Source organism: Amyelois transitella, chromosome 10 (assembly GCF_032362555.1).
Source record: "Amyelois transitella isolate CPQ chromosome 10, ilAmyTran1.1, whole genome shotgun sequence".
NCBI lineage: Eukaryota > Metazoa > Arthropoda > Insecta > Lepidoptera > Pyralidae > Amyelois > Amyelois transitella.
The window spans coordinates 3,372,058-3,659,665 of NC_083513.1; the positions used below are offsets into that span (position 1 = coordinate 3,372,058).

At 34.3% G+C, this 287,608-nt stretch overlaps 32 protein-coding genes and 1 pseudogene across 46 annotated transcripts in view; 18 read left to right on the forward strand and 15 right to left on the reverse strand.

The window, feature by feature from the left end:
* Window positions 1-3,003: 3,003 nt before the first annotated feature.
* Window positions 3,004-11,047, reverse strand: LOC106137662 (uncharacterized). 4 transcript variants are annotated; one of them, XM_013338521.2, is made up of 5 exons: window positions 10,932-11,047; window positions 8,194-8,259; window positions 7,378-7,467; window positions 5,775-5,877; window positions 3,004-3,344 (listed from the first exon to the last, which is right to left on the reverse strand). In XM_013338521.2, the coding sequence occupies exons 1-5, from the start codon at window positions 11,023-11,025 to the stop codon at window positions 3,299-3,301; spliced, it is 399 nt and encodes a 132-aa protein (XP_013193975.1). In that variant the 5' UTR covers window positions 11,026-11,047; the 3' UTR covers window positions 3,004-3,298. The 4 variants fall into 4 exon arrangements, 1 of the variants encoding a protein (XP_013193975.1); XR_009657033.1 differs by lacking the exons at window positions 5,775-5,877; window positions 7,378-7,467; window positions 8,194-8,259; window positions 10,932-11,047 and adding exons at window positions 4,016-4,073; window positions 5,360-5,405; XR_009657032.1 differs by lacking the exons at window positions 5,775-5,877; window positions 7,378-7,467; window positions 8,194-8,259; window positions 10,932-11,047 and adding an exon at window positions 5,360-5,492.
* Window positions 11,048-19,228: 8,181 nt separating this feature from the next.
* Window positions 19,229-30,445, reverse strand: LOC106137726 (tetraspanin-5). Its single transcript, XM_013338634.2, has 8 exons — window positions 29,849-30,445; window positions 29,138-29,258; window positions 28,128-28,201; window positions 27,403-27,477; window positions 26,625-26,723; window positions 25,862-26,041; window positions 24,148-24,264; window positions 19,229-23,179 (listed from the first exon to the last, which is right to left on the reverse strand). The coding sequence occupies exons 1-8, from the start codon at window positions 29,936-29,938 to the stop codon at window positions 23,111-23,113; spliced, it is 825 nt and encodes a 274-aa protein (XP_013194088.1). The 5' UTR covers window positions 29,939-30,445; the 3' UTR covers window positions 19,229-23,110.
* Window positions 30,446-30,777: 332 nt separating this feature from the next.
* Window positions 30,778-41,264, reverse strand: LOC106137602 (tryptase). The gene is made up of 12 exons (XM_060946318.1): window positions 41,207-41,264; window positions 40,455-40,620; window positions 39,834-40,042; window positions 39,340-39,542; window positions 38,785-38,851; window positions 38,592-38,636; window positions 33,791-33,962; window positions 33,361-33,569; window positions 32,768-32,961; window positions 32,413-32,470; window positions 31,096-31,140; window positions 30,778-30,871 (listed from the first exon to the last, which is right to left on the reverse strand). The coding sequence occupies exons 2-12, from the start codon at window positions 40,535-40,537 to the stop codon at window positions 30,798-30,800; spliced, it is 1,359 nt and encodes a 452-aa protein (XP_060802301.1). The 5' UTR covers window positions 40,538-40,620; window positions 41,207-41,264; the 3' UTR covers window positions 30,778-30,797.
* Window positions 41,265-45,122: 3,858 nt separating this feature from the next.
* On the forward strand, window positions 45,123-48,493 carry LOC106137637 (acyl-CoA Delta-9 desaturase). Its single transcript, XM_013338497.2, has 6 exons — window positions 45,123-45,396; window positions 45,886-46,016; window positions 46,339-46,544; window positions 46,746-46,931; window positions 47,431-47,626; window positions 47,957-48,493. The coding sequence occupies exons 1-6, from the start codon at window positions 45,153-45,155 to the stop codon at window positions 48,158-48,160; spliced, it is 1,167 nt and encodes a 388-aa protein (XP_013193951.1). The 5' UTR covers window positions 45,123-45,152; the 3' UTR covers window positions 48,161-48,493.
* A 2,450-nt stretch (window positions 48,494-50,943) lies between these two features.
* Window positions 50,944-54,491, forward strand: LOC106137639 (acyl-CoA Delta-9 desaturase-like). Its single transcript, XM_013338499.2, has 6 exons — window positions 50,944-51,240; window positions 51,884-52,014; window positions 52,337-52,542; window positions 52,744-52,929; window positions 53,429-53,624; window positions 53,955-54,491. Exons 1-6 carry the CDS (start codon window positions 50,997-50,999, stop codon window positions 54,156-54,158), a joined length of 1,167 nt encoding a protein of 388 aa, XP_013193953.1. The 5' UTR covers window positions 50,944-50,996; the 3' UTR covers window positions 54,159-54,491.
* Window positions 54,492-56,939: 2,448 nt separating this feature from the next.
* LOC106137640 (acyl-CoA Delta-9 desaturase) lies at window positions 56,940-60,826 on the forward strand. Its single transcript, XM_060946313.1, has 6 exons — window positions 56,940-57,238; window positions 57,882-58,012; window positions 58,304-58,509; window positions 58,693-58,878; window positions 59,241-59,436; window positions 59,986-60,826. The coding sequence occupies exons 1-6, from the start codon at window positions 56,995-56,997 to the stop codon at window positions 60,187-60,189; spliced, it is 1,167 nt and encodes a 388-aa protein (XP_060802296.1). The 5' UTR covers window positions 56,940-56,994; the 3' UTR covers window positions 60,190-60,826.
* A 162-nt stretch (window positions 60,827-60,988) lies between these two features.
* Window positions 60,989-63,413, forward strand: LOC106137603 (acyl-CoA Delta-9 desaturase-like). Its single transcript, XM_013338462.1, has 6 exons — window positions 60,989-61,220; window positions 61,806-61,936; window positions 62,035-62,240; window positions 62,354-62,539; window positions 62,769-62,964; window positions 63,207-63,413. The coding sequence occupies exons 1-6, from the start codon at window positions 60,989-60,991 to the stop codon at window positions 63,411-63,413; spliced, it is 1,158 nt and encodes a 385-aa protein (XP_013193916.1).
* Window positions 63,414-64,601: 1,188 nt separating this feature from the next.
* Window positions 64,602-67,049, forward strand: LOC106137604 ((11Z)-hexadec-11-enoyl-CoA conjugase-like). The gene is made up of 6 exons (XM_013338463.2): window positions 64,602-64,854; window positions 65,184-65,314; window positions 65,475-65,680; window positions 65,795-65,980; window positions 66,501-66,696; window positions 66,846-67,049. Exons 1-6 carry the CDS (start codon window positions 64,602-64,604, stop codon window positions 67,047-67,049), a joined length of 1,176 nt encoding a protein of 391 aa, XP_013193917.2.
* A 267-nt stretch (window positions 67,050-67,316) lies between these two features.
* On the forward strand, window positions 67,317-69,725 carry LOC106137605 (acyl-CoA Delta-9 desaturase-like). The gene is made up of 6 exons (XM_013338464.1): window positions 67,317-67,572; window positions 67,719-67,849; window positions 68,020-68,225; window positions 68,507-68,692; window positions 68,990-69,185; window positions 69,498-69,725. Exons 1-6 carry the CDS (start codon window positions 67,317-67,319, stop codon window positions 69,723-69,725), a joined length of 1,203 nt encoding a protein of 400 aa, XP_013193918.1.
* A 381-nt stretch (window positions 69,726-70,106) lies between these two features.
* Window positions 70,107-72,526, reverse strand: LOC132902168 (transmembrane protease serine 3-like; annotated as a pseudogene).
* Window positions 72,527-72,874: 348 nt separating this feature from the next.
* Window positions 72,875-75,338, reverse strand: LOC132902169 (trypsin-1-like). The gene is made up of 6 exons (XM_060946241.1): window positions 75,291-75,338; window positions 74,859-74,922; window positions 74,469-74,631; window positions 73,828-74,033; window positions 73,335-73,537; window positions 72,875-73,072 (listed from the first exon to the last, which is right to left on the reverse strand). Exons 1-6 carry the CDS (start codon window positions 75,336-75,338, stop codon window positions 72,875-72,877), a joined length of 882 nt encoding a protein of 293 aa, XP_060802224.1.
* A 426-nt stretch (window positions 75,339-75,764) lies between these two features.
* Window positions 75,765-92,608, reverse strand: LOC106137607 (transmembrane protease serine 9). The gene is made up of 14 exons (XM_013338466.2): window positions 92,400-92,608; window positions 91,483-91,597; window positions 91,041-91,203; window positions 85,316-85,521; window positions 84,633-84,838; window positions 84,061-84,121; window positions 82,545-82,655; window positions 79,313-79,347; window positions 78,955-79,045; window positions 78,160-78,322; window positions 77,503-77,705; window positions 76,562-76,770; window positions 76,174-76,231; window positions 75,765-76,025 (listed from the first exon to the last, which is right to left on the reverse strand). The coding sequence occupies exons 1-14, from the start codon at window positions 92,454-92,456 to the stop codon at window positions 75,904-75,906; spliced, it is 1,800 nt and encodes a 599-aa protein (XP_013193920.2). The 5' UTR covers window positions 92,457-92,608; the 3' UTR covers window positions 75,765-75,903.
* A 1,482-nt stretch (window positions 92,609-94,090) lies between these two features.
* LOC132902199 (trypsin-1-like) lies at window positions 94,091-101,754 on the reverse strand. 4 transcript variants are annotated; one of them, XM_060946314.1, is made up of 8 exons: window positions 101,567-101,754; window positions 100,544-100,670; window positions 99,934-99,966; window positions 98,588-98,750; window positions 97,629-97,837; window positions 97,020-97,180; window positions 96,478-96,568; window positions 94,091-95,821 (listed from the first exon to the last, which is right to left on the reverse strand). In XM_060946314.1, the coding sequence occupies exons 4-8, from the start codon at window positions 98,707-98,709 to the stop codon at window positions 95,700-95,702; spliced, it is 705 nt and encodes a 234-aa protein (XP_060802297.1). In that variant the 5' UTR covers window positions 98,710-98,750; window positions 99,934-99,966; window positions 100,544-100,670; window positions 101,567-101,754; the 3' UTR covers window positions 94,091-95,699. The 4 variants fall into 4 exon arrangements, with proteins under 4 accessions (XP_060802297.1, XP_060802298.1, XP_060802299.1 ...); XM_060946315.1 differs by lacking the exon at window positions 101,567-101,754 and adding an exon at window positions 101,184-101,238; XM_060946316.1 differs by lacking the exons at window positions 99,934-99,966; window positions 100,544-100,670; window positions 101,567-101,754 and adding an exon at window positions 99,033-99,077.
* An 8,050-nt stretch (window positions 101,755-109,804) lies between these two features.
* LOC106137715 (heterogeneous nuclear ribonucleoprotein 87F) lies at window positions 109,805-114,774 on the reverse strand. Its single transcript, XM_013338620.2, has 6 exons — window positions 114,589-114,774; window positions 114,109-114,332; window positions 113,350-113,594; window positions 112,937-113,065; window positions 112,513-112,822; window positions 109,805-112,234 (listed from the first exon to the last, which is right to left on the reverse strand). Exons 1-5 carry the CDS (start codon window positions 114,619-114,621, stop codon window positions 112,518-112,520), a joined length of 936 nt encoding a protein of 311 aa, XP_013194074.1. The 5' UTR covers window positions 114,622-114,774; the 3' UTR covers window positions 109,805-112,234; window positions 112,513-112,517.
* A 2,855-nt stretch (window positions 114,775-117,629) lies between these two features.
* LOC106137692 (heterogeneous nuclear ribonucleoprotein A1, A2/B1 homolog) lies at window positions 117,630-123,025 on the forward strand. Its single transcript, XM_013338581.2, has 7 exons — window positions 117,630-117,804; window positions 118,298-118,521; window positions 118,872-119,116; window positions 119,473-119,625; window positions 119,919-120,131; window positions 121,154-121,263; window positions 122,112-123,025. The coding sequence occupies exons 1-6, from the start codon at window positions 117,775-117,777 to the stop codon at window positions 121,246-121,248; spliced, it is 960 nt and encodes a 319-aa protein (XP_013194035.1). The 5' UTR covers window positions 117,630-117,774; the 3' UTR covers window positions 121,249-121,263; window positions 122,112-123,025.
* Window positions 122,935-129,566, reverse strand: LOC106137608 (homeobox protein rough-like). The gene is made up of 4 exons (XM_060946243.1): window positions 129,545-129,566; window positions 129,390-129,510; window positions 124,330-124,443; window positions 122,935-123,696 (listed from the first exon to the last, which is right to left on the reverse strand). The coding sequence occupies exons 1-4, from the start codon at window positions 129,564-129,566 to the stop codon at window positions 123,594-123,596; spliced, it is 360 nt and encodes a 119-aa protein (XP_060802226.1). The 3' UTR covers window positions 122,935-123,593.
* LOC106137609 (uncharacterized) lies at window positions 124,263-146,046 on the forward strand. Of its 2 annotated transcripts, none has more exons than XM_060945994.1 (4): window positions 124,263-124,653; window positions 129,431-129,595; window positions 144,519-144,556; window positions 145,285-146,046. In XM_060945994.1, exons 2-4 carry the CDS (start codon window positions 129,567-129,569, stop codon window positions 145,815-145,817), a joined length of 600 nt encoding a protein of 199 aa, XP_060801977.1. In that variant the 5' UTR covers window positions 124,263-124,653; window positions 129,431-129,566; the 3' UTR covers window positions 145,818-146,046. The 2 variants fall into 2 exon arrangements, with proteins under 2 accessions (XP_060801977.1, XP_013193922.1); XM_013338468.2 differs by having other exon boundaries at window positions 129,431-129,591; window positions 144,400-144,556.
* Window positions 124,879-129,002, forward strand: LOC132901742 (uncharacterized). Of its 4 annotated transcripts, none has more exons than XM_060945991.1 (2): window positions 124,879-124,913; window positions 125,202-129,002. In XM_060945991.1, the coding sequence occupies exon 2, from the start codon at window positions 125,647-125,649 to the stop codon at window positions 127,849-127,851; it is 2,205 nt and encodes a 734-aa protein (XP_060801974.1). In that variant the 5' UTR covers window positions 124,879-124,913; window positions 125,202-125,646; the 3' UTR covers window positions 127,852-129,002. The 4 variants fall into 4 exon arrangements, 3 of the variants coding, with proteins under 3 accessions (XP_060801974.1, XP_060801976.1, XP_060801975.1); XM_060945993.1 differs by having other exon boundaries at window positions 124,881-124,913; window positions 125,628-129,002; XR_009657008.1 differs by having other exon boundaries at window positions 124,885-128,563; window positions 128,612-129,002.
* On the forward strand, window positions 131,152-134,335 carry LOC106137690 (uncharacterized). The gene is made up of 3 exons (XM_013338579.2): window positions 131,152-131,603; window positions 131,746-131,953; window positions 132,286-134,335. The coding sequence occupies exons 1-3, from the start codon at window positions 131,412-131,414 to the stop codon at window positions 133,533-133,535; spliced, it is 1,650 nt and encodes a 549-aa protein (XP_013194033.1). The 5' UTR covers window positions 131,152-131,411; the 3' UTR covers window positions 133,536-134,335.
* On the reverse strand, window positions 133,582-135,481 carry LOC106137691 (uncharacterized). The gene is made up of 2 exons (XM_013338580.2): window positions 135,037-135,481; window positions 133,582-134,746 (listed from the first exon to the last, which is right to left on the reverse strand). Exons 1-2 carry the CDS (start codon window positions 135,162-135,164, stop codon window positions 133,582-133,584), a joined length of 1,293 nt encoding a protein of 430 aa, XP_013194034.2. The 5' UTR covers window positions 135,165-135,481.
* Window positions 146,047-146,266: 220 nt separating the features above from the next.
* Window positions 146,267-151,055, forward strand: LOC132902135 (piggyBac transposable element-derived protein 4-like). 4 transcript variants are annotated; one of them, XM_060946096.1, is made up of 4 exons: window positions 146,267-146,558; window positions 147,919-148,053; window positions 148,133-148,219; window positions 148,412-151,055. In XM_060946096.1, exon 4 carries the CDS (start codon window positions 149,026-149,028, stop codon window positions 150,610-150,612), a length of 1,587 nt encoding a protein of 528 aa, XP_060802079.1. In that variant the 5' UTR covers window positions 146,267-146,558; window positions 147,919-148,053; window positions 148,133-148,219; window positions 148,412-149,025; the 3' UTR covers window positions 150,613-151,055. The 4 variants fall into 4 exon arrangements, with proteins under 4 accessions (XP_060802079.1, XP_060802081.1, XP_060802078.1 ...); XM_060946098.1 differs by lacking the exon at window positions 146,267-146,558 and having other exon boundaries at window positions 147,694-148,053; XM_060946095.1 differs by lacking the exon at window positions 146,267-146,558 and having other exon boundaries at window positions 147,709-148,219.
* Window positions 151,056-153,085: 2,030 nt separating this feature from the next.
* LOC106137641 (mannose-6-phosphate isomerase) lies at window positions 153,086-158,334 on the forward strand. Its single transcript, XM_013338501.2, has 7 exons — window positions 153,086-153,452; window positions 153,631-153,954; window positions 154,497-154,638; window positions 154,960-155,136; window positions 155,701-155,868; window positions 156,294-156,496; window positions 157,110-158,334. The coding sequence occupies exons 2-7, from the start codon at window positions 153,637-153,639 to the stop codon at window positions 157,317-157,319; spliced, it is 1,218 nt and encodes a 405-aa protein (XP_013193955.1). The 5' UTR covers window positions 153,086-153,452; window positions 153,631-153,636; the 3' UTR covers window positions 157,320-158,334.
* Window positions 158,335-187,223: 28,889 nt separating this feature from the next.
* LOC106137610 (uncharacterized) lies at window positions 187,224-212,194 on the forward strand. The gene is made up of 16 exons (XM_013338469.2): window positions 187,224-187,263; window positions 192,633-192,709; window positions 194,437-194,527; window positions 199,908-200,099; window positions 200,541-200,737; window positions 201,315-201,488; window positions 204,381-204,459; window positions 205,803-205,948; window positions 206,079-206,320; window positions 206,704-206,836; window positions 206,967-207,429; window positions 207,598-207,744; window positions 208,106-208,240; window positions 209,250-209,265; window positions 209,588-210,890; window positions 210,996-212,194. The coding sequence occupies exons 4-16, from the start codon at window positions 200,083-200,085 to the stop codon at window positions 212,192-212,194; spliced, it is 4,251 nt and encodes a 1,416-aa protein (XP_013193923.2). The 5' UTR covers window positions 187,224-187,263; window positions 192,633-192,709; window positions 194,437-194,527; window positions 199,908-200,082.
* Window positions 212,195-213,812: 1,618 nt separating this feature from the next.
* Window positions 213,813-214,336, forward strand: LOC106137722 (prefoldin subunit 6). Its single transcript, XM_013338627.2, has one exon. It carries the CDS (start codon window positions 213,951-213,953, stop codon window positions 214,317-214,319), a length of 369 nt encoding a protein of 122 aa, XP_013194081.1. The 5' UTR covers window positions 213,813-213,950; the 3' UTR covers window positions 214,320-214,336.
* A 1,302-nt stretch (window positions 214,337-215,638) lies between these two features.
* Window positions 215,639-221,132, reverse strand: LOC106137721 (testin). The gene is made up of 6 exons (XM_013338626.2): window positions 220,953-221,132; window positions 220,728-220,857; window positions 220,145-220,297; window positions 219,798-219,877; window positions 218,250-218,408; window positions 215,639-217,797 (listed from the first exon to the last, which is right to left on the reverse strand). The coding sequence occupies exons 2-6, from the start codon at window positions 220,855-220,857 to the stop codon at window positions 216,190-216,192; spliced, it is 2,130 nt and encodes a 709-aa protein (XP_013194080.1). The 5' UTR covers window positions 220,953-221,132; the 3' UTR covers window positions 215,639-216,189.
* A 177-nt stretch (window positions 221,133-221,309) lies between these two features.
* LOC106137636 (ras-related C3 botulinum toxin substrate 1) lies at window positions 221,310-226,355 on the forward strand. The gene is made up of 6 exons (XM_013338496.2): window positions 221,310-221,483; window positions 221,569-221,684; window positions 221,765-221,914; window positions 221,994-222,076; window positions 222,512-222,672; window positions 222,992-226,355. Exons 2-6 carry the CDS (start codon window positions 221,569-221,571, stop codon window positions 223,067-223,069), a joined length of 588 nt encoding a protein of 195 aa, XP_013193950.1. The 5' UTR covers window positions 221,310-221,483; the 3' UTR covers window positions 223,070-226,355.
* Window positions 226,236-229,835, reverse strand: LOC106137693 (leucine-rich repeat protein soc-2 homolog). The gene is made up of 2 exons (XM_060946172.1): window positions 226,407-229,835; window positions 226,236-226,374 (listed from the first exon to the last, which is right to left on the reverse strand). The coding sequence occupies exon 1, from the start codon at window positions 229,439-229,441 to the stop codon at window positions 227,738-227,740; it is 1,704 nt and encodes a 567-aa protein (XP_060802155.1). The 5' UTR covers window positions 229,442-229,835; the 3' UTR covers window positions 226,236-226,374; window positions 226,407-227,737.
* A 112-nt stretch (window positions 229,836-229,947) lies between these two features.
* On the forward strand, window positions 229,948-237,215 carry LOC106137695 (cleavage stimulation factor subunit 2 tau variant). Its single transcript, XM_013338583.2, has 10 exons — window positions 229,948-230,200; window positions 230,301-230,569; window positions 231,456-231,581; window positions 232,160-232,267; window positions 232,662-232,752; window positions 233,162-233,221; window positions 233,824-233,950; window positions 235,287-235,390; window positions 235,782-235,864; window positions 236,995-237,215. Exons 1-10 carry the CDS (start codon window positions 230,137-230,139, stop codon window positions 237,115-237,117), a joined length of 1,155 nt encoding a protein of 384 aa, XP_013194037.1. The 5' UTR covers window positions 229,948-230,136; the 3' UTR covers window positions 237,118-237,215.
* A 2,757-nt stretch (window positions 237,216-239,972) lies between these two features.
* LOC106137712 (protein CREG1) lies at window positions 239,973-245,674 on the forward strand. 2 transcript variants are annotated; one of them, XM_013338617.2, is made up of 6 exons: window positions 239,973-240,115; window positions 241,862-242,067; window positions 242,438-242,592; window positions 243,098-243,217; window positions 243,700-243,781; window positions 244,894-245,674. In XM_013338617.2, exons 2-6 carry the CDS (start codon window positions 241,872-241,874, stop codon window positions 245,031-245,033), a joined length of 693 nt encoding a protein of 230 aa, XP_013194071.1. In that variant the 5' UTR covers window positions 239,973-240,115; window positions 241,862-241,871; the 3' UTR covers window positions 245,034-245,674. The 2 variants fall into 2 exon arrangements, with proteins under 2 accessions (XP_013194071.1, XP_013194070.1); XM_013338616.2 differs by lacking the exon at window positions 239,973-240,115 and adding an exon at window positions 240,473-240,632.
* LOC106137711 (golgin-45) lies at window positions 245,455-250,601 on the reverse strand. The gene is made up of 6 exons (XM_013338615.2): window positions 250,436-250,601; window positions 249,856-250,343; window positions 249,258-249,395; window positions 248,823-248,884; window positions 247,333-247,717; window positions 245,455-246,287 (listed from the first exon to the last, which is right to left on the reverse strand). The coding sequence occupies exons 1-6, from the start codon at window positions 250,455-250,457 to the stop codon at window positions 246,144-246,146; spliced, it is 1,239 nt and encodes a 412-aa protein (XP_013194069.1). The 5' UTR covers window positions 250,458-250,601; the 3' UTR covers window positions 245,455-246,143.
* Window positions 250,602-251,137: 536 nt separating this feature from the next.
* Window positions 251,138-252,952, reverse strand: LOC106137655 (glutaredoxin 3). Its single transcript, XM_013338517.2, has 4 exons — window positions 252,688-252,952; window positions 251,919-252,087; window positions 251,567-251,838; window positions 251,138-251,364 (listed from the first exon to the last, which is right to left on the reverse strand). Exons 1-4 carry the CDS (start codon window positions 252,732-252,734, stop codon window positions 251,187-251,189), a joined length of 666 nt encoding a protein of 221 aa, XP_013193971.1. The 5' UTR covers window positions 252,735-252,952; the 3' UTR covers window positions 251,138-251,186.
* Window positions 252,953-253,513: 561 nt separating this feature from the next.
* Window positions 253,514-255,041, forward strand: LOC106137642 (probable prefoldin subunit 5). The gene is made up of 3 exons (XM_013338502.2): window positions 253,514-253,750; window positions 253,872-254,081; window positions 254,660-255,041. The coding sequence occupies exons 1-3, from the start codon at window positions 253,649-253,651 to the stop codon at window positions 254,831-254,833; spliced, it is 486 nt and encodes a 161-aa protein (XP_013193956.1). The 5' UTR covers window positions 253,514-253,648; the 3' UTR covers window positions 254,834-255,041.
* Window positions 255,042-258,068: 3,027 nt separating this feature from the next.
* Window positions 258,069-287,608, reverse strand: part of LOC106137652 (homeotic protein proboscipedia) — a 41,686-nt gene continuing 12,146 nt past the window's right edge. The window contains exons 2-3 of the mRNA XM_013338514.1: window positions 259,953-260,095; window positions 258,069-259,463 (exon numbers count right to left, since the gene is read on the reverse strand). Of these exons, the coding sequence (XP_013193968.1) occupies window positions 258,069-259,463; window positions 259,953-260,095 (1,538 nt within the window). The remainder of the gene's footprint in view (window positions 259,464-259,952; window positions 260,096-287,608) is intronic.

Sequence of the window (287,608 nt, forward strand, 5' to 3'; positions counted from 1 at the left end):
ATATCTTTTATTCAGATAAAGTAATAGGGTTTTTCTATGTATAGGTTCATTAATCTCCATTTATAGAAAATCCCACGGAATCGAGAGATATTTTTCGGGATGAAAGGTACGCAATATCCTTAGTAGGTACTCCTTTATACTTTATGCGAGAAGATGAGTTGATGAGATGCGCAAATAAAACGCGAATACCAACAAATTTATAATTTTAGGTCAACGTCCACCAATGTTGTGAAATCAAAAGATATGACTATTATTAAATGTCCCACAATAATCTATTTTCTATAATCGTATCTTTATCCCGTACGGGGTAGACAAAACCAACAGTCTTTTTTGAAGCAAATGAAAAAATATTTGTCCTTTCATTCGCTTTGATAGCACTTAATAGTTCCGTCTCATGTGCATTCTTTTTTCAATAAATAGGGAAACATGAAAATAACAATTCAATCATCAAAGAGGTGGTACCTCTCTTCTAAAAACTACACCGCTAGTTCATTTAATTAACGCTAAATCTTTAATAAATTGAAAGTAGCTGCAATGTAATATTCTCCATACACTTACCAAGAATTCTCGTTACCTTACTAGGAACTTATTGGAGCTCCGCCCATGTTGTGAAAAAGCTTCATTTGTAGGATAAAATCTAGTGAAGTAAAATACTTCTATACTTTTTACTCAAGCTCGGGCACGCGAGAGTCGAGCCAAATGATGATTATGTTTTCCAATGTAAGTTAGTAATTTGTTTCATAGGAAACCCATTATTTCCTTCGTTTACTAAAGAATCTAATCAATTTCGTGCCGTATGGTTCCCGGTACTTAATAATGTAACTCCAACAATCTTCAAAAAACTGAAAATCCACGCCAAGTTGTATGACTTGTATATTGTATTAGCGTCTTCTTCGTCTTTTACAGTGTGCACGGGAAGAGAAGCACCTAGAATACAGTTTTTTTTATCTTGACTACCAAACCAGCAATGAAGCCTTTTAATATCGTGTCTAAAATTTGATTTGTCTTAGTTTTGTCTCTACTTATAGCAACAAAAATAAACCGGTTTATATTAAAATCAACAATTTTCTTTCCAATAAAATCATACCTCATGTCATATCGTAAATAAATCCACAAAAAATATGGAGGATCTCCGGATACCGTCATTCTCAATTGACTGACTTCAATATGAACACATTTCACCCATGCGACACTTCATATTGGATATTTCTGATCGCTAATTTATATCATTCACTCAATATTTCTTCCAGACTGGGTTAGTATAATATTACTCGTAGATATGAAATTGGATAAATTGAACATTACAATTAGTCAATTTTACCTCTGAAGAGTATAAGTTTGCATATAAATATTGATCACTGAATCTACATACTTACAAGTAATTATCATATCATTTCACATGACCAAACGTCGTAACTTTCATTTGATTTCTGTCTTCTTTTAAAAAAAAATATTTCATGCTCTCATTTCTAACGCATTTACTCTGCTTTTTCTTTTTCCAAACCCAACTTTAGACTTTCGCACGTAAGTGCAATTGACAAATTCTGATTGTTAATAATAACAACATCACGTTATTAGTGTATTATTTAATACTTACTCCTGCCTACTTACCTCTGTTAGGAAAACCAAAACTAAACAAAACAGAATTATTCTCTTTATCCTTTCATAAATTGCAATTCGCTTTTCATAAAGTAGGTAAGTAAGTACCATCTTGATCAATGGACCATAGACGACGTGAGTAAAGAAAATAGACTTGAAACTAGAAAGCATCTGACTAAAGGAAAATTCTAACCGAGTGAATCACGTTAAAAATCGCATGAACTGCATAGTTCTCCCTATACTTACTATACACTTGCGACTTTTATTTACCGCCGCTTTTAGTGCTTGCTTTATCTCTTATTTTACAGTAAAGAAGCATTGCAACAATGGCAATAAATCGTGTTTTTCAAGTTTTGTTTGTACTCTCAAGATTAGATTTTTTTTTGTATACAGAACGGCAGACATAGAATAAGACATAATAATCTTACTGCAGAATTTCAGGATTAAAAGTACTGATATCTTTATTAGTATTAATAAAAGTAGGACTAGCACGCTAAAAGGAACCTAATAAATTTTAAAACATTCGTTTTCATAGCATTGTCAATAATCAGCTCTTTATGCACTTATTAATAATTAAAAATTAAATTTGAAGCCATGGTTTACCTTACCTTGAGGTCATTGTTTATTTTTCGAAGAGCAACATTAAGATCCTAATTCCACCAATACGAGTAAACTCAAAGAAATCAGAAACACTAACTGAAATCAAAAATAAAAGGTGAAATTCTCTCAAAGACTTCCCGTTTGTTTCAATTTAATTTGCCGTTTCCACGAAATAACTACTTACTTATCAAACAGATTATAAAAACGAGCTTGGTTTATTCTGTTTGATAATTTTACACAATAGGTATATTCAGACTCGCGGCCACAAAAGAACACGGTAAGGCATAATTTTTAAAGTTTTCTTTTTACTTGTCCTTCAAGCTGCATTATTTGCGAAAGGGAATTCTTGCTTAATATCTTAACAATTTTACTCAGACATTTTATAGTGAATATCTTAGTAGAATATAAAATAACTAGCAGTTTGCCCTCTACTATGCCAGCAAATAATAGGTACTTTGGACTGCATTTAGAGTTCCTTAGTCAAAATGGCAGAAACGGAACCTTTAGCTTCATCATGTTTGAATGTAGTTAGGACTTTAACTACATTGCTTTATGATGGCTTCATGCATATAAATTTTTATCAAAATCGGAAACGTAACATTGTCATTTGTAATTATTTTCAAGGATAGTCAGCCACGCATGTACTTTAACTGAGGCAATTTAAAAAAAAAATTTCGTCTCTGTACACTTCATAAAACTTATACTTACTAAAGGAAAAAGAAATAAAATTTCGAATGAATATTATTTCAACTATTTTATTAATCGATTTTATATTATAGACTTTCTCACAATATGAGACTCACATTAAAAGTATATTTTTAAACAAAATGATTTATATTGTTATACTTATAATGAAATATCAATTTAAATTATTCATATTTCAACATACCTACTACTTAAATTTAAAAAATATGAAACCTATGTTTACTAAATGACAGAAGTTGGTTAGGCAAATTTTGAACTCAGATTAAAAAAAACAGTATCTTTAGAAATCAATGACAGACAAAAATCACTAATAAGTAAATTATTTTGTGTAATTTTCCAAGTCATATTTTATTTTAGGTACTACATGCCATCACACATTAAACTAAAATCTTATCTAATCAGTAGGTATTTCCACGTTAGCTTCTTGTGTATTATCCAGTCTGAAACAAAAAAAACAAAATTCCATAGTAAATAAACAAATATTTCGTAATTTGTGCATACTCGTAATAAACAAATAACAACCTATTACGAATTTCGAACGCAGATTCACAATATTGGCATAGGAGCCCTAATGAATAGTGTTTGATAAAATACTTGAATAGGTAGCCTAATGAAGGTGAAGATACAATGACAAAGCGATATTGATCATATACAATTTACAAGTAACGCCTACGCAGTGTTGCCAGCATATAAAGCAGCGTTAAGTTCTTGATATGTGTGGAAAAACTAATTGAAAAAAATAACAGAAAAGATTTGAAACAGTTACATTGTGCGCTTGTAATCTAATGTGTGGTTCTTTTAACCAATAGACATTACTTATGCGGCATAAATTTAAATTACTAGACTATATATATAGTTCTTTATTTAGACAGATACATATACTGTCTTTAAAAATATAGGTAAAAGATACAAAATTACATATGGCAATATTAAAAGTATGTATATAATAGGTGTATTAGTTACTAATTTGACGAAATGATTTTAATACCTAAGTGTAATCAGTGTAAGTATACCTAATTTTGAATTCAAATTATTGAAAACCAAATACGTTTTACATTATCTCAATTAACATGGTAATTAACTTTAAATAATAAATACTAATTTAACCTACCTATCTATAGTAACTGGCTTCAAACTATTTTCCATAAGGACAGTAATTTCCTATGTTCCTGTAATTATAATAAATAATTTTATATAATTAAATGACTAAACATCTCAATATTTTTAGAAAGATATAGAATTTTAAGAGACTTTTATGTAAGTAAGTTATTGAGCCAAAAAGACCTGCGGCAGAAGGTGAAAAACATAGATCGATCGCAGCAAAATTTAAAACAGACCTGCCCCCCACTTCCAGTCTTGAAAAGACTGATAGGCCACATTCAGCTGCTTGGCTTTATGATAGTACTAGAGGCCGCCCGCGACTTCGTCCGCATGGAAACCCTATCAATCCCGCGGGAACTCTGGGATGAAAAGTAGCCTATGTGTTATTCTGGGTCTTCAGCTACCTACATACCAAATTTCATGGTAATCGGTTCAGTAGTTTTTGCGTGAAAGAGTAACAAACATCCATACATCCATACAAACTTTCGCCTTTATAATAGTAGTAGGATTGAGTTTCAAATAGTGACAGTTTGCTAGCCCATCGCCTAAAAGAAGAATGCCAAGTTTATCAAAAGATGTAGATTACCAAAAGATGATTTATATATTAAGAATCATCTTTTGGTAATCTACTAAGAAACCGTAAAGCGTTGGTTACACAGCAAAAACCTATTCTAATAAGTTGAAAGTTGGCTCGGACAAAGAAATCTCATCAGAAATGTACGCGCAACATTTCCTTGCCTCAAGCCTACCATGGTAGCGGCTTTCTAACCAACCGTTCGCGTTTCAGTTGCTAAAATTAAGTCACTGGAATACCTGTTTGCCTATAAAACGCATCTGTAACGAAGCCGGACCGCATAATTGGGAGTTTTAAAACATGACGATTGATTGAGGTTATGATCAGAATGGTCACGTCATTGCATGGCTGTAATAAAGGTAATTTTAATTGTTATATCTTCAGCGAAAGAACCACGTGGGCAAACTGCGAGACGTGACTAGTTTTAAACATTTACCAGAAATAAATCAGTTCTAATTGTCACTGATATTTCCGACGCGTCGTCCCTCGTCAACAGAAAGGGCATGCGAAATTATTAAACACACGAATATGTCTGCCACAGAGTTCCGACTGGGTTTCAGAGTCCCAGCGTTAGTCGTTTAGGTATTTTTTGTTTTAATTAAACCAAGCCCTAACGACCTTCTGGAGGTCATTGCTATAAATTTGGGGTAAAGTAAGTACAGGTCGTACTATAATTTTAGCAGATGTTTTTAATTTGAATACATTAATGAAACATTATATTCCGATAAGTGATGTTAACACTCTGGCCAACACGCCCAAATACCTTAGTAGCGTACTTACATATAATTACGTCTATAACCCTTGGGGAGTTGACAGAGTGAACAATCTTGAAAAGACTGAAAGGCAACGTTGAGCTGTATGGCTTAAATATCAAAACGATCGAAACTACTTTATCCCACTATTTAAGTATATGGGTTCGTCACAGCAGATAATTTTTACATATAATTTGTTCATTCACTTGCCATCTTACAAGAAACTTCTTTCCAACTCATGTTTTCCTTAGCGTTTCCAATCATTTCTTTTTTTTGTCTTCTCCTTTTTCTCCTAATGTCTAAATAAAGCAAAACGTTTAAAATCTAAATAAATGGAATGATAACAAAAAAATATATCTAAATAATAACAATATTAATAAAATAATGTCTAGCAAGCGATCTAGTTTAATGTCAAAACACCTTACACTAAAATAGAAACTTACGCGTAATAAGGCAATGGTTTCCCTTGCAGCATTAGTGCGAGAGCAGCCTTAGAACTTCTTTTGCCCGGAACGCCGTCCCATGGCTCCTTGCTCAACATGTGATCTGTAATGTAACAATAAAACATTCGTGCTCAAAATCCTCTTTTAATTTATTAAAACATTCTGCCCCCCGTAGCATGACACGTGCGGCGCCAAAAATGTAGCTGTCCCGTTTCGTCGAAATGAATAGCGATAGTTTTCCGTGCGATAAAAACGGCGTCGCGTATGCAATGTTACGGAAAACTATAACAGGTTAACTTGATGCTAAACCTTTAGTTTTCAATCAAATAACTAATGAATATAATTAATTTATAACTAAATAAATACGGTAGAATTGGAAACCTCCTCCTTCTTTTGAAGTCGGCTAAAAATACATTACAAACATATTATATTAAAATTTTCCTTTCTTCAATTTTGTGTGTAGGAAGGCTTGACACGATTATGTAAAAAAGTTTTAGGAGTTTAGGAACTAAATAATACAACTAAAAACTCACGTAGGCTGCTTTAAAAAATTAATTAAAAACTTTTGTTAATTTTGCTATAACTACAACATTTGATAAAATTTCCTTCCAAAAAGTCAAATGGCCTTTCAGTCTCTTTGCGATTGTTTCTGTCTGCCCCGTAAGGGATAAAGACGTTATAACATGTAAGTACGTACATTTATACTCTAACATATAAGTTCCAACTGAATGTAAAATTTCTTAAACAGGTGCGAGGAAAATTTTCATTCCTTATTGCACAAGAAGTACCTAATAACTTTAACATTGAGCCTCAGCTCCCCTTAACCCTTTACTCAACATGTGGTCTGTAACGACACATTCAAACAAATGGCTCGCACCCAAACGCCCCAAACTTGTTTATTTTGGTAACCCTACGCTTATTGAGCGAACTACAAGTTGGACAGAATCTGTATTAATTTTGTGACACTCAACTTTGATTTACGATTGCCAACAAAATGTTTGATGTATGTATGTTCAAAAAGATTAATGCTTGAAATATAACATAACAAATGCATGGCAACATGACTACTAACATATATTTTCATACAAGTTCGTCGGCTTAGTCCGTGATTCGTTCAAACTGCTTTTGGCTAAGCCTTCTTCAGTATACGATGATCATAAAGTATCCCAATCCCAACTATCACAATTAATATAATTAATGCGAAAGTAAGTTTACTTGTTTCTTATCCTTCACGCGTTATCTTCTGAACCAACCTTCTTGAAATTTTGCGTAATAATTAAGAGTATGTCTGGAGACTGACATAGGATACTTTTTATCCCGGTAAAAACTTGAGTTCCCGTGTGATTTCCAAAAGACCTGTATTCTTTTGAAGGTGGCGCTAAATTTGCTCGTGTAGGTGGCGTTAAATTCGCGCGGGCACAACAGCGATTAAAAAAGTAAAAGTAGATAATATTTTTAACTCAAATTTGTTCAATGCTCATAATAATAGATTCGTCGCAAATACAAATATCGGAATTAAAATTGGATTTATATCTATTTCTTTGGCAGTAGAATCATAATCATAGGGTAAATTAACAACTACTAAAATAGATACAAGACTTACTTTTGAAGGCATTTCCCGTTCTCTTCCTATACTCCTGCTCGATGGCCGGCAACAGCCCTGGGTACAGTTGAACTGGCGTCCGATAGAAATCTTTTGACCATAGAATTAATGATAAAGCAATGGTGGACATAGATCATTTCATATCATGAAATTACTTATGTGCTAAGGCGACCCCAATGTTTAATCCTGCTAATGCAAATTGCAAGATTAGCCGTTGGACTCATTGTAATATTCTCATCAATGCAAAAGTATAGTATGTCCATTATTCGTCCTCCTGGCTTTAGTCCCGGTTGCATCCTCACCTCGCTGGAGAGTAGCATGGGTTTTGCCTTTGACCATGGATTCTGGATCCTGGATTTAGTGAGTCAGGTTTTTACACGAAGCGACTCCCATCTGACCTCTACAACCTTATATATAACACACACCTTATAGACAAACCTAATCCATATTGGTTCCATGGTTACACGTGCAGTTGCCTAAATATGCAGGTTTCATCTCGATGCTTTCTCTCACCGTAAAAGCTTCGGTTAGTATTCAAAATAATTTACATAACTTTGAAAAGATTCATTGGTACATGGCTGAGGTGGTATTTGAACCTGTGCCTTATTGCCCATCACGCATTTTATCCGGGCACCTTACCGACTCGACCACCGACGCTTTCAGTATGTACGTTGCAGGGACATAAGTTGTGGCACATGTAAATGTAAAGTTTACACATGGAAATCAAGATATGGAGGTCAAATATGGCTGGTGATTATATAACTCCTGTTTCGAATTTTTTTTTACTAGCATTATAAAAAAATAAAAAATACTTACACAGCATTCGCTCGCCGGCTGCTGGTCCCTCCAGTATAGTGTCATCGCTGCGCGCACGCAAGTAATCTGTAAAAATATATTTCCGGGTGTTAACTGGTACCGAAGTACCTATCTCCAATTATATGGAAATTTTTCTTTTTAATATTTAGATAGCTTTTAAAAGTCTTAGTCAGGAATGAATGAATCACTATTTGAATCTCAATTCTATCACTAAGCCAAACAGCTGAGCGCGGCCTATCAGTCTTTTCAAGACTGGTGGCTCTGTCTACCCCGCTAGGGATATAGACGTGATTATATGTATGTGTATGTATGTTTAATGCTGTTCCATTTTTAAATCGAAGTAGGTACTGAGTTTACTCAGATTACTAAGAATTGAAATAAAGAAAATGTTTCATAATATTTCACTTAAAATGAGTTATCTAATTATAAAAGGTGGTTTAAAAAGAACCAGCCAATCCAAATTAAAATAATAGGAAAGTGCCTTTTCAGCTAGCTCTATTCTGTTTAATTAACATAAGAGTTAATTACACAAAGAGTTAAAACCATTTTAGAAAGGAATATTTTATGATTCTGCAAGAACTTGTGGGTGTCCAAAAAGTGTTTATGGTAATTTATATGGAAAGTGTATTTTTTTAAATGTATTTCGTATATATGTTTTTGCCTGGAAGAGATTGCATAATACGATAAGACCGCCTTATACATAGATACATATGGTCACGTCTAAATCCCTTGCGAGGTAGACAGAGCCAACAGTCTTGAAAAGACTGAATGGCCACGTTCAGCTATTTGGCTTAATGATAGAATTGAGATTCAAATAGTGACAGGTTGCTAGCCCATCGCCTAAAAGCCGGGAACCACACGGCACTTAACCACAAGACCGCCTTATGTGCATTATTTAAGCTTAAGTACGTCTATAACATAAATACATTATAATTTTTGTACACTGGAACTTTATTCTTATCATCGTAACGGTACATTAGTTTCTTTGTTTCTACATTGATTGCTAAAATCGGCGATGCAGCTCAGAAAGTAAAGGCAAACGTCGTGAATAACCATGATCACAAATAGATAAGCCTCTCCGGTAAAGATGGCAGACTGGAGTCGCTTCGTGTAAAAACTTACTTACCCAATCAACGACTACGGGCTCCTCTCTGGAGGGGTGATGGAGCGACGGGACTTACGCCAGGACGATGATTTATGTACTTACTTTAATCTTTTTTCGTATAAAACTATAAGACTTATTAAATTTATTTATCTATTCTATGCATCAAGGAAAAACTTAAAAATAAAACTTTAAAGAAAAATTTTGTACAAGGGCACTACTTATTTCTAGAGAAATTTCTTCCAGTAGGCCCACGACATGAAAATGTAAAGAAATGCATTGGCTTGTGTACATAATGAATAATATATAAACTTACATAAACTTACTAATATTATGTACCTACTTACCATCAGTCAGTCAGTACCAACAGAATAACATGGACAAAAATATTTTTTCACAGACATAATATCACGATCATTAAGAAATTACATTCAAATCCCTTATTCAACTGCTGTGAAAAGATTTTTGTGAAAATTGTGAAGCTTCTTTATAAGGCCGCTGAAAGGCACGAGCGAGGTCGCGGCGCGAAACGAGGTTTACTAATTAAAATCAACCGGCAATGGAGAAAAAATATATAGAGTGCGCATTGGACTCTGATATCACCTAGGTGATCAAAGTATATTAAACCCAAAATTCTTGGCAAATAATAATCCTTAGTACCTACTAGTAATGAAGTATTCATTACTATGCCACACTATACCTATTATTTAATAGAAAAATGCTTCTAATGTCAAATAATGTTTTTAAATCTGTATCTAATGTTGATTATAGATTCTTTATTTCTTTTTAAACAATTGTAAATCTGCATCCTTTTGATGAATGACACAGATATAGACTAACATAGGCTACTAGAACGAAAATCCCAACCAAAGGTCTAATTGTAGAACGAACAACATTTTGAATAGTTTATTTATCTATGGGTGCTTTTACACTATAGCAACACTAAATTCAAAGCCCATATTTTAAGTCATAACAAAAATTAATAAGTATATCTTTAAAGTAATACATATTAAAAAAAAACAGTATCATACAAATACGTTCAGAACATTGTGAGCGAAAGTCTAACAAACACACATATGTGTGTGTTTTGTTGTACATACTCACAAACTTTTGCATTTATTATATTAGTAAAAAATGGTGCACTCTGCATTGTAAAACTATATTTCCATTAAAACTCTATGGAAGTAAACAATTCCTAGTTTCCTGCCCGTTTTAATTACTAGCCTCGTAGTATTGAAGTCTTTAACAGCTTTGATTTGTATTCTATTTATGTTCTGGCTTGTAAGTTCGTGTTAATTCTAAAACGGCTAATTATTCATGGAAATATTAATACATTGAAATCGTTTTTAATTATTTTTTTCATAATTACTAATCACCCCCAAAGAAGTTAAGTATTTTGGGTACTACTTAAAACTCTTTATAAAGATAAAGAACCTAGACCCAGGTTAAAAAGGACCTCTTCTTCAGAGGCAACAACGTTGCCACTACACCTAGAGGGAATCTAATATTTATAAAATTAAAAATAATTTTATCCATGCATAAGCAAGAACTTGAAATCAATTTATGACATTATTTCATTTGGTTTTGGTATTTAATTACTTCTGCCATAAATTTTAAATTAAAGGTGTACACCTACCTTTATAAAAGTTAACGTTCTTGCCAATTTCGGAAGCCCGCGTCGGCCCCGTACACGCCAAAACAGCAAGAATTGATATAAATGCCTCCCGCATTTTGCAAGATTTTATTAAGAATAATGAGTTAGCGAGCGGACATAGCTACAGATCCGACTTATCTCTCCCGAGTCGGCACTGGCGGGTTAAGCCGCCGACTCTCTTTTTATAATACCCGCCTACGGAGATCGAGGATTAGTGAGTGAAATGGTTTAGGGGATGCAGTTCGATTTTTCCGGTTTTATCAGATGTTTATTTTATGTGTTTTGGGTAAGAGTGTATTAACTTTAAATTCAAGTTTGTGAAAAAAGTAAATATAGAAAAATAGGTATTCCATATCTAAAAAAGACTTTAAAGTAATTCAAACGAAGGCAAAGAAATGCGAACATACTGAAATGGGACCGCATGTTCTAGGAATTCATGTCCGCACTAGGAATAGCCTAATAGAATGATTTCGAAGAAGGAAAAAGTCTAATATTTACAAAGAAAACGAGCGACTTAACCTGAATACATCTTAATCTCCAACAAAATCCGCAACAATGTAGACCTAGATTTTTCACAAAATTGCTCCCCAACGGCAACGGCCCAACGCTAACTCGAAAACGAATTTCGCTTAACCTTAATTAAAACAAAAGCTACAAAAGTTTAAACGACGAACACAAAGTGGTATTGAAGATATAATGTTACATTTTACGTTCGAGAGATAAAGGTTAGCATGCAGACAATTTGGGGAAGACTCTATATAACGAAATGCAGAAAGAAATTTCTACTTTTACCGTTTATTTGTAATCGTCATGTTTAATTTTTATCTTTGGCTTGAGGGCCATCTCTATCAGATGAACCGACTTTTGACAAATCGATTATCAAATTACATGTTAATCATCCACACTTTCATATTTATGAACGACTTAGCTTTACCCAGCCGCATTTTTGCTTACTTTTTTATCGCTATTCCCACGAAACCAGAACTGTTCCGGAATTAAAGGTATCATCCGGGACCATATATATGTCCTTCACAGTATCTTCTTCTAATGGCTGGGAGCGCACTTTATATAGGTAGGTTAGGTACTTACTCGACAAGTTGCCAATCTAAGATGTACGATAAGTATACATAATACAATAATCAGTAATCATTTGGGCTTCTATCTTCTTCTACCTAACAAGAAGTTGTAGTCATCTATTTAAATATTTTGTCTATATGTATAATAAACGTAATTCTCGTCGCACGCGGTCGTAAAATAAAATCAGACCGGAGTGAAGCTACTTTCTTGACGGATAACTGTAAAAATGCTAGTGAAATGTAAAAGGGCACTCCGTCCCGGCCCTGCCGGAGACAGCACAGCGGGTCACCACGACTGCTGCGATGCAGATGGCATGAGACAGGCGTATTTATATTACCTATTCACGATTATTTGAGCGTTTTTTAGAAAACTTGGGTGATATGGATAGCGTGACTTTATATAACGTAACTGCCCACGGCTCTGTTCGCGTGTTTTATAACCTATGTCATTTTGATATAAGCGAGCTACGTTTATTAGTGTAGTTTCCATAGGGCATATAAAGGTATTAAGTTGCAAAGAAGAAAGCAAAAGTATTTTATAGTTTAAAATCTAATCCATTAGCCTTTACAAAATGAAGGTATCTACCTTTTTCATGGTGAAAATATTTTCATCATCTTTTCAGTATTTCAGGTTTAAAGACATTTATTCTCATAAAGACAAGTTGTCACTTACATGAGAACTTAAATTACTATTTACAATAATATTATAGATTTCCGGAAATTAGCCCTTACAAACAATCAAGGTTAGGCTCTTACAAACTTTACCTCATCATAATATTGGTAAGATAATTAATTCTTTATCTTTAATTAGGTTGTTGGAAACACAACGCCAGCCAGCAGATTCTTGTAAATAAATTTCAAAAGTAAATTAAAATTAGAGTAAAATTTACTTTTAATCTTTTAGAACAGATTTCTTGCCACATCCTTTATCTATTCAATGGTTCGAAATTCAAAACATCTCATTTTTTAATGGCGAGCGGTGAAAATGGCCGGATTCTGGCGACACTTGGAGCGGGGGCTTTCAGCAAATGAGCGCCGGTCTTGCAGCAGCAGGCTAAAGCGGACAAAGAGGCCTCTCGCGTCCGTGACTATAAGGCTGGCCACACAACGGGACATTTTTATCTTTTGGAAATAAGAATATTTTGACAGGTTGTAGTCAAAAAGCACTCACATACATATGTTTAAAATCACGCCTTCTTCAGATCAGAGGCTAAAACATCTTTCCACTTGCGATCCCGTTATACGTCGGTTTTCGGTTACTGTTGACCTTTCGCCAGGACGTCTCCGATTTGATCAAGCGTTGGGTATTCCCCTTTAATCGTTATCATTCACACTCTCCTTGTATATTTTCCCAGTCAACTGAGTCCTTTTGACCCTCACCAAAACAGAATTTAGACACGAACTCGAACCAGTTGTCGTACTGCTTGCCCGGGTAAAGTTGTATTCACGAGTGGGCAAGAGGTGTGATGTATCAATATTCATATTATTTTTTTAAATAATAGCGTATAATAATCCTGCTTTTCGTTTTTCGCCCAAAACATCAGCAACCTTAACACGGACCAGTATACCATGAACCCCGCGGCCTCTTCTGACTGCATTTAGTAAACAAGGATGCGGGTACTCCGAAGGGTCTTGTTAAATCGGCATCGGGCTGTATGAAACATTCAACAATGTTGCGCTTTTCGCGGTGCAAGCGTCGCGTTATAACTGTAATCTTTTTAAACGCGTTTAGTCTTTTTTTTTTTTTACAGTCAAAAGATTCGTTGGTCTTTTGACGCAGCGCAGATTTTAACGAAAATACTAGAAAATAATGTATAGGTAAAAATAAAATCGGCTAAGATGCAGTAACAGCGGCTGCGAGTGTCATTTGCAGTAGTGGAATCAGTTTTTTTTTATACATTGCCTTTACAAAATCTTTTGGCCCGCTTACCCATAGAAATCTAATTATGTTATTTTGACTTCTATGCACCAAACCCACAGCATTTTAAGAAAATTCAAGCTGAAACGTCAAACTTTTCTCATAGTCATAAGGCTTATGTAGTTATTTTCAATCTATGGACAAATTTGATCAGTGACTCCCGGTATAAATATTTGAAGGAATTTTATTTTATTATAATAAATATTTATAGATATTAGTCATTACCTACATTCATCTATTCTTTTATATCTCCAGAACGAATTCTAAATATTTGATGTAAATATTTACATAATTACTTGAACATCTATACTCGTCTGTTTATGTGCCTAAACTGTACTTAAACAATCCAATCATGTTATTGATCCAATCAACATCATTCGGCTGGTGTATCGCATTGGCATCGGAATTTCATTCTGATTTGATATTGGTTTCATTATCCCTAGTGCTTCGTTGTCTGAGTTGATACAGCCTGACAGATGTAGGACTCGATTTTAATTATCTGTGTAGGAATGTGTCGAAATAAAAGAGTCATAGAACGTACGTATCAAGATGCAAAATTCATTGTGATTTTGTGATTTCACTATGGTGAGTATAATTTTTGTGTGTAGTTATTTTATTCTACAAATAATAATGCAAGTAGACTTCTTAACACACTCAATACTTCCATACTATCATTCACACTCCCATAAAAAGGTTAATATTTCTACTTACTTAATAATACTTTGGTACAGGACTAAACATGCAGGACTTAAAAAAGTAACCTTTCTGGAAATTCCGAGGGGAAAACAAAGGCTCCTCTGTAGAAGTTTTAAGTATTTTTTTTTATTGTTGGCACAATCGACAAGTTTCATGAATAAAGAAAAATAATACAGCGATCATGACAAGACGAAAGATGTGCCTACTTTTAAATGCGACTGCTCAATGGATTTATGAAAATAAACAAAGAATTTTCACAAAAACATCCTTTCATCTTCATAGAACAACAACGTAATTTCACTTAAATTAATTTTATTCCAACTAATGTTTCGTTAATGATAGTGTAGTAACATGATTTATATGAGATGAAAAAGCGTCTGTTGCCTTCACTTTTGTCACAATCTGTCATGTACGTAATTTATTAAAAGCCCTCTTTGTTCGTTCTACTTATTGTGTTTAACTAACGTTGAATAATGACGTGATGTTTTTGTATGATCAAAGTAATACCTACATACCTAAATGTTGCTACCCTTAAGTTGTAGAACTTACAAGTTTGAAAGTAAATTATATTGTTAGGCTGATGCTATGTAGCATGTAACTTTTAATATGAATCAAATAAAAGCCAAAGAAGTGCCGTGTGGTTTCCGGCACTTTGGAATAGGATCGGTCCATAACTTTTCCATGAATGTCGTAAAAGGTAAGGAAAACTTGGGATTCTTCTCACTTCACCATAATCCTAAAATGTGCATCAAATGACTCATACAAAGTGAAAAGTTTTACGAAATGCCAATGACGCGAGTGCGTAGCTTCTACAACCTCATATTAGACGCTTCTACGAGGTAGCTTCTACGAGCCTGCAATACTCGCTTCTACGGCGTAGTTTTTACAAGAATACTCAACCTGAGCCATGTAGGTGAGCGTGGCCTTTCAGTCTTTTCAAGACTGTTGGTTCTATCTATCCCGTTAGGGATAAAGACGTTTGTATCCACGATCCCTACATTTTTATGTAAGTTGATCTATGACCTCAATTCATTGGATGAGCGTTTTCAATACAATCATAGTGAGGAATTTTATTATAGTATTTACACACATACACACAGATTATCTTGATCCGCCGACTGTGTCTGCCCTGTAAGGGTTAAAGATGTGACATACATTTAATATCAAGACTCCGCGAGACTTGACATGCTGTGAATAACGTGACAAAGATTTTCGGTCCTCTGCCTGTCTGATACCCACCTTGGGAACGTTTTATCTGCGTGAAACTTTTTAGAATGACTCCTCAGGAAAACCGCTTGGGTGCGATCGTTCACGACCTAACAACATACACTTTGTATGTACACACATTGCTCCCTGGTTCCCAGCAATATGAACTTTCGACGTCCAACGACATTAGTAACGTACATTGTTAGTTGTTCGACACGAAACACGTCCCAGGCGTAAACTGTGATAAGTCCGACAGAAATGGTGCATTAGTTTTAGTTAGACCCGCTCCAAATGGACTGGACTCGCCCGATGCTCGGACGAATTGTAAATTAAATACATAGACACGTGTGGACTACGCTTTATTGAAACAAATAAATAGATTTCCATTATTGGTGTCGGCTTGTCGTTTAGTTGCGAACTTCAGATGGTTTCGGAAACACGTATAAGAAAGCTATTAGTATTTTAGGACTGATACGGTAATATACATAGTTAATAGATAAAAGTGTTCGTGAGATTATATTAGTGCCACTCCGAGCCTACTCATAGAAGTCATACACGACGACTTAGGACATTAAGGCTTTAAAGAACTTCTATTTATTATAATTTTCTTATTTGACAGATACTATCTAACTATCTCGGTATTATCTGAAATAAACCATTTAGCCGAAACAAAAGTGCTAAAACAAACGAATTTTTATCGAAGTAGAATAGGTATACATTACTTAATTGCACATTTGACATACTATAAAAATACATTGAGATCATTAAACACCACTAAGCGGGTACATCTCATTAGTATGAACAGACAAAATTACAGCTGCATAATTTACCGCATTAGGTATTCTATTCAACGTGCAATTCTGACGCTGCTTTCCCGAAAGAGCTTGCAGTACAACTTAATCTCCCAGTCCAGTTTGGAGATAGGGTTGCTAGGCGTCTCGCTAAAGCAGGACATAGTCAGGCTTTTGGTTGCCTGTCCCGGCAAAATTTACGATGTCCGGCCTGTCCCCGTGTTTTGAGAGGCTTTTTATAGTGTGGGGATTCCAAACACCAATTGTTTTAGCGTTCCTGAATAAGTTTGAAGTACGACTAAATCTTCCGGTCCAGTCCGGAGGTAGGGTTACGAGGCGTTCATCTTAAGCCTGATATAGGCTTTTTGATTGCCTGTACGGCCTATGCATTTTATAGGCATAGGTATAAGGCATTTAATAGTGGGGATCGACACACATGAGCGGCGATGGTTTATGCTAAAAATTTAAAACAGTAATTATATTTTTGATTACAAAGCTACCAAAAACAAGGTAGTAACGACGGAAAAATTTAACGAAATAAGTACCTACTTGAATACTAGAAACAATATCTTATTACATAATGCAGCGTGTCCGGCCTGTTTAACGAAATGTTCCAGGCCTCGGCCAGGCGAAGTCCCAGTTCGAAGGATTAGTTTCGCGAACTGGCAACCCTATTGGAGAGAAGCCTGACACGTAGAGAATAGCCTCGTCATGTTATCAATTTTTAATTAGTTGCTCCATTAGCCCTCCGCTTAACCACAGAGAGCGTCAATCAGTCTACAGAAGATTTATTTTTTAATCTCGTTAACACTAAAATTTTAAGTAAGAATTTGATTGAAATTTTTATTTTTATTTAAGGGCGTAATGCCCTAAATGCAAACGTTAACTCTACGTCAGAGGCCTTATGAAATTTGAACAGAAATACATTTTTTTTTCTTATATATTGTTATATATATATATATATATAGCAAATATATTATATATATATATATATATATACAGGAGATGGTAAACTGTATGCATGAAGCTTTAAAAGAGAAAGGAATGAAAGTGAACGTAAGTAAAACTAAAACACTGGTTTTTGAAATGGAGAAAAAAATGACAGCATGTAATATTTTGATTGGAGGAGAAAAAGTGGAGCAAGTGAAAGAGTTTGTATATCTAGGATCAAAGTTTACATCAGATGGCAAGTATGATAGTGATATTGAAAGGAGAGTGAACGCGGGGAACATGGTGAATGGAGCTTTGCATGCCTTTATGAGCAGTCAGAAACTATCCAAAAAGGCTCGACTGGCTGTGCACAGGGGCGTGTTGGTCCCGACATTAATGTATGGGAGTGAAAGTTGGGTATGGCAAAAGAAGCATGAAAGCAGAATAAATGCAGTGGAAATGAGAGCGTTAAGGAGTATGATGGGTGTGTAATTGAGTAATATAAGGAACAGCGTGATAAGGGAATGTTGTGATGTGAAAGAAGATGTAGTTACAGGAATAGAAAAGGGTATGTTAAGATGGTTCGGTCATGTGGAGAGGATGAATGAAAGCAGGTTGACTAAGCAGATATACAAGGAGAGTGTGGAGGGAAAGGTCGGAGTGGGAAGACCTAGACGAACGTATCTTGATCAAATTAAGGACGTCCTGGTAAAGGGTCAGGTCAAAAGTACCCGAAACCGCCGAGCTTGTATGAAGAGAGTTATGAATGTGGACGAAGCGAAAGAAGTATGCAGAGATCGTGGCAAGTGGAAAGAGGTAGTCTCTGCCTACCCCTCCGGGAAAGAGGCGTGATTTTATGTATGTATGTATGTATGTATATAGCAAAAACGGTTTAACGGTTCTTAATTGCCGTTTAAATCCAAGTAATTTTTATGTTTCTTCTGTTCAAATGCCTGTTTCAAGCTACCTTGTCCTAAAGTAACCATCACCACCTAGGTAATTCAACAGATGAAAGAAATACATTGGAGATTAATACTTATAGGAAATCAATCTCGGTCCGATTAGTTCCCTCATTGGTTTCGCATCACGAGATCGCCCGTCACACAGGCATGTGTCGCGCCGCCTCAGCGCGTCATTTATCAACGACGACATACGATTTCCATCCGGACATAGATATCGTTAGAGATGTGTGGTGTCCACGCCCACATAAATATCTGGATTGAGCCAATAATTAAACTACTCAAAACCCACAATTATTCATGTGGTAACCGGCATAATACATTAGGACCGCAGCTTTTCTTTCCGTGGATGTCGTAAAAGCGACCTCGAGAATAAGCACATCCACTGTTCATGAGCAGATTGAAAGTCAATCTTGGCAAAGAAATCGACCAACCAAAAGGACCAATCTTCATCGTCCTATTATTCATGAACATTGATAAGCCAAGCCTGTCTTCTTTACCATTTCCATTTCTGAAGTTAACCGAATATTTAAAAAAAACGGATATAATACACAGGCCAAGACCCACTTAGGTGTATATATTAGGCGCGTTAAAAAGAGTAAAACTTACTTTATTACTAACTACTACTAACTAACATTATTACTTTTTGTCTCAATTTATTCAGTAGAACGGAGTTAAGCGATTGTCGTTGAAAGTTTGAAATAAAACTATACTTTGCACATAAGTCTATATTGGTGTATAAAATATCATTTTTACCTACATTAAGTCATTTAAATAATAATTATCAACTCCTACTCTAGGCTAAACTATTAATACATGGACATTTTACAACATTGCAATAGGTACTATCGGAGGCAATAAACATTTTAATACTTTTGTATAGTTACCAACTCATTTCACTGTAAATACCAAAATCGGTCAAATGCCTATTTGGTACAAAAAGAGCGTTTAGTACCAAATAACTTTGTGTTTTCTTTGATAAATGAGAAAATGAATGTACTTGGGTGCGAATTTTTAGGGGCCTATGTTAAAAGCAATCCGCTTTCGGCAGCCTTCAAACATTCACCTTCTCACCTTGCTTTGTGAAAATTTGTGTCCGTATAAAACAGGAATAAATACTATTCAAAATTGCGCATAAACACATAAAAAATTGACGAGAATTTCGTAACATGATTTACTTCGTGGCCATGAAACTCATAATTATAAACAACATTTTCTCATCGTAATTTTTCCATTGACATGTAAACTATAACAAAATTATGCTTATACCAGAAAATATAAATCTTTATTACAAAGCTGCACATGTACATTCAAGGCGCAAAATCTATACTACTTTAGATTAAATCTTTAAAAATAAACTAGATCAGCTTTATCTCAGCATCATACTAGTATTTTAGGCACACAAATTCCAATTTATAAACATTAAATAAGGACGTACGATTTGCTCAATTAAAACATATAAATTCTATGAATAGTAATTGTAAGAAACGTAAAATAGTCTATGAATTGTAAATTATTATGATATAAGGTATTATATAATTAAATTTTAAAGCTTACGATTTATTATGATAAAAATCAAATTAATCTGAGATTACAAATAAAGAAAATATGGTAAAAATATGAAAAAAGGTAAAATTACATTGTAAAATAATTATGACATTACAAAACTTGTGCAATCAAATCATAACTATGATAGCCTAGGTACCACCATTTTGCTAGCATAATCTTAACGTCACTTTTATACCTAGTAAAATAAATTATAAATATTATACAAAACGAGCTTTAAATTCGAAAAAGTTTGTATTGTTCACTATTGTTAACCAAAGATATTATTATTATTAACAGTTTTTATAAAAGGAAGTAAATATAGGTAGAGCATGGAAACTGCGAAAAAACTGCAAAAGTCCAATCACCGGGCGCCAAAGTTCCCGGACCCGATAAAAAATTCTGAAAGCGCAAATTTATGCATTGATTGGCTATACTACCCATGTGAACGGTCCATTCTCCACCACAACAAAAAAGGTCCTACATAAATGGAGCTGCGCAATATCAACCAATCATGTCGCTTTATTCTTTTTGACGGACGGACGTGATTGGTTTAATTTTTACTTCTCTTTTCAACACTTGATAATTACAATCTTAAAACTTATTGGAACAATGAGTATTACAATACGTTGTTAGTTAACCTTAAAGTAATATCTTCTAAATATAGTACATTTAAACTTACAATATTGTCAGCCATTATTCTCCTACAGCATATGCGACCCAGCGCGCACTGAATAAGTAGTAACTGGTGCAAAATTGACGGTTAAATCGAAATAGAAATATTGGTATATTATGTTCAATACTATACTTGTGTATTAGGAAACTAAACTTATCACAACAAAGGCAGCCTTCATAACTCGAATAAATATAAACAACTTTTGCTACAGCATTTAATAATATCGCGCTGAGCTCTAACCCAAACAATATGCTATTCGTAAAAGCTGACAAGGCAGTATCTTAGCCCCCTCCCTATCTTTCCAATTGACCAAAAAGATAGAATGAGAAGAAAGATAAGACGTATACCATGTCAACATTCGTGAACTATGATTTCAGTGATACAAAAAAAGTTAAAGTACAGTGAGCAGTACATAAATTTGACCCCATGTCTATAGTTTAACCAGTACCATGACAAGTCAAGGTTATATGCCCCCATGTACGTACATACACGTTATCTTGTATTGTCCTACTTTAATATATTTAAGAGTGGTATGTAACAAAGTAAGTCGCGATCTTTTTTAAATAACCAATAAAAAAATAACGCAACAACAGAAGGCAGTGCAATAATACTTTACTTTCAATACTATATTTCACAGCTCCAATAAGGCTAGTTTGGCCGATACTTGAACACAATACTGGTGTAGTCAGCTCTTTAAATTATTTTCATTTTGTTTATGAATAAATTTTAGTTAACTTTATTTTATAAAGAAGTGCAAATGTATCATAAATAAATTATTGTTAATATTATTTTAAGCATGATAGCAATTTACATGAACATGTAGTGAAATAAACTAATAATCTTGGCTTTTTATTCAAAATGCCATCATTTAATTTAATGTTTTACTTTATTTTTTGTTGCTCGACTCTATGTTCAACTCTATATGGGAAATAGAATAAATTTAAGTAACTTTGTGTAAAATTTAAGAGCTGACTGATCATCATCGTTCGGACGTTACAAATTGGAATAAATAACAACAATGTGTAACATCTTAAGTTAACAGGCACAGTTGGAGTGAAGTAAGAAGTGTTCAAGTTATAAAAGTTTTTGGGGAAATTGGGCCAAAGAGTTGAGAATAAGTACGCATACACTATGATGAGTCAGGATAAATATTCTTACTTTAAAATTGCCAATGACACGCTAGCTTATCAAAAGGTGAGCTTACATAATCTTAAGATATACCTTCTATTTTGAAATAGGATCAAGACCTCTACTTTTAAGCCTGCCTCAATTATGTCCTTATGTTATATTTTTGAGAGTAAAAATCGTTATTTTGTAACAAATTGGTCAAAAAGTAAATAATGAATATCTTTTATAGTGATGGCGGAGAAACATAATAAAGATATTTTATGAAAACTCCATTCACTGAATATCGCTTACATATAACGAGATTAAAATTGAGATTTCAATTATTTTAATAAAATAAATTATATCAATAAATAGACTGGTCATAGTGTACACAGCACCTGTTAAAAGACTTGTAGAGACTCTGAATGAGATTACGTTTGGATATTATTTAGTGTAAGACCTTAGCATTATACGTATAACTTCAGCAATATAAACTCTTATGACATTTTGTTATATTCCTTGTAATATTAGCTTATCAATAGTATCTTTGTAATTCAACAATTAATGCAAGCATTTTAGTTTTAACATGAAACTTATCTATAGTGAAAACAGTCATTGAGTTTTTGTGACTACAAAATTACTAGTCATTTTTTTTTCTTTTAATACTGGAACAATTTATGGATATATAATACCATTGACAAGCTATACACTATTACTTATATCAACCAACAACATTCATTTAAACAGAAACTTTATGTAAATATCATTTAATATCAATGAATTTAACATCTACTAACTATCAAAAGGCAAATTGTGCAAATAAAAGATCTACCTATCATCATATACATTTTGCAAACAACAAATAAATGCGTAAGGAACAACCATTTTCTTTCCTAGTCAATTGCTATCAAAACACAATTATATTATTAAAACGCTTAAAATAATAAGTAGTCAAAATATTACGCTGCAAGCAGACTTTAAATATTCCAGATTTCTATCTTTCTAATAAATACTTATCACAATGAAATACATAATTTGAGAAATTCCATAGCTGCCTTTTTCAGTCAAATCCATTTAAAATTCGAATGGACATTACATAACTGAGTCAATACAACCTACTTGTACGTGATTGGCTGTTGATAGCTGCGTTATATCCGCGCGTTGCACCTGATTGGTCGCCCGATGGTTGTAGAGGGCGCTGTACGGGTCGCCAGTGCGACGCTTGGTGCGTCACACGGCCGCAGGAGAGGCTGATTGTCAGTGCCATTTCGCTTTCTGTGCGAATATGTCCGCTCGCAGGTTTTGAGCGAAGCAAATACCGAGTATCTATAAAAATATAAGTATTAATTAGTTAATTAAGTTATTTTCTATTTACTCGTCAAAATTATTCATAATAAACGGCTGATAATATCTATTAAAAATAAAGCTGATAATATCTATTCAAAATTTAATCAAATTAGATTATTTGAGAACACTGACAGAATTGACAAATTAAATGAATCATTTATTTGCCTTAAAACATTCTAAAAATTTATATTTCTAATATTAATGAAGACGAATGCAGTCTTTAAAAAACGCTCTTTCTTTTTTTAAATCTACTATACGTAAAATGTGCAATAGCTCGACTCCTTCGTGTTGTTATGATGAATAATAAATGATTAGGTACATGAATTTAAGTAAGAGAACAGCGAAATTCTGTATCTACAAAACATGCTTTAATAATAAACAAATCAAAATCTACCAATCAACATTTCACATGAAAATTTAAAAGTCAATAAAACAAACCAAAAAATATGTCAACTACAAGGTCTGCATAAAATAACTAGCAATACTTAATTAAAGAGTTTTCGCTGGGCTATAATTTATTTCCCCCTTGGGTATAATGTATTCTGTCGTCCACATTTTAATTCAAAGTTAAGATAATTGTAAAGTTATTGAAGAAAATGAAAGAATGAATTTATTTTATTAAAAGTAACAAAGACTCATGGTTGTTAGAAATGCCTATAAACTATGTTAAAATGCTGCAGTGCAGTTTGTTACCGCTTCTTCTGCACTGACGCTTTGGGATCGGCAGTATACTTAGTTTTAAGTAATTAATTTGACATCAACTAATGTTGTGAAACCAAACGATATGAAAATTGTTATTAATTTCATGGCAAGTACTTAAAAACCATGACTTACAAGTTACTTTAGTTAAATGTCTATATATGAAGAATTTATATTCAGTATGAATTACTGAACATATTATTTTAGGCGGACCTTTTAAAAAAACAGTGCATCTTAAACAAACTTACTTGTGCAAAAGCGGTACAAACAGCTGATGTGGCTACTATCAAGAGGTTATGATCGAACCACTCCTCGGCGGCTTCTAAACAGCCTTTGTCATATATAATCTTACCAATATCAAAACTCTAGAACAAAAAGAAAAAAAAACTGAACAACTACAGGTAGGTATGTGGGTAGGCACTTATATTAAAATAAAATTAAAAAATAAAAGTAGAACAGTAAAAAGAAAAATTGCTCCATCTAACATCTTGACAAATAAAAAGTATAAGTCGCAAACCACACAGAAAATAAGAAGCAAGGCATTTGTAGTTCTTTTATATTTTCCATACTTATATTTTATAAATGCGAAAGTGAGTTTGTTTATTACCTCTTCACTATTACACCACTGAACCGCCTTTCATCACGGTAAAAATTTTAATTCCCGCGGGATTTGAGAAAAACGTGTATTCTTTTGTAAACGTGTATATTTTTGATAATTCACGCGGGCGAAGTTGCGGGTAAAAGCTGTTTTTTTTTTAGGGATGCGAATAAGACAAATGGTGTGGTTTGCGCAAAAAGGATCGAAGTAGAACTTCTAAAATACATTTAATGTCATCCATCAAAATTCTTTTAAAAATACACTACAATAGCATACCTATCAACTATAAATAAATTCTGAATACAACTTTTGAATATTTTTTGCGTGTCATTGGCACGTACTGCCTTATCAATTCGAGGACATAAATAAATAGCTATGTACTACAGCTGAGTAATACCGATTCTAAGGGTTTTTTATTTCTTTGAAAAAAATAATGTTATAGGACCAAAGTGAAAAAAAAATTACGAAAAATAAAAAAGCGCTCGTGCGAATCCAAAAGGCCAAATCTAATATTCACATAGCATAAGTTATAAACCACCTAGGTGTAAATTAAATTTAAAAGACTAAAATACAATAATCTACGCCAAATTTTCGTGCATAATTAAGAACCTTGACAGTGAGTGGCGTCATGACGATGGCCGCGACGTAAAAGAAATGTATGTGGAGCCAGTCCTCCGCGGCCGCCATACAACCGCGCTCGTAGATCACTCGGCCAGTGAGATGCTACAGTTGGATTCGTATTATATTCATAAAATATAACTTGATAATAATGACAGCAGCAGGATATATTTATAACTCTGATATCAGCCCAGCTCGTTTTTATTTCGCGAAAACCTCGCCGTTACGATTTTTATTACGACGTGACAGGGAACAGCGATAGGGTTTCGCGCGATAAAAATGGCGTCGTGCGTGCCATACTACGGAGGCAGGAGCGACAAAGAACTGTATGAATTTGACAGCTGTCATTCTTTCCGAGAAGCACGGAGTGCGCTTTTTAACCACGATCCTCTATTGTGTAAGTCAGGCTTTTACTACATCGCATTGATGTAGAATTTTAAAATTTTGATTTTGATGTAGAATTTTATACATGCATTTTTTATGTACAATTTTTCTATTGCGATATAGGTAAGGTAGACATACGTACTTGCAAGAAAACGATCATCTCAAAACGAGCACGCTACGGAAGATCAGCGCTGGTTGTCTACAGTCATCTTTATGATGATGTCGTACCCATTGGGGAAAACAATTTTTATTATCGTACCTAATTACTTTTTGTTTTCTTTTTATCTTAAGATGTACACATTTTCAGATTAGCACATCATGAAGCTCAGCATTGAGGAATCGACTGAAGGAACAAGACTTACATAGGTAGGTTTCCTGACGTCATACCCGCACTGTTTATTGCGGATGATATCTTGAGGCTTGCTCCGACAGCAGCTGAAGGGGACGCCGCAAGCCTCGCGCGAGCCCACGGCTCCGCTCGAACAGTTGAAGTAGGCGTTGCGGTCCCAGTCGCGGGGGCCTTCAACGCCGCAGCATTGTAACTGGAAATTAAATAAATACCGTATTTTTTTAATTACCTTTAAATTTTTGATCATGGTCAATGGTCAATCCAGATCAACGCCAGAAGGTAGATTAAACTCTGCTTCGCCGAAGATAAAAATGCGAGCCAATTGACCTTATTACTTATACTGATATTATAACAAAAACTGATCATCACAGCCTAGTGGCGGGGTGCAACGGGGTGGAGAGGATGAAAACATTGATGATTGTAGATGAAGCAAAAAAAGTACCTAGGCAGATATCGTAGCAAGTGGCATGATGTATGTTGCCGGTTTGGTTCCCGGCATCAATAGAAAAAAGAAAAGGACTACTCCATCTCTTTCCCATAGATGTCGTAAAAGGCGAGGCTAAGGGATAGGCTTATAAACTAGGGATTCTTCTTTTAGGCGATGGGCTAGCAACCTGTCACTATTTAAATCTCAATTTTATCATCAAGCCAAACCGTTGACCATGGCCTTTCAGTCTCTTCAAGACTGTTGGCTCTGTCTACCCCACAAGAGATATAGACGTGATTATTTGTATGTATGGATCTGCCGGTACAAGCTAGTGGTATATGGTACAAACCCAATCTTCCTGGATCCAGTCAATTAAATTCTGCTGGTCAGGGTCCTCTCGGTAGTGCGTGATGAAGGTCTGGAAACCAACTGTCGCTTGTTGTTTTATCTGAAATAGATTTTTCACAAAATTATTAAGAAGTTTTATTGTTTAGCAGAAGAAACAATAGTTAAGGGTAACCAGGGTAAGTAATTACTATGGCGATAAACATTTAAAAAACGCTTGCCCTACTTACTGAACAGTTTGCCCGCAGACATTAGATCTGTATGTGGGACCAACGCATCGATTAAAAAAAACTCTAAAAAAATTACTTCTCAAATTCTATAGAAGTATGTAAGCTTAAAACTAAATTGTTACCTACACATTATATATAGTTTTATTTATTGTGTTAAATTAGTAACTTTAAATGAGACTGACCACAGTCAAACTGTGAAAACAGTTTTGCGGAATATTGTTTTAAGTTCATTTTGAATATTGTGTAATAAATAAATAAAATAAAAAAAAAAAAAAATACATAAAGTCACGTCTATATACCTCGCAAAAACCTGTTACTCATCCAGAATTGGCATCACAAGTTGCCTGACTGCTGCATTTGCTTTTTATTAGACTATTTTAGAAGAAGCCATTCCATATTCCAATTGATCCAGAACAAAAAACCGATTTAAACCTTTGCTTTGCCGAAAAAAATCCCACTTAAGCATTGGACTGCCTTTTAATTTTTACAATTAAGAATAGCACATATTAAATGTCTACTTACTTAAAAGAATTACAAAATAAACATATTTACCCAGTCTTTGAAGACGAAAAATAGGATACCCGTCGTCATCTCGGCCAGCAACAACAGGGCCAAAAATACTGCATACTGAAAAAAAGAGATACAATACTTTAAAAAATAGTCCAACAAGTTAAAGCATGTATTAGAATTACCATTAGCCCCATTGTGGAAAATTTGTTATAACAATATGTGTAAAGTTTTTAAATTTTTTACATCCAATATCGTACAGCACATGGTGTCTCATTTCCAACAACACTACTTTTAATCATTTTCTCATGAATGTCGTAAAAATTAACAGAAGAAATACATAAGAAGAATTTACACATTTTTATCCAAACACCTAAGGCTAAGAATACAAACAAATCGGTTTAATTCCATCCCAACCCATCCATATAATAACGTCTATATCCCTCGCGGGGTAGACAGAGCCACCAGTCTTGAAAGTCTGTCAGCCCATGTTCAGCTGTTAAGCTTTATGATAGAATTGAAATTTAAAAAGTGACAGGTTGCTAGCCCGTCGTAAAAGAAAAAGCGCGTAAAAGAAGAATCCCAAGTTTATAGGCTTATACCTTAGTCACCTTTTACGACATCCATCAGAAAGAGATGGAGTGGTCCAATTCTTTTTTTATTGGTGCTGGGAACCGAATGGCACAGTAGATGGTTTAATTCTATGGCAATGAATAGGATAAGGAATGTAGGGCATACAATAATAATAGAATCATACTATTTATACTCACGCAAGCTAACAAGCATGTGTTCTCACGCAATGCGCCGACGCAGCCCGTGAAACCAATTATAAATGTTATTGTACCTGAAAAAACAAAATTTGCATTTTCTTGAACTGAATAACTGTCGTTTTTCGACGCCTTCGCACGCATAAGTAGTTATTTACTTACTTTATATATTAGAGAAAGTGTATTTCATCTGCATACACACCTTCTTATAATTGTTTAAATTTTCATGATAAAAACATTAGTCAATAGTTTATTAAAGAGGACCTTGAAAATAAACAATGCCACTTACAAATTAAAGGGTCAAGTGAAACAATACTTTTGAGCACAATAAGTCAATGTTGATTAAATCATAATATATGTAGATATTGTTTTCAACCTAAATCCATCATTATTTGTCTTGGACATGCCAAGGTGAATTGGAAATATTTCACAAGTTTAACAAATAATATAGAACAAATCACACAGATTTAGCTAGCCCCAAACTAAGTTGAAGTCTTGTGTTATGAGATACTAATTCAACAATTCTATATTTTATAATCAATACTTTAATATATACGAGTAAACTTGTTTGCATAAGCTTTATATTCATCCCCTTTTACCCTCTTTTTTGGGATAAGAAGTATGTTATGCCCTACCTTATAATGTACTTTAGTCTATACCTAATTACATCAAAAGTGGTTTAGTGGTTTAAGAGAGTTTTAGACATGAGTTAAATTTGCAATTATAATATATTTTTAACCAAAGGGTCTCTATAATAAATACTAAAATGTACAACCATCAGATGCAGGCTAATGAAATGAAGTTCTTTAACTATCCTGACCTGACTGGGGATCAAAACCTGGACCTCTTGGTTCAGAAACAAGGAATCCCACAACTCCACCAAACAGACAGAGTCACATTTATAACTCAAACTACTGTGTACATCAAAAAGATGTACATTTCCAACATGCTGCAAGCCAATTTAGTTAAATGTTGAATTGCTTTAATGAAATATAGGTGCAACTTTTACTTACCAACACAAATTAAAATAAATGCTGGATCCAAGGCTATATTTGTGAGCCGTGATAAGTTATTAAATGTATCCTTCTCCGTCCAAGCCCATACACCAACAGCCAGCACAATAAGACCCAAAAACTGGAAAAGAGAAGAAATGTTAGCTTGGGCCTCACTCATAGGAGTTCAAATACATAATAGTAACTGACCAATGTCTGCAATGGAAAGATAGTTGCAAATAATCTAAGTAGGAGTCTTAGAATTTCTGTTTGTATGTTTGTACTCGCATCACATAAAAACTTTTGCTTTGATTTTAATGCTGTTTTCGCAGATGTGTTTGGCTTGATCCAACTTTAAAACTGGTAAGTATACCTTCTTAAGGGCCAATACAGGGGTTAGCTTTATGATTATTGATTTCATGCTTCTCTATATATTTGAATCAGTTAAGTGCCAATATCTAGTACAAAACCACATGAAATGTATGTATTAAATTTTTAAGACTCTGTTTTAACAACTAAAAAGTTATCACTAGACATCTAAGAAACTAGTTACACATTAAAACGTCGTCGTTCATCAGTTCCTGTTAGATTTTTTCTTAAAATAGCCTTGAGTTTGTAAATGTAGAGAAACATTGTAAGTTATCTATGATGTTAAGAACATGGTTACATCTGTAGATTTATTCATATAAGTAAGTCTACCTAAAAATAGCCAAACTAATATAAGTTACTCACCCAGAACAATACATTTACACCAAATATCACATATTTAAGACAACAGCTTACTTCACTTGTATCACGACGATATTTCCTTATGCTAGGCATGTTTATCGTTTATAATTCTCCTACTAATAGAATAATTCATGAAGCTTTACTCATTTTAATAATTAATTAATAAAGAAAAGGAATTAAATAAAACAAGTAGGTCAAAAGCAAGTAAACGATCCCTTTCCTCAAACTAACTCGCTCGTTGTCTTAGAAATGCTATCCAATCCAAGCAAATGTTCACCAAAATTTTTGTTGTCATGAGGTTGTTGTTTCTATCACCAAAGCGTCTTTCCAAGTAAGAAAGAGAAACCTTATCTATTGACCAAAGTGGCCCAAACAATGCAAAGTGGTCGTATTAAAAATGTCAAAATACGTGTCAAACCGTATGTCAAAACGAAACGTCAAATTAAGTGCCATTGATTGTGAACGTAGGTAGGTAATCCGTAATGGTGTAATCGTGGAGGCGGCAATTTGAAATCTTGAAAAAATTTTGTTATTAACCCAGAGTGTTAACCCTGTAAATAATTCCCATGCACAGAAATTAAATAGAATATAGGTGACTAAGGTCCCAAATGTAGAAATCGAAACATTTATTGGTGATTACGATTTTTATGATCCCTAGATTATATTCTACTTATGTCCGAATCCGCTCTTCCATACTACTTAACACACAGTTAAATAGAAAGTGTGTTTGTTTTTAAGTTTCTAACTTATAGATTTTTAAGTATACCATCATCGTACGAGTACCTACTTGAATAGATTGTTACATCAGCATTACGCCGACCTGTAGGTACCTATTAACAGCCTTAACTGTAAGTAATACTCGTAATCATCTCTGGAGATAATTAGGGAGTCTTATGCGTGTGATATTTTTTAATGAAACTGCATAATCATGTTTAATTATTTTTAATATTATCTATGGACAAGAGACCCCGTCGCTCGTATGTTGATGAATCCAGCTGATGTAATTGCTCACTTTTGTGTATACACCTGAAATAAGTAGGTACATACATATAAACAAGTCTTCATTTCTTACGGGGAGGCCAGATCCATCCAACAGTCTCGAAAAGAATGGAATGCCATTCATTTATTTTAAAAAAATCCTAATTATTCACTACAAATAATTACATTGAATCAAGACAACCAATTTTAAGAAAAGTCGTAGGTACTTATTTTTTACTGACATAATTATTTTATCATAGGTTCCTACTTACCAGGATATCGCGGATCAGCACAACCAATACCCCACGATATTATTCCTATAATTAAATAATTCTCATTAATATAAATAATTAAAGTTTGAAACCGTTTAAAGAGAACCTGGGATCCGATAAACAAGTAGTAAGTAAGTAAGTCATTAAATATGTGAGTAGGTAAATTGTATAAAGGACTCTCATCGACAAGGCCTATTTTATTTTTGCTCTGTTGTTTAACAGACTTTATAAAAGGAAGAGGTTCTCATTTTGACTGTTTCTTTAACACTTCGTTTAAGTCAAAAATTGAGGGAGAGGGATAGGATAGGATATTATCAACATTCGTGAATATGGTTCCTTATCCCATGAAGATGATGGAAACGTAAGATTGTATGTACCAGGTGGGTACTTAATAGGCTATTACACTCTTTTTTGAAAACTGTTTTAAATCAATCCTGAGACTGTGTTATACCTATAGAATTTTTATTAAAATTTTTTGAAGCCGAAAAGTGCTCTAAAAACGATTTATTATTTATGATTTTGTATTTTCGCGCGAAAACGCCATCCGCCATGCTGTTTTGACTCGTGACGTCATACTTTTAGTAAACAATACGGCTCTACGTAAGACTAAAGTAAAAAGATTTTTGTAATAATGAATTACAATACATATTGTTGGTGTCTTGTTCCTGAATGCAAGAATACAAGTATAAAAACACCAGAAAAATTGTGGATTCCACTGCCAAGTGATATTAAAATGAGAAACCATCAACGTATTAATCCTCGGTAGATTTATATTGTCTGCTTTCACAAAACCGTCTTCCATGATTCTATTAAATTATTAAAGAGTAAAAACCCAAAAACGTGATAGAAATTTTAAAATTTCAAAATAAACAGAGCCTGACATCATCAATATGTTTTCGATTCGATATTTGTTTACTAAAAGTATGACGTCACGTCAGTACCCAACATGGCGGATAGCGTTTTCGACTTTTGAAGAACAGATTAAAAAAGAGGATTTTTTAAAATGAATTATAAAATCCATATTGCACTTTTATGAATAATGATCGATGTTTTTCTTTTATTTTTTACAAAATCTATAAGATACGTGCATTTTTATATTTTTTTTTACATGGTGTAAAATAGCCTATTACTTCATTTTTTTAAATATCTGTTTATTATTTCTCTGTTACTTCAGACATTTGTCTCTTGACACTCATCAATGTGAATAGAATAGAAAAGTAATACATAAAAATATAAGAAATACCTAAGTCGATTCTTTTTGTTTATAATTTAGTTTTTAAAAAATCTTGCCAATTAGTTTAGGTTATATAAAATTACCAGCTTGTAAGTATCTTCCGTCTGGCCGCAATACAAGTAATGGCCCACCACTGTCTCCCTGAAAATAACTAATCTTAGAATAATGAATGTTTTCACAATTTAAAGGTCAAGGGGTCAAGTTCGCAGCGAACAGCTAGTCTTATGAGTAATTCGTTTCTGAACGACTTAATATTCTTCTTTTAAATGTTTCATAGTTTTTGTCAAATTAAATAGCAATTTCATTGCAGTCTTACCCGGTGAGAGTCTCACCTAAACAGCATCGTAATCGCAAGATTAAAGTCTGCTCATTCTCTTACTCCGTCACAGACTCTCTTAAAAAAATGAGTAGGTACGTATTAATAATATAACAAAATACCTGGCACCCGTCTTTCCCTTTGGAAAAAGCGCACATCATGGTCGGCTTCAGATGCTGCGCCAATTCTGACTTGACACATTTTTCGTCTGACAATATTCGAAGGCTTGCCATCAATAGTGTCCTTGAAGATGCCTTCTCAACACCCACACGCCCCCAGCCTACTATGATGCCTGCCCAATCACCGAAGTCTTCATCTGAGGTAATTGCAAAAAGCATGAAAAAACTAGTAGTGTCGTAGCATAATGGTTTGGTAGCGAAAAAAAATATAGTGTGTACCATTATATAGTACATTGTCTTGTTATCATCCATTGTTAAAGTCTATCAAAGATACTTAAAGTGGATTGATTCATCACGACTTCTTATTTTCTCCAGCCTTTCTACCAATTGCTTGGGGTAGGCCTTCTTTAATTCTCACCAACTATCCCATTTTACATTACATTTACAGGACATTGTTAGGATAAGGAGCTATGCCGCCTCCGCCAGGCAGGAGGACTAGACCAGACAAAATGGAAAATTCGGAGATATCTGACCTAAGGCCAAAGAGAAAAAGTTATATAAGAAAGAGGAAATACATGAATATTTTATGTGTTTACCTATATTTGGTAGGCAGACAGGAATAATTAAGGGGGAAAACACGACCGATTCGTTTAGCGTCGCGATGGCTATGTCATTCTCGTCCCTGACCGCAGTCGAAGTGAACTTCTCATGGATCACCACCTTCGATATGGATCTAGTGGTTACGTTGTCTAGTTTGTCCAAGTCGTCCAGGCCTATTAGGACTTTCATTAATCGGGAATCGTCCCTGAAAAAAAAATTATCTTAATCTTCTATAGGAAGATGCCAGTGGGAAGATGCAGATGAATTGACATCATTGATTGATGATTGACATACTTATGGTAAGGTAAGGTAGGTCAGAACCTTAACAGATAGTGAAAACTAATGTCAATATTCCCAATATTCATCAATCTTTTATATAATGCACCAAATAAATAGAAATCGAATTTATTTAATAAAAGTGCTTACCATTTAAAGCAATGTCCAGCACTGAGGATATGTCTGTTCGTGATGAGCGCTCCTCCGCAATGCATCTTTTCATTCTTCAGGATAGCTATAGCCCAGGGGAACGAATGCGGCTGAGCCCTCCGCCCGCCGACAATCCTCTGTGACACTAGAATGTCTTTTTGTCTTCCACATTCTGTACCATCATTTGGATGAAGTTGTAAGAGTTGCATGAACAAAAATTTTCAAATTTAGTGAGACTGCCTTAAATAATTTATGATGAGCGTCTTAAAAGATTCCCTATGGATGTATTTAAAAAGATTCCCTTTTTTATTTCATTATGATTTTTGGTAGAATATGATAGTATACAGGGTTACCCAAGTCAAATTTTTGTGATATAAGTAAAAACAATAACCAAAAATACAATATTAGGCATGTCTGAGGTTATGTAAGTGCGAGATCTGTTCGAAAGATCACGCCTTGAAATATGTTAGTCATTACAGTATAGCATCGATTTCGTTTCAAATAAGTTAAATATCAAAACTTTATCAAAAAAAGAAATTTGAATTCAACCATTCAGCTACTTCGTATCTGATTTGATCAATCAGTCACTCACTGTACTCACCACACCAATTCCCTTCCAATGAGCGCACCTAAAACAGAGTTCAAAATGAGTCAATTTTTCTATGATCAATATAATTAACTATCAAAATTAATGATTTATACCCACCTGAAATGTCATTACTTGCTCACTTAACATTATAATGACACATAATACATAAAACATACTAGTCCTAGAAATCACAAGCGTCCAGTCACAAATGAAGTGAAAATCACTTAGAGTATGGCTTGTAGGTATTATCGTTTAGCGTAGAACAACCAATGAATTATCCACGCGATAATATACTTGTATTAAAGACATAAATCTTTTATTATCCAAAAATCAAATAGAATTATTTTTATATTAATTACGTAATTAATTATATATTATAAATTATATTATTGTAACAAAACATATAAATAAATAGAAATTTATTTTGAATATATGTAGTTAATTTTGAGTAAACAGTATGATCAAAACTGAACTATGGTTATATAACTGGCTAAAGGTTGGGAATGTTTAGTAGAGTTTCATTAGACCTAAATGATTTCGTAAAAATCTTTTGTAACCACTAAAGATATTTCCAATATGTATCCTTTTAAATACCTTTTAATTTTTTCACTTGTTTTTTATATGTAAATAGCAATTGTTTTTAAAATTCATTTTCCCATTGCCACAAAATCAAAGTTGCCACAAAGCAATAATTTTTCGTTATTGTGTGTTTGGTTAGTGTGTTTGTATCCTACTACTATTATAAAGGCGAAAGTTTGTATGGATGTATGGATGTTTGTTACTCTTTCACGCAAAAACTACTGAACCGATTACCATGAAATTTGGTATGTAGGTAGCTGAAGACCCAGAATAACACATAGGCTACTTTTTATCCCAGAGTTCCCGCGGGATTGATAGGGTTTCCATGCGGACGAAGTCGCGGGCGGCCTCTAGTTTTTTAATAAATGGTTGGGCATTTTTAAAATTGCATGTTACTTAGTTCCAAAAATTAATGAATTGATCTTGTTAGTGATAAGGTATCAAAGGTAAATACGAAAATATTGTCCCATTATAGTATTAGTTTGACTAAATACTTAACACGAAGGCACGAAACGTGCGGAACCTTAAAGTCAAGCTTTTCGCCATAACCAATTTCAATTTGTTTTATGTTTACATTTTAAATTTATTCAATTCCTTTTCGTAGTAAATAACGAATTTTATAGCATTAATTTTAATCTCAAATGCTTTCAGTATTTGCTTTTCCTTGCTTGTTTTACTTGTTGGAATCTATATATATAAAACTCTTCCGTTACTGAGTGACTGACTGACAGACAACGCACAGTCGAAACTACTGGTCGTAGACAGCTGAAATTTGGAATGTAGGTTCCTTGGGATATGTAGGGGAGCACTAAGAAAGGATTTTTGGAAATTCAACCCCCAAGGGGGGGAAAAGGGGTAAAAACGTTTCTATGAAAAATCTTATTCCTTGGGTTTATAAACTTGAAACTTGGCATGAACACGTACATAGGCAAGTAAATATGTTTGACATTATAAGTTTTTTCAAACTACCCTCCAATCGTGATTTAGGGGGTGCGATTGGGTGACTGATTTATTAACGCACAGCCGAAACCGCTCGGTATAGGAGTCTGAGATTTTGAACAGAGGTTCCTTTAGTAACATAAGTGAGCACTAAGAAGGGATTTTTGAAATGTCAACCCCCAAGGGGGGGAAACGGGATAAACTGAGCCGGGGCTGCGGGAAAGTTCTAACGAGATACCGTGGCCCCGGAACGCAAAGGGCAACTGAAGGAACGAGGTGGGTTTTAGTCAGTAAAAGTCTGACACTCCCTTCCGTTCCACCCAGAGCGGGAGAGGTCATTTGATGATTTCCCATCCTTAAAAAAAAAAAGACTTTGTATGACAACTTTCAGTCGTCTCTTTAACATACATAATTATGTACATACATGCATAACATTAATAACATCACGCCTTTAAATCCCTATTTTGTGTTAACACTACCCATACAAACAGCTACGAAATTTGTCCGCATCCATTTTCACCTAAATTCTTAACGTTAATGAGATTTACTTTTTATTATCAGGTCAACCTAATAGCCTCACATGTACGTATAACTTCGTAAGAATTTTCTTTCAACTCCTAACCGTTGAGGAGTTGTACCTTCCATCATCAGCTCATTCACATGGGATGATGACTATCAGACGCAAATACTTAAACAGATCTATGAAATTGTCAAAAACGTAATTGCCTGTAAATTTGAGGTTTGCCCTTGATTTCCCTGGAATACCATCATCAGATCCTGACTAGGTAACAACGGGACCAACTTGAAAGTATACTCTACCGAACAAAAAAAGAATCACGTAAATCGGTCCATAAATCTCGGCGTAATCGGTATGCATAAATAAAACACCCGAATTTTATTTTCTATTAACTATCACGAGTTGTCTCGATGCTCGATAGATGGCGTTGGCATCGAAATAGATCGCGCTATGGTTTCGTTACCGTCATTTAGCTTGGTAGCGTAAAATATTTTAATTTATCGTGTAATTTTAGCAGCGCCCCTAGCGGACATACGCGAAACTACATATTACACACTACAAATATTTTGATTTGAAATTATTATTCGTTTGATTCATTAACTTTTAACTTGACTTATTTAACTTATTTTACTCTCTATTTCAGTTAATTTTTGATTTGTTGATTAGATTTGATATTTTTGATAGTGATAGGTGTCGAAGTGCGAGAAGTCTTAAATATTGGTTAGTAAAAAATACGTATCAGTTGCGGAAAGCAGGATGGCACTAAATAGGATGGGATGGGACAGGATAGGACTGGACGGGGCAGGACGGGACACAACAGGTTGGGACGGGACGGAACAGAACGAGAAGAGACGGGACAAGACGGGAGAAGTCATATGAATTGAAACCAAATATAAACATAAAACAGCCCCGCACGATACTGGATAAAACAATGGGTGAAATTTTATGGCGTATCCTTATAATATAAATACATTTGCGCGGGCGAAGCCGCGGGCAAAAGCTAGTTAATATATAAGGTAGGCCGATACATAACCTACCGTACAGGTAGGTAACTTACCATATTTTTAATGCTTCCTTCTGGTGGTAGTCCCGTTTAAAAATACTCATTTCTCTATAAAAGAGCCTATGACCATGACTCTGGATAAGATAAACATGATGAGTAACTTAAGTACTTAAATAAGTAAGGGTTTTGCGGGAGAACCTAAACCATGCTGGATCATGATGACACATTCAGTTGCTTGAATGTTGCCTCTTCGTTTTCCCCCTTTTCAATATCGTTCTTGTACTGCTTAACAAGTCAAATCATAGATTATCTATAATTAAAATTTCATATGCTATGATACGCAACAAAAAATATATGTATATGTATTGATTGGATTATTTCCTATTTTCTCAAAGAGAAAAAAAACCACGCAAATGGATACAGGCAATTCTTCCTTCCATTCTAATAAGACAAATAACAACATATAAGAAACGTTAAGAAGAGATTGGAAAGGGAAATATTTCCATCACAAAAGAGAAGCAAGAAATTGTCTTTGAAAAATGCAATATATTTTCTTAAAAAATACTTACTTACATTTAAATAAGTCAGATATTTTTTGTAACTTATTCCTTATTCTAACGCATAAGATAAGATATAGATATTTTTTTTTACGAAACGTCATCTCGTTTTTATGATAATAGGAACACTCCTCCCACGAAGTAATTTTAACGTTAAATATCTTCAAAATATGGCAAAACAACGTCACAAAAGTTAGAAATTGATATTAATTAGATACTATATTATTGACACATATTAAGTATGTAGTTTGACGTATACAATATCATATTTAGTTACAGAAATCTGATTATATTCAAATTTCTGTAGAGACTATGCTTCGGAGAAAATGGTTAAATTGCTATGAATTTATAACTAACTGTACGTTGTATGAATGAAGTTTATGCACAAAATGTTCCCTCTTCACTTTGTTGCTTAATCCATTTCACATATTTCGATACTATTGTGTATACACCTGAAATTTAAATGTTTTTAAGTATCTAAATCAAAACTTCATGGCGTGACTAACCCTAAAAGGGAGTTAGCCGGAAATCGTATTAAAAACTTTAAGATATTCCACTAACACTAAACTCATTCAGACAACATTTTTACACTTTGTAAAAAAAAATATGTTAAATACCTGGATAGTCGGGTTTCGCACAATCTATTCCCCATGATACGATTCCTGAAATGCAAACAAAACTTTATACACAACCACACTAAGCCCTAATCAAAATGCCTTTAAATCTATAACGTGTACAAATAAACAAAATTAAATAGGTATTATAAGAAACATGCAAAGAATTTATTATGAAATTAAAGATTACCCTTACCCACTTGATACCATTTCTTGTTATTGGTTTTATCATGTGTAGCAAAGAGCGGACCACCACTATCGCCCTGAAAAGAAATTTAAAATAAATTTCATATGAGATCAGAAACGGATTTTTAGATACTTAGTTATAACTACTATATTTAATACTTAGTATTAAACTAATAAATAAATCAGAACATATAAAACAGAATATCTATGAGGTACAAATGAGGTACAAATGCGGATATGTAATAAAAATTTAAAAAATAATTATTAACTTCATTAAGTAGAAATATGTAAGGAAATCGTCTGTATTATAGTGAGACCCGAGTTGAAGATAATTAAATGCCTAAGGAAGACATATGTTGTTCTTGTAATGGCTCATGTAAATCTCAATGTTCATTGGTAAAAAAATAAAAATTTAAAATTCTGCTTCACTTTCAAAATTGACGTACCTAATGCAAAACATGACACACCCACATACTTTTGTGAAAATGGTTTCTACAAAAACTTGTCATTTAAGCAAAACTGCCGGATTCCTGGCCTTCACGATAAGTGTAAAGAAAATGTTTACCTGACATGCGTCTTTTCCGAGACTGTAGGCACACATCATGGTGTCTCGAACAAGGTTGTCCCTGTATATGTTCGACTTTGAACACTTTTTGAAATCCACCAAGGTTACTTTGGTCTCCAGAAGGTATCTAGAGGATGTCAATGCACCCTGCCTCGTCTTGCCCCATCCAGCGACTGTCAATGGAACTTTCTTGAAATCCATGTCTAAAATCAACAACAGGTATTATACCTACTCTAAGTAAAACAAAATGCATTTATCAATAGACAATGAAATATGTTTACGTATAAAGCTCAAATATACAAGTATTTAAAATAGGGTACCGTAATTAAATCAATTTCAATTCGCAAAGTATGAAGACCATCGCGAACGTTTTTTTTCAAAGCAATCTATACATATAATAACCCAATCTTAACGAAAAAAAACCACGAAGTTTGTCCGAAGTGCATTTTAATGAAAGTAATTTTAATTTTTTTATTAACTTCTACGGAACTTACCTTCATCTGGTAAGCATATAGGCATTACCCTGTCGGAAAATTTGATTTTCTGACTTAAAGTCAACACGGCGATATCATTTATATCTCTCACAGCATTAGAAGTAAACTTTGGATGTTTGACGCCGTTGATTACGTTCAGCACTGAGTATTCGTTAGTATCTAACCGATCGTGCATACCAATGTTTACAGTCAAATCGTGGAAATGTACCCTAAAAAAGATGACAAGTAAAACTTTATTAACCAGCCAGCATTTGCGTTTATAAAGAGTTTAAAAACCTTATATAAAGTGCAAAGCTTTTGTTTGGGCGCACAAGAACACTGGCATATTTACAAAACATCTATCTTTATTCAAACCCAATGAGGGTTTTCTTAAAGTTTAAAAAAAAGATAGTTTATGAAAAAAAAAATAATTGAAGAGATTAATTTTTCCAATTACCTTACATTCGATCCCGACTTAATGTGTAATTTATCCTTTCAAATAGGAGAAACATTATTAAAAATGGCTTGACGTAACACTCTAATTAAAAAAAATCTTTTTTCGATCAAGAAGACGATCGAACAGATTGTATGCATAACAGTTGGTCACTACGCAAAATACGGCTTGTAATAAATAAACTTTACCCAAAAGTTATACAATGTCCGGCTGTCAGGACATGTTGGTCGGTGATGATGGCGCCCCCGCAGTGCAGCTTCTGACCCAGCATGAGCGACACCAGCCAAGGGTACTCATGTGGCTGGACGGTGCTGCCTCCGACAATCCTACGGTTCTTTGAAGCTATACCGCATTCTACAAAGAAGATTTTTTTTCATATTCATATAAACACGTCTTTATCCCCTGCGGGGTAGACACAGCCAATGGACTTGAAAAGACTGTCAGGCTACGTTCAGGTGTTTGGCTTTATGATGGAATTGAAATTCATATAGTGACCGCTTGCCAGCAAATCGCCTAAAAAAAGAATCCTAAGTTTATAAGCCTAGCCCTTAGTCGCCTTTTACGACATCCATGAGAATGAGATGGAGTGGTCCTATTGTTTTTTCTATTGCCGGGAACAGAATTCAAATATAATACCTATATTTGAACGCTTTACCAAAATAACGTCTAAAATAAAAATAAAATTTGGAAGTGCAATTTATCCCTGTAAATTTGCTTGACAACGTATAAATAATATAAAGAAAGTTTCACTGGTTTAAAAATAGTAGAAATAAATTTGGTAAACAGAATTATGGTGACGTTAGCATCAACTTTTGAAAGAAGAACAGCAAAGAAGGGAGAACTATATGTAAAAGTCAGCGACAAAAAATCATATTTTGCATGTTTTAATATCTGTAATAACTTCTGTTACAAAAAAAAAATATGTACAATAGTCTCTTACCACATGAAGTGTTTACTTTCGGTTCATTGTGGTGATCCAAACGTAGATGCCTACTTTTAATTTTATCAGCATATCCCTGTAAAAATAACTACGCTTATTTATATGAAGCCAAGGAAAATAAATGTTTTGTCTGATAAAATATATTGTTACCAATTTGATGACTAAGCAAATGATGAACCATGACTGTTTCATTTTATAATAATATTTAACATTTGGTACATTGACTGTAACAACGTCATCGTCAACGTGATTTTCTTCAGTCATAAATTATAGAAAGTGCTGTGTTTTAATTAAAATTTGCTGCAAGACATAAATCTCATTCATGCACAGTTTATGTTCCAGCCCGTAATTTTGTGATAGATTTTATGGTTTTTTTTTTAATTCTTAGATAACACGTGCAATTGACATGTATTTCACAATCATCACACGTCATTTGAATGTGTTTCCGGTTGTATCAGCAGGTTGTTCATTATTTAACCTTAGTTACTTGGCGAGGTGACTGGTTTTTTCACAGAGCTGATTTGAAATCGGCAACCATAAGGCTCCACCAGAATCGACGCCAGCATATACTTACTGTAGTTTTTTATTTAGCTACGTTTCCTCCTTCTTACGATGTTAACACTTTTACATTTGAAGTTCTTTCCTTTATTTCGGAAAGTTAGTTTTTCTGTCCTGAATGCCGTTTATTTTTATTCTCCGAACCACCGTCGCGGCGGGTGCTATTACTACTACTAGGAACACGACGAGAAAGAGCTATTTATTTAAATTACGTACGTAAAAAAAAAAATTATCTTCAGGTACCTGTGTATCTTGCTATGTCTTCGATATGGTAAGAAGGTATGAGAGAAAATAATAAAGATTAAATATTAAAAATAAAAATTACATATCACTTTAAGTACCGTGTTTTCTTATTTTTTTAACCACATGTTAGTGAATTCTCTTAAATGATCATGGCAACTTCTAAAAGTGAGATTTTTTAATTAACACAGGAAGTGGAAACCATGGATTTGTGTCCATCGGCGAGGATGTCAATATGTTTGCCAAATAAAAATGAGGCTGCTGAAGATCGGTAAAAAAACAACCTGAAGTGTTTAGTTACATACTTACTGCAAGTTAATTTACTTATACCATTTTACTCTTGGGGCAGGCAGACCTTGGATTTCTTCTTGCTACCCAGCTACGAGTACAGACAAGAGAGTTACAGCGTATAATTTAATAGTAGTTACGTAGTTTGAATGCTCCCCATTGCTTTTACGGTGAGGGATTAAGTACGTGATATATTCGTATATATTTATTATTTATTCAAAGTAATATTGAATAAAAATAAAAGGCAAGGTACAATGGGTGGACTTTTAAATGAAAAGGATCGTATATCAGTCAACCTCTAGGTTAAACAGCGAGGAAAGAATTGATAATGTAAATTGAACGTGGTTACATTAGCGTTGAGGTGGACGACTGATTAAACGTTCGACTCATTAACGAAAAGCACTCTGGTTACAAACCCCATGCAGTTAATCACGTGCCAGTGACTTTCATACTTAGAAAAAATGAGATTATTTTACAAATTCGATTATGTGTATAAATTTATTTAATGTATAGGCCTTTCAAAATCATTGTATTCACAGACCGTTTTCAAACATTACAACCTGTCTTGCGCGAATGTGAAAACCATATAGGCTTTTCCTTACTCCGTACTTTATATATACAAAATTTAATGAAGATAGCTCCATTGGTATGGACGTAAAAAAAAAACAAACTCACTTTCACATTTAAAATATGTATTGGTACGGACTATACAGAGTTTTGCCGGGGTAAAGTGTAGAAACGAAAGTAACAATATTTATACACCATATCTACACATTTGTCACATTTTTTCCCCTGACAGTGTTGTCAAAGCAAATAATCACAACACTATTAAGTAAAACCACAAGACGCCCACGTTAGAATGGCTTGATAACGTGAAATACAATGATAGTGACAGGTTTCTAAAAGAAGATTCCAAGGTTTCCTTTACAAAACTGCGTGGGAAGAGATGCAGCTGGCACATATTTATTTATTCACTAGCTGAAGCACGATTTCGTTCCATTGGCTGAATGAATTTCGTCTTTATATTTCCCATAGTTTAGCTGGCCCATCACGGTTCTCCATCAGGTGTTCCAGTTTTTAAAATAATACTAGCCTACCCTTCATGATGCCCAGGCTAAATAGCTAAATAACAAAAAATATTCAATTCCGTCCAGTAAATCCCGAGATTAGCATGTAGTACGTATGACAGACAACGATCATCGCCTCATTGTATGTAAATATTGACTATTATGAATTGATTTAACTTAATACTTACTGATTTAAATGTATGAACGGCAGATATTTGAACCTTTATTTAGGGAAGGTGTGAAATTACAGACACATGCACTATGTTGTTCTTTTATTATCAGACAAACATGGACGTTTGTATAAGTAAAATGCTGCTGCTCTAATTGCATTTTACGGTTAGATGGTATTGAGATGAGATGGAGTAATGTAAAGTTTCAGGAACCACACGGTATTAGGTATAGTAACAAATAACTATGCCATCAAAAACTTCCTGTAAAAAAACCCAAGTCTCGCAGCTCAGTCTTTCTACCGTTAAAAGTTGTGAGATCCATATAATGCCAAGTCGGTTAATCTATTTAGTCTCTACTCAAAGGACTTTCTGTCTTAAGTTATTACACAAGTTATTATCATGCCAATATTAATAATATTTTATGTTTTAAACAAATAAATAATTTTAATTTTTAGTGGTACTGTACTGGTACTGAGCTGCGAGACTTGGGTTTTTTACAGGATGTTTTTGATGGCATCTCACTTCTTTTTGTAGAGTCCTACATTTTGGTACCGTCTACTTCTAACGAATTTACATAAAGGCTTTGTCTTATTTCTTAAATTAATTAATTTATAATATATAGCGGATTTATATTATATGATATTTATTTCTTAGATTTTCGTACTTCGAGAAATGTCCGATCATGTGTTTTTCATTCCGTCGAACATTTTACAAGTAATAATGTTGTTCAGTTTTATGGGCTAAACACACCCTTGCCCACCCTGTACCCCCTCCTGTTGTGCCTCATATAGTAGGTACCTATTATTTGCTATTATAGTGTAAAAATTATCCATTAACTGCAAATGTAACCTTGTAATCCTATACATTTATATGGGACTACAAAGTTGTTCATGCAGTTGGTGTAATTAGAAAACCGGACCGAAATTATAAAAAAATTAGGTTTTCCCATGATAAAGACACTAAACTCTATTTGTATGTCAGTGAGTGACAAAATTCAGAAACTTTAACAAGTTGTCATACTTAAACTGCTGGTTCAAATTGACTGAAATTTTAAATATATCGTGTTTATATAATGCCTAATTAGTTACTGAATTCAGGCTTCTTGTTTTATCCACAACGAAATTATAGGGGGGTCGAAAGTAGCCTGAATTGCTTCTAGAAAAGGATGGTACGGCCGTGTCGCTTTTTTTTTTGCTCGACTTACCGTGCCCCCTGATATGGACTTTAAAAATTTTACAGGCAGTAGCAAATATTATCAATTTTCATGAACTCACGAAGTCTCAGTATCTCACAAACTGTAGGAAAGTAAAAGAAATACCACCAACACACCATTCACAGTAGCTTACAATATGTATAAATTTATTTTGAGATGATGTGCAACCATGGAATCATACATTACCCGTGCCCAACCCGCTTCTTGCCAAAAATTTTTTTTTTTCCACCTGCCCTTTCTCAACGTTTTACTTTAAACATCAAATGGTGGGCGGTATAAATTTTATGGTGTCAATCATAACCACTCCTATGCATTTTAATTCAAAATTTTCATTAATAAAGGTAGGTATATAATTTTAAAACAGACACACGTTCCAAATAGATTTATAGCTTTCACGTGCATTAGTAATAATGACGGCAACAATCACAGAACGTATGAAATCTGAAGAAAAAGCCGAATTTCATACTGAATCTGAAAAAACTGAAAAACCATTAGATGATGTGCTTTTAAAAACTGGTATAGGTACCGACTTCACCTACAAACATGAAATAGTTTGGATCAATGCGATTTTACTAATGACTCTAAATTTTTTTGGTTTATGGGGTCTTCTGCGTCTAATAACGGGAAAAATTTATCTCAAAACTTTTTTATGGGGTAAGTTAATGTTTATTATAATTCAATATGATAAAAAGTCCTAAAGTTCTCAAAATAAATTGATAACGCTGATATTGTGTGTGCACAAGACAATTTCAATATTTAGGGCGTTAGCGATTTCATGACTACATTTGAGCTAAAAGGCAAAATTATATACATTACTACCAGTATATACGAGTATGTAGATATAATCCCTATGATCCTTGCGATATAAATATATAGATCATTTCACGAGTGCCTTCTTCTGGTTGAATTCAAAACACCAACATAAATTTATTAAATTTCTAGGCAAATTCAGTTCATGAACCTGAATAATTTTTCATACAAATCCGGAATGAAAAATATTTTTGCCGTTTGTTACAAACGAGCGCTCAGCTCAGAATTTCATCCTCACTCGATTCTTCTACATAGCATTTCCCAACATCAGATAGCAATTCAGATTTATTTTCAGAAGATAATCTGTTTGATGTAGTAATTGTGTGTTTTCAGGTTTTTTTGTAGCTTATTTTGGTTCAGAAGGGGTAACGATTGGAGCTCATCGACTGTTTACTCATAAATCATTCAAAGCTAAGCCAATTCTTAGAGCTATTTTAATTTTTGGGCAAACTGTTGCTGGACAGGTGAGCGATAAACCAGATATTTTTTGTAATTACTCATATAATATTAACTTAATAAGCTGTATTGAAATTTTGTTGCAGAACAGATTATATGTACATTTATATGAAAATTCCCAAAAGGATAGGAAGAAACTGAACTTTTTACTTATTACAAACCAAGCATATGTACTTTTTTGCTTTATCTACATACTTTCAAAAGATCTCTTCAAGAGAACTCTTTCCCTGAATAGTAGGCAGAGTTTATCTGCATTTTTTCACTTTTCATGATACGTTTTCAATATCCATGAGAAAACTACAGAAGATATTGAGATTTAATTTGTTTTAGAATTCAGTATATGTTTGGAGTCGAGACCACCGCCTGCACCACCGCTACACTGACACTGATGGAGACCCGCACAACTCTAAACGAGGTTTTTTCTTTTCTCACATGGGATGGTTAATTATGAAAAAACATCCATTAGTCATGAAGCTGGGAAAGAACATCGATATGAGTGACTTAAAAGCTGACAGGATGATTATGTTTCAAAAAAAGTAAATATTTATTTAAACTTTATTAAAAAACCAATGTTTACATAATGGATTTAATGCTCATTATCTGACTGTCAAGATATCAAATATGTCAACATCCTCATATTATATTCAGTTTTTATATTCTGGCAAGAGTATGTTCACAATAAAATTGATTCCATATTTCCAAATTAAAATTTTACCGCAAAATGTTAATGTTTTCAGATACTTCTTTCCACTATACTTAATCTTCGCGTTCCTGATACCCGTTTGGATTCCAATAGCGTATTTCAATGAGACATGGCTGAACTCATTACTTTGTTGTTATTTCTTTCGCTACACCCTGAGTCTACATGGCACATGGCTTGTTAACAGCGCTGCGCATCTTTATGGGACTAGGCCTTATGATAAGTGAGTACCTATTGAATCTATAGAATCTAGCTACATAAAATTATATAAAGATTTAAGCACCTATAGGTTTATGTTAGTTTTTCTAAACATACAAACGTTTGCAATATATGTAAGGGAAATTATGAATATACATTTAAGACCTTGTTGTTCGCAAATAATAATTTGAATTTGAAATTATTTCTTATAAGCATATTTTGTATTCATTTAGATACATCACAAAGTAAATAAAAGTCAACGGACCCCAAGCCCTCGAAACATTGTGGCGGAGGATGTAATTGAGTAAATTTTTCGATTTTTTTTTCCATATAACAAAACCAAAACAGAAATATCAACCTTAAGCCGTAGAATTTGGATTTGATGGTTGGCTCATATTTTCGGATTACTGAACTATTATCTCATGAATTATAGGTCTTTCATGAGATATTCCTTGACCTACGCTGATTATTGCACTTGACTAGAAATAAGTATGATCTTATGATCTGGCTTGTTATTATTTTAGGAATCTGCAGCCAGTAGAGTCATGGTTCGTGTCTTTTATAAGTCTTGGTGAGGGCTGGCACAACTACCACCACGCGTTCCCGTGGGACTACAAGGCTGCGGAACTGACCATGCACTTCAACCTGACAGCCACCTTCATAAGATTTTTCGAAAAGATCGGTTGGGCGTACGACTTGAAAAGTGTTTCACCAGAAATGGTAAATCGACTTAGTAACATTTTTTTTTATTCTAAAAGTGCTATTAAATTGGTATTCTGTATTAAGGCGATGGGCTAGCGCTAGGCTAGCCTATAGCTGGCTAGCGTCTTTGCGAGACTTTTGGCTCCGTCTACCTCGTGAAGAATAAGGACGTGATTATATTTGTGTATATTTTTGTTCTTTGTTTTAATTTATGATGCAAATGCGACAATTGATAATCAGTTGCCACGATGAATATGATAACCTAGTTTATATCTTCCAAAACCGTATTTAACTTTTATACTCTATTATTATTCTATAAAATTAATATGGCTCATTATTTTCTTCTAGGTTACAAATAGGATCTTAAGGACGGGAGATGGTACCCACTATGAACTTGGAGACGAAGAATTGAAGAAAGCGGTAACCGCTAATGGAATCTTACATCCATTAAATCCAAGTTACAATGTCACATATAAAGCACCTGAAATAAAACTTAAACCTGAAGGACTGCCATTGTTCCACGAGAAGGATGTTCTCAAACAAGACAAATAATAAATTGCGAATGTGGTATATTTGTAAAGCAAGAAAATAGTTATAGCAAACTGCAGTTCGCCAATCCGTTTCCACCTGCAACTAGTATCACAATAATATGAAAATCAAAAAAAAATATTTGAGTATTCATAATATTAATCTTGTTAAAATAATTATATTTCACCACATCTTAATTGTGCTTACAATAAATTGTACATTGGTCGTACCTATAAGGTTTTCTAAATATCTTAAGAGTACAAAACGTTTCTCGAACTAGTCACCATATTACCATGTCAATTTGTTTTATGGCTTATTGAATCGTTTTTGAAGTAAATAAAATTATCTAATATTTTAGATATTGTTATTTACTATGCAAATCAGAACTTTTTTACAAATTTTACTAGTTGAATTAAACAGTCAACCTCTAGGTTAAACAGCGAGGAAAAATTTGATAAATGGAAATTGGACGTAATTATGTTAGCTATTAAACGTTAGACTCATTAACGAAAAGCATGTTATGCAGTTAAATGTACCAGTGACTTTCTTACATACATACATACATAAAATCACGCCTCTTTCCCGGAGGGGTAGGCAGAGACTACCAGTGACTTTCTTACTTAGAAAAAATAATATTATTAACGTTATTAAAATTATTTCAGAACTTATTATTTAAATTAATAAGCATGATTATTTCACAAATGTGATTATGTGTATAAATTTACTTAATGGATAGGCCTTTCAAAATCATAGTATTCACAGACCGTTTTCAAACATTATAACGTCTTGCTTTCGGTGCGCGAATGTGAAAACCATATAGGATTCTCCTTACTCCGCACTGTATATATACAAAATTTCATGAAGATAGCTCCATTGGTATTGACGTAAAAAAGAAAAAACATCGTGGTATCGAAATTAAAGTAGACAACATACATACTTACATGTGATCACGTCTATATCCCTTGCGGGGTAGACAGAGCCAACAGGCTTGAAAAGACTGAATAGCCACGATTGACTGATTTTCGCTTATATTTATATGTTATAGGTATTATGTCGTACAATGATAAATGACTTTGAATTTTAAATTTCGTAACTTATTTGCAGGCAAACTCATGCCTTGAGTTCATTCAAATGTCGATAACTTTTTTTTCAGTAAACCGACTTTGATGAAACAAACTTTAAATAATTTTCTGAGTTAAAACAAAGCAATTAGTGAAAGTTTCAAGTAAATCGGTTCAGTACTTTCGGAGATAATCGTGATCATACATACAGACAAATAGACAGACAGACAGACAAGAAATTTAAAAAAATATATTTTTGCTTTCTATTATTCATTCTAAGTGTCCCTCTATCCATTTCAGTCAAAAATACTAAATGTACAGACAAAATATTTTTACTATTTTATTATATGTATAGATTAGTATGGACTATACAGAGTTATGCCGGGGTAAAGTGTCAATGATAGATCTGCATTAGAGACGAGAAATAAAGAAAGTAACAATATAAATTTACCATATCACGTTTTTACCCCTGACAGCGTAGTCAAAGCAAATAATCACAACACTATTAGGTAAGTAAAACCACAGGACGCCCACGTTAGAATGGCTTGATAACGTGAAATACAATGATAGTGACAGGTTTCTAAAATAAGATTCCAAGGTTTCCTTTACAAAACTGCGTGGGAAGAGATGCAGCTGGCACATATTAATTTATTTACTAGCTGAAGCCCACGATTTCGTTTCCTTGGCTGAATGAATTTGTCTTTATATTTCCCATAGTTTAGCTGGGCCATTAAGACTGCAACAAGTGTTCCAGAACTTTTTCTGATGAACTATAAAAATCATATATTTGGATCACCTGATACAACCTGATGATCCTTTCTATATTACTTACAGTTTAGCTGGACCATCATGGTTCTCCATCAGGTGTTTCAGTTTTTAAAATAATTTCTAGCCTACTCTACATGATGCCCAGGCTAAATAGCTAATGAAGGTGTGAAATTACACACACACACATGCATTATGTTGTCCTTTTATTATTAGACCAACATGGAAGTTTGTATGAGTAAAATGCTGCTCTAATTGCATTTTACGGTTACATGGTATTGAGATGAGATGGAGTGATGTAAAGTTTCGGGAACCACACGGTATTAGGTATAGGCAGTAACAAAAAACTATATGGACTTTAAAAAAAAAAAATACTGAAATGACATTTCAGTATTTGTTTTCCAAGAAACATACATGTTATGTACTTGGGTAAATAGTTGTTTTTTTTTCCAAAGTAGTCGTTTACATACAACGTTGTTTTACTGTGACGGGCGACAGCTCCGCCTACTAGCAGCGTGTGGTTCAACACGCATTTTGTCGATTTAGGGTTCTGTAGACGTAATGTTTCACCCTTGCCCAGGTCTTTCATAATAATTTGTAAGTGCATATAGATCATTAATTAATTTAACGATCGCATTTCAATAAAGTGTAAAATTTTACAGGCAGTAGCAAATATTATCAATTTTCATGAACTCACAAACTGTATCTAGGTATCTAAGAAAAGTAAAACCACCTACCAACCATTCACAGTTGCTTACAATATGTATAAATTTATTATGAAATGATGTACAACCATGGAATCTTACTATATGCGTCCAACCCAGTTTTAGGCAAAAATTTTTATCCACGTGCCCGTTCAACTCAAAACTTTTACATTAAACAACAAAGAGTGGGCGGTTTAAATTATAATGGTGTCAATCATAACCACTCCTATGCATATTAATTCAAAATTTCCATTAATAAAGGTATTCAATTTTAATACAGACACACGTTCCAAATATTATTAGTTATAGCTTTCACGTGAATTAGTAATAATGACGGCAACAATCATAGAGCGTATAAAATCTGAAGAAAAAGCCGAAATTCATACTGAATTTGAAAAAACTGAAAAACCATTAGATGATGTGCTTCTAAAAACTGGTATAGGTACCGACTTCACCTACAAACATGAAATAGTTTGGATAAATGCGATCTTACTAATGACTCTAAATATTTTTGGTTTATGGGGTCTTCTGCGTCTAATAACGGGAAAAAATTATCTCAAAACTTTTTTATGGGGTAAGTTAATGTGTATTATAATTCAATATGATAAAAAGTCCTAAAACTAAAATTCTCAAAATAAATTGATAACGCTGATATTGTGTGTGCACAAGACAATTTCAAGATTTAGGGCGCTAGCGATTTCATGACTACATTTGAGCTAAAAGGCAAAATTATATACATTACTACCAGTATATACGAGTACGTAGATATAATCCCTATGATCCTTGCGAAAAATATACCGATCATTTCACGAGTGCCTTCTACTGGTTGAATTCAAAACACCAACATAAATTTCTAGGCAAATTCAGTTCATGAACCTGAATAATTTTTCATACAAATCCGAAATGAAAAATATTTTTGCCGTTTGTTACAAACGAGCGCTCAGCTACAGCTAAATTTTAAGAAACTTTAGAATTTAAATGTGGTGCGACTATAATTTCTTTTATCTTTTAAGTTCTGCTTAAACTTTGTTTTCTTTTATCCGTTAGACAGAATAAGAAGTGAGATATCGTCAATTGAATACCGCAGTCTCTATTGTGGTTACTTGAAAATTTCATCCTCACTTGATTCTTTTATATAGCATTTCCCAACACCAGATAGCAATTCAGATTTATTTTCAGAAGATAATCTGTTTGATGTAGTAATTGTGTGTTTTCAGGTTTTTTTGTAGCTTATTTTGGTACAGAAGGGGTAACGATTGGAGCTCATCGACTGTTTACTCATAAATCATTCAAAGCTAAGCCAATTCTTAGAGCTATTTTAATTTTTGGGCAAACTGTTGCTGGACAGGTGAGCGATAAACCAGATATTTTTTGTAATTACTCATATAATATTAACTTAATAAGCTGTATTGAAATTTTGTTGCAGAACAGATTATATGTACATTTATATGAAAATTCCCAAAAGGATAGGAAGAAACTGAACTTTTTACTTATTACAAACCAAGCATATGTACTTTTTTGCTTTATCTACATACTTTCAAAAGATCTCTTCAAGAGAACTCTTTCCCTGAATAGTAGGCAGAGTTTATCTGCATTTTTTCACTTTTCATGATACGTTTTCAATATCCATGAGAAAACTACAGAAGATATTGAGATTTAATTTGTTTTAGAATTCAGTATATGTTTGGAGTCGAGACCACCGCCTGCACCACCGCTACACTGACACTGATGGAGACCCGCACAACTCTAAACGAGGTTTTTTCTTTTCTCACATGGGATGGTTAATTATGAAAAAACATCCATTAGTCATGAAGCTGGGAAAGAACATCGATATGAGTGACTTAAAAGCTGACAGGATGATTATGTTTCAAAAAAAGTAAATATTTATTTAAACTTTATTAAAAAACCAATGTTTACATAATGGATTTAATGCTCATTATCTGACTGTCAAGATATCAAATATGTCAACATCCTCATATTATATTCAGTTTTTATATTCTGGCAAGAGTATGTTCACAATAAAATTGATTCCATATTTCCAAATTAAAATTTTACCGCAAAATGTTAATGTTTTCAGATACTTCTTTCCACTATACTTAATCTTCGCGTTCCTGATACCCGTTTGGATTCCAATAGCGTATTTCAATGAGACATGGCTGAACTCATTACTTTGTTGTTATTTCTTTCGCTACACCCTGAGTCTACATGGCACATGGCTTGTTAACAGCGCTGCGCATCTTTATGGGACTAGGCCTTATGATAAGTGAGTACCTATTGAATCTATAGAATCTAGCTACATAAAATTATATAAAGATTTAAGCACCTATAGGTTTATGTTAGTTTTTCTAAACATACAAACGTTTGCAATATATGTAAGGGAAATTATGAATATACATTTAAGACCTTGTTGTTCGCAAATAATAATTTGAATTTGAAATTATTTCTTATAAGCATATTTTGTATTCATTTAGATACATCACAAAGTAAATAAAAGTCAACGGACCCCAAGCCCTCGAAACATTGTGGCGGAGGATGTAATTGAGTAAATTTTTCGATTTTTTTTTCCATATAACAAAACCAAAACAGAAATATCAACCTTAAGCCGTAGAATTTGGATTTGATGGTTGGCTCATATTTTCGGATTACTGAACTATTATCTCATGAATTATAGGTCTTTCATGAGATATTCCTTGACCTACGCTGATTATTGCACTTGACTAGAAATAAGTATGATCTTATGATCTGGCTTGTTATTATTTTAGGAATCTGCAGCCAGTAGAGTCATGGTTCGTGTCTTTTATAAGTCTTGGTGAGGGCTGGCACAACTACCACCACGCGTTCCCGTGGGACTACAAGGCTGCGGAACTGACCATGCACTTCAACCTGACAGCCACCTTCATAAGATTTTTCGAAAAGATCGGTTGGGCGTACGACTTGAAAAGTGTTTCACCAGAAATGGTAAATCGACTTAGTAACATTTTTTTTTATTCTAAAAGTGCTATTAAATTGGTATTCTGTATTAAGGCGATGGGCTAGCGCTAGGCTAGCCTATAGCTGGCTAGCGTCTTTGCGAGACTTTTGGCTCCGTCTACCTCGTGAAGAATAAGGACGTGATTATATTTGTGTATATTTTTGTTCTTTGTTTTAATTTATGATGCAAATGCGACAATTGATAATCAGTTGCCACGATGAATATGATAACCTAGTTTATATCTTCCAAAACCGTATTTAACTTTTATACTCTATTATTATTCTATAAAATTAATATGGCTCATTATTTTCTTCTAGGTTACAAATAGGATCTTAAGGACGGGAGATGGTACCCACTATGAACTTGGAGACGAAGAATTGAAGAAAGCGGTAACCGCTAATGGAATCTTACATCCATTAAATCCAAGTTACAATGTCACATATAAAGCACCTGAAATAAAACTTAAACCTGAAGGACTGCCATTGTTCCACGAGAAGGATGTTCTCAAACAAGACAAATAATAAATTGCGAATGTGGTATATTTGTAAAGCAAGAAAATAGTTATAGCAAACTGCAGTTCGCCAATCCGTTTCCACCTGCAACTAGTATCACAATAATATGAAAATCAAAAAAAAATATTTGAGTATTCATAATATTAATCTTGTTAAAATAATTATATTTCACCACATCTTAATTGTGCTTACAATAAATTGTACATTGGTCGTACCTATAAGGTTTTCTAAATATCTTAAGAGTACAAAACGTTTCTCGAACTAGTCACCATATTACCATGTCAATTTGTTTTATGGCTTATTGAATCGTTTTTGAAGTAAATAAAATTATCTAATATTTTAGATATTGTTATTTACTATGCAAATCAGAACTTTTTTACAAATTTTACTAGTTGAATTAAACAGTCAACCTCTAGGTTAAACAGCGAGGAAAAATTTGATAAATGGAAATTGGACGTAATTATGTTAGCTATTAAACGTTAGACTCATTAACGAAAAGCATGTTATGCAGTTAAATGTACCAGTGACTTTCTTACATACATACATACATAAAATCACGCCTCTTTCCCGGAGGGGTAGGCAGAGACTACCAGTGACTTTCTTACTTAGAAAAAATAATATTATTAACGTTATTAAAATTATTTCAGAACTTATTATTTAAATTAATAAGCATGATTATTTCACAAATGTGATTATGTGTATAAATTTACTTAATGGATAGGCCTTTCAAAATCATAGTATTCACAGACCGTTTTCAAACATTATAACGTCTTGCTTTCGGTGCGCGAATGTGAAAACCATATAGGATTCTCCTTACTCCGCACTGTATATATACAAAATTTCATGAAGATAGCTCCATTGGTATTGACGTAAAAAAGAAAAAACATCGTGGTATCGAAATTAAAGTAGACAACATACATACTTACATGTGATCACGTCTATATCCCTTGCGGGGTAGACAGAGCCAACAGGCTTGAAAAGACTGAATAGCCACGATTGACTGATTTTCGCTTATATTTATATGTTATAGGTATTATGTCGTACAATGATAAATGACTTTGAATTTTAAATTTCGTAACTTATTTGCAGGCAAACTCATGCCTTGAGTTCATTCAAATGTCGATAACTTTTTTTTCAGTAAACCGACTTTGATGAAACAAACTTTAAATAATTTTCTGAGTTAAAACAAAGCAATTAGTGAAAGTTTCAAGTAAATCGGTTCAGTACTTTCGGAGATAATCGTGATCATACATACAGACAAATAGACAGACAGACAGACAAGAAATTTAAAAAAATATATTTTTGCTTTCTATTATTCATTCTAAGTGTCCCTCTATCCATTTCAGTCAAAAATACTAAATGTACAGACAAAATATTTTTACTATTTTATTATATGTATAGATTAGTATGGACTATACAGAGTTATGCCGGGGTAAAGTGTCAATGATAGATCTGCATTAGAGACGAGAAATAAAGAAAGTAACAATATAAATTTACCATATCACGTTTTTACCCCTGACAGCGTAGTCAAAGCAAATAATCACAACACTATTAGGTAAGTAAAACCACAGGACGCCCACGTTAGAATGGCTTGATAACGTGAAATACAATGATAGTGACAGGTTTCTAAAATAAGATTCCAAGGTTTCCTTTACAAAACTGCGTGGGAAGAGATGCAGCTGGCACATATTAATTTATTTACTAGCTGAAGCCCACGATTTCGTTTCCTTGGCTGAATGAATTTGTCTTTATATTTCCCATAGTTTAGCTGGGCCATTAAGACTGCAACAAGTGTTCCAGAACTTTTTCTGATGAACTATAAAAATCATATATTTGGATCACCTGATACAACCTGATGATCCTTTCTATATTACTTACAGTTTAGCTGGACCATCATGGTTCTCCATCAGGTGTTTCAGTTTTTAAAATAATTTCTAGCCTACTCTACATGATGCCCAGGCTAAATAGCTAATGAAGGTGTGAAATTACACACACACACATGCATTATGTTGTCCTTTTATTATTAGACCAACATGGAAGTTTGTATGAGTAAAATGCTGCTCTAATTGCATTTTACGGTTACATGGTATTGAGATGAGATGGAGTGATGTAAAGTTTCGGGAACCACACGGTATTAGGTATAGGCAGTAACAAAAAACTATATGGACTTTAAAAAAAAAAAATACTGAAATGACATTTCAGTATTTGTTTTCCAAGAAACATACATGTTATGTACTTGGGTAAATAGTTGTTTTTTTTTCCAAAGTAGTCGTTTACATACAACGTTGTTTTACTGTGACGGGCGACAGCTCCGCCTACTAGCAGCGTGTGGTTCAACACGCATTTTGTCGATTTAGGGTTCTGTAGACGTAATGTTTCACCCTTGCCCAGGTCTTTCATAATAATTTGTAAGTGCATATAGATCATTAATTAATTTAACGATCGCATTTCAATAAAGTGTAAAATTTTACAGGCAGTAGCAAATATTATCAATTTTCATGAACTCACAAACTGTATCTAGGTATCTAAGAAAAGTAAAACCACCTACCAACCATTCACAGTTGCTTACAATATGTATAAATTTATTATGAAATGATGTACAACCATGGAATCTTACTATATGCGTCCAACCCAGTTTTAGGCAAAAATTTTTATCCACGTGCCCGTTCAACTCAAAACTTTTACATTAAACAACAAAGAGTGGGCGGTTTAAATTATAATGGTGTCAATCATAACCACTCCTATGCATATTAATTCAAAATTTCCATTAATAAAGGTATTCAATTTTAATACAGACACACGTTCCAAATATTATTAGTTATAGCTTTCACGTGAATTAGTAATAATGACGGCAACAATCATAGAGCGTATAAAATCTGAAGAAAAAGCCGAAATTCATACTGAATTTGAAAAAACTGAAAAACCATTAGATGATGTGCTTCTAAAAACTGGTATAGGTACCGACTTCACCTACAAACATGAAATAGTTTGGATAAATGCGATCTTACTAATGACTCTAAATATTTTTGGTTTATGGGGTCTTCTGCGTCTAATAACGGGAAAAAATTATCTCAAAACTTTTTTATGGGGTAAGTTAATGTGTATTATAATTCAATATGATAAAAAGTCCTAAAACTAAAATTCTCAAAATAAATTGATAACGCTGATATTGTGTGTGCACAAGACAATTTCAAGATTTAGGGCGCTAGCGATTTCATGACTACATTTGAGCTAAAAGGCAAAATTATATACATTACTACCAGTATATACGAGTACGTAGATATAATCCCTATGATCCTTGCGAAAAATATACCGATCATTTCACGAGTGCCTTCTACTGGTTGAATTCAAAACACCAACATAAATTTCTAGGCAAATTCAGTTCATGAACCTGAATAATTTTTCATACAAATCCGAAATGAAAAATATTTTTGCCGTTTGTTACAAACGAGCGCTCAGCTACAGCTAAATTTTAAGAAACTTTAGAATTTAAATGTGGTGCGACTATAATTTCTTTTATCTTTTAAGTTCTGCTTAAACTTTGTTTTCTTTTATCCGTTAGACAGAATAAGAAGTGAGATATCGTCAATTGAATACCGCAGTCTCTATTGTGGTTACTTGAAAATTTCATCCTCACTTGATTCTTTTATATAGCATTTCCCAACACCAGATAGCAATTCAGATTTATTTTCAGAAGATAATCTGTTTGATGTAGTAATTGTGTGTTTTCAGGTTTTTTTGTAGCTTATTTTGGTACAGAAGGGGTAACGATTGGAGCTCATCGACTGTTTACTCATAAATCATTCAAAGCTAAGCCAATTCTTAGAGCTATTTTAATTTTAGGGCAAACTGTTGCTGGACAGGTGAGCGATAAACCAGATATTTTTTGTAATTACTCATATAATATTAACTTAATAAGCTGAATGCATGCAGAACAGATATATGTACATTTATATGAAAATTCCCAAAAGGAAAGTTATTACGAACCTAGCATATGCATTTTTGCTTGCTTTATCTACATACTTTCAAAAGAACTCTTTCCCGGAAGAGTAGGCAGAGTTTATCTGCACTTTTTTACTTTTCATGATATTTCTTTTACATTATCTATATCCATGAGATAACTACAGAAGATATTGAGGTTTAATTTGTTTTAGAATTCAGTATATACTTGGTGTCGAGACCACCGCCTGCACCACCGCTACACTGACACTGATGGAGACCCGCACAACTCTAAACGAGGTTTTTTCTTTTCTCACATGGGATGGTTAATTATGAAAAAACATCCATTAGTCATGAAGCTGGGAAAGAACATCGATATGAGTGACTTAAAAGCTGACAGGATGATTATGTTTCAAAGAAAGTAAATATTTATTTAAACTTTATTGGAAAAACAATGTTTACAAAATGGATTTAATGATTTAATTATCTGACTGTCAAGATATTATATATGTCAATTTCCTCATATTATTTTCAGTTTTTATATTCTGGCAGGAGTATGTACACCTGTATGTAAAATTTTACCGCAAAATGTTAATGTTTTCAGATACTTCTTTCCACTATACTTTATCTTCGCGTTCCTGATACCCGTTTGGATTCCAATAGCGTATTTCAATGAGACATGGCTGAACTCATTACTTAGTTGTTATTTCTTGCGCTACACCCTGAGTCTACATGGCACATGGCTTGTTAACAGCGCTGCGCATCTTTATGGGACTAGGCCTTATGATAAGTGAGTACCTATAGAATCTTTAGAACCTACTTACATAAAATTATATAAAGATATTAAGCACCAATAGGTTTATGTTAGTTTTTCTAAACATATAAACGTTTGCAATATCCGTTAGGGAAATTATGAATATCTGTTATATACATTTAAGACCTTGTTGTTCTCATATTATACAAATAATTTGGGTTTGATGGCTGGCTCATATTTTCGGATTACTGAACTATTATCATCAGGAAACGGATATCTCATGAATGATAGGGCATTCATGAGATAGTCCTGATTATATATTCTATATTCCTTGACCTACGCTGTTTATTGCACTTGACTAGAAATAAGTATGATCATAATTATTGTTATTATTTTAGGTATCTGCAGCCAGTAGAGTCATGGTTCGTGTCTTTTATAAGCCTTGGCGAGGGCTGGCACAACTACCACCACGCGTTCCCTTGGGACTACAAGGCTGCGGAACTAACCATGCACTTCAACCTGTCAGCCACTTTCATAAGATTTTTTGAAAAGATCGGTTGGGCGTACGACTTAAAAAGTGTTACACCAGATATGGTAAATTGACATAGTAACATTTTTTTTTTTTTGTTATTTTAGAAGTGCTAATAAATTGAGATTCTGTATTAAGGCGATGGGCTAGATACCTATTTTGCACCATGTAGGGGAGCGTGACCTTTCTCTTTGCGAGACTTTTGACTCCGTCTATCTCATGAAGTATAAGGGCGTGATTATATTTGTGTATGTTTTTGTTCTTTATTTCAATTTATGATGCTATAGCAACAATTGATAATTAGGTTATTACGATGAGTATGATTACCTAGATTATATCTTCCAAACCGTATTTTACTTTTATACTCTACTAGAGGCCGCCCGCGACTTCGTCCGCATGGAAACCCTATCAATCCCGCGGGAACTCTGGGATAAAAAGTAGCCTATGTGTTATTCTGGGTCTTCAGCTACCTACATACCAAATTTCATGGTAATCGGTTCAGTAGTTTTTGCGTGAAAGAGTAACAAACATCCATACAAACTTTCGCCTTTATAATAGTAGTAGGATAGGATTATTATTCTATAAAATTATTATGGCTTATTATTTTCTTCTAGGTAACAAATAGGATCTTAAGAACGGGAGATGGTACCCACTATGAACTTGGAGACGAAGAATCGAAGAAAGCGGTAACCGCTAATGGAATCTTACATCCATTAAATCCAAGTTACAATGTCATATATAAAGCACCCGAAATAAAACTTAAACCTGAAGGACTGCCATTGTTCCACGAGAAGGATGTTCTCAAACTAGAAAAATAATAAAATTGCAAGTGTGGTATATTTGTGAAGTAAGAAAATAGTTATAGCTAACTGCAGGTAGCCAATTTTTTTGCACCTGCAATTAGTATCTCAATAATTAGAAAATATTTTATTTTTCATAACATTAAATATTATTCTGTTTAAATAATTTTCTTTCACCACAACTTAATTGTGCTTACAATAAATTGTGCTTTGGTCGTATAAAGTTTTCTATATATTATCAAGAGTACAAAACGTTTCTCTAACTAGTCGCCATTTTACCATTTCAATTTGTTTTATGGCTACGTTTTATGTATTGAATCCTTTTTGTAGTAAATAAAAATAATGTTTATGATCTTGTTATTTACAATGTATATACGAATTTTCTTCACAAATTTTACTAGTTGAAAAATATAAAGATCTTACGTTGCTATCAACATAGTTTGAGTTCCTGTTTTATATACATACCCACTTTGCTTTGTTTCACATCGCAATTTTTATACATTTAAATGTCATTAAATAAAGCTGCTAATATATCTGGCAGGTTATCTGCTAAGCTTAGCTGAAATCTGGCTTATGAAACTACACTGTGTATATTTTAAGTCTCCCAAGCAGTGGTAAGCGTTTATAAAAAATATTAAACATATGAAAATAATTCACGGAAAAATACAATTTGTATAAAAAGGAAATTTTTTTATTTTTACTTCACGATACTACTGTCCCTAAACCTTACTTTGTAGTATTTATCAATAGGTTTTAATTATAATGATAACAGCCAAATATCATTAATTTTAGCTTAACAATTAGTAATTGATGAGTCATGACAGCAACATTAACAGAAGATTTTAAATCTGAAGGAATCACCGAAATTAATACCAAAAGTAAATTAACCCAAGGTGATTCTATAGAAGAAGTAATAGGAACCGATTATACCTATAAACATGAAATCATCTGGAAAAATGTAGTCGGGTTCATGGTGCTCCACTTATTTGGTTTATGGGGTTTAGTGCGACTCATAACAGGAAATATTTATCTTAAAACTTTTCTATGGGGTAAGTTTATTATACTTCAACAGCATTTAAATCGTGGTAAAGAAGGTTAAGATTTCGTAAATACCATTAACAAATTGGAATATGATTTGAGTGTCGGAATAAGGCCCAAATATATTGAGGCCAGATGTAAAGCGGGGCGACCTGATGGAAAAAATGTATTGGTATGGTTATAAATCAATGATTATAGTAATATCTTACCAGCTTTTATGTAATACTTATAAAAATCTTTTACAATTTTAAGCTTCGTTTTTAAATCAAAATTGCCAATCCATAAATACGAGTATATATATTTTTTTATTTATTCATATTTCACATAAGTCAGTTAATCACTATAAATATGAATTCTCTCGTCCACATTTTTATTCTAAGTTTGGATATTTGTGAACTTAACGTTGTTAAAGGAAATGCTGCAGTGCAGTTTGTTACCGCTTCTTCTGACGCTTTGGAAGCGGCAGTAAACTTAGTTTTAAGTAATTTATTTGATGTCAACCAAAATCGTGTGATGTTGAAGTGTACCATAATAATGAATAAAAGTTTTGAATTTAAAACGAATTGAAGCAAAACCTGATATCGGTCTGTTTTCAGCATGTTTTGTAGCTTACTTCGGATCAGAAGGAGTGACAATTGGAGCTCATCGGCTGTTCACTCACAAATCGTTCAAGGCCAAGCCTATTCTCAGATTTTGCCTAATTTTAATGCAAACAGTTGCAGGGCAGGTGAGATTGTCATTATTTTTTAAATACTTACTGCAGTAATTGCCGGTGTGTATTGATTGAATATATTATGTTTCATAAAAAAAGACGTTTTATTCTAGAATTCTGTATTCCATTGGTGTCGGGATCACCGCCTTCATCATCGCTACACTGACACTGACGGAGACCCTCACAACTCTAGACGAGGCTTTTTCTTCTCTCACATGGGATGGTTGATGACAAAAAAACATCCTCTTATTACGAAGCTGGGAAGTAAACTTGACTTTAGCGACTTACAAGCTGATTGGATGATAATTTATCAAAAAAAGTAAGTAGGTAATCAACTCCTATTATATCTGTTTTCTTGCCTCCTAGCAAAAGAGTTTTGCTTACCTTACTTTTGTGTACTTTAAAATATAAAAGTGGTTCTTTCTTTTTCAGGTACTTTCTTCAAATATACTTTTTCGTCGCATTTTTGATACCGGTTTGGGTTCCAGTATCGTATTTGAATGAGTCTTGGTTGAATTCTATTTTATGTTGTTATTTTTTTCGCTACATTGTGTCTCTACACTGCACGTGGCTTATCAATAGCGCTGGACATCTTTATGGAACTAGGCCGTATGATAAGTAAGTCAACCATCAGTGCAGTTTTTACAGATCCAAAATAATCTCAAAATGTACTGTAAATACGAGTATAAATACTATCCTAAGACCTGTGCATATAGATCAAAATATAACTTAACCGATTTTGGATTCAAGGAATCAACTAATAACATGTTCTGAAGCTTAATGCACGAAATAGGCCTTTAAAATAATGATCATTAGTATGACACCATATTGTTTTTTCTAATTTCAGGACTCTTCTGCCTGTTGAGTCTTGGTTCGTGTCACTGATCAGCCTTGGCGAGGGCTGGCACAACTACCACCACGTGTTCCCTTGGGACTACAAGGCTGCGGAACTGACAATGCAGTTCAACTTGTCAGCGACTTTCATCAGATTTTTTGAGAAGATCGGCTGGGCGTACGACTTGAAGAGTGTTTCGCCGGAAATGGTACTTACAACAAATCAAAGTAGATAGTTTCAATTTAGACTCTATCGGATCGTTTTTGTGCAATATTTTCATCGCCCAGAATATCATGGTTGAAAACCATAATTTACTCTTTTACAAGCTCGAGTATACTTAATAAAAAGCATCTGTTAGCGGCCTTGATACCTAATGACTAATACCCCACTGTCATAATTTTTCTTTTATCTATTAATTTACCATAAATTTATTTATTTATTTTCCAACAGGTAATAAATAGAATTATTAAGACCGGTGATGGTACCCACAAAGAATTTGGTGACGAAGAATCGAAGAAAGCTGTTAAAGCAACCGGAATTCTACATCCATTAAATCCAACATACAATGTCACATATAAGATACCCGAAGTTAAACATAAAACCGAAGGACTGCCACTGTACCATGAAAAGGATGTTATCAAACACGCCTCCTTATAAAATTGGATCACAGTACAAAGACAACATAATTAAATTTTTAATAAAAGCAAGTTTTTCAAAAAAACTAAAACTATACAGAGATGTTTGTTAAGCTCCTCTAAATATTAATTAATCCCCTAAACAATCAGCCAACGAAACGAAAAAATATTTTTTATTCTCTTCCCCACCGTCCTCATGTCTTTTTGAGATTTCACACACACGTCATGTCTATATAGCTGCGCGGTAAGCTGAGCCAGTAGTCGAATAATTAGCTGAATGGCTGAATGAAATGAGATTGAGATAGGTACCAAGTTGTTGGCCGATCGCCTAAACCAGGAATTCCACATTAATAATATTATTATTATTTTATTTGATAGTTAAGCCTTTATATCAAATACTTCTTTACTTCATTGTGTTTGATTGGTGACCTGACCATCGTCATCACCACCAAATCAAATTTAAAAGAAAATTATATTAAACGCATTCCTTTAATTTGTTGGCAGGATCTTCACTTATCTGGGTTGAAATTAATTTAGTAAGATGAGTTTAATGTAATACGAGCTGTCGCACGAGGTTTCACCCGAGTGTCAAGTATCCGTATAAGTCTCCGTATTCCTCACTTTTATTGTGTAAATTTTGTGTCTGACGTGAAATACGAACAAACATAAACACTTTTACATTTATAATTAATTACCGACCCATTCTGGCTTCACACGGGTATCATATATACATATAAACCTTTCTCTTTAATCACTCTCCTCGTATCTATTAAAAAACCTGCATCAAAGTCCATTGTGTAATTTTTAAGATCTGTATACATGCATACTTTGCTTAATACTATGTAGTGAGAGTGATATTAGTATGTAGAAAATATGATGAAAAGTAACGTAACGTTAACTTTGCTACGTAGCATTATACCTACATTTATTTATTGCCTCATATATTCAATTTGTCGTAAACTACAAACACTTATATTTATAGCTTTGTTAGTTTAAGTAAAGTTTGAATTGCTTTCTCAAACAAATTTTTATAAGCAAAAAGTGTTAATAGTTTGCAATTGTATTAATACCATACCATACTGTCACCACAATAAGTTTCATTTTGAAACTAGGTGTCGAACCAAATGCAAGAAATTCAAAACTAACTATAACACTGCTGAACCACTTACTGCCTCCTTACAATCTTTCGGCGCAAGTTTTGCACAAAACAATGTCATCAGCAATCGCTGATCCAATAAAATCCGAAGTAATATCAGAAATTCATACCAAAAATGAAACTGATAAATTTCATAAATCACGAGATGATTTTCCAGTTATTAAATTCGATATAGCAACCGACTACACATATAAACATGATATTATCTGGACATATGCAATAGGATTTTTAATTCTACATGTTTTTGGTTTATGGGGATTTATGCTTCTTATAACAGGGAAAGTATATTTTAAAAGTTTTCTATGGGGTAAGTGTATAATTAAATTATTACACAGTATTTGATCACCAATCGACAACATTTGCAAAATTGATGGAAACGCTATTTAATTAAACTGAGAATATTTGGATATTTTATCGTAGGTACCTGACATAAGATTTGCTTGTATTTTTTAACTAAGTTATGCAAAAGTGCACGTTCAAATTACCATAATATACAACTCATCTTTTTTAAAATATTTTAAAGCTACTCATCCATTACAATAAATGGATATTTTTTCATGAGCAAAGAAAAGTTTATTATAATTTTCTACTTTTTTAAACAATATGTCGTCTCACTTTCTAACCAAATGTTTTCAGCGCTTTTTGTGGCCTATTTCGGGTCAGAAGGAGTGACGATCGGAGCACATCGACTGTTTTCCCACAAATCATTCAAGGCTAAGCCCATCCTTAAAGGTTGCTTGATTTTAATGCAGACTATTGCTGGACAAGTGAGATCAGTTCAAATCCGTAAACTTTAACGTTACACCCGTGTCTCTTTTTTCATCTGAATCTGAAATTTTTCATTTATGTCAGTGGCCATTAGGATAAATTCCGGAAATGTGGAATAGGCACACTTCAATTCTTAATAGAACTTTGCCTTCATTATAGAAATCAGTAATTACTTGGTGTCGGGACCACCGACTTCACCATCGCTACACTGACACTGACGGAGATCCTCACAACTCTAAAAGAGGTTTCTTTTTCTGTCACTTGGGATGGTTGATGACTAAAAAACATCTATATGTTACAACACTAGAGAGAAAACTTGACATGACCGATTTACAAGCTGACTGGATGATAATGTTTCAAAAAAAGTAAGTAAGACATAACCTTACTTAATTGCTATCAATATTTCGTTGAACGAAACCGTTCGTATTTTTTTGTCCACCTGTCCTACATTATACAACAAATTCGTTTTTTTTTCACAGATACTTCTTACAACTTTACTTTTTTATCGCATTTCTTATACCCGTTTGGGTTCCGGTGGTTTATTTTAACGAGTCGTGGCTAAACTCGATTCTTTGCTGTTATTTCTTTCGATATATGGTTTCACTAAATGGCACATTGCTTGCTAACAGCGCGGCTCATCTTTATGGAACCAGACCGTATGATAAGTAAGTTAACTTTGTGAATATGCACTATATATACATCTTTACGACCTCATTAATGAACAATTACCTATTATTAAATATTTAAATATTAGTACTATATTTTCGAACATAAATTTCAAACCGAAGTGCCGTGTGTTGCCCAGCACCAAAAAAAAAGAATAGGTCCGCTCCATCTCGTTCCCATGGATGTCGTAAAAGGCAACTAAGGGATAAGCTTATAAACTTGGGATTCGTCTTTTAGGTGATGGGCTAGCAACCTGTCACTAATTGAATGTCAGTTCTATCATTAAGCTTAACAGCTGAACGTGGCTTATCAGTATTTTCAAGACTGTTGGCAGAGCCAACTACCCCGCGAGGGATATAAACGTGATTATATACATGTATGTAAATTTCAAACAGAAAATCTTCTTCTGTATCATAACATCATGACTGATGGACGAGCTATTTGATTATTCTTCTACTTTAATTGATAAAAATGTTTAGAACTTATTTTGAGTACGGACACAATATTCTTTTTATGTAGGAATCTGCAGCCAGTAGAGTCATGGTTCGTGTCTTTTATAAGCCTTGGCGAGGGCTGGCACAACTACCACCACGCGTTCCCTTGGGACTACAAGGCTGCGGAACTAACCATGCACTTCAACCTGTCAGCCACCTTCATAAGATTTTTTGAAAAGATCGGTTGGGCATACGACTTGAAAAGTGTTTCACCAGATATGGTAAATTGCTTTTTATGATAGAAATGTCTCAAATTTCGACCAGATTTCGGCTTCTGTACAATAACACCGAACCGAGATGATCAACAGAAAGATTTTCATAAACTTCTTTAAATACTTTTGTGTTGAATACGATTATTATTTGCCACTAGGTTATAAATAGAATCATTAAAACTGGTGATGGTACCCACTACGAACTTGGTGACGAAGATTCGAAGAAAGCTGTTACGGCAAATGGAATCTTACATCCATTAAATCCAAGTTACAACGTCACATACAAGGCTCCCGATATAACGCTCAAAGCAGAAGGATTGCCACTCTACCACGAGAAGGATATTCTCAATCAACACAATTAATAAAATAATCAATCAATATTCAAATTTTTTTATTCACCATATTAAATTATTAGGCAATTTGTTACAACGAAACTAATGAATACCAATATTTTTAATTGTTCTTTAACAGAAAATAATTAACATACAATAGCAACTACTCTCAAAGTTCAAGTTCTAATCGAGTTAAACTTATTATTGACAAACAATGCTCCGAAATTCATTAATACTATTTAAACCCACTGTCATTTTAATTGAAATCAGTTTAAACTTGTCAGTTCAATAGCAATAATGACGGCAACAATCACAGATCGTTTAAAATCAGAAAAAATATCTGACACTCCTAGTAACAAAAAAGAAGTTAATTCATCGAAATGTTTAGGAGATGATTTGCCAGTTGTTAAAAGATGCATAGGAACAGATTTTACATACAAACACGAGGTGGTCTGGAGAAATGCCATTGGATTTTTAATTCTCCATTTACTTGGTATATGGGGTTTCTTTTTGTGTTTAACAGGACAAATTTATCTTAAAACTTTTATATGGAGTAAGTTTCTATTTCTATTATTGTACATACGTACTTGTAATTCTATCAATAACGGGATGTCCAAATCAAAAAAATTTACTTTTATTTCTGAATGTTTTTATGCGTTAACTATGTTTCTTTTAACGTTATATTTTTTTTACTTTTAGTGGTTTGTGTTGCATATATCGGTGTAGAAGGAGTTACGATAGGTGCTCATCGACTATTTACCCATAAATCATTCAAAGCTACACCTTTTCTCAGAGCATGTTTGATTTTAATGCAAACTATTGCTGGACAGGTGAGTACTATTTAATAACTCTTTTTCAATATACCTTTCACATTTCATTTTGAGTATTTAGAATTTAATGTTTTAAGTATATAGCTTGTACTAAATATATAATAGAGATAATAGATTGACCCCTACTGATTATAAAAAGCATTTGTTATACCTTTGCTTCAAACCTGTAGAATTCAATGTTCATTTGGTGCCGTGACCACCGTCTCCACCATCGCTACACCGACACTGATGGCGATCCTCACAATTCTAAACGAGGCTTCTTCTTCTGCCACATCGGCTGGCTGATGTCGAAGAAACATCCTTATGTCATGGAATTGGGAAGGAAAATCGACATGAGCGACCTACAAGCGGATTGGATGGTAATGTTACAAAAAAAGTAAGTAACTACGTTTTCAACCACGTTTTTTTTTAAGTAAGATTAAGAACTCTAAATCGACAAATTTGTATAAAATGAGTTATGATTGTGGATAAAGCAAAAGAATTATGCAGAAATCGTGGCAAGTGAAAAGATGTAGTCTCTGCAAGCCTGCCCTAAGATGTGTGATTTTGTATAAGTATATATCAAAACAAAAAAAGCAATGCGATATCTCAAATTCACCGTAACTTTTCTATTCTTTTTAGACAATGTCATTCTCAACAATAGCCATACTTTTTCAGGTACTACTACCAACTGTACTTTTTGCTGGCATTTCTGATACCTGTGTGGGTACCAGTGCACTTTTTCAATGAGCCATGGCTTAATTCAATTCTTTGCTGTTACTTCTTCCGATACGTTGCTACACTAAACGGCACTTGGTTGGTCAATAGCGCAGCGCATCTTTATGGCACCAGGCCTTACGATAAGTAAGTACAATTGTGAATAGGCCATTTTTTCGTAATATGTAAGCTTCATTTATTGGTGTAAACCTGCTGAAAAGTATTACAATAAAATACTGGAAGAAGAAAGCCCTAATGGATGCAAAAGTAAAAATTTTCTGTTTCGTGATAAACTCGACGAACAAAATGATACAAAATTTTAGAACGATTCTAAATCAGAATCTGCACTATGATATGCGGGACATTTATCGTTTCTTTAAATCGTATTATTAATAAATGACGACTTAAAGAAACATAAAACTTAGGCAGTTAATTTTGTTTCAGGAATCTTCAGCCAGTAGAGTCTTGGTTCGTGTCTTTCATTAGCCTTGGCGAGGGCTGGCACAACTACCACCACGCGTTCCCTTGGGACTACAAGGCTGCGGAACTGACCATGCACTTCAATCAATCAGCTACTTTTATTAGATTTTTTGAGAAAATCGGTTTGGCGTATGACTTGAAGACTGCTTCTACTGAAATGGTATTAAACTTACATGTTTTCTTTGTCTATTTACAAATCATTGCTTTCGTCTAACACAGTAACATAAATCTTCAGCGCTATCTTAAAATCAGTATTCTTAAAAGGTCAGAGTCTGAAACTTCAATAAGTTTCCTCCTTTACTTAAAAATAAAACTTCGTTCTAATAATATCAGCATCATGTCAACAGTTAATTTTTTAAATCGAAACTAAATTAATTTTAGAGTAATAATAATTATATTATATTATATTATAAATTAATATTGTGCTAAATTATAAAGTTGTTGTAAAATATCTTTTTCGTTTTCAATTAAGGTTGAAAATAGAATCAAGAGAACTGGTGACGGGACTCACTACGACCTTGGAGACGAAGAGTCGAAGAAATCTGTTCATGCATATGGCATATTACATCCACTGAACCCAAGTTATAACGTGACATATGAGGATCCAGAAGTGACCCTGAAACTCGAAGGTCTTCCATTATACCATGAAAAGGATGTGTTGAGCGAAAACTTACATTTAAGAAATATTGGAGCACATTGATTTCAATTCTCAGTTTTTGTAATCCTTGAAAACAAGTGATATTATCACCTTGAAGAATGATATTTTTAGGTCTTTTTTCGTTTGAGTTAAGCTCCAAAGTGTATATTATATTCAAATACTAAATTTTTGATATAGATAGACAGCCTAGCATTTATAACAATAAGTTTAGGTATAAGTTATTTGTGTAAATATTAAAATATAGAAATAAAGTATTTTTTTTTATTCCAAATAGCACTTTATTTAACGTCTATCAGGCGTAATATATCGTCATAATAATAAATACGTTTTCATATTCAAAATTGTGAACCCTTATAATTAGAACATACTCTTAAATAACAATTATTTCAATTGCTTGTTTAAACATTTTTTCTTTACATATTATCAAAAACAATTGCAATCGGAACGTATTCTATCGTAAATCCATGGAAGATAGTCAGTGACTTTAGTGTACAGTAATGGAGTGTGTAAAGTAGTGGAGTTTGTTTCGTACGAGGCACATGACGGAGATGATGATACCACTCCTATCAAGCGAAATGGAAGGTTGATAGACCGCCGCCATAATATAGGAGCTCCTTGGTCCAGCTGTTAAAAGAGCATGAATAAGGAAGAAGTTTTAAGGTACTTGCGCGAGTCTTTTACATCTACGATATAACCATGGTATAACTCTTAAATTAGTGACGTTAAAAGGATCACATCTTATTTTGAAAAGTTTAAAATATTAGCTAAATTTGATAGGAGTCTAAGTTTACATAAGATTTTTAAGGAGCAGCTGATTCTTATGGTCCTAGTTTCTACCATAATATGCTTACATGAAACAACTTACTTGAAAATTTTATCTACAAGGATAAGTTATTTTCTTACCTCACATATTGAATTCAGTGAAGCCATTGGATCAAAACAGCCTTTATCAGAAGTTAGTAAGTCGCTGTCTGAATTGCCAATACATGATTTTGCAGGAAATATGGGAGAGATAGCTAGACGAGGGAAGCAGGATGAGGAAATAGAGTTCAAACGCCAACTTGATGTCCAGGCTATACGGCCGTTGTCTCGGAAACCTGGAAAAATGGTATTATACTTGTAAAATGATAACAATGATCCATAGAAATTAAAATACTCTCTTATTTAAATTTCTATGCATTGATAATATCAAGTAACTCTCCGCAATGTCTTCTTTCTTCTGTTGCGAGTCCGATGCGCGGCGAATTTTAAGAACACTCCGAAATATATGGCTACTTTAATCATATAAATGACTTCTTACATACATATATAAAATCACGTCTATATCCTTTGCGGGAACAGAGATAACAGTCTTAAAAAGACTGATGTTCAGCTGTTTGGCTTAATGATAGCATTGAGATAAAGGATAGAAATAAATGACTTCTTATTCCATTAATCTACATGATTTAAACTATTAGAAAAAAAGAGTTAACGTCTTAGTAAGTTTGTAAATGTCCAAATATTATTTTTTTTTAATAAATTGAGCATTTAAAAAATCTTATACGAGTATACTGTTTGCTTAATTACCAGTGTGCGGCAGGCAGACAGGAGAAATATAATCACTGAAGCGACCGGGAAACGTAATTTTATTAATGCCAAGTTGCCAACCAAACTGCTGGGTGAATATCCTGGGTTTGTAGACACTGATGTCACACTCACGTTCAGGGTGTGGTCATCTCCACATCGGTTATAGGAACCAAGAGTGACACTCATTTTTTTACAAGGTAAACTGAAAGACAAAAAAAAATATAAATTATGCTGTGGTATGTGTGTATTATGCTGCTGTGTGTTATTGTATTTAGATATTTTCATTGAAATTCTTGCATTAAATAAGTATTATAATCCCTCTGATGAACAATAACCTCCTCCTCTTATTTTTTATGTGTTATTTCAAATCCTTTCATGTAATGCCCTCAAATATTAATAGGTCAATTTATAAATTAAGAGATGAAAGCCCTTTCAGTTTTTGTAATTTTTAGAGCAAAAGAAAGAAGAAAATTACCCAAACAGCGCAGACGCAACGGTCAAAACATGGTGGTCTGTTATCAATGTTCCACCAACGAGTTCCGAACCAGTGTTCACAACAGCAAGCCAAGGAAATTGATAAGGATACAATTTATTTCGTACCAAGCCACATCCTACAATATTTTAAAAAATGTTGGGTTCAAAAAGCAAGCATAGCGGTTCTTCTAAGTACAGCTATCTAGTTTTCAGTTTTAAGTGCGCAGAAGGGTTAAATGCTAATAAACAAAATCGAATTGCTCTCTGGAAGTTCATAAAAAACTCACTTTCACTTTTATGACAGTAATAGTAGTATTCTGGAACATTCAAATGTTAAAAATAAGATCGAAACATTAAATATTGTAAAAGATGCAACGACACCAAAAGATCAGACATAGGTACTTACGGCAGAAACACATTTTCTTTAATCCGATTCCAAATGCATGTCCAAGTCCAGCTTGTCCGTTGACAAGGCACTAAAAATGTTACACAGGTTAAGGTATTAGTATTGCTTTTGCTTGAGTATTCCTTGTACTTAGCATGTGTGAGCATTAATTTATAAGATGGAACATTTCAAAATAAATATTTTATAAGATTTATAAGCAAATTTAGAATTTTGGTTTACCATTCGTCACCTCTTGAAATTGTCGGTATTTTCTAAATTTAATATTTATAAACTTACCAATAAGCTTCCTATAAATACAATTGGAATAAACATTCTCCACCTCCAAGAGAACAATAAATTTGTAAAAATTTTCATTGGTATCAGGCTTGGTGTGAATGCGGGTAAGAGATTTCGCCATTTTGATATGTCCAAGGTCTTCTGATGTACGGTAAAATATTTGCAAGTGTGATGTTTTTGTAATTGAAGCTACCATTTTAATTTCCGAACTCTTCCATTCTGATATTCCATTTAACATATTTATCTATTCTATATATCTACAATAGATAATGAAATGATATAAGTATAATTTCAATACTAATTTATTAAAAAAAATTGGGGATAAAATAATAAAAAACGCTAACAAATAACTTAAAAATACCATGAATATAAATAATTACCTAAATCACAAAAAAATTGATACATTCAGCATGAAACGTTTTTCTTAAACTATTTAACAAGCTATACGAAACGAAATCTGAAACGTTTCTTAGTAATGAGAATTAGTGGAATTGATGCAGAAGCCACCGGGGCAGCCGTTGTCCAGGATCCAATCCAAATACTTGGTGACCCGGGTGTAGACTCCTGGATATCCCGGTCTGCCACAGCCGATGCCCCAAGAAACCACCCCTAGCAGCTCGTATCGATTTCCACCATTATCGGCACATAAGGGTCCACCGCTGTCACCCTGAAAATTTTAAAGTTTGTAAAAATCATTCATCAAACCTTACGACATGGCTAAAAGAAACTTGATTTATTACACGTATTGTATTTGATGAATAGCCTTTGGGTTTCAGAGTATCGCTCTTTCTAAAACTAACAAGTAGGTTAGGTAACTTTATCAAATCACCAATATTAGATAGTGGACACCGACCGCTAAACAATCGCTAATATAGAAATTGCGAATATGCTCAAATGATGATGATAATAAAACGGATTTTATTACCTACCTGACACGTATCCTTTCCTCCTTTTGACAGACCCGCACACAGCATATTATCACTTATCATATGGGAGTCGTACTGTGAGCTCCTGCACTCTTCGTTGCTAAGGATCGGAAGCTCCACTTCCAGCAGCACACATGACTGGTTCTTGGACTCTGTGACTGACCCCCAGCCAGTAGCTATGGCTTTCACTCCAACGTAAGTTTCGTCTGCAAAAATTATGAAATACCTCTTAATGAAAAAGTTTTATTTAGTTTGGTGTTTTGTTATTTGCCTAAATAAATAGGAACTTTTAAAGGTGATGACCAGACGGAAGGTACCATAATCGAATCGGAGAGATTCTAGGAAAACGATAATGAGAATGAAGCAAAAGAAGAATGTTAGAATAAAACCTTGATCTCGTGGAACCTATTTCCACGAGATCTAGGTTTGTGTGTTTTTAACTTTTGTTGTTCGTGTTTGCAGGAAGAGCAAAAAACTATTAAAATACTTTCCTTACCATCATTCAATGGGAGGCAGATAGGTTTGATGACATCGCTGGTGACGACTGGCAGATTTAGCCTCAACAGTGCAATGTCGTCTCTGAATGTAGCGAATGTGAAGTTGTGGGCGATCGCCTTGGTGACGTATCTAGTTTCTGGACGACGAGTAGCGTTGCAACGGTTGTGCTCCCCCAGGGTCACCCGTATCATAAACCACATGAATCTGTAAAACAATAGGATATGTTTGATAATCATATAAGTTTAGTCGTACAAATTACAGGTTTTCGGACATTTTTAAGCTTCGAAATTTATGAAGGCCAAACTTATTTTTGAATTGTGGTTAGGTATTAATTATTTTTAATCTCAGTTGACACAGTGTAGCCAACTCAAACGCCAGGATGATTTAATAAAAAGTTTAATATTTTATTGGCCGACTTCATAACGTTGAACTGGGGCATATTTTTCTAATAGCCGTCCCTACTCAATTCGATTTTTCAGCCTTGAATCATCTGACTTACGGAAGGCACAGATTTAAGCCCTGGCCATCACCTAGTGGTCATGATATTTATGTGGTTAAGATGAAGTCTTACACCAGGATGTACAGTATTAGTTGAATTGTCACCTAACGATAAGGTAGAAATTAATGAAGACAACTTGCCCCTTCACACAATGTGCCGCAGTCAGCACATATCTATCGTTGATAAGCATTCCCGCACAGTAGAATTTGGTGAAGTACGACAGCCGTGCTACCCACGGGAATTCATTCACTCCTGTTTCCGTTCCGTCTACGATCCGGGGAGGCTCATTCCGTTCACCACAACCTGTATACGAGTTAATAGTTACTTCCAACTCAAAATACTGGTAAGATTCAAGATTTTAAGAAAAAAGGATCGGATCTCGGCGAACTCAACAAAAGATCTCTGATTAATTAGATTTTTCCATAAAAATGTTCTATTCGTTTATCCACTGGTATTACGTGACGGATGCGCACAGGCATCGTAAACGGTCTAAAATTAAAAAAAAAATCGTGTAAATAATAAATACTTACGACAATTGCATGCGCTGTTTTTATCCGATGCACCATTCTTCTCAGTTGAACCTTCTGCGTAGACCTATAAGCATGTCATAATATATAGGTACTATGCCGCAACTGAACACAAGGAACGGAATATTGGGCGTCACGTCAAAGGTCTTTAATACATCATTTTCACAAAATAATGTTTTATTTTTAAATCAATACTTGCCTTTTTCACAATATCAATTTGCAATTTTACATCCTTTGATATCATCCTTTGACATACTTCGTTAACTTGATCTAAAAAATGTAGCTTTCTCACGCGTGAAAAGTACCGTAAGTCCATCTCCGCACTCCATACTATATGTACCTATACTAAATTTCATGAAGATCGGTTCATGGGATCTGACGGAAAGACGGACAAACAAACACACCAACACACTTTCATAATTATAATTAACTCACCAAAACAAAATACGCACACGCAACGACCAGCACCAGAATTTTGCACATTGTTCACCTTACACCCAGTTCCCTTCGCCAACACTCCGCACGACTGGGATCCAATGCCGCTAGGGTTACGAGGACATTGCACCCGCTTTACTATGCAACCAGTCCTAGGCTATAGCTAGACACCTATAGGTATCTCTAATCTCCATATTGCTTACTTGAGTGGAAAAAATTGTATTACGTAATTTACAGGGATATTCTTTGTTCCATTCACAAAACAAATGAAGATTTTTTTTTGCTGTTTGGTAAGTAAGGAAGGATGGACTGAGGCAGTCACAAAACTTAAGTACTCCGTATAAAAGAAATAGTAGAGTCATTAAAGGTACTAAACGTTAAATAAGTACATATAATAAATTGCGGTAAAAACTGAGATTTATTTATCCATTAGGAAAAGTTATTTAAATAAAAGGAGAAATCTGCGTCCAATTTTTATTTTTACCTAACCTAAGTTAAATAGTCTAAGAGCTTTATAATATTTTATAAAAATCTTGAAAATCACTTGAGATATCTCAAACATTATGAGAACCACTTATTAATGTACCTAACTCAAATAGGCTTATACTTTCTATTAATAATTACAATAACATCCATCGAAGGTATTTTCTCTGATCCAGTCCAAGTACTTCGTAATCCTGGTGTAGACCCCAGGGTAACCCTTCCGGGCACAACCATAGCCCCAAGACACGACACCTGTACAGATAAAAATATTAAATCAGTTATTTTTTCGCTTCATTAACGCATTGCATATATAACCTTGTCGTATGTTTTAATGGAAGTTAATCTGCAAAATCTATGTCCGCGACCATGGATAAGTTATCGTAAAAAGTGAAAAACTGACCTATTAAATCGTAGGAGTGGTTTTCGTTTTCTGTCACCAATGGACCGCCACTGTCTCCCTGGAAACAAATGTTATAAAATTTGAATTTCTAAATTAACTAAGTACATCTATGGAAAAGAAGGTGTAACAATATTTGCGTGTATTCTCCTTTTGAACGTGACCTTTCAGTCTTTTCGAGGCTCTGTCTGCCCGCAAGGGATATAGGCGCGACTATTATGTTTGTATGGGGTAAAACACTATTAATTAGAACAAATAAATACTTAAAACGTAGTTGGCGAGTGTGACCCAAAAACTGTAAAAATATCAAAAAGCGTTAAAAGCTTCAAGCTGAGAACATTCTCAATTGTCTGCTTAAAAATCATTGTGAAGAGAGATCAAAGTGGCTTACCGTGCAAGCATCTTTATGCGCCGTAGCGGGAAACCCAGCACACATCATGACATCTTGTATCTTGGACTCGTTGTAGTTAGTATTGTGTCTGCACACGTCATTGCTCAACACAGGTAATTCTGCTTCCATCAGCGTACAAGACCATTTGCCGGTCTCTGCCGTGGCGCCCCAACCAGCTACTACGGCTGTGGCTCCGGCGTAATCCTTATCTGAAATTTTTTGAGCTAAGAAGTTGTTGAACAGAATTTAGGAAGGAACATACGTAAATAACTTATTATTCGGAATGATATGACTACTACCTAACCTATAATTTTTAGATTTCTTAAATACATATGATCACCAGAGATCGGATATTCGGATGCATATTTACCTAAAGTTGGGGTGTTGGGTTAGTATGGAACGTACTTCTGTACCTCAAAAATTTTGGGATTCGGCATTGATACACTTAATGTTCTAATTATGGTCTAAATAACCTCAGAAAGTTTTTGTACTGACTTTAATAAATATGATCATCCATCACTTATGTTTCTAAGGGGGTTTATCATACCTAATAGGTATACGATAAGTTTCAATTTCTTGTTTAATAAAATTTCCGAGATTCAAAATAATTCGAATCCCGAAAGCAAGAAGCCGCCTCCATACTTTCGTAGCCAAAATATTAGTTTAGGTAAATACGCATCCGATTATCCGATCTCTAATGATCACCTTCTTTTCTGGAGAAATCAGAAGTTGCAACTATCATCGCAGCATTGTGTAACGAGCAATATAACTTGCAGCAAGGAAAAAGCAGAAAATCAATGAGAGAAAGAAGGCTACTGAACGTAGCTTACGATTCATCTTAAGGAATAAATCATTGATTCATTCATGCAGAAAAAGGCACATGACGAATTTATTAGGTTAAATGTTAAATCTTTAACAAAGTGAGGCAAGAAATTACTCACAGGAATAATTTGGCAGGCACACTGGTCGCACCGCATGCGAGTACACCACTGGCTCGCTGAGCCTCAACAGAGATATATCGTTGGAGAGTGTCTTTATAGTGAAGTTATGGGCGATCACCTTCACCACGTAACGGGTCTCCGGCCGGTGGGTGTCGCAGCGGTTGTGCTCGCCCAGGGTCACTCGGAACATGAACCACATGAATCTGGAAAAGAAAGTGTTATTCAGTCAGGCTTGAGGTTTTATTATTAACGAAACAAATAACAACTGGAGGTCTTCAGGATAAAATATTCAGGCGACTATTCGGCAATGACATGTCTACGCGAGGCGTGTATAGTCAGCCCTCACTACAATAGGGGGTGATAATATTGCTGTTTCTATATTGGTGAGTATCTAATAAACTAAAATGCACTAGGGATTCCCTTATTGACTCTTCGGCGCACCCCTCCCGCGATTCTGCGAATAACCGGAAAATTGGTCATATGGGTAAACGAGCTCAACTCGGAGATCAACGTGCGTCTAGAGTTATTAGACTTAGAGCATATGCTTACATGGAGGGAGAGGTAATGAGTTTCTAAAATATTGTACAATTTGGGCCTATGAGCATTTAGCTACACAGATCATTCATTATCATGATATTTATTAGTAGCTCTACATACCCGATGACGCAATGTGCTGCCGACACAACGTATCTGTCGTTGATGAGGGAGGCGCCGCACCCGAAGGACTTGTGGTAGATGAGCCGAGCGAGCCAGGGGAACGCGTTCACACTCGAATCCAGACCCCCCACTACGCGAGGCTCCTCGTTTCTTTCTCCGCATCCTGGTAAAAAAAAACTTCAATGAGAATAGTAAAACATACCTACTCGTACATAAAATCACGCCTCTTTCCCGTAGGGGTAGGAAGACACTACATCTTTCCACTTGCCGCATCATCTAAATTCATACAAACATACATACATAAAATGATGCCTTTTTCCCGGAGGGGTAGGTAGAGACTACATCTTTCCACTTCCCACGATCTGTAGAGATCATAAATCTATAATACAAGCTCGTCGGTATTTTTCTTGACCTAACCTTTTGCCAGAAAATAATGTACATATTTTCATTACCTATTAACCTAATCATCTACTCTATGAGTAATCGTATTAAAAAGATATTGGAGTATGATTGAAAAATATATATATTGACATCTCACCAACACAATATAATATATACACACCATCACAATATAAATATTTACCTACTTAATAAATAAATAATAATAATAAATGTATACGGAACAAATTTCACAGATTGATTTACCCTCGAAGTAAGTTCGAGACTTGTGTTACGAGATACTAACTCGACGATTCTATATTTTATAATAAATAGGTACTTATATAGATAAACATCCAAGACCCAAGCCAATCAGAAAAACTTACTACTTACTTACTTATATAAAACCATGCTTACCGCAGTTTTGGCAGTTGGGCAAATGTTTTCCAATAAAATAGTCGGAATTTTGTGGACTTCGAATAGATCCCTGAGATATCCTTGATTTATCCTATAAAATAAATCTTAAATTTAGTTTTCTCTCAATTTTAACATAAAGCATAAAGTACAGGAAATATAAGAAAATATACGTTCGTTTCAACATCTACTATTTTTATCGATAAATTTTTGACTTTCGGCTGGGCAAATAGTTCTCTAAAAGTAAATGTTTTAATACAAAAATTCAATTTAATACCATCAAAAGTTTTTATGATATATAATTAATAGGAGTTAAAAAAGAACGTACATTTACAAAAAAATTACATCAATAGGTACTTACGTAGTTTAAAGCATGTCCGTTAATAACACATGAAACTAAACAAAGATAATATAACCACATTATTCGTTATTTTTAATCTATTGGCAAAAATACAACATTCCCAGAGAAGAAAGTCCATGTGATTGAGGTTCAATGTTTTCGAAACACTAACTCATGTCTTAAATCCCGAAGGTACTTTATGGTCAACGAACTGCTAAATTGCTGCATCACAATATTTATTTATTCGTTTATTTTTTCCAGCGTAAAAAGTATGCCTAAGTGTATAATTTTATGTATGCACTTATATAGGTATACTTGTAAAATTGAATGACAAATTTGTATATTTTTCGTAAACCTACATATGTATTCTAGTTAATTATAGTTTGTTTCTCAAAATATGTGTAAGAAAACATCCATACATACATAAATTCACGTCTATATCCCTTGCGGGGTAGACAGAGCCAATGGTCTTAAAGAGACTGATAGGCCACGTTCAGCTATTTGGCTCAATCATAGAATTGAGATTCAAAAAGTGATAGATTGCTAACCCAGCGCCTGAAAGCAAAATCCAAAGTTGATAAGCCTATCCATTAGTCGCCTTTTACGATATCATTGGGAACGAAATGGAGTGGTCCTATTTTTTTTTATTGGTGCTGTTAACCACACGGCAGGACAAAAATAATACATGTATATAAAAAATGATATCTATATACATATAATGTATGTAACATAGGTATAAAAAATCACTTCCTAGAGGGGTAGGTAGATTACATCTTCCCATTTGACACAATCAATGGCATACTTCTTTCGCTTCATCCACATTAATAACTCCCGTTAGCTTAAAGTACCTACTCTTGACTTGCCGGATGCCCAAAAAACACATTTTCAATATAAAAATCGTGCATAATACATTAAGTATCCAAAACTTAACAAGGTTAAGGATATTAAATAGGTAATTTGTTACATATTTATTGTGCCACGTATAAATAAACTACTTGGCTCAATCAATGGCATCATGGTAAATACCGATTATGAATCTTAAAAAAAATAATTACAACTTATAGAAAATGCGGCATTTTAGCGGCGTTATGGAGGCTGTACGTCCGTATATTTGGCAATGACCTGCAGATCAATGAACCCTACATAATGTCATTGGTTTGATTTTGAATCTTATTTAAATTTTACGAAGGTTATGATTTAAAGATCACCAAATAACGTGTTAAAGTAAAAATTTTATGCATTTTAATTACAGTTACACTTTTAACATAATAAGTGCATTGGAATGTATTTGTTTCGACTAAACTACTTTACTTATATATAAAAACGTGTATTTGTACTAAGGCAATATACCTTCATACTAACTCATAAAAAATATATTTCATGACATCGCACTGCGTTGGTGGGCGAGTGATTAAGGTATCCGATTTGTCAACACATCCTCATCCAGGTAGCCCGGTTCAAATCCCACTCCAGTGGTACCCACATGATCACAATAGGATTTGAACTCAGGTATGACTCCTTTCTGTGTTTTTTAACTGGTACTCTTTCAATGAGAAGAGAAATGTCAATAAAGAAAAATATCACACCGGATGCTCCTTGTAGGTATTTATCCATCTTTACCCACTCCTCGAACTGACTAAAGATTAGATGCAATCAAAAATTGAGATAAAAGCCTAGACAGAAGTATCACGAGTAAGGTAAAGTAAGGTAAATTAACATTAATAAAAAAAGAGAACAAAGAGTAGTACCTATCTAGTGTGCAAAGACTTTGGAAACGTTCAAATTACTTAATTCTATTCTATTCATTCTCATCCGGTCCGGTCACTGGTTCCGCTTTCCCTACTCTGGTATCCTATCGACGTCGCAGGAGTTTCAACATAAATTCTCTTATCATCCTTGATACAGTCTCTCACGTCTGCAATTTCCCCTCGTACCAGAAGTCCTATCGAGGAGTCTCACTAGTAGACTACACTTTCGTTGCGTTTTCTGCCTGAACTGGCTTTTTGAAAATTTGATACCATCAGTCGACGTTGCGACAGGTCAGACAGGAGTCGCTTCGTGTATCAAACTTGACATGGCCACTCCAAGATCGTAGCCAGATCCACAGGAGTGAAGGAAGACGCACCCAGGATTGACACCAGGTTGATGGGCATATCTATATGTCGCATAACTTTCTTTTATTCCATTTTTTCTTTTGTTTATGGCAGTAAATGTATAGCGTAATGCTGGAGCGAAATATGCTGACACAGGATAGGTATTTTATTCTTAAAAGTTCCAAATGAGCCTGGCTAAAAAGCCTCCTTACACGGGATAATTAAAAGTCACTTTAATGTTTTTTTTCAGTTCAGTTTAATAAATAAATAACTCTTTATTAAATAATAATAACTGCAGTTTTTACTATAAACAATCGAAGGGAATATCATAGAAATATAAATTGAAATCAATCTTTTTTGTTGAACATCAAACAGCAATGTGTGAAAATTAATACGTTCATCTTTACGCAAATTCTAAGAAAAAGTAAATCATAATTTAGACCAACAAAAAGTTTGTACTTATATGTATATAAATTGCTACAACAGTAGTAACATTTTTATATCAAAAACATAATAGTTTAATCGAATTTCTTAAAATTTTGAAAACGTGATTTTACGGTACCTAACATTAAATTAAAATTTCTATGATGCTCACATTAATTTTTGTATACATATTAAAACTGATAATTTATATGTATTTTTAATTCATCGTTAATACTTAAGTTAATTATGGCAAACATAAATACTAATTTAAATGAACTAGTCTCAAAAATACCCCTGTTTATTACAATATACAATATTCTAAAATATAGTTATACCTATAAATGCATAATACTATAATGAGAACGTAGTTAAATGTTAAACATCACATCATTATTGCATTCCCTGTTAGAAACGAGTTTTATACGAATATTACCACCATATATGCCTATTTGTTTTTAATATACACATTATCTACTCAAAGATACACAGAATAGAATTATTGGTTTATGAGCACCCGATGAAAAAAGACAGTTTTAAATGATGTATGGAATCAAGACTATTCTGTAAAACATCAAATGACTTTCCTTAGCCTGAAATAAAAAATTTAGTATTCTATAAACTACTTTAAAATTTAATTATTTGATAACAATCGTGCGATTATTTTGATATAGATATAATAAACATATAAAAACTCATTCTTAATCAGGGAAGTGTCAAAAATTCATTTTATTCGTTACAATAACAAGCATCCTTGGTGTTTTCTTTGATCCAGTCCAAATAGTTGGTGACCCGGGTGTACACCCCCGGGTAACCGGGCCGGGCACATCCGTTACCCCACGACACCACACCTGTAATGAAGAACTGTTTAAAATCGAGTATATCAAATTGTAAAAGACATGTTGAGTGTATGGATAAAGTTGTACTAAATCGACTACGGCGAACTTATATGGATATTTTTTAATGGGAGATTTCTTTATAATGAAAGGTATATGGAGCATCCAATGAAACACTCGATGTATGACTAAAATATAGTAGGTACCTACTACATGCAAGTGAAATCTTTAAAACTGCAAGAACAACAGACCAACAATGTACTTTATCAAACCATGGAACTAGGTATTTTAGAGGATTTAGCAACAGCTCAAAACGCAATTGGGTAGGTATTGCACGTTGTGATGTTCGAGAGAAGGAGTAGAAGAATTTCGATATCACAACACTGGCCACGTTATTAGACGAGCATTATATTACGATGACGTTATAGATTAGCATACTAATTATGTAATAATAAAACAATTCATGTTCTTTCAAGATGTAACTTCATGCCTCTTGAACTTGGGTCAGACAGGGACAGCGTGGCTACATATTGGCCAAAATTGGTATAAATACCAATATAAATAAAAAACTAAAGATCACAAAGACGAGATTGTGGGGAGAGAAATTTCGGAAAGCGGGCCCCGGAACCCAAAGTATAAAAGCGGAAGGTGCATGCTACGTGCATTCAAAGATGACGATAAGGTACCAGATCAATTACTGTACCTACTAAAATAAAAATTGCAATCATAACATATCAATTCGGGGACTAGCGACTACGACAGTAATTTATAATAGCTATGCTATAGACGTACGCGCAGTTAGTATTAATGTACATATTTAAAGTAGCCCAATTGAGAGAAAACGCATGTACCGTTGTATAAACAATTCAAATGAGCTAATGAATAATGTATAAATGTTACGTATTATGTAATGTGAAAGTACCCACGTGTGGAACTGTCACACGTGTGGGTTAGTATTGGACAATGAATCGAGTCTAATGACATAGCTCTGTGGTTACTTATTGAATTTTGGGTAATACTTTTGTCCCCGGAACTATTTTCTGAGGAAATTTCTAATAATGCATACTTATAATCGCGAATACCTAGGTATATTATAATAGCTATCTGTGTGCCAAGTTAATGCGATTTTTTAGTTTGTATATAGATTTTTCAGTCATATTTACATGTCTATTTAATTAATTAAATTACTATTAATTAAATAGACATCTATATTTTGATCACAGAATGAGACTTAAAAACTGGGAGAAATAAATGAAGTCTCTGATGAGCTCTATTTTATTCCGTGTCAATTTCTAAGGTAATGTTTTTTACTGCAAGACTATAGTTTTCTGTTATCAATAAACATTTAAAGGCTTAGAAATGATGGAATATTAATCATTTGCAACAACTTGTTAACTACACTATGGACGAAATAAATTACCTATTAATTCGTAGCGAGTGTCGAACTTTCTCTCGGCAATCAGTGGACCGCCGCTGTCACCCTGAAATACAGTCAAAACATCTAGTTACAGTTTTAACTTTTTATTTGTAGTCATTTGTTACAAAACACAAAGAAAGTAATCTCTGATTGAGCATGACGACTGATGAAAGTTTGAAATATTTTGACGCGGGTACCTTATTCTTCGCCTTCAAATTAAAACCGCCTCCTTTTTTAAGTCAGTTCAAAATATTCCAAATTTTGCCAATGCCTACTAATATTATAAATGAAAAAGTTCGTCTATACATTTGTTACACTTTAATGCCTTATACACTAAACCGATGTTAATGAAATTTGGTATAGAGACAAATTTTAACCTGGGTCACTTTATTGCGAAAAAAGAAACCACGCGGACGAAGTAGCGGGCAAAAGCTAGTTTGGAATATTTACGACCTACGTTCGAGATTTACTTTATTAGGGTAACCATAGCAATGCTATATACATATGTATATGATTATATTATCACAAAAGTTTTATAAGATATGGCAGAAAAGTACATTGTAATCGGAACTGACCTGACAAGAATCCTTCTTCCCAGTGTCAGGGTAACCGGCACACAGCATGTTGTCTGTGATCATGTTCGCGGTATACTTGGTGTTCCGACACTGCTGGTTGCTCATCACGGGCACCTCCACCTCTTGCAAGGTGCACGCTGGCTTGCCTTCCTCCGTTAGCGTTCCCCACCCAGCTGCTAAGGCTTTCACACCCACGTAGAGGTCTTCTGCAATTTAAAGTAGGTGTTCCTTAAGTAATGGACAGGTGGACAGGTTTAGCAAAAGTCATTACTTGTATTTTCTATGAGAGCAAAGGTTGATGTAAGGTTGTTAGGGTTATGTTTCACATAAAATAACCGTGCGACCATACGGCTTCAGTCAACTCTGTTTTGAATCTAGAATAAGCCTGATGGACTCAAAGATTTCAGTTGCATATCATTAAAATCGACAACTAGCACTCGGGCATCAAAAATTCCTATAAGGTTGTCGGAATTCATTTTTATAAGGGTTATTTTAAGAAAACTAATTATTGGTATTTTTGGCGGCTTATTCATTTTTAATTGTGGTAATACCATAAAATTAAAATAAAAGACTGTGTACTGTCTGCCACGTGATGGTTGAACACGTGATTAAAATGGATGTATATATTCATTTCATCACAACCTTATCCATTTAGTACAATTTCAATTAAGAATCAAACTTACGATTATTGCTAGGCAGGCAAATAGGCTTAATGGCATCAGAAATAGGCACCCTCTCGTTCAGCCTCAATAATGCGATATCGTTGTCAAAGTTGGACAAAGTGAACTTGTTGGCGATGGCTCGGAGAGCGAACCTAGTCTCCGGCCGGATGGTCGAGTTGCAGCGATTGTGCTCGCCGAATGTAACCTTTATCATGAACCACATGAAGCTGAAAATAAAGAGAAAGTATTTACGAAACAGTTATAAGACATAAATTTTGTAAGTACTAACTGTACACAGGTTTTAATGCCTGATATCATTATATTTTGCTCTGTCAAACGGGAGTAAAGAAGAACCATTGTTTACAATAAAAAACATCTATCTGTTGACGTACATATATTGACCTTCCAGAGACCAAATTTAAATCAAGCCTTTAAAAAATTTGTCAAACAAAAATATTAATTATAAAGTGCGTTATAGTACACAAGGCGAATTTTATTTTATACACTTTTCTTTCTTACCATCACGCACCTATAAAAAAAGAATAAGGAATAAAGCTAATAAAAACTGTGTAAACCTATTTTACACTACATACATACATACATACCGTCACGTCTATATCCCTTGCGGGGTAGACAGAGCCAACAGTCTTGAAAAGACTGAATGGCCACGTTCAGCTATTTGGCTTAACGATAGAATTGAGATTCAAATAGTGACAGGTTGCTAGCCCATCGCCTAAAAAAGAATCCCAAGTTAGGTTTAAAGAACTTTATTTCTCATAAGAATATACATTCACTTAAAATGAGATAACAGGTAGGTAACTAAAAAATAATCACATGCATAAATTAAAAATTAAGTACTGGTCGCGATGTATAGCTTGAGTTTCTTTTTAAATATATCAAGACTGCTACAAGTTCTCAGCTCATTTGGCAACTGTTATATAGTTGTGCTCCCTCAAAAATTATTGTTTTTTTTCCGTAGTTTGTTCGTGGTATTATAAGGTTGAGTTTATTTTTTGCTCGAAAATTGTGCGTGTCTTTTCTTGTGTTTAGTTGTAAGTTGGATTTTGTAGTATTAGAGATAATCTTTTTGATCAGTTTACATGTATTGTATCGATAAATTTGTGTTAAATTAAATAATTTTGATTTTTCGTATAGCTCTTTTGTTGGTGTACGGAAGTGGTAATGGAAAAGCACTTTAATAATTTTATTTTGACATCTCTGTAACGCGGTCAAGTTTGATGGTGCAGCGGAACCCCATATCTCAATTAAGTATTCGAGATGTGACTTAACTAAACAATTGTATATTATAGGTTTAACTTTTTTTGGTATACAGTGTGTCATCTTTTGAATCGCTCCTAATACGGAAGTTAATTTGTTTTTTACATACTCAATATGTGGATTCCAAGTAAGTTTATCATCAATAAACAGTCCCAAGTATTTTTCTTGATGTGATCTTTGAATATCTGTGCCATTTATATTGAGCGGTTCAAAGTCAGGAATTTCTTTATTTTTTGCTGCCAAAATCATATAAGATGTTTTAGATTTGTTAATTGTTAATAAATTATGAAGTAACCACTCGTTAAGGATGTTTAGGTCTTGCTGTGCGGTAGTAACGATATCGTCAATTGATTTGCCAAAGTAGAATAGACAAGTATCGTCAGCATACAGAGTGAGATGTCCTTTAAGTCCTATCTGGTTGACACTATTTATATATATTAAAAACAGAAGTGGGCCGATTATAGAACCCTGTGGTATACCATATGAAATTATTTTAGGAGAACTTGTATAATTGTCGATCTTTACAACTTGTCGCCTATTCTGTAAATAAGATTCAAACATTTTTAGAGGTGCACCATTAATACCGATGTCATTTAGTTTTGCAAGTAGTTTTTGGTGACTTACGGTGTCAAATGCCTTTTTAAAATCGATAAATATGCCTAAAGCAATGTTTTTTTGGTCAATGTTGATTTTTATTTTAGTTATTAAGTCAATGGCAGCTGTAAGCGTGCTAGATTTTGAACGAAATCCGTATTGTTCTTCGATTAGATATTGTTTTTTAGTTAAGTAGTCATTAAGGCGATTATACAAAATTCTCTCAAACACTTTCGATATCACGGGTAGCACCGATATTGGCCTATAATTACTGGGGTCAGTTTTTGGTCCTGATTTGTGAATAGGACTTAATTTAGCAATCTTAAGTGAGTCGGGAAAAATACCATCTTTTAAACATTTATTGATTACATTAACTAATCTATCAATAATAAGATCTTTTACACACTTTAATGCTTTGGTGGATATGCCATCTATGCCCGTGCTAGTGTTAGAGTCCAGATCATCTATTATCTTACTCACTTCGTCAATACTACAAGGTTCAAATTCACACAGTGTTATGTCGTGTGAGTAGTTATTTCCAAACGTCAGTATTTTACTATTGTCTCTGTGATATTTTTGAGGTATTTTGTTAGCTAAGTCTGCACCGATCGTTGAAAAGAAGGAGTTAAATAGGTTGCATATTTTTGTGCCATCCGAAATCAGTTCCGAATTCGATATCAATTTTGGGGGAGCAGAACTATTTTTGATTTTATTTGCTGATAACGTATTAATCAATTCCCACATTCTTTTAGGTTGGTTATGAGTGTCTTCAAATAATTTGTGGTAGTAATTTTCTTTGTGCCTTTCAATCATTGTCTGCACGATGTTACGTTGTTCTGTAAAAGTTTTCTTAAGATCCACATCATTTGGGTTTATTTTGGTTTCTAGACATATTTGATTTCTAGTATTTATTGCATCGATAATCTTTTTATGTATCCAATCTTTTTGAGGTGGGTTTTGTATTTTAGTTTTCTCAATTTTGCTGTTTTCCACTTTGTCTATAATGTCTTTCTCTAAGTTGCAGTAATCTTCATCTCCATCATGCACCAATGCTGACATACTTTCATAAAGTTTTTTATAGTCAAGTGCTGTATATCTGATCGGCTTACTTCTCTCTGGGGCTAGTTTTCCAATTTCTAGGTAAATTTGATTATGATCTGTAAGAGCTGACTCAATAATTGAAAGACTGAAGGTCTACTAACATGGGTACTAACATGGTCAATAATAGTTCTGCCTTTGTCTGTTACTCGCGTGCAGTATGATTCATCAATTTTATTCAGTATCTCATATCCGGATTCCTTTATCTCATTTTTGTATTGTTTGACATATTTTTTGTCAGTAAGCAGATCGATGTTGAAGTCGCCGAAGACCACTGTTCTTTTGCGTTGCACCAATTGTGTTGAAAATATGTCCAAAAAGTTATCAATGTCAGCTTCACCATCCGGTTTATAAATAACCCCAATATTCAGGGACATTTTTTTTATATGTATCCATAAATAGTGGTTGCCATTTTCAAAGAGATCTTCTGTTAAGTCAAAATTGATAGATTTGTGAACGTAAATGGAAACTCCACCCCCCTTGTAATCTTTTCTGTAGTTGTATATGTGTGTGTAGTCCGGTAATTCATATAATTTGGTTAAAGTTTGTAAGCCTATCCCTTAGTCGCCTTTTACGACATCCATGGGAAAGAGATGGAGTGGTCCTATTCTTTTTTTATATTGGTGCCGGGAACCACACGGCACTTATATATTAAACACTACATGCCATAAAATTGTGTAACGTCTTACTAGATCGCCAAAAACAATGGAGACAATAAAAATAGCCAAGTTCGTGATGACATTGGGCGAAAGTGACATGCACAGAGCGATAAAGAAAAACGTGGGTCCCCAACTTTTGACCCACACTGTGGTGACTAGGTGACACGTTTTCGTGAACCAATGACTATAATAGCTCATTGACGCTTTCACTGTACACGTCGAATTAATTATTGGACACGTTCAATCTTTAGTTTCAATTACTTCTGTCAAACAATACAAGTTGTAAACACAAAAACAATAATGGCCTTTTTTGAATGGGTATGTAGTAGTAGTACACAGCACACTATGGAATCATTATATTATAATGAAAATAATGTAAAAGATCATAGTATAAACAAAATTCAAAGAATATATGAAGATGACTGAAGTCGACCTGCTAACATTATTTCGATTTCTGTTTTCTGCAGTTATAAACTTATTTGCGACTTTATTTTATTCAAGTGACGAACTCAGGAACGGTATGTGAAAGCTAATAATTGGAAAACCGAAATCTTATGAAGATACAGTAAATTTTAAAGGGTTTTCAACAGAGATTTAAAATGACATCGTAAATCTTCCAAAGTCCGATAACCCGAAAATCGGCAAACAAGACAAAAATACATTCGCAGTGAGAATTTGTGAATTCCAATCAGTAGCAATAAGTACGTTCACCTTGGAACCGGCCCAAAAGCAGGCTCCAAATAAGTTCATTATCCTCTTCTTAATATCGGTTTATGGCGATTGGCGCCAGTGGAGCCTTCCGACCGATTTTCGTTAACGTCATATACAGGGATAAATATTTTTGGAAGGTTCACCATGTATAAAATTTAAGTGCTCTTTATGTTTTATCGGTGGATTAATAAGTGTACTGACTTATGACAGGCAATAGCAATATAACTTTAATGAAAGTGTAACAGAAAATTTAATTTAAATTCCATTAATAGTCATACAGCTGAACGTGGCCTTTCAGTCTCTTCAGGACTGTTGGCTCTGTATACTCACTCCGCAAGGGATATAGAAGAATTTAAAAACTGAACAAAATATATACCCGTTTTAGTTTAAATTTTTTATTGAATTCTAAGTACTTACGCACCCCCTTTAATTTTTATATTAATAAAATATTCAGTTATTATAACTATTGCATAAATAACATTAACTAGGACATAATCTTCAAAAGTACATAAATACTGATTATTTATATTAATAAGAAATACTTAATTTATAACAAAAAAAACATATTTTCTTGATATTGCACCACCCTTCTCAATAGTAAAACTCATCATCATTCCCAATCTCTGTATAATTGATTACCTATTTGTCATTAACCTCGTTTACGACTAGAAGTCAATGCCTCCGATTGTTATTGTTTATTCGAAATAAAAGAGTTTCATCATTTTGTTTCAATTAACCCCAATTATAATCCCATTCTAGGGACACTAATTTGGAAATTTATTTTTTTATCGATTTTATAGATTAATATTATGATGGTATTAATTATAATAAAATGTTTTTTTTAATACCTAATTATTTCTTCTACTTTTCTTATGATTATTTCTTATCTTTTTTCCCTTAAGAATTCTACGGTGGTTTCAAATCCGCGGATCTGGTTGTGTGTTGTGCCAATTGGTACCTACATACAATGTATGTACGTACATACATTGTGAAAAACATGAGTAGAGTTTATTATTTTGACAAAACTATGCCTACGACAACAGCTTGAGCTGCATTCATCGAAGGTACCTACCAGATCGACGATCACATTTCTTACATTAAAAAACTAGTTGATGGTGTACCATAAAACTAAACTTTTGTGGACATTTTCGCCACTCGCGATATGAAAGATATTTTTGCGTTGAAAATAACTGCAGACTGCGTGTCGTCTCCCGATGGTTAAGTACTCAAAGGTATGAGCCCAACTATGACTCCAATAAGAGTGATTGACTAACAATTAACGTACAAACCAATCCACTGGTTCGAGATATTTGAAATTCGGCAAATAGGCGCGGTATGAGGTTTTAGTAACAGAGGATTTCGATTATTCGGTTCAGGCTTACAGGAATAAAAACCAATTGTCATACCCTTTGACACAGTGAGCAGCAGTGAGCACATATCGGTCGTTGATGAGCATGCCTCCGCAGTAGAAGCGCTTAAAGTAGGTGAGGCGGGCCATCCAAGGAAACTCGTTGGTACCAGCTTCGAAGCCCCCTACGATACGGGACGCTTCGTTCCTTTCACCACACTCTGAAAAAAAAACTCATTCTTAACCTCCATTCAAACAAATAGTTGTTATAAATTTGTAACGTCTTTGTTAGAATGTTGTAAAAACCACTAAGTATATATGTGTTATGAGACAATGTATTCGATGAAAGTGTATTGGTTTGTCATGACTCTGAGCTATGCATTTCTACTATTCTCACCGATGTTCTTAAAGTAGAAGTCAACATGAGGAAATCTTATGTGAATAAGACATGGTTAATTTATATGTTCACTTAATAATCGTATAAACAAACAAATACAAACTACAGGTGCACGTGGTCTTGGGCTGGTTAAGCTCCATCAAGGGTGGCCGGTTGCCCCACACCCCGCCGAAGAAGTTCTTGGTGAACACTCCTCGAGCATCGCGAACTTCATCTCCCTGTTTATAAATTCTTGTCATTAGTGCAACAATAACAATGAAGTTTATAATTTTCCTACATGATCACGTCTATATCCCTTGCGAGGAAGACAGAGCCAACAGTCTTGACAGGCCACGTTCAGCTGTTTGGCTTACTGATAGAATTGAGATTCATATAAAGCGACAGGTTGCTAGCCCGTCGCATAAAAGAAGAATCCCAAGTTTTCTTCTGTGCTTCAGTTATCATCGATAAGGTTCATAAAAAGCGATATGGTGATCCTATTCGTGAATTTCTTAGAATTTGAAACACCATTGAGAGCTTAGTGAAAATCTCAAAGTTATTGTGTGCAGTATTATTTGTCTTTTCATAAGGAAGGATGGTTAAAACATAGATTGTTGCTAACCACATTGAGAAGAAAGCATATTAACAATCTATTTTATACGAATGAAGAAGAAATTTCAAAGACACGAAGTATTAAGGACTAATCTTTAATTGTATTGGTTATTAACTTTCTATGACTTGTATGAAAATAGTACCAAGGTAATTGTATTTTAAGAAAGATTGCACCTTACTTAACAAGTCATGAAATTTCATTTTGTGAATTTGAATGAATTTATATTTTGTAATAGGTATTCTGTCTGATATTCAAGATAACAATTTAATTTTTTAGAGGTAGTGGTTTATCTTGGTTAAAATATTCTTCGCAAACTTGTTATAACATTTAATATGTTATTATAATAAATATAAAAATTATTCAGCACAGTTGGATAATTTGCGCAAAGAAAAAAAATATGTGAAAGAAAGTAAATAAAGGTGACACACCTGAGAGAGAGTGAAAGTCGCCAGCATAAGCACTAAAATAAAAGGACACTTGCACATGTTGTTTAAAAAAAATAATGTCTTTAAAAATGCGCGAGAGGTGTTCGATAATTCCAAATTCGAATTTAGAATTTCGCGGACGGCTGCCGCATGGTATACCGTTGAACTCGTCGCGGTCACCACGGACACATACTGAGATGCGCTTGAGTCGACCGTCGCGGACCAACGGACGTGATTTGGGTGCCAATACCTAAACCCCACTAGTTTGGCACTATTTCTTTATCACTAAGAGAAGTGCCGTTAATGAGCCCGTCCATTTGGGTTCTTTTTTGCTAAGTACATCTGTGCAAGTACATATCTCCTTTGACGAACATCGATCCTTCAAGTGCCACACTTAGTGTGACACATGATGGGGTTCTAGGTTTCTTTTCAATTAAGAAACACCTTTTAGTTGTTATACTTTTGGGCGAATGCACCAAAAATTTGCAAAGCGGAAGCCTTAAACAGGAATCGACCATAATCATTGTAAAAACTCTTGGAAGTAGGGTTGGCCCTTATGTGCCTTCATCTCCTACAGGGTAGGCAAAGCAAAGAATCAAAGCTCAACTAATTGATGGAACCCAGATTCAGAGTCAGATAAGTATTCCAATGGGAGATATAGGGGCATAGGTAGTTTAAAAAAAGTAAGGTATTTTGTCTGCCTTGGTACCTGTAGGCATGAATCAGGGTGCAAGTTGTGTGCTGTAATACGTCCTTTTAGTGCGACCGGTTGGCGGCGAAAGTGACGCTTTCCCAACATTCACAATGCTTTTTGAACATTCACTGATACCAGGCGCCAATGAATGCGTACGAGTTGTATATTTTCCTTGCATGCATATTATATCCTGTATCTACATACATACATACGTCACGTCTATATCACTTGCGGGGTAGACAGAGACAACAGACTTGAAGAGACTGATAGGTCACGATCAGCTGTTTGGCTCAATGATTCTATTGAGATTCAAATAGTGACAGGTTGCTAGCCCATCGCCTAATAGAAGAATCCCAAGTGTATAAGCCTATCACGTATCCTGTATTTGATCATCAGAAAAATACTAATTTATTATTCTTTACAAATTCAATACAAAGGTACCTCTTCACATTGCTTTTTATGCAGTTTGTGCCATAGAATAAAATCCCATACTCATCTTCATTTTCAAATCAATACTATTATCTCGTGATTTTAAGAGCAGACCCGTAATATGACCATGGTCACTGATCCATAAGTATCAAATTAAGTATTAGCCCTACTTACTTACTTATCGATAATATTCGGCGGTAGGATAATTACCTTTTGATACACGTAAAATATGTGAGCTAAGTTTTAAAAAGCAGTCTAAACTCGTGTCAAATACGGCTTTAAAACATTCCATCTCATGAACTATCCAAAAACAGATCGTTTCACAGCTTAAAAACTTTTACTTTGTTCTAACCTAATTTTTACTTAACGAAGAGAAGTCAATTTGCAATAAGGATATACTCGTACTTATAGAATATTCCTGTTAAATAAAAAGGTGAAACATTGAACATTTTAAAAAATAAAAGATAATTTAATAAATAATTTATTTAATTTTATTGTATACACAGATGATAAAAATGTATAAAATTTACCTTATAATTAGTTAACAAAATAGTTACTTTAAAATTAATAAAAACCTAAACAATAAATAAATTCAATTTTTTTAAGACTAAAGCTCAATAATATTTAACTACCTTATAGAATACCTACGCACAGTTCGTTCAAAAACTTTATAGTGAAAAAGATCACAGGTGTAGCCTAAAGAGCACTGTTACTTATAATCTATTCCTAATGTATAGTTAAAAATATACCGACTTTTATAGAAAATCTTATATAAAATAAAGGATTATTATTAGATAAGATAAGAAAGATTATTAACCTTAGTACGTAAATAAATTCGATGATTCACTGAACTATAAGAAACGTTTAAAATTTGCATTGAATATTTTTTTATAATATAATAGTTGTTGTTTATACCTACTGTCGAAGGATCTACAATCAATGCTTACAAAAACGATAGGTAGATAGGTATATTACAAATTTGGAAAAATAATATTGATCAACAAAAATAATAAAATAAGTTAATAAGTTATAATTAGGTTAAATAAATTACAGTACCTACAGTTACAATTAAACCTTACATATTTACAAAAAAAAATCAATTGAACACTTAGGTAGTCAACAAAATTCTCTTAAATCTATTGGTAATCTGCACCACCGGCCTGACAGAATAATCCTATCATTAAAATAATAATAAAAAAAATCTTATAGAACAATAACACAAATGAAAAAAAAAGTAAAAAATTTTTTATAACCCACCAGAATTAAAGTCAAAAAGTAAAAAAGGTAATTAAAACTATGGCGCAGATTTCTGCAAACCACCACGTTACCCCATACATTTTGGGTGAAGCCAAAAAAATGATAATTTAGAAATATCTTGTAGAAGTAGACTTTTAAATATTATGTAAATTAACAGGCTTGAATTTGTAGACAATTGTACGTAAGGAAGGAATAAACAACACATAAAACAGGAAAACCTAATTACTAGCATAGCTACACTTAGCTTTGTGGGTCCTCCGTACTTACACTTGGCACCAATGAGGATTCGCGCTCTATGGCAAAACTAATACCACTTGTCAAATAAAATGCAACAAGCTATCAATCTAGGTGTGGCATATATCTAGGTTACGTTTTACCAATAGTCTGGTCAGGGAATATATTAATCCCATGATTCTATACGTCTGACGGATATTTGATCTATACGGATATTTGAAATAAAAATTATTTACATAATATGATTTCAATTTGTAACCAATAGAGGGAATCTTTATCTACTCAATGTAATGAAAATAATTTCTTCGCAATTGGTCGACCATGTGCAAAATAACTATAGAATACTAAACAAAATAATAAGTTAAATTTTATTTGGTTTCAGCCACCAAAGTTGATATGAAAATGTCTTTGTTTTCTGAAAATGCTTTAAGCTCTATACAATTAATTTAATACATACTTACTTAATAACATTGATGGCTATATTTTAAAGGTTTAATCGAATCTTTACCCATCCATGATTTAGATATGTCATGCTCATGGTAACGCTAACATAACTACTTTTTACATCTTATAATTTCAAACAAACGTAACTTACGTAACGTAACATGGTATGGACTTTAATCTTTTAATGTCTCTCGCATAATATGTGTATATAGATCTCTTTCTAAAGTCATCCTCGTATTTTTACATCAGTTGGTACATAAACAGCTTCCGTTCAAATTTGATCGGATCCACTTCAGATACTGAGTGATCCTGGTGTAGACCCCTGGGTAGTCCGGTCTGCCGCATCCAACTCCCCACGACACGATGCCTGAAACACAGAAACCAAATTTAGTAATCATTCTTCACCCGGCTAGTTGGGCGAGAACAGGAACATCGTCATCCCATTGGGTTTTGTACCTGTTGATTCCGTTGGAAAGGAGCGTTTTTACGTAAAACATTTAAACAACTATGATCATGACAACAGTTGCCCTTGATGTTATTAGCCCATTTACAAAGTGAACTATAAATATGTGCGCGGTCTACTTAAAATTATTCAATCGACAATTCTGAAAATTCTATTCTTCTATTTTGTTCCGCCGCTTCTTCTACACATGCGCTTTGGAAGCGGTAGTAGTTATAATTAGATTTAAGTTATGTGACGTCAATAAGTGATACCTTGTATCCAATTTTGAAAATAAATCTATTCTATTCTATTCTATTCTAAAAAAAGGGAGCTAAGTTTTTTCTTGCTCAATATTTTGTAATAATGGATGAAACATTTTATTTTTATTTTGCATGCATTTTTATAATGAGGCAAATATTGTTATTAAGTAGATATTCCTAGTTCCGCATAGCCTCAATTTGGCTAAGTTTACACTCGCTAGAACTTATTCCACTCTAACTTGTCTGGTTTCTAGTATGTACGTTTTAAGTTCATTTTGTCACATATAAAAAAAAATTATATGGAATTAGAATGCAACTCACCAACTATTTGATATCTGTCTCCATCTTGTACCAGCAGAGGGCCGCCGCTGTCGCCCTGACACGAGTCCGTGGACGCCCGACCCGCGCATAGCTAAAAACAGCATTACAATCATTACAGCTACGCTACACTTTAGAATAAATCAAGGCTATTCCATAGAGCAAACTGTAAAAGAAATTTGAGATTAATATATTTTACACTCAGAAAAAGTTATTCTCTCTGTATCATCTTTATGAACTTCTTACAATTCTGAAGTGAATCAGTAATTATTTCACTGTCGGGTAGAAGGAGTTAGCTGATTATATAACAGTTAAATAAACATAATTACCCTATATCAAATGCTATATATCCAGTTTATTAGACTTTCTCATCACTTATATATTATTATGTTTTGAATTTGATAGCGTTTTCAGCTGATGGCAAATCTCTGAGATCATTAAGAACAACATGATACTTTTAAGATGAACTTGTAAAGTACAAGCCGCTAAAGAATTTACAATGTTTTTTACCAGATATTATATAGACAACGAATACTCTAAATTACCATGTTAGGAGTAATCCGCGAAGCTTTATATCTTTTCCGGCGACACTGGGCCAATGAGAGAATAGGTACCCTGACTTCTTGTACCACGGCCGGCAGCTGCCCACCCTCGGAAGTCCGCCCCCAGCCCACCACTATACCTTCCTTGCCTGCTGGATCGATACCTGAAAGTTGTAGGCAAACAATTTTAGTTAGCGGCTTTTGCTATTTTCTTTCAAATCACACAAGTACTAAAATATTTGTATTTTACAATCTACAGAACTGAAATATTAATGCACTTTCTGGGCAACACATTCTTTTTATAAAGGTATTGATATGGTATTAAATAAAAATCCGTTATATAAGATCACTTTTTGTATTTAAAGACATGCAAAATTTGCTCAAGTTTATCTTGACTGCCATTTGCAACTAAATGCATCCTCAGTGGTTTTGAACTTAGGTTTTCACAACTTAGATGATTGGACAAGATTACTTTTCTCCCACAGAGCAAAATGCGGATCTTGGCAGAAAGGTCGTGGTGACAATGAAGCGGACCTAGGTGGCCGTACGACCTCCCCCCTTCTTAACTTATTGGAGGACTGTCCGATCGTACAATTATATTGATACACTTACTTGCAGGGGGAAGACAGACAGGCTTGATGATCTTGGAGAAATTGACGGGTTTTCTCAGTTTGAGTAAAGCGATGTCGTTGTTGTATGACTCTGCATTGAAACTCCTATGCCTGACGATAGCCACCACCGCCCTCATGATGGCAGCACTTTCCGTTGTAATTGTTTGGTCGTGGTCCCCTAGTATTACTTTGATTTTTGACCGCTTTAATCTGGAAACATTGTGTTAATTTAATAATAATTGCTTGAGCACTAGTCTTATATAGTTATAGTTAGTCTTATAGTCACAGAGGCTTATATAATCTTATATATCAGTAGCGGATTCTGCCAGGAAGTCACGTCAACTAGTTTCAAGTCTCACATCATTAGGCACCACGTTTGACCTGGGAAACTTTCACTTGAGACATTCGGATATGTTCGTTAAATCACGACAGATGTGAGATCGTATGTTATATCTCACGTTTGTTCATAGAGTAGGTCTGAAATGACGTCGTTAAATGTTATAATCAGCATCGTCATCTGAAGAGCGAGACTCTCTTTATCAGTAATGATATATTTCCGATTGCTTTTAAAGACGCTGACTTCTAATCTCGGGATTCTCAAACTTCCAAAAATAGCTCTACGGCATCCTTACATACTATATTAAATGAACAACCGTTATAGGTGTTTTAATTTAAACTTTCACAAAATTATATTCTTACCTATCTCTAAATGGCCCACTTCTGCCGATCTGGCAAATGGCTTGAAATAATATGATGAATTGAAAGAAAATTTGGTAAAATGTTACATTGCTAGACCCTAGAAAAGTGTAAACTACAATATCCAGTTTTAAACGTTTTTAAACTAAACGACCCTTCCATACATAACTAATGTAGAAAAATTTCAAGACCAGTATCAAAAATCAGCTGCCTTCATTATTACAAACGTTTTAGTTTGTTTGTAAACATTAGCCCAATACTTACTTCCTAACACAATGCGCAGCCGTCAGCACATACTCCTTGGTCAGCAGCGAGGCCCCGCAGTGGAACTGTCCATCGTAGACTATCCTCGCCATCCACGGGTACCGGTTCAAACTCGCCGGCATCCCGCCCACTATGCGGTTCTCCTGGTTTGCCCCGCCGCACTCTGCGAGAAAGTCAGTTTGTTGAACCAAGGAAGGAAGTACAGACAGCTAAGCAGGTTCTGTTATTAATAGCTGACGTTAATCACAAAGGAGTTATAGTTATGTCTGTTTTTGGAATTAGGCAGGGAATTACTTAAACAAGCAGAATTCTTGAAGAAAATTAATACAAAAATATAACTTAAAATTAAGAGAGAACTTAAAATTTATCGTCTCTCATTGAATCTATGTTTGAATTATAATTTAATACATTCAAATCACACAGATTAAGTTGCTAGCAAAATTACCTATGTGTAAGTTCGAGACAATTTGTAATAAGTTGCATTCATATATCAAGTATGCAATCAAGGCACTGATCTGTCTTGCCATATTGCAAACCATACTGCTTTTAGAGGGTACGAAAACTAAAATAGTAGGTATACCTCCTATCAGTATTAAAAAGAATAGTCGTTTAATGAGAAAAATAGAATCAACATTCATATCACTAAAAATGGGAGCATTTTGACGTCAATGTAAGTTAAAATTTATTTCGAAGGGTTTAGCTATAAGTAATTACGTTAGTTTTTAAGTTTTTGTTTGATCTTTGTTAAGAGGAAATAAACGATATTATTATTAAAAAAAAAAAAAAAAAAAAAAAAAAAAAATAAAAAAAAAAAAAAATTAATAAATCCGAGGGATGTCATAAATTATCTCACGGAGCGGCGCGTCAGGTTACGCCAGAACGACATTTGTACGCTTTCACTATCATTTTCATAGTTCAATGCACAATCTCTTCCACAGTCAATGGCTTACACTTTTTGCTAGATAGATATTTTCCAAGAATCTTCCATGACACAAGAAATACGATATTATGTAGACAAAGCGCGAGTTAAAAGTAGCTTAGGAAAATTATATACGTTAGTGTTAGACAATGAATAGGTACAACTACAAGTAATAACATATAAAATCAAATAATATCATAATGAACTAGATAGTAAATAGGTAGGTATTATTTTAATAGGCAAGATCATTAATAGTTTATTGTCGTTTATAAATGTAACTACCCATATGGTTATTTATGTTATTAATCATATACCACAGAAAATAGAAGATATTTTAATACAAAGACATGTTCAGGTATATATAATATGTTCAAGTATATATATATTTTTCTCCATCATCTACGGTGTTGCTTTACATACAACTTACCCAACTTTCTGGGAGTGTTTGCTCTGCCGCATTCTAAAAGTGAACGTGAGTTTAAAATAATACAATCAATAAGTGTTTAATACAGTTTTATGGGTCTTTACATGCTGAAAATAAATTTCATAAGAATGTGCTTAAAATAATTTAAGAAAACGTGCTGCAATCAATATCCACTTTTCATAGAAATTTACGAATAAAGATAGGTACGTAAGTGTTTAACAGCTCATACATACAAAAAGTGCCTGAAGTAAAAGCCGAAATTTCAGAGTTTGGTTATGCTTAAATTTTCAAAAAACTGGGTACTTACAAGAAGTACGATAGCAAAACAACAAAATCATTAATTTCTATAGACAAAAAATTATGAGAAAGCTGCGCAAAATCCTACTTTCCTGTCATTTGTTGGTAATAATAAACTTATTGCACTTAATAGACACGGTTACAGGAAAGTTTTCAATTGCCCTATTTCAAAATCTATATGTAAGTGGCCAAAATAATCAGTAAGGGACGTTAAAATATAGAAGAAGGTTCTTATTACATCACGATCTTATTTTACTAATAGATATTTCAACTAGTGTAGAAGTATAAGATATATAGTTATAAAGTGAAAACTTACCACATGGACAGTTTTTGACATTGGTGGTGTCTTCGTCATCCTCGACGCTCTGCTCCTCCAGGATGGGGACTTCTAGGCCGAAGATCGCATCAAACAGAAATCTTTGTGACCTGTTGCCTGAAGCCACCTGGAATTGAATAATTAAGGGACATTTAAGTATAACAACGCCGATTGTAATAATCTATTGCTGTATGCAAGTATGTTACGTTTCTCCCGATTATAAGTTCCTGACGTTAGTTTCGGTATTGTACTCTTCTCTCTGAAGATAAACCCAGAGTACCTACTTGGTCACATACTACGACCCTGAAACGGCTTCCTCAGGGTTTTCCATGAAGCTACTTCCATTTTGAAGGGTAATCCATGGGACACCTAACCTATATTGGAGTATGTTTGCCTGAATGTGCAGGTTTCTTCACAATGATTTCCCTCGGCATGAGTGCATCGATTAACAATAAGAATAATGTATTTATCTTAGAAAAGAGTCATTAGTACAAGGCCTCAATGCATCGTGCTTTTTATTTGTGTAACCGACCGACGCTCAACTTATTCAATCTCCCCAAAAACACCATTGCAACCTCGATCCTACCATTATCAAAGCCTCCAAAACTAAAAGTATGCCAAATCCAACATTAATGCATACACTTAAGACGTTACATCATTTTGAAGTGCGACATCTGGTATTTCCGTTGAAAATGATCTTACATAATTTTGTTTACCATTTGTAGGTAGTAAGGCAACGCAACGACCAAGCAGGCACTTTCGCGATGTGCCAGCACTCGACTCTTGCGCAATCGCAATTTAATTGGGCTGTAATGTCAATGTTACTTTCACAATCTGAACAAGCGTGACCCGATCTACCATTATCTTATTGTATTTTTCTTATTGTACTTTCTCAAAAATTTTCAAGATTAGGTAATAGATTTGAGATGACTTAAATGTAGGCTCTTGTTCATTGATATTGAATTTTCTAATTTCAACAATGTAATTTTATTATTTTATAAAAAATAACGTCTAGGTACTTACAAAAAGTTAACCAAATCACAAATCAATGCTTGCACATAATATTTCACAATCCAATTCATTATTTACGTTGATATTCTCACAACAAGATTGATTCCATAAAATTAGAAAAAATCAAGGAAATAATTTTCATCAAAGCGAAGTACACTATCATTTTAAGTATATTCCTCTAGCAAAGTCCAAAATAAAGCATATAGTCTTGCTTTATTAATATAAGAATTTCAGGCGACCAAATTCCTTATGCAAAGCCAAAGACAATTGAATTGAATATTCACAGAATACAATGTAAATACTAAATACCGCTCGCTTTACGCTCTAAGAGTATATAATATGTAAGTACTAAGTACTAGAATATAAAGTTCTAATTTAAATAATTAGCTGTTATAGTGCCGTATGGTTCCCGGCATTTTATATAAAAGGACCACTCCGTCTCTTTCCCATGAATGTCGTTAAAGGCGACTACGGTAATAGGCACATATCTATATATATAATCTACTGCAGTTTTTACCAAGATCTATTATGAGTTAGATTTCATTGTAATGGTTGCGGTAGTCGCTTTGAGTAAAAAACCTGACTTACCTAATCCAGGATCATGATCAAGGGCGTACTCCACCCATGATAAGTGAATACGTAGCCGGATTTAATACCAGGAGGAAGAGACTGAATATTATTTAGCTGTAAAAGAAAAGTCTGAAAAATGAAAGAAGAATCTTCTATACCTACATATACTCTGCTATTAAACCGTTCTTACTACACGAAGTCTTTTACAATAATTGCCTAAATTAATATATAACAAAGTTATTCCCTTACATATGGCAATATTTATATATTACGCAGATAGCAGTTAAATAAATATTGCATGCAAACGGATGCACGCAAAAGTTATGTTCTACATTACAGAACTTTTTCTATATCGTGTAACGGAACGTTTTTTAATCTATGTTATCAACTTAAAAACATGCATGTATTGGTAGGTACTTTCTCTATTGCCGAAACCTACATACGATGTGTTACGTGTAACAGAATGTGCGACTAACCGTTTAGTTAGGTAACTTATTATATAATCGATCAAAATGAGGCTAAGGTTGACACATGTTTGTCTGTGTTACCTATTCGCTCGTGTTCTTTATAAGTGACAACCATATCCGATATACTTGTACTTTTACACACACACACATATAGAGAAATATAATGGTAATCGTTCGGTGTTATTCAAAAGTTTATACTTAAGTTATTCTTTAATTTGAAGCGATAGATAAAGATAGAAATTGGGTTACTTATAAATAAGCAATAGATAACTGATTAAAATTAATAGAAAGAACAGAAGAATTGATGCTATCGCCCATCCGATATTTGTAGAAGTAGAGAAATAAGGAAACTTACATTGTAAACGGTACTTATAACCCGTGCGTAGATGATACTTCCTTTACACAAAATTAAGTAAGACTTCGTAAGGTGATTGATTTAGGTACAAAAAGTTAATCAATTTAGCACATGCAACCTTGACCATTCTTAAATTAGACAAGGTCATATAAAAATATAACTTAGCAACAATTATTCTAGAAATCAAAAGTGAATCTGAGACTGAAATATTTGCTTGCTGAAAACCTTGACCCCACAGAGCAGAGTAACCTACACCTGCACCCAAAGACATAGCCCTCTGTTCTTTGTTCTGTGCTTGACCCCGTTGATCACATTTGGCAACCGCCTCGGACTGCGACCTAATCAATACTAATCAACTAAGTTCAATGTCAACAGAATTGACTTAATATCAGTAAGACAATAAAGTTCTTCTTTGTAATATGGTATATTAATGGTAATATGTTTCGCCAGTATAACTACCTTCCTGTGGGTACAATAGAATTAGGTGACTAAAATACTAAAGCACATTATCATCCTCCTAGCGTTAGTCCCAGTTGAGCCCTCTCCTCCCTTCACTGGAGCCTCGGAGTGCACCTAAGCCTATGACCCACGTACGATCCCGGATTGAATATGGTTTTTACACTAAGCGACTCCGTCTTATCATTGCAACCTTTGCAGGTGATCACGGACACATTCGGTTAGCTATCTCACTAATTAAAGAAGAGCTTCTTAAGCGTTTCATCACAAGTACTACCTAATCTTAACAGCCATACACAATAAAAAGCACATTTAAAAATACCAAGACAGATTAATTTCAGGCAGGCATTTTACAACGATACCTACGCAAACACTGCCAGAAATCACTAAATCGTAAACGAATGATTGACAGCATATTTCGCTTTTTCAAAGATTTCAATCCAGAAATAACCAAAGAGCCACGTTTAAAAAACAAACGGAAATGAAATGCGCGAACCATTTATGTTAACAACTCACTAGGAAATACTCAAACGATCATAAAGTATTTCAATGTATGCAATGCAATACGGCTAATTATAACGTAGTAAATCATTTCTGCTGTCTACAATGCCTAACATATTATAAACTGTATAAGTAGGAACACATATATAAAAATGAAACATGATATAAGAACAAAAGATCACTGAAAAAAAGATCACAAACAGGGTTAACAAACGAATTGTATGGAGCCAATTGCTACCTAAACCTATATTTCAACGGTGTCTTGGGTCATTAATTTTTTAAGTGGAAGACATCTCCCCTTATGGTACGTGGTGATGAAGTAAGTGAGGTTCTGGGTTCAGTCTCAGTCGGGTCAAAATGATAAATATCTTGATTACAGCTAAACGTGACCTTTTCTTGTCGCGACTGTTTGCTCTTTCTTTGCCCGCAAAGAATTTAGACGTGACTACATGTATCCATGCATGTCTTGAATAATTTTTACTTTGATTTATATGTTTTACCACTTTTACCGAAGCATTAAGTAAATGAAGGCATATAATAAATGAAGCATATAAGCCAATTATTTTAAAACAACATAATGTTTATTTTCGGCTTATTCAGTGACTGCTGAGAATTGGTGAGGGGAAACTTTCCAAAGTATATTTAAGTTTATTGTGAGTGCCTTTCACACAGTAATTGTAGCTCTCGTTTTTGTTATCCGCCGTTTATCAAATGCAAGAAAGCAAGCGGCGCCACTCGTAAACTCGATACTAAAAGGGTCCATTAGGGAGATCATAGCAGCTATCTTTCTTGTAAGTGTTGAACATAAACAATTGCAAATAAATGATGAGAAAACAAAACAATGTAAGACCTATGAACAGTACAGAAATTATCTATCAAGTCACGCGACACTGTATTGATAGTATTTGCTTTAATAAAATTAGATACTTACGATGAGGTTAAAAAATACATCACATTTTTTCCTTCACGGGGATGGTAACTAGGTAGAAACAACAGTCTCGAAAATACTGAAAGAGCACATTAAGGCTTAATGGAGGAGGGCTTAATGAAGAAACTGAGATTGAAATAGTGACAGGTTGCTAGCTTATCGCCTGAAAAAAGAGTCCCAAGTGTGAGCCTTTCCCTTGTAAAAAGTGAAAAATCCTAATACAAATTGCTTACTCTTCTCTCATGTCATGAGACTCATAGGTGCTCTTAACATACCATTTTACCTAGTCTTATCGTTGAAGGTCAAGTCTGCCTCTTTTTTTCTGGTATGTTCTAATATCCTTTTCCGAATCCCCTTTAGAATCTATACATAGGTATGAATAGATAACCGCCGAGCTTGTATGAAGAGAGTTATGAATGTGGACGAAGCGAAAGAAGTATGCAGAGATCGTGGCAAGTGGAAAGAGGTAGTCTCTGCCTACCCCTCCGGGAAAGAGGCGTGATTTTATGTATGTATGTATGTATGTACATAGGTATGAACTCTCGTTAAATTATTATTCCATCTATCATATCGTCGAATACTTACTAAGATATGCATGTGTAGCGCTTAAATGATTACGGAAAGAGCACTAGGCCAATCGAATACGAAAATTGCAGAGTTACATAATGGCAACACTTATCACGTAACAAGCGAAAGTAGACCTAATTGGTGGCGCCGCTTCACCGATCACAGATCGTATCTCCGTTCCGTGATAACAGTGTTTATCTAACTCAAAGTAATAGCTTCCGACTCGGAAGTGTCTTGGAAATTATACTACTCATCAATTTTCTTATGTAATTTTGTAGAATTGACTGAGAGCCTGAGAGAGAATCTGGCAAGGCGAATTATTTTCAAATTAACAATTTCTTTTCGAGAGTATAAATCTCTGATTTTAGGTAGTCTGAATTTTTATAACAGAGTCCCAAAATCTCGTAATTTACAGTAAAATAAAACCACTAACTTTGTATGTAGTCTTTTCATACAATGTAGTATCATGTGATTGTTTATGTCTACTTACCTAGCATCAAAAAAAAATACGCTTCAGATTTCTTTGCTAAGTTTCATGGTTACAGAAAATATAAGCTATTAAAGATAGAATGACAGCTTTGGTATTTTAAGTAGGGACATGATGTTTATTTGGTAAGTACCTTCTTATATCATTCAGATTTCGATAGTTCGTGGATTTTGTCACACTGGTAATATGCGCCTGACAGATTCATCTCAAAAATTATGAAGACTTATTTTACGTGATTATTTAAATATATATGGGACAAATTACACTGATTGAGTTAGCCTCGAAGTAAGTTCGAAACTTGTGTTACGAGATACTAACTCAACGATACTATATTTTATAATAAATACTTATATAGATAAACATCCAAGACCCAGGGCAATCAGAAAAAGTTCTTTTTTCATCATGCCCTGGCCGGGATTCGAACCCGGGACCTCCGGTGTCACAGACAAGCGTACTACCGCTGCGCCACAGAGGCCGACATTGAAATGAAAATTGTTTAACCTGTTTATTTTCTTGGGATCACGACCCTCATCTTCTATAAGTACTAAATTATAAAAAAAGATTTGTCTTTTTGTTTGTCACGAAAAAACTCAATAACTACTGAATTAAATTAACGAAGTTTACAAGGGATATAAAACCTTCAGGATCATAGGCTACTTTTTTTCAGGAATTTCCCACGGGAGCGAAGCAATCTAATAAAAACATCAACAATGCGATTTTATGTTATTATCACACACTTTAAACATTTAATTTTATCGCTAACAAGCGAATGCGTTCAACGGAAAGTAAAAGTGCAATTACCTACAAGTCGTTGCACCGAGCGGTGCGTCTGACTGATTGCTAGTTCTTCCACTATCACTGATACTTACATGGCTTTGAGCAGCTTCCGAGTAAATCTCCCTGGCGGCAGCCGAATTCAAGGCGAGGACCACGTGAATTATAATCACTAATTTCCATTGGCACATTGTCGAGGGGATACGTCGTCGATCGTGGACACCCGTATTTATTTCGGCGGCATCTCCGTCACCGCCGCTTTGTTCGTCACTGTCGGATTTGGTGACGACCGAATGACATTATTTCGCAAGTGAGACCGTGAAGCGGCGCGAGTGTCGGCCGCAGCCGCGCGGATTCGGCCCGGAGTGGCGCACTGGGGTCTTCGGCCACCACCTCGCGGACTTTCTCCTCGCACCAAAAACCCAGCAGATACAACCCCACCCTGCCTGCAGCATCGGCGCCTGTGCCGGGCCTTGTTACCTAATCTTTCGAACGGTAGTTTGTTTATTTGGAGATTCATACGCATTTAAACAGTATCGAATGGATCACAAAATTTCAACAATTTTCTATCCCGCGGGTATTACATCCGTAGTGTACCCGTAGACCACAAAGAAACATAGATACCATGTCTATATCCCTTACGAGCCAACAGTCTTGAGAGACTAAAAGGCCACGTTAAGCTTTTTAGAAATCTACATTCCAAATTTAAAATCTTATGTTATCTTTGTTTTGGGCATGCATTAACCCTTGTTTGGGACAGCAATTTAATGATAATACATAGGTAGGTACATAATTTATATTTTAAAAACACGCCTCTCCTGGAGGGGCAGATGCTAAAACTAACCATATAAAATACCTAAGAAAGTACCGGGGTGGACCTGGCGATGGTAAATTAACCCTTCAACATGCAATCAGTAAACTTAGGTCCTAAGGTATGTTTCTTATACATATAAGTTTCTTTGTCATCTCATAAGTCAAATGACTTGAAATGAAATTATCAGTATTTAAGCATACATACATAAAATCACGCCTCTTTCCCGGAGGGGTAGGCAGAGACTACCTCTTTAAGCAAGCAGTTAAAATATCTATTTATAAAAAAAAACTGGTATAAATATAAATAAAGCAGTTGTGGGAACGTTTGCGAATGCCGTTGGATATTCCATGATACTTAAATGAAATGAAAGTGAAATCAACTGTTTCCGCAACACGCGCTGCACTGCTCGCGTAAACCCGGCAAAGTAATCGTGACAATACACTGTTGCGCTTTATGACATGACTATTATGACCATCGGTATCTTAAATCATCATCATCATTAGTCCCAGATGCATAATCACCTCTCTTGAAAAGAGCCCGGGGTGCGCCTATGACTATGATTACGGATTGGGTTAATCAGGTCTTCACACGCAGCTAATCCCGTCTAACCTTTAAGAGATCCTAACCTATAACCGACCACAGTTACACATCCACATCCCTCGCCCTAAGAGCATCAACGATTAGCAATCAAACTATGTAGGTATTCTCTAAGCTCAGAAAAGACTCAATGGTATAGTTACTACCTACAAAGTTAACACGAATAATCATCACCGTATAGCCGTGCACTTTCTGATCGAGTATCCCTATTAGAACCACTCCACCAAATCTATAAAAGCTGGGGAGCTAAACAGACATTATACGCATTTAACACCAGATTCTCTATTTCTTTCGGTTCATCCACTCTCACCACTGTCTTCATGCAAGTTCGTCGGTTTAGTTTACTGCCAGTACCTACGTATAGGACAGTAATACTTACTTAAACTAAAAGGACACTAAATAGATTTTGTAGGGTGTCAAGTACGGGTGCGCTGTTAGAGAAAGCGAACGTGAGAGCAGCTGACTCCGTACATGATTTGGCTAGTCTATTTGGAGGGTTAGTTAAGCCATGGGTGGTGGTGGGATACTACCTACGTTCCCGACTTGATCTAGGTAAGTTTGTCTATGCATTCGCACCTTCTCTGTAGGTACCTATATTTATACAGACAAAATCATGTAAAAAGGTACCTTACCTACTGAATTCGCTTAACTTATCGAGAAAATATTCAAATAATGATCACTCATAATATAGCAAAGATGTGTATTTTACCCAGTTCTTTAGAATAGGGCTCTTGCCGCGTACATGTATCTATCGTGATTCGTAAAAGTGACGAAAGAGATAAATAGTTTCGCCTAGTGCATGAACCGTGTCTGCGAAGTTAAAATCCCTTAGTCACCTCAGGGGTCATAGAGGTCAAACGGGCGCCATGCAATAATCTGATTTACCTTCTAATAGATTATGGTCATTTGCATACCAGAAACTTTCACTGGGAAGTTGACGGAACTGTCAGGAAGAAACGTACCTAGCATAGCGCAGTAGTAAATCCTTATTTCAACAGTTTTGATAGCGTTGCAATACGACACTACAGGATTGGTGGTTTTCTATATTAGGTACATCAGATCCCTTCATATATAGATGCAGACACATCCATAATATATACTATTGGCTCCGTCATCTTGACGTTCATAAAGATATTATGTGTATTTTTATATTTTTGTAATTTGTTTCTTAACTAGGTACATACCTTTTATTGTCTGTAACGTATTAACTCTAGTAGGTAAGCAGCACTATCGCCCAGTTTCTTGAAGTAGTTAGGTACCTTTTGTTGGTAGATAGGTACCTCCTTAACGTATCTAATCTACAGAAAACTGAATAGATCCCTAGGTACCTACATCTGTCTGTTAGATGTCTACATCGTTGATTAGGTACCGCAAAACATTGCTATTACATATATGTATATAATTTTTACCAACTAAAAGAACGAATTTACGTTGGCTAGATAGGATATGTAACCAGCCCTCATATTATGGCATACACGAGTTATTTATTTTTTAGTTTTTTTTCGAATAACTATCGCTATTTTTATTATGACATTTAACGGAACAGCGAATTACACAGGGTTACTTATAGGAATGGATTTTAGGTATAAATAAATCTATAAATAAAAAAACCAAAAAAGGCATGAATTACTTTTTTCCATGAAAATACGTCGTAATAGGTTCTGTTACCTGTCATGTACTTATTCTTTATGTTTTCAACAGGTAGGTATAGGTGATACAAATAAAACCAAGCAATATTCAAAAATGTTTATTGTAAATAAATAAAATGCTGATCACAAAGATATAACAACACGTTAGTTACAATAACACATGACTTACCTTCAACTGAAAGAATCTGGCCTGGACAGAACCCCGGTGTCTCCGAAGTTCGCCATGGAAATAAAAATAACTCATTAGAAATGAAAAGTAAAACATAATCGTGGATGCCTTATATAAAGTGAAGAAAAAAGTATATAGGAATTAAGAAATCAGGTTTATTTTATATGAAAATACATGAATCCATGGTACCTATGTTTTAATGTGTATCAATCAAGATGTGGTGTAGGTGGGAACAGTTGCTAAAGATGTGTAGATGAAATCGTAACATGTACTTTTATTTTTTTATAGTTTGTACATAGGATGAATAAAATAATTCAAAAGCACTGCTGCGCAAAATAGATGGAAAGATGGAATTAAGAAGTTTAAAACTCTTCCCTTCAACAGTCCGAGTTAACTAAACTAAACGCATAAGGTTATCGGCTATATCCTACTACTATTATAAAGGCGAAAGTTTGTATGGATGTATGGATGTTTGTTACTCTTTCACGCAAAAACTACTGAACCGATTACCATGAAATTTGGTATGTAGGTAGCTGAAGGCCCAGAATAACACATAGGCTACTTTTTATCCCAGAGTTCCCGCGGGATTGATAGGGTTTCCATGCGGACGAAGTCGCGGGCGGCCTCTAGTCGGCTATATATTTTACTTATCCTGGTATGCGGCCTACCAAGAGGTGCCTATTGGTATTACCTGCAATCGTTGGTAACATACCATATTCTGGCACTGCCAAAAAAATGTAGACCGACAAAAACCCCTTAACTGCCTCGTCAGGATGTTACAGGATCACAATATTAATCCCAGAAAAAAACTACGCCGTTGAAAAGAAATTATATGACATGCGTATTTTTAATATGTAGTTATTTGGTTTACCTATTTTATGGCGTAAGGGAAGCCTAAACAACTTCCTGGCAGCAGGCTACTCCTAATTAAACCCTACCTAGAAAGAGGAAGACGCGAAACTGCCGCGCTGGTCCAATATGCCATGGTGCTAAAATGCTAGTTGGCACCATAACCTATACTAAAATGTTGATGTTCTGTTCTGAAGTTTTTGGACTAAAATAACCTGAAATTCTGACACATTTTACCAGATATAATCAAAATAGATACCTGTGTACTGAATTTTGATAACATTTTGGATTTTATTACCTACCTTTCAATAATATTAAATTTTATTAACTTTCAATCTGCTAACTGTAGGTGCTGAAAGCCTAGTAGAATCCGCTGCAGATTCTCTGGTAAATGGGGATTGCTAGGTTATGATAAACAAAAAATATTATAGTGAATAGTATGAAATAATTTTATTAGAAAGAAATCGAATACTTAAATTGCTCTTTTTCCCGAAATTGGAACCAATTTTAGACAAGCTAATATTATTAGAATTTCAAATAATTCTTAATTTTTAAAACAATATTTTCAAATAGAATTTCAATATTTATTGGAGAGACATCTATTTTCCTTATAGCGCAACTATATCTTTTGTGTTAAATTACAGATGGCGCTACTAAGTTTACAAAAAAAATAAGTACCGCTATGAACACAGCTATGTAAGTACCTATAGAAAAATGTACCGTTATATATGACCTCATTCCTAACAGTTCTACGGCTTTAAATTTGTGTGAATAATAAAACAAATTCTCTCATTGCTGGATTCTCAATAATGAAAGGAATGTGTAGAAACAAAGCAGGAGAAATTTCGGATACGAGATTACTCGAGATAACGAAAAAAATAAAATTTTAACAAAAACAATTACACGTTTGACAGCATTGACAGGTTGTAGTCTTAATGCTGACATCACTAACAAAATAAGGAATATTTACAAGTTCTAAAGAAAAACCCCTACTGATTTTTTATTTCATTTTATTTTACATTAAATTAATCCTATAGTCATAATTCTATAACCTAATTTGATTTAACAGCTATTTGAGAACTTAATACTGAGAAATGTCTGGAAAAAATTATTTCTTTTAAATCATTCTATGGTCATCAAGTTCACCTAGCGGCTACTTTCAGGTGGAGATCTAACAGATATAATCCTAAATTGTACTTAATTATTCGTATAAAAGTAACTATTCTCGTTTTACAATCTATTTTCTTATAAGTATGTCACGGTAAGTACCCAAGTACTACAATAAATAGAAGACTTACAAATCAGTACATATTTTAGATATTCTAGAATTCTCTATAAAATAATGAGTCAAAGAGCTCCAACTACATGTCTAAAGGTTTCCTGACGGCTTCTCCTAGGTGGTCTCGCGTGTGGACCAGACGTGTGTATCTAGTGCTCCCGGAGCGTACTGCCTACACTAGCACTAACACTGCTTTACTAGTGTACTTAGCACGAAACCTAGAGATTGAAAAAACCTTATGAGTCATACAAAAATTACACCAAATGGCTACCTGCATAGCATTAATCACAAGACTATCATTGGTAGAGAAATGAGTAACTATCACTGCCTAAGCTCAATTAATGCTATGAAGTGGCTTAAGACCTAGATTGTAAAATTCTGAACATGGAATACAACACTATCCAGTTCCTATATGTCGGAGGGAGTTCATAATGATAGATTATGAGATCATTGTTGTGTAAAATGGTAATGAGAGTTAGTGAGGATTTATACTTACATAGTTTAGAATCTGCCTCCACGGTTGCCCCCCTGTCCTCCGCCATAGCTTCCACCGTAGTTTCCGCCGCCGCCGCCACCACCCTGGTTCATATTGTAGGGTGCAGAACGGTTATTACTGTACTGTTGGTTTCTGGTTGGGCCACCACTATAACTCTGTTGGCCGTAGCTACCAAAGTCTTGGTTACCCCAACCTCCCCTGCCACTGTTCCCACCCCCGTAGCCGCCACCCTGGTTACCCCAACCACCTTGGTTGTTGTCCCAAGGATTAGAATTGTTCCAGCCTCCTCCCTGGTTGTTTCCATATCCACCTGTGAACATGATGGTCATATAATTATAAATTTTAGTGTATATCTACTGATTAAGATTATTATTTAATTTTTGTCAAAAATTTTTTTTTATGAAATGAAGAAAATGTAACATACCGGAATTGCCCCAGCTGTCATTACGACCACCACCACCTTGTCTGCCTCCACCTCTCTGGTCAGACCCATCTTTAGGTAAGGCTTTCTTAACATCCAATTGTTTTCCATTAATTTTATGAGGAGCATTCACTGTAATAGAAAAGAAATTATGAATAAACAATGATAAGGATTTATTAAATTAGAGGTTATCACATCACATGGGGAAACAAGTCAATGAACTAAATGGTTAATCATTTGGTTGCAGACATGTTAAAATTTGTACATTGACTTGCGTACCATATCTTCCATAAGAGAAGTAAGGTATAGCTTATGTCAATAATTACTTTCCACAATCAGAGAAGCCAGATTTGGACACAGACTTCCAGTCTGGGGCAAAATTGTGGATTATAGATTAAAAAAATAATTATACTTACAGCAAACTTTATCAACAGGGTCATAATCATCAAATTCCACAAATCCAAATCCACGCTTCTTTCCAGTAGTCTTGTCTGTTACAACACTGACATTCTGTACAGTGCCATAGGCAGAGAAATATTCCCTCAGCTGTTCTTCATCATGGTCATCTTTAATTCCACCAATAAACAGTTTCTTGACTGTAGCTCCTGCCTCCGGATTTTTGATGTCTTGACGTGCGACAGCACGTTTTGTTTCAACAACGCTACAACAATAAGAACATTATTTCCATACTAAAAAGAGATGATCAAGACTTTGGAAATTCCTAGGGAGACTAGGACAAGTTCACTTGGGAAATAATATTTAAGAAACAGGAATTATTAAATTACAAATGTAATTATACATATATTATACATATAATATTATAAATGTAAAAATGCACAATTGAACATGACACACTGAACTACCCTATGAAATTTGAATTTCACGCGGCCACGCGGGCGGATCAGCGGGCTAAAACTAGTAACTTATTTAAATAAGAATATAACAATAGTATTTTAGTACGTACTAAAATATAACAATTAACAAATAGGAATATGTATCAATACTTTTAGATAACACTTGTCGGCTCCACAGAAAATGCCACGTGTAAAGAAAGACCATGAGACATTCACCAAGTGGCGCCATTTGATTTATGCAGTATAAAACGATATGAAAACGAGTGCAAAGTTTTCATATAGCTGGACTGCAGCAAATAAATAAAAACATTAAATACTCACCGGCCATCGATTCGATGTGGCCTATTGTTCTGTGCGTCATCTACCATGTGTGCCTTGGAGTAAGTGATGAATCCGAAACCGCGAGATCTTTTCGTTTTTGGATCTTTCATAACCACGACGTCCACAATTTCCCCCCATTTTTCAAAATGGGATTTTAGAGATTCGTCTGTAGTGCGGTAATTTAGTCCGCCAATAAAGATCTTGCGGTGAACTTCTGGCTCATCCTGAAAGTAGGACGCTTGTTAACAAAATGGCGGGCGGGTAGCGTGGTATTACTACGCATCAATATTTTTTAGTACAATTGCTAGCAGCAAAACAAAAATTTTACTAAATAAAACCAAAATGTTATTAGTTATAATTATGAACTGAAAATGCACTTAAGTAGATAAGTTACATACAAAGAAGCTAGGTATATAGTTTTGCTGTTGGCGTGGGAAAATAATCACTAGAATTGCGTTACATAATATAAAAAATACTTACAAAACCGTCATCTCCATTTTGTTGGGGTCTCATTTTGATATCACTGATTGAAATAATACACAAAGAGAAAATCCCTTTTGACGTGAATGCGTTTGGAAACTAACGTACGAAAACACTACCGCTCTTGTCCGATGCCACGCCAAAAAGAAAATAAAAACCAATTTAAACAGTTATGCCAAGCGAGCGAGGCAGCTAACAATAGAGAGGTGGGTGTGGGTGGGGGCTAGAGATGGTACGTAATTACGCGACCAGGTTTTAATACCAAGTTACTGTTTCCGAGTACGCATGTATTACGGTCAAAGTCCCAAATATTCGTTAAATAAAATACAGCGTAAAGTATTTCACTCAGATAAGCGCGCAACGCGTGAAAAAACATATATATTACCGACATGTTATCGATAGGTCTGCCCTGCGGGTCTGACCGACTCGGACAGACTGGTATTTTGATATGCATATTGAACATCGAAAATGAATTTAACACGTTTTTCTTGATTATTTTCCCTTCAAAATTCTTAATTATTATTTTTCTTTACATTTAAATCTATTTTATGGATTTGCGACTTTAGCCTAGGCTTAAGGGTAAATATTTTTAAAAGTTACAATCGCCGCTCATCACGTAATATATGTACTAGATAAAACCATTAAATAAAATGGCCATGTTTGATAGAGTGAAATCGTTTATTATCATTTGCAAGCAATTGTACAGGACAAACTTTGTGCGTGGTTTTTGTTAATTGTCAATATCGGAGTTTGACAAGTCCTGACCTTCTGACAAACGAATTTGGTGGATTTTCTTTCTCCGTGATATATACCTAGTATGAATTTAGACAAGAAATTGGATAATAAAGACTAAGTATTTAGTGTTGCCGCGATGGTGGATTGTACAATAGAATAGATTTATTTTCAAAATTGGATACAAGATATCACTTATTAACGTCAGATCATTTATATCTAAATATGTTTACCGCTTTAAAGGGCATGTATTGAAGAAGCGGTTTCACAACATTAGTTGACCCTTGTTTAGTTGACTTGAAATGTCAATAAATAGTGTTACTATCGATAGTTGACCTCAAAAATCATCTACCCTATCGATAACTCAGTTTGGTAAAATTTTATCGTGGACTACAATACATTAATAGCTAGTTGCAATAGGCAGCGGCAATTGTATCTATAGCGCCACTATCGATGGGCCTATCAATAACATTGCTTTTATTACAGATTTAAAAACATTACTTCAAGCTTTTACTCAACTATCGATAGCCTATTAATAGACTATCGATAATGGACTATCGATTGGCAACGCTATTGGACTATCGATTGGCAACGCAATTGGACTATCGATTGGCAACGCTATTGGACTATCGATTGGCAACGCTATTGGACTATCGAGCGGCAACACTATTGCAATGTATGCATTTACGGAATGACGATTCTTTGTGAAAAAGATTGATTTTTATAAGTTCAGGGAATAGGGTACCGGACAGTAATCGAAAAAAAATCTAAGTTGTGTTTTAAAATAAAGTTTTTTATACAAGAACATCACTTAGTAAAGATTTTTAAGAAATAACAATGATTTATAATTTTAAATCAATAAATAAAGTTGCAAAAATCCAATATTTTTTATCTGTGCAGCGTAAGAACCCAAACACCAATCACAGTGGGTGACGTCATACCTCAGAAGTGATAAGTAAACAACACTGCTTTGTATGTTATTTCGAGTTATTCTACGATTTATTAGCATTTTTCTAAAAATATTTAATTGTAATTAGTTAAGAATTGAAGGACTTTACTCATAACAGAAGTTGTCGCAAGTGCTTGAAGCCGCCTATATCAAGCTTTTATCATGGAACAAGGTTAATAAAGCCGACAATAGAAATCTCTCAAAAGATTGATATTTTCATGGTCGGCAGTTTCTTTGCCACTAATACCGACTTTTATTTTGCTGAATTTCGCAATGTGAAAACATTTGTGTAAGTATTTCAACCTCTTTTTGTTTATCTTAACAACAGAAATTATTGAAAAAATAACAAACGAAAACATAACCTAAAACTAGTTTCATTGCTTACAAAGTTATTTTCACATATGTTTTTTTTTATGATTTTAAAGGTTACATTATTATGGGTTTTGCATGTTTCTAGATCTGCGAGAAAATACTTTAATTATCCAAGCACTGATCACTTGTAATAAGGCTTGTTTTCTAAACATATGACGTCACGCGATCTGAATTGACGTAAAGTGCTGTTTTCGCGGCAATTTTAAATAAATTATGTTTTTGACGTTTTTTAATACTCCAAATGATTTATTTATTTAAAATAATATTTTTTATGGATATATAAATAAATAAAGATTATTTTTAAACACAATCTGAAAAGTTGTCCGGTACCCTATTTAATAATTTATTATGGCACCCTTTGGTATCGAGACAGTCGGTCCTTGGGGCAAGAGCGCGCGGGATCTTCGGGATAAACGTCTGAAGGAGGCAACACGAGACCCTCGCGCGGGCAGCTTGCTTGCCTGCGTGATGGGAACCCATTCTAAGGGCCAGAATTTAAGTAACTGTTTTCTGTTTTTTGTAATTTTTCTCATCATCATTATTTCATACATTATCATGTGCAATGAAGACTTTACAAACAAACAATAATCTTTTTAATTCTATTATTCAGAATAGTTATTTTTATTATTAAGTAATATCCCGTGTATTTAAATAGTTATTATTATTACCTATAGATATTCAACTCAATTTATTAAATCTTATTAGCTTTAATAAAGTAAATAAATCATTTTATTACTATGTATATCACAGTCAGATCAGGTATGAAAGAAGACATTTAGGTATTTTCAAAATGTGTTTATTACATGATAAAGTAAAAGCTCCCAATGCTTTCTATCTAATTAAAAAATCGAAAGGCGATTTCCATTTTCGATTTGGTAAAAAAGCTATTCCCTGGATAGTTTCTGTACTGTATATCGATTTAAAAAAATGTTTCTTTTGGCTTGAATATTCGATTGCTCGATTAATCGATCTTAGATTGCCATCCCTAATGTATTCATTGATAGATGACCTGCTGACATTTTGTTTGCACATTTGTTTTGGGTGAAATTTCCACTGGAAAAAATCAAATATTCCCTCTGTAAAATTGAACATTTAATTCATATTTATTAATAATAGATTCTACACATTATAATATGAAGCCAAGCGGAGGTGGCGATGAATATGTAAGTAAATTAATGGAGTTTATCTTCGTAATACTTACATGCCACTATCTGATGTCTACGTGTACATTACAAAATGTAAATGTTTAAGAATTAGTTTTATTAAACAACATCTATAGTGTTTGCCTTTTAACATGCAATAAATGTTTTCTGTATACATATTTTTTTTTTTAAATAAAGAATCATGGCAAACATTGCTGTAACTTTATTTACATGTACTGCACCCGGCTTATAAGTTGACCCTAGAATTTGACTTCCGGAATACCGCAGTAGCATTATTTAATATGAAAAAAATCTTGAGATAAGTGGCTTTAAAGAAAATTTTATATGCCAAGCAATATATTTACCATCTTATTCTCTCTGAATTCTCGTGTTTTCATAGGAAATGTTGGGAAATCAGTTAATCTTTATCCATTATAATTCCAGGCACTGTTAACCACTATGGTTTTGGTTTATTATCACTTAATATCTAATAATAAATGTTTTAATATACCAGGAGGAGCCTGAGCATATGCGGAAGCTTTTTATAGGAGGCCTTGACTATCACACCAATGATGCGTCATTGAAAGAATTTTATGAGCAATGGGGGGAAATTGTGGATGTAGTAGTTATGAAGGATCCGCAGACCAAAAGGTCTAGGGGGTTTGGATTTATTACATATTCCCGTGCACACATGGTTGATGATGCTCAAAATAATAGACCTCACAAAATTGATGGAAGGTAATTATGTTGTTCTTTATAGGATGCCATATTATAAATTTTTATTTCATCTTTAATCTAATTAATTAATCTTTCAATTAATTTTATGTTTAAAATAATAATTTAATTTTTATTCTTAATATCATTTGGTTTTCTTTCAATTACATTTTTGTAATAGGTATCAAATCATTGGATTTAACTTTTTTTTTGTGTTATCCTTAATTGAGACAGTTTCTCACTGAAGCCTTTGTGGAATGAGAGAACTTGTAGTATATCGATTATTATTGTGCACTTTGAAATATTTTGGCTCCATGTTAATAATATTTTTAAGTAAGCTAAATCAACTTAATATAGTTTTTTTTTTATTCAAGGGTGGTTGAACCGAAGAGGGCTGTGCCCAGAGAGGAGATAAACCGGCCTGATGCCAGCGCTACAGTGAAGAAACTGTTTGTTGGAGGCCTCAAACAGGATGTTGAAGAAGATGATCTGAAGGAGTATTTCAGCTCTTACGGGAACATTGTGTCTGTAACCTTAGTGACTGAGAAGGAGACTGGAAAAAAGAGAGGCTTTGGTTTTGTAGAGTTTGATGACTATGATCCTGTGGATAGGATATGCTGTAAGTATTATGTTCATGAAATAGATCTTCATGGAGTATTGCTATAGCAAAATGTTAAAAAAAACCCTTTCTTTATAATGGCAATTTGTGGGGACAAAATGAATTTTGATTCATTTGGAAGATTTGATTTATTTTAATTCTTTGGATAGTTAATATCTGTGTATCATATCATAGGTAATATAAAGTGAAAGGGTGTATGTCCATCTCTCAGCTAATAACCACTGAACAGATTTATTAAATTTTACATTATACAGTGTATAGCGTAAGAATGACATTTCACATGGACAGAGCTGCAGAACAAATGAAGTTGATAATGCTTATATTCCAAAGTTGTTTAAACGCTACTTTTTCTATAGTGCAACAGAACCACAAGGTGAGAGGGAACCGTTTGGATGTGAAGAAGGCTATATCGAAGAACGAGATCTCGGGAGGCGGCGGCGGGAGGCGCGGGGGCGGGCGCGGCGGCGGCGGGTGGGGCAACCGGCAGAGCAACCAGGACTGGGGAAATGGTAAGTCATATTGTCTTGCTAATCATCGGTACATACATACATCACGTCAAATCCTGCCAAATCAGTTAGATGTGTTAAGCAGACTGATTATCCTTTTATATGTCATATGAGGATTAAATATAGCCTGTTATTAGTCTGTAGTTGTAACTTTTTTGTCAATAGGTAGCTGATAGCGAAAAGCAGCTTTGATTACAAGCTACTGTCACAATATCCATGGAAAAAGTCCTCTATACTGTTCAGAATATAAGAATCAAATATGTCTGATTTTCATTTAGAAAACAATTTCTCAACAGACGGCGGGTACAATTCTGGATATGGTCAAGGTGGTTGGAGCAATCACAACCCTTGGGACAATGCGGGAGGCTCCTGGGGGAACCAGGGCTACGGAGACCAGAGTGGATGGGGACAGTCTTCAAACAACTTTGGGGGAAGCTACCAACAAGGGTACAGCGGAGGTCCTATGCGGGGAAATTATAACGCTTCAAGGGCCCAGCCTTATAATGCAGGTAAGTTGATGAAAAAGGTGTGATTTTATTTATGTATGTATGTAAGTTGATGAAAAAAGAATGGTCATTATGATATTATGTAATATGGTTTTAATGTTTTGATTATTATCTACATTAAGGTGTCACGGTGTTTACAAGATTTAGGTTGCAGCTTTATCCGCGTCAAACGAAATTTTCCGCTATAACACTTTCCGTAAGAATAAGTAGCCCATTTTTGATAAAATTGATTATGTTACTAGCTGGACGTTGGATTGACAAAAATAATATTAGTTATAGGTTTCTTTTGTTTTTTACTTGTTCTGTTATACTTATTCCAGCCTTAACAATTGAATGACAATCAATTTAGCAACCTTGTAACTTTGCAAGTCAATAGTTTAGTTACCGTGACTCAGTTATATACAATTTGTCGTTATCGCGCGGAAAATATGTCGATTTATACAGTTTGTGTGCCCAAAGATTGTATGACGGCCTCTGTGGCGCAGCGGTAGTACGCTTGCCTGTGACACCGGGGGTCCCGGGTTCGAATCCCGGCCAGGGCATGATGAGAAAAGAACTTTTTCTGATTGGCCTGGGTCTTGGATGTTTATCTATATAAGTATTTATTATAAAATATAGTATCGTTGAGTTAGTATCTCGTAACACAAGTGTCAAACTTACTTCGAGGCTAACTCAATCTGTGTAATTTGTCCCGTATATATTTATTTATTTTATTTATTTATTAATTTGCGTTATTATTTTGTTATGGGTTTTACGATAACTACCAACCTACATATATGCTTTAGGTATATGCTGCCATGGTTTTCATACATGTAAGAGTTTACATGTCCTTAATCCCGATTCCCGTATTACACCTAGTTATGATACGTTTTTTTTATAACCATCATTTATCGGTCGCGCAATTACCGCCGATTGCAAATACTCCTCTCTAAAGAGCAATATTTTTCCTAAACCGATGTCCATTTAGCGAATATAATTTTGAATGTTTCAATTTTACTTCTATTCTGATGAAGTTCTTATTTCAGGGGGCGGTGGTGGGGGAGGGTACTCCAGCAACAACGCCGGCGGCGGCTACAACATGGGCAACGCCACGGCCGGGGGCAACCAGCGCAGATTCTAGTCCGCATCCACTCTTGTAAGTATATCCAATATAGTTTTACACTGCTTAGTGGAATGGTAGGGCGTGCAGTATGATGTCAATTTGATATTGAATATAATAAAAAAGAAAAAGATATTGCTTAGGTATTAGTCTTATCATTAGGTATTAATCATACAGGAGTTATGCGTAAGGGTAACTCTGGAAATAAATTGCCACTTTGTGTTATATTAATGTAAAGAATTTTTATTCTACCAATCAACTTGGTGCGAACAAAAAATGGATTTACATTTCTTTAGTGTGTGTAGGTATATATGTTTGTAACGCGATAACTTTCGAACCTTTGGTCTGCTTTTGATGAAATTTAAAATTTGCTTAGGATCCGTCAATAGAATTTTCACGTTCGGCATCAAAATCGGTTAAGTTATTTTTGAGATATTCACTAAGGTCTAACGTTCGCGGCGAACGTAATTATCATTCTAATTTTAAATTAATAAAAGAAAAGAAAACACAGCAGTGTAAGTGTGTCTTTAGATGGCAGCATCATACTTAAGGTTTATTGTGTTGTATTAAGCACAGTGGACGTTGTGGGAGGCAAATCTGCAGTTAACCAATTTTCCACGCTTATGTTATTTACGGTGTTCAATGTTCAGAAATTATTGTTAGATTGAATTCATAAGTGTCGAAGATTTTCTTGCATGAATATTTTCGGTGACAAGTTATGTTTTCTCATGAAAACAAAGTTACTATGCACGCCCCGTCATTTCTATTGCGCAATAACATACAAATACATGACACGTACGTCATACATACTAAAATCAAATGTGTTTATGGTTTTAGGTTATTATCTAAATCTCTTGTTTACAAATATATTTTTCAATGTGTAGGTCTCAAGTCGCTTAGTTGAAGCTAGGCAGGCAGGCGTAGTGTAGGCCACGACACTAGCTAGTGAGGGGCGAGCGGACTTAGTGAAGCGACCACATTTCATAGTCATTTAACTATTTTTTTCTCCTTCGAGTGAGGTTTGTTCACAACATATAAGGTACTGTTTAGGCACTAGATTCCTTTCATGTAAGTTTTAGTCATTTAGCACCGAACACAGTTTTTACATTTGAAGTATCACAATGTATGCACAATTTGTGTCGGTCAGGCTCTTATTATGAGGAACTTTTATAGTCACAATATTCTATTGTAAAAGCTGTGGCGATAGCAATTTGCGTTTCTAGTCTATAAGAGGATATATTCAATAATTCTATAAGTATTGTTTAATTTACTTCATTATGTTAATAAATTTTATCTAATTCGTCCATTTTGCTAATGTTAGCTATGACATTCCAAAAAGCATACTAAATATCTATGCGAAGGTCGTTTTAGTTATTTAAGATAACGACTTATTAAAGCAATCAAATATAAAGTATATCAGTGTGAAATTTTTTATAACTCTCGGTGTTAGATATAGGATACAATTTAACAATATAAAGGTTTGTTCGTTATACAAAAAAATAAATATAGAAATTGTTATATTTTTGTTTGACATACATGTTTCTTTCATATTAACGGTTCTATTTTAAGATTTGTAAGTTAATGGAATTATTTGTGTTCTTTGTTATAATATGCTCTAGAAGAAGCATAATTCATTTCGACATTATAATGTGTGAAGTTTTAAATATTTTGTTTATTATTGAGTGCCTAAAATTAAATACTATACTGTTTTCCATGGACTCTTCTATACGTGGACGAGCCGCTGGTGGAAAAGGCCATGGTAAGTGACTTTGCCTGAATAAAACATATTCCACAACAATGTATATCTTTTATTTTTTACACACACACAAAACTAATAGTATCGCGTATTTACATTATAATACATAGATCTTTAATATTAGTAACAAGAAGTAACTATCTTGAATCAATATATTTTTTATACATATATTTTGATTAAATATAAAAATGAGATGCACAATTAACTTAAATAAATATGTATACTGTGCAGACATAACTAGAGTTGATATCGGGCATAAGGTCATAGTCATAGCATATAAGTTCTACCTTAAAAACCTGACAGCAACGCCAATATGGTATGGTATGGACTTACTCAATACAACGTATGGTCTGCGAGCCGAGTACGAGCACAGTAAAATAAACTATGAGAATACCCAAAGGTTTTGTCTATCTATGTGCCTAGTATCATCAAAATCGGTCTAGTAGCACTGCTTCAGTCATGTAAATGAGCTAACCATATATATAGCCTTCATCATCTACCTAACCTACCAGCAGCAGCATAGGCTCCATCAGAAAATGAAACTTAAACTTTTGCCAATATTTCGTTCGATTCACGACACTAAAACCTGATCTGAAATGTTATTTTGAATTCATTTATCCAAGGGAGGTGGATGAACTGGTAAGCATGGACACGGGGGGCAGTAAGATGGCGGCAAAACTGCTGGGAATAATCCCGAGGCCGCTGCTAAATGCCTGAAATGAGAAACATTTTAGAGGTTGGTTATAAATAAATACAGAAGCTATCACCCAGGATTCCGCTCGCGTGAAAAGTACCCTTTGTCTTTTTCTGTATTTCATATTATATGTACCTATATAAAAAAATATTTGGAAATAGATTTCCAAAATTCATAACTACGTTTTTTGGTGTTGCTATAGTAATAATGGGATATTATTTTTAAAAACGTTAATCCCACTAAGTATTTCCATTTTAAAATAGTGGGATACACCCAAACGTGGGTGTAGTTTTGTATTTACTGTCTACAGTTATTAGTCATGAACCTGACCTGATATTTTCTTATCATGTACGAACAACAAAGTCATTTATTTACACCAAGTTTAAACACTGTATAACGCAACAATTTTTCTGCATAATACGTAGATATAGTTGTGAAGTCAAAATGAGCACTGGGCAAAAAATATATACCTACATTTCTCAGAATGTGCATTTCTTAAAAGGTTCTCTTCACATATTGTGCAAAATAAACTCCTAGTAAAATGGGCACTTTTCTGGGATATGACTAATTTGCCGTAATAAGTTAGTACCAAAATAAAATATAAAAAACCGGCTAAGTGCGATTCGGACTCACGCAAAAAGTGTTAACCTACCTGTATTGTTGATCAAGATGCGCTTTTTCAATCCTCTTATCTTTTGCTCGTCTGTTTTGAAACCATATCTTGACTTGGGTTTCACTTAGAGACAGTGCCGATGCTAATTCACACCTGTTCACATAGAAAATAACAATCTATTAAGACAACATTTTGTGTCGCTCTAGTAAAATGCCACGTTTTAAAGGTGTCAAATGAATCTCAGACTTATGATGAAATTTGAAAACAGTATGGTGTCACAATTATCAATCGTTGCGACGTCTTCAGTACTTTACCACTTCATTTTATTCCGCAATCTACCTATAGTGTGAACTGAAATAAGCGGTAAGTATCTGAACTGCCTATCAGTCCATCTCATGGGAAAGTTATAAGGTCAACTAGGCTAATTGCGTCTACGGGGCTATTGCGTCTTTTTTAAGTTATTCGAAAACAGTTCGGTTCAGACTAACTAGTGCTATCTAGTTACATTTGTATAAACTAAAACCTTTACATAAATTACGTCTAGATGGCGTTGTAGTGAACTGACTCAATAATTCGGCCATTTTGTATATCGAATGCGTGTGGACAACTTGTTGCTGGTAGAGGTGAGTGTCAAAATCCTTGTTAATCTTAAGTTTTTCTTAAATTACCGATTTTAATTTATTATGAGTGTGAGGACTAATCAATGGGCTGCTTACACAGGCAGTTATTTTTAATAAAATAGCTTTATTGTAGGAGGTATTGATGTCGCCATTTTTAGGTTAGGATTTATATCTTGGGGTAAATGCATCTCGCCGTTACGAGGTAATTGCGACTGTGGGACGCATTTTCCTCAAAACATAAATCGTCAACCTTTTTGTGCTAGCATTTAATATATAAAAATTGTATTTCAGATAAAGAGTTTATACTTACCATGGTGATTTTGAAATACATGGACATTGACAAATACTTAACTAAATACGATTTTCAAAACTTTATACAACAAAGACTTGTATGGCCATGGCAGAATACTCATTTTAATTTGTCAACCAAGTGTTTCGGATGTGGAGAGCCAACAAACGTTATATCCAGTATGCCCCATCATTTTATTATGAATGAGATAATAGTTCAACATGCACGAGTATTGCTAGCAAGCTCATTTTTCTGGTGTCCTTTTTGTTCCATTTTTACTATTTACGAACATTATCCCGAAGATGAATGCGGGTATTGCCATGCAAATAATTTGATTTGATAATAAGGTAATTTCACTGCATGACATAATCGCCTTTTACGTGTATACAAAATCCTTATTCACATCAATTTTATTTCATTCATTTCAGATTTAAGATATTTATCAAAATGGTACGTAACTACAGAAAAAAAACACAACCTACGTACACTTTAGATACTTTAAATATAGCCGTCAAAGAAGTAAGAGATGGAATTTTAAATTCATATCAAGCTTCAAAACAATATAATATACCGCGGACAACTATAGTAGACAGAGTTAAACTTAGAAGAGGTGTCGTTAAAGAAACTAGAGGCAGGCCAACAGCCATAAATGTCAAATTTGAGAAAAGAATAGCTACCTCGCTCCACATTATGGAAAAGAACGGGTTCGGTCTGTCCTCTGAGGAAGTTATAAAACTTGTAACGCAATACGTTGAAAAAAATAAACTAACGACACCCTTCAAGGAGGGAGCCCCGGGTTATGAGTGGTTTTCTGGCTTTCGGAAAAGAAATAACTTATCTCTAAAAAAACCACAAGCGGTAGAGATGTCACGAAAAGCCGCATGTGACCCGTTCATAATCAAGGACTACTTCGACACACTTGAAGAGTATATAAAAACAATGGATTTACAATATAGTCCAGATAGAATATGGAATCTCGACGAATCTAGTTTCAGCAAGGACCCAGAAAAGACCAAAATTGTTGGGGCAAAAGGCTATGCGAGTACCAGAACAATTGCTTCGGCGGGAAAAGATAATGTGACTGTATTGTTTACAGTTAACGCAGCAGGTGAAAAATTGCCACCATTAATCATATACCGTGGCAAAAATATATGGGACCAATGGATGTCTCAAAATGCTTATGAAGGTACTTGTTATGCGGCCACAAAGAATGGGTGGATAGACGCTAAAGTTTTTGAGAAATACATGTTGGGGACAGTCTTGCCTCATGTAAGTAAAGAGTCACCTTGTTTAATAATATACGACGGCCATTCCACGCATATTCAATTACATGTATTAGAGAAAGCAAAAGAATTGGGCGTTGAAATTATAAAACTGCCATCACACGCGAGCCATCTGTTACAACCTTTAGATTTAGCGGTATTTAAATCTATGAAAGTTAGGTGGGATGCTAAAATATTGGCATGGCAACGGTTAAACGTAGGAGCCAAGATGCAAAAACACAATTTCAGTGAAATCCTCGGGGAAGTCTGGAAAGAGTTAGATCCCAAAATAATACGAAATGGATTTAAAAAAGGCGGCATATTCCCCCTAAATAAAGACGTAATACCTGTTGAAAAATACGACGCACAGGCTTTTAAAAGATTCAATGAAGCCAAAATAAAACAAGTTCCAACGTTATACAGTTTATGTTCACGACAAATAATAAAGACCATTAATAAGAAATGTACCTCAACAATTGACAACCACAAAGATAATATTATTTTCCATCCCAATGAGATACAGTTACCTGGTACAAGTCAAGGAACACCAAAAATTGAGATTTTGGAAGACCGGTATCTGAATAATGAAGAACTAGTATCCTTTGAAAGTTTGTTACTTAACACGATAAAAAAAGCTGACCCGACATATAAAATTAAGAAAAGAAAGGTAGTTCAAGGAAGTGAAGTAATTACACACGATGATTTTTTGAATAGATTGCGGAAAAATGAGGCTGAAAAACAAAAAAAAGAAGAAGAAAAAAGAGAACGAAAATCTAAATCAGAGGCGAAGAAAAATATAAAATCTAAACAGAAATTACCTATGCCTACGACTATAAAAAAATGTCAGAAGAAAATACCGAAAAAGATACCGAAATATTCATCGGACGAAAGCAGTGAAAGTGATAATATAATACTTAGCAGCGACTCTGATACAAGCGAAAACTGGGGAACATATTGTCATAAGATAATCCAACAAGTTGAAGAAGAAAGTAATATAAGTGATCATACATCCACTGAACTAGGACTTACATCTATACAATGTCATAAAATACAGCCAGATAAGGACCATATCACTAATGATGAATATGAACCAGATTCCAGTCAAAGGCATCCACAAGTTGGTGACTGGATTATTGTAAAATTCGCAACAAAGAAAACCGTGAAACACTTTATCGGAAATGTAATCTCATTGAATCATGGCCATCCTCAGGTTAAGTATTTGAGAAAAATTAAAAATAGTAAGATTGTATCCTTTCATTACCCTGACGTTGAGGACGTATCTGAACTCATACATGACATTGACATTGTTAAGTTTCTTGAAAACCCCCTAATAACACGAAGAGGACACGTAGTTTTCAAAGAAAAATTTGAAGGATTCAATATTCAGTAGAGTATAGAAAATGTATTGTTGATTTTTCTGATCAGTAAGACTGAATTACATAGTATTATGTAATGACAATTGTATTTAAAAGTTAAAATACTCAGTATTAGATACCATATTTTTATGTGATTATTTGTTGAATACTGTGGTTGAATAATATGACACTACTTAAGTACGAAGATTTTTGTTCTGTTAATTTGTCTTAAGAAATTTTATGTCGATTAATCTTGTTATTTAATTGTTTAAGCATGAAAACTTGTATACGCTATCTAAGTATAAGTACATTTTCTAGAGTAGGTTAGCTTAAGTCATTAGTTACCGAATGATCTGATATTTCTGGTCAAATATACAAGACTGAACTTTGTTATAATATGTCACATAGTGACTGATTTTAAGTTGGAGTATGGAGAGATGTCGATTACTGTTAATTAGTATGATTAAGCTAATTATATAAAGTTTCAGTATATCCTTAAGTTTATTCTAATAATCTTATCTGATATTGCTGGTCAAATTTTGCAAGACTGAATTTCTTTATAATATGTCACATAGTGACTGACTGGAAGTTAGAATATAACGTTGGTGTGTGGACAGATGTTGATTACTGTTAATTAGTGTGATTAAGCTAATTATGTTAAATTTCATTATAACAAAAGTTTACTTTTCTAAAGAATATTTTTGCTGTAATAAGCATCTTTTCGACTAATATTTTACAATTATGAAGGTAACAACGCCTAAATCTAACTTGATAACACAATCAAGTTAGATTTAGGCGTTGTTAAGTCAAAACATGCCATTTTTTATTTACTGGATAATAAGTTCAGAATAGTTTTCCTTTGGCAGGATTTTTGTATAGATTTTTGTTCCCAGTACCGAAAATTTGATTTTGAAAATTAAGAACAACGCATTTATAAAAAGTTGGCTCTTATTTTAATTTTTTATAATAAAAATTGTATAATGTAATGCAGATTTTTTTATTTACAATTCTTACCACTATTAAAATCTCATAGGTTTCTACTACCTACAAGTAAGTACATGCAAATAGGTGGTCCGAGAGGGGGCAAGTTTTATGAGTAAAATGTTGACAACATCTGGATTTAGCACGAGGCAAATGCGTCTATAAAAAACTAGGCGCATTTCCCCCCGACCTTACCAAATCTTCTCTGAATGCATCAAGTATTCTCTTTGTCTTATTAAATTATCACCTATAGCATAGAAAATTGGTTTGTAAAAAGCTACCTTGTTTTCATCCCGATAAACCTACTAATTCAGTATTTACTTAATAAAGACGCATTTGACCCAAACGGGGTAAATGCGTAAGAAAAACCTCTTTCAAAAACACTCAATATGCCACCTTTTTAAAACTCTGGTGAAAAAAACATTGATATAAATTTATACATAAGAAGTCATTTAATAGGCTTGATGTTCAAAAACAACGATAATGCCATGAATTCGCCTACATTATGGCGTTAACTTCAAGTGATCGGGAAATATGACGCAATTACCCCGGTTGACCTTACCTAATTTAGATACCTAGCTTAATTACTTGCCTTCTCGCTCTTGCTACATATTCCCCTCTCGCATACTCCAGCTCAAGCCTGAGGGTCTGATGTGCGGAGAAGGTGGTCCGCTGTCTCCGAGGGCGACTTTCCTTCCGACGTCTTCGGGCTACTGAAAAAACATATCTAAATATATAAAAGAGGACTCTGATTCTGATTGGCTGGCATATGAAAACACAGGCCAAACCACAATGTAGGTATGACTTTACACTCCGGTTTCGCTCCTGTGGGATTACAAAACAAGCAAACGTGGAAAATTATAGTACAGATTGTATTTAAAGAGACCATCTTAGTAACCTACTTTTTAATTGATTGGTATTGTAGTAGTTAACTATTTAGTAGTCTACCTTTTTGATCAAAGGGGCTTGACCACAATATCTGCCCAATCATTTTGTTTCACCTTTGGCTTATAGGGTAGATATAGAAACGACATTACCTACTGCACATTCTCATTAACATAAAAAGTCATAACGTAAGGATTCCCTGCGGTTCCTGTAAGCGTCAAAGCGATTGAGCGAACGGTCTTACAATAAGGAGTACCCTGAGAAAATGCTTTGTAGCTCAGATTGCACGCCATATTGCGGAAGCGAAAGGGATAAGTGACTACCGAGTGAAGCCTTCTACCTACGGAGGGTGATATTGTAGGAAGGATTTTTGATACCAACTACCTATATCGTACCTTATTAATTTATTATGAAACATGGATCGATTTTTATAACTCAATGTTACGTAACATGTAACCGACGAAATAAATAAATTGTTATCTTTACTTACATATAATGAAACAGTAAAAATATTTTGTCTGTACATTTCATATTTTGACTGAAACGGAGATTTTTTTTTACATTTTGTCTGTATGTATCTAATTATATGATCAATATTCAACTCGAAATTTACGCGGACGAAGTCACAGGCAACAGCTAGTATATAATAATCATACATAACATACTGCGGTGTAGAAAGAGCATTCACTCTCAAAAAGATTGAAAGGCCATGTTGTTGAGCAATAAGGCAATAAAATAATGATAATAACTTTTTAATAGTTTTCAAACTAAATGCTAATGATTTCTTAGTAAAAATATTATTATACTTGCTAAGACTTGTTTGAATGTCTTGCTGTTATCTATTAATTACGAACACATACCTTACATCTTTGTTGGTACCTAGATATATGATTCGTGTAGTACAAGTATAACTACAAATAACGTGAGTAAGTACTTATACCTAACCAACCGATATCGACAACCACACTATATTCCTGTCAGAACCTAAAGATTTCTTTGTTATTAAGAAATCTGTTACGTCTTTATAATAAATAAATATAAATAATCCGAGACCGTAAGTCCACGAGCCACGACTCTACTCCACGAGTGCAAAATAAGGGCAAAACAGAAGGTTAAATAATGGAAAGCAAATTAAATAAAATTACCCCATTGAAGGAACTCAAACTATACCATATACGTCAATGAGTACCTATAAGTTAATTTGTATTTAACTAATACATACATATAGTCACGTCTATATCCCTTGCAGGGTAGACAACAAGAGTCAAGAAAAGACTGACTGACTGAGCCCGCGTTCAACTATTTGGTTTAATGATAGAATTGAGATTCAAATAGTGACTGGATGCTAGCCCATCGCCTAAAACCGCAAGTTTATAAGCCTATCCCTTAGTCACCTTTTACGACATCCATGGGAAAGAGATGAAGTGGTCCTATTCTTTTTTGTATTGGTGCCGGAAACCACACGGCACAATAGGCGTGTAGACAAATTTTGAAATTGACTTTTATTCGCTAGATATATATGTAATAATAGCGAAAAATATAATATTTCAGTACAGAATTCCGTTATAAATAATATTTTCGTCTTTTTTTGTGCCGTACTCCGAGTGAGCGCCAAAACGCTCCAAGTGTCATGGCCGATGCTTATGACGTCACGCCTCAGTTAGCAAGCAACAGCTGAGCGTACGAACTATAGTGATCTGAGAAAAAATATCTGTTTTGTGATTCAAATATGAATGATAAAGTTTATAAGTGGTGTGCAGTTCCTTTGTGCAAAAACACATCAAAATCCACACCGGATAAATTGTTTGTGTATGTACCAAACAAGAAAAAACTGAGATATATGTGGCTCCGGCTTGCACGTCGAGACCCAACCAAAGTAGTCACCAAATCTTCAATTTATTTCTGTGAGGACCACTTTGACGTAAGTATAAATTAATCATTAGATACATGCATAAATAGTTACCTATATCCTAATGTATCAAATAAGAGAAGGAAATTGTTTATTTCAATCGTACAAGACGCTCTTGTTGTCAATTTTAAAAGGCAATTTATTTTCCTTCCAGATGCCAAATGACATGGAAAATTATATGCAATATAGAATAATGGGTTATGTTTCGCAAGTTAGGATGAAACCTGGTTGTATGCCCAGTAAATTCGAATGTCAACCTAGTAGGAAGCGATCGAATACAGAAGAACGACCCTATATACTCAAAAAACAAAAAAGCAATAATGTTGCAGAACATGTTGATGAAATTGAAACTGGAAGTTCAGGTATGTACCTACCCATCATCTGGTTATGTAGTTTGTCTTATTTAATAGTAGGTACCTATTATGTTATTATGACTAGGATAACAATAACATACATATTACCTTTATACCTAATTTATTTGGATGATTCTTAACTTTTATTTTCATGATATTTATTAAGTTTATTGCTTCAATAAAATACTATAACATAACAATAAGTAAGGTTTATTACATTAAAACATGTGCCACAACTTGGCTATCATGCTAAGGAAATGGTTTTAAATTAATTCAAAATTACATAAAATTTATTACAATCTCTTATAGCATTATTAAATCATTTCATTAATTGTTTACAGGTCAACATAATTTGGAAGAGCTGGAACAAATCACAGAAAAACCAAAAATGATAAATAAATCTATTCAAGTGCACTTAACAAGACCATTCAGAAGTAAAGCTTTGCAAACACAATGCCAATCAGTTACAAAGATGACATCTCCGCTGAAGCCACACCTGATTTCTGCTGCTACATCTCCATTTAAAATCAAACACTTTGCTAAAAATAATCCATCTAGCCACAATGTAAATGTAATGAGAAGAATATTTAAAAAAGAAGAACGGTCTGATAGTGATACTTCTTATACACCCTCTGTTGCTCATCCAGGTTCATCGCCATCAACAAAATCTTTTGAAATGGAATCGGCTTCTGATTGCAGTGAACTTTTAGAAGAAGACAAAAAACAGGAAACTATAAAAATTTTGGAATCTACATTGAAGAAAATCATGAACAATCCACGTTTTTACATTGGAATTCCGAAAAATTGTTACCACTTACTAAATATTATTGAAAAACAAACAAGTATCCCAATTAATCATATTTTACTGTGTCTAAAAAAAATTAGATTGAATAATTCATTCCGTGAACTTGCTGATGAGTTTGCCATGGATGCTACTTATGCTAGCAGAATATTCTCTAAAAATATACCGATATTAGCTAGTGTGATTCGCCCATTCATTGTTACATTAGATATTGAATTAATTAAAAAGAATTTACCTATGGCCTTCAGGCACCGATTTCATAAAGTAAGCTGTATAATAGACTGTTTAGAGATTGAGATACAAAAGCCATCGAAGGCAGTGAATCAAGCTTTGACATGGTCTGATTATAAAAAGGCTAACACTATAAAATATCTTGTTTCTTGTACTCCCAATGGCCTGGTCAATTTTATTTCCCCTGGTTATGGAGGACGTATAACAGATACATGCCTGGTTGAAACCTGTGACTTTGTAAAGTGTTTACAACAGGGTATGTGTGTCATGGCTGACCGGGGGTTCAAACATGTGGAAGTCTACTTACGCCAGAGGGGGATGGTATTAGTTAGACCACCAAGTGTTCAGTCTGGTACTAAATTTTCTAAGGCTGAAGCTAAGGAAACTAAGCAAATTGCAAGCCTTCGGATTCATATTGAGCGGGTCATCAGACGTTTACGGGAGTACAGTATGTTAAAACCTCATGCTTGTCTTAATTTAGGCTTAGTGAAAGTACTTGATGATGTAATAACTATAGCTTGCGGTTTAATTAACTTACAAGATTCGCTCATAAAATAATTGAGAATAAATAAATAATAACAAGAAATTTCAGTAATTTTATTTATTATTCAATACTTCTGTACAATAAAGGATACACATAGGTTTCCCAAAATGTAACTAAACTTTTAATATTTTCTAATATAAAGTCTTCGTTGAATGTAACACATACAATTTCAACATTAGAATTTGTTGAAAAGTTAGGATCCGCTACACAAAAATAACACTTTTTAAGTCCTGTCAAATACATTTGCACTTGTATCTGCATGTAGCATTTTTTTGTTGGTTGTCCGTTTTTTATATACTTGACAAAGGTTTGTTCGGTCATGGGACACTTAATTTCAACAATACAGTCTTCACATACACCATCTGGCGAACCAGCTAACATTGGATAGGTTTGGGATATGAAGAGTCCACAACTGTTTATTATTTTCTTAAGTTTTCTGCTCACTGAATCTCGCACTTTATTTTCCAAGTCTCTCCCTCGCTTCATGGCAGCCGTGTCTGGGATTTTTCCCCCCATAATAAGAGAAATTAGGGCTCCGTCACTTGTCTGGCAATGGCTGACATCATAAGCCCTAGAGGCTGTAATCCGGCCATATCTTAATTCATACCAAAGGCTATTTGCATGCTGATCTCTGGTCTTCTTTTCAATTTCAATTAGGATATTGTTATTTATATTAATTTGTTGTAAAAATGTGTTGCAACATTTTTCCTTAAACTGTAGTACAAGGTGATGCATGGAAACACTAAGTAGCTCATCACAAGTATAACCTGCTTGAAACTTCAACAGCTCACATCTTTCAAGATTTTTCTTTTGGCTTTCTTCTAAAAAAATTTGTAAAACTGTGGAATTTGATGGTATGATGGAACTACCATTACTATTAGCCAAGTTCTTTACTGTAATATACTTGATAGCTGTGCCTACTCTGGATAGTTTGGATTTTTTCCAATAACACTGCACTTCTGTACATGATGGCTCCTCACTCCTATGATGAACCCACATAAGTAAAGCAATGGCATGTTTGCAGCCTCCTTGAGCAGCTACACAATCATGGCATTGCACTGATATAACTTTTTCTTCATCCTTATCAACAATCAATGTAACTGAATACAGCTTAGCATGAACTTTGTGTTCTGGGCAAATTTTACATTTCACAGTGCAAATATTTCTGTCATTCTGTACTTGAACATAACTGATTGCATCATCCCCATATGATGGCCGTGAAGACCTGAAATAAATAAAAAATATTAGTATAATAATAAGTAAACAAAGAATAAATACGTTCAATTTATTTGCGTAGATGTGATATAGTTTCATATTTAATACAGTAAATGCTTGCAGATTAAGGCGACACATATTTCTAAGTTGTAAAAACAGTAAGAGAACGTTATTTGTAATATGTATATAAGAAGCTAACCTCAAAATTAACATATGACAATCTGACAATGTTAGATAATGAGACTTGCGTAAGTTAAACTAAATTATACCTAGAATTAAAGATAAAAATAATGTACTTACAAGGAAGCTTTCACATTTCGGAATTCAGAGGAACAAAAGTCTTTATTTGAAGCGAGAAAATCTCCCAACATTAACAAATCAACTCTGGGCAAATTGGAGCTATTTGCTTTGATGAAACCTGGTTCCATGGTGTATTATTACTGCAGCTACTATTTTAAATCACAAAATAACTACGATTAATTAATTTAAATGAACAAAAACAACAGATTCTAATAAAATGTACGAAAACAGCAAGAGAACGTATAGAACTTCGCGAACTTTGGCGGTTGTTGACTGAGGCGTGACGTAATGCGCTCTGATTGGTGTTTCAATCAACATGGCTGATTGCTGATTATTGAAGAATTATTTTATTGAAAATAATATTAATCCTATGGAAATATTAGAAACAGAGTTAATTTTATGAACTTACATTACATAATGTATCACCTAATAACAGTTAATCCTTGGTTCTTAATTACTGTCTACAGGCCTATTAATAATTTAATTAATAAATATTGTCATATCCTCTTATTCTATACGTACATATACATATATCTACTTATTTCACAATGCTTAGGCATATCTTCCGCCAAGCCTCTTATATTTTTCCTATTTATCCTGGGTACCCAACAACCGAAAGTAGGATAGGTGTTCTAGCGTGTGTCATCTATTCCTTATTTAATTTTGTTCGGCCGACAAGAAGCCGCTTCAAAACGCGCCATGTGGCGTATCAGTGCGCCGTGTCATAATGTGCCGGGTTCGAATCTGTTGCATGTCCGGCCAATTAGGCACTGATTCGATGGGTACTCGGAAGTAATGTAATCAAATACAAGTGGCATATGTCCTGTGACGGTTTCCCTCGTATGGTGAAACTAGTGTAGTAACACGCAGTTATTGTATTACAGTGTGGTGTTCGGTAGATACTTTAGAACGTGACCATCTCTTTCTTATTTACAATAGGATTTCATAAAATAAAAACAGGTTGATATCATGAGGTAGTCTGCCATAAAACCTCGACAGAAAATCGTTAGAAGCTAAACTACCTTAAATAAGATGAACAGAACCAATCATTATCACCATATAAATACTCAATTCAAAATCCCAACAAAAAGAACAATCAAGTGGTTATCTCCACACAAATATCTCCCCACCCCATCCCTTTAATATAGAGAATGATTTTTTCCAAATAAAACACTAATCGTTCTTTATTTATTGTTGGCATGATCCGTATCGTTAGACGGTGCGTGATCTCTTATTCTCATCGGCCCTCTATGTTTATTGTACTAAACATTCGCCTAATGACCCCACATAATAATAGGAAGAACGAATAAAAGAATAGGCCTAGGTTTTGCAGGCTTTTTGTCTTCGAAAAAGATTGATTACGTCGTCCATATTTTGAGATGAGAAAGCTCAATTGTTGTGAAAATTTATCTCATCAGTTACTGTTACCTATGAGATAAATTAACTTAACCAGTTATTTTTTATTTTATATTTGCAATGTAATTTATAATTTCTTTATTTACAACTTTAAAAACACGTATCAAATTCCTCTCCAAATATAAGTAAGAGAGTCCTATTCTAAAATCTGCGAAATAGGTATAGAACAAAAACTATCTACCACTACACTACTCGCAAATCATCATGTTAAAAGGGTGACATCGAGTCGTGTGAGCCGTCAGCTGCGGTCAGCCCTAGTTAAGAAGTATTCGTATGTAATTGTACCACAATGGGGCATTATCTGACAGTGTTGTCAGATGTCGTCATGCGCTCAATCGAGTTGAAAGTGAGTTGTGATAGATTATGAGCCTTTTAAACGAGATTACGTACGATTCGTTTGTCACACACAGAAAGATAATTGTATGCGAAGAACACGTGGTAACGACACTTATCGATCCATAACTGCATATTTTATTTGGCTCCTTATCATGGAAACTAACATAAGTAGGTTAGGCTAAATAACTTATGAAAATCAAAATTTTTCGCAATCAAACTATTCGCAGGCACTATCAAGGAGATCCACCGAATATTATTTATAATAGGACTACTCGACGGTAATACTCTATGAGTTTCTATATTTTTTTGGGAATTTGATCAATTCAAAAGTGTTTGACCTCAATCTATCTGCTGGTAAGCAAGATGTAGTCTAAGGTGGTGCACGTAAGCTCAAATAATGTCTATTCACTCTTGCCCTAAAACCCTATGTAGGTTTCGGGAAACAGAGACTGGTAGGGAATTCCCCGTACGCCAATAGACACAAGAGTCCAAGACTACCTTTAGCTGAATAGAGAATCCGTTATGATAAATTTAAAAATCAATCAAATATTCGTTTTTTAATTATTTAGTTTTAATTATGAATTCCCGATCACTACGAAGTGATGATTTAACCCCAACAATGATGAATGGGGTTCAAATTGCGACCCCTTAATATTTATTTCCAAGATCCTAATTACCCTCCGCTCGACCGTGCCCGATCGAGATTGCAGCGATGCCACACCTGACTTGCTCGCTTTTATTTTTTGCTCTCAATTTACAAGAATATTGATATTACAAGCACGCTTCAATTGCATACAATGGCGAATTCTCTTGGTCTTGAATCGTGATTGTGTTCTGTTTATATTTGAAAATATACTGTACTGTACCTACCTACTCGGTCGGATATTAGATGTAGTATTTTGAGATACTTTCCAGTTACAATAGCGTTGATTTACACTCTAATATTATCTTATTTACGTTCAAGTATGTATGCTAGGTATAATGCAAAAATACAACTTTAAACCATACTATTATATTAATTTATTTAAATCGGTCAAATTGATCAGATAATAAAACATGATCGTTGGACTCGTAGATCCCTAAAAAAATTATTGTTATTTTATGAATGGTAAAAAATATGAAAAGAAGTTATCGTTCGAAATCGAATGCTTTCCATAGCCAGTTTTGAGTGAATCACTTTTTTCAAAATAAATCTCCTGATTTTAGGCCATGTGCGCGGTTCTCACGCGACGCGATGCAGTTGCATTGTGAATGTGAGTAGATATTCCTGAAGCTAAATCACTTGCGAGTATTAAAATAACTTAGAGAAGGAATAAGTTAGTCAGTTGATAACTTAAACGAGCAATATTTGTAAACATATAGGTATATTTTTGTACATGGTACTCGCATTTTCGAATGCGGCTCTAACGATTTTGTTGAAATATGACATAGCTAGATGCATACAGGAGCAAAAAATCTATCTACCGTGTTCATGTTGCCGCCAAAAATGGCGTGGATTTATATTTTGGAGACGATATAACCATTTTATGCTAGTACCTATAGGTACTTATATTACCACCTACTAAAACTAAACTTGTGTTAGTAATGAGACATTGTTACGGGGTATGAAGTTGCAGCTATTGCTGAACCAAGTGTCCCAATGGTCCGTAATAAGTACCTTGAGTCTACTATTGGAGCTGCTATGTTATCGTGCCAACATAGACGTGAAGTTGGCCCACAGTGGAAACGAATAGACAATACGATTAAAAAAGTGGGATTATATCGCTATTTTTTAATTAATTAAAAGTAAATATTAGTCATGAACACAAAGTTACCGAACGCTAAATAATTTCAGCGGGAACAATATCTATTCAGTTAAATGTTTCATGGACTGTTGTTTCGTAATAGTTATTTGAGTTGAACAATGGAGATTTCGTAGCGAGTGGGCGTACAGTGTTGGCAATTTTCACATCAGAACGGGTCCGAATAGACCCGGCACGGCGGTATTCCCGGGCACCCATTCGTGGCGCTGTAATCGCATCAGCCCGCCGTCATTCCCTTCCACAGCCGTACGTTTTTCATCGACGCGTCAAACCATTATGATTCTATTTTCATGGCAATAAGAATCTCCACACAAAAACGATTTCTTCGCTAATGAGCTTAAGTTGAAAATTGTCGCCATTGTCACAGAATGTTGCGGATTTATTGAGTGTTTTGGTAATTTAAGTAAATAAATAAATTAAATACTATTCTTTATTAGTTTGTTTCCTAATCCCTCTTGCAAAACAAGAAAATACAAAAACGCCAACAATGACCTCAAATATTTATTTTGCGGCTTGATAATATCATTCTAGCAATACTAATAGGCTAGGACCATTATTATTTCGATTTGTAGGTGAATTGTTTTTAGCTAAAGAGTTCTTTCCACAGACATCTATGGGTTTTTGATACCACCGGGTAACCTCGCAAGTAGAAATACAGTACTGGTAATTCATGGACCTATAGTCGGCATAGTCGTACAAACATTTTGAAATCGATAAATCTTTGTTGTCAAATACGCAATGAATAAAGAGAGATTACGTCCAAGTTTTCAAAGAATTCTATTTGAGTAAATAAAAATAAAATAAACATTTTCCACTCTTTCATTCGTTTCGCGAAAGAGATATTGCGCGATATAAAGTGTTTTCTATTGAGTTCTTTAAGAAATGTCCGGCAAAGAGTTGGTCCGGGATTAGGGATACGAGAAGGGTTTATCTGGTGGTCGACGTCTATTATATTCAAATATTTTTCTAGTGATATTTTATTTTTACGACGAACAGCAGCAAGGAATGGACAGATGTTTCTTTGATCTATCTGTGATTACAGAGATCTCCAACTAAGTATTGAAATACTACGATTGTAAGAAAATATTTTGCGCAGAATTTGGAAATGATGATGATACGTTGTGTATGTTATGAAACTAATTCTTATGTTTATGTCTTTCATAAATGGAAATGGTGGCCAAACTGGCTCATTTGGACTGACACGATTTTCGTACACACACCTTCAAATCAAAACTTTGAATGGACCAAATTACCAACACAGCAACTTTGCTACAACGGGTCCTTATAGAGTCGTAGCCTCGTCTACTACGCCGTAGCACAGAATTATTTAAAATCGTAGTCGGTGCGTACAAATTATTTGATTAAATAAATTACTTATTTATATATTAATTAAATAAATTAAGTTATTAAAGAGGTTATTATTGTTACTTCCAATGTTATAACTTTTGAATGCACGTATACCTACTCAAGATGCGATGGATGCGGGGCGCGGGGCCGGCGAAGTAGAAATGGGCGAATTAAATCTTTGACATGAACATAATCACCACCAAATCTTTAATTCACCAAGAGTTAAAGAGTTATTAATCCGTAAAACATTTTTAAATCATTAAGTTAATGCCTATCAGGAAACCTATAAATTAAGCAAACAAAATCACCGGCTGCTAGTATTGTGATGATGATTTAAAGATGTGCAGATGTTGATTTATAAACAACACACATTCATCCATGATGTATGATTGATAAAGATGTACTGAAGTATATATCCAAAGATTTATAAAGAAAATTTAAAGATTAATAATTGATTGATAAATATACTAAATTACTTATAAGTAGATTAAAAAATTTATACATATCAGTTAACTCTATATCCCCTGCGGGGTAGACAGAACCAACAGTTGAAAAGACTAAAAGGCCACGTTTAGTTCAGTTCACAATTGAGATTAAAGATTTATAAAGATGATTTATTGATGTATAAGTATCACATGATTTTAAGATGTATTTATGATTCATTAAAATGTTATATAACATTTGTATTCTAATGTGTAAAGTATTGTTATAAGTATGTTTGTTGCAAAGTTTGAAAAAAAAATGTCAAATAATGTGGACGTTTTATACAACAGAGTTAAACAACATTGTGTCGTAATCTGTTCGCACCTTTCTTTTCACTTTATGATTTTCTATATGAATAATTTAAGAGATACTAGAGAGAAAAAAAAACTTATGTGCATTTGTCAACGTTTGTGAGTAACCCGTAATGGAAGCTGTAGGTACTTGCGAAAACTAAATTTGTAATACAGTAATAACATAAAAAAAATTGGTTCAGTAACCAATTTTTTATTTCTCAATATTTGAACTGAAGAACACCATTTCATGCAGGTCGGTTCAGTGGTTTAACTGGGAAGAGGCGGCAAACAAACTTACTTTCGCTTTTAAAATATTAGTATACTAAATAAGAAACTGACCCTAATTGTGACACGGACTAACTACGGAAAAAAACAGTAATTTTTGAGGGAGTAGGGAGTAGTAGTACCTTTATAACAAGCTGCCAAATGAGTTGAAGATATGAAGCAGCATAATTAAACTTAAAAAAAAGTATCAAGCAATACATCGCGACACTTAAATTTTAATTTACGCACAATTTTTATGGTTATTTCAATCCGATAATTGACGGGTGTCTATAGAAACAGATTGCCACTATGTTATGTGGTAGTGCAGAATTTTAGGTATTCTACCAATCTATTTTGAGCGAAATTTTTGTATGTTTGTTTTGTAACTTTGAACTGTTGGTCTGATTTTATTGAAATTTAAAATGTATGAAAGATCAATATAATTTTATTTTATAAATCTGTCAATGGCATTTCTAAGCTCGCAGGGCACCAAAATTGATCAGGTAATTTCCGAAATAAGTATTCACAATTACGTTAAAAATAAAAGTGTTCACGAGGTCTAAGCGATGAACGACTAGATTAACTAATACCAATCTCTAATCTTAATTTACAAATGTAAGTTTGTTTGTTACCTCTTCCCAGTTAAACCACTGATCTGCTTGATTTTGTCTTAATGTTAATCAATCCTTTAAAAAAAAAAGAAAATCGGTAAATAAAAATTCATTTTTCACGGGATTCAAATTTAAATCTTATATTGATAGAGAGAGTTTACACAATTCAGGAACCCCAATATCACTATTTTTCCAAATATTCACTTTTAATAAACAAAAGGTTTCACTTAAACAAGCGTATCTACTCTAAGGCTTCAAGTACAAATAATTTATCTTCTATCTTGTGTTAAAGGTGATCTAATGTTGTTAAATATTACTTCGAATTATTTAGATGCACCACATTTTTAACAAAAATAATAAAATACTTTTCTGTATAAATAAAAGAGGAAAGACGAAGTCTTTGTCAACCCTCATGGAAATGGTTGCGATATGGATCTTTGAAATGATTTATTAGTAGCGTATTTATTAAAAAGTTAAAATGCAGTCAGACAACCAAATTTATATGTAAAGGTGGAAAATTAAAAACCTAGTTAAAAATCCATAACCATAGAATACATAGGCATACATATAATCACGTTTATATCCCTCGAAGGGTAGACAGAGCCTTGAAAAACTGATGGGCCACGCTCAGCTCTATTATTGATAGAATTGAGATTCAAATATTCGTAGGAACAGGTTGCTAGCTCATCACCTACAAGAAGTTATTTGCCGACTTTATGTAACTGTTTCCAATCACTTAATTTGTTACTGTTTGTGCTTAAAAAAAATAAATTAATCATATTTTGGTGTTTTAGTTATTTGTTGTAACAAAGTCATTGGTATGTAAAAAATAGGTAATCAACTGCAATATTTATTTTATTTTTATTTTTTATTTTTTTTGTTTACGATGGTCGCAAATTTATGTTTCAAAGATAATTATATTTAAAGTTAATCAAGGAAAAGGCTGATAGACTCGGCATTTTTGTTAATATTAGGCAATTTAAATTGTTTTAGGCAATGGGTTAGCAAATTATTTGAATCTTAGTTCCATCTTTAAACCATAAAGCTGACCGTGGTCTTTGAGTCTTTTAAACTATTTTCAATGCACAGTCGTAAGCATATTAGCCTGACATCCGATGTGGCTCTTTCTACCCCGTGAGAGATAAAGACAAGATTATGTGAGTATGAGTATGCGTGTATGATTATTTCTAAGTATGTACCTAAGTCTAAGGCAAATCGCATTTTCTTCATAGCTACGACTGCTACGCCGTCAGAAAAGAACGTAGAGCTTTTTATGCTACGATGTAGCGGTCGTAGCAACATAGGATCTTACATTAGTTTGTTTGGCGAAGGAGCCTTTGGCAAATTATGAAAAATTAAAAAATCCTAATTCTATAATTAAGCCACACAGCTGAACGTGTATCAGTCTTTTAATGACTGTTGGCTCTGTCCATCCCCAAAAGGGTAATAAACGTGACTATAAGTACCTATGTATATAAATAAAATACACGAGTGCATCGTTGCATTTATAAATTAACAATTATAAATCAATAAATAAAATGCCCTTTTTTGGCATAAAAAAATAACACTATAAACTCACGGAAAGCAGCCAGACCAGCGCCAAAAGCCAATTGCTGGTGTGGCAGCAGCATCGGTCGCGGGCACAGCGGCAGCGGCGGCGGCCACACCTGCCTGCTTCTATCCTCATTCACATTCTCTTCAACTTCCACCTCCGATGAAGAACCACTTTCAAACCCCGCGGGAACTGGCTCGGTCTCCTTTGGCTCTTCCAAATGACCATAGATACGAGCGAAGAACTTCCGCGGCGAAGACGGCCTTGGCGCCCGTATTGGTTCCGTTTGATCTGAATTCTCGACACTCATACTTTCACTAACAACCTTATGACGATTAACTTTTTTTTTTTAATTTTTTAAATAATGTTTTTTCTTAAATATAAATTTAGAACGCGTGTCATCGAAACGGAGCTAACACGTGCATTGAATCAGGTGTTCATCCCGTAGTCCCGCGGGATCCTGCCCCGCCCCCCACGAAACATCCCGGTGTGGAGTGAGGGCGCAGTAGTAAGGGTGCCATCGGACCAATTGCAAACGGCTCGCAAATATCGCCCTGCCTATAGAGGCGGTAGCCAAAAGTTTATATAAAGTTTTGAAATATTTTTCAGCTTAATAACTAATTGATTATTTTTTACCTTTGCTGCCTGTTGGTTTTTGTAAGAATACGAGGTAAAGGTACTTTGTTTACTATAAAATCATTTTCAACTAGCTTTTGCATAGAAGCCCTATATATACGCTCACTTGGGATTTTCTATAAAAAAAGCTATTTTTACTTTACTTTTGACGGTTCATTCTATTTTTGTGGCAACTTTTCTTTAATTCGGTTTATTAGTTTTTTATCCGTTACAATCAAAGATACCAAACTCTATACAATATTAGTATGGATAATATGGATTATCCACACTAAAATCAAGTGACAAGTGGTTTTTGATATTCTACTTAGTTGTATTCATTCAGGATATTATATTATAAGTAGAATAAGTACTCTTTAAGGTATTTAAAAAAAATACCTGTTAAAGAATGTGTTGGAAAAATCTGTTTCTGACTCAGGCTAAAAGCAAATCTTTTTTAAATTCCTGGATATTTTGACAATCAATTATGTCAATTAAAAGATTTGAAGGATACCTATTTGTACTTTGCACAAAGTATTTGTAAATCAATTGTTAATACCAAAGCGAAAGTTAAACTTTCCACAGTTAAAAATTTTTACCTACTTTTCTGATTCTCATGTGATCCACACTTGCTTTTTTGCTGATAGGAACATTTCCCCATGACACAGTGTGGAGTTTGGCTCGCCATGCATAGAAACGCTGGATTGCTGACCACTATATGCATCTTATTATGTTTTGCTGCTAACTATACATTTCCTTTGAACAGGGACTTCAAATGGCCCAAGATTAGTTTTGGAAGAAATAGTGAGTATTGTTGGTACCGTTTTGTGATTTTTAAAGGTAAAGCTAACCTACGCTTAGGTACAGACGAAAATTCCGTCTTTCTCTTTAGTGGCACATAACGCGTAAGAGCAGGACCACTTCATTGATAGTGATACAACAGCAAGCCCCTCAGGTCTTTTTTTCTTTCTTAGCAATGGTGACGGACAGCAAAGAGACTACTTATTCGCTATCCTTGAAGATGGGTTATATTAGGCGTGTCTTACATATCTCCTCTGTTTTTCATAAACAGAGGAAAGATCAGATATACTGGTGGTGTGCTTTCTTATACTTTAGAATAGGACCGCGCCATCTCATTGCCTTGGATGTCGTAAAATATGGGATAGGTTCCCCTTCAAAAGCTGCGGAGATCAGACGGGAATTACATCGTGTAATGATCGTGCTGATTTATGTAATTCTGAATCATGATGAAAAGCACAGCTTGGGCTGCTCTCCAGAGAGTTGACAATATATCCAGGACTAACATCAGGCCGAGGAAGAATCAAAGGAGCAAATTTTACTGATTTCGACTAAAATGTTAAAAGTTTTTCTGGTGAAAAGAACTAAACGGATTTTGTGAAATTAGCTTAAAGATGACTTGGTGTTTCCATTAATATACTTCTAAACATAAACACAACTTTTTCTGGCGTTATAGCATAAAACAAATTAATTAAAAAAACATGACATAATTATTATTACCTGTCGATTTTCAGATACACATTCCTGTGAGCCCTTAGATCATATTGGCACAAGTATTGTGGACAGGACAAAAAAAATGACGACTAATATAGAAGATGTTATGAAAAAAGTTAATGCTTCCGCTCAAGAGGTTTACCATAGCGCTATGGAGAACAAGAGACTGAGCGACGAAGATTTACGTCAATACGAGCAACTAGTCATCATGAAGAAATATCCTTACTTAGATCTGAAAGAACTAGAGTACAAATATAATTCTGCTGGTAAAAATATAAGGCAAAGCTTCAAAGATGAGCCTAGTGGTATTAATGTTGATACACATGATCCTGGCTTATGTGAACCACCGGATAATATAAACGTGGAGGTATTTAATAGAGGCCTATCAGGATTCACTATCCCGAAGAAATTTATAAAAGGTCTCAGTACGATCACTAAAGTAAAAGAAAATGATTTGAAGGCAATCCAAGAAAAAATCGAACAAAACAAGGATAGCAAATCCCATGATGACTTACGTAGTCTAAGACACTATATTGAAGCGTACTTATTATAAAACCAATAAATAAAATTGTTTTAATAAGTATTTCATAAGTTTAATTTTGCATTAACCTTACTACCTTGCTAATGACGGCCTCAGTGGCGCAGCGGTAGTGCGCTTGTCTGTGACACCGGAGGTCCCGGGTTCGAATCCCGGCCAGGGCATGATGAGAAACGAACTATCTCTGATTGGCCTGGGTCTTGGATGTTTATCTATATAAGTATTTATTATAAAATAGAGTATCGTTGAGTTAGTATCTCGTAACACAAGTTTCGAACTTACTTCGAGGCTAACTCAATCTGTGTAATTTGTCAAAAAAAAAAAAAGAAAAAAAAAAAAAGAAAAAAAGAATGGTTATCGGATGTTTTGTAGGACTGGCTTTTAACGTGACTGGCATTTGAAGTTTAATTTTGTATTTCTTGGCTTATTTACTTTATGGAGATATGGTCTTAAACTTAACCCTTCGTAAGCTTTAGGCCGTATCCGGGCATGTACTAGGAATGCTTTGTTCCGGATCCGTCCAAATGCACTCGTCGTAGTTTTTACACAAATATAATATCTAATAACAAGAAATAAGGTGTTTTATTATTTGAAATGTATTTCTAACGAATGAAGCCGTCATAGACAACTGTCAAATATGAATTTCATCCGTTCATTTAGCTAACCAAGTCATTTCAAATTGTGACTTCGTTGTGTTGCAAAGTGACTGAAGAACGTGTGAGAAAACTCGTCTTTTTTGGCTGTAATTACAAACAGGTATGTAAATGTTTTTATTTCGTTATTATATAGTTACTTTCGAAGCAATTACGTGTAAAAGTTTATAGATTTAGTAAAAAAAGAAGGATTTTAGCTTTTTCAAAAGTAGATGGAGTGTGTTACATATTTCTTTCGTGTTAGTTTATGCATTATATCCAATACCTCTGTAATGGATATAATTGGTTTTAGATAGTAAATTTATTATACTATTGAAATACACTAACTTTTTTACAATAAATACATGGATTTTGTAAATATCTTATATTTTTCAAGACTGAGAATCCGTTACACGCACACATACGCACTATGTCCGCCATCTTACTTGTGTCGTACACTGTCTGTGTATTGTATCGCGACGCTAATATACAGCATGCTTTCAAAAGCCTCTGTGATTTATTCATTGATTGAAACTAAATCTACGAAATTTATTTTATTGGTTTTAGTCAAAATGTCGTTTGGTTTTGATGACATGATGTCATGATAGTTGGGAGATGGTATACAGGATCTACGCTCCGGTAACTCGTATCGCGCTGTGTTTTAGCTCGTTAGTTTTGTCTCCGTGAGCACTTTCTGATGAAGTGACATCGAGGGTCTGATGATGCAGTCGGAAGGTGGTATACAGGATCTACGCTCCGGTAACTCGTATCGCGCTGTGTTTTAGCTCGTCAGTTTTGTCTCAGTGAGCACTTTCTGATGAAGTGACATCGAGGGTCTGATGATGCAGTCGGAAGGTGGTATACAGGATCTATGCTCCGGTAACTCGTATCGCGCTGTGTTTTAGCTCGTTAGTTTTGTCTCCGTGAGCACTTTCTGATGAAGTGACATCGAGGGTCTGATGATGCAGTCGGAAGGTGGTATACAGGATCTACGCTCCGGTAACTCGTATCGCGCTGTGTTTTAGCTCGTCAGTTTTGTCTCAGTGAGCACTTTCTGATGAAGTGACATCGAGGGTCTGATGATGCAGTCGGAAGGTGGTATACAGTATACAGGATCTACGCTCCGGTAACTCGTATCGCGCTGTGTTTTAGCTCGTTAGTTTTGTCTCCGTGAGCACTTTCTGATGAAGTGACATCGAGGGTCTGATGATGCAGTCGGAAGGTGGTATACAGTATACAGGATCTATGCTCCGGTAACTCGTATCGCGCTGTGTTTTAGCTCGTTAGTTTTGTCTCCGTGAGCACTTTCTGATGAAGTGACATCGAGGGTCTGATGATGCAGTCGGAAGGTGGTATACAGGATCTACGCTCCGGTAACTCGTATCGCGCTGTGTTTTAGCTCGTTAGTTTTGTCTCCGTGAGCACTTTCTGATGACATCGATGTCTGGTTTGAATACATGCTAATAATTTTATTTTATTGACAGATTAAAATGGAACCCCAAACCCCAAGTACTTCCAGAAGCATGTTTGTCGGCTTGGAGGTGACTAGAACTCCTCAGGGATCCCTTATTCGGGGCAGAGATGTAGTCTTGGAGACATCTGGATCAGGGAGGATTAGAGTATGTTATTTTCCAGTTTTGTTAACTTTCCCTTTTACTTTAAAAACAAAAACTGATTATTTCGTATATTTTATTACAGCCTTGGCGGCCCCAAAATTTATCTGTGGAAGGCGAAGCCATAGAGATCGTGGATGAGTTGGTCCATGGCGGCGAAAAAGTAGCTGCTGTAAGAATGGTTTTCTTTTTTTTGATAACTTTAGTAGATGTTCAACTTTTTTTTAACTACCAAGATAATAATATGTCGAGATGTATACTAACTTATTGCTCACTTATTGATGTCTATTGTAAGGATTATCGAAACAAAATATTACCTATTATCACAACATGCAATGTTATTTACAAAATAATTATTTTTTAGGTACCAGAGGAACGTACGAAAGGTCAGCCGCGTAATCTTTTTGGCCGAGAACCTGTAAGTTTCATTTTCATAACACTCTTTGAAAGTATAAATTACTTGCATTGAGAAAGGGATTTTTATTTATTGCCGCTCTCATCGTGCACCGGACTATCTGATAGAAATCTAGTCCATCCAGTAACTAAGGTAATGTAACTAAGGGTGTTTGGTTTGTGCTTCAATAACACAATTCTGCTAAAATTGGCAATGCGGTATGAATGTATTGTAACTTCATTGATATAAAGGTGTTTGGTGTATGCTCAATAACGTAATTCAGCGAAATTGGCAATATGGCATGAATATATTGAAAGTTAATTGAATAAAAATGAACAGGAATCTCTATTCCTGTTCATCGTTGGGATACACTAATTATTCCTTTTTATAAAAATATTGTGGTTGGCATCTCTAACAATACCCGCTTTTGTTATGTTTGTGTGTATGCTTGCATGTGGTTTAGGGTTTGGTTTTTTTAATAGGATGAAGACATACTGGATCCTGAGCTGGCTGAAGAATTAGCCATCGACTCTGGAAGTGATGAGGATGCCGAGGAAGAATTGACTCTCGATCAGTTACAGCAGATGTTGGAATCAGATGACGATTTTATTGAAGATGAAGTTAGTGAGGAGCCATTGACTTGGTCATCTGATTTTAACGAATTTAGAGGGGTCAGGGAGGACTTCAACGAAGAAGCTGGTCCTAAAATTGAGGGAACAAGTCCTTTAGGCTTGTTTACTCAAATTTGGGACCAGCCTCTGATGGATTCTATTGTCCACGAAACGAATCATTACGCTTGGGAAACAATAACCGGTTTCTTTGAAACCGGAGACTCCATGCCAAGTAAATCTCGCATGAACGACTGGGTGGAAACTTCGGTTTCCGAACTATATAGGCTTATAGGTGTGATGATATTTATGTCAATATGTGTAAGAAGTAGGTTAGAGGAATATTGGATGACGGGTGTGATGGGTATGCCGGAGTTTCGAAAACTGATGTCAAGGGATCATTACGTAATGCTCTTAAAATTTTTGCACTTTACTGATAACAACAACATACATGTACAGGGGCGTGATAAGAAAATAGCTAAAATAAAACCTATTATAGATTATTTAAATAAAAAATTCCAGTCCATTTACGTGCCTCACAGAGAAGTATCGATAGACGAATCGTTGCTGCTTTGGAAGGGTCATTTAAGCTGGAAACAATGCATTCGTTCCAAAGCAGCTCGATTCGGTATCAAAAGTTATGAACTCTGTGAGGCCGTAACTGGATACGTAGTAAATTTAATTTTGTATGCCGGCAAAGGCACGACAACTGCAGAAACGGTTTACGGGTTTACTACATCCACTGCCAAAATAGTCCTTGAGCTTTTCAAGAACTATTTAGGCAAGGGATATACCCTGTTCATGGACAATTTTTATAATTCTGTTCCTCTGACCCAATTTCTAAAAAAACATAAAACTGACGTAGTCGGTACTCTGAACCGTCGCCGAAAAGACACGCCCGTAGAAATCCAAAATTTGCAGGATAAAAGGATGGCTAGGGGTAGTGTGGTAAGTAGACACTGTGGTGATGTATCCGTCATAGCATGGAAAGATGTGAAGCTTGTCACCACTGTATCTACTTACCACAAAACAGATATGGCTCCAGGGCACAGGGCTGGCCAACCCTGCTCCAAACCAGTCGTGGTCCATGAATATAATAAATACATGGGAGGCGTCGATCTCAAAGATCAAAAGCTAAGCATGTATTTATTAGAAAGAAAGAGGGGAATCAAATGGTATATTAAAGTTTTTAGACGTCTTTTAAATATATCTATTTTAAATGCATATATTATATATTGTGCTAACATTGGCCAGCATAAAAAAATGACTCACCGCCAATTTCGTTTCAAGCTTGCTGAAGAGCTCTGCTTAGAATTCGGACAAAACGTCTCCTCACGTTCGCGCCAGGTCCCCATCCCCACCTGTAGCAGGCTGAACAGGGATTTTAATCATTTCCCTGTTCATAATGAGGTGACCGAGGAGCGAACCAAAAAACAAGATAAATTTAAGAGGGGACGTTGTGTTAGATGCAGGCAAAAATGTAACATCGCGTGCAGTCATTGCACGGTGTATATTTGTGTTGGCCAATGTTGGCTTGAGTATCATACTTTAGAAAATCTATAGTTTGTAAATTACTTCTGTAGTTACATATATATAAAATATATAATTAAATATTATCTATTTATTTATATTAGTTATATATTTATATAAAATGTGTGATGTAGTAGTCAACACACCAGACTGCTACTTCCAGGTCTCGGGTTCGATCCCCAGTCAGGTCAAGTTGGTAAATTATCTTTTTCATATTGACTTCTGATCTTGGGTGTTTATCTATTTATGTATACATTATTTTATTTTTAAATATTAATATTAGGATTATTGTTTAAAAATACTTTTTTCTCTTTGATCCCTTCTTTCTTAGGACTGCACTGGTTTGGTCTACGGGTTATAAGATACATAGAATGAATATACAAATAAAATAAAAAAAAAAAAAATTCAAAGCCCTTCAGGCGAGTAGGCGACCAATACTGTTGAAAAGAGTTTCTTTCGGCGTTTCTTCTCTTGCAGTGGTCGGTTACGAAGCGCTAGTAGTCTTTAGCTTTGAAAGAATTAATAATTTTAAATTTGAGTTTTGAATACATATCTATTTAATTTATCTAAATCGATAATTTTTACATGTAATTTGACGTAAAAAAGTGCCTACAAAGGCCTATTTTCTGAATAAACGTTTGAGTTTGGTTACAGTCGGCTTGAGCTCGATCGAACGCATGCGTGTTTTGAGTCCAAACATGCTTTGTTTAAAATTTAAGTTGACGTCATTTAGAGACACTGCTGCAGTGCAGTTTGGTGCCTATTCTTCTGTTATCCTATTCTTCACTTGCGCTTCTGAATTTGTGTAAACTTTTTTGCATATGAATATTCTGCAGACTGTTTAAATAACACCCTTTTAAAACGTTGTTGTTATCAGTAAAGTGAAATGATGGGAATCTAAAATTTCGATTCCTACGCAAAATTTTTTTGTTTAATTTGAATTCATAATTCATTAAAAATAAGTATTTTTTTTTACAAAACAACCGACTTCAACACTATTCCCTATCTCAAAAATTACTGAACCGATTTTGATGAAAGTATTTTTTTTCAATAAGTCTTTATATATTACATAGTTCTTATCATTATAGATTTATTGAAAAAAAAAACTTATCAAAAACAGTTCAGTAATTATTTTTACAAAATTGTAATTTTATTTTTATTTTTTCATTGGTAAAAATAATTCCTAGTATGTACTATGAATCATTGGTAAAAATAATTACTAGTATGTACTATGAATTGAATAGGTTTAGAGTAGTGGAAACCAATAAACATTGTACATTTTTGTATTCCAATAAAAGAAACATTTTAATCAACATTTTATTTTTATTTTTACAAGACACTCTTTTCCAAATTACTAACGTGCACAACTAAAAACAAACATCCTGTAGATATGCCCAGATCCGACCTAAAGCAGTTAGACAAACATTGACAGTGGACGGATACGGCCATCAGCAGTTAGGCGTTAACCACATGCCGCCATTTTGTCCAGATACGGCCATCAGCAGACAAGCAAGGCAAACAAGTCACGCACACAGACATACATTTTTCTAGTTTTTGGCTATGGTTTTTCGCTCATTTTCTCTAGGCAAGCTATATATGTCTGATATAAAAACGAAACTACAATTTTTCGTGTTTGCCACACTGCCCTTACAGTTGAGCAAAGACAAATGTAAGTGAATGAACGAGCCAATTGAAAAAATGATAGTTTTCTAGGTAAGTTTTCAGTTTTTAGTAGAAATATACTATTTTAAGACATTTAGATACATTTTACTTGTTGTTTTGTGAAGCCAAATACATTATTTACGATTACAATGCCTCAAATAAATCTACATTTCAATATTTTCATGGTAATAGAAGTATAAAGTTTGCGTTGTAGAAGTTGCAAAATGGCGAAATCGTGATTCTTACTGGATTATTTGTGAAGACGATTTTAGAGAATTTTACTTGGGACATAATAACTTTTTGGCACCATTAAATTCCTCAATTATTGGACTTTGTGGAATAGTAAACAAAAACAGAATATATGAAAGATGTAAATTGCAAAATCAGTAAAATATTTACAATGGATAATTTTTCGGTAAGTTTTGAATTCAGTGACCTAAATATAATAAACGCAAGTGTTTTTTCGCATCAAAATTTATTGCATATGATTCTTCATTTATATATCTTTAAAAAAAAATAAATTTTTGGGTAGGTCCCAAATAATTATATACAGATATACAACAAAATCTAAGACACTGCGCGCCCGTCCGCCGCGGCGCTTGAACGCCGCAGACGAGGTGCGCAGTTTGCGTATAGCCGCCGCAGCTGAAGGGTTAAAAGATAGAACTTCATTATAAAAATTTCAATCGCGTTGAACGAAGCCCAAAGATTGCATGCCGAAGTCGAAAGCAAGAAATAAATAGAGGTTATGTCAATGTCATATTTACGGTTTTTGACCGTTGACAACTGCGCTAAAATGTTGCTGTGCTGTGTGTGATGATGTGATCAGTTGATCTTGATTGACAATAAATGGAAAAGTAATTATTTCCTGAAAAGAATAGATAAAAATCTTTGATCAATTTACTTTATCTTTTTTATGGTTATTTATTAAAATCTGATTATTTAAATTCACACCCGCATCGCTTAATAAATGAAGACTGCAAGCATCAACACAAAAGCAACATCTTAGAGCTCTACTACATGAACCATTTCTTTCTTTTGATAATTTTTGTAAAGTTCCTACGAGTCGTGTTCTAGTCGCTTATCAAATAATTTATTGTTCTGTATGCGTGGCTCTACCGCTTCCGTAAATTACAGTTTATTGATTTGACCCGAAATTGATACGACAATTATCATTCTGTACATTTTATTGTCTCTTCATTTTTGAACCGGTTGGTAACAATGATATTTGTTTTAACTTTTAATTTATTTATAATTAATGACGTATATACATACTGTGTGCAAAAATTTAAGAGATTATTCACCACATAAAATATGGGAGTGGATAGGTCTTATTCTGGCATTTATAAATTGTAATTATAAATTGATAATCATTATTTAAACTTGCAGGTAACTATGGAATTGCAATGCAAAGTTCAAACATATGATTGGGGGAAAGTTGGCTCTGAAAGTACAGTGGCTAAGCTAGTTGCCAGCGGTGACCAAAATTTTGTGGTAGAGTCTTCTACACCATATGCAGAACTTTGGATGGGGACACACCCTAATGGTCCTTCTTTAATTATTGAAAGAGGAATCCTTCTCTCTGAGTATTTGAAAGATAACCATGATGCTATAGGACCTGTTGTTAAAAATAAGTTTGGAATCACAGTGCCATTTCTGTTGAAAGTACTGTCCATAAGAAAAGCTTTGTCTATACAAGCCCATCCTAACAAAGTAAGTATTTTAACAATTAATTCTTGAAGGACTTGCTTTTGCTCATGCCCATCTACTAATGTACATTGTTGTTTAACTTTCCATCCTGAAAGAACTTGGGAACAGAACTTTTACCACTCTTAAACTAATTCTCAATTCTTAACATATTTGTAACAATTTTTATGAACTTTGGTTAAGTAGAAAAAGTGTAAAGTAAGGACACAAACAAACATACTTTTGCATTAAAAATAGAAGTATGGATTGTGTGTAAAAATTATTAAGCAGTAATCAGTATCCAATTAATCATTAACTTTTTAAGCTGGAATGGGGACAGAGAGATAGTCTCTACAAAAAGGTAGAGGTGCTGAATGTAACCATTGTTATACAAAAAAATTCTTATTTTTTGTGGTAAAACTTAGGAAATTAATCATAAATTAAAGTCATTTCCAAATATTCAGGTGATTGGAAAAGACTTTGCTTTGGGGAAAATCCTGTGCATTTTAATTCTTTTTTTTTATGCAAAATCTTTGCATTGATTCAATAATCTTTATCCATTATTTCAGGAACACGCAGAGACACTCCACAAGAAATACCCTGACATGTACAAGGACCCCAACCACAAGCCGGAGTTGGCAGTTGCTCTCACTCCCTTCGAAGCTCTCTGTGGCTTTAGAATACTGCCAGAAATAAAAAAATATTTATCACGTGAGTAAAATCTGTATAAATGATTGCACTAATAAATAAAATATAAATAATAAATAAATATTGGACAAATCACACAGTTTGAGCTAGATCCAAATAAAGTTTGAGACACAAACATATATCATCTATCACCCTTACAATGAAGACAGAAGTTAGTAAACTTGAAGAACCTCAAACTTGTTTACATTATTGCACCCAACTAACTGCATGTTCCTTAATCATCATCATTCTATTCGTATAAATATAGTCATCATGGAAATGTTACTCAGAATTTTTTATTGGTGGCTGTACATAGATAAAAGTAATTATTTTCTTGTGTTTTAGAACTTCCTGAACTTACACAAATATTGGCCAAAGAGAGTGTAAATGCGTTGTTATCACTTGACGATGCTGAAGATGGTAGTGGATTATTGAAACAAGTGTTTCATGATCTGATGGTGTGTGAAAAACAGGTTATTGCAAGCAGCTTGAAGAATTTTCTGTCGAGATTGGAAAAGGAAGGTAAAATTTTTTTTTTAACAATAACTGTTACTAAACTCTTGTATAAAATCCCTCGCACAGTGTATTCTCACAGATATCAGTGTTTTTTTCACCAAGGACAAAAGAGCTATCTATTGCAGAGAACAGTAAAAGCTTTATTGAAGCTGAAATTGTACTGTTATAAAGTATATTCTATAGATAAGGTCATGAGCATACCCATGTGTATGTGATAGTGTCTACCATAGTATTTTTTCATGTTAATTCAACATTAATTTGCATATTTGTGAAAAATCCTAATTTTAGTCACTGATTGTCTATCTAATAATGCCCGAGAATTGATGTGTACAAATAACATACTGTCAAACTTCTAGTGGTTTGTCCTGTGCCTTAATGGTCAGTCAATCAATTTATTACCTCTACATACATACTATAATCATTTTGTCCCTAGCAGAGTAGACATAGCCAACAGTCTTAAAAAGACTGAAAGGCCTAGTTCAGCTGTTCGGCTTAAGATGGTATTGAGATACAAATAGTCATCTTTTATATTTTTTTTTATCAACATCTTTTATTAACATTTTTTTCCAGCTCCAGAAACACAATCATCCCTGCTATATCCCCTGATAAAGAGGCTTCATGACGACTTTCCTGGCGATGTGGGTTGCTGGGCGCCCTTCTTTATGAACTACATGCAATTGCGACCGGGACAGGCCATCTTCCTTAAGGCCAACCTTCCACATGCTTACTTAAGCGGAGGTAGTTTATAAAAAAAACATACATATGGTCACGTCTATGTCCTTTGCGGGGTAGACAGAGCCAACAGTCTTGAAAAGACTGAATGGCCATGTTCAGCTATTTGGCTTGATGATAGAATAAAAAAAGAAACAATATATACAGGACAAATTATAAAGATTGAGTTAGTCTCGAAGTAAGTTCGAAGCATAAAATGTTGCATTGATTGCTGTTGATCATAAAAATTGTCGACACGTCCTGCGCAGCATAGAAAGACTAAGTGGTTTTGCGACCATTTTTAAGATTGCAGAAAGATATTCGATGCAGTCTGCTTCCAAATGGCCTAGTTGAAATAGTTTAAGGAATGTCCAGCAATAGACTTCATTCAGTTGAGATAATAAAAATATACTGATTGGGCTGTGAATATATAAATTGTACATTTTCTACAGATTGTGTAGAATGCATGGCCTGTTCAGACAACGTGGTCCGCGCGGGTTTGACTCCCAAACATATTGATGTGCCGACCCTGGTCGGGATGTTGGACTACAGCCCCTACTCGCCAGAACAATTACTGTTTAACCCTAAGATAGAAGACGAGAATAGCTGCATCTGGAGACCGCCCGTACCTGATTTTGCGCTCGTGAAAATTCGGGTAAGTTTTTTTTTATTTTAAATGATACCAGGTGGCAGCACTGAGGCTGCAAGTCAAAGTCTGTGTTCTATATACATTCATGATGATTTCACAGTAACAGAATTTTCATGTGATATGATTCCTTATCTTTCCTGTTTTTATGTTATCCTATGAGATAAAAATTGTAAGAGAATGTCATATGACATTATGACCGCCTTGTGTACAATAAAATTTTAAATATATTAAAAAAGGAGAGAGAGAAGGAGAGAGAAGATAACAAATTCCTTATTAACGTAAGTAAATAGATTCATGGATAGAATATAATAGAATAGAATAATTTATTTGCATGCATGTTTAGTGTACAACTCAATGCAGTTTCAAATCGTAGATATTCCGGCAAAAGGTCCAGTTCAAAAGTATCTACCCGAAACCAACGAGCTTGCATGAAGAGAGTTATGAATGTGGATGAAGCGAAAGAAGTATGCAGGGATTGTGGCAAGTGGATGTATCGAAATCTAGACTACTCTCTGCGTAGGCAGAGAGTAGACTAGATTTCGATTTCCTCCGTGATTTATCTATGTATTTATATGTGATCACTTTTGATACTTACATTGTTTTTCTAAATGTATCCTAGGTGGAAGATCAAGACGAACCCTATAACACCATCATTCGTCCATCACCCAGCCTCATCATCATCACATCGGGCCGCGGCGAGGTGTGCGACACTTTGCCTGTCCCCGCACGGCCGGGGGTGGTTGTATTCCTCAAAGCCAGTAGACAATTGACCCTCACACCGGCTGAGGGAGACCATTTAGAGGCTTACCAGGCTATATGTAATGTTTGATATTTTTGATAGATACAGGGGCGCGATTGTCAGACGTTCGAAAAAAGGTTTCGGTCAGTTCGAAGCGAAAATAAATAAATATTGGTCTGCTTCTTGCATATTATAACAATAAGGGATGCAGAAGTATATTTGACCAATCCGCCAACGAATAAGCATCAGGATTGATGGAACATGCAGCTCTATTTGCGAGAAACAACAGTTGGTTCTCTCATTCATGACCAATAAAGTTCGATGTGGCTTTGCTGTTTATGAATCTGAGAATACTAAAGTTATGCGAAGTTAGTTAAGTTATGGTATTATTGATAGTAACATTGTAACTTCTTTAGAATTGAACCTTTTTTCGATTGTTTGAGAATCGTGCCTCAATAATACCACTTTTAGAAGTCACCGTCTCTTATACAGGGTGTAATTGGATTCACTGCCATAGGTACTTTAAGTATATTCTACATATAGTCAATAGTTTTGGGGGCAGGGTCTTAACAGTACCTTCAATCAATGTTTCTTATTTTTATGAAACTTTAGAAAAAATACTTATAAATAAGAACACTGGGACTTCTAAACATGATATTATCAATTTACTAGTATTCATTACTAAGCTATGAATTTTGGTAAATCGGTTCCTAATGGCCGTGCCTTGCCTACAACGTTTTCTTTTATAAAAATTTATACATTTAGCCAAAATTAATATAATACTAAAATGTTTAAGCTAATGTGCGCCAAATAATTCCGGCCAGACGTTAAGGTATGCGTAAGCGTAAGAACCTTGTAACTTAAGGCCGCTGTTAAGTGACCTATATAAGGGCTCTTTTACGGGATTAGGTACTTGGAGATAAAAATGGAACCTTGTAGAAAAGGTTCAATATTTTTCCTCTTTTATTGTCTGTCTATCTCTTTTATTATATCAAAAACTAGGTAATAGAGCAATAATTATTACTTGTTTATAAAGATTATGTTATATTATACCAAATGTTAGATGTAATATATGGAATGTTAATATACGTAAATGTTAAGTTTATTTTGTACATTTATTACTGAAAACCTAAATTACCATCTATTTTACGCGTACCGAACTACTGATTGCTAAATAAAAATGAGAAATGTAAGCAGACTATTTGCAAAGAGGATATAATAACGGCTATTGTTTGCTCGATTGCGCTTGCGACATTTGTCGAAAAGTAATTAGAGACTTAAAAAATAATTAAACAGAATGTTTGTTCTGCAATCTACGTTAGTAAAAAGAAGATATGGGTAACAAAATTAATATTTTTATATTGAAAAATGTGCGCTGTAAATGTTGAAGAAAAAAGTATAATTGCAACTATAGAGGTACCTATGACTTAATTTTATAAAGAATTTTATAAAGTACTTGCTAGCTTTCGTAAAATGTAGGTTTGTCTTTTTGTGTACCCCACGCTATTATTGTAATAGAGTTCGAGACAGTAGTACTTATTATCTATTAATTACGAAAATATTTTTTCGTGCGTTCAACAAAGGCCATAAATATGTTACAATTTCAACATAAGGTAGGTAAGCCACATTTACGAATAGGCTAGCCATAAAAGTCCACAGAAAATAATAATTCGATACACTTTGATCTAGTTTAGGTCAGGTAAGGCGCGCACGCCCATTTAGATCGAGGTGTAAAAACGTTTATAATAAAGTTTAATGACATATAAAGACTAATAAGGACAAGAGATTTGATGTGAACTCAGTTTATAATATACTAGTTGGTACTGCGACTTCGAATGTACTAGTAGCCACTAAGTATATGGCCTCGGGTCTTCCTTTCTCCTTTCAAATATTCTAAAAAATGGTACGATGTTTAGCTGTGAAAGCATTTTCAATTTTTAATACAAATTCGCATTTTTTATTTTAATTATGGATTGTCTGAATGGAACATTAAGGATTAAATGGAATAAAAAATGTGATAAAAAAATAAAACCAGTTTTAGCCTTATAGCTTAATGTTGTTGAACCCTAAGCTTAAGGCCAAAGCTTGGTTTTAACCTTTTTGTTGCAGATATAAGACCATCTCTGTAGTCCTTTATCTCGGCCAACAAGAAAACTTCCGCTGACTTCGTCTTACCTATATGTACATATGATCGACTCGGACAGTTCAATCTAGAACGTGTGTAATTAAACGGCGCAGTGCAGCGCAGTGTACGGACCCTTAATGCTGATGAGTTGAAATGGAAAGAAAGTGCAGCTATTCTTGCGATTACCTGATTAGATGCAACTAGTAAAAAATTAGTTTATAATAAAGTATGTTAAAGGTAGGTCCTACAAAACATAGCAAAAAATATTATATAGGAACAAATCACACAGATTGAGTTTATCTTTAGTTGTAGATATAAATAAATAGATATATCCTTATTGCCTTATACGCAACTGCCCTTCACACGTAGGTACACTTAAAATACTTTTGCCTTTTCAGAATCATTAAATAAGTATGCAGCTATAGTACCTAATCTATAACAATGTAGTTCATGAGAAAAATTACTCATTCAAAAAATCGTTGTTATCTTCGCGAAAAATTTGCATCAAGTAGAGCGGCGCACCCGCCATAAATAATAGAATGCTTTCGAAAAACGATGAGTTAAAAATAATAAGAGTGCAGATTAGGCACTTTTTGCGAAATACATACTACTACTAATATTTACATTTTCAATTAAGTCAAGATGGAAAATAATTTTTCTACGTGGTGGAGTTTATAGTTGTTAGTTTAATTAGTAAGATTTTTTTCTACTTCATAACCACGTAAAGAGCTTAATTTTAATTTATACCTCCTGAAAAAACTAATAATCTTTACGTAGGAATATTAAAATTATTAGTACCTAGGGAAAAACATTGCATATACCAACTTACTAAAAATTCTAGTAATTGAAATAAATAAAAGTTGCATTTTATCAAAACTAAATAGATTTCTGATCTCTCATTATTTTGTGACATTGCAACAGTTTAATTCCCACAAAACTAAGTACTTCTTTCGGACACAGAAACATTAAAATTGTGTGCCAAGCGCCTATTTAGCAGTTACCAAATTTCTGATTGTAAATGAAACATCCATTTATTTAAATAACGAAGACTAGTTTTTAACCACAGCTTCTCCAGGGATAAAAGAAAATACTAACGCGAAAATTCAATTCAATATTGGTTTAGTAAATTAAGTGTGAAAAGGTTACAAACATACTCATTGTCGCATTTAAAATATTAGTTGAGATAGTTGCGATTGGAATTTACCAATTTCTCAACAGGAAAGAGTTAAGCCGTAGTTTGAAGTATGGTTCAGTCAGTGTCCTCTTTTATATAAAGAAAATAGTGTAAGACGAATCATTGAACTAACTCTATAGTATGGTCTATACTTGTTTTTTGCGATAATACGAGTATCTCACCGATGTTTTATTTTACAACAATTACATAATAAATAGCCAAAACACAGGTCAGTCTTAAAAGTTAATTTTCCATTTTTACCCTACCTAAAATCGACTCAAGAAACAAATACTTTACTGCTGCGCTACAAATGCCGATCACAGATCGCGAACAAACATTGTAATTAGCACTAATCAATCAAATTAATCCAACCAAAATTAATTTAACTTGAATGCTCCATCAACAGGTGCAATACTGATCAGCATCTGTTCAAACCACATGTCAAAACCGATATGGTATGGCGAGTTTTGTACACAATCACCATATACATAAACCTACACTATATTGGATCGATCATGGTTACAATCCAGTTGCCTGAATGTCAGGATTCCTCACGATGTTTTCCCTCACCGTAAGAGCATCGGTTAATATTAAAACTAATGTACATAACTTCGGAAATAGTCATTGGTACATGGCCAAGGAGGGATTTAACCTGTGCTTTTCTGCGCATCACACATTTTAACCGGCATCTTGTCGCATCAACCATCAACGCTTCACAATTAAATCTAGCATTATAGGTTCATTTTGTTTACAGTTATCTGAATAATTATTCATATGTCTATGAGCATAGAACAGTGTCCAAGCTCTGTGTCAAACACCTACGCGAATTTATGTTGTAGTCGTGATCAAATAATTTGTAATGCAGAATTGACACCATTTTATAAGATCAGATGAACATGTACGACGTATCATATATTTGCACGGCGGCGTGACTTTACAATTACAATAACTCTAAGGATCCCGATTAATGCAGTCCTTTGATCCTGATGCAGTTTAGTTAGTAAAATCGTGGGGCTGGTACAAAAATCTCAAAGGTTTGACATGCTTTCGGCGATCGGAACCTACAGAATATTTAGCATAGGAATAGGTCACAAACTGGATTTACAGTAAAGTGATTTACATCTACAATTAATTCAAAACATTGCTTAAAATTCATTTTCAGCATCCAAAATTAACATGTAAAAGTAAAAGTAGCGCCTGAGATAGGTATATTATGAACTACAGACTTAAATATAGGTATTGTGTCTACCGTTGAGAAGTGACGAAATAAACGTGTCGTTATTATCAATCACACAGGGCATATTTTAGATACGTGTTTCATTACACAATTTAGTCTAGACAGGCGGCTTCGTTGAAGTATTGTCTTGATGACGGTCAAAAGTACAAGATTTATCGGATTAGACCAGTTTTAGATGAAGACAAGGTTGGCTAAATATTTTACTCCACTATCTGATCTTATTTGTCACGCAGATTAATTAAAAGTAAGGTTGGTCACTAATGACGTGCTTATTTTACTAATGTACACTGTACAAACTCTTCTTCATATAGTGAATCTATAAAACTTAGGTATAAGTTCTCTTGGCGTCTTGATACATTTGAAATATCAAACCTTTAAATCCTTGTCTCGGCAACCAATACAAGGCTAATTCTACGTAATAATTGCTCCCATTAGGACTTACTTTTTTTTGTTTTACTTTGTACTAATATTGATTAAAAGATATGAATCTACATGTCTACACAGTTATGCATTAAATATTTTGAGTTTGAAGTGACATTTATTTCTGTTCCTTATAATTTTGAAGAAAAAAATATTGCTTCAACGTTTGTGCAGTTGATTATATGTAAGTGTATATTTGGAATAAAATGAAACTTTGCAGCAAATATATAACCCACAACATACAGTTTTTGCAGCATTCTGCAGAAGCATTATAAAGTGTCACTTATTCAAGAGCTTTTATCAAATCAATAGATCGTCACGTACCCTGCTGGCCGTGGCCCGGTCATAATTTTGACAGCTACAACTACCTATGAACCGGTCATGTCATGATCTGATCGTATCTATCGAATGTCCTCATGGGCTAGTTAGCTTGAAACTGTACATTATTTATCACTTACATACCTCCAATTACTGTCATATCGATAATATGTTTGGCTGAAATTATACATGCATGCGTCGTGCAATGATATTTTACTACTACGTAATAATGTGTCTCAAATTATATCATCTAGCCTGGCGGATGATCTTCCCTTTGGTGGCGGTTGAACTATAATCATCGCTCCCGCTACAATTTATAATATAACAAAAAAAACTGCCTGCCCAAAAATTACTTTTCGTAACGTAAATGGAAACATTTTGATATAGAAGATTTTATTCTTTTTTAAACTATAGACCTACGCACTGAAAGATTTCACCTGACTTTTACAGCGTCCCCTTGAGAAAAAGCTACCTCCAATGCAGCGTCTTAATTGACCAAGGATTTACCTGCTGACTTCGAGACTTGCGAAACTACAAAATCCGCCCACCGGCGCGCCCGCGCACGCCTGCTCCGATAGAACTACAATTAAGTGAGTACATGCAACCGTATTGGTAACGTGGCATAGGTCGGCTTATGTAGTGGCCAAGGACAAGGCGGTCACGTCAGGCCATATATGATAATATGATGGTTTCTAATTTTTGTGGCAAAAAAAAAAACTTATCTTTAGAATAAAATTCTTTCGTGTAAAAACAATTTAACCCGTTTCTGTAAAAAAAATATTTTACTGAAAAACCTTTCAGGAGTAACATAGGATCCTTTTTTGCTTGAAATTCCCACGCAAGCGAAACCCCATGCGTAGAGGCATCATATTCTACGATTACTGAAAAGTATAAAAAAAACTGTAAAGACAAATTTAATGCGCATTCACTTTTAAGAAGATACTTAGGTATGTTCTACATAATATAAGTAGAGGTGTAATGTGGCCAATATGAGTTGCTGAAATATATTAACTCTGTTCGATAAACAGTTATATAGTCATATTTATTATTATAACAAATAAACTTAAGTACTTATAATAAATGATCTTCGATGATGCTTAAACGAAGTGGAGCAAGGCCACTGATGATATCTTTGTTCATAAATGCTTACTTCTTAGATGTTTGGTAACAAATCGAGTCGGATTATTGCGCAAATATTTAGGCTTAGGCGCAAACGTAATGCAACAACTAATTGGTTTGAACTGTACGAAATCAAACGATTACCATGGAGCCTTTAAAATGTTTATTTTTATTGCAATTGCTTGATTAAAGGTATTGTTATGAAGCAATTACTAAGTAGCTAATTGCGGTTTATGACAAAGACAAATATTTTTATTTGAAAAAGATATGTTAGTTATCCACGAAATCAGCAGACCAAAATTGACTAAGAATAAATGAATATTATTCGAGTACTTATTTAGCTTTAGTTTAGTTTTCTTGTATATTTGTTATTTCACAGAGTATGTAACCACTTACTTTATCATTTGCAAGATATTACTTTATCATTTGCAAGATACTAGATTGCTAGAAAAGAAAAATACTACATTGTCTTTTCTCCAGATTATCGATAGCGATTCAGTTATTTTTCCGTCTTTTTATTGCAAAGCTTATATAAATAGGAGATTTTTTTTGTGATCCTAGTTATTATAACCCCCATCGGGGGCCCCGAAGCTTAATGGCAGAGGGTGAAACTGGGAACACGCCAAGATAAGAGAGAGAGAGAAAAAAAGAACAAATATAGAAAACGAACGGACTAAGTAAGTAGAAACTAGAGAAATCGACACATTAATATCTTAAACTATCCGATTTCTTTACAATCTTTTTACTTCAATGCGTGCATTTTTGAAACCGCAGTTTAGTTTGCCGGTCGATCTTTGGTTATGAAATATCGATCAACGATGCAATAGTCTGCGGTTTCTGATTACGATTTGAAACAACCTATTGTCTTTTTTACAAATGTAAGTTGACATTTACTCAAGTTTTTTATTTTTATATTAAATATAAATATAAATTATATTACATTTTTTCTTATTTTATTTTAATGGCGATGACATTACCTATTAGTTAAACTTAATACGTAATTCTACTGAACTAACTAAATAGTATATAAATCCCCTCTGGGTTACATCAAGTCAAGAGAAAAAGATACCTACATGGCATACATTTGCGTCTTAAAGAAAAATAGAAATTTATTAAACAAAACTACGAGTATAACTTACCTCAGTCGCTGTATATACTAACAAGTAACCACGCGTTTATTATTAATATACAAGGCGAGTACCTATAGGTGAGAATGTTGCAAAAACTTGAAGTACCCTAATCAAATTGGCAATTTCATGGCAAAAGTTCAGATCGTCATCAAAATCTATTTATTGGTTTAACTACGAAGATGTGTTTTTTTTTAACGTTATATTTTCACATTTACCTTTATGAGTGAGGATTTGGATAGTTGGTATGAAATTATGATTTCGATGGTACAGAATACTACCTACTGCTGAATTTTAAGTCGTCTAGGCGTCTCGCTTCTACTACAAGCAAATCGACCTACTTTAGTCACCCACACTTGCTGATACACATCGCCAGACTGTCTGGTCATTATTTACGTCATTATTTCTTCTTTTTTCTTGTTAATTTTCGGTAATTAACTTGTAACGGAGTAATAATATACAAGACTTTTTCCCTTGGCTTCACTCCCGTGGAAATTGCCAGGAAATATTTATAAAGTATTATAGGTTCATATGATCACAATACATAATAAATTTCGTAATCTTTCTAATATACATGTACCAAAAATGTTCTGTAATAACGTGTATAGTATAACTATAATGATCCTTATGAAAGTTACCTTTGAAACGGAACTATTTTGTCCATATGGACTCAGGTCCAATATTTAAATGACATGTCCTAATAAGTCATATTAAATTATTATCTGTTGAACTTGTGCTGTGCATGTAAAATCAGACGTTTGACCTGTATGTATATTGGGTTTAACTCGAAAGCAAATGTGTAAGATCGAGATAAAGTTTAATATATATCACTTCTTTATCTTTACGGTGTAGACAGAGGTTAACTCTCGAAAAGACTTTTTAGCCAGGTTCAGCTGGTAGGTTTATTAGTAAAATCGAGATTCAGATAGTGACATTGCTAGTGCATCGCCTAAAAAGAATGTTAAGTTTAGTAGCTGTTCCTGCACCTCCGGAAATGAGGCGCGATTTTATGATGTATGTGAAGCAAATATATAAATAAAAAATAGTGCCTGCTAATGTAAACCACTCAGGGCATGATGCAATAGTTTCAAGGTATTCATTAACTCGAACGAAATAAATGGGATCATAAATTTGGAATTGAATTAACTGATAAATGGGCAGGGCTACTTATTATGAGAACTATCATATAAGAGTATCGTGCGATGGGACCTTTAGGTAAAACCATAAATAAGGTCATATTTAATGTAGCTTTGAAGTTGGTAGGTATTTTAACTACAATAAGTAAGTAATTAATACTTGAAACATTTTTTAACTCGAGGAAACTCTAGAAGGAATGCATTTCAGTTTTTAATTAGTCCTAATTAACTTTTTTAGCTCGACAGACCATATCTCCAGTTTTTATTTCCTTTAAGTTCAAATTAAAATACTTAATATAATTAATAAGGATAAAAAATAAAAAAGTATTTTATGTAAAAATGGCATTTTGCAATTTCAAAAAGGAAAAGTTTTTCATAAAATAAACGTCTTGAAATACTGTTCACAACGTGATAAATTTGCAATTACCTAAATATACTATTTTTGGTATGTTTGGTATTACAGTTTAACCTCTTAATGACTATTTCCCAAAAAAAATAATTTTGTAAGAGTGCACTCTTTTCAATAAATGGGAGTAAAGTTAACCCGCGACTTCGTACGCGTATGCGTTTCTAAACTGACCAAACGCAAACTAACTAAATATTTGATTGATAATTTTTATATCTATATATTTACATAAATATTTTACAATAATTATTTGAATAGATAAATTGAACAATATAATTTCTAAGTCTAATGTATAACTGCTCAATTACGAGTATTGCAGTTTGCCGCAGGTCTAATGTTTATTTAACAATGTGTCGTTATCTTATAAGTTGAAACTGATCTCGATATCAGAAATTACTCAACTAACTTGTCTCACTGAAAACCACAGAGCCGCTATAGAAATAGACGACGTATTCATGTTTATATGATATTATTATTTTGAAAGAATAATATATGATTATTTTACTTTTTCATTTATAAAAAATAATATTTAGGATTTTATTATAATTTATAATTAATTTTTAATTTAAAGTCTCTGAAAAACTTTTAATCTGAATCCAGACTTCACTGTACTACAACAGATTCTTACGAATATTAAGTATGCGAATGTTGGTGAGAACATCTATGTTACTCTTTCAAAATAACAAATGGGTAACAGTTTACATACGAGCTAAGTCGCGGGTGAAACCTAGTTATTAATATAACTAAACGTAGCATTAGTACATTTATGTTCTGTCTATTATAAATTTTCTCAGGCCGTACGTGCACTAGAATACATGTCGCACGTGAATACACACCTTATATCGCCATTAGGCAAGAATGTCGACCCAACTCGACTATGTGTCACGGGTTTAGCAGGAAAATTGACATTTGAAGGCGTCCACAGAAAATTGGTCGCACTATATCCTGTTACTGACACACGCAAAGCGGCAGAAAAATATGCAGCCGTTGTAAGGAATATGTACATTAGTATTTTGCCGATTTCTGTGGCAGCAGTACATTACCACATCTGCACTTAAAACAATATACGGTATACAGTAAAGGCGTGGCTTATAGGTACGAGTATTTTTTCAATCACACATATTTATGCATCTTTCTTTCACGGGAGACTAAAGACATACATAAGAATATGTACTTACACTTAACAGATCTAATATTTACACGATTAAAAGGTCAGTTCAGTTGCAATGCAATGCAATTAAAGAGTTATTCCGGTATTCATAATTATTATTACTTTTGTCCGATCTGATCCACTCATAATTTTTTTCTATTCCGTCCTGTCCCCTCGTTCAGTGAGGACGGGGGATCAGAATGGAATAAAAAATAATTAAAATAAATCGGGTCCACTAGGGTATCAAATTTTGGGGATCGGACCATATCGAATAACTCAAATTCATAGATAGTGACAGAAAGGTTGATAGCCCATCGCCTAAAAGAAGAATCCCAAATATAAATAACCCATTTCCTTTATTTGCTTTTCCAATCTGCAATGGGACAGGATACAGCTGCTACAAGTACGTAAACGTGCCATGATTTTTCTATGCTACCGGCCCATTTCATTTTCACTTACATAATACATATAGCACAAATTTTAAATGTTTTAATTACTGATGAATTAAGGGTAGCTGCCAAACACGTCACGGCTTATAGGTAGGTACTTACGGATTAATTACTCACCGACCCTTACACAATATCCGCACTAAATATTCATCTAAAATCGTATTGAAGGCCGTATTCTCACGGCATATCTAAAGAGCGGATGCCATGTGAGATTGACGGATTAGACTGTGTATTTGAAGCACTTTCTTCAGTGGCATTGGTTACTGTTTTTCTAAGGTCGATTCGAGATATCGGAACTGGTTTGTATTTGAAAACAATGATTCAAGTATTTATTTATCATTCTGAACTCAATAATCGCTTATGGTAAGTAAGTCTCATGCTTATGCAAATTTTAACTAAGAAGTATTTTTAATCAGGGCATCAAATTGCTGAAAAATAAAACTGATCCCGGATATATTAATTTATGCAAAACTTTTTAGTATACGTCTCATTTGCGTACAGATATTTATTTAATATTCAGATTTTTAAGATCCTACCTGACTTTTATCGTAGCGCTTAACCCTCACGAACGGAAACCTTGGGATAATTGGCATGGGATGTGCCACAGGATAAATAAATAATTTAGATGAGCTAAGAAAGTTATAAAGTCTAAATTGTTGACATATTATTTTCGTTGAGAATATCTGCTTTAAAACACATAGGGAAGTACAGGACCAGAGCACAGGTTTAAGTAAAACAAAGTTAAAGCTTAACTTTTTAAAGTTAAAACTTAACTTTGTTTAATGTTCGTCGCATAATTCTGTTCTCTGTCCATTATTTTCTTATAGCTAGTGCAGAATAAAAAATTATAGTTGTCGTGAATGTCAACAAATTTAAAGAAGTGAATAATTTGAGAAGTCCCGTCATCTCATCTGCATGATACGATGACTAAGGTTGCTTTTCATTCCGCATATATGTCACGCCGAATGTAGAACCTGCTTGTTCTTCATGTCTTTGTGCTCCCACTAATAATAATTTTTACATACCAATAATTGAAATATAACAAATATTTTCTTTTGCGTTTAATTGTAATTAATTATTATGCGGTATATTTGAGAGCACGTGAGAATCTGAGCAGTGCTCTATGATGGGACTGTCAAACCAATTTTTACATAGACAATATCAAATCACTGGCTCAGCAGTTTGAACTGTGACTGATTCACTTACATGTCTTAATATGTAAGTAAGTCAGTCAATATTTTCTGTTAGATTTACGTTTTATTTTTAGATAATAATAAATTATTTTCTTAAAATTGTATCATCTTGCATAACAAGCAAGCGCGGCTGTTTGCACAGCGTTTCACAAGAGGTGCTCTTACAGAAACTGTCGCCAATCATTCAAAGAGGCGACGGCGACCGGAAAATTTGCAATGTCACACTCCTAATTAAATGTTTAAGTTTGCTGACACGGTACGTCGGGTTTGATTTATTTTTAATTCTTTTTATTCATTTATTTTATTTCTTCGAGCTAAGTATATTTTTGAAATTAATGGTGTATTTTTGAAATTTTAGACTATCAATATATACTCCTACAGTCCTCGTAGCATGAAACGCGCGGCGCCGTTTTTATCGCGCGAAAAACTATCGCTGTTCCGTTTCACGTCTTAGTATAAAGCAATACAGCTTTATATGTTACGGGCACAGGTTATTCAGTAATGTTTTTATTTTTCAATTTAGAGTTTTGGTTTGTCAACAGCCATTACAATATATCAAACAAAAAACATTCACTTAAATGACCAATTGCATAACCTTTAATAGACAAACACAGCACAACACATTGAATAAATTAATCGTGTTGATGAATGGTAGATGAAATTTTTTTTTATCTGACTATGATTGCTGTTTAAAAAACATTTAAAGATTTTGTTTTAATTAAAAATCTTGATTTTTTTTATAAATCTGAAACAAAACTCATGTTAATTACTTTAACAGGTGCTAATAGCGCGACATATCATGACATATGGATTAGAATTTTAATTGGTTTTAGAGATAAATATGATAAAATGTAAGTATAAGACCCAATAAGTGGACCGAATTGTGCAATATGGTTATATTCTGAACGTGTTTTCACAAAGGTATTTAAGCTGATTTGTAACTTTCAAATCTTTTATTATACCTGTTGAAATATTATTTTCGTTGATTTGATACTTAGTTAAATAAGTTTAAAAAAGTATTAATTAACTTTTGAAAGACCACCTGAATCAAAGCAATCTATAGCAATTAGGGATACATAGGAAAAATGGCGCCAGTGTGTTGGGTACCTTAGACATAATGTAATCACGTTTACACCCCTTGTGGGGTAACAGTTCAGTTGAAAGGCCACATTTGAGCAATACTTATTATCGCTTACGTACGTTGTTTTAAAAGCCTACATCACAAAGCCGATAACCAAACATGCCATCTGTGATAATACAATATTATCAAATCTATACATTGGATAGCAGAGGGAGAGAGAAATAAATTATTAAACTAAAACTACTCTTATTTTTTTTCTGATATGGTTTATACTTACTGTATTCGTGATTCGTTTTTTTACCGTTCCCAAATATAACTCGGTCAAGTGCAAGATTACTTTAATGATATAACTCGAGTAAGGACGACGCGCGTACCTTATAAGGATTGATTAAATTGATGCTGATGATCTCGATGAAATGTTGACATTTTATAAATAGCAATCTTTTTGAACAAAATTGTGATTAATGTTCATTCTATATCTTTAAAGAAATATTTATATTTTAACTTTACAGTCAGGGACAGATAAGTCCCATGAATAAATCTGTACACGGATAAATCTGGAGGGTTAGTTAAAACGGTCCTCGACTCTACATACACATAAAATAATGAACTTGGAATATGACAATTTTAAGTTAATTACCGTAGTCCCCTATTTTTAATAAGTATTTGCTGTTAGTTTTGGATCTGATTTGTAAATTAGATCCAAAATTTTAACAGCATTTTGCATTGTAATGCTTATTTAAACGGTTCCTTTTTAAACCGATTTTAACCAGAAACAATTATCAAATGTACATTATCCCACGCTCGCGCTGTAGTGTACAAGCGCGACTTTCCTCCCATTCATCCATTGTACTAAATTGACACTCCCGAAACAAGATCTCAATGACGTAGGCGTTAATTACAATACTGTTCGTGTCGTAAATCATTGGCGAACTTGTTCTTGTACGAAGAAGAAGGTCAATGTCATCTGCTGGACGACCATACGCATCGGCCGCACTCTCTGAAATGACATGACAGTACAGACTTATTTAATGTGACAGCTATGATGCGACAGGCGTGTGCCAATGACTTTTATTTCGAGGGTTCCGTTCAGTTATGAATTCTGTTCTGGTATATGTACTTATAAGGTTAGACGAAACAACCATCAAGTAAATTTCTTAAATTTCTTAGATAGAATCCGGGCTTCTTTGTTTTCAGGTCCTGGTTTTCATGTTTGAAGTTTATCGAAGATACACCGTAAATAGAAGTAGACGTGGCAAAAGGATAGTTATTTAACAGCGTACCTACTGTAAAATGTATTCTCATTTGCTTGGATGTCTCTTATTTTTGCTACTATTTTTAGTTAGTGGTATTACTATCCGCAGCTTTGCATTTTTTTTTACTGAGTCCAGTTTGCGGTTTCTCAGTATTCATATCATCTTAGCGAAGTCAATAAAAGTTTTCTTTGGTTTGGTCATTTTCAATATATACACATATTTCATGAGAAGCTACTTTTGAAGAAAAAAAATCATGCAGATCCCAAAAATATATCGAGCGCCACACCAATTACATACTTGATTTTCTTGAAAACTTCATGATGTTTATTCGCAATATTGAAAAAAAGCCTTTAAAATGTAAATGTTTTTTCCATTAAAATTTTATAGTTCATTACCAAAATTAATTTCACACGAAAAGGTTCGATTATGTGTTTATTACAATATTTTTGTCGGTTGAATTTTATGTCTTTGCATCTTGAAACCTTGACGAAATGAAGTTCTTAATTTTTGCAATTTTGTCATACGAGATAATTATGTTTCAAATAATGAGAGAGTATCATATTTTTTAACATTTAAAGAAGTTAAAATAGACAGATCAGCGCAAAACCTGTCAAAGATGCTGAATGGACTACACTGAACTTTAACAAACAAGTAGTTTAAGGAATTTTTAATACAAGCAATTTTAAAATTAAAAGGAATCCCATCAAAGTCAGTATTCTCTAAACCATTTCGTTGCCTGAACGATTTCATATTTATTGACATGGATAACCCGATATTTCTTCAGGAGTCTTGACTTTGGACTAGTCAGCTACATATACTAACAGACTTGTTTGACTTAGTGTTAACAAGAAACGTGGGGTCTACATTGAATTGATTCATGTGTGGTACCCACGAACATGTTGACTACCTATTTGGTATTTTGGCGGTCATATACTTGATTAATGGCAGCTGGGAGCCGATATATCCCGGGGCGGGGTTTCGACACATGAGACAAATCGACACTTAGCCAGCTAATAAGACAACGGCCTCGGACTACATTGATTCGGTTCGTGTGTAAGCTATTTGTTTGAATCAACGGTACACCGTTTCGATGAAGGTTAGCTGGAAGATCCGGTGTTAACATTATAAAGAAGCCTACACAAAATTTCGGTTTCAAATAGATGGAACCAACTAGTGGACTGTTTTATACGGTGATCATTATTTGCATCTTTTCTACCTTATTATCAACCAGACTGTTAGTCGCCATAGTTGCAGCGACACAAATTTGACTTCTACAAAGTAACTAATCTGAAATCATACAAGCCATAGAAATTCCAGAGTTTTAGTACCGATGCCTTTTTTTACAATAAAACCATTTTATTCCTTCCTGTTTGTGTGGTAGAAAGCAAATAGTAACTGTATTGTAGTCGTATATTGCAGGCAGCAACGCATTTGTTTAAAATTTTGTCCATTACCTTCACAACTTACAAGGTATACCTAAACCTTTAAGCAATGTTCGTCTTAAACATACTATGGTTTAAGACTTTAAGAGGTTAATTTGTTATTTGAATGCATTTATAGCTAACTCCAAACTTTAAAGCTAGTTTACAATAATGAAGTATGCAATTAGGAATACATTTTGCTGAGAAAGAAAGAAACTCTTCAATAAATTCTCAATCTTTAAGAAATATGTTTCTTTGGGTATTCTTAAGAGTGAGTGGCACGTAAATTGGTTAATCGTACTACTTTATATCTATCTCCGTACAATTTTTTACAAAAAAAGTAGAAAAGTGAATGGACAACCGTTACCAAGTACACGTTTAGAAATGTCGAAACAATGTCTGTTATATTTCGAGAGAGATGATGTGATGAGGACATCGATATACTCTTTGTTTCCAACACCGTAATTCTTTTATCCAAGGTTATGTGGGGGCACGTGATGAGAGTAAGGTCGCTCTTTGAAGCTCCGATGAGATCAACTGGTTCATATATCACATGATTTGCAGATCGTACAGAAATATAAACCTAACTTAAAGTCATGACTATATTGAACTTTGTTTTTTGCTGTGAAGGTATCTATGGCTGAAGGCTTTTTCATTATGATGAATTATCGTCTTTTGGTTGAATTTCTATTAGAACTTATATTTTTAAATACTAACTTTAAGAAATTACAATTATACCTTAACTTTGGGTAGTAAACAGGTATGTTAAGGTATGAATTTAAATCGGAATAAGACACTATCATGTGTAGACTCTACAAAATAAGAAAAAAAACGACGAAACCTTTAAAGAAAGGTTAGCTGGTAATGCCCTTACACTTCACTTGCGTCGTTTTGGCTGGGGTACTAGTGTAAGGAAACTTGGGTTAATATTGATCTATAATTTTATTTTTTTTACAAAGTAATGATATCAATCGTTGCATATATAATAGCATTCAATTAAAAAATTATCTGGCTCACATTGGTTAGAAAAACCATCTGATAACCCATGGCCGAGATTAAACAATACCTTAGTTGTGTCATCCTCAGTGAACTTTGCTTGGAAACTGGTTCAAACTTAATTGATAATGTAACTTACAATTTATAAAGGTCACCCTCAATAGTGAATATTGCATTGTAATTATAGTAGGTAAAGATAATTTGGGATAATACTATGATCCAAAACTACTACGACTACTAAATTTACTTCTAACTTAAGGCTCGACATACTAAAAAATTGTGACTTTTTCACAATGAGAAGAATGTTCTGAATGAAGAACAGGTTTAGTGACTATGAAATTCAGACACATTATTTTTCGAAACTTCTTTTAAAAATCGCCTTAATCTAAAACACGATTCGAGGACTTTTTATCGTTGTATGTTTTTTACGTTTTAGAGATATTTCTTACAATAAATAAATTTAAAAAAAAATAAATTTTTTTATGTTTGTGAGCTTGTGTTGGGAAATAAAATTGTACGTAAATTCGTCACTTTTTTATATTTCGTCAATTATTGTAATTGGAACTCTCAGGATGAAAACAATGGCAACCTATCAGATATTTTGTATTGACATAAATTAATGTAGTTAAGAGTTTGCCCAACAAAATCCCTACAGTAGTTATTGTCCAGACCAAGGTACAAAGTAATCGATCTTAAAGTGCAAACAACACATAATGAGAGACATTAAAATTTGTGCAATAAATTGTTATGGAGCGGTATCCACGTGCACATGCGCCTTAGGTGTTTAAATGTCAGAACAATATGAACCACTTTAGTAGGCTTGGCAAATTTGTGCCGCTTGTTAAGCCTAAATTATATTAAACAACCTTTTGTCCATTCCGCATCAAATGTCCATACAAACATTCATCTCCTTTATAAACACCTTATGGTAAACTCGATCTTTATACCAAATTTCATCAATTTTTTTTTAGTGGTTTAGGCGTGAAACTCCGTCTTTCTTTCTTTCTTTCGTGAACATCAATATGTATATCAAATTATTTTATTTTCTTCTTTTTTTAACTGGATAAAATATATATATACTTTTGTTTATGTGTTTTTTAATCCATAATTAAAATTATTTCGTAGCACTCCAGCTCATGATGAAATAATCTGAATGTAGATGAAGAGAGTTATGAATGTGGATGAAGCGAAATAAGTATGCAGAGATCGTGGCTAGTGGAAAGATGTAGTCTCTGCCACCCCTCGGGGAGAAAGGCAGGATTTTATGTACTTACGTATGTATGGAATTGTGCTAATGTAAACCCACAAATGCAAATAAGTTCTTCAATACAAATGTTCCCTAACGTTGTTTCAATGTTCATAAATTGACATACAAAACCACTAACAATGAGTGAATAGGTGACTGCTTTTTCCGCCTCCTATTATGTGAGTTATGTTCGGATGTGGCAGTTCTTGCAACTTAACAATTGCCGGTTCCCACATGCGCTGGCGCAACACTACATTTATCTAATTTTCAGGTTCTTTTAAGACTGTTTTTCTTTTGTTAAATTGTTTTTTTAGTCCAAAGTTAAATAGTTCTAGATTACAAAGCTAGTAGGCTCATTTTCTTCCTTTTTCTTAAAGCTTTCAAATAATAAAAAAACATCTTCAAGTCATTATTTTTTTTACCATAATTGACAGAAAATTTGTTTCTCATCAATAACATCTTGCCTATCTTGAGATAACCGGGATTTTATCATGGACCTTGGTTTATATTTTTATTACCTTTCAATCTAATTAATGACATAGATTCTTGTCACATATGATGCAGAACACCAATAAAAGCTTGGTAATTAACACAATTAAACACATTTATTAGATTCATATTACATAGCCGTGTTTGTGTTAATGTCTTTATATAAGTTATCCGAATACACGTACAAACATAATGGCGTTACATGTTTTATGTTGTCGAAACTATTTCGATAAATTCAAGTGTTTTATAGGACCAGTGTGTCGTAATATTAACGTATGTTCCGTTCGATATTCGAACGAGTAGGTGCGCACGAGTTCACAGGTGCACCAGCACGGCCCAAGAGCGACAGGTTTCCCTTCGAATTCCTATACTATTTAAAACACTTGACTGTTAACTTTTTTTTAAATTGCCACTTGTATTTTATTTGACTCGTACTTTAAAAACTGCTTTCAGTATTCAATAAATCGACATTATGACATCTTACCACGTATGTATAGCCTACAAAGACATCGAAATAGCATATTATTTCGATTTCTATAAAAGCCGCCGACGGCCATTATACACATTGTTATACAAGAATAAATTTTTGTACCACTCATTCACTACCAGAGTCAATTTAGTTGTTGAGATTAAGAAAGAATATATTGTATCATTACCTTTTATAATGATCATTATAGTTCAGGATATTTAAATTAAGATCGTAAACTTGATTTACTGATAAGAATGTGTATTATATGCATATGAGTTAAGTATAGTTCACATTTTAGTATATTTACATCCTGTTAGAGAAGTGTAATTTTGGAATAAGGACTTTCTATAATTTTTTAAACTTAATTATCCAGCAAGTGTTAACGTATACTTAGCAACACTAATAAATCAAAGAAACGAACGCACAATCACATTAAAATCCGTAACAATATTGAATAAATCTTAAGAACGCAAAAAAATTAAGGTAGTGTGTGTGTGTAGTAGGTTTTTAAAAAATGCGTCATAGAACAAGACAAGTAGAAATACGATTTCTAATTGAGTTAATATATTCCTTTAATCATTCTACTCTTGAAGTCATTGTGTGTTGTCGCCTTTATAGAGCACGTGACTTACCGTGAAAGGTGCATCACATATATAACAGAGAAAGCTCGCATTTATTATATCAGAGCGAGACTTCTTCACATTCTCCAAAGTCTATATTTGGAATTCCATTTATTTTTATTGATTTGTTAAATCTTTGACAATGACATAAAAAGCGCTATAATAAGGTCAATAATTAATTTAACCGTTGAGTGTTCATTTATTGTAGTTTTGGATGCTCACACAAATTGGGCAGCGGATGGCCGATGGAAGTTTCGTAAGTGACACAGATAACTGCCAAGCGATTTGTTTAGCGCAACGGCGGGATTCAACCAGAATAAAAACGTACTTGAACAGTTGCATTTGTTACGAAAACGAGTTGCATGCTAAATCTCATGGCATCGAATAATTTCACCGATTTGCCGCTTAGGTAATGTTGACTCTGCAAGTCTCGGAGCGAATTATTCGATCCGCTCACATAACTATCAATTGTCGTTTTTGTGACGATACAATGAAATTGTGAATACGTTGACAAAAAGCTGCGAGATGTTTTATTAAAGTTTAATTGTAGGAGTTGAGCAAGTTTAAATGAGATTCAATATAACATGTCCATGTATTGAATTTAATTATAGTGTTTAATCAAGAGCATGAATTATGTTAAACTGATAATTATTATCACAAAATAATTGGAGTTGATAGTAAACAACGGTGTCTAGCTTAACTTTTATATTAAAACATAATCTTTTTAAATGCACATAAGCATAAAATATTTTAGCAAAATTTAGCATGAATCAATCCAGTAGTTTTTGAGTTTATTCGATACAAAAATCTGAATCTCATTTCCAATTTATTTGGAGAACAGAAGTATGGAGAACTGTGAGCTAAAATCATTTATCATCTAAAAATAATCTAATAAAAAAATCACGAAACGTTGTTTTTAGTATAGCACCTTTAAAACTCGATAAGGAAGGAAACACCTATTGAATTAGGTTAATCTGTTAGTCGGTTGAGCATCACATCTTATGGCCAAGTTTAAAATTCCGCACATTCACAATGTGCCATAAACAGAAGTGTAAACCTAGATCGCAGTCAATAGTGGTTCCTATGCCATATTAAAGAGAGCAATGTGCAAATGCGTCAGCGGTTTACAACTTCAAATTTTAATTAGTCTACGATTTTAAGATTCCAACGTCCAAATTTAAAATTTTGTGCGCCTGTTACTCTATTCACGAAGTTTCGTAAGGCATAAGCCTATTTTATCTATCTATTCTCTCTGTTTTGTTATTTGAAATATTAGACAGAGATAGATGATAAAGTGAAAAAAATGGCTACAATATATATGATCTCATTTACTTCTTTAAATTGTTGTCATCCATCTTCAAAAAACAAACCTAAATCCTTACCTTTTTGGTTTTGATTGATGTTGGTCCTATTTTTTTTATTCAGTCAACCTACCAGTAGGGTTACTAACTAGCTTCCGTAGCTTCTCGCTAATGTCCTTAATAATATATCTATATAGTATTACCATTTTTATCAGAATTCTTCTTACTCCTGTCTTGAGTCCCGGTTACATCATCACCACCTCTGGAGAGAATATGTCTTTATCCACGGATTCTAGATTGGGTGAGTCAGGTTTTTATAAAAAACGACTCCCATCTGACCTCCGCAACCTTTTCAGGTAAACCTTATCCGTATTGGATTCAAGGTTACACATCCAGTAGCCTGAATGTACAGGTTTCCTCACGATGTTTTCCCTCACCGTAAGAGACGGCTAGTATTCAAACTAATGTACAAAACTTGTAAAATAGTCATTGGTACATGGCAGAGGTAGGATTCAAACCTGACCATATCTGTGCATCACGTATTTTATCCGGGCACCTTACCGATTCGACCACCTACGCTCTAAATCACATTTATCTCAGAATTATACTCCTTAATATCGATAGCATTTATCATCAATACAACATACCTACTTAAATGATACTGATACAAATTTTCAGTCAATATCTTTGTTTTTCATTGCCGTCGGGGTTGCATCGCCCGTCACCACCTTTCGTCGCGAGCCTTCAACTCGGCGTCGCCACTCCGGCGCAGCAGTGCTCTCGCGGGCGCCACATAGACCACTCGCGCGTGCGCCTCTCCTCACAAATGACTGTATTGCCAGTGTTATCGTGTTAGTGATCTGTGTGTGCAGTGTTTCATACGATGATTTCGAGGTAATTTTTGGATGAATTTTTTTAAAGATGATTTTTCTGAATTTTGATTCGTGGGTTTAGAAAATTTTTGGAGCTAATATTTTGATATAAAAAGTATTTTTTGATGTTAAAAATCGTCGGTTCAATATTATAGATTAAATATTATAAAAAAGCAAAATAAAAAATACACATATTTGACACTCACGGCAAGTCCCGTGTGCAAAGTTAGGGGCTTATTGAAATTACTTAAAAAATAATAACTTTCTCTTCACTAATAATTCATAAATAGTAATAATTCATTTTTAGTACTCAACAATAAACATCGGGTTATATTAACATCATAAGTAAAAAGATTTCATGACAAAAGCTCGTTGAAATCTATTATACTCGAACTCGAGTCGTAGCAGCTTGCTACGCGCTGCTCTACGCCGTTTCGTAGCGCTACTATAATTATCGTAAAGATACTATGAAAATGTATTATGAATGAATAAAATATTGCCCCCGAATTCGTGACTTTTATGAGATCGATATCTTGTAAATCTTTTAATGAAGCCGCCACTCAGATTTATTACTATTGGAACTCAGTAAAAATCGCAATTTTAAAACTAATTTTTCAGCTTTCTTTCAGGGGTACCCTTAATCCGACACAACTTTTTGGTAGATAATGACTTAATTTCTATATGGTTTAATTACTTCTTTCCAACTTTAAAAAAAGTTAATATTTATCTCTTTTATATTTTCCTTCTACTTCATAATAAACTCAACAAAATAGTCATTTAAATATAAAGATCAGCAATAAAAAATGTTAACATCACTAAGACTTTTAATGTTAAATATATTAATAACTAAACAGTCACTTTCAACGTGCATAAATATGCGAACAATACCTCGTATGCGTTACGATAATTATAATTTTATTAAATTTATTCTAAATTACGCGTTTGATGTAGGTCAGTGATTCAATGTCAAAGAAACAACCTCCAAATTAGTTTAGAAAGTGAAGGCGTGTTTCACTTGGTAATTAAGATCGTCTGCCAAACTATTATTAGTGATATATGTACATTTTATTTTTAGATCTTCGTGGGCAGTTGGTATACAAACGGCGAAGAATCTATTTTTAGCCGACTTAACCTCCCGCATACCTATGCCAATCAAATGAAAAACGATCTATTATACATATTAATGTTATTTATTGCTCGAAATTTAGCCCGCAGCCTATCATAATTTCTTAATAGCATTTTTCCACTTATATAACAAAGTTAATTAGTGGAAGTTGCGACGAAATTTGAGGTTGTTCTTTATAGATGCTGTTTACTTGGTTTAATAGATTAATAAAAGCAAGTGACAAAAATATAATTATAAACTTACTAGCGTTAGCGATCACGGCTTCGCTCATGACTTATTACTGCTAATTCTTATTCAAATCCATGCAATTATTTTTGCCTGAAAGAGCAAATATACTAACAAACTATCGCATTTTTAATATTTTGGGCAGGAAAGCATTTGAAGCTGTCACGTTAAACGGACAATCTCGTTTATAACTGTTTCCATAGAAAAATTTGGGATATCTTTTTTTAGTATTCTCCAGGATATAAAGAACCTACATTCTCAACATCAAATCTATAGACGTAGTTATTTGGGCTGTACTATGATATGAAAGTCAGACAATTTAATACATACAAACATATAATTTTCTTCTTGGTTCTTGTTATTTTTCAATGACATTATATATTGTTTTCTATGTAATGTACCTAGCCCACAAAATAGATAATAAAGTGCCTATAAGAATAAGAAACGATTGATTAAATTTTAAACCTAAACTACCGGTCAATGTCTAGATAAAGTATGTGACGGCATGGCTGTGTTAAATTAAAAATACTTATATACTGTTACTATATCCCCTGTCCCAAATTGTAACTACAAAGTAACTTTTATAATATATGTACATACTCCTAGTCCTAGCCCTATTTTGGTTAAGGACCTTATGAACAGGGTATTGTAAACGCACTTATTATGCTAAGTCATTTTATTAAGCACAATTTTATAAGGCTTTGTAAGGTAAAACTATTTGTTTATAAGGTAGGATCATTTAAGTGTGTAAGAGATAAAATCATGAAATTTAGAATGTTACTTAGAATTTACCTAAGTTTTGTTGTGATTTGTGCCGTGTGGCTCCCGGCACCAATACAAAAAAGAATAGGACCACTCCATATCTTTCCCATGGATGTCGTAAAAGGCGACTAAGGGATAGGCTTACAAACTTGGGATTCTTTTTTAGGCGATGGGCTAGCAACCTATCACTAGTTGAATCTCAATTCTACCGTTAAGCCGAATAGCTGAATGTGGCCATTCAGTCTTTTGAAGGCTGTTGGCTCTGTCTACCCCGCAAGGGATATAGACGTGACCATATGTATGTATGTATGTATGTATGTAAACATATAATCACGTCTATATCTCTTGCGGGGTAGACAGAACCAAAAAATACTAGAATATATTTTATTTTAATATACCTACTCCTAACTGTAAATCGATTACACTTCCATTTAAGAGGAATAAAGGTATAAAAAATACGTATGAAGATAAGTCTTTCGTTATAGCAATAAACATCCCACGTAAATTACTGTCAAAATGACTTCTAGTAAGAATAATATCATCTTGATACGAAGCAGTTGCTTACATATAGAATAAGTATGATTGCTTTTTAAATAGTTAAGTTTCAAACTTTTACTGTAAAATTAATATGTTAGGCATATTTTTGCTCTTTTTGTAAATAAATAACTTGTTATATATTTGACTCAAGGTGTTATTATAACCTTGTGATATACATTACTTTCAAAACTATCATTGGTCAGATTTTCAGAGCATCAATTGTTGAATGCACTTTGCTGATGCAAGATTATTCATATTTACAGTAGCGTAGATTTTAAATAATGTATGTATTATGGCTTCGTTTAAAAGTCTTTAATTTTTTTTAAATTAATTATTGACTGTCATATCGCCGTACAGCCCAAACTGCTGGGTATAGAGACTAGAAATTTGGCTTGAATGTTCTTTATTTAGTCTAGAGTCTAAGAAAGGACTTTTCGAAATTCCCGCAGTAGCTAACACTAGTAAGATCTTTAGTAAAAGATTTCCCTAAATTCCTTCGGGAACGAGTTCTAGTATTACTAGCTTGAAAAACAAAGCTCTTAACTTAATAAAGTCCTAGTAAAAATCCACAACTTTCGCTCATCTAAAACCAATAGTGCATTGACCGAGTATAATATATTTTGGTCCATAATCAACATCAGAAAGCGAGAAGAGATGCCATACCGCAGATTACAAATGATCTTTTGAGACGCTGTCATGTCACGGAAAGAATATATTTGTTTGCCAATGATAGATTAGATGGTTGTGATATGCAATACTTATTATGTTTGATTTTATCACATCATAAAAGTAGATTGTATTTAAACTACGTAATTAATCAACAATCTAAATTTTATATTGGTTTCATTTTATTTGAAAAATTATGTCCCTAAGCATTGTGGCGGTTTGATCAACTGGAAACATGCAAAAAAAAAGAGAAAATTTTACAAATTATTCTGTTTTTAAATTTTACGGTACCTAATGTTTGTGGCATTGAAACGGTAATGGAATGGACTGATTTTTTCAAAAATCTACAACTTTATTTATCACGATAGTATAGCAAGATATCATGTACTTACATCGGATTTTCGAAATTGGCCTGAAATCCAAGGTATGTCAATATACCTTAATGAAAGAATGAAGTAAAAGGATTGGACTGTTTTGGTATAATAGGGGTAATAGTCAGGGGTTTTTATTTATTAAACAAAAAATCTTATTTTTATAAGGCTTTGCTATAATTTTTCTTTCTAATGTATGCGCATTTTCAACTGATTGCACTTCGTTATAAGTTAATTATTAAAGTTAGTTATTAATATCAAACACGGTCAATGTCAAGCCAGTTTAAGGTTATTAAATTATGAAATTGTCCAGAAGCTGTATTTAAAACGCATATGAGATACAAATATTTACTATTTCCCAATAACGTCCTTAAGAGATTACTTCTACGTCGACCTCGTGAGTTTAACATAAACATACGTAGGCAGTACTACGAAAGAATTAATAAAGAAGACATAAATGCGTTCAATTGCATTTTAATGAAATGAATCAATGATATTTTTCATAAGATCGTGAACGAATAAATTTTAATTAATTTTATAAAAAAATAAACTGAATAAATATTCGTTTTAATATCTTCTATTTTTACCACAATAATCATAACTAGTATAGATCTCGAAACTATGGTACCTACTTTGTGTATGATATTATGATTTGTGGTTCACACTATTGCGCTTTCTTACGCGCAGGTACATCAACCAACATACACATAATTTGGAGCTGTCAACATCTGTATATTGATATTTAAATACCATGAACTTTAACAGTGAAATTAAGCATTAAAATGACGTAACAAGACATGATTCCATCCTCGTGACCACTTGCGTAACTATTAGTACACCACACTATTAAGGTTTATTACACTCTTGCGATCATAATAATCCTTTATTTTGAGATGAATCTCGTTTTATTACTCGTATATTCGAATTTGAACAATTCATTGTGAAACGTTGCCACATGTTCAAGTTGATCTTTATTGCAACTACAAATGTTTACGATGATAGCACCTTGAATTTATGATAATTGAGATAAGTATTTTAAATTTAATCAGTGTTTATTTTCATATGACCGTTTATAAGGTCTTTTGCAATCAAGGTGTTATTTAAAAGATGTTTTTATTTTTGTTTTTATCAAAATATTGCTTAACTTTGCAAAATAATCAGTATAGTATATTCATCGCGGTATAGTTGTATATTTAGTATACAAATTCTTAACATATTTATTTTTATAATACCATAGATTGGTCATAACATTTTAAAAGAAACATTTTTGGGAAAGATTCTATGAAAGAAACCTAACACGTGTACGGCTTTAAAACTTTTTGAACTGTTTTTCAGCGCTGTCTTTTAGCTTCATCTTTTGATATGTTTATAAAGCTTCTATTCTAGGCCTAGACAAAAATACATGCCACAAATGTCTTGTTTCGATATAACAATACTGTTCAAGAGTATTGGTTATGGGCAACCCATTATATGCTAATACAACAAACATTTTCTGCTCCACACACCTTTTGACATCGGGGTGTAGCTTAATTGTCACATTCGATACTGCACGCTTGTTCGTTATTTAGTCTACAACGCAATGCAAACATATAAATCATAAAAATACATACTCGTAGAACACGTACACGTTGAATGCGGGATACATTTAGGTAGATGGGCTAAGGTAATCACGGGTCCCAGCTGGCTTTGATAAAAGGGAACGTCCTAAAGATAGGTGGTAGGATGATCTGGCAAAGACCGAGAAAAACTGGAAGAGGTGTGCCCTTGGACGACTCATTGCGGAGTAGACAGGTACAATAGTATTGACTCGAATTGATGACGGAATTGATATTCAGATAGTGACAGGCTGCTGGCCTATTACCTAAAAGAAGAATCCGCAGTTTTCAAGCCTTTCGTAAAATCTGTATAAAAATCATATCACTTATTGTGATTTATACTAAATCTACCAATAATATAGCGAGATGCATAAAATCAATAACAATATAAAGGCACCGTAGTTAGTCAGTTAAAGTGACTTCGGGGAACCAGCTGCGATATAAATCAATCTGTACTGCACAGGATACATCAAGACGAGGTTAAGTATGGCTTTTTTATCGTCGATGTTACTGAGTGAAAGGATCAACCGACGGACAGACTGCCATTTATTTAGCCGAGGCCGCCAAGTGTCGCATAAACAATTAGCAAGCGGATACGATAACTTCAAGTAGTTAAATTTTCTATACAAGTAGGTAAGTATAACGCTAAATCTTCAGTGAAAAATTCAAAGTTTAAAGCGCATACAAAAGTGGAACATAAAATAAACATTAATGTTTTTGCTATTAAGATAAATACTATGTCAAAATGTAGAGCTATTTCCAAAGGGTAATTAATTTTTTCTTAATAATTGAAAAAAATGTGCAGCTAAGAGATGAAATATAAAAAATATTGTTGCACTACATTCTTTAGGTTTTTACTTAGAGATCAACTTTTGATATACATATGTAAAATAGTACAAACATTAAAGCTCTTTTGACTTCAATTTAATTCAATCGACCTTATTAACTACCACTCACATGACTGAGAGCAAGTAGACTAATATGAGCTTCATATAAGTTGATGCTAAATGTTCTAGTTCATTAGTGGGCAGAAAAAACTTTATTTACTCGTGTTTGATTGCTTATCATTTACTTCAATCTTTAAGCTTCCATTGAATTCAAATAAACCGAATGAAAAACGGAATTGGGTCGTGATAATTAAAAAAATAATATGTATTTTACTTAGGAGCCGGTTAGTAGTGAACCAATGCGAATCAACGCATAGAACAGAATTCGCTGTATTTTTTGGTTTGGCTATTATGATTTCCTTGCTCGTTTACCAGATATGTATGAACTCCCACAGTAAAGAAACCCTGGGCGAAAGCTAGATTAATAATTGATAGTAATATTCTTTGACATCATCCTGTCTGTCCAGAGTTGACTATAACCATATAACCTATGTGAATAGGAGATGCTCCACACCATGATCTGGATTAAAACCCCACCTAGCGTAGATAGACCGCTCATTCCCCTGGTCGCAGAATCAGTAATTTATATCATCATAATTATTCACTTAAACTTATGTTACTGTACGTTATTAGATTTAATGTCTCTATTAAACAAGTCTCGGTCTACGTTTTATATTTGCAGAACGATATTCTGTGATAAACGAAGGACCTCATTAAAACTAACGTGTGCCTTACAAATATACATTGCATTTTATCAGCCAACATATAACCTACATTTAGTGGCAATTTTGCAATTGAATTATATCTGAAACATGAAACCATTTATGGTTAGTATTGGTTCAATTTTATCACATTATGTTGGTATGTCGAATAGTGCTCTGATTTATCGGAACCACAAAATTACTAGTTCTAAGAATTCTTGCACAAATGCTTGCTAAGAGATATTTGGAGGAAATCGATTCAAGGTTTAGTTCAGAAATCTAAATTAATAAATTATATAATTGCGAACATCATAATATGTTCGCAATTATATAATTTATTAATTGTTTGATTTAAATTTGAACAGACACCAGTATCATAGGGACAAAAATTTTTATTTCGAAATAGTTAAAATTCTCAGTAAACTTTAAACCAAAACAGAATTTTCACTGGCATAAAATTGAACTACTCCATTTCTGTTAGGTCCATTAGGTTTTGCATTTGGAAACACAATACATTCGTATAAGGACTGTGTGTGTCCTAATCCTGAAATTGGCATACGCACAATAAGTTATGCTATTTGGTAAGCTAATTATGGGCCAAGCTTATACACGTACCAGTTACGTGTCTTGGATTCTAAGAAGCACTTAGTTTAAATAAATTTAGAATTAATAATGCTTTTTGGCATTAATGGCAATGTTACTACGGATTGGGGCATATGCTCTAATACAACCTTTAACGAAATCGTCGGAGTTACGGTTCCTCAGGCATGACAGCAAGCCTATAGGAAGATAAACCATTTGCTGCGGTTGACCCAAACCGTCACTCAAGCTACAAAGATAGGTACTCATAATATAGTCTTCTTATTTTACTGAGTTGCACAATTAAATTATCGCATTTTGGTGTCCTAGTTGCTAATCTAAAGTAGTGCGAAACCTTATATGCCAATACAAATGCTGAAACGAAATTACCAAACATTTTACTATCACTTACGAATTTGACGTCTAAAGAGTGGAAAGTTTGCTCCACACCCACAAACCGGTAGCCGTATATCATGCAGTTAATAGTCGCAAAAAGTTTCCTTTTCTAATCTCAATTGAATTTTCATTAAAACATTTTGAAATAATGATTTAGAAACATCGACAAAAACTAACTCTTAAATCTTAGAATGCCAAAAAAATTTTTTTTATGAAATCTTGATTTTTACTTACGACTATTTTTCCCGCGTCAATTTACAACCCGCGTATGGTCTCGAATGGAGAACTGAGTCCACCAATACAGGAATGTATTTAACACCCCGATGAGTTTCATATTGTTTCATGAAAACTTTATTAGGGTCATTTCAGTATACTGTAATGTTAGATTGATAAAAGTACTAGAAGAAAATAACATTATTATTTTTGTTTTCCAGAGCGCTTTTGATAGCGCTGTGCTGCGCATACGCAACAGCAGTGGCGCCCCTGTCGGCTGCTGGAGACGACAACGAATGCGCTCTCTACCTAACAGGACCTGGTAGGACGTCGGCCTATGACTACAGCTTGAATCTACTCAAAGGAAACTTGTAAGTAACAAAAATGTATTATTAAGAATACAAAATGAAAATGTAGTTGTACGGCTATAGTGCCCGGCACGAAAGTTAAACAAAATTCTACTCTATGGACTCTTCACAGAGATATTTTTATATATGCCCCCAATGACATCAGCTGTTTACTTGTTCTATGCTCTGTGCTCTGGATAAAACTCTCGACGCGACCGCTTGAGTTGCGTCACCTGCAGACTCGAACGTCCGCGACAGTGATTGTAAAATGCTATCGTAAAATGCCGAGTTTACAGAAACTTCTTACGAATGGATGATAATCGGAATTTGAAATAATAGCTAGATTGGCATCTGTTAGGGATTCGGAAACTATCATGGTGGCGAAGCTCCAAGCAAAAGTATATTTTTATTTAATTTATTTTAATTAAATAAATACCAACTTTTACTCGTTGCCACAGCTTTGTAATATTTTACCGAAATCCATTTTAAAATCCAATACTGTTCTCTTTCGCTATCTGCACCACCTATGTTTCAATACGTATTTGCCTTATTTTATGTCATTTGGCATTTCTCATCATTCTTTGTATCTATAGCCGCCTTCAAAAACAGGTTGTTATCAGTTTGATCTGTATGTATGTTTGTCAGTGATCATCCCGCGTTTGGCTGAATCGATTTTGATGCGGTTTTCAAGAAAGAAGGATATCAGTTGGTGACGGTTCTCTTTTTTTCAAAAGTTATATTGGCCGTGTTGCTGTTATAATTTTGACAGCCTTGGAGGTCGTTGGCCATTGCAAACTTAAGCGGAGCACTTATCTATTCATGTATTTTTCTGTACTTCTCGACACAACTGTTTCTCTATTCTCTATATTCTACGCCGCGTCGCCCGCAAACTTGACACACTCCCGCGGCACACTTCACACTTACCGACAACGACCTCCCGTCTTTCTCCGCGAGTTTGTTTAACTCATCCATTAGTCCATTACCCATCACTTAGCAGTTGGTACCGCAATGTTATTTCGATTTATATTACATACACAATGATGAGGGATTAGGGTTAACTAAAACAGGTTTGTCCCATCACTTAGCAGGATTTGGTACCGTAATGTTTGTTCTTCGTTTCTATCTACTGAAGCTTTGTACTACACACTTCATGTTCTGCACGCTATGGTACTTTATATTGACTTTTGATATCAAAATAACTAAATTATCACTCAACATCTACCTCTTTGGTCGACATTATTATTTGATGAAATTATTTCAATAACACTATATTTTTTCGATTTCTATGATAGACACAAGCAAGATAACGAATAAAACGTAAAAGTTTTTAACCTACCCATTTTTTAACATACTGCAATGTTTATTCTCCAATTCTGTCGCCAGTTCTGAAGTTTTTATTGTTTTCTTTATATTATGGCTATGGTTCTATGCATTCACTTTTTATTCCTATACTCTTCAGTCAATATATCCAAGATATTTTCCATCTGCCATATGGTCAACAGTACTGTCACTTGGTGACCATATTTCTATCACACTTTTTCTTCTGTTCTTCATTATAATAACTTCAGCAGGAGCATCACCTTGCTTCTAATGTTAAGGAGAAGAGAGAGCAAAATTGTTTACAAAAAGAAATCAGGTCTTCAGCAAAAAACCTAAAAAGAAAAGTCGAGATTCTCCTATTTAACGTTGACCCACATTGCAAGTAACTACGTCCGCATAATACAACGCGTATTTTTCTCAAATTGATGTTCACAGGGTGTTACATAAGTTAAAGCTCGCCATTCATTACCGAGGTTCCCATTGTTGAGAATCGTTTACTGTTGCGTTCCCTAACTTGTCGAGAGATGACCCGAGTGTCGTAACAGAGGTACACAACACTACAATTCGCTTAGTTAAACTACTTACAACCTATGGCTTTAAATTTTCTTTATTGAAGTTAAAAAGCACATAGATATTTATTTTTACTTTATTTCATTGAAATATGTACAGGTGGATTTAATTCTTTTTGTTATTATCTGTCAGTAAAACTTTCGAATTAAAATTTTTAAATATTTAACTGTACTTTTTTCGTGCAGTTTTCAGTCATATTTGATAAACACTAAAAGCCTGACAAAACAAGGACTGAACAAGACCTTTGTTTAAATAAATTCAGATTCGTGTTTGGAGAGAAACAAGGATCTACCAAGTTGCTCCGACAATTATTTCTTCTTTCTTGTATTTTTGTAATTTGCCGTTAGAATCTTTCTCCTATAAAAAAACTTCAAAGGTTTGAAAAGTTATCTTAGCGAATCACTATCGTCTGCGAAGCACGCATTGCATTAGGCAACTTTTGGATTGGGGAGCCAAGCGGACGCTCACTTTCAAAATCCTTTCGCTTGCCGGACCATCACACCTGAAATTTCAACATAGGTTAAAACAAGCATTATACAGTACAAGTGAATTGAAGGTTTAGAATGGACTAGGTGATAATAATAAATAAATAAATAATAAATAAATAAATAATAACGTTTATTTGCTCTTCACAAAAATGTTCTTATTAACTAGTTAACAATAATGTGTTTAATCTTTAAATGACATTGAAGTCCTGCGAAGAGCCAAGTTCCAAGGTGATGAAAGTGAAATTGATAAAAAAATGTTATGCGTTGACGGTTTTTTCTGCAATGTATAACATTGTTGTCATCTTTAACATTACTCTAAGTGACTTACCACTACCTTTTGCCCAGGGCTTCGCTCCAGTGGGAATTTCCAAAAATAAAAGTATTTATCGAAGTTTGGATCAATTTCTATTTCAAATTAGCAATAAAAAGAAACTATCAGAAAAAACACAAAACCAGAACAGAAAATGCATTTGTCATCTAAAACGAAGAATCACGTTCATGACCACACATAATATCGGCTTTAAGTACGCCGTCAGGTAACGGTGCGGTGACCTCTTGACCATGGCATGTTTTGTTCAAACCTGCATCCATAGATATCCACACTATTCATAGGCAAATAAAGCTGAGAGCACATTGTATTAAAAATGTACTGTTCAGTTCGGAATATATTAAATTCAGTGAAAATTGCAAGTATAGCATAGATTTTAAGGAAAACAGCGACAAATGCTGGCCTACAGATAGGTGTCACCAACTACTTGTTTTTATGTAACACTAGCGACCCGCCCCGGCTTCGCACGGGTGCAAAATTATAAATGTTATGTTATTATACATAAAAACCTTCCTCTTGAATCACTCTACCTGTTACAATCAAAATCCGTTGCGTAATTTTAAAGATTTAAGCATACAGACAAACAGACTAAAATAGCGACTTTGTTTTATACTATGTAGTAATGCTTGTGACACTTCATAGATATTTTGTATTTAATGTTTATAAAAAATTGAAAAATCGCTAAGTGACATAGCCTTTTTGGCTTGCTGCAGCACACCGATATACTTATATTTTTTTTCTTAATAAGTATCATGTTACCTGTATACAATGTGTTTTGATCTGTGCAGTAGCTCGAATAAATTACATAGGTATCTATTAAATGCAATTGAAAAGGTCGTTTTGTCGTTTCATCTTGAGAAATATCAGGCTAACTTTATAAATCTCACATATGAGATATGGTACTAGATGTAAACACATTTCAATGTAAACTACATTTCACAAAGAAGATATGCATAATATAAACGTGTTAACCACAAAAGCTCATTATGCACACCCAACTTTAGAGCCATCAATGTACTCTCAAATTCGTTCTAGTTATACCGGTTACTATCGCCTAATTCACTAACAGACAAGATTTTGAACGTGAAATCGATCGCCCAAACAAATTGGCGTAGAATTTCGCTTGACGTTGCGAATAAAATGCGCCAGAACATCCGCTTTCTAGAGGCAACGTAAATTTGCGTCTCACCTGATTCACTATTTCTGTTCATAATTTCATACCATTTATCTAACTGACTCAGCACTTTATCAATCATGATATTCATTTGGCATTTTCTGTATGGCTTTATAAAATGTTTATGGTTGATTATTTAATGAAAACACTAATGATAAATCCGATTTTTGTATACCGATATATGTATCGAGAATTTTTATAATTACATTTATAATCTGAATTACTAAATAAACGAAAATACTTCAATAGCTTCTTAAATTCAGCCTAGACGTAGGTAATCGTGGGAATCAGCTTCTTTTTGGTATTTATCTTGTTCTGCGCCAACGCCGATCTCCTGTTTGGTTTCCTTCCACCCAAAGGTTGACTGGAAGAGATTGCTTTAGCGATAAGTCCGCCTTTGTACCATATACTTTATCTGCTTTGTGTTGTTTTGTATGTTTTCTCTTATGGTGCAATAAAGAGTTTTATCTATCTATCTATCTATCTATGCAAATTCGTAACAATCGTATGATATAACACAATTTTGTTGGGAAATAGACTACAGATCAATACAGAATAGTCATCTTATCATTTTGTATTTATATTCACAAATACTAACCCACACTACTGCCTGATACTACTGCGGATTACCGCACAAGGAATTTGATGCCTACTATGTGATAAAAGATCTTTCTCTACTGTACATACATATAGTCACGTCTATATCCTTTTCGGTGTAGACAGAGCCTTAAATCTTCAAAAATCTTAAAAAGGCTGAAAGGCCACATTCAACTGTATGACTTTATGACGGAATTGAGATTCAAATAGTGACAGGTTGCTAACCCATCGCCTAAAAGAGGAATCACAAATTTATTAGCCTATCCGGAAAGACATGGAGCAGTTCTATTCTGCCGTAACCCACACGGTGCTTTTCTACTGTGTTGATAGCGAAATTGAAAAATTACATATATACTAATACTAGCTGTCCCGGCAAACGTTGTTTTGCCATAAAAATAATTTGAAATTAAAAAAAATGTTAAGGGTGGACAACCCTTAACACTTAGGGGTATGAAAAATAGAAGTTAGCCGATTCTCAGACTTGCTGAATATGCATGCAAAATTTTGTTAAAATCGGTAAAGCCGTTTCGGAGGAATACGGAGACAAACATTGTCACACGAGAATTTTATATATAAGATTGACATATACATACATACATATAATCACGTCTATATATCCCTTGCGGGGTAGACAGAGCCAACAGTCCTGAGCGGACTGATAGGCCACGTTCAGCTATTTGGCTTTAAGATAGAATTGAGATTCGAATAGTGACAAGTTGCTAGCCTATCGCCTAAAAAAAGAATCTCAAGTTTGTAAGCCTATCCCTTAGTCGCCTTTTACGACATCCATGGGAATGAGATGGAGTGGTCCTATTCTTTTTTGTATTGGTGCCGGGAACCACACGGCACCTATATAAGATTGAATTGATAAAAAATAATAATATTCAATTAAAATAATTAAATGTTTTCTTTACAGTGGCTACGAAGGACAACACACCTGCATTACCTACGACGCAGTCAACCAGGCATATCTGGATGCGAGGAATAGAATAGGTCGGTATACAAAGGCATTATTTTCTTTGTTTTTAACTCGTATAATAAATTGACATGATAAACATTAAATGTTTATCATGTCAACTTAACAAGATATTATATTTAATTTAACCCTGAAAAAAATATATTTTAATAAATATACCTGATTAAATCCGTAGTAAGTCATGAGGAGGATGAAAGTGAATAAATAAATTTCACATTGTGCAAGAACGACTGTCTTACACCCATATTTTAGATATTACTAGCCTTTGTAAATAATAGCTATAAGTTTGTAGATATATCTATTTGTTCTGTCTACCCCACAGGGGATATAGTCGTGATGTATGTTAAGTGTAAGTAGATATATCGGAGTTTCAAATTACTTAAAAATCAAGATACTTACTTTCGATAAGTGCAACAATATATCTATGCGTTTATTCAAATCAAGTAGTTATAATAACAAACTTGACTGATATGTGTAATAAATTATAATTACTTACTCGTAGTACTGTGATTAAATGTGCCCGTTTATAAGTATCGTAATTACAGTACTTTAAGTTCATAGACATTTGGCAGACAGCTCACTAATCTTATAATTATATCTATCAATTATTTCGTAAATAAATATTTTTTCCGTGCCGGATGGTTCCCGGCACCAATATAAAAAAGAATAGGACCACTCGATCTCCTTCCCACGGATGTCGTAAAAGGCGACTAAAGGTAAGGCTTTTAAACTTGGAGTTCTTTTTTGAGGCGATGGGATAGCAAACTTTCTTTCAAGACTGCTGACTCGGTCTACCCCGCAAGGGATAAGGCGTGATCATATAAATAAATATATTTTCAAAGTTAATAGAAATTAAGATATAAACAAACAGGGGTTTCGCTCTCGTGGGAAAAGTCACAAATCCAAAAGTCATAAGTTTAATGTATGAAATGTATATGCCAAAATGTAATCGGTTTAGTGCTTTGGCTTTCGGCTTATCTTTGGCTTTAAGTGAATCACCTCTTATTTAGAAGAAGGAATTGTGTATTACTTGGAAAAGAGTTTAAATTCCTACAGGTGTGACAGCTCAAGTCCCAACGTTGACGTTATTATTCTGTGCTAATTCCAATTAAATTAACTAAATAAATCGAATTGAATAAATACAAATTATTCTTAATTAAATTGACAAAACCGCTTGCCGTTGCAATCATAATTTTGCTATACCCTACGGGGTTCGTGTTGTACCTACTCATTATTACAACAGTGACTATTGTACTTAGTACTTAAAACTGAAATGTACAAAATGATATGCAATGAATGAATTGAAATTGAAATATTTCCAACTAATATAACAAAGGTGAACGTAAGTATGTTTGTAACCTCTTTACTTCTGTAACAATCTTCTTAAAATTTTGAGTAGGTACACTAAATTTGGAGTCTGAAAAAGGACATAGAGCACTTTTCATCTCAGTAAAAACTAAAGTTTGGGGTTAAAAGGGATTTGCGATAAACCTATGTATATTCTTTTGTATGTGATGCTAAATTTGCACGAGTGAAACTGCGGGTAAAAGCTAGTATATATTTATTCATTTAAATGAAAAAGGACATAGAGCACTTTTCATCTCGGTAAAAACTAAAGTTTGGGGTTAAAAGGGATTTGCGATAAACCTATATTCTGTTGTAGGTGACGCTAAATTTGCGCGGGTGAAACTACGGGTAAAAGCCAGTTCTAAATAAATTCTAATGTCTTTATATATATTTGCAGTGGTATCGCACCCGAAAGGAGACTGGAAGGCGGAAGACTTTGCCAGCGTTGGGGAACTCCTACTGGATATATCCATCAATTTGGCGAGAACGTAAGTTTACTTATATTATATTTTTTTACCGTATCTGCATACACGAACAAACATACATCACATGTACATATATGTGTACAATCTACTTCCACAGCAGAATTTATAGCTGCAGCTGAAATGCTCTTCATTTAGTAAGGGTTGTTAGGGCATCAAAATACTTATACTATTCATCTTTTTAAGCTAAGTTCTATTTAAGCTTTAAAGTTAAGAACTTTTTTTTATTGTAAGATTTGACTCTGTTGGTCCCTGTAAATTCCTATATATACATATAGTCACGTTTAAATCCTTTGCGGTGTAGATAAACCCAACAGTCTTACAAGACTGAAAGGCCACGTTCAGCTGGATAAATGATGCAATAGAGATTCAAATAGTGATAGGTTAATAGCTCATCGCCTAAATTTTTATTATATTTTTTTATTTTGATTTTATTTATGCCAGCCGTAGAGCCATTTTTCATTTTAAGGTAGTTTAATGCTGTAGTTTTCAAATTATTTCAATCTTGGGTCGCAACAATTAAAAATTTCTCCGCCCAAAAAAATCATAAACCTCCCATTATTCGCTTAATGAATCACACTAATTTAAGATGTACGTAACGCAACATAATACTTGCTTGTAATTAGCTTCACGTGTAACTCTAATTAGGGACAGGTTCATGTATTAACATACAATGAGAGAGTCAGTCAGATGTAGTTCATTTGAATATATTATGTTTGTTACGGAAAATTAATGCTTTAATTCTGAAACTTTACGAGTAAAAAACAATTAATTAAATTTTGTACCATCATGTCACACACACAACGCGTCTTTATCCTTTACAGGGTAGACAGGGCCAATAGTCACAAGATACGAAAATAAGGAAATAGAATTTTTTTTCTAGCATCCGAAATATTACACCACATTTGAAGATAATATTCTTTATTATGAAATTCACCTTCAGAAACTTACCAGTGAATATACATCCACATTCCGACCTTGCACAGTCAGATCTGATTCCTCAACTACACACAAAGCAGATCATTTAGAAAGGACCAAGGCTAATGGCTCTTCTGATCGAATATTTTATTCGTCTTTTGTCTTCTCTCAACTTGTTCATTACTTGGTTCACGACGCGGAAGTACGCCGAGACCATAAGATCGTGATTGTGACATGTTAACCCCGGGAGTATCGCTTGACGGCTGTTCATTTCATTTCGCGTGTAATTAATTTTCGATTCGTGGGAATAAGACTTTATGGGCTGAGATGCATTATGTTAGTTTAATATCTTAACATCACTTGATTTTTCTTCTTAGATAGATAGAAGATCTCTCTCATTAAGATGGTATCTATTTTAAGAATAACCATAGAAAACGAAATTATTATGTGTCTGTCGGTCTCTTCTTAGCGTTTTCATGATAACTACCTTTTATAAATTGTAAAAAAATACAAACCATTTGTAGGTACATGTAATTTTTGTGTTTGGCTCAAAAATAAAACCCAATGCGTTGGTGATTTCTTCATCCCTTTTTACATATATACATAACATCACGACTCTCTCTCTCCATACTTATTTCGCATCATTCATATTCATAACTCCCTTCATTCAAGCTTGTTCTTCGAAGATGCTCTTGATTTTTCGCCTTTATGTCCACGATTTGACAAATCCTTTGTAAAAATATTTTTTCACAAAAAACGTACGTATGATGAGAAATCCAAAAGTTGAGATATTACGCACATACGCCTTTCCCGGAGGGATATGCAGAGACTAAATCTTTCCATTTGTTCCTTCATACTTCTTCCACTTAAACCACATTTAGGTGACATATATTTTTTATTCCGAGATGTAATTATTACACAAGCCCTTGATCTTCAGCCGTCGCCTACGGTCTGTGCAATGACCTTTTAGTGAATGGAGGAGCTAAATGCCACCTCGTCCACTCATTATCACAACCGGAGTACTAGACTGAACCAGATATGATTCACCAACCGGAAATAAAAGGAGGGTGTTATAAAATGAAATTGTAACAAATAGATGATCTTAATTATTCTTTCCTTGGTATAAAAGACATCAACGCGTTGCAAATTTTTGAGTTGTAATTCTCATTGTTGATAAAAACAAAGTTTTTAATCGATTTTAAAGGAGGACTTTGTAAATAAGGTTCTAATTTTAACGCAAATTTTTGCTCGTGTTTTTTTTTCTAGGCAGAATTATGCTCAATATCCTTCTTATTTTATTTTGTGTGTGCAATATTTCTTAAGTTAAATTAAAGTAGAGTGAAGTAGTAATAGATAAATATTGCAAACTTAATTTCGTTTATATATTATCTAACAATTGGAATGTTACCTTACCAACGCGGAAAGAGCCACGAACAACTAGTACCTATATAATTTTTTTAAATATCCATAAACACACCTTGAATATCTGTTTATCTGATCACTACATGAATAGATACGAACCTACTAGATAATAAATTCTGGCTTTGTTTGATTGACGTATCTAGGTCGTGCGTTAAGTGATACACCAAGTTTATTTTAATGTCAAACTATCTTATGGCTCCTGTTTGATTGGACATATTCAGTTTGTAACTTCTAAAAACTTCAGCTACTCGTCCAATTTTAGCCTTTGCCTTATTTTACTATCCAAATTTCAGCTCGAGTTAATTTATATCGCCTTATTATATCGTAACATATTTACAGATGCAAGGATGATAAAATTTACGTAATATACGGTAAACGTATCCGAAACAAGTAACGCTTCCGAGTTACGAGTCATCACACATAAAAACATTACACTCCTTTTCGGGCAATCGCGTAATAATACGGAACAAGTTGTGAAGTTGTAAGGCAAGATGTCACATAATCCACCAGGCAATTTGTTTCATCAAATACTTAAACCAACCTTACTGCACTACAATTAAAAAGTTGCTACTTCCTTCATATTTTTTTTTAATTTAATTACCATTAAACCTATTTGATAAAACGTAAATACAGATAAAACATGAAACAGTTTCAAAATACACGTTTTATTAATGTTTATTAAAAATGCGGCCAATAGTTAATTATAAATAAATGGAGATTAAAAATTCATATGAATTGGGTTTTTACATTTACTGCAAAATCAGAGGTGATAAAAAGTATAAATGAATCAAATTATTTCGCTATGGATGTAGAAAATACATGAATGCTTTATAAGCTGGATAAACACGGTTGAATGACTTACACACTTAAATAAATACCCTCCTCCTATTGTAAACTCGGAAAATTAAGTCAACAGCTTTTAGTCAAAAGAATTACCTTACGCAAGTCATAATGAGAGTACACGTTGTACCGTTGCTATATTTACATGTATATGTACCAGTTTAACATAAAACACGCATTTGGATGCACAGACAAACTGGTTAAAAATAATATTGTACACTTATTGGAAAACAACTGATATATAGACTTAAGTTGCATAATAAATAGCATTGTGTGAACGAATCGAACTTTCTTGGTCTAGTCTTGCGTAATAAATATCATATCCGGATATCCTTGTCTCAGAATATAAGAATGTGTTTTATCAGTAAATTAATGAAACTATTCCGTTAGTTAGTAATGATTAGTGTTTGACAAATAACTCACATTAGAAACTAAGTCTTGTTTGTAGAAAAAGAGTTACTCTTGTATTGAGTTAAATATTTTAAGGGACTGGCCAGTAAAAAACGAGTAGTTCAATTATATATGAGGAAAAAGATAAACAAGAAGCCCTTAGTCTAGTTGCTAATTTTTCGAAAACATTCGAATTCTGGTAACTAGTTAAAAATACTTGAAATTCTTAATATAAATGAGAGTTGCATCACATTATCTCTAAACTAGTTATAGCGCCCACATGTACATTCCGATAAAGAGGAGCTAAAATCGTTCATATTCTGTTATTTTTATGTACAATAGGCCACACGGAAAAGTATACCACCTGCATATCGTAGACGTTGAATTGTTATCTTTTTCTATGTAGCTGACTGTACTAGCTGTCGTCCGTGGTTTCGTCCGTAAATATTTTGTATTATTCCATAGTCTGTCTGTGTACGACCCAGTTTTCTTTAAATAGCTTTGTGAATTCAACTACGGATTGTATATTATTATTTATTTACTGACGATTGTTATAATTTTAATTAAAGCAGTCAATTTTTCATTATTATATCATAAGCATATTTTTATCATTTTTGGGTAAATAATGAAAAAGAGCGCTAAGAATGTTTACGAATACCAAGAAAAGATTTATGAAAAATAATTTAGATAATTTTAGATAATTACTTTAACAACTTTTTTGTTACACTTTTAAGTTACACGTCAGGTATTGCTTTAACAACTGATTTTTATAATAAACCAAACCTATCATTAACCTTTACTCATATATCATAGTGCAATAATGTTTCAATGTTACTGCACTTGGTTGCATCCACTTAGCCTATATACAAGCTTAATACACACACATACATCGATCCTTGAACTACATTTTGGGCTGCTATGACCTCGAATTATTATAATAATGCACTACCTAGGCCACCATTTTATTTCCAATTCTCAAAATGAATATTTCTTCAATGTTCACCTTTTTGTTCATATATCAAGACATATAAATTTGCAAATATATGAATAGCAAGTAGTCCATATCCTGATAAACAACCTCTAATATTTTATTTAATAAAGTACCTAGTAATTTGAAGTAGAATGCAAATTAATCCTAATAAATTAAAAGTACAAAATAAAGATTTAAATTATTTCTTAATTATATTTGCTCACGGCTATGCCAACTAACGCAATAAACCTTGGCATTTTAAACATCATTACCAAATTACAGGCAGGAAAAGTTATAAATTGTATCAATCAATTACTTGAAGGAGTGGTCGCAATCATCCGCAATAAATTTTTAAGTAAATCAAGAGAACCTCTCGTATTAACGATAAATATTTCAAATATTTACCTGAGATACCGGGCTTCAGACTCGCTTTAAACCTTCATTCTTAATAGTTTGAAAACGTGACACTGCGCCTTAGATAAACTCGTCTCATGGGATTTTGGATTGGGATAATTTTGGTATACTTATTGTCAGTGGTTTGTTACCATAATCGCCATTATAAATCAACTGAATAAATTACATTCATAGGAAGAAGTTGAGGGTGATCCCATTTTTCAATGCCCGAAATCATACGTCAAACCATGTACCTATGTGTTATGTTACAGATATCGATATCTGATGAAAAATTAATAAACAACTTCTATATAATATCGTAAGAATAAAATAATTAGAACCTACTTAGAAATTACATTGCATTCTTCACAAACTTATACATCAAGTCAAACATTCACTAATTGAAACATCCTTCAAAAATTGTATGTCTTTAAAAAAATTCTCTTCTATCAGATACGGCCTCACATATGAAGAGATTGAGAAAGGTCTTCCTCTGATCGACACGTCACGCACTCTGATCAGGGAAGTCTGCCCACCCATCTTCTCCCACGTGGAGTGCCGCGCCGGGAAGTACCGAAGGTTCGATGGACTCTGCACCAATCTGCAGCACCCCACTTGGGGAGCCACTATGTCTCCGTTCCAAAGGTATGTAAAGGTTTTTTTTGATTCTTGTTAATGTATGTAAAGGTTATTAATAAGCGTTCTTGTGGGTTTGTGGGCATTTGTTAATCAGTTATCAATAGGCTAGATAAAAAAATATAAATACTTACCTAAAAATCTTTATCATTTATAAAATCTGTACGAAACTAGAAGATTTATGCAAATAAACTAAAGCTATCGAAAATCCAGCTATTGATTATCATCGTGGAAAGACTTTGTATTAGGTACCTACTGATCATGTTATCAATTGCTTCTGCAGACTTCGACCGAAAACCTGCATATACAATTTTGTTAAGTTGGCCATGTCAGGATAAAGCTCAGACTGTTCTTGTGCCTATTCTATCATTTTCACAAATTTTGTCTTCAACATACATTCACCTATTAATAACTGTTATAAATTTAGTTTCTTTCAATTGCCATCTACAGGTTAATTGGTCCACTATTCGCTGACGGCATTAATGCCCCCCGTATAGCACACACCGGGCGCGACCTGCCTCTGTCTCGGGTGGTCTCCCGGACCATGCACCCCGACGAAGGGTTCCATGACCACGCTGGCACTGTCATGGTGATCGCGTGGGGACAGTTCATGGACCATGACTACACGCTTACTGGAACTCCTCTGGGTAAGTCAGACATTACATAAGTAAGGTATCTGCAGCAATGATCGTTAGTCTTCTTTTTGGTAAAAACAAATATCGGCTGATCTATATTGCGAGTAGTGTCTCGGACCACCATAGACCGTAACTACACGGTTAGTAGAACCCGCATTTTGAAAGGCGACTAAGTGATTGGCTTACAAATTGGGATTCTTCTTTTTAGGCGATGGGCTAGCATCTTGTCACTACTTGAATAAATTCTATCATCAAGCCAAAAGCCGAACGTAGCCTATCAGTCTTTTGAAGATTGTTGGCTCTGTCTACCCCGCAAGGAATGTAGACGTGACTATATGTATGTAAGTACTATGTCTTAATGTAACTTTCTGTTAGGTTACTTCAAAAAGCTACTAACTAATACAGCCTACGAAAGCCAACACCAGAAAACGCTTACCAATAGAAAGGCGAAGTGTGCACATTACAGTTGCTCTAAGTTTACAATTGCAACACGTCGTAGCAATGCAATCAATACGCTTTATGGACGAGCAAAACGAGCCGCAAATCAAAATCGATTAGCCAATGATTGTAATCTTTCAATCTCTCGTAGACCCGGTGAACCGCAACGACCCAGAAGAGTGCTGCAAGCGGCCGCCGCACCTGAAACATCCTTATTGTAACGAGATTAGAGTCCCGGATGATGACTACTTCTACAGACTATTTGGGGTCAAGTGCATCGACTTCGTCCGAGGCTTTCCTTCGCCCCGCCCAGGCTGCAGATTGGGTAAGTCTTCTTTTTAACCGACTTCTAAAAGGAGATGGTTCTCAATTCGACTGTATTTTTTTACTCTTCTATGTAACCACTCTGAAGAGCTGGTGGTTTTTACAAGAAGCGACTTCAGTCTTACCTCAGCAACCTTAGCAGGCAAACCTAACCTTTATTGAATTACGGTAAAAACTACTCCTATTGCATTAATTGTCTTTTACGATATCGATGATAAACAGAAGGAGTGGTCCTATTCTATTAAAGTGCTGGGAACCCTACAGCACATTGGGTAAACCTCGTCTTAAGTATTAATGCAATAGCGGTTTCGCCGTGTAAATATTGATTTCCACGTAATGTTACGGTCATTTTTGTGGTTAGTAATCCATCGGTCACGCCGAAATCGTAATTTTTCGTAATTGAATTATATTTTCTATAATGTCGCCATACTCTTGTATAATTTATGTGATGGAATATTGTTAGTCCAAAAAATAAAAGAATACTTTTGATCGGCATTTTATTTACCAGGAAGATTAAAATTTAATTGAATGTAACGGAAGCCGAGGGTCGCCCTCTTGTCAACAGACTTATGATCCTTCTTAAGTAATCAACTAGCCACATTGCGGTTGCGATATATCACAATAAACTGTCATGAGATAAATACAACTTGATTATAATCAAGACAATTCGTGAACCTTGGTCGGAATTTAACATCTGTATTTGTCACTCTCGTCATATGTCATGCACGGTTATGTAAAAGTGTATGACATGAACCCAGTGACTTATGTTACTATAGTAAAGAGAACACTGACTGCATGATTGACTACTTATACCTATGTTAATCAACATGCAAAAGAGTAAAAGGGTAGTGCATCCCAAACCGATAGGTCAAGATATTTGAAATAAAGCGTGCAGGTCCCTAAAGTGGTCTAGGGGTGTATTAAGAAACGATTTCACGAAATTCCCCCGGGAAGAGGAACTAACTACGCTCTCACTTTACTAGGCGTACCGTGTGGCTATAGAATTGATGCATCCATCTCAACCCTTTAGGTAATCAAAGAGAGAGTAAATCATTACTTCATAATTACTTTCAAAGGATTCCCTTTTCCTCAACACGTTACATGATATAACACAGGTAAACGTCATATAATAACAGACCAAACTAGTCCGCGACCTCTGAACCGTCTGCCGGTGAGAGGGAAAGTGGTATCACGAGCTCCTTAGGTTTCGCAACCTAGTGCAAAACACATTCAAAACATCCGAGTGAACTTAGCCGACGGCTACGCTGCCAAATTGGATATGTTAACGACCACGTACACCTCCGTGTTATGCGATGACCTGTCATAATGTCGAATAAAATATGAATTAAGAACGTATTTCTAGAATATGTGGAGTTATGTTTATTTTAATTTATTTTAAACCGATCAATTCGGCCGCTTCCTGATTAAGTTTAAGGAAAAATCCATATTGAAACATGTTACCGTAAAACAAATATAGGTAGCTACAATAATAAAAATTCAAAATGTTTTACTTCGGTGAAGTTAAATACAAAATTTATTGCATCTCTTTATTGAAATAGATAATGGTATACAATTTCAGTGAAACTTTAATCATTACTGGGTAATTTTCTAATATTTATAAGCAGAAAAAATTATATTTAACTGACTCAAATTTATGGCCAAGTCTCGTGGTAAATGTGTAATTTATATCTCCCGTATCATGTGTGGAAAGATTTAATTTCAGTATTTAGAGCAAGCTCAAATAAGGCGCATTTGATTGAGTTGTTCCTTTTAGATTTTGTAAGTCTATTTTGTTTTATACAGTTAAGACTATAAATGATTCTAGCAAAGGTATGATAACTGTATTGACGAGTAGGTACTAAGTATAATATTAAAATGTCAATGAAGTTATTTCGTTTGTTTTTAAATATTTAAACAAAAAGAGACAACATGACAAAACCAGAATAATAAGAACTTATTTTACTTTAGGTACTTTATTTTAATTTTCATTAAATTTCTGCGTATATATTTTTCTTATATATTTAACTAGTAAGTATAAATAGTAAAAAATATGTTTATAATACATTATTTATTATTACCCACACAAAGGTTCTGTGCTTAACCCAATGATAGACTGTTAGGTAATTTTTACAATAAAGAATAAATAAAATAAATATGTAGGTATATGTTAAAGAAAAAAAAGATAATAAATGTAAAAGTAAAATAAAAAAAGAAGACAGGGCGCTGGCCTTGTCAAACTTCAAAGGACCAAATTTCGAATTTCTTAAAAATGAAGATGTTAGGACTACGCGTAATCGTCGAATATGCATGAAAAGAGTAATGACTGTGAGAGAAGCGGGATAGATCTGTGGGATCGTAGCAAGTGGAAATACATAGTCTCTGGAGTCCTACCCCAATGGAAGACAAGCGTGATGGTATGTATATGTAGTATGTAACTTAGAATCTATATATGTAAGCCTGGTACTATTTCGATACCTTGTAACGAGGTTATGCAGGTTTAAATTCTAGAAGGCTGACTGGTCCAGTACGGGCAGGATGGCTAATTGAGTTAAAGCTTATGAATAATTATGCACTTTAGTAAATACTACCCAATTAAGCTTGAATATAACTAGTTGCTTATAGGCCACTTACATCATATGTGTCATATGAATATGCCTCCTTGTTGGTTATTAATTTTAAATACAACGACTTAATTTTGGAACAGTCTATATTAAAACTTCCATATTTTAAGCAACTGAATGTGTAACGTGTAACCATTATTCTAGCTAGGTTAGGCACCACTGTTTTTTCGCTCATGGAGGTTCAGATCTGACTATCCTACTTCTAGATCTTGGTCATAGGCGGACCTTGTGCTCGGTCGCATTGATTAACCTATATTATTTTTGTGTTTAAGGATCAAGGGTACCATTCAACACACTCACTGGAGTCATCGATGGAAACACAGTGTACGGTGTCACGGAAAAATTCGCGAGGTAACATTACGAACATTTCCCAATCATGCAATTATTTCCTGTCTTCGGTATATCTTTGGTGAGATAACTTTAATAAATCAAGTTAACACACCATCATCAACCCACGGTATTAATACTTTTTTGCAAAACTGGATGCAATAACAAACAGAACATAGCGAAGAGCGACGGACCTTATAATTCATATTAGTATGTAGTCATACTCGTATATTGAATTACGTGAGGTAAACTCGAGAGAACATAAGTAGGATTTTTAATTAAACGGTTTTATTTAGCTCACCCCGTTTGTTTTATTTATTCTTGGGTCAAATTTAGTAATTCAAATTTCACCCTCTTCCTGTCAACCGATTAATCTGAAATTTTGTATACACTTTGGATTTTGGTGACAATATAATTATGTTTATTCATTATCATTATAAATTCAAGATGGCCGCCGTTACAAAATGGCGGATAATTTAGGTTTCATTAATCCCATCAATATGGGTATCAAATGAAAGGGCTCAACAAGCAGAATACAATATACTATAAAAAATTGAAATCCAAGATGGCGGCCTCTACAAAATGGCGGATAACTTAGGTTTTATCAATCCCATCAACATGGGTATCAAATGAAAGGTCTCAACAAGTAGAATACAATTTACTATTCAAAATTAAAATCTAAGCAGTGGGATAAAATGTAGCCTATGTTACTCCTGAAGGTTAAGTCTATCCCTGTGCCAAATTTTATTCAAATCGGTCCAGTAGTTTTTGAGTTTATTCGTTACAAAAACAAAAAAACTAAAAACTAGAAAATAAAAATAGGTAAAAAAACTTTTTAAGTTAAACGGTTTTATGTTAAACATACATTGCAATGTTTAATATAAATGTACTAAAAACCAAAAAATAATAAAATAGATACAGTCGTGGGAATTATAAACATATGCATAGACTAGACTAAAATAAAACCGTGGGGTAATACTGTACTACCTACCCCTACCACGTAGGGGCTGTCGCACTGCTGCATGATGGAGATCTCCTTGATGATCTCCTGGAGGTCCGTGCCCCACGGTTTTATTTTAGTCTAGTCTATGCATATGTTTATAATTCCCACGACTGTATCTATTTTATTATTTTTTGGTTTTTAGTACATTTATATTAAACATTGCAATGTATGTTTAACATAAAACCGTTTAACTTAAAAAGTTTTTTTACCTATTTTTATTTTTAATTTAACTATGAATATGTTCCACCTGTCACCCATTAGATTTACAAGCAAGAGTTTCCAAACTTCTTGTCTGTTAACAATACCTAGTTCATTCTACTGGTCTTTTACAAAGCCTTGGGTTTTATTGTGGTGATGATTACAGAAAACTGCGTACCGGCTTCGGAGGTCTGCTGAGGATGAACCCTGTCTTTAAAGAATATGGGCTAAAGGACCTGCTGCCCTTGAAACTTGACATCCCTGATGAAGGGTGCACCAGGCCCAACAAGAACATGTACTGCTTTGAAGCTGGTTAGTACGACTTTCAAATAGTTTTGGCGGTCTCTGTGGTGCGCTTGTCTGTGAGATAGCCGGTGACTAAGCCTTTTTATTAAATAGATATTTAAAAACTTAATTTAAAAAAAATTGTGATGGTTTGCAGGGGAAATCCGAGTGAACGAGCAACTGGTCCTCACAGTGATGCACACTCTAATGGCCAGGGAACACAATCGCGTGGCCCAGGGGCTGGCGCAGGTCAACCCGCACTGGGACGACGAGACATTGTTCCAGGAGGCACGGCGAATCAACATAGCGGAGATCCAACACATTACGTATAATGAATTCTTGCCGATTCTGCTTGGGAAAGATGTGATGGAGAAGTTTGGACTGGTCTTGCAGAAGGATGTAAGTAAAAATTGAAAAAATTCACCTAAATCTAGTGCCGGAGGTGAGGCGAATCAACATAGCTGAAATCCAACACATTGCTTATGATGCTTTCCTGCCGATACATACATACATACATAAATTCACGCCTCTTTCCCGGAGGGGTAGGCAGAGACTACCTCTTTCCACTTGCCACGATCTCTGCATACTTCCTTCGCTTCATCCACATTCATAACTCGCTTCATGCAAGCTCGGCGGGTTCGGGTACTTTTGACCTTTTACTTTTTCCTGCCAATACTGCTGGGAAAAGACATATAAAGATATGACTTAGTAAGCTTATTCTCTTCTTTATTATTGTTTTGATTCACGAATGTATTCTTTTTATGAGCGATTTTTTTTTTCAGGGATACTGGAATGGCTACGATCCTGAGGTTAATCCGGATGTCATCGACTCATTCGCCGCGGCTGCGTACCGTTTCGGACATTCGCTGCTGCCTACCGCTGTAGAAAGATGGTCTAAGGCACACAAATTTATTGGTAAGTACTGGTTATCATGGTCTGCGAAAACCGTAAAAGTTGAAATTCTTCATAAATCGTCGAATTTTATCAAAATAAAAAATATTATATTTTACTAAGTTTTACACATTTTAAAAATTTTCTATTTCAGCATCAAAGAGACTGTCCGACCTTATTCGCAGACCATACGACTTATACAGAGCTGGTGTACTCGATGAATACGTCATGGGTCTTATGAACCAGGTAGCCCAAGCTATGGACGACTCCATTACTCAAGAAGTCACCAATCACCTCTTCAAGAAAGTTGGAGCACGTTTCGGAATGGACTTAGTCTCATTCAATATGCAAAGAGGCCGTGAATTTGGTCTACCTGGTTATATGGAGTTCAGGAAGTTCTGTGGTCTCTCAGGAGCCAACAGTTTCCAAGATCTGTTCGGGTCTATGCCAAATGAAACTGTTAGAAAATACGAGTCTATCTTTGAGCACCCCATAGACGTAGATTTGTGGTCTGGTGGTGTATCAGAACGACCGCTCCCAGGCTCGATGCTGGGACCCACTTTCGCTTGTATAATCGCCACACAATTTTCATACTCAAGACGAGGTGATAGATTCTGGTTAGTATGTAATATTTTAATATTTTTTTAAGTTCTTTGTTTAATATCACAATGATAAAGATATACTTAACGGCAATGGTAACAAGTAATTATGTAGATCAAATCTAATTTGACCCAGAATGGTGTAAAATTTTGTGAAAATCCTGAGCATAAAGTTTTTTCTTTCAGGTTTGAGTTGCCAAACCAGCCGTCGTCGTTCACACCGGAACAGCTGACAGAAATCAGGAAGGCCCGGCTCGCGCGCGTCATTTGTGACAACACGGATATTATCGACACCGTCCAACTCTACCCCATGGTCTTACCGGATCACGAACTGTGAGTATTACATTGCTAAATATTACTATTCATATAATGCTCAGTGGACCGTAAGAAAAATAATCTCTTCGAAAAGGGTCTACTTTCTTGTGTATGTGTTTGTGTGCTCACGTACATTTTCTAGATTTTTTGAGATAATCAAAAAGTCTACATTAAATGTAAAAAACAAAGAAAAAATAATTCATACATTACGAATACACTTTTGCTTATTATGAGATAATTAGTAATTGTTTAAGATTTCGAAAATAATTAAATTAAGATTTTTTTTTACAAAGTACAACTTAGTACTAATAATTTGCTCACTGGAATACTCATTTTAATTTATTCCTAAATACTATTCACAAAAATGATTCTTCTTTAGAAATCCACGCGTACCGTGCAGAAGCGGCATCATACCTTCAATGGACTTTACGAAATGGGCCGAACCCGCGCCCTTCCACGGTGCTGCGAAGCAGTTCGTAAGTAGTTTCACATACGACCCCTACATAGGAAAAAAGTAGTCGCACTAGCACATTAGTAATTGATTAGTGTTCTCATTAAATTTGACGAAAACATTCCACTGATAATAAATTTTGTATATACCTACTTCTTCTAAACGCCTTAGTCATTCTAAGTTAAAACGCTTATAGTACTGTGTTTTCGTCAAATTTTCAGCATGTAGGTAATTTAGACATGTAGTTGCATATCAAAACAATTTTGCATATTATTATATAATTGGGTAAAGTTTTTTTTATGTCATGGTTTATATATAATGATCTGAGATATAATATGTTGTTGTTTCTTGTCAAATATTCATAATTATCAAATATTAACAGATAACTTACTTGAAGAAAGACGAATGGTTTTTGGATAAAAAACAAGTATTATTTAAATTTAATTGAATCAAACGTTTGATATTGCGCAATGTTTGTTCTTCTACCTAGATTGTTAGTAGTTTGCTATGGTCTAGTGGTGCACTATAATGTAACTAACTGGGAGTCAATAGTTTGCATGTAACTAGGTATTGCCAGCAATGATTTATTTAAAACGTAGTTTAGTTTACCATTAAAAAAGATGTACAAAATTAAGATAGGTTAAATGGCTAAGGCCAAATGCTTAATTGCCATATATTTTTAGCTATATCACTTGCCTATTTATTGTAAAGGTTTTACGTGATACTTAATACTTACCTACGCATATCTAAGGTATCCATCAAGTCTATATCTAGTGTAAAGTTAACCTTTAATTTATTGTTTAAGTTAAAGATTATAATCTACACTTATGACGTAATAGTACCGGTTTTTTTAATCCTTAAATAAAATTGCAAATTATATGGAACGGTTTATAATAATCTTTCATCATATTCTTCTGAAATAATCTTTCAAAATAAAAACGTGAAGGACATATAAAAGTACCTGACAAAATTTTTCTACAAATATCTTAAAATTTTATCTTAATCGTTCTCAAATTGCAAAATACTTATACGCCACCTAGGCGTACGATAAATAAAAATATTTAACACACAGGCCCTTTGAAATTATTGTAAGTTCTTTAAATGCACCGACTTCTGATTTTTATTTATAGTTATTTATATAGTCACATAGTATATTGCATGTAATAATAGTAGATATTGCACCACGCAATATCAAAGTTATATTGTACATATAGTGAATAAAACATTAGAAATTTATGAATTTTGTTTCATTACACTTTTATCCCAAAGTAGATAATTTTAGAACACACTGTGGGGAAATGGCATAGTAGATGGAAATGGTACGGTACGATATGTAAGTAAAGCAGTATTTCTTTTTATTTTAATCCGTTTCGATGTAAAAAAGAATATAATCATTACTTATATTTACAGATGACTGAAGCGTATATTCCTCCTAAATATGATTCAACATGCGAACAGGATGCCATCGATCAAAATAACAGTACAGAAAATGTGACTGCCAATGCTAAAGACGACTGTAATACAAACGAAGATGAACAAAATGTTCCTATTGCAAAGGAGATTTTTACCTTAAATGTAGCATTAAATGTTACCACCAACAATAAAACCGATAGTGTTGTTTCTAATAGTGATCTTACTGATACAGCAACTAACTGTTCAGAGCCTCTAGATTTGCAGAATAAGACGAAAGAAAAAGATAAAGTTCTGAAATATGTTTACAACTTTATCAATAAGAAAGATGCATTACAAAAGAAAGACGGTCATTTCATAAACAGTTTAAAAAGAAGGAAACGCTCGGAAAGAAATAAAACATCTGCTGAAAATATAGCTGGTCAAGAAAGTAAACTTGCTCCTTTAATAGTAAACTATGAAACTTCTCATAAACCCAGCGACACACATGTATCACCATTTGGCTTCACGGGAAATTTAAAGAACTCTAATTTAGTAATTTCGCAAGAACCAATCCATAGAGAAATATTACAAGAGCGAGTACCAGGAAATATTATTAAAAGTTCAAATTTAGCTGATTTCAATATTGAAACGTTACATGATAAGAAAGCGCAACCTATTAAAAATTATGAGAATTTGAAAGCTGACTTTGAAATAATCAATTCAGAGAATAACTTACAAGGTAGAGAAAATAGTGAAGAAAGCAAGAACAGATATGCACATAAAAATGACAATCGTACTTTTAGAGAAAGTGATGAAAGTCGAGAAGGAAGAGAGTATAATGACGGTAATGGAAGCAAAGAATCAGATGTACCAGATGACTATAATAGTAAAAATATAAAAGAAAACCAGTCTAATGAAGGAAACAATGAAAAAGAAGCAGACGATTTTCCACGAAATTATAGTGATAACAGTAGACCATTAAATTCCGATCTAAAATATGACCAAAAACCTTACAGTGAAAGTGAAGAAAGTAAAGAGAAAGTCACTTATTCGGATAGACCTTCAAATAGCCAAGAAAATTATGAAAATAATGACAAAGATTACCTTAGACAAGACAAGAAAAGTAATTCAGATGAATCTCAAGAAAGCTACGAATCGAAAGAAAATAATAATTTGCCTTATCGTAAATCAGAGGTCAACGACAGCAATGAGTCTAATTCAAAAAGCAAAGAAAGTGAAGAAACAGATAGTGTTGAATCAAATAATTACTCAAGAACTAAAGACAACAGTGAAGAAAGCACAGAAAAATATAGCAATATTGGCAAACCTCTTAGCCAAGATTTATCAAATAAATTTCAGGCGGATAAAAAGGCTTTTGATAAAAATGCACCATTCAATAATAATGACAGTAGCAATGAAAATAAAGACAACAATAATTACCAAAATCATTACAATGAACCAAAAAATGAAACTTTGCCGTCTAAAATACAAGACGTGGATTTAGGAGACTTTAGTTATGAAAGAATAGAGGTAAATGATCAAGGTCAAGTTGTACCTGCTAAAGAAAATTATAATGAAAATTTACCACGAATATCATCAAAACCACAAAGCTTCATAAAGGAAAAAGATGAAATTCTTTCTTCTTCTATAGAAGATTCAAGCCGTCAATCTAGCTCTGAAAGTAACGAAGACAAAGGATTAATTAAAATTAATGATGGTGAAATAAAACCAGTTGTTGAAATTAATGGAGATAGTAACAGCGGTGAGTTTGTTAGTAAAGAACCGTTAAACTCAAACTTGAGAATAAAAGATAAAAGTTTAGAAGAATTTCTTGGTGTTAAAGACTTTTCTGAAAATGACCGAAATGAAAAAATAAAAGTCCAGTCTGAAGAGAACAAGGAAGATGCTAAACAACAATTTGAAAGAATTCCTTTGAACTACAGACATGATAAAAGTAATGAAAACCAAGAAAACTTAGAACCGTTGACCACTGAAAAAAATTTGAAAGTAAACACCCAAGTTGAAGTTAGCGAAGGCACAATAGAAAGTATTCCAATAGATGGCACAAAATATGATGAAAATTTAAAATTGAAATTTGATGACGTATCTGTTTCATTACCCGAAATAAAACTTCCAGAGGACATTTTAGCCTATGCATATGAAGAGCCACAATATCAAAAACAAAAAGAAAAAAAGAAAACCAATCGTAAGTTTTATCATTATGATGATTCTTTTGATAGTGATGAAGATGACCAAAGGCCTAAAGAAGATACGGATACCCAAAATGATCACGATAACCATGGGTACGACAAATATTACGGAAATTATAAGCAAAAAGACAAGTACAAGAAAAAAGATGACGATGAAGAAGAAGAAGAAGAAGAAGAAGAAGAGGAAGATCATGCAGATTTGTATGAAAAGTTTGTAAGGGAACGATTTGGAAAGCGCGGCACTTTTGAAGAACGTTCTGGAAAGTTACAAAATAAACCTGTAGGCGACCCCAAATTGTATGAGAGATTACAAAGCGTGCTGAAGAAAACACATGATATCGAAAAACAAGCACAAAAAAGCGGGGATCCAAACGCTGGTTACATGTGGACTCTAGAATATGGGCAAAATTTGTAAATTTATAAGCTTCGAAAATTGGCTACCAAGAAAATTTCCAAAAATCCTCCCTTAGTGGATGTCTACGTCATTAGTTTAATGTCAATTCCCTTCAATGGTTTTAACCACAGTTTTTATCTATACATTGATGGATATATCAATATACGCATAATATTATAGTAAGTCACTTGTTAATTAATATTTCCACATTTTCCACACATTTAATTTTTATTCCAATAATATCTTTCGTTCTTATCCGTGTGTGACCAAAGCGTGTGTAGAAAGTTTAGAAAGTAGGTAGTTATAAGAATGAATGGAAATTATTTTATAAATGTTTAATTGAGTTGATTCAATATATAGAATTGCCATATCTTTTGGTAAATAAATGTGATCTGCGTAATGATAAGCTAGTCGATAAGATCAAGTTTTGGAAAGAAAAATCTTCTCTCTCAATTTCTACTGTATTTAGTACACACAATTTCCTAATGATGATGATGTGTGGTGAGGTGATGCCTATAATTTTGATTTGATGATGTAAATAATTTAAGCGTGAACGAAGTACGAAACTCCATTTAATAGAATTCAATTTTTTTTGTATCAATACGAACACGTTTTAGTTAAGTACCACTTTATTTTTAACATACGTTAGTTTATTTTATTTATTAAAATATTTTTACAAATGTGAGTTTTGTTTTCATTCTCATCGCCGTCCTCATCATGATGTTTCTATACTATCAGTAAATGATTTATACATTTTGGTGTAGTAGGTACTAATATAGTCGTAAGTGGTCAAACGGTTACGGTACCCGACTAAAAAAGCGTAGTACACGGGTTCAGATTCTACCGTGCTCAGCTCCCGTAGCTTGACACGGGGGCAGGCATTAACTATTTTTTCGGAATTACATAAATACATTTGTAATTTGAGTTTGATTGCTAACAATGCGATTCTAGAAAAGGATAACATCGTAAGGAAACCTGCACATTCAAGCAACTGGATGTGGGTAATGTCACCTACACCCAACAAATATTAAAAATAGCGAAAATGGACCACTGATCCGATCTCCATGAAAACATACTTAAGGTGTGGAATGAAACATGTGTGTGAAACATAAGAAAATTATCACGCTCCAAAAAATGAGTTTATTTCCTTTGCAAGGTCGCGGATGTCAGATGAAAGTCACTAAATGTAAAACCTGACTAACCCAATCTAGTACCTATCACGAGCATCTCTCCAGTACCGACGAATTAAAGCCAGGAGGAGGATGATGTATTGTAGTTAAAACTCACCTATTTTCAATGAACTTATTATTATACTATCTACCTAAATGCAAACAATATTGTTTTCGATGAGTTGACTAAACTGATTTTGGTTATGGAATGAAAAGAGATTAAAGTTAAAGCCGGCACTTACTCCCAGAGCACATATATTAATGCCTGGAGGAATAAAAGTAAAAAATATCCGACTGAGTATGAACCTTCGTCTGTATGTTTATAATGTGTTCCTACACATTTATGACTAGAACTAGTCAGTTTTTCATTTCAAATACATTCATAAAATAAAATCGTGTGTACGAGTCTAATGCTGAGTGCCACAGTTTAAAAAAAAAAGAAACGAGACGTTAGTGCCAATGTCAAGATAGCCAAAAAAAGTTAGCAAATAAAGAAATCAAATCACAGTTTTAACCTAAAACTGCATTGAAAGGATTCATTAATTTTCCAATTTAATTAATAACTTTTTTTGCTTGAAATTATAGTTAGAAACGTTATTTTAAGAAGCATGGCTGAAGAAATTCAAAGAAAACTACAAAAGGAGTTGGAAGTTTTTCAAGGTGTACAAGTAGAATACCGTAAGGCAGTGGCCCAAAAACAGCAGTTAGATAGTCAACTGAATGAAAATAAAGCCGTGAAAGAAGAATTAATGTTACTCAAAGAAGATTCAGAGGTTTATAAACTCATTGGGCCAGTATTAGTAAAGCAACAGTTGGAAGAAGCTCGACAGAATGTTTCGAAGAGAATGGAGTACATTAGCAAGGAAATCAAAAGAACAGACGATCACATATGCGCATTAGAAAACAAACAAGAAGCTTTGCAAGAAACTTTAAGTAAATTAAAAAATGATCTTGGAAAATTGAAAATAAAAGCTTGAATGTTGCAATCACTATACATGTATTGTGTTGTGAATACTAATGCTAAATGCTACACCACATTAATTCTTACTCTGTTTTCTACATTAACCGATATAATATAGTATTATTATAAGAACTAAAGTATATTTATTTGTGACCTTTTATTCAATTTTTTTTATTTATCAGTGCCGACTTTTTATAGAATAGGTAGTAAGTAAACATTTCTCCTTCTCTTTCATGTAGCAAGAGGCAACCTATGGAAATAAGCAGTTTCACCTAGAAATTCCCATGTTCCCTTGCTAATAAGGGTCTACCCCTGTGGCAAAGTGGTAATATGCTTGTCTGTGACACAGAAGGGTTCGAATCCCAGAGAAAGGTGCTTTCTGATTGGCTTGGATCTTTATCTATCAGTACTTATCACGAAATATAATATCATTGAGTTAGGTGACACAAGTTTCGAACCTACTTTGAGGCTCAATCTGTGTAATTTGTCCTCTGCATTTTAAAGTGTTATTCAATGTTTATGAGTCATGGTAGGCCAAACTAGCTTTTCACTCCTGGATTGTAATCATAGAACCCCAAGCATTACACAAGGAAGCTGATATCAGGAGAATACTAGGTGGCTTAGATGAGTGCTATTAACTAATACCCTAAATAAAATTATAATAGGTCGCTAACAATTGTGCAGGTTATTTGCTAACTACTCTGATTGGAATTTCCAGAAGAATCTTACTATGGCCTAGTCTGTCTCTAGGCCAAATATCATCTTAGTAAATAGGTACAGTAGTTTGAGTTTTTTTGTGACAAACAAACGTACACATGTCTTTTCATTTTAATATTAGTATGGACATACATATATATATATACAGTACCTACATACCTAGCTTATTAAAAATTAACTTCCAATGTCATGTTTTTATATTCTATTGATGACATACTAAACGCAAAAATACTTAAATATATTTGATTTTATAAAATAAAAGATTTTAATCTTAAACATATGCCTGAACTGGCTTATAAATACACCATCTCCTATTTTGACATTGGTTGCAAATAGTTTGTAATAAAAGGGGTCCATATCTCTTGTATTATCTTTTCTGATCCACATATCACAAGTTCCGGTTCCCAGGGGTGTACTTCATCTGAGGGAGGATGTATTCACCATACTAAGCTTGTCAAAGTTTGTTTTATCTACTCTCTTTCTTATCTTTGGTTTTTCCTAGTGACAGAAAGTGAGGAAAGACATGACTTCATAAAGGAACAAGCTAACTACATTGGTGTTGATATTCTAAGATATTAGGAGTGTAGATAATAAAATGAATAATAAAACCATTATGTATATTATTTAATATCTATTCTGATAAATTCAAAACTCTTACAAAGAATGGCACTTACTTGACAAGGAATATTTTGCACCAAAATCTTTTATTATCACATACACTATTAGACAATTTTGTCAATACTTACTGCAGAACAGTTATCTCGTAGAAGTGGTATTTTCTACTAGATTACATTGCTGGATAATTGCTGAATTATAATAACATCATGTAAACTAACTCTATATAAATATCAATCCTTATCACAATAACTGAAGTCAAATACAATCCAATATTAAATTGTACAGTACAATTTTTTTTTTACAAAATATAAATTTCTTGTATAATGTGTATATATTATAATAATGTGGTCCCTTTTTTTATAAAGTCTTAGATTTATTCAATAGCATTACATGTAAACAGTAAATACTTGTTTCTTTGCCTTATACAACTACTCTAATGTCAAGGAATGTAAATATCATATAACCTTACAAATATTCCGCCTCTTACAAGTTATAGATAAAAATACTTCTCAAAAATATACTTCATAGGAATCTTCTTCTTGTACTTAAATTTAGCTTATCCGGCTCTGAACACAAGGCACACTACAGAATGGCATCTCTTGCTTGACCACGAAGCGGCCGCTGAGGAGGCTCTTGCCGCACATGCGCCCGGAACACATGAAGCAGTCCGCGTGCCAGTGCATGTTGGACCACGACACGCCCTGCTGCCCCGGCGCGATCACGCCGCCGCACGCGCGACACCGCTCCGCGTGGAACTGATCGTAACACGACAAACATATCGGCAAACCAGTCTTGTCATCAGGCACGTACTTCTTACCCCCTAGAGGAGCATCGCAATGATAACAACAGAAATGCTGCACGTGGAACGCCCGACCTTCCGCGGCCGTGTACGGCCGGGTGAATATCAACTCGTCGCAACCAGCGCAACGAGGAATCTCTAGCACGTTCGCCAAATCCCTAGCGCAATAAATCTCCCCCTTGTAGAAGAAATACACGAGATCGGCCAAGAGTTCTCCACATTTGTGACATGTGAAGCATTGCGGATGCCAGATAGCCGCCTGACCTGCACGCTCGGCCTTAACAGCCACTTCGCCTGCGAACATTGGTTTGTTACAACGTTGGCAATCCACACCTTCGTTGTACAGTTTCCTGTTGAATTCCATTTCATCAGGGCTGAGAGACATATCAGTGAGTTGGTCAATAATAGGGTTGATGGGATCATAGTTACCCTGGGGAGAACCTATGTATCCGCTGCTATCACTTATTGGTGTTTGAGTATTGTCAAGAGTTGGGTTGTTCCATTCATTGATGGCTCCTACTGGTGGGACAGCTCCAGGATATGTGCTGTAATTCGGTAATGGTGGCGGCGGAAGATCCTCTTCAGATTGACTGTGCAGGTATTCCCTCAGCGGCGCAGTTTGCTGTGGTTCTACCTGATTTATGGGTTTTGTGGTAGTTGAATACTGTGGGTTAATCTTGGTTGAGCAAATTGTTCCACTGTGCTCTGGCGTAGTAGGCTCGTGTTTCCAACTCCAAATTTCGCCATTTGGTGCAAATATTGTTCCCTTTTGCACTCTACTTTCCATCAGTTTAGCCGTGCCCATGACATTGTTGTTACTGGCCGCCCATAAATCTGGCATTATCTGTGCTCCAAGAGTCTTTCCAACAAATTCATTAGTTTCTTCTCTAAACTGAGGATTTTTATTGTATTCATCACGGAATAGTTTGATTGGTTGTAAATAAACATCATTTGTGACTGGCATGTTCAGGTCAGCCAAATTCTTAAACAGCTTGTCATAAACAGGCCCGTGTTCAACAGCGCTCTTAATTCTATCAGACTCAATGTGCATAGCATTAAGCTTATCTTTAACAGTGCGACTGAGTATTGGGTTTGATTTATAATCCGGCAAGTTGGCAGCACTGCTCACAATGTTTCCTTCAGCATCCAACACTAATTTCTTGTCGGAAGCATTCTTGGGTACAATATTATACTTGACGCCTCTGGAAACATTTGAAATCTTCAAAGGTAAGGCATATGATTTGGGCGCAGAGTGGGTCTTGCTGTTTTCCACGGTGTATATCTCCCCACTGTGTAGCGGTCCTACTCTTACCACGTTACCCTGACCTACGACATTTTCCTTGATGCGCGTAATGTACTCCTGAAAAGTATACCAATAAGACATATCACACAATGAACAAAGATAAAAATGTAATTAATTATTAACACATATTTATCGAGTGGTACACGGCAGAAGAATCGAACCTCTCTTTCGGCTAGATGTGATGGACCAACATCGCATGTATTGAAAATGTTGTCACAGCATAAAAATTATCACCTAAATGCTATTTTTAAAATTAGTTGAAAGTAACGGTTGAGAATACATTTAGAAATGAGCTGTGGTGAGAGATAATATGCAGCTAAGAATGGGTTGTTTATCTTGACAGCATGTGACAGTACAATGCCAATCCCAACTAAAATTATAAATGCGAAAACAAATTTGTTTCTTTTTTGTTACTTCTCCACAATTAACCACTGACCCAATTTCCATTAAATTTAAAAACATAATATGGGAACATACTTCTGACGAAAGGTAGTATGAGATATACATACCGTGTGCTCCGACTTCTCCTGCTGCGAGGCGTGATGCCTGGCGGCGGGCGCGACGTCGTGCGGAGGCAGCTGCGTGCGGAGCTGCGCGCGCCGCTTCCGAGCCGCCTCCGAGCCCGACACGGGCGCCAGCGAGCCCAGGCACGACATGTACTCTGACACCTGTACAACACGTATAAAGTGATAACTTCTATTATTACCTGGAGTGTCGAAACCTACTTAAAGAATTCAACATTTTGCAAAACCATGACAACCCAATATTCTGGTAAATTCTTCATTTTGGAATATCAACTTACTGGTCTTAAAGGAAAAAAGTAGTTATTAAATCCCAAGTGTTATATAATAAATGTGAAATTCCCGTACATATAGTGAGGAGCACACAAAAGAACATTGACATGACAAGAGAGGATACTTTACAGAATGAAGTCGCGGGCAACAGCTAGTCGTCTTTAAGCTTAAAACGGAGCATTGCATAGTTAAAAAGTTATGTTAAAGTTGTCTTAAATGTGAAATATCTACTTAATTACTTATTATTACCCAATGAATCACCTACATTTTGATGGTAATAGTTATCATTATTTAAAAACTAATTAAAAGTATAGTGAATTTAATGGTTTTGCCTAAGCAGGTACCTATTTAAATAACTATGTACTGCAGGTGTCATTGTGTGTGTTTAATTGATTTTATTCTCATTTTCCAAATAAATATATTTTCATTACATCTGAATTTAGTCTGTCAGTCTTTCAAGGCTGCTGGCTCTGTCTACCCCGCAAAAGTTTTAGCCGTAATTATATGAGTGATTAATGAATGAAAATATTTTCATTACTTTTCTATTTATTTCATTAATTATCTCCCCAACTAGTAATTTGCCACTATATTATTATAGAGAGTACTTTGATAACATTAAGTAATCACAGTAAATAACTGATAATAAATATTTGATAGGATCAAGATAACCAGTGCATGATTTCAATATGATAATATTATAGCTGCCATATCAATATAAAAAAAATTCACAGCAATATCAGTTGGATCTCATTTATGTTATGTTCTTTCTATGCTTTTACTTGTTACTTTATTGACTAAGTTTTGTCCCTACCAATATTATTTTAAGAGCTATAATGAAATTGTATATAATATAATAAAAAGGTGCAAATGCTTTAATTGGGGAAGGGACAGTGGTTGAATGTAATAAACATACATATAAGCACGTCTATATCACTTCCAGGGAAGTCAGAGCCAACAGTCTTGAAGAGATGAATAGGCCATGTTTAGCTGTTTGGCTTAATGATAGAATTGAAATTAAAATAGTCACCAGTTGCTAGTCTATGGCCCAAAAGAAGAATCCCAAGTTTATAAACCTAACTCTTAGACGCTTTAGGATACATAGCGACGATGTGGTACCTGTGTCAAATAGCAGGTATCCATAGACACAATCCTTTTTACACACATACCTAGTATACCCAATTATAGACATTCATGCCAACTAAACACATTACAGTTATAATGTTGGCATCGAATGTAATAAAATTGTAGAAATAAAATATTTACCAACTCAGTAGAAGCATTTGGTGGCACCCAATCGACTTTGACAGGTTTGTCAGTCACACCACGAATCTTGATGAGCGGCACTGGAAATTAGAATTATTGTGGTGAAGTAATTGTTTGTTATAACAAGGAGCTGAGTGTGGCCTGTCAGTCTTTATAATGCTGTTGGCTCTGTCTAGCCCGTAAGGGATAAAGACGTGACTATATGTATGTATGTATGTTATAACTTGATTGATTTAAAAAAATTAAAGTAAACTTGTAACTCGTCACATTAAGACATCTAAAGCCACATCTAAATAATCTTGTTTATGTTCACATCAAAATAAATTTACAGCAAGTGTAAGACTTACAAGATCCCTTCTTAGGCTTTGCTGTACCAAGCAACTCAAACTGTGCCCAGCCTGATAAGTCATCATCTGGCACATCGTGTACATCTTTACTGCAATGGCAAGCTCTACACACCTTCCGCCAGAAGTGCAAATCTAAGCCTGGGCACCCAGAACCTAAAAGAATTGAGACATTAAATAACATAATTAATTGAACTGTATGCATTTATTTCATTAAATTTATTTTACTGATGAGCTCGCATGAACTAGGTGAAGTGAAAGAAGTATGCAGGGATTGTGGAAAGCTTTCCACCTCTCTCCCGGATGGGTAGGCACAGCTGTGCCTATAAGGTAAGTATAAAAGTACCTGACTAAACTGTGGTTATTATGATCATTTAAATAACTAAATTCTTTATTCACAAACATAATATTATATAAAAGAGGTGAGGAATTAGCCCATAATAGGTATATAACATGTTTTTGTTTCCCACATGCATGTTTTATGTGGATGTCCATAATTATTGCTTATTATTATATTATATATGCGTAGGAATAATATTATATATTGTATACTCTGGTTAATAATATGGATATTGCATGTTGTTACCACAGGAGTTACAAGGAGCGCCAGCACCGCTGTCATGCCCTAACCGGGCTTTACTCAGTTTTTCCCTTTGACTCTCAAGTTTTGATAACCATGCCGGCGCCTCTGGAGTTTCCACACATGACTCACTCATCTGTAAAAGTGTAAAACAAACAACAACAGAAATTTATATTTGAGAGTAAAAGTAATTTGTTTATCCGAAGTTAAAAACTATAAATATTTACTAACCTCTCAAATATAAATTTCTGTTAACAAGTAGTATTTATCCCTGTATCTATGTATCTAATAAAAACATTACTTTTTGAGCAAATATATAGAAACTCGGTAAGTGTTAGAATTATTATTAGATTTGATTACAACAGATATGATCAGATTTTGAATGACATTATGAATGACTAAATTATGGAATGAAAAAAAAAAGAATGAATCATCTACAGTTCTTCACTGACGTGAATACAAGTACGCTGGATCTTTCATTTCAAGGGGCTAGTTTTTCTTTAGTCTACGTATGACCATGTGTTGTCTATGGTATAGTTGTCACCATGGGCTGTCATCTATCTGTCAATTAAATATTTTAGTCTATGATCGTCATCCATCTTTCAAAGCGCATTTTAATTTCTCAACTCAATTTTCTGATTAGATTTCTGTTAATATTCCAATTGTCTTTATTTGAATCTCGTCTTTTGCATAGAGTTTGTGTTATTTTAATTCTTACTTTTGTGAATATTCAGTAAAAATTTAGAGAACTACTGCCAAAAGGTATAGTTTCTGTTTGTTATCACCATACGACGAGATTTTTATGAGTCATAGGTTTGTCTTATAATATTGTAATTTAATCTTGTAGATGTCTTCAGGAAGACCTATCAAATGTGTTGTGGTCGGCGATGGTACTGTAGGAAAAACATGCATGCTTATTTCATACACAACAGATAGTTTTCCAGGGGAATATGTTCCTACAGTGTAAGTACAACTTGTAATTTTAATTGAAAATAATAATTGCATAGAAAATTGTGTATTTCGGATATATTTTTCTTTTGTAGATTTGACAATTACTCTGCTCCAATGGTTGTGGATGGAGTAGCAGTTTCATTGGGTCTTTGGGACACAGCAGGGCAGGAGGATTATGATAGACTCAGACCCTTGAGTTACCCACAAACTGATGTCTTCCTAATATGCTTCAGTGTTACTAGGTAAATAATAATAATGAAAGTGCTTAACAATAACACTTATGACAGTCTTATAGAACTTAACATGTTTGTTCACTTACAGTCCTTCATCTTATGAGAATGTTACTTCCAAGTGGTACCCTGAAATAAAACATCACTGTCCTGATGCACCGATTATATTAGTTGGTAAGTTCAAATGTCCAAAACATAGGCAATTATAATACAATCTACTTACAACATACTTTGGTTTTGAAGTTTGAGTAGAAAATATTCATAAAATATATTTAAAGCACAGGTCTAATGATTTAAAGATATTTAGTGAAAGAAACACTACTCACAGTGAATTCGAAATTAGTGCTTTGAGTCTGATTAACAAATTCACTGACATAGTAAACCCTCAACCTAAAATGTAACAATTATCTCATTCTCTTTACTTAATAAAGCTAAAATTAAATATCCACAGAGGATCAAATTTTACAATTACCATTCTGTGGTTTCAGCCAGTTTTAAATTAAAAATAGTAATTTTAACACAGGAATGTACCTACTAAGAGATGATTTTTAGATCCATTATGAAGGGAGCAAACAACAACCAAAGTTGAAACAATAATTTATATTTCAGGAACAAAGATTGATTTGCGAGATGATAGGGAAACATTAAGCCTTCTGTCAGAGCAGGGTATGTCTCCGTTAAAGAGAGAACAAGGACAGAAGCTGGCCAATAAAATTAGAGCTGTGAAATATATGGAATGCTCTGCCTTAACCCAGCGTGGTCTCAAACAAGTAAGTTTCACATGGTTAGATCCTTAAAATTATATATTTTTTTCCTTTCTCAATAATGTCTTGCAAAAGTGTTCTTAAAATAACAAGTATGTTTCTTTGGCTGTATTTTTTCATGTTTATATACAGTCCATTTCTTTAGAAATCTGGATAAATCTTTTTGTTAAAAAAAATTATTTTTAAATTAGTTTCTAGCTATGAGAAGAAACAAAATAGAATGGCAAAATAAGTCTTAAAGATTTAAGTCTTTTGTTTTAAAGACAAGACATATATATGTATGTGTACTGAATATCCTTATTTATTATTGTTTTTCTTTCCATAGGTATTTGATGAAGCTGTCCGTGCAGTATTAAGACCAGAACCACAAAAAAGGCATCAAAGGAAATGTTTAATTATGTAAATATATTGTATGATCGACAAAATAATAATAATAACCATTGACTAAGCAGGAATCTCAGACAAACAGTAATAATGTGTTTCTATACCAGATGTAACACAACATTAATAATTCATGACAATATGTGCCATAAATTTTATTATGACTGCATAATTAGGTCTTATACAGTCACTAACTGTATGAGCCCTAATAACTATTTAGAAAAATATCCCTAGCCCAGTCCATTGACTGACTCGCATCTGGCACTAGTTTTTTTTTACTCAATGATCAACGTGGGAGAACTATCAATCTCTTTCATGAGATGTATAGATATTTTAATTCAAGTAGGTGTACAAATTAGACCATCACAACTTTATATTCTAGTGATATGACTTGTGCTTATTTACTAAGCGAAGCAATGCCAAAGATGATTCATTTAGATTTTAAGTCACCGTATATTAACAGTTTGTTTTGGAAACCTTGTTTGTGGGTAGAAACAAATTAATACTGTTATTATTGTGAAATAATTAAAAATGTTATTTTTATACAAGCAATTGAACCTCATATGAGTTCGAGATATTCTTATGCAACTTGTGAATAAGGACTGACAGTAAACTAGTGTGTACCATTTACATACTCAATTTATTATTCAATTAGTTGCCTTGAAGTGGTAAGCATTTAATATGAATATTCAATGAACGAAACATTTGTTATTGCATTTTATTTAGGTATATACATAGAAAGTGCTTTTAACTTATTTAGGTTACTCGCTTAAAGTATTTTTGTAAGCATAACTAACAAATAATTTATATAAGGCAATAACTTAATAAATCTTTGATATTATTAAAGGTTTGGAGAGGTGTAGAGCAGTTTTAGCATGTTTTTCGGATATTTTAGCTCTTCTTGCAACCATGACATGACTGAATGATATGTATTTTGTTCTACATGTAAATTATGTACATTTTTAAGTAATTATTGGCAGCTGAATGTATGCTACAATAATGGTGGTACATACATACATACATATAATCACGTCTATATCCCTTGCGGGGTAGACAGAGCCAACAGTCCTGAGCGGACTGATAGGCCACGTTCAGCTATTTGGCTTTAAGATAGAATTGAGATTCGAATAGTGACAAGTTGCTAGCCTATCGCCTAAAAAAGAATCTCAAGTGTGTAAGCCTATCCCTTAGTCGCCTTTTACGACATCCATGGGAAAGAGATGGAGTGGTCCTATTCTTTTTTGTATTGGTGCCGGGAACCACACGGCACGGCATAATGGTGGTGATCTGTCTTATTCTAATTTTTTATTCTATTTACTAAACTAAACATTTAGTTTATGTTTTTCAGTAAGATATGTACCTATAGATTATGGATGGAAATTAAGTGTGTTATAATAATTCAGTAGAATGAAGTATTTTTCTATATGAAACTTTAGAGTTAAGAAAAATAAAAGCATTTACAAGCGAAAATTGACATTTGATACTAAAAATCGACAGACCACTTAAAGACCGTCGCATTATTTTGATAATTATAGCTTAAATCATATCTAAAACAATAGTAACTATTTTTTCTTATATGCGAATTTACCTCCCTTTCTCTTTATCCTAAATAATTTGATGGTTCTCTTTTCATCTGTACCGGGCGTTAAACGTGCGTGCTCTTACATTGAAATTATAAAGCTATATTAATCCAAATACCTCCATACTCCTTATTCTTAAAAGGAATAAGTATCAGTAATCAGTATAAATGATAATTATTAAGAACCTGTATTATATTAAAGAACACAACAAATAAAAACAAATTTACATCAAACACTATATTATTATACTAAATCAAATGTTTGATAGAGACTAACACAAAATACTTAAAATGATTTTATCAACTTTTGATTAATGTCAGTGACTTATTATTGTCAAAGCAAGTTTGTTTTAATTCACAAGTTTATACGATATTTAAATACTGCTTACCTACTTATGCCATATAGTGTCGCTGTTGTAGTAAATTTATTTTTATTTGTTGGAGGTATTACTGAATGCCCTCTTTATTTCGTAATTACGTTTGCGTGTTTATTTATAGATATTTAAAAGCGTTTAAAGTATATATGTAGGTATCTTATCAGAAGTTGCAACTTAAAGATACTTATTGAACGATTTTACTTCAAGGAGAAATGGTGGTGATGTTAAGAGCCCTGCTACGATTATTTCAGCAATCTCAATGCTTTATTATAATCGAATCACACGCACATAGGCCTATTTATATTGAATGTTAATGCAGTTATTGTATTCAAACATTACTCCTTAAATATCTGGCGTGGTCTTAGTCACCTTTGGTGAACATACCTACATATAATTAGAATTTTCAAAATTGAAAGTGTTGCTTTGTCCCTTCCAATGTTTGATGGTTACGCGACTTTGAGATTTCTTCCAGTTGACAGTTTAATTCACCTTTAAATAAAAACAAGCTGATAGTTCGCCTGGCAGTGCAGAGGCGTGTTGGTCCCAACATTTGTGGATTTTGTGACCTGTAGACCGGACAGGGCATGTGTGTTAACACAAAAATCATACACGAATGCAACCGCTCCTCGCCATAATGGTTTGTAAGGAATACAAAAACTGGTTTATCGCAATCATAATAATTTAAATAGATATTATGAGGGGTATCCGGGATAATTATTGTAATTGATCAAGTTCTAACTTAGGTAATTGGAACCAATTGTATGAAAAGTATCTACCTAAAAAAAGTGTCATTGAAATCTTTCCATAAATCGCCGAAATACGTCAACACATACAATAGTTTATAGACTGCTAACAAAACTTGGAAGGAAATTTGTATATAACTATTGAATTATTTAAATAACAAGCGATATTAAATTTTAATATTGCACTTCATAAATTATTCAATTTATTGCAGTGTTATTATTTAATAAACAAACTTAATGTTTAGCTTCAATTACTTGTGTATGATTGAAATAAAAAAAACTTTTAATTATAAGTAATTTATTTCTTATAACATTTACATATTGAAATGATGCTATTAATCAACATGGAAGATTTATATGAAAAACCATATTTAACGTCTAAAAAGAACAGTGTTTAATTAATTTAGGCAATGAAGTCGCATCCTTTTAATGTTTGAAGGTTGGTACAATACAAACAATAAAATTGAGAAATTGGGACCATTAAAACTTGACATCAGAAATATTTCCTGTTTTAGTTACATACAAGACATTCAGACATATACATACATAGATATGTTATGACTAGAAAACAATGTTTTAGTAAATATGCCAATAAATTAATATGGATTTCATCTTTTAAAACAGTCACCTTGCGCTTCAAACATCAATTTCAGATATTACAGAATAATTTGATCATATACATATATAATACATTTAGTTTGAGTTACATAAGTAAAAACTTAAAACTAGGTACTTGATAACTCACTGAAAATAACTTTAAAATAAATGCAGCAATATAGGAAAACCAAGCATAACTTGACATCCTACACAATAAGCTCATTAATGTAGCCTATTCATTATATTTTAATTTGGCCATACAATAAAAGTTTAGAAATGTTTGTAAACCTAACATATCTAAATTGGCACATCTAAATAAAGATGTGTACTAGTTTCTTAAACATTTTATAGAGAAATTTTCAATAGTCTTAAGAAATTATATGGTAAATCATTACAAAACTGGAAGTTGCTACAGCACATTATGGTTTATAATACATTGTAAGAAGTAAATTTTACATATTACAAGACAATAAATCCTATTTTATTTCATACTACTTCAGGAAACTGCAGTCAATAATATTAAAGTAAAACATTTGTTACAAATTGCTTTGATGATAATCAGAAAATGTAATAATGTCAATCAATACTGACAGTCAAATATTTTAATAACTGATGAGATCTTAGAATTAAAGTACACAGAGGATTATATCCTCATTGATACAACACAAATTACAAATATCGTAAAATACTGGTTACATAATTCCAACATAACTATACTACTTGAATAAGAAAATATTTTCAATCTAACACTTAACTATGATTCTAGATATTGTCAAAATTAAAAAAAAAATGAATTATTTAGAGAACAAGTTATGACACAAAATATTATGATGATCATTTTTATAACTTACAAATTTTCATGCTCTTAAGACATTTAACAGAAGCAAATAGAAGATTTTTTAAATCTCAGTCACAATAATAACATTTTGAGATTATTATGTATAACACTGATAACATATTTATTTTATTGTGCATTACACACTATACAGCTTCTCAATATAACATCTAACTTACACTTAAAGGATTTATTTTTGTATTTTTATATGTTTTATTACACAAATATAAATGATTAAACTTAGTGAAAGAATAAACATTTAAGCTTAGAAAGTTATAAAGAACTACCTACAAAGAACAGATGTATTAATTAAATTCAATATAAGTATTAAACAAATCATCTTAACACAAATAATTAAGAATCAGTATAACAGAAAAAGTAAAATTAAGTAAGCCTTTACAAAAATTCCTTACATCTTATGCCATAAAATTAACTAGATGTTATACATTTATATTTTTATGACAGGGAAGTATGAGTATACATTTTTCTGAAAACATCATGCACTTGTTCTTCTAGTTTATGTGCCCTCGCTGCCTGGCAGGTAATCATCTTCCTTATATCACATAGCCCTGTAAGGGCCTTGAGACTTCAAATATTGAATAACCAACGACGGCCCCGAAGACACCACCTCTGGTGGAATAGCTGTCAGTGGACAGTTCTCAATGCTCATAATTTGCAAACTGACACAAAGAGCTAATTCAAATGGAAGATTTGTCAGATTTAGGTTATCATTCAAATACAATGATTCCAAATTCTCAAGTGTACCTATTTCTTCAGGCAAATATTGAAGATTATTTTCACCTACACTCAGAAATGTGAGATTAGTTAAATGGCCAATGGAGCGAGGCAATGTTGTTAATTGGTTGGATTGAACAATCAACTTTTGTAAGTCATGGAGAAATCCTATCTCATTTGGTAACACATCCAATTTATTCTCTTCCAAGTCTAAAATTCTTAGCTTCCTCAGGCTGCCAATACTTGGGGGTACTCTCTTTAGGAGATTGTTTGACAGGATCAATATTTCTAAATTTTGCAGACATTGGATATCATCAGGCAATTTAGTTAGTTGATTAGTGCCCAAGTTTAATTCTACCATATTTGCCCATGTTCCAATATCAAGTGGCAGGGATGTCAGCGAGTTTTCTTTCATATTCAGCTTTGTTAGGTTCTTTGCTCTTGAAAATATGCCATAGGGAATTTTGTCTATCTGATTATGCTCAAGATTGATAGAAAATACATTAGTAAACTGAGCAGGTCCTCCTGATGGGTAACTCATGAATGAGTTGCGGGACAAAGTGATACTTGAAAGTGCATTCAAACTAGCTAGAAGGCCTTCAGGTAATTGAGAGATAGAGTTTCCTTCCACGTTAAACTCGTCCATGTGTTTACAATTGCTCAATGTTGGTGGTATACTGGTCAGTCTATTGTATCTAAGTCCCAGACGAGTCAAAGCTTGTAGGTTTCCAATAGTCTCAGGAATATCAAGGAGTTCATTATGTTGTAGGTCTAATGTTGACAAATTGATGCAGTTTCCAATTTCCCGAGGCAGATGTTCTAAGTGATTATGTGAAACATCAAATGTAACCAAGTTTACTAGATTTCCAATTCCTGAAGACAATTCTTTTATTTTGTTTTCTCGTAGGCTAAGCATTGTCAGATTAGTCAGACTGGCAATGCCATCACCCACAACTCTGATTCTGTTGAATCTCAAGAACAAAGTAGTCAAAGAAGTGAGCCTGTACACAACTTCTGGTATATCGCTGAGCTTGTTGTGTCTCAAGTCCAAGACTTTGAGGCATTGTAAGTTTGCAAGTGATTCAGGTAAGCTTGTCAACGAATTCTCATTCAAAGCTAATGTTTGTAAGTTTGTTAAGCAGCCAAACTCTGCAGGTAGGGCTACCAATTTATTACCATACAAATAAAACTCTGTTAAATGTGTCAAGTCTCGAACATTTGGCGGCAGTGATGTTATAGATGACTTACTAAGGTCAAGTCGTTTGACGCCTTCTTCGCGGCATCGCATGAACTCTTTGATTACATCGAGATCCGCTTGAATAGGCTTGCTTTTCTTCGCGGTAGGTTTGGGCTTATTGGACTCTGGGTGCTTGACGGTCACCACCTTGGGGCGTGCGCCTTCGGTATTTGTAAGTGAAGCAGTAGACAATTTCTTTTCCCGCATACTGTGATATTTTTCACGAGGGCTTACAGTTCCGACTGTATCTAATGCTTCAGGGGTTTCTCTCGACGAATTATCGAAATTCATTCCGTACACACTTAGTGGAACTTTTATCTCAACGGTAATTATCTAATACGTTTTTGTAGATTATTTACTTAAACACACTTTGCATGGTTTTGTCATCTCATCTAACAGAAACAAATCGATAACTATTGTAACCACAAGGATCTGACGTCTTTACGATAAGCCATATAAATAATAACCAATGGTGACTCGGGCGGGATATTCACTTCACTTATATTTTCAATTAAGTAGGCACCTAGATAATTATTAAGAAACAATGCTTGCCGCGCCTATTAATAAATTGATTTGCTATGTAAGCACCTCGTACAATAAGACGAGACGGGCGGGCGACATTTCTTATTTTAATTCACCAATCACCCCTGTTGGTATGGTTTGTTTTTTTTTTTGGTTTGTTTCACTGACGTGAATACGAGTACAGTGGACCGGGTGAACTAAATGGTCGCTAATAATTTCACGTCAGTGGACACATGTAGGCAGCGTATGTTGGTTGGTTGCTGCCACTGTCAGATGACAGTTTATGATAAATTAATTCATGTCAGTAGGTTCATCCAAGACCAAGAGTCAGTCAATTCGGTATCTACGTTGTCTGGGTGGGTTAATTTAAAATACATTTAATAGTTTTTCGTGCATAATCATCTGGTATTGCTGTGAAGACCACAAGTTCGAGTCAAAGAAAATAAACATTTTAATTCATAAAGATGGATAAGAGTAAGGAAAAAGAAGAACAAAGTATTATGGATAAATCCATGAGGTCTGTCTTCGGTAAGTATTTGCATCAACAATAAATATCTTGTTTCTGGAAACGAATAAAAGATTTTGTTATAAGTTTATTACCTATTTTAAAGTTATATTCATATTTCAGTTGGTAACATACCGTATGAAGCGACCGAAGAAAAACTGAAAGACATTTTTAGTGAAGTTGGTGCTGTTCTTTCTTTTAAGCTGGTATTTGACCGTGAAACTGGTAAACCTAAAGGCTATGGGTTTTGTGAGTATAAAGACCAAGAAACTGCTCTCAGTGCGATGCGGAACCTTAACGGGTACGAAATCGGTGGGCGCTCACTTAGAGTGGACAATGCTTGTACTGAGAAGTCACGAATGGAAATGCAAGCCTTAATGCAAGGTCCTCAGGTAAATTCAATACTGTTTTATAGCTAGGGAATTTCAGGAATTGGGAAATGCATTAATTATTATTGAAAAGGCTTAAGTTGGATGTTACTACATTACTAAACTTATCAATCAAAACAGGCAGTTTAGGAGTATGATTGGTGTTAAATTGAGTGACAGGATAAGAAACAGTGTGATAATGGAATATTGTTAGAGTTGCCACAAATAGTGAATTGACCGAATACTGAATATTTGGCAATGCGGTCTGCTGAAGCGCCTCTCAACAAGAGACACTACAGATAATAGCTACTGCGAGACGAATTTTTACCCATTTTAATCATTCTGGCTTAGCAAAGCAGAAACTTTAATCCATTCAACAAGAACTTAACTTGCCAAACCACCCACTAGTACCTACAAGAGGTGAGCACGGGCTGGAATTGAATTCTATACATATTATTTAACTGAGCAATTATTTGAACAAAAGGGAGCTGTTTTCTTGAGTAAAAAACTGAGATATTCTGGCAAAAGGTTGGTTTGGAGTACCCAAAACTGAAAAGCTTGCAGGAAGAGTTATGTATGTGTATCAAGCAAAAGAAGAATGCAGGTATAGTGGCAAGTGGTCTCTGGCTACCCCACTGGGAAAGAGGCGTGATTTTATGTATGTATGTAACAGTCTTTACAACGACTGTGCCAGCTATAGCACTCCAATGATAACAAGTTATCAACAACCTATTTAGCTACCTTATTGGTGCTAGCAATAGAAATAGATTTATTTTCATATCAGCATAATTTCAATATAATTATATCTCCTACTGCTCCTGTGTAAAAATACTTTGATCTAGGTAATATAAAGACATGACAAATACTAGATCATATTTTGTTAGTTATTAAAATTTCTGTATAATTTCAGGTTGAAAATCCATATGGTGACCCTGTGGAGCCAGAGAAAGCCCCGGAAGCTATAAGCAAGGCCGTGGCTACCTTGCCTCCAGAACAAATGTTTGAATTGATGAAGCAAATGAAACTCTGTATTCAGGTATGAAATACTCAAATGGTGCAAACATCATTAAATATTTTCTCAAAGAACAGGAATACTTTGGATTGGAAAGTAAAGCTGCACCCTTAGCATGGCATGCGCAATTTTATCATGCGAAATGCTTTGCTTTTATAATAGCACTAGCTGTGCCCGCGACTTTGTCCGTGTGGAATAGTTGTTTTGGGCATCATTGGACCCTCAAGGATGAATAATTTTTTTTTTTTTTTTTTCACATTTTACAATATTTCTTCACTCCAAATAGTTGCAGCATGATGTTATATAGCCTAAAGCCTTTCTCGATAAATGGTCTATTCAACACAAAAACAAATTATTCAGTTTGAAACAATAGTTCCTGAGATTAGCGCATTCAAACAAACTCTTCAGCTTAATATTATATATTAGTATAGATGAAACAGGACAGTAGATTATCCCAATAATTTTTATATTTTATAACTTTTATGTAGTCACAGTTAAAGGACAGACTTAAACTTAATATGGGTAGAATTAGTCTTAAATCATCACTGCTGAGTTATTTAAAGATTAGGCATATAGAAATATTATATCTTTTTTTTTTTCAGAATAATCCAACTGAGGCTAGGAACATGCTTCTTCAAAATCCCCAGTTGGCATATGCTTTACTCCAAGCTCAAGTGATAATGAGGATTGTGGACCCTGCCACTGCTGTTGTAAGTATATTAATTATCAATGAAATTAAATGCTGTGCACGTTAACATTCATATAAGTGCTTTTTATATCTTTTGGTTCTTATAGAACTGAAAGGGCACATTTAGCTGTATGGATCATTAATGGACCTGACTTTAAGTGAATTTACCTTTACACTTTAGCATAGAACCACTGCATATCTTTCCCATGGATGTCGTAAAAGGTGACTAAGGAACAGGCTTATGAACTTGAGATTCCTCTTGTAGGCGATGGGCTAGCAACCTGACACTATTTGAATCTCAATTCCATTATAAAACTGTACAGCTAAACATGTCCTTTTTAGTCTTTTCAAGACTTGGCTCTGTCTATCCCTCAAGGGATATAGATGTGACTATATCTATGTAATTATTTTTTCAGAGTATGCTGCATCCTTCCAACCCGGTGCCGCCGCTGTTGCAGCCAGGAGAGAAGCCCCCACCACAGAACTCTTACAACCCCCCACTACCAGGTTTGAGTTCAGTTTTTTTTTCGGTTTACAGCTCAATGTGGCCGTTGTTGGCTCTGTCTACCCCGTAAGGGATAAAGACGTGGTTATATGTATGTATTTTTTTATGGTCCACTCATTTAGAATTACTCTATATACTTACTAATATCATTAGAGTGAAATTGATTAGCCCCCTTATTCATGAACGTTTACAAGGCATATGTCTTTATTATCTTGCTCTTTTTTCGTTCCTTATAACCAAATCTTAGTAATGGAAAGAGAGAGTAGATGAAGATATGCCTTGTCAAGCTTCATGACTACACACTCCGAGAAAACAATTAAAAAAATATATTTTTTATTAATACTCAATAATTTATAGCATAAGTCTTCATTTAAAAATGGGTTTAAAAAAATTATTATAATTATTTTTCAGCTCAACAACCGCCGCCGCTGCTTAGTAATCCGGTGCCCCCTCCGTCAAACCAATACAATCGTAAGTATTTCATTCGATACCTTATTTCCTAGTAAGACTTGACCTCTCATGACGTCCTAAATGTTATCATGTCCGATTGTTGCATGAAAGGCTAAGTTTGATTTCAAATGTCGGCATATATATACCTACCATATATTTATTTGCTATATTGCTTAACGACAGAACTGAGATTCAAATAGTGACAGTTTAAATTTAACATTACTCTCCTCAAGGACTGAGTAACAGAACTTGCAAACGATATTTTTGGGTTTTTCTCAAATTCAAATTCAAAATTTTTATTCATTATTATAGGATACTTCATATCGCTTAATAATTGTCAAAACGTATGGTTTAACAACATTGGTTGACGTCAAATAAATTACTTAAAACTAAGTTTACTGCCGCTTCCAAGGCGTCAGTGCAGAAGAAGCGGTAACAAACTGCACTGCAGCATTTTCTTCTTTTTTGTTTTATGAATATCGGGGTCGTGGTCCTCGCGCGGACTAACATGTTGATATTGCAAATTTATTATTTCTCCATCTATTTTTGCACTTTGTAACTCAATCTGTATGCAATAATGTTCGCCTTAACCTGTCTGAATGTGTATCTGTGTGTGTGTACAGCGGGCCGCGCGTCGCTGGACACGGACCTGCGCGGCAGCCGCGCGCCGCCGCCGCTGCTGGACCAGGACATGCGCAGCCTGCCGCCCGTGGCGCCGCACCCCGTGCCGCCGCCGCACGCCAACGACGCGTGAGTGATGCTCTTCTAATGTTCTGTTTTTTGATCCCGTGTCGTGTTGTCTCTCTCTCTCTCTCTGTCACCCTTTCCATCTTTCTATTTTTCTCTTCCTTCTCTTTCCATCTCTCTCTTCCTTCTTCTCCATCTCTCTCCTTTTTCTTTCCTCTTTATTTAAACGTATTTAACAAATTTATAACCCGTTTCAATGAAGAAATGAATCTAAAATGACAGCCAAAATCATGACCTACCATTTGCACACTATTGCCGTTTTACATACATACACCGTTACTGCATAAAAAAAATCGGTTATCAGTTGTTTAGTAAAATGTTTGTTTAGCGTGCTGATTATATCCTCACGGTACATACATAAATATAGTCACGTTTTATAAGTGTATGCCGTGACTGTCTATCCTTACAGGGTAGACACTCACGGTACAGATTTTCATATACTTACTCTACTACCGTTTCCTCATCGCCTAATATTGTTTTTATGTAAAAGAGAGAATTTTAAATATATGATATTCAATGTGCAGAAATTTTTTTTTCTGTTTTGGTAAAATATAGTATTTGTTTACTTAAATCTATCAATGCAAGTACATGACGCCATTTAAGATTCGTTCTTCATTTAAACGGATTATAGTCTTTTATTGTTCAAATTGATATGTCAATATTGATACACTAGCGACAGCGTAAGAAAACTGCTACTTTTAACTTGTCTTACTGAACTGTCTCCTACAAAAAGATAATTCTTTGTGCTGTTTTTTTTAAGACAACATTAACTCCTAGTGTAAAACAATTTGGCAAAATTTCAACATTTCCCTGTCTGTGTGAAATATACAGTCGCCTACAAAGAAACTTGACCTCCTGCAGTCATGATTCTCGGTAGAAGACTGTACAATGAGCATATTAAAAATTATTTCCGTCAATCAATATTGCTTGCCAAAAATTATAGTTGAATTCAATTAATTAAAATTTTCTTTCAAAGTTCTGTCCCATCTACGGATGCCCTTGACATGTAAGTTTAAGTTTGAGAATTTCGTCATTTAAAGACTTGTAACTAGAAGAACGCTAAAGGCACGTTATTTTTATAATTTTTGATGAATGCAAACGAATTTTGTGTATTTGATGATTAGTGGCACAACAATTTTATTCCTGAACATTTTTTTTTTAAATTTTAATGTAGTTCTTTTCAGCTTTTTATATTTTTCTTGTTGCAATTTAATATAGAATCCAGTATGTTTGAAATAAACACAAAGAATGTTGCGGTAGCTATTGGAAATCTATTCAAGTGTTGTATAGGTGGCACCACATACTCGCTACAATATTAATAATTTTTTTGGTATCGCAGTGGATTCCCGCGGGACCCGCGGCTGTCGGGCGCCATGCCGCCGCCCTTCACGGCGGACCCGCGCGTGCGCAGCGACCCGCGCACGCAGCCCAAGATGCCGCCGCGTGAGTATTGTTATTTTGTATTTATTGCACCAAATACAAAGCACATATTGCAAGCATACATGTATTACATTAAACCACGGGCTTATGCCGAAAGCTTTAGGTGGGTGCAAAATAAAAAAAATAACATTCCCATTATCAGTGTCCATCCATCCCATACAATTTTGAATAATTATCATCTAACTAAATTGTCACTAAAAAAATTCCTAAAAACTCCGCTCATCAGCGGAATTTTTAACCGACTTCAAAAAGGGGAACGTTCTCAATTCGACCACGTTTTCTTTTGACGCCTGCGGCGTCGTATTCTGTTTCCACTTTTAATAAATATCACCATTATCTTAAAAGCTGAAGTGTCATCTATTTATTGACATTATCAAATATTTGTTTGTTTCAGAACAAATGCCACCGGGTATGCCCAGCATGGCGCAGGCGAGAATGATACAAGGCATCCCGTCCGGTGCATCTGATCAGGAGAAGGTACAGTTAACTGGAAAAAATATAAATAATATAGGAAATAATTATTTCTTCTCATGTATATACTGTACTAACCATACTTTATAATGATTGTAATTGTAAAAGTCTCTGTCTTTTACGCCGTCAAGGCTAAACAGCTGGACAGATCTTGACGAAATTTTGTGTGCATAACATTCTGTCAAAAGTAAACTATCTGCTTCTGAACTAATAATAAAATCAGAACGGGAAAATTGGGAATCTTATGATGAGATTTTTAAGAAGAATATAAGAAAAATATGTTTTTTTTTTATAACACAAAACAAAAACAAACGATCGAAGTTCACGTTCAAATGCTAACTATAGATAAGAAAGATGATAACTTTCACTTGACGATATCGTGCTGTTGAATCATTAATTAGAATATTATCATCAACTTATTTTGGTGATACAACATAATTTAACTATAGGGTGATAAATTAAAATATGTGTCATGTCAACTGTTAGTGAATATAGTAGGTATTTTGTCTTTCGCTGTTACTTAAATTCAACTTTTGCATAGGTCCGCCTTACTTGTCTTGCTGGCGTCAATCCCGTTTACATCTTCATTTCTCCGGAGTCTGGGGTCTGCCTTTTGACCTGATCCTGTATTAAGCAAGTCAGGTTCTTACACAAAGCGACTACCGTCTGACCTCCGCAACTTTTGCAAGCGAACCTAACCCATAGGTATTGGATCATAATACAATCTGCACTACATGAATGTGCATATTCCCTAAGTCGCCTCCGTCGGACAAAGAGATGGAATAACACGGAAGCCTTTGCATTGGTGATAATCTGTATAATGGGACAGTCATCCAGCCTCTGTAACATGGTACGCCTGACGCTGCTTTGGCCCGAAAAAATAGGGCTGTTTCGTTTTATATTATTACATGAAACGGGACAGCGATAGATTGACGTGCGATGAAAACTGCGTCGCATGTTCGATGCTACGGCTGCACTAATAATTTAAATATACATACCTAGCAGATACCCATCAACGCTACACTTACTATACAAATATTCAGTATACCCATTAACTAAATAATTTATTGCCAATTAAACAATTTAGCGTATAAAAAAAATACATACCTACCGTCTATAATTTATTTTGTTTGCAGGCCGCGCTGATAATGCAAGTACTGCAGCTGTCAGACGAACAAATAGCGTTGTTGCCTCCCGAACAACGCACCAGTATCCTCATGCTGAAGGAACAGATCGCTAAGAGTACACAGCAGCGTTAACACTATTACCAGTATTTCTCATCTGTATGCTGATATAATTAACATAAAAGTTAAGGATTTGTACTGCTATTTTATAGAAATAAATAATTTCAATAAATCGTATTTAGTGTTTTATTTTACCTAATAAGGATGTGTTGAACAGATATCAACTTTAATCATGTGCAACGGGCCTTTTTTGGATTGCACTTTCAGCTGTTGGCTTCACAGTTTGAGTTTGAGGAAGTAAGTGTCATTTTACCTTTATTTTTCTGTAATAATTGCTTTTTGTGTTGGCAAAATTGTACCTACTTGGTTTTAGGAGATAAAGGACTTTCATGCCTTGTTTTTTTGTGAAATCACATCACTATTGCAGCAATACTAATTCTAATTTTATGGTGTATTGTGTCATGAAATTTTATCTTTATAACAATAATAAGTTAATTTCTCAATAGGTTTACTTATGAACTATAGAAGCATGAAGTAGCCGGATAGTCTTACAGTGTGGAAAAAGAGCGAACGGCAGAACCCTATCTATACTAATATTATAAAGCTGAAGAGTTTGTTTTGTTTGTTTGTTTAAACGCGCTAATCTCAGAAACTACTGAACCGATTTGAATAATTCTTTCACTGTTAGATAGTTTATTTATCGAGGAAGGCTATAGGCTACATTTTATCCCGGATTTCCTACGGGAAATGTCAACAATGCAGGTGAAAGTTGAATGAGTCGGCCATCTGCGAGCTTTCCACGCGAACGCTGCGCAAACCAACAAAGATATAGTAAAACAATGTACTAAAGATGTGAAGTACTCATTTTTTGCCACAAAAAAGTCCGCGAGAGCATATATCTATCTCTTAAGGTTTACTTGCAATAACCACTTTTATGTTCATTTTTTAAGATTATTTTTTCATTATAAACATGAGTTATTTTGAAACCACTTTTCTTTAATTCAGTATTAATCCTTATCCAAATAAATATGTTTGTTACTTTCGGCTTTTCATGTAGACTAAAATTGCCATTTACAGTATATAAATTAGACGAATAGGTAGGTATTGAGATATAGTCGTTATAAGCAATTTGCAGCGAAACATTAATTACGGCGAACCAGCGTTCTTTCTAATACGCGTGACCGCCTGTTCCACGCGGACGAAGTCGCGGGCACAGCTAGTGATATATAAAGACCAAATAAAGGCGGCTACAAACTATTTTGTGCAAGAGGATCCCTGAAAGCTACAATTTGACAAAGATGGCACCGTTTAAACTTGTCACTCGACTTGTTCCTGATTGACGAACCCTGTTAAGAATGAAACGACTAAGGAGGGGTCAAAACAGCATAGGTAACAGTAGAAAGAGGGTGACGAAACGAGCCTCATTTAGTGGGTGAGTACTTGAGTATCAATTGTACATACATACATATAATCACGTCTATATCCCTTGCGGGGTAGACAGAGCCAACAGTCTTGAAAAGACTGATAGGCGCCACGTTCAACTGTTTATGATAGAATTGAGATTCAAATAGTGACATAGGCGATGGGCTACCCACCTATCATGCTAGCTCTGTCTATCCCGTAAGTGATAAGAACGTCATTATACGTAAGTATGTATATTATCTTGCTAATTGTTTGGAATCACCAAAAACCACGGACGTGACTGCGTTATCTCGGCCTGCCTGATTAGGGTGTGGGTTACATTTTTATCATGTACGTGAGTCTTTTATCTGCCTGTCCTCGACACTGAGATCACTAATTTGTTTATACAGCCCTTTCTCATTACCAGTGGAGATAGTTAATTGAAACTGAATATTTTTGAGCAAAACTATTTGCGTCGGATGATTATGTACGCACTTAAATAAAAATTTCTTTTGGTATACTTATATAAGCACTAAATTAATAATAAAAAAATATTTAAAATCAAAGAGTATGTAAAGAAAGTACTTTGTGAGAAGGCTTATTATAGGACTGATGATTACCTTAATGATAAAAACATCTGGCTCGAGCTTGGCACAGGAACCTCGTAATTAATTGTAGTTTAATTTGAACTTAAATCAAAATTTCAGTACACTCTGTACATAAATCTTTTTAAAATTGGCAATCCATAAAATATATATATATATATTTTTTTCTTTTTTCAATATTAAATCTCATAAATATATAAATCTCCCGTGAACAATGTATTCTCCCGTCCACATTCTATTCTAAGTATAATTTAATATTGTGAAGTTGACGTTGTTGAAGAAAATGCTGCAGTGCAGTTTGTTACCGCTTCTTCTGCACTGACGCCTTGGAAGCGGCAGTAAACTTAGTTTTTAAGTAATTTATTTGACGTCAACCAAGTTGTTAAACCATACGACAATTATTAAGCGATATAATAGTATCCTATAATAAGGAATAAAAAATTTTGAATTTTTTTTTTGAATTTAAAATAAAACTTAAATTGGATAGGAAATGAAGGTTCAAGTAGTTATAATTCGTACTCGCAACGATCTTACGATTTCGTTTAAATTTGAAATAAGTATAGGTGCACATGGGGACATGAAATCGATCTAGCCAGGTTGATCACGTCTTGAAAAAATAAATCCTTTTTTATCCTTATTTTTACCCAAAATTATTAATTCATATAAGATGGTTGTTAAGCCTTATAAGACTTTATTTATTTATATATAATTTTTTTTCATTCATCAATTTCTGTTTCGACCTAGGTAAGTAAGTAGGTATATAAAAAAGAAAACACATGCGCGCTACGAACTTACGACATAGTTACTATAAGAGGTACATAACATAGGTACAAACAAATGATGTGAGTCTTGCTTGTTTACAGCCGTCTGTCTCGGAGATATATTTACAAACATTCGTGACGCAAACATTAATCACGTGTTTATGTTGCCAAAATTAAAGAGTGCCTTTCCAAAAACATTATTTCCCAAGTCTTGTTCATTGTAACACTTTTCGAACAAAACCTTATTAGGTTGTTGTTATTGTAAAACATAACCTAAAACTTAAGATCTCTCGCCCCGTCGAATAGGTGAGTCTAAAAATAACTCGACCTTCAATATGATATTTGATGTTAATTTATAGTAACAGTTTAGTTACAAATTAAATCCATGTATCATATTCATTGAGGATTTTCAGTTGTTTCCATGTTTCATACCAAAATGTATTAGTAATAAGCTATCTTCAACTTTATTCACTGCGTTGTGTAGTTCACTTTCCATTATTGTTGAATATACAAAGTCATGCCGTTCAAATATGCCAAGTGCAAGGAAGAATCGTTTTGCGTTTTCTGTTTTTTAATTCGATGATAGTTAGATCCCGCATTGTAATTAATTTATTCCGGAGGTTGTAAGTTATGTGGTACCTATCTATTACGTTTCGGTAATCGTTTTGTCACTCATTGCGTTAGACATTCGGCGTTTTCACTGCCAATGCCAGTGTTGTGTTGATGATACCATTTGTGTACCGTCAGCGATACTGTGCGGACCACTTGTGGCGCGAATTCTTCATTTGGTTACGATCGAAAAGTGCTCCGTCGGGATTTAAAGGTAGGGTTTATTTTAAATCTTAAATTTTGCACTGTCACTCATACTAGCTCACACAACATATTTTGGTGTAGATGCCTCGTGTCTACTAAAGGCGATTTTTTATAAATATTTTACATACTTACTTATAGATACATTATGTACCTATCTACATATAAGTTTTCGCGTCTGGACTTGGTAGACAGAGCCAACAATGTCGAAAAGACTGAAGGCTACGTTCATCTGTATGGTTAAATAATGGTTTTTATGTTTTTAAAACAAAAAATATTTTGTAATTGGGTAAATCAGATTCGTTGTGATATAAATCACGTATAAATAATTCGTAAAAGCTAATAAACATACTTACTATACATACTGTGGTCACGTCTATATCCCTTGCGGGGTAGACAGAGCCAACAGTCTTGGAAAGGACTGAATGGCCACGTTCAGCTATTTGGCTTAATGATAGAATTGAGATTTAAATAGTGACAGGTTGCTAACCCATCGCCTAACAAAGAACCCTAAGGTTGTAAGCCTATACCTTAGTCGCCTTTTACGACATCCATGGGAAAGAGATGGAGTGGTCCTATTCTTTTTTGTATTGGTGCTGGGAACCACACGGCTAATAAAATTTACTTTAACAATCTCACTATGTGTCTTAAAAATTTTAGCTCAATATTAACCGACAAAAAAACAAGAGGTTCTTAATTCGACTGTACAAAACTGGACTATCTGTCTCGTTTTGATGATCTTTTAAAATTCAAAATAATTTCGCGATGCCTACTGGCATTACTTGTTTTTTCATCATTTTCTGATTAATGAGTTCGCTTGCAGAATAGGTTTTATGAGCCAGTGTCCAATGCAAAGTTTATACAAACACGCGTGCTAAAGGGTTAACTTTCCTAAAAATGTTTTATAACTTCTAGCGATGTAGTGGATATGATTTATAAACATACATTTTGTTCTATATTTTGAAAGCTGTTTTAGAAATATGAGCAAAACCTTAATTTATATTAAACAATTTAGATATACATACATACCTACCTTTGATGATGTTATTTATGTATATTTATTTCGTTTCTTGGTTGATACCATTAAGATGGTACAGACAGCATATAATATGTCCGTTGTAAAGTTTCCCCATTTTTTATAGGTAACTATTATCTAATCCTTTTCGAACACGTAGGTAACTGAGAAACTCATTGTTGAATATTAGTGTGATTTATGATGGTCTATTAAATTTCATATTCCAGGAACGGCGCCATGAAGGCACTCTTTCTTTGTTTAGCATCATGCCTACTCATTCTGCAAAGTGATGGCGTAGAAAAGGCGAAGTACCGACCAAGGTACATTTCTCTGCATGACCGTATCAACTGGGATGATTCAGCGGAGACCATACCAGACCCACCAGACCACACCAAGTTGATTGCTATGGCAAGATATGTGCTCCATAATACAAGTAAGTTTAGTGAGGATTAGGTCAGTGTCGATTTTTCTTTGTGATTTCTCCATACAATCTTATTTCCTTCTCATCTTCTTTTTGACCATGGTTCTGGATTGAGCAAGACATGGCTATTTTTTACACGAAGCGACTCTATTTTATAGCGAAACTCCTCATTTAGCTCTTAGCTCATAGTTACACATCTAATTGCCTGAATGTGCAGTGCAAGTTGCCACACGATGATCTATTTGGCTTCGACGAACACAAATGAGTTTGATGATTAGTAAAGGCCGTGTTAATCAGAGGTACTAATATAAATAATAGAACTGTTGTATAGATTTAAAAAAATTCAATGGAGATAGTCTCATGCTTTTTACATAACCTACAGATTGGACCTCCATAGCCACAATATCAACCCAGACGGCCATCAAGGGCTTCCCATTCTCGAATGTGAAGTCTATCGTCGACGGCCCACTGGAAAATTCCACTGGCATCCCATACTTCTACATGTCACCTCTAGACTTTACTGCTAAGGATCTTATGGTAAGTAAAGACACATATAGGTATCTACAGTATGTTTTTCTATTGCTTGAGGTTGGCGCAATATTTTATGAACTCCTGTACCTATAGTACTCCCCCTCATTTCCATATATGATTCATTGCCTTAACATTCACGCGAAAAAATCTTAAATCTATCTAAGTATACCTACATTCTCAACCTGGGGTTCTGGGGTTTATGTTCCTTCAGCATTTTGGGGTTTTTTCTTAACCAAATTCATAAAATTGAAGATATTCATTGATATGCCCTGAAAATCAGGCAAGTCACGATAAATGATTTATCATGGTATCCTAAAAGCAGGCGCAAAAAAAGGGACGTCAAATTATACATACGAATCTGTCTGTTCGTCTGTGTAGCGTATATCAGCAGATCAGCCAACCGGTTGGAAGGTGGGCAAAGTAAACGGGTTTTTAAAATTAGTATCCACAACGAATTTATCAAGCTTATTTCAAAGAGAATTTGCGTCACAAATCACATTTTTTTCCGCAGAAAAACAGTCGAGCTACCGTATTGGTATCCCTCGAACAGCTGGACTACTGCGAGAAGAAAGACTTGGACCCAGAAGACCCGCGCTGTACCCGGCTCATGCTGTCTGGCATCATGAAGAAGGTATTTCATTTATTGATATTTGAAATAGCTATATTGTAATTGACACGGTTTTTAACGCAGACGTACCATTCTATTTTCATTCGGTGTCTTCAGCGTCATTTTATAGACGTCTTTGTTATAATGAATAGAGGGTTATGTGTGCAATAAAACTAAGCATACATACATACCATCACGCCTGTCTCTGGCGTAGGCAGAGAAATATTAACAAAACTAAGCAATTCGAAAGTTTTAAAGTAGACATTCCTCCAAGAAACAGTAAAATAAAATTCAGAAAAAATCATTTTCCATTCAAACATAACACAGTTTTAGGTTACAGTCACCTGCAAAAGTCTATAAAAACTTTAGGTAAATTCGCTATGAAAAAGTATACAAAAACTTTTGTAGGTTAACTAAACTTCTTATAACTACCATATAAATGGCCGCCATTCATTTACAATCGTGTCCATCCTACTTTAAAGTCGATATCCTGCCATCTCTTCCAGGTCAAAGAGGGCACTCCAGAGTATATCTTTGCAAAGGCGGCTTTGTTCGCGCGACATCCTGCTATGGCTGATTATCCACCAGGTATTTCTATTAATCTTTACATTTTTAAAGTTTCTCATTTAGTTTGTTGTTTGAATTGATATTATATATAGAACAAACAAAAACAAGATAATTTAAGGGTCTAGGGGTTAAAAAAGCGTATAAGAACAGCACGTGCTCTTCCTTCCACAAAATTAAATCGGTTACAACATTTGCCACTTCAATACAATATACTCATCCACACTAAAGAGACCGTAATTATAATTTTGTATGTTTGTAATGAATAAACTCAAAACTACTGAACTGTTTTTTTATGAAATTTGGTAGACATAGAATATATCTTCAGAAGTAACATAAGCTTAACAAAAAGCTAGTAATACATATATCTAGAGCGTTATACCTAACTGGGTTATCCCTATGACCAGACTAACTAAACAGGAAAACTTTGGCGATATGGTCATAATAATATTATATTAATAGGGTCAGAGATCACAGTGCAATAGCTATATTAAACGCATTTAATCTACTAAATGATTCCTTAGGTAAATATTAAAATATTTGATGCTTGATAAATCACCGAAACGTTCATTCTATATTGAGGTATGTTAAGATATGCCGCCGCATTGTTAATTATTTAAATAAATAACACAAAAACTAAGAATAAGATAAATTATTTAACCTATTCTGTTCTATTGCTGTAGTTGAATTATACGAATATACGAATTATTATGCTCTTGGCGTCACAGGCTAACACCATTTGCATCATATGACTTGTTTTTATTGATGAACGAGTTTGGCTTTTTGTCTGATAGTAAGCAAGATGTGCTCAAAAAATACAGATTTACTCTTGCGTTAAAAATCGCTAAATTGTAGGTGTCGGGGAATATAGACGCGGGGGCGATTTATACCTTCGCGGTTCGCATAGTAAATATATGGCGAAACGAGAGTTGCTTTGCAATATCGACCATATATTGATCAAATCCCTGCCCTCGTCGAAAATGGGCAAAAAGCGCACCACCTACTTAGTCCTCTCCAGAAAGATGAGCTTGTAACTGGGACTAATGCCAAGAAGAAATAGCAAAAAAGATAACTTCTTAGCAATACTATGCATATACATTTTGTCAATTTTTTTACTTATTAAATTTCCTTTTCAGATCACAACTGGTTCGTGGCCAAATTGAAAATCGCGCAAATCGCCATGATAGACTGGTTCGGTGGCGCGAAATACATTCCCGTGAAGGACTATCTAGCATTCAACTACACCAACATCAATCGTTATAGATCGCGTCATTAGTATGGGTTTGATTATGAAAAAAAGGGAATATACGTTAACGGCCGTTAAATTTGTTGTATTTGTTACATAGTCACGCCTTTTTCTATAATGAAATAGACAAAGGAGCCAAGTTTAGCTTTAAGGTGATAGTTCTTACATTTAAAAAGTTATTATGTAGGTACTTGACCAGAATTCTAGAGGACCTGACAATGTGAGGACGCCATTTTACGTCTTTTTATATAGCAACACCAAATAGTTATGTCATATTTAGTGAATAGTAAGGTTTATAGACAATAGTGTATTATTCAAGTCAAATAGAACATTTTACTTTCAGAGAACTGTACATTAATGAAGAATAGATTTCATCGTATAAATGTTCATTAACGACAATGTTTTTAATGGTAGTAACTGCGTAAGACAAATAATCTTTTTGCTAAAGTGGTAATAAGATTGTAAAAATATAATGTAAATATTGAAAATTAGTGCTGTGATCATATAACATTTTAGGTGTAAATCTTTATAAGGCGGAGACAAAAGACAGTGCCTACTTTTTAATTCTGAATTATATAAAATTGTAGACAGTCTTACAATGAAATATATAGAGTATATACTCGCCTAAAAGTTTGTACTATGTTTTATAATAAAACATTGAAATTCAACAATATTATTTTTTATTACCTTAACCAATTCCAGGTATACGGAATGAATTTTAAATATATAAATTATGTGTAATTAAAGCACCATTAAAATTAATTTACCTAACCTTATTACTAACACACAACCTCAACATAAACGTTATTATGGGACTGCTGAACTAAAAACATTATATTTCATATTAATTTAAATAGTAGTTTATTACAATTACATAATACGTTTTTGTTTAATGAGCTTATTTATGCCTCCTCAAATATAACTTTATCTCTGCGACAGATGTCATATGAATAGATTTTATGGTCTTTTCACATTTACGTCATACATATCATTCCTATCCTGCTGTCAAACATAACGTTATATATTACTATAACTATAATATATATTTTCTTACAACATACTCTCATTCATTCATTACCAAATTAAAAATTAATTTAGTACTTAACCTCAACAAATATGCAATTATCTAAATAAACTTCTCTACAACAGTTGAACCCGTCCTTTGCAATGCACGCATGAAGCTATTGGCCGAACTGTGGTCGTGCTGTTAGTATAGGCGTGGTGAACAAGCGCGTTCACTGGTTCCTCGTTCACCTTCCTTACTTCTAAGGGCAATGCCATTACCTGAAAAAAAGGTTTGTGTGGTGAAGGAAACCATGGAAAAAATAAAGTAAAAATGACTTCAAAATTTTATTCTCCTCTCTCTCTTTTTATTGATCTAACTTGAAAGGGATGGAAAGAAAAAGATTTTATAGTCAGATTTTTTTTGTTTAATCTGAATTCTACCATAATAATAATAAGAGAAAACTATTTTTTTTTATCATAATTGCTTGAGGATCAAACCCAAAAAGTCGTGACGTGATCAAAAAAGTGAAGTATGGCACACATAGGTTTAAAAATAAACTACGATAAGTAGGAGTTCACAGCTACTTATATTGAATATAATGCGGTCCGTTATCAGTATTTATTGACGTCAATCGTATTGGTGAAATCGAAAGGAATTCGTATGCGTATGGTCGGCCTTGTCATGGTTCCTCTTTGAATAATTAAACGCGTTAAATTCGCATTCGTAATTGCGACATATAATTGATTTAGCTTTATAGAACAGATAAATATGATGTTCATGGCAAAGCTCTCATGTAGATTAGGAGTAAATATGTAAGTATATATCTGAAGATGTGTTGGTGGCCGAATCGGTAAGGTGCCCGTTAAAAAGGCGTCGCATACGCATTAGCGCCTTAACTATTCGAATTTTAAACTGTTGTAGAAGTATGAGCCACAGGTTCGAATCCACCTAGGCCAAAGTTATGTACACTAGTTCGAATACTAATCGATGCGCTCATGTTGAGGGAAAACATCGTGAGGAAACCTGCAAATTCAGGCAACTGGGTGTGTAACCATGATCGATCCAATATGGATCAGAGATTCATATGATACAGAGCGAACATCCTTAAAAGACAGGTCAGCAACCTGTCACTATTTAAATCTCAATTACCATCGCCTACAAGAAGAACCTAAAGTTTATTAGTCGGTTTTTGCGACATCCATTTAAAAATACGCAGTGGTCCTTTTCTAAAGTGCCGAAACTACACGGCACCTGATTATCCTAAATAAAGGACAATATTGATTGACAAAAAAAAAACATATTCTCATAATAAATAATACTTACATTTTCTGCGTGTTTTTCACCATCTGTCGCTGATGGTAAATCATTGAGATGACTAATATCCTGTTTTTCAGTGGAGCTGCTTATATTCTCAGACAATTTCAAGTTAACTGATGACAAATCTAAGATGTTCGTGGACTGCAGTGCAGTGGTATTAAAATTGAGGTTGCCTATTGTCCGCTTGTACACGGTTCCTCCGCCGACGTATTCTGATATAGCTATGTTTTCTAGCCATTTCTCGTGGAGACCGTACAAGTTTTTGTATGTGCATAACATCATGTCCCTTGCACGACACCTCTCGTCAAATAATTGTTTGATTGCTTGTTGAAGACTATCGGTTTTTTCAGTCAGCAACTTTTTGCATTGAGCTAATTCTTCTACCATTAGACTGTAAACAATAAAATTTGCCATGAAATTCACATCATAAACGTGCATTTTAAATCTGAATGGTGGTTTTAGAGACTGAGAAGGGACAATTTAAAGAAGAATTTAAATAAGATCTAACAACACATGTTTAACATATATTATTCGAAGTATTAAGAAGATTGTATTGGTTTTCGAAGTTCGGCTGTCATGACGACAGGGAAACATACAAACGTAAATAGATAGTCACGTCTATATCCCTTGAGGGTAGACAGAGCCAACAGTCTCGGAAAGGTATATGAAAGGCTTCATGATGGAATCGCAATTCAAATAGTGACCGGTTGCTAGCCCATCGCCTACAAGATCCCTTAGTCGCTTTTTACGACATCGATAGGAAAGATATGGAGTATTCTAAAGCGCCGGAAGCCACATTGATGTAGGAAATTACCAAAAACAATTTAATTTTTTAAACAACAGCAAACTGGTTTAAGAAAACTTGGTATATGTATATTATGAATACAATTTTGTTTTGTATAGTTGTGTGTACTTTTTAAAGATAGGCTACAGTATAGTTTTCAAGTATGGGTTAGAGTTGCACAAATATTGTATTATCTAATGAAAACATAAGCAGAGTAAATGTTATGATGATGTAATAATAGCTTTGACCTGTTACATAATCACTCTCATGTTTAAATTAAACATTTGATATAACTTAAGAAATCACTTGTCTCTTATTAAACAAGAAATATGTTTAATACAAATATTTCATTAAGGCAGAATCTTTCGTTTAATTAACCTATTAGAAACAGTGTAAGACTTATACTCAATCCGCCGCCGGGTTTATCTGCCAGATTTTCATCCAGTTTCTAGCAATAGAAGTGTTATAAGACTGATTGAATTACAAAATGTCCTAAAATCTACATGTGAAGTCACGACAGGCCGTTAGTTACTATCTCCTTGCCAATATTTTAAATGCAAAAGTAACTCACTATGTAAAGTTTTCCCACCTATCTACTTAACTGATTTTGTTAAAACTATTCCTAGATCTAGAGGTCATACTTGTACTTCTTTATAATGCTTTAATGTTTTGGAAGTTTGGATAAGGACTACTGCATTAAAAAAACAGTTACCTGCTCGCTAAAAATTTACTCCTCCACACCTCACATTGACCTGCCAGCCATTCAGTTTGTTCCTGTTAAACAAAAATTTCTGTACTATGATGATTGTAATGACTTCTCCAGAGAAGTATAATCTTTCAGCCTTATAACATTAATATTATCTTCTATCTATGAATGTTCCGCTGTTTAACATAAGTTACCCTTTTTCCCTTTCCAACATCCATCTCCAGTTCATTTTGTACAATTGCTGCTTCTGTGGGATTTATCCCAGATGTGTCCATCATGGGGAGAAAGAGCTTATCCCCCACACCCTCCATTAAGTCACCTTTTAAAAAATTAAGTGAAGCTACTCCAGTTGATACAGTCTTGTTGTTGTATTATACTATTCTCAAGGTCCTGAAGTTATTAAGTCCAAATACCATTTTGACTTATTACTTTAAAAATTACCTGATGTGTAGAAAGATGTTGAGCAGAATTTAATAAAGCATTTGCTAAATGTTTCTTGTCCTCATTAAGGGATTGCACTTGTATTTCAAGGTCTTCTCCCATTGACGCCACTAACATTGTCTTCAGTTCCTTATTCACCTGGACAACAAATAAATCATGACACATCAAAAGCATAGATCTACGCCCAAAGTCTCCTTGTAAGATTTCATAGAAAAATGACTAAACCAATTTCCATAAAATTTTAAAGTTTAAAACTGTTCTTTAATTCTGATTACTCAGTGTTGTCCTAAACAATATAAAAGTTATGCTTCCCAGTACTTTAGAACAGGACTTCACATTTTATTATGTAACTGTTTGAATCTCAATTCCATCATTAAGCCTTATAGCTGCATGTGGCCTTTCAGTCTTTTCCAGGCTATTCTCTGTCTACCCTAAAGAGATATAGACGAGACTGTATGTATGAGGAAGCTACAAAATATAATCATGATCCAATGACATTACTTTACCATAGAGGATAGTTTACCATTAAGTTACATAAAATATTGAAAAACAATATGAGAACCTTAAGCAAGTTTGAAATTTTAATTCAAGAAGTTACTTGTGCTTGTTGTTTCAACTGCTCCTTCAAAGATTCATTTTCTTGAAGTAGTTCATTGATTTTTTTCTGCATTTCAACTTGTTCTTCATTTGGTTTATCTGTTTCCTGTGTTTTATCACTTGCTGACAAAAGTTTTGGCCGAGGCTTGAACTCATTCAAGTTTGTATTCATTTGTGACATTTGACAAATAAGTGTGTTTATGTCCATGTTGTTTTTGGACTTTTTAGAGCCCTTAGACATGAGTTTGGGTGTGATTGGTTTGACAGCACCAGGATATGGTTCATATGGGACAAACTTAGGGCTCTTTGAGCGAATATGTGATGATTTGCTTTCGGTTTTGATTATATTTGTAGGATAAACTTGTATGAGGCGAGGAAGGGCCGAGTTGGTCTTAGTAGTTGAGGTGGACGGGACTTGGCTAGATTTTTCCACTGTGCCATCTTCAGATTCCATGCCATCTCCAGCGGTCCTAGCTTTGCTCATGATTTCTAAAGAATTAAACAAAATATTAGAGCAACATACCTCTATTGCATTACAAATACATAGTCACATCATCAGTCACAGATGAATGATTACTTACTTGGATAAAATGATTTATCCATCGCGAATGAATGTTACTTGATAAAGTTAAGATACTACTTAACAATTTTATTTGTTTTAGGATGCTAATATTCCCAATTTTATTAAAATAAATACAAATAATATAAAGCCACGGAGGTAGTACCTAATGAAACAATATTTCATAGTTTGTTGTCAAAATTAATGTCAGTGTCATTGGAAAAGATAGAATAAATCTATGAGTGCATTCAATCAATGAAATATTGATGCATTCATGAATTCAAAAATAAAATAAAGTTTCGTGTCATACACAGAACTTCGAATAAAAACTAACACGTTTTTTTGTACCAAGGAAAATTTGATGTGCAAAGCTGGAATCGCTAGATTGTATAATATTTCGCTATCAATATGCTTGTTTGTTGACTTAGAAATCGGTTTTATTTTATTTCCAGAAGGTACCATCGATATAAAGATTACAATTCAATTAGCATCATCCTCCTGCCGTTAGTCCTAGTTGTGTCCTCACTCATACTCATACTCCTCCGTATTATAGAACGGAGGTCCAGGGTTTGTCGTTGCACACGATCTTGGTGCAGGCAAGTCAGGTTAGGTACCTGTTCTGTAGGTTACGGATTAAAATAGTTTTAAAATATTATAACAAGGCAGCAAAGACGATTTTAATCAAACAAGGTGGAAGTTTAATTAATCAATAAAACTACACATATATGCCCCAAAACTTTTATTGAAATAAATAAAAAAAACCCACTACATAGTTAACCAGCAAGGGTTGCCTCTAATTCACCATTGGCTTGCAGTTCCTTGATTATATCTAATCCACCAATCAACTCTCCTTTGACATAGAGTTGAGGGTATGTAGGCCAGTCTGAGTATTCCTTCAGGCCTTGACGAACTTCTTCATCAGTTAATATATCAAATGTATCATAGGATACTCTAAAAAAAAGGACATATTAAAAATGTTTATTAAAAGTACCTAGTAGTACATATACATATACATAGTACGTAAGCACCTAGTAAATTAATCATAGCATTGTTTTCATAATATTATATACTTCAAGAAAAATGTTGGACATAATCTGGTTTTTTATAGTTGTTTCTCATTATTCCACCCTAAGATTTTAAAAGGCAATCTTACCCAATTCCATTCAAAATTTGTATAAGGGTCCTACTGAATCCGCATCTAGGGGCATCTCTATTGCCCTTCATAAACACCATCACCTTGTGTTTATTGATAAGGGCTTTCAATCTATCTTCTAGTTTTAAGGTAGGTTGTGTGGCTCCCATCACAACTCCTTTTCCAAGACTGTGATTCTTAACTTTAGCAGTGATTTGAGCTGCATCAGCCCCATCAACCCTGTCTACCTGTACATTATTCTTAAATAAAATTACCGTGGGAACAGAATCTACCTGAAAAATAAAACAAAATTATAATGAAGAATCTAATAGGATACAATGCTTCAAAGACTTTTATGTTTCAGAATAATTACCTTGTATTGCAATGAAATTTCAGATAACTTTTCTGCATCACACACAGCAAACTGACTACCACTAGATTTTATTTCTGGAAGGTTCTGTAGTTCTTTCAAAACCTCTGTTACTTGGCCACATTGCTCTGCCCAATCAGCAGAGAAATGAACTATTGTCAAAGATGGTGACCTGTTGAAATTACAAAAGCATTGTAATTACTAATTATATAAATAAAATATAGAATTGGTACAAAGAAAAAATAAAAATACATAATGTAAGTATCCAACCAGATGAACTTTTTATAAACAATAGGTTACACAAATTGAAAAAGAATAGGACCACTCCATCTCTTTCCCATGGATGTCGTAAAAGGCGACTACTTATAAACTTGGGATACTTCTTTTAGGCGATGGGCTAGCAACCTGTGTCTATTTGAATCACAATTTTAACATTAAGCCAAATAGCGAACATGGCCTATCAGACTTTTCAAGACTCTTGGCTCTGTCTGCTCCACAAAGGATATAGACGTGATTGTGTATGTTTGTAATTTACAGCAATATGAATAGGATGTAAGCAGGACCTCGGGCCCCGAAGCATACTGTCGGAACTGGAAACTTATCACGCAAAGATGAGAGAGAGAGACACCAGTGTATAGTAGCAATAGGTTAACGAAAAATATATTACTGTTATGTATTCATTTGATAAATTAGTAACCCCATCTTTTTACTATTATATTGGAAATAATTTCGTACAATGATACATGTTTTCTATAGGTAGATATGTACTCACTTTATGTAATTTAAAAAACGATCACTTGATTCTAAAAGAGTAACCATTGTGAAATTAGGTTAGATATAACGGCGATGAATTGTAACACTTGTTGTTCTAAAAGAAATACAATTCTAGCTCACACGATTTCAAAACTGTCTGAATCCTATGTACTTTTGTTTTATCAACCCATTAATTATTGTATAGGTAATCTTTGAACTAAACTATTTGTGATCGGAGATTTCGGAGGACTCAATTTCTTCTTTTTATGAAATTGTCAATGTCAGTGTCATTGCAATCAGTTTATTCATGACAATAAAACCAAATCTTTTATTCGATTAAAACATGAAATTGAAATATAATGTAGTTAGTCGATTACACTATATTACATGTACAAAAATTTTATAAGTCAACCATGAAAATATTAACACTATACCTATATAGCCAGCTCTTAATTTTTAGTTAGTTTTATGATCGCTGTCGTATCGTCAAACTCACGTAATTGAAAAGTGATGTAAAAATTTAAGTCAACTAGTCAATTGGTAAAATTTACTGTTATTAGTATATATATAGTATATTCGTCCGCTTAGAATACTTATTTTGAGAATCATTGAAGCCCTCAAGGATGAATAAATTTCCCCGTTTTTTTTTCACATTCACATTTTCCATTTTTTTTTCTCCTTATAGATAGTTGCAGCATGATGTTATATAGCCCAAAGCCTTCCTCAATAAATGGTCTATTAAACGCAAAAAGAATATTTCAATTCGAACCAGTAGTTCTTGAGATTAGCGCGTTCAAACAAACAAACAAACTCTTCAGCTTCATAATATTAGTAGGCACAACCCTAATACCAGAGAGACTTTTTTTTTAGTTTTTGGGATTTGATTTGAGTTGAGGTTATATTTGTCTTGACCTGATAAATTTATTATAAAATTGTTTATCAGTGATTAACTGGAGAATAATAAATAATATTTATATAAAATGGCATCTGTGTCTACAGCACCAGCACCGGGCATGCATCAGCTCGACTTGTCCAAGCTCAACCTTAACCAGTTGGCTCAGCTGAAGCAGCGACTAGATGAAGTAAGTGATTGAATCGTATGAAGATACAACCATATATTTGAGAAAAAATACCATTCTTTTATTCATTTCCCAAACCATGAAACGTGTAACGTCTACTCAACATATTTTTCTCAACTTGCAGGAAATGAGCGTTTTTCATGATTCACTTCAAACGTTGAAAATGGCTCAAGGTAAATTCATTGAATCTGGTGAGAGCGTGGAAAAAATTACTGCTGAGACAAAGGGAAAAACAATTTTAGTTCCATTGACGGGATCCATGTATGTTCCTGGAACCATAGCTGATACTGACAATGTCCTCATAGATATTGGAACTGGATATTATGCACAAAAAGTAAGTTTCCATCATTTGATTTTATAACTACCATACATATAACTACAGTATGTTGGTGCCGTGAAGTTCCCGGCACCCGGCAATACAAAAAAGAATAGGACCACTCTATCTCTTTCCCATGGATGTTGTAATAGGCGACTAAGGGATAGGCTTACAAACTTGGGATTCTTTTTTAGGCAATGGGCTAACAACCTGTCACTATTTGAATCTCAATTCTATCATTAAGCCAAATAGCTGAATGTGGCCATTCAGTCTTTTCAAGACTGTTGGCTCTGTCTTCCCCACAAGGGAAATAGACGTGACCATGTGTATGTATGTTTTGTAGTAGTAGTTGTGTATGTTGCGGAGGTCAGATTGGAGTCACTTCATGTAAAATCCTAATTTGCCCAAGCTGGGCCGGGATCATGGTCAAAAGGCACACCCTGGGCTTCCCGCTAAAGGGGTTAAGATGTGATTGGAATTTACCCCAAAGGAAGAAGAAGATTGCAGTATTTTACTTTTTTTTTATTGTACTATATTAAAGTAGTCTAGAACAATTCAACTTTGATAATCTCATCAATTTTGTACTGTATTTTCAGGATATTGAAGGTGGTAAAGATTATTTCAAACGAAAAGTACAGTTTGTCACAGAACAGATGCAGAAAATTCAGGCTATGGGTATAGAGAAGTCTAAAGTACGTGATGCAATCTGCATGGTCATGGAGATGAAATTAGAAGCGCAGGCGCAGGCACAGAAGCCATCAACATCATAACACAAAGTCTGACATATTTGTATTTTGCTTCATTACAAGATTTTAATCCATATAATATGTTATGAATGCAGTATTGCAATCACTTGTAAAGAACTGGATAGTATATAAAGACACATTCAAGTTTAGAACAACCTGTTTAATATGTTCACAGTGATCAGACAGGAGTCTGTTGCTGATTTAACCTCAGTTAATAAAAAAATTCAACAAGTTCCCTGTTCAGATTTTCCTAGAATAAAAAATAAAGAAAAATGACATACTGTTTTTATAATAACATACTGTTGTATGTATTACCTATGATCTCATTATGATATGATCAGTCCAAAGGCTTAAAGAGATTTGAGATTAATCTATTCCAGATGCTTGTGAGGCCTTCTTGAGATTATGAGAAACTTCCATAATTTGTATAGAATTTTATGTTCTACTGTTAGTAACATGCATGCTGTATTTGATCAGAGTCTGGTAACAGGTTACAATAAACAAAAGGCTGTAAAGCTAGGATTGTGTATTTTTTTATATTCAGTTCTTTTGGTAGTGATTAAAAATTTAAATTTAATAAGTATAAGATGCCTGCAAATTTTCCTTATTGTATAATTTATTTTGGAACACAGACTACAAAATGTACTGTAAATTTTTTAATGTCTGTGAATAATTTTACACAGGGTACATTTTAAATATAGAATAATAAAAAAATCTGCTCAATCCTCCCACAGAATAAAAATGTTATAGTCCCATGTGGGTAATCAGTGACACAATTTGCATACAGGTAGACAGAATATAATTTAAACCAAAATCGCGGCAGTCTGTGCAAGTAAGCTCTGTGACTAAAAATTTATGATTTGGGCACTGGGTTTTTTAAAGATAATAATCGGAATAATATAAGACTATAGAAATTCCATATTGTACTTGAAACTATAAGAATGAAGTGTTGTTGTTTTGAAAAGCACTCTGTTGTAAAGCTGTCAAATAAGATGAAAACGTTATAGTGACTGATAGTGGTGATTACCATCAGTTACGACGACCAGTACTTATCACTTCTGTAATCTTATATTATTCAAATTTTTCTGACTTTTGCCTTTGTAAGTAATTAAAACTATTTATGAACTTTCATAAGATTGAAGTCTTCGCCAAAGTTCGTGAGTGTCACAATATGTTGCCACCCTATAAGTCGAGAATTTTATCAATAATTTTATCTGCTTTTTCATGCATATTCCTATAGCTAGAAAATTTAATTAATATTTGTAATACTTATTTACCTGTTAAATGTGGTAAATTATGAATTCTATTCAGAATAAAAACCTTTTTAGTTGTTAACTTTGCGCTAGTTTGTTTATTAATAAATTAATGAGAGCTCTTTTGAATTTCATTTTAAATAGGTACATGCTTTCTTACTATGCTCCATATTGCATATGGCCAAACACATACTATATACAACTGACCCATAATTTCAGGAAAAAAGTGTCTAAAACAAATAAATACGTCCATCTATTCGAAAATAGATGTTAATGTTTTTACAATAAATACAAAATCGGTAAGGATTATACCATTACCTATTTTTTTCAAGTCAGTGTATTAATTAGAAACGTATGTAAAAGAAAACTTACTTCTGCAACTAAATGCAAACTGAGAGTAGCCAATAAATAACCAGGTTCCTTTATAAAGGGGTAAAACGAGTGGGATTAACCTCAAAAGGATAAAGATGGACCCTACTTCTTAGGAAACCTATCTGAAGCATTTACAAGAGGCAAATAAAAGGACCTTGAACTTGTGACACCAAAATGATTTATTTTTTAATAGGCCAAAATGATCGCGCTGATATCTACAATGTCATGGCTTAGGTATTTAAACTATATTAATAATTAGTTATCTACAATATGTCTTATAGTCACAAAACAATATTAACTAAATAAGGCAACGACTATTCCTTAAGTTTGTAAACAATTTCTATAAGTGTAATTAAACAAATTAAAATTTTACTCGAATAATTCTTACATTGAACACGTGAAAAGGTGTTTGGATACAAGATAAACTTTAAATATTAAGTAATAGAATATAATTTACATTGATATCAGCTTAACAAATAATATACATATAATTGTATTTATAAGCTGTAATGATACAATTTTTAGCAATCGTTTATCGCATTTGCAGCTGTGATTAATTTTTGTTTGGTAGATAATTCTTTGTTCGAGTTAAATTTTAAACGGATGATGATTAAATGGCCATTTATTTATTAATCTTATGTTTTTCTTTTAATAGTGACTGGCTGTACCCGCGACTTTGTCTGCGAAAAGTTAAGCCCTGTTTGAACTCTGGTATTAAAGTACCGCCGCCATTCCCGATTTTAATAAAATCGATCCAGCGGTTTACCTGTGGAAGTTTTACAGACAGACTCACGCATGTATAATATTAGTATGGATATCAGCACCTAATTTAAATAGTGTACAATATCAGTAAAAATATTCATAATTAAAACTAATGCTAAACTACTATTTACATTAAATTACATATATTTTCTATCGATAGGTCGATATACTGTAGTTGCACTGTCGCCTTTGGCGATTCAATTTAACGTCGATTCGATCTGTTTCAAATTACCTAGCCGTTAAAAAACCTTTAGAATTTTATATTTCATGTTTTCTTTTTGAACGAACCAAACATAAGTAAATGTTAAGTTCTATAAAATTAATAAAAAGATAATTTGAGCCGTTCCCTTAGATGAGTTACTGACGATTTGGACACGAATATATTCGGACGCAGAGACCAAATTGCCGTTTTTAGGGTTCCGTTGTAAACAAGAAGCCCTTATAGTTTCCATGTAGTGTTCGTACAATAAAGGTTATCAAAGTAGTAACGGAAAGAATTCGAAGAAATCCTGTCCGATAGCTGTACTAACTGTATAATTAGATGATATCCGAGTACTTAGTGTACAAATTTTAAAATTAAAAAACGTCAATTCTGTCACATATTATTGCACGTTGTCCGAATAATTTGTGTCCGAATCATCGATTTAGAATTGGAGCCTTTTTTGTTATCGAAACAAAAATTTCAACCTTGTAGCCTTGTTTAAATATGTATCAAATTTTGATTTTCATGCAACGAAATGTTTGTGAAACACTCTCCATATTGAAGATACCCATATCATCCAACAACTTTTATCCTTTCATTAATAGAGCAATCGCTGCGGTAATCAGTATTACACGAAGAGATCGCTCGCCTGCTCGGCGAAATCCTTATCTCAAATGGTGTAATACTCGGGGGCGAAGTCGTTAGCGAGATTGCTAAGGAAGTGGAAGTCTGAGGAGGAGTTAGAATTGTCGCCGGCGGGGGCGGCGTGAGTCGCTTCATAGAACTGCTGGAAAGAGCCATACCCGTCTCCGCATTCACCAGCAGCGTTACCATAAGCCTCGGTTGATGCATTACTCGGGGCATTCCCAGCCCCTGCAGCGTATCCAGACGCTGTTGTTGCCGGCTGGGCACTATATGAGTTCGCGTCATAATAGGTGTTCTTCGCATATTCATTCCCATGCGTATTTTTTTGACTTTCCGTGCCATAGTAGTTGTGCGGATGTTCGTGCTGACCATCGTGGTAATGATAGCCATAATGAGTGTTCGGATACGCCATGTGCTCCCCGTAATTTTGTGGTTGATCGTATCCGGGATGTCCGTAGCCCACTTGATCCTTTCCATATGCTGGATAGCCATAATTTTGGTACATTTCATGTGGGTAAGCTTGCCTTGATCCTATTCCATTTGAAGGCCTAGCTGGAGATCCGTCAGGCTGTCTGGTGTGCTGATTCCGGCCGTAAACGTGTTGGTCGGGGGTTTGAATCGCAGCACCATAACTTTCGTAGCTACGGTTACTTTGTGGGTATTGTGATAGTTTACCAACGAATTGCTTTGAATCCATGCGGAAATCAGGATGGGGTACAAATTGTCCCGGTGGTGCATTTCCTCTAATAACATAGGGAGGCATAGCATTGGGCACGGCTTGAGGATGAGGTGGACCTGGAGTTGCATTTGGAGGTGAAGGTCGAGGGTAGTGACCAAGAGGGCTCTGATGCATGCCCGATGGCGTACCCGGTGTGGACGACGGAGTCAAATTAACTGAAGAATATTTCGCGCCATCAGGCAGACCTGTCATTCCTAGGCCATCTTTAGAAGAAGATGGTGAGACTTTGGCGTCTAAAGAAGGCGAGCGTTTGCGTGATTCTTGCTTGATTCGTTTTGCTAAGGCCCTAGGGGCTGCAGGCACTGTATTGATGGGCGGATGAGCGTCCCTGGAGTCGTCTTCGGCTAACTTATCAAGGGAGGAAGATGAGGCTACGCTGGAAGCGCCATCGCTCGCGAAGCTGTTGTTATTTGTTGCACTGGGCGTGTTATTATTTCGTGTGCGAGATGCGAGTTCTGGCAAGTCTTCTGCTGGTGAGCATAGTGCGCCCGGAGGAAGTTCGCAGCCCTGGCAGCTTTTCTTGCCCGATAGTGGTCCATCGTCATCTAGGAATTTGTCGAGGCCAGTCTTTGAACTCTTGCCACCTTCGGACGTAGTGGAGTCCTTATCATCACCGTCCTCGCTTTTGCTCAGCGTTTGTCTCTTGTGTTTCATTCGTCTGTTTTGAAACCACACCTTCACCTAAAATCAAATACACAAATTTATTAATCTTCGTTTGTGATAAGAGGTAATTTATTATATAATACTTATGTAATCTTTTTAATAAAAAAGCCTGTCCCTGATAGGCTTATAAACTTGGGATTATTCTTGTAGGCGATAGGCTAGCAACCTGCCACTATTTTAATCTCAATTCATCTTAAGCCGAACCGCTGGACGTGGCCTTTCAGACTTCTCTAGGCTGTTCTGTCTCTGTCTTTCCCACAAGGGTTATAGAAGTATTTATATATTTGTATGTAGTATATACTGAAAGCTTATATAAAAAATTGAGATTCTTCCTTTAGGCGATGAGCTAACAACCTGTCACTGTTTGAATCTCAATTGCATCATTATGCCATACGGCTGCACGTGGCCTTCCAGTCATTTGGAAATTGTCTACCCTGGTGTTGGTTCTGTCTACCGCGTAAGGGATAAAAAGTTATTATGTGTATATTTATGTTGTGGGTGACTTACTTGTCTTTCAGTGAGGTCTAGTGACGCAGCGATCTCGATTCTTCTCGGCCTGCATAAATACTTGTTGAAGTGGAACTCCTTCTCCAGCTCCAGTAACTGGGTATTCGTGTACGCGGTCCGTAGTCTTCGCGGGAGGCCATTTTCTGAAACAAATAAATAAATTCTAAATATTCGTACTGTGAAATTAAAAATATCGTAGGTACTACCTTTATATTAAAATCGTACTACGTAGACGTCCCCGACACTTTAGAAGAGGACCACTCCATCTTTTTTCCAAGGATGTCCTAAAAGGCGACTGAAAAGCACATTCATAGTAAAACCTTTTACTTAAAAAAAAAAACAAAGACAAATCTTCTTTTCTTCGTCGTTACCTTTTCCCACTTTCTACGTGGGGTCGGCACAGTATGTTAGTTTTTTCCAATTACTTCTGTCAATTGCCATCTCACTGGTCACTCCCTTTCTCCTCATACTATCTTTTACACCGTCCATCCATCTCTTTTTCGGTCTTCCCCTATTTCTTGAACCTTTCACTTCCATATTTAAGGTTTTAATTAGTTAATTAGAGTTAACTTATTAAATTGTTATTTCAGTAACTGTTACATTTTATGCAGTGTTCTATGTAGGTAGGGAGTGGTGTCATGAAAGCCATAGTAACCGACAATTAATTTTATGGAAGGCTATTCCTGGAACCTTTCAATAACAACGTTGCGAGGCGGTTCGCGGGTACGCTTTCCTTTAATGTAATAACTTGATCGCATGTCAGAGTACCGCCCTTGACGCCATTGTGTCGAAACGCTGTTCTTTTTATTTTACCACAAAATACGAATTGGAATTCGAAATTCAAATTACAAAAGGGCGGCGAATAATGGGGCGATCGCGTTCGCGTGCCTCGGCGCTTGTGTGTTCGCAATGTCAATTGCGTTTTGTTAAATCCTTAAAGTGAAGGGAATAAAGTTCGTTTTTGAATTAATTATTTCGTCGGATAAGTGTGGTAGGGTTGGTAGTGGTGGTGCATGATTGACGTGGCTCGTCAGTTTACTGTTTTGCCATTGGACAAGGGCAGCTGTCAATCAAACCAAGCGCTGCCCTTCTTTGTGCTTGACTGCACTACCCTGCACCAGGCTTAGTTTAAAGCGGTTTCTATCTATTTAATTGGGAGACGGAAGAGTCGCCCATTTTCATTTAGGTACCTACTAGTTGGTTCACCGCAAATGTAGACTTCACGATATTACTTTTTTTACATATCTTTATCAATATCTAAAACAACTAATCCGATTTTGATGTCAATAGTGGGGTGCAAACGTACAATTTTTATTTTTAACTTAGAATTAGAACGCACTCAAATTTTACAAAGTAAATAAATACCGTACAAAGTTAATACATACCGCATCAAAATTGTACAGTTTCCTAATTTTACAAAGTTTGGTACAACAGTAATTAATTTCATGCGCGCATACGCTGCCGAGTACTTGACTGTTACCTACTAAATTATCAGTGTACTGGACCTGAAACTCGATAGCCCTTGGTCAGCCACTAGAATTATTATGAGTTGTGAGTACAATCAGTGGCAAAAGTGTTAACGTAAATATAAAAAATATACATACATACATACATACATAAAATCACGCCTCTTTCCCGGAGGGGTAGGCAGAGACTACCTCTTTCCACTTGCCACGATCTCTGCATACTTCTTTCGCTTCGTCCACATTCATAACTCTCTTCATACAAGCTCGGCGGTTTCGGGTACTTTTGACCAGACCCTTTACCAGGACGTTCTTAATTTGATCAAGATACGTTCGTCTAGGTCTTCCCACTCCGACCTTTCCCTCCACACTCTCCTTGTATATCTGCTTAGTCAACCTGCTTTCATTCATCCTCTCCACATGACCGAACCATCTTAACATACCCTTTTCTATTCCTGTAACTACATCTTCTTTCACATCACAACATTCCCTTATCACGCTGTTCCTTATCCTGTCACTCAATTTCACACCCATCATACTCCTTAACGCTCTCATTTCCACTGCATTTATTCTGCTTTCATGCTTCTTTTGCCATACCCAACTTTCACTCCCATACATTAATGTCGGGACCAACACGCCCCTGTGCACAGCCAGTCGAGCCTTTTTGGATAGTTTCTGACTGCTCATAAAGGCATGCAAAGCTCCAAAAAAAAATATACAAAAAAAATATACTTCGTAGATAATGATTCTATTTGTAAAAATGTGAACTTTGAGAATCACATCTCTTCGCGTAGATGTCGTACTTAGGTATTAAACACTTCTACTTAATAGGTATAACGAGAGAACCTACCCACCACCCACCTATGAGGTATTCCCAAAGAGAATTGACGTCAGCCAGTCATAAAAAAACAAAAACTAAATAATAATCGAAATATAATGTAAATATCGTAATAATAATTACCATATAGCAAATTCAATTTGTTACGAAATATAACTGGCCGTTATCACTTTTGAACATGCCTGCCTGTCCCCGAGGATGTATGTCGGAAAGCTGCAAGTTGGTAAGTTTTTGCGCCAAAATAGGCACGATTATGCAGGCCTCGTGGCTTTGTCGTATAATGCGCACATTATCACGGCATACATTCCGATCCAATGAACACCAACAAAGTACCTTAGTTTTGCGGTTCATCTTGGTTTTCTGGACGTCTCCTGTTTTATTGGAATATAAATTGGTTTGAGGTTTAACTTTTGTTGACTGACGTTATGTGCTTACATAAATTTTAAGGGAACTTCCTAGTTTACTTACTACCTAGTTACTTATAATAAAATTCTGGCGTGTTTGTCAATTATTTATTTTATCGAAAATCACTGGTTATTATTTACAATTGATACTAAAGAGAGTACCGAGTGAATAAAATTTTGTGCAAGTAATTATAATTCAAACGGTAGTAAATTTGCCTTATTCATGGATTTTCTGTACGTCCCTAAAAACTTTAAAACCCTATTTAATCCTATGAATAGCAAATACTCAAGAAACCCCTTACATTGCTGACATTATGGCGAAGAAAAAAAGCAAAGAAAACACTATTTACACAGAGAAAAAAGACTTGTCAATAGTATTCTTTGTTTAACTTATTATATCATTAAAGCGGAAAACTCAATTCAATGTCCAAAGAACAATAGCTCCCAAATTACTGATAAACATACCTCAAAAATCCAAAACGGAGTATTTAACCCCATGAAATGCTAATACGAATACCCCACATTGTAAACACGACGAGGTAATAAATGATCGTGGAGTTATGTCGGCTTGTTTAACCCCGCTTTGAGGACAGGGTACCTTCGGCCAAAGATTTACTGCGGATTAAGGGTCACTTACATTGCTCAAGCCAAAAGTCGACTTGTCCGCACATAATTCGATGGTATCGCTCCCTTCGCTTTATTGAATTATTTTACCCGAACGTTAGCGAAATTGCTGTGTTCATGGTTTAAAATTAGCAGGTAAAAAGTGGATTAAGGTTTGAGGAAAATCTTGGTAAGTAATAAAAGTATTTCGCTCTCATCAAAACTAATTGTAGATAGAATTGATGTTGGCCTGAAGACAGCATATAATTACTACTTTACCTGCTGTCACATGATTAAACCAAGTTTTGGTTACGGCCTGCCAAGCCTGCCTGATACCAGACCTTCCTGCGCGAGCCCTTAAATCTCACATAAGTTTTCGTAAATGTCATGCTGATCTCAAGGCAATTTCATGAATATGTTTTCAAAAAATTACTAATTAATTAGTAAAATAAATTAAAGCAAGCCTCTTGATAGGTCAACAGCGATCAGTTAAAGTAGGAGTTGTAGTAAACAATTTGCGAAGGATACGTGCGGCCCCTCAACTTTAAATAATTAATCAAGAGCTAAAGGATTAATGCGGCGGCCAGTTGGTGGTTCGCCATTAGAGATCGTTCAATGCCCCTAAACGCTGCGGTCGTATTGCTGCGGAACATATGGCGAGATATGGGGAAAACGACTTGTTTCTTTAATTTGTTCCTAATTTGAATTTCCCCTTTTTAATTTTAGACTGTGGCTGTTTGAGTGGGACGTGAATGGCTAGGCAAAAAAATTTCCGTGTCAAATATTCCCAGACCCCGTAGCATGGCACGCGCGACGCCATTTTTATCACGCGAAAAACTATCGTGATCGTAACGGGGAGGAATATATTCGTATAATTATGTCCAATTCACAGATTTAAAAACATTTCAAAATAACTTTCAAAGCTCATTGTTGTCTGTACGTTGCCTGCCAGTCTCTTACGCAAGAGTTTTAACTTAAGATAAAAAAATAATAAATAAATAAAAAAATGCAGGGACTGTACAATTTATAAATTAAATTTTAGTTTGTAGTCATCTTCTTTTTTTTTATGGGTAGTTTTAGTTTTAATTTGATTTTAAAATAAATAAAATAAATTAGGGCAAAAAAATTGTTATTAAAATAAAAAATACGATTATCAGCAATTTTCTATAGGTAAATACAAAATATTTGTTTATCTTTTTATCAGTTTCTGAAATTACCCTAAAAAAATGCAGCTTTATGATTACATAAATATTTATTTTCAACCGCAAACATGCAAATTGCTTTTATTTATTGTAACCTTACCAACGCCAAAATTAGATGAAATATGGTTATCGCAACCTTAGCAACGCCGTAAACTCACAACATCAAATTATCATCGATTACAACTTTTTAAATTAAGTTTTCCTTTACACGATGCATGCGTGGAACACACGCCTCCGGCTGACAAAGCACCAAACATTTATTTAGAATGTTACCGTTGCGACGGAAAAGTTAGCAAGGGGAGTTCCGCGGAGAAATATCACGTTATGAGGTGTGAAAAGCATAAATGTAAAAATTCAATATTTCAAACGCTAAACTGGTAAATTTTTCCGCAATTTTTTGTCGGTAACGGTAACGTTTTTATGCTCGTAGAGGGCTCTACGATTTACAATTTGCGTCGTAGGACGTCTATGAGTTATTCCAAACTTTTGATATCAACTTAAATTTAATAAGAGAATTTGATTTAAAAAATATAAAATCTAAATATGTTTAAACAATTTGTAAATAAAATCGGGCATTAGGAAATGTGAATTTTCTTTTTGAAGAAAATTCGCGATACTTTTAGAGCAACATTTTGATGATTCAGAAATGTTTTGACGGGAAGGCGCAAAGGAATATACATATAATATTAAAATTTAGACCATTTTTCTTTAAATAAATGAAGTAACTGCCTATGCAGATATTGTGGCAAGTTGTAGGCCTTGTTTTCCCTTAGGAAAGTGAGGTATAATAAGTATAATTTGATTCTAAACATAAATGACATGAACAAAAGTGAGTACACCTCAAGCTAGTGCCAAAGTACAATCATTAACAAAAGTCCTTATTCCGCAACTGTCAAAACAAATCTGTACCTATCCAAATTGATCAACCTTACAATCGATCATGTTCAGATTTGTATTTTTCCGATTATCTGTATCTCCGTCGCATCAATTATAAGCGGGGATTACCGCGGACAGTTGTAAGACGTTCAATTTCGTTTGCGGGAAGACTGCGAGGGGGTTCGTATCAGGAAGTGAGTGGGATTTTGCTATCGGGCCGATGAAAGCCCTTTCTGATTATGCACAGGTCGTACTGGGTTACGTACGGGGAGGGGTAGGATTTGTTTCATATTCTTTAGGGTTAATTGGTTGGTTAGTTTTCTAGTTTGAGATGTAACTGAAAGACATGTTTCCGGTAAAGTATCCGTAAGGGTATCTGGAATGTGTTAATTTTTTACAAGCTAAGAATCACCTGCTTTCGATTCAATTGAAATTTAAGTCATTCTTGATACGTATAGAATTTGTATTTTCAGTTAATAACTTCAAAGTTTTATTTAGAAATTAGTGTAGTGGACTAAATAAATTACAGTCATACCTACTTTCTTTGATACTCCATCACACAAATTATGTTATTTCGAAGTGTAATTTACACCGGCCTTATTTGTTTAATATCAAAGTTTGTTGGTTAAGTTTGTTTGTTGAAAATATTACGAATATCCTGTCGGTGTCGGATCCCTAATCCATTTGGCTGATACCGGGGTTATTAAAAGTTGTCGCGGCGTGCGAGCTACGTTTCAGAGTTTGACAGCCTTACCCTGGGGACCCGTTCGATTCCTTCAACTGGGAAAATTCATTAAGGACGTATTACAAAGTTATTTTTGTAACCCTTTGTTTTCTTTTTGGGTGATATTAATAGGTGCTATCCTTAGCCTTGTTAAGTTTTGGTATCGTTGTTGCAATTTATTTGGATAAGGAAACATGTCTACACAAGCCGGAAGCCCGCTGGCAGACTAAATAGGTGTTGGAGAACAGAGACGAGAATGCACTCGGAGCTATTATTAGCTAGTAGAGTTAAAAACTGGTAAGGGCTGGGCAATAAAAACTTTTTACTAGAGAAGAAGCGCAGCTTTATAGGAGATCTAAGATGGTATTAATATTTATGATGGTATAATGTTTTAAGATCAGTACCTGTATTATTAAAATGGGTGGGTTTTAAAAAATAATATTATTCTACACAATGATGCTATAAGTTCTTTTAGTTTACCTTTTTCAAACTCGGGAGTCTTAAGAGGGAAACGCGCTGTAGGCCTACTAGAAACCAATTGTTTTCAATATAACCTATTTAAATACGAGGACTTCAAAAATACATTTTTCCGGACTGTTAAGACGACCTTTACTATCTTTATTAGCTAGCGTCAGAATATGCAAAGCATTTAAGAATGGTGGTATTTAATTGCCCTTGAAAGGGGACAAAAATTTACTGGCGGGGTATAAATAACGGTGCACTTTTCATAATCGCAATTGTCGCCGGGAGAATATTTAGTACGCAGTAAAATCGTCCCGGGAATAGGGGGAGGTTAATAGTTGGGGTGCGATCTCAACGGAAGTATGTGATAAGATGTCTCTTCATCGTTTTTAGGTGAAGGTGGAATGGAAATTGGAGTGTCTTGATTAGAAGACAAATCACGTCTAAGATTCGCGACTGTAAGATGGCGACGATAAGGTATTATGATTGAATGCAGGTGACTGCTTTCTTGGTAATTCCCCAGAGTTGCTCTTACTATGCCACACATCAAAGATTTTTCTTATATATACAGGTATACATACAAACAGAATACAAATTTGCATTATTTTACTTAGAAATGTACATATATATAGTGAACAAATAAAATGTGCAAATTTAGTGTACACAGCATAGCATTGCTGAATAAAGGCAAAAAATAAAACTTGAAGATCCAACAAGAACACCACAGTATCCAAGTGATCTGATAAAAATTCTGCGCTTGATTGAAGTGGTATTATAAAAGATATGTGAGGTGCAATATGATAAACCGCAATTATAAATTTCAAACTGAATGTTTTTGTAACAAAATATCTGAAAATCTATGAAAACATGACGCAACAAACGACCCGTAAACAGAATAACCGAAAACTTGAAACAAAGAATATCGTTAGTATAAAGTGGGAGTTAAAGAAGCAAGGAAGCCGGGGAATAAATTTTATTTATCAAATAAAAAGGATGGCTCGCTCGTTTTTCACGGCGTCGGGGACATTATCGCTTCTTTTAATTATTATCCCGCCAATATTTTATGCCACTCGAGCCTAGCTTACGTTGGTAAAACGAGAATTTATCTATTTTAATCGATTTAATAACAGATTTTTGCGTTTGGCTGTGTTTAAGTATAAGTAGGTATATAATCTATAAACTCATCTTCTTTTATATCCAATTAATTTATGTAATGGAAAAAATTTCAATGTCCTGTAAGTACGTTTATTATAATAAGGTTAAAATATTAGAAATATTTTCTTTACCAAGTTTTTGTTCGTTAATAAACGAAATAATTAAGTGTATGAATATTTTTAAGTCTTATTTATTGCATAACATCATTATTTCAAGGTAATTGTTTTATTTAAGTGGTCAATAGTCGAACTGAGTAAAAGTTTATTCAGAATTGTCGACTCAATCCGGCGAGTACATTATAACAATATACAAGTAAAGTACAAAAACAAACGTTTTAATTCATTCGGGGTTCACCCCAGCCACGCGGCCTGAAGGAAATGAAGGAAAAAAGCGGCGGAAGTTCCCCCCCACCCCACCAGGGCCGCTTGTGGCTTTTTAAATGGAAATTTATTGTTAAACACTTCGTCAATGCAAGTAGCGCTTAAGATTTTTACCCAGTTTTGGTCGTCGTTCGGATTTTGATTGTCAGTATTTGATTATGGATAGGCATTTCCTTTACCAACACTTTCATAATCTAGTTTTAAAGATTACCTTCATACGTTAACTTCAAATACGAGATACGGAATGATTGACATTATAATTTTATTAAATAATCCATTCGCAATGAACAAATTGCATTGGGCACTTATTTACAAACTTTCTTACGATCAACTGAATTAAAGAATGTTTATCTTCAGCGGGGTAACTGAACTCGTTTAAAAGTCAGAACTCTTTGGGACTTCATAAAATTCACTCCGGCCGAAAAGCTGGCCGCTTTCCCCACAATTGAAAAGCGAGGGAGCCAGAGATAGGGCACTTACTGTAAAAGTTAAAGCTAATTGCCCTTAAGACATATTTTTAATTTCATTGCCCGTTTCTTCTTTCTTAGTGTTTGCGGGAGTTCACTAACTCGCGGTTCAAATGGTGAGAAAACAGAAGAATAACTAAAGTAACAATATTATGACTTACTTCGACGTAGGTATTTCGTGGTCATTAATTTCACAGAGTCTTGTTAAAACCTGACTCACCCAATACAGGATCCATGGTCATGGGATTGCCCAGGCTTCTCTCCAGAGTAGTGAAGATGCAACTTGGATTAAAGGAGGAAGAAGATTTGTGGTCACCAAGCATCTTGTAGATTTTGATGTTCTCATGTCTCTATAAATAGAAACCAGTTTTCAGCTCGTTTGAGTGCAGGCTTTACAAAACTGGAGCATTTTAAGGAAAGTTTGGCCGTGCATGAAGTGATAAAACTAACCAAAACTTTAGAATGGTACCAACGTCATATTCTTTATTCAAGTATGTATGCAATGTAAAAACTTTTCAATTTTCTGTTTTTCTTATTGTAGCTACAATTTGCAGAGTAGGTATATAATTGGTAATCAAATACAGTAAGACAAACAAATGTGATTGAAGTGTCCATTCTACACACTCTTTATTTAGGTAAGTACGTGGTCGACTGCAAGGGTACCGATTAATTGCTATTTTTATGAGATAAGGTCACAACTTCTAAATGTCAAACATATTTTATGAGGCATTAGGGTGTTTATATACGACTTTTAAAAATTTTACGACAGTCTTTTTAGGAGGTGTAAGGGTTCTAAACAGATATATAATAATTTTCTTACGTAATTAAAATAAATAAAACCTTACTACAATGTCGGTTCAAAAAGAATTGAGAAAACATGTACACAGAAAACATTGACGTAGGATACAAACGAGATTTCATTTTAATTTCTAATAAAGATTTAATATTGTACTGGGCAGCAAGTTGATTGTGACCAAAAAGAAAAAATTTGGTGACATTCCAATTTTTTCCAAATTTAAGAATTCTTTATAAGCGGTTTATACATGGCACAATCTAAGGCCCTGAAACAAAGTGGCGGCAGGAAGAACCTGTGAACACGAAAAGATGATAGACAGAACCAGACCGTTATAATATCCATCACCAAACAATAAAAAAAATGCAGTTGAGTTCACACATCTTTGCTGCTCAGGGTATTGTAAGAAATCCCAGGAGGCGTGGGAGCACGCGACACAAAACCTCGGCGGCGGCCGGTAGCCGCTTCTTTTGTGGCCAAATCTCCACATTCATTCAATCTGTCATTTCATTTTCATAAATGAATCATTCTTCATTTGAATTCGGCCCGAGTGAGGTTTTTTCCTTCGCCGCTGACCTGCCCGCCACTGGGGGTCGCCGATGACTGATGATATTTTAATGGTTTATTTTTCTTTAACATTCTTATCACTATTGTAGTGGGTAGCTGCCGACTTGCCATGTATAAAAAGTCTGGTTTTTAATATGTCCATAGAAATTAAACTGTTGGATAGCCGAAGCCTCTAATGATCAATAAATAATAAAGTTTGTGCCACCTATGTATAAAATGTTGACTAAATGAAAGCGATAGCGAGATTTTTCAAAGGAATTGTTTAATCATGGAATATCAATCAGTGCATGCGCATACTTTCAGCGTAACAGAAGCCGCCAATAGATGTCGCTGACGGTCAGTCGAATGAGCACGACCGTTATACCGCCGTCATTAGCTCCATTCACAACCGGCTGATTAAAAGAAACAATCCGAACGCTCAAGAGACATGAACGGAAGTCCGAACATCGCTGGTATGATGCTTTTATCTATTTTTCACTTCTCAGACCATTGTTGACGTGTGTATTATTGTTTAACCGCAGCTTATTATGATACAAAGAAAGTAGCACTATTGGTTTTTAATTAGATTGGAATGATTCAAATTATTGATTTTTTGTAAGGGCAAGAAGTTTGTTGTTACAATGTATCACTCTTTCGTTCATCTTTTATATTTCTCTGTTGCATTTTCCGCCTCAATGCTTATAGGGTTTGGTTTCTTTGCTATTAGACATTTCTTTGCTATTAGACATTTCTCTGTACAGAGTAAAGTGAATTCTTGTAAAGTGTTCCCTGAGTGATAGGGTGATAATAGTACCGGTCGTGTATTTTAATATCTTGTTCAAAAGTAACTGTATTTGTTATTCTCAGTATAAAAAAAAAACATTCAAACGAGGTATTTACAGTAAATTATTAGGAACGTAGGAATATTAGGTACACGTGGTTAAAAACCTTGAACAAAAGCGAGTTTATGTTAAGTCGAACTAAAAATCTTTTGCCAAAATTTTAATGGCAACGAAGGTATCACCTTAAAAATCAAAATAATATAAAAAATATTCCGATTTCAAAAAGTGAGACACCTTAGAGAACTTTAATAAGTTAAAGAACCAATAACTTATCCTTGTATCTAGATAATTAATCAAAAATGTTATTCTTTCTACATCTTACAACTTAAACAATCAAATTATTTGTAACACCGGTACTAATAATAGTCAGGTTCGCACTCATAATATATGTAGAAAATAAAAATCTATTTTCCGAAGCGTGACATTTGTCTTCGCGGGAACGATGTCCGTTGTTCTGTTATTTTATCTCGAAGAAAGTTATTTTTGTGATCGGCGAGGTGCCGATAGACAGAGAAGTGAGGACTTTTGTAGGCGTCGCGGGTATTTATGTAGTAAAGACATCAGATGCTAACATGAAATGTCACTTTTGAATTATTTTCAACCTGCTACATTCGTTTTACTGGTTTACTGACTGTGCATAATGATTTCTCAGTTATTGTCTTTTATTACAGACTGGCAAGTTATTATAAAAATAAAGATAAATTTCGAGTGGTTTAATTTTACTCTGCATGAATTTATCTTAGATATATCATCACTTCCCAAAAAGTCCACTGTAAAGATTACATGTAGTATATATAAGATAAAGCCAAAAGCTCTAAATAGATTTGGCATTTGAATACAAAGCAAAGAGATATATAGAAGGTCTATTTCACCAATTTCTTCACAATCTATTCCTAATTCCACTCGTAGATGTTTGCTTGAAAGGCCGAAATCCGCTCAAATAATCATGTTATTTTGATTTCTAAGGTTTCAATGTTGTGAAAATGTGGTAAAGTCTCAGGCAACAAAAGATCAACTCAGGAATGTGTTCAATTGTTCTATCTTCTACTAACATAAGTTTTATCGCATAACTTCGCCCAGTACTTAATGCCCATTTTTTATACAAAAATATTAAGATATTTAATCTTTAAATCTACATACTTAGTAAAGGTACTTATTTGTTATGTCATGATGAATTATCTGCATAGTAATTTATTAAGTAACTCATTGAAATCTATATTCATTGCGTCTGTCGGTACATCTATTAATAATACAAAAATTTGAAAGCGTCCACGTTTAACATGTGTATTGGGCGATCACAGCTCTCATCATGGGTGACACTTTTTATTTGTTTAGATGCGTACACGACGTATCCGCCAAAAATGTCGGACGCGACGATTGACGCGAGCGACAGACGACCGGCGGAGTACTACATGTGGAGCTCGATCATTTCTGTATCCAATTTCATAGAAATATTTTAAAAAGTACGTATATTGGAAATAATGAAACGAAGAAAAATGTTTTTGGAATATGTAAAAACTACGTTCTTCGCGACATCTTACAAACGCCTTACTTAAATCACCGACCATATTATGAGATATAGTTTCAATAAAGGTACTTATATTATGATATTACCATAAGCACTAAAGAGATAGATGATTGTCTAACCACGGTCACTGCTGACCAACATCAAACCCAGTTTATAATGTTCAAACTTCAAACTATTAAGAGGCATTGGGCTCAAGTGGGTATCAAAATAAGCTTATATTGCTATAAGTTAGAGTATCGCAAACTTAAAGGCTTCATTAAGGGGACAATGCACGGCATATGGTTGGCCAACTCGAGCAGTTTCAAGCAAGTGTCGCTATAGAATGGACTTGCCCAACTGTGCCCAACTTTGACCAACTTTCCTCTTGAATATTCGTCTCTCGCAGTGTCCACTTGTTTATGGAGGCGACAGTAGTTTTAGCCCCGTTTGCGGCCTCAACTTTAGATCGTATATTTGATGTCATTTGGCAAGATTTAGTGATGTTTGGTGATGGCCAAGAGGCTGGCCGAGTGCTTTTAATGTTTTCCATATTTGATATATGTATTGAAATAAAAAAAAATTTTGTTATTACTGAATTTCAATTTCATCATTAAGCCAATCGTGACCTTCCCAATTATTTGAGTTTATGGCTCGTTAAGAAAATTGTCAGTCGATAATATAATTATTTATGTTTGTATCGATTTGGATAGGACTTTAATATTATAGAAAAAGTATCACTAGGATAAAACAAAATTCAGGTGGTAAAGCTATGAAAAAAAACTTGTGAACTCGTGTTGCAAAATATAAGCCCGATTCTGCAATCAGTGATGATCTCATGAATACGCATTGAGATCATTCGCATGGATTTTTATGCATTACAAGATAGTGTAGGTACACAATTCAAATATACTCGTACTTAATATTTCGGAAATTTTAAAAACACATTCATCTGAAGGAAATTATATGTAAGATGTTTGTATGTTTACGTTTCATAATAATAGTAAAACATGTTCATTTTATTATTTAGAAATACTATTTTACAGTCCATAGTTCCTCATAACGATTTTAATTATAGTCAAGTTTCTAAAAATTGTCTGTAGGTAAGTAACTAAAATCCAAATTTAAACGAAGATTAGGACATAAGCGTCGCAACAAACGACACACACACACAAACGCGGGCGCAGGGCGGGCGGCCGACAAAGGGCGATAACTGCAAGTCACTCATATCAATATCAGGCCGCCCGGCATAAACTGACGAAACTACAGAAGCATATATTTATTTTCACTACTCTGAATTTTTATAATAGCGACTTGACGTAAATCATCTTTAAAGATCGTAAGTAGCTACAATTTACCGGCTGCTTTGACAGATTATGCATTGAATAATGTGATAAGGCTGACTTTTGTATATTACCTTAACATACGCATAGGATTTATCTATTGTTATAATTTAATGAGCAATAATGGATATTCTATCTATCTATCTTTCATGCAATATCATTAATTTACTACAGTTTAAACTGGTTCTTCTTAAAATGTAGATATTAAAACATTATTGCGGTAAAAAAATATAAAATAATATTTGTAATTATGATTCTCTTACATTTCTCTCTATATTTAGCCGGTATTTCCATCCACCCAGAATCCAATCGGAAACCGCACAAATCGGATTTAACATGTAAATTCTTACACCAAGATTTTGCGTCTAAATCCCATATTACAAACATAAAGTACATTCACAGTGTAAGTTACAAATTCAGTCAATCTGTGCATTCCTTATTTTGCAGCCCGGGGCACCGTTCCTCCGGTTTTTGCTTTTTGCGTAACAACTCGCAACTTGCTACCGAGTTACAAATCGTCTCAAATGTTTCCTCGTGTTACAAATTGATACGTTTAAAGTAGCCTTTAGCGATAGTTTTATGGATGGCAGTGTCATGTATGCTTTATGATTTATGGCCTTTTTACAGACAGGGCTAGAAAGAAGTAAGTTTTTGCATCCTTAATTAAGAAAGGCGTGAATGTTGTAATTATGGTATATTTTACAATTTTTCATAAGTTCTTATAAAAAGTACCAACATTTTGTTGTAAATGTTTACAAAACTAGTATAAATATTCTCAAAAATTACTATTTGCTATGTTAGTGGTAGAAAGGCAAATTGCAGTAAAGAATTGGAGATGTGAAAATAAAAACCAAACATGAAAAACAATTATAAATAAATATTTGATTGCGTGACACCCATAACATGTTTTTATTATTATGAGCTTAACAACAAATTTAACCAAAACATTAATACTCTCCGAATTCAAATTCCGTCATCGAGCCATCTTCCACCTAAAGCTGACTTTTGAATCTGTGACATGTCTAAAAAGGAAGAAAATATTCACATTAAGAGCTACATAAGTAGGGTTCTATACTACAAATTGTCTTAAAGAATTATTAAAAAAATTCTATGGAGCTAAAAGTACGGTAGGTAGGTACTAAGAAAATTACAAGTGTTACTCAGAGGCTTGGGCTGGTTTCTTTACGATCCGCAAATATTGAGATCGCGGTGAAAGTCGATATCGTTTCTAGATGATGTTTCTAGCTGTCTGTTTGAATTCATGGAATGAATCATAAAACAGTTATTTTCTGCGAATTGATACTTAGCTGCTGTTATACGAAGAATTGTGTTTATATATATTTTTTTCTCTAATGGTTATATCTAATGAATTAGGTATAAAGTTTATAAAGAATGTCTATATTTCGTTAATGTCTTATAAGGTGAGTTAGTTTCTAAATGGAAAGTTTAGATGTTACAAATAAAGCATCTAAAGCCATAAACATACCTACTAATTAAGAATGTAAACGTGTTCCCTGTTCTTTACTCGCACAGTAGGCTATTTTTATAATACGAGTAGATATATAATAGATAAAATAATAATGCTTAAGTTCTACGATTGTACATACATACATACATATGGTCACGTCTATGTCCCTTGCGGGGTAGACAGAGCCATCAGTTTTGAAAAGACAGAATGGCCACGTTCAGCTATTTGGCTTAATGATAGAATTGAGATTCAAATAGTGACAGGTTGCTAGCCCATCGCCTAAAAAAGAATCCTAAGTTTGTAAGCCTATCCCTTAGTCCCCTTTTACAGCATCCATGGGAAAGAGATGGAGTGGTTCTATTCTTTTTTGTATTGGTGCCGGGAACTACACGGCTATGATTTTAACATAATAAAAACAGGCTCGTCAGGCTATTTTAAAGTGACGCTACCATGACAGGATGCATAATAGTGATGTGACATTGTCAGCAGAGTAACTTTTGATATTTTTATTGATGACATCCTTCTTTTTCTTTGCATCAATAATGAATTACGTAACCATTTCGTTTTGAAAGGATTAATGTCAATTTGCATTATGAACTAGTCTGCCTTTTAATATTGTCGGACAACAATTCGGCGCGCTGTTCCTCTAGGTAAACATAATACATATGTTACGCCTCTTTGCCGAAAATTGTAGGTAGAGACTACATCTTTCCACGTACAACGATCCCTGCATTCCATTTTCTTCCATCAGAGGTAAAAATAGGTAACCTTTTTGTTTCACTACGGCACGTTTTGGTGACAGCGGCGGGATTTCCCGGGAAAGAGCGCGGCGTGCGGTACAATTGTCTGATTGCAACTTGCTTTAGACGCCCCCGTTGCGGTGACGAGGCGGACCGTTACATTTGCATCATTGCTGTAGTGGCAGCAGAATAGGTTTATTTTATTTGTGTAAATAAGAATATAGCTTTAAAACACAAATAAGTTTAATGGTTGACCACAAGTTGTTAAGGCAATCAAAATTGGAACTTTTTTTCACTGTTCTACTTGCACATTTTACAAATATAGTTTTAAGATCGTTTTATCGGTAATTTTGACTCAGTAGTCTACTCCTTAATTTGAAATTTACTATGGTTTAGTATCAATGAGTCTTTTCTCGAGTTGCTGAATGAATCAGATTAATTTTTAGGATAACATTGTGGTTAAGTAAATAGAAAAAAAATTTGGAATCACAAAATTCTTCTTAAAACTGTCACCTCAAGCGTACAAATACCATCAGTACGGGTATTTTTATTGTGGTTGTTACTTTAGCCAGTGCTTTTTGATATCTACGAAAAAGAGAAAACTGATCGTGATGTTATGATGAAATAGCATAATATTAAATGTATGTTTGTTATGCTGTCTTTACTTGTAGCACCGTGAGTGTGCAACTTTGCCCCCATCGCTTCGTGGATTTCTATGTTTGCAGATAAAAAATCCGAACGCGGACTTGCTCTGCAATATTAACGGTATGACGAAACACAAAAACTTGTTTATGTTTATAAATATCTACAATATTTATTGCACAAAAAATATTTGATGTAGAAATATACTATTAATGTTGCGGATATTTATGAACAAGTTTTTGTGTGTATTAGTATGTGTATGTAGTAAGTACTACGAGTATTAAAAATTTAATAATAATGCGAAAGTAACTCTTGTAACAGTAGTTTGTCGGGTACCTTTCCGCAATTTAACTGCAAAATTGATTTCGATGAGTAATGATTTGTACAGAAAAAAGTGGAATAAGAGGAAAAAAAACTTAAACTACGCTTGCGAATCATGTGCTATCTTTTTATGTTATTGTGTTCATCATCATTGTATACAGTAATGTAATAAAATTTATACGTATATGTCCGAAAAACACAGGCTTAAATTTACGGTGGCTATTTATGGTGGAAGAAAATAATGTAAAGTAAAAAGCGATTATAAATTATAATTTGTGAATAAAATATCAGAATACCAAAAGGTGTTTGACAATAAGCGCTAACAAAGCTCAAAAATATTTAACCAACAGAGAAGCAAAAAGTAGTAGCTCGTAATAAAATTAAAAGACAAGGTTTCTAAAAATGGAATAAAGATTAAATTGTTTGCAAAATGAAAAAAGTAACAAAAAGCTTGTTTTTATTAACGCGCTCCATATTTTGTTTTTATGACTTATGTCTGCAAGTGCCAGCTTTTAATTTCGCCAGAAAACGACTTCGATTTTCCTGCAGTTTAAAAAGTTACTTATCAGTTAAATAGAGCAAGAAAGAATAATACCGAAACACAAGCCAGAGTGGGACAAAAGATTGCAGAAGAGGGAACGAAAAATAAAACAGGGGAAGAAAGTTAAGCGTCCGTGACTTTTCAAGATTTTTTTGGCGTTTATTTTTAAAAGTTTACGCTCGGCGCTGAACCGAGTATATAAAAGCAAGCGTTTTCCGATTTGCGTTTTGTTTTCCTCCTTTTACTTATTGCGTTCCATTTGTTTTTATACGTTCGCAGAGATGGCAAAGATTTATTTCTAGATTGAGTTATTAAAGTAACTTAAATGAAATCTTGATTTAGACTCGAGTTTTACATTAGTATATATTTGTTCGCTGATGATCTCCAATGATGCTTATGAATACAAAAACTTAAGTCTCTCACGCCTAAAACAATAAGAGCAAGACGATGGTAAATGAAATCTATATTAGAAACAGTAATAGGTTCATAAGCAATAATGAAAGTAAACTTCCGAACCCCTAATTACGTGAGCGTTCGAAGGTAAATAGTAAGAAGGCGCCGTCGATCATCCATCACCGATAGAGAGTCTGCTTTGTGGCCACCGACCAATTACTGGCATGAAAATTAAATTCACGAAATCTAATTAAGAACAAATTGTTTTATTTATTATGATGCGTCTTGGTCATTTGTTCTTGTCTCTCGGCGCCCGGGGCGGGTCTCCCGGCTGCCCATCAAATCTCAACATTTTTTTGGGGACGTAGAGGCTCCAGAAACAGCTCCTATGTGACGCAATCGAGTCTGGGCCGTTGACCTTGCCGAGAAAGGCTTGTGGTTATATACACATGGTGAGTAAGTTATTACAGTTGTGGTCTTGGATAATTGTCGGGTTTATTAACAAATAGCCCAACCTGAGGCAATATTCGAAGCAATGCTGGTGAGAAATTTCGATTATTACCTCATAACGGTCCAGTACCTACCCTTTTAAAAGCCAGTATGTTATGGATTTTTTGGATGAGATCAATGACTTAAAATACAAACTGCTCCGCAACTATTTCAATAATAAGACACACATGAAACATCAAGTGTCACAAATATAGACGGTACGGTTTAGACTGGTAAACTTGTACTACGTGAATGCGTGACGTATGTTAGCAGTGCGTCCATAGGCCGACGCGGCGACATCGGCAGGCCACTCGTAATGGGAGCTCATTTGTTATATTTGCCAAATGGTCGTATTACAGCGTCGCCGACAGCCACACAAAGACTGACAACGTTTTATTGTCGAGATTGCCTACAAATTGATCGCATACATTTTGTTCGGTCCTTATTCCCGCTCTCCCGTATCGCGTTTCCCGAACTCCGTGGAGTTTTATTTATGACGTTACCTCTGTACTTCCCATGTAAGCATGTTCTCGGCGATTTATTCGGTTCAAGTTTATTTGGTGAGTGGATTTGGAGATTCTTTTGAGTAAATTTCTTAAATTAAGTTGTACTTAATGGGATTGAGTCCTTTTAGTTAAAGCAAATTTTCGGGTACAGACTTCTGTTGATTGTTACTTAGCCACGTATGATTATTTTGCTGCGGGACCTACACGTAATGTGTATGGTTAGCCGTTATCTTGCTTTTGTCATTAATTAACAGAAAAGATAACTCTACAGATTAAAGCTTCAGTTCATAATAAGCAAATATATTACCAATATTTTTTACTAGAATTACAATTAACAAATCTGGGCACATTTCCACTACAAAAACAATGAGCTTACAATGTAGGGTAATTAAAACCGACCAATCAGGTGTATAGCATTGATCAATAGATCGAACAGTAGCACGGAGCCCCGCGGAGTGTTAATAGAGCGGTGACGTGTCGGAGCGGCACATCATCTATCACGCTGCAGTATAGATAATGGTTTGCTTCGATGCCCGTACGTCGTACGGACTGCCGATGCCTATTGACACTTTTACAGAAATATTCTCAAGAGGTCACTATAATCTTGTCATCAGATTGTCATGCCATCACCGTCGTTGCAGTACAAATAATAGTTAGCTTCGCTGGTTGCTCGCTCGCTCGCTATTATGATACTTTTACAGAAATAGTTACTAGCTTTGAACGGAATTTTGACCTTGGGAGGCGTACCCCAGATCTCCAAGTAAGTAGCGGAGGATGCAACTGGGAACACGCAACGATGAGAGAGACTAGTTTTTAGGAATCGCGAAAATATCACAAAACAGTAAGTTCTTTTATCGGGTTAATAAAGTTCACTACGTACTATGTTTTTTCTTCTCAGTACTCAAAAAAAAAAATTCAAAATTTTTTATTCATTATTATAGGATATTATTATATCGCTTAATAATTGTCGTATGGTTTAACAACTTGGTTGACGTCAAAATATTACTTAAAAACTAAGTTTACTGCCGCTTCCAAGGCGTCAGTGCAGAAGAAGCGGTAACAAACTGCACTGCAGCATTTTCTTTAACAACGTCAACTTCACAATATTAAATTATACTTAGAAGTACTCCTGAGTATGTGTACTTTTACTTAATTTTTTAAAATTAATTAACGTTTTATATCACTAAATAAACAAACCAAAGTATAGAAATAATATTAAAGTACATAAAACAATCATGCAATTAAAATATTTGAATAACTAGGTTACGTGGAAATTGTTGATGTAACAATTTCATCCCTATGGAGGGTCCATCCCGTCATCCATCACGGGCCGGATCACTGATACAGCTCCCACTGACCTCATGATGTCGACTCGTGGCTGATAATGTGAGGGTTTTCATGGGACAGTTTGGAATTTGGGTCAAAAATAAATACTAAGAATAGATTAAATATATATGTATATATATTTTAATTCGTATAGCTAATAGAATTATAAATGTCAATGATATAGCTCAATACAATACGATAATACATTATCTTATTCGAATACTGACAAATGAGAGTTTCGAAAATATGTTCATGAAAGTTTAGACTCCAATTTGTTATGTTAATTTATGCATTTAAATCTAGGCTATATTCGTTGTAATCCTTAAAATAACATATTTCTTATTATGTATATCAGTAAGTATATCATTATTTTCTTTAAACAGAACCGTGGGAACTCGCAAATTCAGAATCGTAAAAAATGTTCGCTGCACTGACCCAATTCAGCATGAAATTATTCTAAGATTGAAACAGTGGCCTCCGGGCGATGTCGTATTCTGCTTCAGACAGTTCATTTTTAATAATAAATGAGACGAAATCAAGACATGACGAATAAATGAATCCAGAACTTGACGAATAAATGAATATGGAATATGATAAATGGACGGCTCGGATCCCTCGCAAAGATTTTTTCTTTAGCTTCGGCCGAACGGAAGACGCTGGCTTTTTCCTTTTGTAGCGGGACAAGTTAAGCGTTTTTTGGACGAGCCTGGATGGCGGTGTGATATTTATCATTTCATAATAAAACGTAGGATCCGATTGTATTTTACTTTGATTTCGGCCAAGCCAGTTATTATTCCACCGGTCAGTATCATTTACCTTCGTCAAAGACAGGTATTGTATTGGTTGATTGACCGTATTTACGAAGAAAGTTATCTATAAAGATTAGTGTTAGATTAGATCTTTTATTATTTGCTTATTTATTATTATTAATTTTTAACCTTAAAGATGCAATAGGTGAACTAAATGCTAATAGCATTCTCTACCAGTCAGCCCTTAGAAAATAGCAAATACATAAATAATCAGATAATTTGAGAGAACAATACACAAATAACTAACGTAACTAAATGCAGTTACTCAAAAGTTAGAAACGTTTTCCAAAGTAAACATTCGCTAACCTTATATTTCAACCGAAAAACATTAAAGATTTGTAGAACAAGTGCAGACGCGTGACGCAAACGACCTCGCCAGAGCGGAGGAGCGTTTTAATCCCGGTTTGCGTAATCCACTGCACTAGTCACTGCCACGTGGTTCTTTGATAAAGTACCCGAGCAGATTATGCAAATTCTCAAAATTCAATATCCGTCTCGTTCCCCCACGAATGTTGAGCTATCTATCTGTCTTGCTCCGTGCTCACCCTAGTGACGGGCGCAACGTCTGATGGATGATGCGTTATTCCAATAACAATTTGGATATCGTATGCTGAATTTGAAAGTCAGTCGCGATCTATATGTGCATAGGTAATTTATGTAGATGTTCAATCATGTATCAAATTCGTACACTTTAAAAGCGTAATATCATGATCAGTGCTCATTCTTCATGTAGTATGTCGTAATAAGAAATCTTCAAAAAGAGTTTATGGTTTTTTGTGTAGGTGGGCATGATGAAACAAAATGAATAACAGATTTTATGGTGCGTAGATAATGTGAAACATTATTATGTGTTGCAAAAATGTTTACAGCACAACGAAAATATTAATCAAGTCGGCCGCTTGCCTGACACCAACTTTAGGAACTTAACCTTGGGTATATTGTTGCAGTCAGCTTCTGTCCTTTACTTACCTTCTTCAGGAGTAGATGAGTCGATGATCACGTACTCTATCGAAATTATGTACAAAAGTTATTAATCTTAATTCCAACCAGTCTTATTTGAAATATATGTGTGAAGTATGGTAATAATTGACGAATTAGAGATATCAAGTATCTTCAGTCTTGTGATCAGCTCTGGTCAGTAAAATATTTATTGTAAAAATTCATCATATTTTAATGGATCATTTAATTATAGAAGCGAAAATACGGTGTATGGAAACTGACTTAAAGGTAATATAATTTACATACTTCTATATATGTAACGGTGTGGGGTTCAGAGACGTTCCAGCGATGCACTCCGGCGCAATCAGTGTAATAAGTATAGGTCTGAGAGCTTACCATCGCAGTAATAGTGGTGCCGTGCGAACGGATATTTCATAGCTGTCACACATTTACAGCTAAACGGACTTTTTTGAACTCGCAGATATTCACAACGAGAATGTAAGTGCCGTGTGGTTCCCGGCACCAATTCAAAAAAGAATAGGACCACTCCATCTCTTTCCCATGGATGTCGTAAAAGGCGACTAAGGGATAGGCTTACAAACTTGAGATTCTTTTTTAGGCGATAGGCTAGCAACTTGTCACTATTCGAATCTCAATTCTATCTTAAAGCCAAATAGCTGAACGTGGCCTATCAGTCCGCTCAGGACTGTTGGCTCTGTCTACCCCGCAAGGGATATAGACGTGATTATATGTATGTATATGTATGTATGTATGTAGAATATAAGTGTAGTAGAAATAAGTTAAATTTCGTATGGGCCGAATTCAACCTGTTTACATACATACTCGTACATAAAATCATGCTTCTTCCCAAAGGGGTATGCAAAGACTGAATATTTCTGCTTGCCACGATCCCTGCGTATTTCTTTCGCTTCATTCACATTCGTAACTCTTTATGCAAGCTCTGCGGTTTAGGGTACGTTTGACCTGTCCTCTTGCCAGAACGACCCTGATCAAGGTAAGTTCCTAGTTCGTATATTCATCTAAGTCTTCCCACTTCCCTTGTTCCGTTAAAACAAACAACACGGGAATTTAATTCGGTTTGGTGTGAGTAAATGTTGTATAAGCTACCTAAATTGCTTGACATCATTTCAACTAATGCCTAGTCATATCAGTAGAAATAAAAAAAAACAAAGTCTATCTTAGGTTTATCTAACAACACAGGATCTCCTGACCTCTGCGCGGATCTAGCTCAATTTGATCATGGTATATGAATGTTTTTATTAATCAAGGTGTCTCAAGTGCTTGGAACCGAGAACTTAGAACATTTCCCGGCCATTCACCACTTCTGAGCCAATGGTATCAGTAGATGAAAAAAATAACAAAGGCCATGTTAGGTATATCACACATGCTGAACACTGGGACTGTCGATCGAGATTTGACGCGGGTCCGTGAGTCAGCACTGACAGTTAGCACATGCACGCCTCAACGTGACTTGCTGAAACGTGACAGGCTTTTTTTAATTGGTCGCCGTCATGTGTTAATATTGTTAACAACTCGATATTGTATTGAGATGACAGGAAGTAAAATGTCTAGTTTTATTCCTTCTGTGGCATTCTGCGATCAAAAGTCATAACTAAATTCAACCATAGACGTCTAGTTAGTAGATATTTTAAGGAACCAAAGACGATAATCCCAAAAAGCTAAGGGTTTAAATTAGATGACAGCCATATTATTATCTATCTAAGGGTTCACTTGATCATACCACTTAGAATTGTATCATTTGCGCCAAGTTTCAATTTAATCATCAAACGAGTATACAAAAAAGGTATATCTCTCGCAATCTCGCAAAGCTCTAACTTGTTCACAGTTTGTAAAACATGTAATGAACAAAGCGACCGCAACTTGAGAGCTTGACTCGGCCCGTCAAAAGAAAATAGTGCACGTCGGAATAATAACTAAAAAAACACAAACCTTGGGCTGTGTGTGTGAGCAGGAGTGTGGGTAGGCAGCCTGCTAAACGCAATATAAAGTGCGGTTGTGGTATAGGTAGGTAGAGCCTCTCCCCGCGCGGTCATTAGGCCCGCGCACCCCCCGCGCCGTCGTGGAGAAAGTATGATTTTACTCCTATAAAGCCGTATTTCTACTCCATACAGGAATTCGAATGCGCGAGTCCCGGGTTTGAGAGGACATGTGGTGTACATAATTCCAAAGTTTAAACAATCTCAATATGGCGGGGGCGCGATAATTCTCTCGCGCCTGATGGAAACTTGTGTTCGAGTTGTGTTTCTAACTAGTTGTCTGTTGTTGGAAAGGAAATTCATGCTTTAAAGAGGTCTCATAAAGTCTTTTTTAATTCATGTTTTGTCAAATAGGAATTAAGAATTTACAATCATATTCCTCCATGTTATTTTATGTGACTCTATAGACTTTTTAGCTTCATTTTAATGATTTGTCGTTTCAACAGCGTACAAGTTTCAATTTAATCATCAAACGAGTATACAAAAAAGGTATATCTCTCGAAAATGCGTCTATCGTTGTCATCGGAACTGCTACTACCGTTTTGCTTAAAAGGTAAGTAATAATACCAGCAAAGCAATATTAATAGTATTATTGTACCAAACATTACCAACTATTATAAAAGTAATGAACATTTTTTTGTTTACTTTAGTGGAAAACTTACATCGGGTAGATTGGGGCGTCCCAGCTGAGCAATTAGTGACCACCACGTGCTCGGGGGAACAGCCGACCGCGACGAAAAAACCCGGCCATGCCATTGAGAGCCTTGCTTCATCATACACATATATGAAGACATACATTGTTTTTTTAACATGTAGTTGACATGAATGTGATGACATGGTGGATACGTTTGCATATACTTTGAGTTGTGTAACACGCAAATTCAAGTGTCAAAATATCTTATTTTTATCCACTGAATTTAGACATGCATCGTCATTATTTCATCGTCATATATTGAGTTGCTTCAGAGTATTTATGTAATGATTATAAAATATTCCTTCGTCCGCGGATTTGCTTCATGTTTACGTATTACAGTACTAATGTATAAATTTTCCGTAAGGTATGAAGATTCATTTGATACACATTTAAATTTTTCAGCAAAATCTCTTCACTACTTTTGCGTAACAAATATTTATATATATATCAATAAGACCGTAACCGATCAGACCCTATGAGATAGATTTTTATAAGGTACCATTCACGCTATTGTGTGCAGTACGCAACCGTATGGAGCGCGGGAGTCGGCACTAGGGATGTGCTCACAGAGGTCGTTGGCACATCGATTTTCGATTTACTCCCGGTGCACTAGAAGTGGGTCAAGTGCTAGGGATCATCACAAACATTGGAAGAAGTGCATGCTGTTTTTATATTTTATTGTTAGGATTCGTATGGAATCATTAAGGTGCATAACTAAACTATACCTACTGTCGCGACACTTTTAGGTACAAATATAATAACTATCCCAAACGTCTGCAAATGCGTCTCACTACTTAAGCGAACTGCGTGGACCACGAAACATTACTTTGTAGGAATAAGGACTATTTAATATGCGAAAATGAGAGAGAAAGAGATTATTGCTCACGACTATGGCAAGTATATACTTTCCATTTTCTTCTGTACTGTTTGTTGGCCTGAAAAATAAACATGTTTCTAATACATTTAATTAAACAGTTTCATATAAAAAATAAACAATATCTTTATTTTCAAGTAAAAACATTATTTTTTAGATAAAAAAAACATCCTTTTCTTTCTTAATTTTTACTTGTATTCCTTTATTGCAGCTGGTACAAAATAGGCACGTATCAGATCAGATAAATAGTAATGTGTTTGGTATGAAATGCAACAGCCGGTTATGCCCTCGTGAAATAGAAAAGTTATTGATACAGAAATGAGGATTTCAACTTTTCATTAGGGTGCGATCGAAGCAGTTAGAGCCCTTTTATTATCTGCTCGCCTCTAAATTGCCGAAAAGAAATTCCTCCCCTGAAAAAAGGGGGACCGAGGACAAAAACCTTGTCCTCAACTAAGCTACCAATGGCGCACCGTTATTTAAAAATCGAACGCGATAAGAAGTGAAATGTTTTTATTTTTGTAAATGGAACGAATTTATGTCTTTTTTAAAAGTGTACATTGCAATCGATGGCAGTCTTCAATGACGAAGTTTCGATAAGGTTTTATTGGCTCGGGCACAGTTCGGCGCTTTCGGACGCTGCGTAGGTATCTAATGTAGCTTTCGATTTTCGGTAATGGTCAGCTGATAAGCAAATGATGTCATTATTGAGCCTTACTTTGTACCATTTTCAGTTGATTTCACTCTTACTGTCATTCAATAAATATAAGTTGGCACCGGAACCGTTTTTATTGGTCCGATGTGAATTTTATATGGTACGCAATATTTTATGGCTTAAGAGGTTGATTTGTTAAATATTGTGAATGAGATGATCAGATAGCTGTCGTCAAGTTATACATTATGCGGCGAGGCCGGGGGAATCCGGGGAAACATACAGATCCCCGCTGCGCTGATAAAGAATTGAGGGTATTAAACGATTACAAATGCTTCGCGGTTCAATAAACAACCCACTGGAGAAAACCAACGTTTTAGATGAATTGCTCAACATCTCACGTGAAAAGATAGGGACGGTTCAATAGAAAATAATTGATTAAAAACATTGTTTCATTTTGATAATTGAATTTGTTTTTTTTTAATAATAATCAAAATTGAGTACATTGAGATAAATTACATGTAAAATTAATTTGTTACGAATTATTACTGCAATCTGAAGGTGTCATGATTCTTAATGTATTGGTATTAAATACTTATCACCGTGACAAAAATCTGGTAACTTTTAATAATAAAGTTGTAAGTATTTAATGAAGAAATAATTACAAATGTAAGGTAATGGAGATGAGTCTTACAAATACTTGTATTCTAAATTGCATTTTTTTAAAATTTAAATTAAACATGTTCTTTACTATTTCGTAATTAAATTCAAATTCAAAATTTTTATTCATTACTATAGGATACTATATATCGCTTAATAATTGTCAAAACGTATGGTTTAACAACATTGGTTGACGTCAAATAAATTACTTAAAAACCAAGTTTACTGCCGCTTCCAAGGCTTCAGTGCAGAAGAAGCGGTAACAAACTGCACTGCAGCATTTTCTTCAACTTATTACTTTAACTAATTAACTAATTACTTACCACGATCCCAAACGTAACCCAAGTTGTGCAGGTCTGGATTATAAAAAAGTCATTATATATTATATAATCACGTCTATATCCCTTGCGGGTCAGTCAGAGCCAACAGTTTAGAAAAGACTGACAGGCCACGTTCAGCTGTTTGGCTTAATGATAGAATTGAGATTCAAATAGCGACAGGTTGCTAGCCCATCGCCTAAACGATCATCAATAAAAGGTTTCATGTTCTCTGTATAAAACTTAAACGTAAACCTGAAAAGACGAATCCCTCAGATGTTTACGCATTGCGTCTAAACTACGACAAAAGTAAGAAAGCGCGAGATAAGGACACCTACATCCAGTCTTATTTATGTAGCCGCCATCCGATTGAGTCGAGGCCGGCACATTTGCTCGCTCACTTATCTACCCTTCGCGCCTACATTTATTTCCGTACCGCGCTTCCTGCTCGATTGTTAAGTGTGCGGTACACCTACCTGAATACTATTATGCCACAGCCTAAACTTAGGTGCGAAGAGCTATGTATAGGCTGGTTTACGAAATATATGTTTTCCCTTTTTTCTGTTTTTGTTGTCGCGAATGGTTACTTATTCTTAAGTTTTACCAAACAAAAAAAATGTTTATGCTATATACGTAAAAAATATTAAAAGACCTACTTCTTATTG

Coding starts and splice junctions, on each gene's coding strand:
- LOC106137640 (XM_060946313.1), top strand. CDS start 56,995: ATGACGGCAACAATCATAGAGCGTATAAAATCTGAAGAAAAAGCCGAA. Junction 57,239..57,881: donor TCTCAAAACTTTTTTATGGG/GTAAGTTAATGT, acceptor GTGTGTTTTCAG/GTTTTTTTGTAGCTTATTTT. Junction 59,437..59,985: donor AAAGTGTTACACCAGATATG/GTAAATTGACAT, acceptor ATTTTCTTCTAG/GTAACAAATAGGATCTTAAG.
- LOC106137721 (XM_013338626.2), bottom strand. CDS start 220,857: ATGAGTGAGTCATGTGTGGAAACTCCAGAGGCGCCGGCATGGTTATCA. Junction 220,298..220,727: donor CGCTCCTTGTAACTCCTGTG/GTAACAACATGC, acceptor CAATTCTTTTAG/GTTCTGGGTGCCCAGGCTTA. Junction 218,409..219,797: donor CAAATGCTTCTACTGAGTTG/GTAAATATTTTA, acceptor CGTGTTGTACAG/GTGTCAGAGTACATGTCGTG.
- LOC106137609 (XM_013338468.2), top strand. CDS start 144,412: ATGACACAGTGTGGAGTTTGGCTCGCCATGCATAGAAACGCTGGATTG. Junction 144,557..145,284: donor GATTAGTTTTGGAAGAAATA/GTGAGTATTGTT, acceptor GTCGATTTTCAG/ATACACATTCCTGTGAGCCC.
- LOC106137712 (XM_013338617.2), top strand. CDS start 241,872: ATGAAGGCACTCTTTCTTTGTTTAGCATCATGCCTACTCATTCTGCAA. Junction 242,068..242,437: donor ATATGTGCTCCATAATACAA/GTAAGTTTAGTG, acceptor CATAACCTACAG/ATTGGACCTCCATAGCCACA. Junction 243,782..244,893: donor TATGGCTGATTATCCACCAG/GTATTTCTATTA, acceptor TTTCCTTTTCAG/ATCACAACTGGTTCGTGGCC.
- LOC132901742 (XM_060945991.1), top strand. CDS start 125,647: ATGGTACGTAACTACAGAAAAAAAACACAACCTACGTACACTTTAGAT.
- LOC106137636 (XM_013338496.2), top strand. CDS start 221,569: ATGTCTTCAGGAAGACCTATCAAATGTGTTGTGGTCGGCGATGGTACT. Junction 221,685..221,764: donor GGGGAATATGTTCCTACAGT/GTAAGTACAACT, acceptor TTTCTTTTGTAG/ATTTGACAATTACTCTGCTC. Junction 221,915..221,993: donor ATATGCTTCAGTGTTACTAG/GTAAATAATAAT, acceptor GTTCACTTACAG/TCCTTCATCTTATGAGAATG.
- LOC106137603 (XM_013338462.1), top strand. CDS start 60,989: ATGACAGCAACATTAACAGAAGATTTTAAATCTGAAGGAATCACCGAA. Junction 61,937..62,034: donor TGCAAACAGTTGCAGGGCAG/GTGAGATTGTCA, acceptor GTTTTATTCTAG/AATTCTGTATTCCATTGGTG. Junction 62,241..62,353: donor ATGATAATTTATCAAAAAAA/GTAAGTAGGTAA, acceptor TTTCTTTTTCAG/GTACTTTCTTCAAATATACT.
- LOC106137604 (XM_013338463.2), top strand. CDS start 64,602: ATGTCATCAGCAATCGCTGATCCAATAAAATCCGAAGTAATATCAGAA. Junction 65,315..65,474: donor TGCAGACTATTGCTGGACAA/GTGAGATCAGTT, acceptor CCTTCATTATAG/AAATCAGTAATTACTTGGTG. Junction 66,697..66,845: donor AAAGTGTTTCACCAGATATG/GTAAATTGCTTT, acceptor ATTTGCCACTAG/GTTATAAATAGAATCATTAA.
- LOC106137722 (XM_013338627.2), top strand. CDS start 213,951: ATGGCTGAAGAAATTCAAAGAAAACTACAAAAGGAGTTGGAAGTTTTT.
- LOC106137715 (XM_013338620.2), bottom strand. CDS start 114,621: ATGAGACCCCAACAAAATGGAGATGACGGTTTT. Junction 113,066..113,349: donor CCCTGTTGATAAAGTTTGCT/GTAAGTATAATT, acceptor TTTCTATTACAG/TGAATGCTCCTCATAAAATT. Junction 112,823..112,936: donor TGACAGCTGGGGCAATTCCG/GTATGTTACATT, acceptor TCATGTTCACAG/GTGGATATGGAAACAACCAG.
- LOC106137637 (XM_013338497.2), top strand. CDS start 45,153: ATGACGGCAACAATCACAGAACGTATGAAATCTGAAGAAAAAGCCGAA. Junction 45,397..45,885: donor TCTCAAAACTTTTTTATGGG/GTAAGTTAATGT, acceptor GTGTGTTTTCAG/GTTTTTTTGTAGCTTATTTT. Junction 46,932..47,430: donor GGGACTAGGCCTTATGATAA/GTGAGTACCTAT, acceptor TTATTATTTTAG/GAATCTGCAGCCAGTAGAGT.
- LOC106137610 (XM_013338469.2), top strand. Junction 200,738..201,314: donor GCTTACTGGAACTCCTCTGG/GTAAGTCAGACA, acceptor AATCTCTCGTAG/ACCCGGTGAACCGCAACGAC. Junction 205,949..206,078: donor CATGTACTGCTTTGAAGCTG/GTTAGTACGACT, acceptor GATGGTTTGCAG/GGGAAATCCGAGTGAACGAG.
- LOC132902169 (XM_060946241.1), bottom strand. CDS start 75,338: ATGTGCAAAATTCTGGTGCTGGTCGTTGCGTGTGCGTATTTTGTTTTG. Junction 74,632..74,858: donor AAACAGCGCATGCAATTGTC/GTAAGTATTTAT, acceptor ACTCGTATACAG/GTTGTGGTGAACGGAATGAG. Junction 74,034..74,468: donor GCGGCACATTGTGTGAAGGG/GCAAGTTGTCTT, acceptor ATTGTTTTACAG/ATTCATGTGGTTTATGATAC.
- LOC106137642 (XM_013338502.2), top strand. CDS start 253,649: ATGGCATCTGTGTCTACAGCACCAGCACCGGGCATGCATCAGCTCGAC. Junction 253,751..253,871: donor TGAAGCAGCGACTAGATGAA/GTAAGTGATTGA, acceptor CTCAACTTGCAG/GAAATGAGCGTTTTTCATGA. Junction 254,082..254,659: donor CTGGATATTATGCACAAAAA/GTAAGTTTCCAT, acceptor CTGTATTTTCAG/GATATTGAAGGTGGTAAAGA.
- LOC106137711 (XM_013338615.2), bottom strand. CDS start 250,457: ATGGATAAATCATTTTATCCAA. Junction 248,885..249,257: donor AACATCTTTCTACACATCAG/GTAATTTTTAAA, acceptor TTTGTTTAACAG/GAACAAACTGAATGGCTGGC. Junction 247,718..248,822: donor AGTAAATTTTTAGCGAGCAG/GTAACTGTTTTT, acceptor TATTGTTTACAG/TCTAATGGTAGAAGAATTAG.
- LOC106137608 (XM_060946243.1), bottom strand. CDS start 129,566: ATGCCAGCCAATCAGAATCAGA. Junction 129,511..129,544: donor GCCAGCCAATCAGAATCAGA/GTCCTCTTTTAT, acceptor ATGTTTTTTCAG/TAGCCCGAAGACGTCGGAAG. Junction 123,697..124,329: donor CATCTTGATCAACAATACAG/GTAGGTTAACAC, acceptor TTCTCATTTCAG/GCATTTAGCAGCGGCCTCGG.
- LOC106137662 (XM_013338521.2), bottom strand. CDS start 11,025: ATGCGGGAGGCATTTATATCAATTCTTGCTGTTTTGGCGTGTACGGGG. Junction 7,468..8,193: donor AGCCGGCGAGCGAATGCTGT/GTAAGTATTTTT, acceptor TATGGTCAAAAG/ATTTCTATCGGACGCCAGTT. Junction 3,345..5,774: donor AAACCATTGCCTTATTACGC/GTAAGTTTCTAT, acceptor TTTTTGTTTCAG/ACTGGATAATACACAAGAAG.
- LOC106137607 (XM_013338466.2), bottom strand. CDS start 92,456: ATGTGCAAGTGTCCTTTTATTTTAGTGCTTATGCTGGCGACTTTCACT. Junction 79,348..82,544: donor CACCAAGGATGCTTGTTATT/GTAACGAATAAA, acceptor ATCTTTGTTTAG/TTTCATGTGTTATTAACGGA. Junction 79,046..79,312: donor ACGGACATGCTTTAAACTAC/GTAAGTACCTAT, acceptor TTTATTTTATAG/GATAAATCAAGGATATCTCA.
- LOC106137726 (XM_013338634.2), bottom strand. CDS start 29,938: ATGCCTAGCATAAGGAAATATCGTCGTGATACAAGTGAAGTAAGCTGT. Junction 28,202..29,137: donor ATTTATTTTAATTTGTGTTG/GTAAGTAAAAGT, acceptor TTGTTTTTTCAG/GTACAATAACATTTATAATT. Junction 26,042..26,624: donor ACTGGATCCAGGAAGATTGG/GTTTGTACCATA, acceptor TTTAATTTCCAG/TTACAATGCTGCGGCGTTGA.
- LOC106137639 (XM_013338499.2), top strand. CDS start 50,997: ATGACGGCAACAATCATAGAGCGTATAAAATCTGAAGAAAAAGCCGAA. Junction 52,015..52,336: donor GGCAAACTGTTGCTGGACAG/GTGAGCGATAAA, acceptor AATTTGTTTTAG/AATTCAGTATATGTTTGGAG. Junction 52,930..53,428: donor GGGACTAGGCCTTATGATAA/GTGAGTACCTAT, acceptor TTATTATTTTAG/GAATCTGCAGCCAGTAGAGT.
- LOC132902199 (XM_060946314.1), bottom strand. CDS start 98,709: ATGCCGGCGAGTTTGAACCGGTACCCGTGGATGGCGAGGATAGTCTAC. Junction 97,838..98,587: donor GCTGCGCATTGTGTTAGGAA/GTAAGTATTGGG, acceptor CAATGTTTCCAG/ATTAAAGCGGTCAAAAATCA. Junction 96,569..97,019: donor CGCGGATTACTCCTAACATG/GTAATTTAGAGT, acceptor TGCTGTTTTTAG/CTATGCGCGGGTCGGGCGTC.
- LOC106137655 (XM_013338517.2), bottom strand. CDS start 252,734: ATGGTTACTCTTTTAGAATCAAGTGATCGTTTTTTAAATTACATAAA. Junction 251,839..251,918: donor AAATTTCATTGCAATACAAG/GTAATTATTCTG, acceptor TTTATTTTTCAG/GTAGATTCTGTTCCCACGGT. Junction 251,365..251,566: donor CAAATTTTGAATGGAATTGG/GTAAGATTGCCT, acceptor CCTTTTTTTTAG/AGTATCCTATGATACATTTG.
- LOC106137605 (XM_013338464.1), top strand. CDS start 67,317: ATGACGGCAACAATCACAGATCGTTTAAAATCAGAAAAAATATCTGAC. Junction 68,226..68,506: donor ATGGTAATGTTACAAAAAAA/GTAAGTAACTAC, acceptor ATACTTTTTCAG/GTACTACTACCAACTGTACT. Junction 68,693..68,989: donor GGCACCAGGCCTTACGATAA/GTAAGTACAATT, acceptor ATTTTGTTTCAG/GAATCTTCAGCCAGTAGAGT.
- LOC132902135 (XM_060946096.1), top strand. CDS start 149,026: ATGTTGGAATCAGATGACGATTTTATTGAAGATGAAGTTAGTGAGGAG.
- LOC106137690 (XM_013338579.2), top strand. CDS start 131,412: ATGAATGATAAAGTTTATAAGTGGTGTGCAGTTCCTTTGTGCAAAAAC. Junction 131,604..131,745: donor TCTGTGAGGACCACTTTGAC/GTAAGTATAAAT, acceptor TTTTCCTTCCAG/ATGCCAAATGACATGGAAAA. Junction 131,954..132,285: donor AATTGAAACTGGAAGTTCAG/GTATGTACCTAC, acceptor AATTGTTTACAG/GTCAACATAATTTGGAAGAG.
- LOC106137602 (XM_060946318.1), bottom strand. CDS start 40,537: ATGCTGGGTCAGAAGCTGCACTGCGGGGGCGCCATCATCACCGACCAA. Junction 32,471..32,767: donor AAGGGAAAGACGGGTGCCAG/GTATTTTGTTAT, acceptor AGTTATTTTCAG/GGAGACAGTGGTGGGCCATT. Junction 30,872..31,095: donor TGCTGATCCGCGATATCCTG/GTAAGTAGGAAC, acceptor TACTTATTTCAG/GTGTATACACAAAAGTGAGC.
- LOC106137691 (XM_013338580.2), bottom strand. CDS start 135,164: ATGGAACCAGGTTTCATCAAAGCAAATAGCTCCAATTTGCCCAGAGTT. Junction 134,747..135,036: donor CGAAATGTGAAAGCTTCCTT/GTAAGTACATTA, acceptor TATTTATTTCAG/GTCTTCACGGCCATCATATG.
- LOC106137641 (XM_013338501.2), top strand. CDS start 153,637: ATGGAATTGCAATGCAAAGTTCAAACATATGATTGGGGGAAAGTTGGC. Junction 155,137..155,700: donor GTCGAGATTGGAAAAGGAAG/GTAAAATTTTTT, acceptor ATTTTTTTCCAG/CTCCAGAAACACAATCATCC. Junction 155,869..156,293: donor ACATGCTTACTTAAGCGGAG/GTAGTTTATAAA, acceptor CATTTTCTACAG/ATTGTGTAGAATGCATGGCC.
- LOC106137692 (XM_013338581.2), top strand. CDS start 117,775: ATGAAGCCAAGCGGAGGTGGCGATGAATAT. Junction 119,117..119,472: donor TCCTGTGGATAGGATATGCT/GTAAGTATTATG, acceptor CTTTTTCTATAG/TGCAACAGAACCACAAGGTG. Junction 120,132..121,153: donor GGCCCAGCCTTATAATGCAG/GTAAGTTGATGA, acceptor TTCTTATTTCAG/GGGGCGGTGGTGGGGGAGGG.
- LOC106137695 (XM_013338583.2), top strand. CDS start 230,137: ATGGATAAGAGTAAGGAAAAAGAAGAACAAAGTATTATGGATAAATCC. Junction 230,201..230,300: donor ATCCATGAGGTCTGTCTTCG/GTAAGTATTTGC, acceptor TTCATATTTCAG/TTGGTAACATACCGTATGAA. Junction 230,570..231,455: donor CCTTAATGCAAGGTCCTCAG/GTAAATTCAATA, acceptor GTATAATTTCAG/GTTGAAAATCCATATGGTGA.
- LOC106137693 (XM_060946172.1), bottom strand. CDS start 229,441: ATGAATTTCGATAATTCGTCGAGAGAAACCCCTGAAGCATTAGATACA.